Source organism: Labeo rohita, chromosome 6, assembly GCF_022985175.1.
Source record: "Labeo rohita strain BAU-BD-2019 chromosome 6, IGBB_LRoh.1.0, whole genome shotgun sequence".
In the NCBI taxonomy this organism is placed as follows: Eukaryota; Metazoa; Chordata; class Actinopteri; order Cypriniformes; family Cyprinidae; genus Labeo; species Labeo rohita.
Genome location: NC_066874.1, coordinates 31,567,343 through 31,827,342, shown reverse-complemented (window position 1 = coordinate 31,827,342; position 260,000 = coordinate 31,567,343). Strand labels below are relative to the sequence as shown.

Below are 260,000 nucleotides of genomic sequence, written 5' to 3'. Positions count from 1 at the left end.
ATATCCAAAGATCAGCATTTATTTGAAATAAAAAGCTTTTGTAACATTATACCATTCAAAAGTCAGAGTCAGTTTTTTTCCTTTATATTTTTTTGGGAAAGAAATTATAGAAATTTAATAGATTTATTTAGCAACGATGCTTTAAATTGATCAAAAGATGATAAAGACATTTATAATGTTACAAAAGATTTCTATTTCAGATAAATGCTGTTCTTCTGAACTTTCTATTCATCAAAGAAACCTCAAAAATTCTACTCAGCTGTTTTCAACTGAATAATAATAATAAATGTTTTTTGAGCAGCAAATCAGAATATTAGAATGATTTCTGAAGGATCATGTGACTAGTATGATTCTAAAAATTCAGCTTTGAAATCACAAGAATAAATTACATTTTTAAATATATTCAAATAGAAAACAGTTATTATAAATAGTAAAAATATTTCAAAATTTTAATGTTTTTTTTTTAATTTGACTGATAGTGCATTTATATCTGTAAGCAATCATTTCATAAAATATTAAGTATTTTATTCCCTATAGTGTCCCAACAAAGAAAGAAACAAAGAAAGATTTACAGGTAATTTACAAAAGAGCAAAGGGACCACACAGAACTCCATACTCTTTTTTTCCCCCCATAAACAGTCATAAAGTTTGCAACTGTGTGCGTTTTTGTAATGGAGGGGATTTGTGAGATCACACACATAGCAATATGGCTACAAAAATGATTAAACTTTCTATCCCATCTAGAGTGTAATAAAAAAATGAAAAGCAAACACACGCACACACAGCAGCGCAGAACAAAGACCTCCATTGTTGTGCTTGAATTGGAATGTGTGTCAGACTATGTCAGAGGTTGGGTGGAATTTGCTTTTTACATGGAGACAAAAGACGGACTATGACTGAGTGAAAGTCGAGGCGGGGATGTGGAGAAGGCCAGCGTATAGCAGCACTGAGCCAAGCGCTTCTCTCTAATGTACACCATGTGGATTTGATTGCCATAACTGCTTGAACGAGCCGACTCGAGCTGCAGTGTTTACTGCCTCTGCCTAAAATTTTCCATCATTGTTCTTGGATCAGTAGCCGCTATAGAACTGATTATCAATGACGGCATAACGGCAGCGCCGACAACCCGTGAGCTCTGAAATATTACACTTAAACACAATCCTGTAGGTGGAATTTAAGAATATGGACTGCACTGATTAAAAAATTAAATGCAATTGAAATTAAGTTATTAAATACCTAAGAATGAAGATTCACCACAAGCTTTTGCTCCATTACAATGGCATTTCTAAGATGCATTATTCACCCTGTTTTGACTCTTAAAAAAGAACATTATGCATTACTAATAAGTATATGATGTTAAGTTAGATCCTGTTTCACTTATGTCCGCATTTCTCACATTGTGTGCATGCCCCAGATGTATTACACTCTGTACTGCAGTATAAGGCAAATACCATCTTTGAAAAAAACCTGTTCATCTCTTGCATTTATCAGAATACTTCCTGCAGGTTGTTTAATATGTACTCTAGGCCCAGACTAAACAAATCAAGGCTGAAATCAGGCCAGATTCTTCTCGCACTTCATAATATAGGACAGTCTGAGACCTCACGAGCAGCAGGTCAGTGACGCAGCTGGTACTTTTTACGACTCAGTTTGAGCACAGAAGCCACGATTTTACAAGCTATCTGAAGTTGCTGTCTAGTAAACTTTGCTGTATTTGCAGATGTGGGGAACATATACTGTAATCATGCAAGAAATACTGCATTCCTCAGTGGACAAAGATGACATAAGATGATCATTTCCAACAGGGCATTTGTTGTTTTAAAATATGCAAAGAGAATTGCTGTAGAATGCATGAATATATATTTAGTCGATGTTGCATTAATAATAACGTCTGTTTGAGAAAATAATTCAGATTAGAATCAAGAGTGGTACCAATATTATGTCAGCACTGTTGTAATGCCATCATTCATCAACTACTAACAAGTCGATCTGAATCTGAATCAAGTTCGTTTGCCAGGTAAATTAAGCATTTAAGAGGATTTTGACACATTTGCAGTATTTCTGAACGTAAAAGCCTATACAATGACCATTTACATGCATGAGAGACTTGACTAGCTATAAGTGACTTGTACTGAATGATTTGCATTGGTTTCTAAGCCATCCCTAGTAAAAAAGTAATATATTTAAAATATTTTTATGTCATACTAACATAAAATATTTATCGACATTATCACTCGAGACTTACTGATATAAACATTTTACATAAACTTTATTTGGAGTACTACTTGTGCACAATGCACATTTCTTAATATTAAGCCTAAAATGTGTTTTAATATCACTGTTGATGAGGACTGTATGATCTTTGAACAACGTCGGTCATTAAATGCAAGTATACTTGCAATAGTTACACTGTAGCACAATCAAATACTTCAGTATATCTTTAGTTGGACTTCAGCACGGCCAATTAAAATGCACTAAGTTTAAAATTAGTTGTTTCAATTTAGCAGTACATAAATATGTAAATGTACTTGTAGTATAACATGAAATAAATGTTTTGTTTTTGTTTTTTTACAAGGGATGCTATTCTTACTAACAGTGAATTATAAATAGTGACGCATTGCAAACATGCTTAGATGATAAACCTACTTTAAATAAATGGCTAATTTTAATCTTTGTAATGAAGTACATTTCTAATGACTTCACAAAGAATTGATGATTTCAGCGATTACAAAGAGATGATTTACTGTAATAAACTTGACCTGTGAGTAAAGCTCTTTTTACTGACAATGTCATGTTGGGGCATGCAAAAGTGGTTTCAAGTTCAAAGTCATGCCAGAATAGAAATGTTGCGGTAAGAATGAGAAGTCCTATTCCATCAGTTTCCAGTTACTACATCTGGATGAGAACCAAACTGATTTCCTTTTAGTAGAAATGGCAACCGTTGATTCTGTGATGCAACACCACCTAAAACTGAACATAACTGTCATTAATGAAAAAAAAAAGAGAGATAAAATATAAACTCATCAAGTGGTCTCAGCCTAGTCAGTTTGGTAAAGGATTTTGGAGATCAGCATGAACACCAGGCTGGGAGACCATCAACCAGCTAAAACCAGCTTAAACCAACTAAGACCAGCAGCAGGCTATATGGGCTAGTTTAAGAACTTCTGTCAATAGAGAAGGAAAAAAGAACAGAAAATCCCTTTCATCAGCAATAGCATCTAAATATAACTGCGTTTTTCGTTTTTCACACTGCTTAAGGGAAATGGGAAGAACAATCAAAAAGTGTACGTCATTAAACTTTCCACAAGCGTCTTGCTTTCCTAATTCTTCTCCTTAAAACTTCCTCAAACATGCTAGCCGTTGTTCCATAATTTCATGTTGGTCAGTTAATGACGGATATTAAGTACGCCAACCATGTGACATTGTCAGAAAAAGGAGGATTTTGTATTTATAAGAGATTGATCTTAAAACTGTTTTTTTACAGCCAAATTTTTTTTAATCGTAGTATAATTTTTGTTTACAACGTTCTCCGTCAACGTGATGGATTCTAATGTATTGTGTTGTAAACCTGTGGCGTCCGGAGTTTCCAAAACTCACGTCACTGTTTGTCTGTCCTGATTGGCTGCGTACGAAAAGAGGCGGGTTTAGGTTGGTGACGTTTCTGAATAAAACTAAACGGCATCAATCATTACACAGAAATACTGCGTACTAACACGGAGGATTGCAGTAAGAAATACGCGATAAAAATCTCACCGAAACGACATAAAAAAGGATTTACAATTTTTACAATTTTTATTTTGGTTTACAAAAGTGTTTCACTTCGGAAACTGACAACAACTTTCGTCACCGGGGCTAGTTATATTGAAGTAAAGATGTTGAAAGTTTACCTCATGTTGGTTTTGTCTGTGGCTGCTGCTGTGTTCGCTGAATCGGTGAGTATCTTGTGAATTGTGTAAGTTATATTGCATTAAGCTAAGATACTAAGTGTTTAATTGCTTTCCTTAATCGCAAATGACGAAACAGGGTGTTATATTTGTGTTAGCTAAAGCGCTAGCTCTCTGACAACAGACCTGTTGAAACAACAAAGGCTTTTAAGTTATATGTTCAACAAATGTAATACTTCATGTTAATGATTTAGCTTTTAGACAAGTCTTCTTGGTCTTTAGTCGAAGTTTCCAAAGCCTCAAATAAACCTCAAGTGTTTGATTAGACAAGGAATAATTAGTTGTTGAGTTGTGGTTTCGTAATATTCAATTTGTGTATGTAATATATTTAAGAGCGTAGTTTTATGGCTTTTGGCACCAAGCTAGTCTTGCTCATTTTTGTTTGTTGAGTAACCCAGTGAGTGGCTTAAAACTGACAGTTTTTGCCCTCAGGGATTTTTTTTAGCTTTATTTGATTAGACTGGATTCAATCCATGAGGTTTACTTTTCCATCTGTTCATTATGGAATCACCCAGTGGAGCACCTGTGAATGGGATGCCACAGCTTTGTGTTGGCCAGTTCTTTCATAACTCAAAAGAATAGCTTGGTGCAGATGTCTGTGGAGCTGAAATAGAAGACAAATGCCACCCAGTGTGCTTGTTCGGTCAGTCAGCCACACACACACACACACATTCTCACACAAGTCAAAATGCAAATTCTTTGAGCCCAATCCTTCCATTCTCTCACAGACCTTTGGAAAGGTGTTGGCACAGATCTTTATCTACACTTCGGCACAAAAAGATGCAGCTTTTGTACTCGGAGACGGCATCTTGACCTTGTCTGTTGATGGTTTTAGTGTGTATAATTGTGTAATCCACTGGTAATAGAACTATAAACCAGCTGCGCTGTTAGCAGTACATCGGACTGTGTGATATAATCGCGGGTGGGAATATGAGAACAAGCTCACGCGCACCAAAAGCCTTGTCCTTCTAGGCACAGAAGGCCGCAGCATTCCTCAAAATCATGCAGAAGTGTCTGTGTTCCTTTCATCCCCCTCCATTCTTTTGCATTTTCCTGAGGAATGTGACCCCTCCTGACCTTGACCAGCCCTTCTTTTGGGATTTCACACACTTCGGCGGATTTAAATGGTCCACCTCTTTCATCCAGGTCCCTCCTCTTTAGCCACTGGACAAGTTTGTGTGGCTTAAACTCAACATGACATGGACACTTTAAACCTCAGGAAAGGCAAAGTAGGAGTGGATATTGTCGATTTGGCCTTGGGTTTGTTATATTTGAATATGTGAGTGTAGCTTTGACCGCCTAACCTGATAAAATATAATCTCTAGTTAGAAATGCACACGTTGGGCAAACAAAAAGTGGCAGTGATATTGATAACCTCCCAAGGTTTTATTTCAGGATTTGTATCTTGAATGGCTTGAATGTGCCAAGCTAATGTTGGTGTAGAAACAATTTTCACTCAGGAATTGCTAGTGAATTTCACAGTTACAAAGAAATGGCAAGTAACACAACTGAAGTGAATAATCTTTCATTTACAACTTTTCATTTTAGATTTATTACAAGCAGTATTGTGTTACATTAATAGCTCATTCATGATCTTAAAACGTAACATGCACCGTTATTATTTAAAGTGTAATGGCCATGCTAAATGTCTTGCTAATGATTGTGTTATGAATTAGGCATGAGGTGATTTGCATATGAATAGGTTTGCTTTTATTTATTTATTCAGTTGTTTTTAGAGTGCGAAGCTCATCTGAATGGCTGTTGAAAGGCAGTGGATGTGATAAATACTTTCGCCAGGATGTAATAATGATTTTTGCATTGCTGTCCACTGGCCTATTAAATCGCTTTTGAGGCTGGAATGTTGGCACCAAAGGAGAGGGTTTTATTTGCTGCTTGGGTGAGAGAAGAATTTTAGTTATTACAGCAACTCTGCTTGTGAACACAGTTGTTTATTGAAACAAATGCAATGCCTTATGCTGTGCACTTTTGTTTTGCACGTCCAAAGGAGTATCTTGAGGCCATGTAAAGGGAATCCTGTGTATTCTAGAGTCATTTAGCAGACCACATCCATCACAGTTTCAGTTCTGTTGCTTGTGGAGCTATTAACCATATGCCAGACGGGCTTTAGTTGGAAATGCTGATAAGCAACTACCAGCTGTCTGGTTCCTCTTTCTTGATTTGGCCCATTTCACTTTTTTCTGCTTATTAGTGTGGAAGATAGCACTTTTGGCTTGTGCTTAATAGTTTGTTCATTATAAAATATTAGCAGTTAGGTTTGTGATATCTGTATTCATCTGAATTGGCTTTACTACCTACTCTTTAGTGAAGGTTCTTTGTGGACTACACCCTCCCCCTAAGCAATGGCAATTCCATCAAACCTTTTGTCTTTCTTGGCGTGTAAATGTTTGTACTCCTGAAAATACCCATTCTTCAAATAAACACCCGTCTGGGTGTTTCTCAGGTCTCCAGACTTGAGTTGAAGAAATCTTGGAGTCTAATCACCCCATTGATGTTCCTACAAACAGGAACACGGTGGTCTTTCACATCTAATAACACATTACTGTTAACTTGCAGTATCCTGGATTACTTTTCAAGTTGTTTTCCTGAGTCTTCATATTGTTCAGTATGCTCTTTAACAGATCCATTCATGCATAGGATCAATAATAATAATAATAATAATTGAAGGCCTTGATTCTACTCCTAGCTTGATTTTTCTTTTAAATTTCATATTATAATTTATAATTGACTATTTCTTATTGTAAAGCACTTTGGGTCAACTTATGTGGCGCTATATGTGCTCTAGAAATATTAATGCAATAATGTTCATTCAGAGTTGTTATATAATCTGAATGGTTACAATTATTATCTTTTTTTTTTTAGCTGTAAAACTGATAATCTTAATGTTTCTCATTTCTGGCTCAAATTAATGGCTTCAAAAAGTAATTAAAGAGTAATTATGCTTAGGGCATTTTAAATAGGGTTATAACTTTACCTGTGAAATCCATTGAAGCCAGAATCCAATCTAAATCTCTGTTAACTTCAGGTTTTAGCCAGTCAGGGAAGGTCTGATGTCAGAAAGCTTGAAATCCTCATGCCCAGATTGCACAATACTGATTGTTTGGGCTATTCAGAATGACTCATTGTGTATTAAACAGTCTTTGAGCTAATGGTGAGAAGCTTCATTAATGAAAGCCACTAGCACATAGAAAGAAAGCTTGATCGCACTTCCTGTGAGAGAGAATAGAGGCTGATGACAATGAGGCTGAATTGCCCTTTTTGTTTTGTTTGGATGAAGATTTTGAAGGAAAAGTCCAATCCTGTTTCCTTGGCATGCACTAATGCTTCAGGGCTTTGAACAGGTGTTAGGGTGAGAATTTGGCCTGTGATTGAACAATGACGTATCGTTTAGCAGGCAGATGAGTCTTTCCGCCCCGCTGTTGTTGAGATTCAGCAGAATTTGCAGGAAGGAAAAATAAGGATATAAATAGTTCCCGTAAAGGTGGAAGGAATTCTTCTGACATGCGAGTGTGTTTGTTTGCGAAGTAGGACGTTCTCTGTGTCCTGAGTGAGGAGTGTATCTCATGAGGAGATCATATGACACAATACACTGGTAAATCCGATTGGTGGGAGTGACAGACGCCGTTTGTGTTGATGACCGAGGCTGTAATTGGTTGTGACCTGAAAGGACAACAAGGAGAGTCTTCGAACCAGTGGATAATATCTGTAGTGTAGCTTTAATGGGTCACCAGTGAATCCAATCTAGATAAATTCTGTGAACTGTTCCAGTTCTGTGTTGACCTACCAATGACTTTTCATACACAGACACTGCTTTGTAAAACTACGATGCAGTTGTGGTTGTTTAAATATTGGCCTTTAGACTCAAACAGTGAATAATCGCCTGATCACCACAGACAGTTTATCACAGTAATGGATGAGTCACTGATTTTGTTATCTTCTCTCTGCGTCTCCCATTGTGACTCACTGGAACAGATGCTGGACCATTTGTCAGCAGATGGTCGGATTTGCTCCTAGCTTTGCTAGTCTCGACTTGGGCCTGGTTTACTAAGCTGGTTAATTTACACAGCATTACAACTCACTTTGAGGATAGGAGTCACAGTCATACTTGTAGACATGTCATCTTTATATCACGCAGTGTTAATAGCTATCACGAGGGTTGCCTGAGGCAATAGTTGAAAAATAAAACTACTTATTAACTCACCCTTATGTTGTTTTAAATCTGTATAACGGATGCCAAATATAATACACAAACTATTTCAGTTCAAGCTGTGCACCAGTTTTCAGACTACTTTAATTGTGCTTTTTGGAGCTTGACAGTGCCCATCTCCATCCATTGTATTGACAAAAGCAGCATGAACATTGATAAACATCTCCTTTTGTGTGAACGAAAGTCACAGGGGTTTGGAACGACATGAGGGCAAGTAAATGATGACTGAATTTCATTTTGGGTGAACTAAATGAACTAACTATTATTCTTTAAAGAGCTGTTGCTATTTTATATATGTTGATTTAGTTTCTTTTAAATGCTGGTGAGGGGGTTTTTGGTTATTGCTGAGAAATTATAAATAAAAACATTATTTCCTGCACTGCGACTGAGAAATTAGGGGACTTTCTTTAGCAGTCCATCTTAGTCTAGGGCTTTGGTGGAATTTTTTTTTTTTTTTTTTTAAAACTCTTTCAAGTGGCTTATATACGTTTTCTGAGAAGTTAATGGTTGCTTATGGGAATTTAAGCATTGGTTTAATTGAACCACAGCTTAAGGCTTCTTCGCAGTCAGAGGGTATCCGCTGTACTTTCTTTTACAGTTTGTTTTCCTCAGAGCTGAGCATTTCAAAATGTGGGGGGATTTCGGAGTGGGGTTTCACAGCACTGTAATGCTGAAAACCATAAAGTATGTCGGTCTCTCTCCCCACACCCTCTTGTGGTTTCTGTCGTTCTCTGTTTCTCGCTCGTCTTTTTTCTTTTATTATCTTCGAACAACAGAGCAGGCTAGAGCTGACTTGCAGTTTCATGTGGCGTTTGCATGATCCCGGTTTTCCAGGAAAATGAGTCAGTCAGTGCCCCCCGGTCTCCATTTTAAAAACCCCTCCCTTTTGCATCCAGAGCCATTTTAAGCATTCAATTTGTTGTATTAAAAAAAAAAAAAAAAAAGAGTTGTATTTAAGACAAACTTAAAGTCATTGTTGCCTTACTGAAATCCGCACTAAGGTGTGTTTGAAATTTGTCTAAGGTGGTTACGCCATGAGTGCGCACCTGTGCATTATGAATGTTTTTGCTTTCCCGGTATGTGAAACTTTTCAGTGAGTCATGTTTGATTAAATCTGTTTTTGACAGCAGGCAGGAGAGTGAGACAGATAAAGACCCCCAGCCCCTGTCCGATGAATTCTAGCGTTGTTTTACACAATGGCTCCAAACCTGTGATAACTTGCCTCTTACCTCTCCAATTCGCTTTGAGGTCAAGAGTGAATTGATTGTAATACAATATTGTGCGAATCACAGTTTAGAATTTAGAAGCTTTTTTTGAATTACACTTTTACAAAAAAAAAAAAAAAAGTTGTTTTTAAATGTGTAAAAAATAGGCTTAGTCTGTTAATTGCTTAACCCATTCACAGTGATTAGCCAAATGGCTCTGCTAACGTGATTAACAGAATTGGTTTGTCTAAATTAAATGAACTGTGCTCTCAGAGCAATCATGATGCCATAGACAAATTAACCTGCATAACTTTTATAGTGATATGTGATGTTTTCCACTCGGTCTTAAAACTCTAAAACTCTTTAAAGTTAAACCAAACTTTGAATCATTCTTGTGTGATGTTGTGTTGGATTACATTATAAAAGACTGATTTGTCTTGGAACAAATAGTACCAAGTGTACTTTTCTCACGTAAATGATTTCTCTTTGTAGGTCCGAGAAACAGAAACATGGGTACCTCTGAAAAACACGTCACCCCATGAGGATCTGGAGTCTTCCGGCGACTCTCCGAATGAAGATTTTGAGTTTGCAGAATTAAACCCAACTGACGATGAAGATGGCTTTGACGATGACGATGATGAAGAAGATGATGCTGATTATGATGGCTCAGGCTCTGGGTTTATAGATGAGGCCACAGTAATCGAGGTAAAAAAATTTGGATACTGCAAAATTGACTGTTAGGAAACACAACAATGAATCTTAATGAGGTTTTTGCCTACAACACGTTAATTATTTTAAAGTAAAATGCTCTTAGATTAATTGTTTTAAATGCAGTGCAACCAGTGTCATCTCATAGGAGATTTGTAACTCTTTTGAGCTGATTGTTTTTAATGAATGTCAGAGTGACTCAGTTGAGTCACAGACTGACTCGTTGGTCTAAAGTGACTCATTCATGGTTGCTGAACTGACTCACTGATCAAAAAGTCATTCCTTCGGATCATATCCGGCTTGAATTGCCATTTCTTTTTCATCCGTGCTTATGATTCATAAAGCCATCAGTTGAATAACTGATTGGTTGTTCATGTGACACATTTTTGTTGTTTATACAACTGATGTTGATTTTCTTGTGACTGTTTTTTCCTTTTTCAGACTAATCTCTTTAATGATAACCGGATCCCTGAACCTGAGGGTCCATTTGCACCAAAGCCAACTAACAATTATGATGATGTGGTTAAACGCAACGAGGTCGGCCGGCGTGGAGAAACAAACCAAGGCGATGACCAGCACAATAATGTTCTCATGACCCATGCTGGAGAAGACAGCATGTTCAACAACACAGAGGTGCTTGCAGGTGAGAAGACAGTTCGGTTTGTTTGTAATAGTGATAGTTTGATATGCAAAGTAAATACAGTATTATTATTGAATCAAAATTTGAATATTTAAATGTGTTTTCTAAAAGTAAAACTTATATAACTAATATATAATTGTATATTATATATAATTATATAATTAATATAACTTCTTTTTTTAATATAATTTTAAACATAGTTTTTATTATAATTTCAGGTTATGTATTAAAGCTTGTTTCTGCCACAGGATTATTATTATTATTATTATTATATTTTTCAGGACTTTAGCATTTTTGTTTCCTCCATGGAATAAAAAATTAAAAAGCTAATTGTGACTAATATTGTTTCTTATATATCTTGCAATGCAGGAGTTCTATGAATTGCAAAAAAACAAAAAAAAAAAGTGAGATGTAAAGTCAGAATTTGAAGTCTGCATTGTGAAATAAAAAATCGAAATGGCAGTTTTTATTTTAACCCATGGTTAAAAAGGATTTCCATAGTTGCGCATTCTAAATATTTTTTTTTTTAGTAATTTTATTTGTATTTATATTGGTTAGTTTCCAAGGTTGGCTTTCATACAAGTTAACATCAAATGTTTTTTTTTTTTTCTTTTGTTTCAACTTTATTTCAGTTACTGAAAATGATAACAATACAGCAATAACAAAACTGTAATTTTCCATTAAGGATATGTCTGTAGGTTATGCCTCCCTCACAGTTTCTATTTCTGTTTTACAGCTGTTATTGCGGGTGGAGCAGTTGGTCTGGTCTTCGCCATCCTCCTCATCGTCCTGCTGGTCCACTTCGTTCTCCGCATCAAGAAGAAAGACGAAGGAAGTTACGACCTGGGCAAGACGCCCATCTACAAGAAAGCTCCTACCACAGAAATCTATGCATGAGCATCCACACCCTCCCAACCTTCTCTCCCTCTCTTTTGAACTATAAGCTCACACAGTGCCTCGGCCCAACGGGTCGCCGCCAACCTCTCACGTACCACGAAAACCGCAGAAGGACCTCACACGAATAATTTACTCTGACTGGACATTTGCATTGAAATCTTAAAGTGACTCTGAGGGCATAGCATCTGTTGCCAAACCGCTCGATTCAAAAGATGTTCTTGTCTTTTTGTGCTCGCACTCTCTTAAGTTTATTGCCTTTTCCACACGTGGCCCATTGTGTCCATTTTTTTTTTTTGTTTTTTTTTTTTTTTTTTAAATAAAACACTACAAGGTGCAGTGGAGCCATTCGGAGGTTAAAGGCTTTGGATCGACCAGCCGTTAACAGTCAGTGTCACGATCGGTGCTACAGAAGGGATGGTTACTGTAGCCTTTTTTACATTATCAGATGTCTTTTGTTTTTAAATCTGTGTGCTGTAAAACATTTTATTTCCTTATTAAAACATCAGAGGTGGAACCAAATTGAGGGCATACAGTATGTGTTCGAAACTAAATTCTTTGAGAGCAAAACCTGAAATTGGTTTGCTATACTATGTATACTCATTTCAACCATAGTGTTATGGTACATTCCTCATATTTGTAAGTCATTGCTGTGGTGGTTTTGTGCGACAAGAGACTAGATCCACTACAGTGCTGCTTGACTGTCAGCTAAGCTACTTTAACAGGTACAGATGTTGTTGATTGAGAATCAGTTCACTGCAAACAGACTTTGTGCATCCAGGGATCTGTATATAGCCATTTGAATAAAATGTAAAACTTTGGTACTTAGCCATTTCTTGACAGCCTTTTATTTACCAAATATTTAAATGCCAAAATATATTTTTTTTTTTATTGTTCTTGTATCTCATCCCGGTATTTGCTTTCAGCGTGAAACCTGTTGGTGAAACCAACAGAAATCTTTTGGAACAATGACCAATGCTAGTACTAACTTTTTTTTTCAGTGTTTTTGTAGATGTTCTTAATTCCTTTTTTTAAATGATTTTTTTGGTATTAATTTAAACTGTCATATTTTATTGCCTGCCTTCAGGTCGGGGGGTGTTTCACCCCCTTCTCAGCTGTTGTACATGTGATAATTTTATTTTATTTTTTTTGGTTTTTAGATTTGTTTTATATACAGTAGTGCATAAATTCAAAGGCTGTTAGTCTATTGACAGAGTTTCTATTTCTTTTAGACTTTTTAAGCCGAATCTATTTATGTTTTGTAGAAGGATGTTCTGGATTAGTTAAGGGGAACGTTGAATGAGCTGTGCATTACTGTGGATGGTGTACAATGATTAAAAAAAAAAAAAAAAAAAAAGAAAAATCTGCTGCTTTGTTTGGTCACATCCAGATGAAATCACTGATCTAATGTTGAAGTCAATGAATCATTGATTTCTGCATGCAGATTCTGATCTGTTAAAAATAAAGCTATTTTATGCACATAAACAAAGATGTCTTGAGTTTTTTTTTTTTATGAAAATGCTCAGATCTGTATGATATTTAAAGGCTCTGAAACTAGACGCTAATAGCAAAAGAGGATTTATGACATGACAAACAGTTTACAGATGCACTTGAATTTGAAGCTAAGGAGGGTGAAGTTTAAGCTCAGAAATTGTGGATCAGCAAGAAGCAAAGGAAAGGTAGATAGTGTTTTTTTTTTTTTTTTTTAGGTTGATTAAAGAAATCAGATTTAAGAAATCTATTCTAAAAAAACTCCTTGCGCTATAGTCATTTACAGTAAAACTTAACCACCATTGTGGTTCCTCAAGTTGCCTATTGGTGAAACCTCCAGGGAGGCTCAATATTTTTACCAAGAAAATGTTAGAAATTGGGTTACTGGAAATGTTGATCTTTAGAGTTCTTGCATGAACTTTCAATCTTCTGTTAAGACAATGTGCTTTGACAGTGTCAACTTTTTGACGATTTGGGGTCAGTAAGAATAAACAGAAAGTAATGATTTTGCTCAGCAAAGGTGTAAAGAAACCATATAAGCAACTTGAGGTCCTAATACAGTGAAAATGATTCCTTATTTGAAGTCTCTTGGTGAACTTTAAGTATGTTTGAGTGTGTACTGAAAGGCCTTACACTGGGCTTTCAAATGCCTGTTTGGACTGATAAACACTCAGAGATCATCAAATCAAAACAAATATTTGATTGCTGGTTTGGTACATTGGATTCGCATGCTGTTTGTACATGAACCGGTTCCTGATAGATGAACTTTGTGTATTTCTTAATAATGGGACAGTCTTTAATATGTAATCTAATTGGCTCAGTGTAAAATGGGGAATTTCCACCACTAGAGAAATGACTGTAACCAGCTGTGTGTGTGTGTGTGTGTGTGGAGCATGCTGATGCCTGTCTGCTTTGCTACCAAAACATATAAGCATACCAAGAGAATGGAGACTGTTTTCTTTTAAGATTGAAGGATAAAAATAGAAAATATTTTGATTAAAAAGTGCAAAGGGTCATGCATGGACCTTGATTATATCTATTTTTGTTTTTAAAATGAGAAACATTGACCGGATTTCTTAACCCAGGTCAAGGTTTATTAGTGTGTGAATAACAAATAACATACCGCTATATTCCGCCTAATTTATTTTTGTGAAAAGTGTCTGCACTGTCTTTCTTTAAAGGAGAAGTTCACTTCCAGAACAAAGAAAATTTGGAACACGTCAGCGCTAAGAGCCTCCTGATCAACGCGCCGATATGTAGCGCCGTTGCGCTGCGGGCGTCCCGAGTTCGAATCTCGGCTCCTAGACCTTTCCCAATCCACCCCCTTTGCTTGACAGAATTTTCATTTTTGGATGAGCTATCTCTCTAAAATAAATGCCATTTGGTTTAATATTTTGTTATGCAATGACATTTTTATATTTAAAAGCTTGCAGTAGATGGTTTAATAGAACGGTTTAAGTTATCATCTGTTTGATAATGCAACATTATACTTCTTGATGACAGGGTGTGTGTTAAACACATGGCCTCTCTAACCTCACACTTTCAGTTTACAGACCTGAATCAGAGCACAAGCTATGAGCTACTTAGCAAATTCAACACAAACAGCTGTTTGTGACATTTAGGAAACCAATTGAAATCTGCTTAGTAGGCGACGTGACTAAATTAACTGCTTGGGGAAATTCCCATGTGATTGATTATATCTGCCAATGTCGTGCTGTAAAAATATCTTTGAAAATTAGATGCAAAATTAGACTGTTTCCATGATGAGTTTATCTTTTATCTGCTGGGGAAAAACATAATGCCTCCGGTTACAGGTTGAATGAACAAGACAAGGAAGTATATTGTGCTTTTTTCTCATAGCTCACGAAACAGTTTCATCATTAACATACACGCGTTTCCTGCTACATTTGAATGCGTATCAGAAAAACAAGTCTATGGAACACTCTGGAAAATGTTCAAACTGTCACGTATTACGCCATCCCATTGGAAGATGAATGGTGCCTTTTCACTTTCAACTACAGCAAGGGTTTGTTTGCACAAGAGGTGGAGCAGAAGACAGGCGAAAACGACCGTTTGTCATAAAAACGCTCTTTATGGAAATCATTTGCAGTGTTTTTTCTCACTGCTGCTAGGTTAACTCATTTTAAAGTACTTAAACCCTACGTAAGGGATATATTTCATACATGCATTAAATAAATGGCACAAATGTTCAATTGCAGGCAAGGTTTGTCTCTATTGGCTTTAAAAATATATAAACCTAAACTGATATTCATACTGTCAACCTGTTTGTATAACAGAAACATGTCTGTGATAATGTTCCATTTCTGGCCGATACGAGGAACAGGCCAGACAAGGAAGGTAAACAAGAAAAGCAAACAAAGATAAGACTGGGCAGTTTAATTGCACAAGGATGTTGGCAGTGTGCATCTTAAAGGCACTGCAGGCAACTGAAAAAACGAACAAAAACAAAAATTGTATTTACTGTTGTGATTCACAGATGTAGATTAAAACGCTAAAATTATTTTTGAAAGGAAAACTGGATGCGGTGATGAGGTCGCATGGCCTTAGTGTATAGCACATTAAAAAGGCTACTGTTTGTTTGTTTGTATATTTTTTGAGTACAGTAGAATGCAGTACAATAGTATTTATATGCGAGCACAACCGATTAAAGGCATGAGAGTTGAAGAGAGCGTTTGAAAATATAGCTCTTACTGCCACCTGCTGGTTTGTTGAAGACATTACAAGTTTTAAATATACATTTATGGTGTCTGTGTCTTCAGAGTATATCAATCATAAAAAGCATTATTTTTAGGATAAATGTTTAAAATTTTTCTTACATTATACGCAAATTCAGACCAAAAATATCCACCTTATTGTTCAAGGCGGAAGTAAGTCTATGGGCGAGGGAACAACGAGCAGTAAACGGTAAAACTGTTTGCACTACAAACCAGTATGTTCATAATTAAGACAATACGTTAAAATAATATGGTAAGACACCAATTTGCAATATCAAGCAGCAAAACGAGCTGTTTTGTAAAGCTAAAAATACACGGACGCGGATGAGATTGGAAGCCAGACACATAACATTTACAAATGGCCGAGCCCGCTCGTACAGGCAGGGTTGCCAGGTTTTCACAACAAAATCCGCCCAACTGCCACTTGAAATTAGCCCAATCGCATTTCGAGGGGGTCCCTCGGTAAAAATCGCTTTCTGGAGGGTAAAATACACGTTTTTTGGCGGGGTTCCCCTATTACAATTCGGATTCCACTTGCTAAATATCACGTTATTGAGGTCGCTTCAACAAGAAAAACAACGCGCGGCAACAGTGTTGCCCAATTCCGCGGGAAAATCGCGGACTTGGCAACACTGCTTACAGGAAAAATAAGATGGATTGTACTGTGTATTTTGTGCAAAGTAGTTTTTGAAGATTTTCAAGGAATACTGACAAACTTAAGTCCGTTTCTCACACATATTATCATGTTGCTTCAGAAGATGTGAAATATTTTGCACAAGTCACATGGACTGTATTAAACTATTATTTGACAATTCACGGGAAATATAACTATATCAATAACTACAAACACAAACTGCCCCGTCTTCCCCATTTTTGCTAGGTTATATAAAATGTCTTTTCGTTTAGATTTTTATAAAGTGTTATTTAAACCCCCACAGACGTATGAATAGAAAATGTAAAACTTAGTTTGACCTTCATCCTTTGTTTTCTTCCTTTGAATGTAATAACCTAAGTTGTCCAAAAGGGGGCACTGTTGCATTTTTTCAATCTGTCATTGAGAAAAGCCTTTCAGCAAATCGTCTGTATTAATAGTGTGGCCCAAATGTTTGAATGAACCAGACTCAACAACACATTCATCATACTGTCAACGAGGAGAACAAGCTGCTGTTGAAAACACAGATATACAAACAATAAATGATAGAGGGTCTACATGATCATGCAACACCTGGAAATATCAGATCATTTTAAAGTTGTGACTGCCATACCTGGGAAGGTCATTGAAATTACTGATTTTCTTTTTTAAATTATTATTATTTATTTGAACTTTACTTGAGTTGATGAAGCACAGCACAGGTTAAGCCGAGAACACACGCATATTAGCAAAATGTCAAAACTGTGGCTTCTCCTCCAGAACAAGAGGTCTTTATATTTCGTTTGTCCACGACTGCACCTGAGAAATGTCTGTGGTTTTGCAACGTCTAACACCTCAACAGCACATTTCTCTGCACAAAGATACAAGCGTAGCATGGCAATCTGGGGGAATGTGAAGGGGGTCAAAGACGTACGGTGAGGCCCAAATATCTGCCAGCACAGTGGACATCTAGGATTCAAACCTTGAAATTAAAATTTCAGCATTAAAACAAACATTATGATATAAAATGAAGAGGATTTAGATGATTTGAAGTTTATTGGTAATAATAAAATATTATAAATAATACAATGTATTAATAATGAAATAAAATACTACTAATAAACTTAAATAAATAAATAAATAATTATTGTTTTTAGTTTATTGTTATTACTATTATTATTGTTAATAATAATAATAAGAAGAAGAATCATAACAGTGAGAATAATAATTTTTATTATTTTTAGTTTATACTTAATAATAAAATGACTAATAAAAATAAACTTAGAATAAATAGTACAATGTACCACTAATAAAATACAATAACTAATAAATTCAGTGTGTAATAAAATACAACAATAATAATTATTATATTATAATTATTATTATATTTATTATGTTCATTTATTATTATGGTGATGATTATTATAAAAATATAATACAATAATAATAAACAATAAATAAACGATATTCATAATATAATAATTAATAAAACAATAATAAAAAAAAACTATTAAAATGTATCAATATAACAAATAAAATCATTTATTAAAGTTATTATTATTGTTATTTCTGGTTTATTATTACTAATACAATATAATAAATAATAAAATGATAATAAACGAGTATTAATAATGACATATAACATGTAATAAAGTAATAAACTTTTCTAGTAAAAATAATTTATTAAAATATTTTATTATTATTATTATTATTACTACTACTGCTACTACTACTCTTAAAATATGCTAAACATAATAACAAACATATAATAAATCTAAATAAAAAATATATTAATAATTTAATTAATAATAAAACAATAGCATTAATATTAAATTGTATTATATAATAAACAATAAATATAATTTCTTAATATTTATTTATTGTTTTTTTTCTAGTTCATTAGTAATAATACAGTTTAATAAAATGATAAACATGTATTAATAAAATAAATATTGAAGCAATAATAAACTTTTTTATTATTTAATTATATATTTTGTTTATCATATTATCATTATTATTATTAATAATTCTAGGTTACTATTATTGCCAAGTGGCTTTCACTAACGCTCAAGACTGGAACTCCTCAAATGATGCTGAAGTATGAACATCAAGTTTTATTCATGTTCCTGAGTGTCATTAAGCAATAGAGACAAACTAGATACTAAAAAGTCATGCTACCTTTTTTAAAATTCACCTTCAGTTCAGTTGTATGATCTGTAACGCTAATGTTTGTATTAAATTAGAAAAATCCAAAAGGGAAGTATTTTGGTTAGTGGTCGTAGACTAGTGGTCTGTTGTATATCCACACAGAAGAAATCTTCCTGGTGATCCATACGTCTAGGTGTGGATTAAACCACAAGCCGTGTTTCCTCTGTCCTTCTGAAAACATCCTGAGAGACGGACATCTCGGACAGTTGAAATGTGCTGCGTTCACTTCGTTTGCTGGCCAGCACTGAGGTTTTTACCCCTGGATGAGCATGTTTATGTGTGTGTGTGTGTTCTGAGCTTCACCTGCACAATCTGAAACACTCTCCATTCCCTTCTTTGTTTGTCTACGGAGGTGGATATTTTTTAATGTTGGGGAAGGATTGGAATAGTGTGTGTGGGTGTCTAACATAGCGTTACCAATAGTCCATATATTTGACTTGTGGAAATAAACGATTTCTCCACAGGCTTTAAATACAAATGTATAGTCAAGGTTGAGAAGAAACAGAGTGCAGTGCCAGATTCTACATCCCAGAAACCTCAAATCTGTCATGTGACATTTGACCTTACACCAGTGTGACGATATTTAGATGATGTGGCAATTGAATTTTAAATCCATTCACCTCATTTGATCTGATCTCATCACAAGATATAAAATATGTACCAATAAGTACATATCACCGCAATTTCCAACAGAAATGAACAATAGAGGCGGTAAACCAGTGAGCGCTTGTAATCGTTTTCATACACAGTTATGATTGTACGAAAGTTGTATTTAACCAAATTAACAGGAAAAGTAAAAAAAAAAAAAAAAAAAAAGTTAAAATTGGTCAAAAATTGTATTCAATATGAAAAAATGCTGTATTACTTAGTTACATCAATCAAAATCATTTTTGAGTCAGATAATTGCATATTTTCTCTTTTTAAATTGTACTGTATAACCAGAAAATCTAAAATAATAATAAAGATAATAAATGTACTAATGTATGTCATATTGCATATTTAATTATAATATTAAAAGGCATTATTTAATATTATATGGTGTCTGTCATTTTGTGTATTTATTTCAAATAAATAAAAAATAAAATCAGGAAATAAAATAAATATAGATAAATAGAATTAAATAAAAATAAATGGATAAATAATTGTAAATATATAGATAAATAAATAAATAAGACTTTGTTTATATATATATATATGCAATATGCAATATATCTGACTCAAAAATGATTTTGTATTACAGCAATACAGTAATACAGCAATTTTTCATACTGAATAAAATTTTTGACCATTTTTTTTTTTTTTACTTTTCCTGTTAATTTCGTTCAATACAACTTTTTTTTTCTTAAGCGTGCATGAATATAAATCATATGTAATAGCATTTGCACATCAGCTTACACTGTACTTTTTGCTAAGTTATAACTAAAACAAAACTTTTTTTTACAAGAAAGTAATAGAATTTCGATTTCAAAATTGAATGTTCAGTTCAATGTGTTGCTTGCTGTTTCTTTGTTATTAATTGTGAAATTTACTAGCTTTCTGGGTGAAAGTTTGCATATCAAATCATGTATTTGGTATTATCATTTTATTAAATCATGTATAGATCATTTGCATATCAGATCTGACGCGTGGCTCATTAATCGAGGACCCTAAGCAGTGCTTTATTCTGGTGACCTAATGCAAAGCTTTTGGTTTTATGTATTCAGTGACTCATGCTTTAAGAAGAAATATTGCAGTTGAATAAATCTGGACAGCATGACATCAGACAGTAATTAAGCCAGTTTGCGTTGGAATTCCGCTTCCAATTCCTGCGCTCAGGTTTGCGCACAACTTAAGCACCTGCAGGTTTGTGTGTGTGTGTGTGTGTGTGTGTGTGCGTGCTGTTTTCACTGGACCTTGTTCAAACTCGGAGAAAGAAAGAGCGAGCGAGCGAGAGAGCGCATTACGCCATCCTTCCCTCTTGGAAAAAGTGGGATTTTAAACAAGTCTCTTACAAGATATCAAGCAGAACCTCCGGACTTCACCGAGAGACACTGCGCTTTTGTACCTACTCCTGGATCTCCACTCCGACAGAGAGCTGGATCACTATGGTTCTGAAGAGAGGGGCTCATGGCAATGATTTGCGCAGAATAATCGACCAGACGTTTCCAAAGCTTCATTTTTACCTCTCCAAACCCGTTCATGGTAGAGCCGTTGGTCATTTCTCCATCACCGAAACTCAGAGGAAGATCAGAGGATGAAAGTTCTGACTAGTCTCCCTCTTTTATTGGGCTTCTGGACTCTCTTATACCTGGACTTCATCCCGCAGGCGCTCTCCATCGCCGGAGTGGCCGGTCACAGGGGCGCCGGAGCGGCCAAACCCAGTTCACGGTTACCGGTGGCGCGCAACGTCACGACGCTCGTCAAGCCCTCCGACAACGCGAAGATCTCTCGCATCCGGGCCGGTCCACCTCTAATAAAGGCCGAGAGTAACCCGGCTCGGGCCGTGGTCCCTGTGAGTTTGGGGCGCAGGGAGGCAGCGCGCTCTTGGGTACCCAAGGATGCGGCGCGAGTCGCATCCTCTTCCAGCATCCAACACCAAGCGGGACACAATACAGGAGTTTCGGCACAGAAATCCGCCGCGCCGGCTGCGCTTAGGGCTGGTCAGACTAACGGCGGCGTAATGAAAAGCATCGAGCGGGCATCTGCGCATCTGAAAGCGTCAGGCGCGGTAAAGCTGGAGGACAGCGAGGAACCCAAATACCCTTTAGTGACGCCCCATGACTACATGCTGTCCCTGTACTGGTCACTGACCAGCGGAGAGGTCAATACTAGTGTCCTACAGGAGGCTGGGATGGCCAATACCATCACAAGCTTTGTAGATCGAGGACAAGGTATGCCTGTTTATTCTGGTTCGCATTGGAGAGTTCTGTTGTATGCATTATAGAGACAACAGGGGCAAGTTGTCACACTGGTAAATTGTCACAAGGGCCGTTTAATATTTAAAGTGTAGTATTTCATATGTATTTCATATATATATTTCAGCTAAATAATGCATGAAACAGCAAAAATGTTACACACAAAAACAAAAAATAAAACATTGTGATTTGATTGTTCATCCATTTGCCTAACAACTGCATAAAAATATGAAATACATATGAAATATTACACTTTAAATATATATATATGAAAAGCCAATAATTAGACAACTTACCACATATATTGTGACAACTTGTCAGTGTACTATATCCTTTTTTTCCTGAATATATATATATATATATATATATATATATATATATAATAATGTTTAAGATTTTTACAAGTCCACTTTATAGTCTTGTGGTGTGAAAAATGAATTATTTATGAGAATAAATGTTCCATTAAGTTTATATTCCATATAGTTTCTCAAATAATACAAACCCATAAAAACTGCAGGTATCATAACTGTCCAAAAACTCAGAAAGGAAAATGTTTATAGGCTTTCAAACAGCAGGATACTGCTGTCACTGCTTGAAACTTCACGTCAACTACCCATTTGAAGTCTACTGCATTTAGGCTAAATTGTCCTTTTCTGTTTATACAAAAGAAAAGTCAGTGGATATATATTTTGAAAACATCTTATTTCTGCTTAGCATTACACTGCACACCAAATCGACACAATCATTTTTTTTTTAATCCGTGCTTCTGACCCAAACCAACTGTGTCAATATGCATCTGGCATAAGACTTTTGATGGACCTCTGCTTAAAGTAAATAAACTCCTGGGCCGGTTACAAGTAGGTGGCCTCAATGTGTTTTTATTTTTTCAAAGTAAATCTGTTTAAAGTGGCATTTAAATGGCCCTGCTTTATGTAGCTCAAAGGCTAGCTCCTCTTTGAATGGTTTTAGTTTATGCCGTGTGAAATGCCCTTCACAGATTTATAGTTACCACATCCTCTGTAGACACTGAGAAAGAGAAATGCATGCATTTTTCCCTCACCTAAAGGAAAAGTTTTCTTACAAATGATCATTTGCTTACACTCGTTGCTTGAAACCTGTACGATCTCCTCTGTGGAAAACAAAAGGAGGTTTTCAGTGCATGAAAAAGAGCAGCATGGAACATTCTGCTAAATATCTCCTTTTGGAGATCATACAGGTCATACAGGTTTGGATCAACATGAAAGGGAGTAAATGGAGTTTATAAGTTATAATTATTTAAGTTTAAAAATGCACCACACATCATGTCCTGCTACATCCATTTGGTGTAATTTACGTCTCCACACACACTCATACAGCACTAATCAGTTGCACTCTCAGTTGCACATGCGCTTCAGATGGTCTTTTCAGCCTATGTTAGTGAAAGCCATATGTCACGGTGGTAGGCCCACTGGTAAATAGCTGCAGGTTGATAATAATGCTGTGTTTACAGTATGTTGTGGTCTCCAGGCCGAGGTCGTCTGGTTTTAATAGTCTATTGAAAGCAAACTGTTCTTGGATAAAATGAAACCTTTGATTTTCATAATGCACTGCCTTCATATTGCATTGCCTGCAGAGAGAAAGTGCTCTCTCATAATCACGATGTGTGAGCTTTGATTATGGAAAATATTAGCTGTGTTGCTGGTAGAAAAGATCAAAGTGACCGGTCATTTTACTCTTTTACTCCTAAAAACAAATGTCGTCCCTTACAAAAAGTACAATGATGGAGTCAGTTGGAAATTCCACGTTCCTGAATGGTTGCCTTATTCATGTAATATGGTGTTTACTGCACATGATATCATTGTATTACCATTACCATTAAAACACAACAATACAATGTGAACAAAAACATAGTATTACTATAGTAAATCATTGTAAATGTTTATAGTATTGTAAACAATAGTATTATGACCAAAAAAGCATGGTAACACCACTGTACATGTCCAAATAAAAACATTGTAATACCCTGACACCACATGCAATGGTATAACCATGGTAAATGTCTAAAAAACATGGTACTGATATGATGCATGCCCAAAACTCCATGGCATTACCGTGAGAAATGTCTTACAAGTCAAAATATTACCATGATATCATGTCCAAAAAAACATGGTAAAACCATTGTGCATACCAAGTGCAAAACCGTGGTATTACCATGGTAAATTATATTATTCTTACAGTAAATGTTAAAAACTTGATATTGTATCCAAAAAACATGGTAACACTATTGTACATCCAAATAATAAAATATTTTACTGTGCAAAAACACAGTATTACCAAAGTAAATGTAAAAAAAGCATGGTATTACCATAGTACATGTAAAACCAACATTGTATTATCTTGATAGCATGTGTAAAACCAGGCTATTACTATGGTAAATTACACAGTAAATAAAAAAAACATGGTACCATAGTTTGTGTCTAAAATCAGATAATATCACTGCAGATGTCAAAAATTATTCAACATTACCATAATACTCTGTACAAGAACATGGTATTAACATAGTAACATCAAAAAACATGGAATTATTATACAAATGGCACATGAAAAGCAAGTCGTACTACTTTTTTGTGTTGTGCTAGTGTTGTATTGTTCAAGTACAAAACCATGATAAATCATAATCCTACTGTAAATATTAAAAACATGATATTGTGTACAAAAAATCATTGTGTATGTCCAAGTGCAAAAACATGGTATTATCATACCATGGTATTATTATACCATATCAAATCATATTATTCATATGGTAAATGATAAAAACATATTGTATCCAAAAAACATGGTAACACTATAATTATAACATAATTATAACACTATAATTAATTTTTTTTTTTTTTTTTTTTTGCTGTGTAAAAACACAGTATTGGTAAACGTAAAAAAAAAAAAACATGGTATTACCATAAAACATGTAAAAGCAACATTGTATTATTTTAATATCATGTGCAAAAACCAGGGTATTATTTATGGTAAATCACCATAAAAATCATGGTATTATCACAGAAAATGTAAAAAAAAAAATTGAGTTAATACCATTGCAGATATCCAAAACTATTCAACATTACCATAATACTCCGTACAAGAACATAGTTATAGCATGGTAACTTCAAAAACATGCAATTATTATGAAAATGGTACATGAAAATTATAAAAAATGTTTGTTATGCTAGATAAAAACAAGTTGTAAAATGAAACTAATGAAGCAATGCAAGGACTATTTTTATTGACCTTTGACCTTAATTTTTGCAGATGACCGTGGGCCCCTGCTGAGACGTCAGTGGTACCTCTTCAACATCAGCTCAATGGAGAAGGAGGGTCTGTTGGGCGCAGAGCTGCGCATCCTCCGAAAGAAGCACATGGACTCTCGTAAGGCCACGTTTACTGAGGGCTTGGTAACTTTGAGACTGTACACCTGTGCCTCAGGTAAGCACAGACCCATCCTGCTGCAGACTCGACTTTTTGACCCTCACAGCGCCCCGTACTGGGAAGTGTTTGACATCTGGAAACTGTTCAAGAACTTTAGAAACGCTCCTCAGATTTGCTTCGAGCTGGACGCCGTCGATCAAGGCCGACCGCTTGACTTGCGATTGCTCGGCCTGGGTCGGATGGGAAGGCAAAGTAAGGAAAAAGCCTTTTTTGTGGTGTTTGGGCGTACGAAAAAGCGAGGGCTGTTTTACAACGAGATCAAAGCCCGGTCAGGTCACGACAACAAGACCGTCTACGAGTACCTCTTCACCCAGCGGCGGATGCGTCGGGCACCGTTGCCACGAGGGAAAAAACCACCCAAGAATCCTAAACAGAGATGCAACCGCAAGCAGTTGCACGTCAACTTCAAGGAAATGGGCTGGGACGACTGGATCATCGCGCCTCTGGAGTACGAGGCCTTTCACTGCGACGGCGTCTGCGACTTTCCCATCCGCTCTCATTTGGAGCCAACCAATCACGCCATCATCCAGACTCTCATGAACTCCATGGATCCCAGATCCACACCTCCGACCTGCTGCGTCCCGACCAGACTCAGCCCCATCAGTATCCTCTACATAGACTCGGCCAATAATGTGGTGTATAAGCAGTACGAGGACATGGTGGTGGAGAGCTGTGGTTGCAGGTAGCGAGATATTCTGAAGACTTTCAAAGAGCAACCAGAATAAAAACAATTTGGGTCTTCATTACTTTCAGACTTTCTTTGAAAAGAACTATTTGGCCTAAACCAAGAGTATGATTTCCTTTTTGTTGACCAATTTTTTTTATAAACACTAGCCTATACACTTGCATTCAGAACGGAACAGGGTTGTGCACCATTCAGGAATTAAGTGATAATGTTTTAAATTTCAGTTTAACTCTTGCATTTGAATTGTGTTAGAAAAAAAGAACTGCAATTTGAATGTCAATGTATAGAAGTAGAAATTCCAAAATTCAAAGAACCAAAATTCAAAATAAATTTTAAAAACATTTAAAATTCAAAAAATAAAAATAAATAAATAAAATAAAATCTGCCAGGGCATTGTCTATAAATTTTATGGACATTTCCAATAACTCTAAAACACATTGCATGCAAAATCCAAAATACAGACAAAACACCTGTAAAAAAAAAATCAATACAGGAAATTTCTTCATATTAATACAGTATATTGTGTCCCATGTTTATGGATTTTTTTACAGTGAAATTAACTGGAAATTAAAATGTTATATGGTAAATCTTATATTTCAATAACAAAAGGGCATTTCACAAAAAAACAGCAGCGCCATTAATCTATTTTATTGGGACTGCAATAAAAATATTTAACTTGTGACTCATAGATAGATGGATAGATTGATAGATTTTATATATATATATATATATATATATATATAAAATTTTCTCTTCCTGTTACTCCATTAAACTTCCTGTTAGATATGGCCAACACAAATCACACTCATGAATTAAAAGAGAGCAAATTCTTCCATTCTGCACAACCCTGTCACGTAGATCATTATTAACATCTTAAGGAATTCAGAACAAACAAACACTGTTGCTTTTGTATTTCTTTGTTTACACAAACCTGTGTCGATGTGCCAATAAAACTCCTCAGATTTCTCAGTCAAATGCAGGTGTCGTCTTCAAAACTAGGCCTTTTCTACTAATACATTTGGCTCAGTTTGCCCCTGCTGGTAGATGTCATAACTACACCCTCTGGCTGCTAAAAACATCTGTCTCCATTGACAGCCATTTAGTATATTATTAGTGTGTTCTGTTGGAATACATTTAAGTACAAGCAACAAATAAATATTTAATTATATCATAGTAGATGTTTTACAAGTGTTGGATTAGTCACTAGTGCAGAGACTATTTCTGGTGAAAATACACCACTGCTCACCAGAGTGTTTCAACAGGTCGATGATTTTGTCCTCACATTATTAGCTGCTCAACAGAAGCACATTTTTAGTTTTTTTTTCTGTAAGTGTTAAAACGTGAGTACATGTCTAGTCGTTATATTAATTTTTTTTTTTTTTTTAATTAAGCTACATGCCATGTAAATGTTCTTCTTTTTAATCTTTGTTTTACAAAAGAAACATGTTGCTATTGCATTGAAAGTGCTGAAGGGATAACAGACATGTTTTTTGTTGTTTTTTGATGATCCAATGGAGGTTACTTCTCAAAGTAACAGCATGTAACGCATATTGTGATGTAAACCATTTTGAAACTAAAAATGGTTTAAAAACTCTTTGTACAAATATAGAAAGGTATATAATTACATTTAAACATGGCATTTAAATTGAGTGAACTTAATTCATCAACCATACCACAAAGTTTAATTATGTCTGCACTTTCAGGTTTTCTTTTTTTGTAAATAAATGGAAACTTTTAAACAGGAATTTACAATGTTAACTGATGGAAGCAGATATTCGAAATAAACAAAAGGTCCCAGAACTAAGTAGTTTCAAATGATTTTTATCTTTGCAATTGTTTTTGTGTTTTGGAGAAAATGTGCATCCTAAACAGGCTCAATGTTTTCAGCAACAAATAATTTCTCTGAAAAAAGGACAAAAAATCTTTTTCTATGGTACTGCTTAGACAAAAAACAATTCATATGCAGCTTTGTTGTTGATGCCAGGAAAACACTTTACAACAATGATTTTACTGAAAATTCTCTATCCAATTCAGTTCTCTATACTACTGCTTAGTCTGGTTTTAGAGAATTCAATAACCAAACTTCTACAGCATAACCTCTGGAAATGCAAAGTCTGAAACCTTTTTTAAATGTACAGACCTGTACAATTATGCTTCAGACTGATTTAATGTGAATGATGCATTTGAATATTGCACTTTTATACACACTAGGCAATTCAGTAAAGGAACAGTACATCCAAAAAAGAAATTTTGCTTAAGATTTACTCACCCTCAGGCCATCCAAGATGTAGATGAGTTTGTTTCTTCATCAGAACAAATTTGGAGAAATTTAGCTTGCTCACCAGTGGATGCTTTGCAGTAAATGGGTGCCATCAGAATAAGAGTACAAACAGCTGATAAAAACATCACAATAATGCACAAGTAATCCACACTACAATCATATAACATCTAGAGAAGCAACAAGCTCTGTTTGTACAAAACAAATGGAGTCATGTGGGATAATTAAGATCTTTTAATCAGCTGTTTGGACTTTCATTCTGACGGCACCCATTTACTGCAGAGGATCCATTAGTGAGCAAGTATGACATAATGCTAAATTCCTCCAAATCTACTCTGATGAAGAAACCTGGCCTGAGGGTGAGTAAATTTTTCATTTGGGTGAACTATTCCTTTAAAAGTATGCTTTCCTCTTATACCTTATTTCTTAAAGCATGGACTTTTTTAACATTAAAACATCTGTCTAAGCAGAAACATGACTTGTTTGTAGGATTAAGTTTCGGTTGTCACTGTACGTGGCCCTGGATTGTGGCAAAGTGTCAAACTAGATCAGATTGTACAGTATCACATAGTCTTACAGAGACGTGTTTTGTTTCCACATATAAGCAGAACCACCTGCTCGCTTGGATTCGAGAGTAGTTTTAACCCATGGAGCTAATTGAATACAACTTTAATTGCCCGTCCATTAGCCTGTGCAGATTTCACAATGATACTTTGGGAAAGCTGACAACAACACGTCTACATTAACGTTGGCCAATGGACACTCACTACAGCGGAGTCTTTACACTCTCTCACTTTTATAGAGTTCCTGCGGCTTTGAGCGGAGAGTGTGTTTCCTAAACCTTAATCTCTCCCCTTCCCTCCATCTCCGTCTTTCAGGCTTAACATTTTTGTTGGCTTGTTATCGGCTCTGGCAGGGAAACCTTGACCGATGTTTAACATTTTTCCAACGCAATCTTATATTTCCTTGACAGATGCCTGTACAATTCTATTATATAGTGGGATACCATGAATTGGAAAACGAATTAAAGATGTAAGCAAGCAGTGATCAAGAAAAAACAATGTTTTAGGAAGATTTTTTTTCTGTTAGATGGGATAGTTTAACAAGGTTATAAAACTCAAGAGAGAAAACATAACACCCAAACACTCCAGTAGAGCCTATGAACGCCACGTTCAGAGTTATGTATGTCAAATATACGCACTTTTCATTTTTAAAACTAATCCTTCTCCGTACGTTCACGACCTATGATCAAATACATTTCTATTAGTTACAGTTAGAAGCTCTATCTTCTACAATGCCTTTACAGGACCTGAGTGAACCCATGCAAAGTATTTCAGCACCAAACCTTGGAATTGAATCGTTTCTGCCTATTTTAAGATTTCAATGATCATCATTTATCACTATCTTAAAGGGATAACGACAGATTATGGCAAAGATTTAGTCATTTAAAGAGTGCTTTCTCTGTTAAGAGCGAACATAATGATTTCACTCTGTGTGTTTGTGCATTAAAATAAGTTTAGTTTGTTTGTCATAAAGTATTGGTTTATCAATACTGGCCAGAGTTTCAATATTGGATTGCTAAAACAAAATAGAACAACGCTACCATCAGATACAATTCATTTTGAATGAATTCCCCTTCAGTACGTGCTGTTTTGTAAAAAAAAACAGAGGCCAACTGTAGCATCAGCAATCCGAGCCAGACAAACTTTTATAACACGGCCAATACAATGTCATTTGGTCAGGCCAAGGACCACCTTTGTCGTTCATGCATAACCTTCCCAGCTTGCCTGGACCTCCTGGTTTTGGCTGCCGTGCTGACATTCTGCAGATTGGCCAGTATTATTTCACCCCCAGCTTTGAGATCTGCTGTTGAGAAAACACGGGTGAGCCTGATGGATCAATGGCATGCATACTTTCATGACTTCCGTCACTGGCTTTGGCAGCTGCTTCCACGCATCAAGGCATTCCAGAGGAGGCAGATAATTTTATCTGCCTCCTCCTATTTTCTATCACTGAATGACATCAGAACACCATGTAGAGATCTGTCACGGCTAGACGAATTAGTGGTGATGCTTTGAGCTTTAGTACTAAATCCATACTGCACATCTGCTTGTGGAACAAGAGTGAGAGACTAATGGGAACTGGAGGGTCGAAGGTCTGTTATAAGAGGGAATTTTTTTAATTAAATGCAACTACATATATAATCATGCCTAGCACAAATATGCATGCTTGTTTCTTGTTTCTCTGATTAACCCTGGGAAAGTTTTTTAAACCATGGGTAAAGGGTATCCTGGGTTATCTTGCTTTACATTTCAGGCTTTTCATAATTCACATGGGTTAACGATTAATACTGAGTATTAATAAAGTGACATGTCACAGGGTAAATTCCTAAACCCTGGGTTAAAGTTCTTATTCGCATATTTGCGATGTCATTAGCTGTGTTTCCATCACCCTTCAAATTGCGCAAACTGAAATCGCAAATTTAAAATATGCCTAATGGAAACATGTCAATTTTGCAAAAAACTTTTTACACTTGCATGAAGTCGAAAAAGGAATATTTCCCAAAACTGCAATGGAAACGTGTTTTTTCTAATGCTAAACCTATTAAAATGTTTTTTAAAAGCACGTGGCTCCACAGCGCCATCACTTTGCAATGTCGCAATGACCATCATTTGTCAGTGCCTCACTCCTCAAAGTTTAATGAGTGTGTAGAAGACACGAAATGATGTTTGATAACAAAGTTTCGGGAGGAGCATGATCAGATAATCAACTAATTTGGCACAGGTGCAACTCGTCTAGCTAGCACAAGTCATATATAAGCACACAGCCGACTTACCTCCATCATTCGACTGTTTTTTCGGCATCCCCCCTCCACCCCAACTCCTCACTCTTAATCTATCCTCATCCTATACTTGGGATGGGGGGAGTTCTCTGGGTTCGGGCCATATTCCGGGCTCGGAGCCCTCCCCCAGGACAGCACGCCAAAATATGCTTACTGTTTACTCAACCAGATTAGATGTGAGGGTGAACTCGTGAAAGTGCCCACATTAGCTACATTTAAAACATATGGGCGCTGTTTGAATGGGTTCCGATGGAGACCGGAACAGAAGAGCATCCAATCGGAAGTTAGAATTTGTAATGGCGGCGCTCATCGTTTACTCGGGAAAAAGTTCTATACCAACCATGTCACACATGTTTCAGAAGCGGCTTTCCCCCCTGCAATTCTCTAAAGATAAACGCATACCCTTCCTTTGATTAAAAATAATTATATATTAAATCTGTCAAAATCCCAACAAAACCCATTGCCATGACTTATCGTGAGAGGAAAAAATTACCTTTACTTTTACTCGTATAACACTGATTAATGGAAACGCCGTCATTTCGCAATACTTTTTTAAATCTACATTTATAAAATATCACCAAAGTTTTGCTGTTAATCTGTCATAGAAAAGCGCCTATTGATTGGACGGACGCAGCACGTGACCTCTTTACATAACGGCTCGCACCGCGCATGGTCCTTTTATTAAAGACTGTACTATCAACTTTCACCTGAACGGAATTTCGGTGGACTTTAAGGTAAGAATAAAAGAGTCTCTTCTTTACTCCATTTTGTGAGTTTAAAAGACATTAGTTCTTTTCGCTCTGTGCTTAAACCCGAGATTTTAACCCCATTTAACACTTATTTAAAAGTGAGTACAGCTTTTCAAAGATTAAGTTTTGATATATTTATTGGTACGAAATGTACAAAATATCTTCACGGAACATGACAAATAATTTACTTACGCCCTTGTCATCTACGATGTTCATGTCTTTCTTTCTTCAGTCGTAAAGAAGTTATGTTTTTTGAGGAAAACATTTCAGCATTTTTCCCCATATAATGGACCGCTATGGTGCCCCGGTTTTGAACTTCCAAAATGTAGTCTAAATGCGGCTTCAAACAATACCAAATTCTTTCTGAAGAAAGAAAGACATGAACATCGTGGATGACAAGGGGGTGAGTAAATTATTTGTAAATTGTTGTTCTGGAAGTGGAGTTCTCCTTTAATATCCTACTGATTTTTGGCATAAAAGAAAAATCAATAATTTTGACACATACAATGTATTTTTGGCTATTGTTACATATACCCGTGCTATTATGACTAGTTTTGAGGTCCAGGGTCACATTTAATAGGAGGATATGCAATGCTAGAGCCTTCATGCAAACGGGTCAAGTGCTGCATTCGTCCAATCAGTGTCACCGACACCACGAAATTGCAAACAAGAATGTTACCCCAGTATAAACAGTGTAAAATGTGAAGAAGATAACTCAATATTCTGCTTACCTGGGGTTTTGAATGACCAAGGGTTAACTGTTATAAACGCAAAAAGTCTTTATGTTGCACAACTGTTAAATAATTTCCTATAATGCAATTAGTTGCTTTTTTAAGGAGTAACACAATATTGCAATGCATTACTTTTAAAAGTAGCTTTTCCTAACACTGCTCAAAATTAATTTTTATCACATAAACGTGGGAACAGGCTTCCATAAAAAAACAATTTTGGTGCACACACGTCTTTCACATGGTAGGAACTAGCCAAATAAGACAGTTTGTGTGCATTCCCTCATTTTTAGAAATCAAGAACAGCTACACAAAAAAAAGAAGCTACAACTGTGATATTAAATAAAGGATAAAATCTGGACCCTGAAGCAAAACCAGTTGAAATCCACTGATTCAAACCATGACGCACTGTGGTCTGCCTGATTTTTCCTTCACTTTGACATTAATTTTGTTCTATTCTTTCCAATGTGGCCAACACCTGCAGTACTACATGTACATTTCCAGTTGTCACTGAAACTGGAGTCTCTCAAAACATTGGCAGGCCACCCTGTGGGAATATTTATTTTGTCCTTTACGTCGTGTTTTATTGTGTTTATTGTAGTATGCCAGGCTCGCTCCCTCCTCACACCGGACTAAAATAGGAGCTGAGGAGGCGGAATTTACATTAGAGCTTATAGCTTGTTGAAAGATGAGTACTGCATCCCATAGCACTGATGTATAGCACATTGTAAGAGCAGACGAGAATATTTCAGGCCGGATCTACTTCGTGCACCCACGTTCTTTCACTGGTGGTTTATTTGGGTGATGGAGTGGCAAATCACACCAGTCATGCTTCATGCAATAAACGTTATTTATTATTGTTCGATCGTACATTTCGCTGGAAGCCTTCTGGGCCCCAAGAATAGAAAGGAAGTGGATTTCCAACAAGAAAACAGGTTCCGCTGGGAATAACATGGCTTAGTATCAGCTGTCAAATGAAACCGAGTGCTGCTTGTATTGGGATTTCTAGAGAATACAGGTATGTTTTGTTATAAGTTTTATTGCATTTGGCCAAAGTATGAAACCTAAGCCTGGTGGGTAAACACACAGTTATGCCATTTAAAATAATGCTGCAGCGTTAGGCATCGAACCACCTGACGCTCATGTACACAGTGATGTCATTTCCCATGTAAAATGTGTGCACCCCCTGTAGCATATGAAGTTAAAATACGGATGAGTTTTACATTATAAAATCCTGCTTTAAAATGCTGCCAGTGAAGGCTTTCCAGTTTTAAACTCGGGGATAAACTACAGAATAGAGAAGGAGTTCGGACAAATGTCCGGCAAAAAACATAGAGGCGCTTCTGTTGGCCAGATTGATGGATCATAATGACTCCTGCGCACAATTTTGATTTGGCATCAAGCAGAGGTCATTATTCAGGTCTTCAGAAAATGCTCAGGTGTTGAAAAATAATATTTGCAGGACGGTTCAGGGTCTCGGCCTCCACAGACTGTGTCTTTATACCTGCACATCCTTCTCCTGCCTCCTGCCCAGCATCTGTTCAAACAGCCGTAATCAGAGCTTTCGGTAAGCACAGGCTATTCCCACTGAGAAATTTCCAGTGCTTACACAAACACGTCCTTAAGTCCTCCTGTTATGATTGGCCGTCATATTCCTACCAGTCACACACAGGTATACGAGCACTGTGTGCGCACACACGCTCGAGTTTATAAACGGTGACGCACAAGCTCGGGACAGGCGCACGCACCTACATACACATCAGCGTGCTGTCATCTTAATACCCTAAAACACACAAAAAGACCTTTCATCAGGGCAGTTCTTCAGACGGCCACTATTAAAACCCATGAGGATCTCAAAAATGAAAATGAGACTTTATAATGTGCTTTATGACTTCACACATCTACAAAGTGTAGCTCATCAGACAGCCTGGAATATATTATGTAATACAGTAAATATTAATAATATATATTATTTTTTGACGTTGTAAAAACTACATCATGGTTATTGCCTCATTTTTTATGTTTAATTTATTAATTAAATACATTAAATACATAAACTAATTTAAAAAAAATAAACTGAGAATAATTAAATTTTAATTTATTAAAACAAATATTTTGACGTCTTAAATGACTAAATACAATTTTTAGCACAATGTTATCTTTTCTGCAATACAATAATTTTTAAATAATCTTAAAAATAAATTTAATATAATATTTTTTTATTTTTTAACTGTAGAGCTTGTAGTACATTTGAATTTTTTTTCAATTTTTAGTGAACATTTTAACTATTTAGAATTTTGTAACTAGCAAACAAAGCTGAAACACTGCTATAAGAAATGTTTATTTATTCTTTTTTAGTCAATTAGGCCAAATCTTGGCAAATTATGCAATTAGAAAACTAGCCAATCAAAAATGTGCTCTGCTTTATAGATAATTTTGTATTATCAGGATTGCTGCTGTCTGATTGGTTGATGTCGTTGGAGGGCGGGGTTCTGGAGAGAGGTCACGTGGAAGATGTAAACTAGCTACCTGTAAGACAAATAACTGGCATTAGAATTGGTAAGTTTGATTTCCTTAAAGGAGAAGTCCACTTCCAGAACAACAATTTACAGATAATGTACTCACCCCTTTGTCATCCAAGATGTTCATGTCTTTCTTTCTTCAGTCGTAAAGAAATTATGTTTTTTGAGGAAAACATTTCAGTACTTTTCTCTGTATAATGGACTGATATGGTGCCCTGAGTTTGAACTTCCAAAATGGAGTTTAAATGCAGCTTCACACTTTTGTTCTGAAAGTGGACTTTAAATCAGTTCAAACTGTCTGTTTCAGTGAATTGATTCTGAACTGTGATTTAAAGATTTGTTTGTGACATGACTTAAATATGTTCTAAAAGGCATTTTTATGCTGAAATGTGACCCTGGACCACAAAACCAGTCATAAAGGTCAATTTTATGAAAATGAGATTGATACATCATCTGAAAGCTGAATAAATAAATAAGCATTGATGTATGGTTTGTTAGGATAATATGTGGCCAAGATACAGCTATTTGAATATCTGGAATCTGAGGGTGCAAAAAAATCAAAATATTGAGAAAAACACCTTTAAAGTTCTTAGCAATGCATATTACTAATCAAAAATTAAGTTTTCATTTTGACCCATACAATGTATTTTTGCTACAAATATACCTGTGCCACTTGTTTTTATCGTCCAAGGTGACAAATGTTATAAAACACACTGTTTGGTGCATATGAAATGGGAACAATCACATATCATTTATCCTTGTGTGGAAAACATGTCTTTATTTGACCAAAAGACTAAAAAAACAAACATTTTTTAGTTCAGTCGCCAAGCCTGACTCATCACAGACTATATACCTTTACTTCACGAGCCGAGCGTGTTCAGTGTCAGAGCTTCCCGTTCTTGACGTCTGTGGACATTTCTGTATTCTTCTGCTTTCTTTTAGCCTGTATCAGAAACAGGTGGCACTCATACAGCCGCTGCGCCGCTCTCTGATGAATGAGTTGAGTGAGGGATCTTGTTAAGTGTGTTTTTATCGGCTTCATCTGAACCTGGCCTTGAACTGCTGCTTCCTAGGGGAACAAGTCATGTAAGAACCAACTTTTGTTCGTCGTGGTTTTGTGCAACGTGGCTTCGACTAACATGCTGACAGTTTCTGCATCTGGCACCGAATGTTAACTTCACTCATGGCGGAGCGGGGCCCCAAACTGAATACACACACACACACACATACAAGTACAAGAATCCGCTGACATTCTCACCTATTACCCGTCATTTAGAAAACAGTGCGCTCTCGCTCTCTCTGCAAGGTGCTAGGCAAACACACCGGCTCTGAATTATGAAAATATCGGCACTCTCCAAAGCAATTTCCTTCAGCACGTCCTTGCTCTGAGGAGAGACAAAGAGATTGAGGAGTCTTAGAGGAGAAATATGCTTCACATTTAGATCATTTATTGTTGTTCCCTCATAGAAAGAAAAATCATAGGGGATAGGGATAAAAAGGGATAGTTGAATGAAAATTTGGTCATTATTTCATGTTGTTCCAAACCTGTATGAATTTCTTTCTTCTGTGGCAGGATTTCTACAGGTCTTAAAAGGCCCTTTCACAATGTAAGGTCTTAAAGGGACAGTTCACCCACAAATTTTAATTCTTTCACTAATTACTCACTCTCATATTATTTCAAAACCTGCAAGACCTTTATTCATCTTTGGAACACAAATTAAGATACAGTTGAGGTCAAAAGTTCACATACACATCGCAGAATCTGCAAAATTTTCATTACTGTACCAAAATAAGAGGGATCATACAAAATGCATGTTACTTTTTATTTAGTACTAACCTGAATAAGATATTTCACATAAAAGACATTTACATATAGTCCACAAGAGAAAATAATAGTTGAATTTATAAAAATTACCCTATTCAAAAGTGTTCATACACTTGATTCTTAATACTGTGTTGTTACCTGGATGATCCACAGCTGTGTTTTTTTTTTTTTTTTTTTTTTTTAGCGATAGTTGTTCATGAGTCCCTTGTTTGTCCTGAACAGTTAAACTGCCTGCTGTTGTTCAGAAAAATCCTTTAGGTCCCACAAATTCTTTGGTTTTTCAGCATTTTTGTGTATTTGAACCCTTTCCAACAATGACTGTATGATTTTGAGATCCATCTTTTCACACTGAGGACAACTGAGTGAGTCATATGCAACTATTACAGAAGGTTCAAACACTCACTGATGCTTCAGAAGAACACAATGCATTAAGAGGCAAGAAGTGTACATGTTTCTTATTTTGCCTAAATATCATATTTTTTTTCATTTAGTACTGCCCTTCAGAAGCTACAGAAGATACATGTTTCCCAGAAGACAAAATAAGTTAATTTCACCCTGATCTTTAAATTCAAAAATTTGCACCCCCGGTGCACCCCAAAACTTCCTTCTGAAGCATCAGTGAGCGTTTGAACCTTCTGTAATAGTTGCATTTGAGTCCCTCAGTTGTCCTCAGTGTGAAAAGACGGATCTCAAAATCATACAGTCATTGTTGGAAAGGGTTTAAAAACACAAAAATGCTGAAAAACCAAAGAATTTTTGGGACCTGAAGGACTTTTCCGAAGAACAGTTTACATATGCTAATTACTTATTATTAAAATATTACATACACAACACAATATTAAGAATCAAGTATATGTAAACTTTTGAACAGGTTCATTTTTATAAATTCAACTATTATTTTCTCCTGTGGACTATATGTAAACATCTTTTATGTGAAATATCTTATTCAGGTCAGTACTAAATAAAAAATAACATGCATTTTGTATGATCCCTCTTGTTTCGGTCAAATAATTAACATTTTGCAGATTCTGCAAGGTGTATGTAAACTTTTGACCTCAACTATATTTTTGATTAAATCTGAGAGATTCAACATGTTCAAGGCCTAGAAAGGCAGTAAGGACGTCATTAAAATATTCCATGCGACATCAGTGGTTCAGCCGTAATGTTACGAAGCTACAAGAATATTTTTTGTGTCAGTCTTCGGCGCGCGTTCACGAGAGTACCACAACACATCCGTATGGTTCTGTTGACATCAGGAGCCGGTGTTCTAATGTAGAATGTCCATTTCTCTCAGTTCTTTGTCTACACTTTCTTACCTTTTTATAATATGAAGAGCCATCTTTCACCACAAAGAACCTTTCGTAAAACAGAAAAGTTCTTCAGACGTTAAAGGTACTTTATGGAACCATTTAAACCAAAAAGGTTCTAAGCACCTTTATTTTTAAGAGTGTACAGAGAGATACTCTGATAGAGAGGATGACTTGTTAATTGTTAATGACTTGTTAATTTTTGCCCAGACCAGAATATACAGACGAAGAACTAAGAGAGATAGACATTCTACGTTTTAACGATGTCTTTACTACGTCTCCTTTTGGAGTTTAAGATCAGCCTCAGAGCAGTAAAATCTAGACTAGACTCTTTAGAATTTGATTAGACATTTGTCTGTGAACTCTTTTTGCTCTTACTAAATTGAAATGTAAAACATTTGTCTGTCCTTTAACAACAAAAGGTTTATGAATAAATAATTTTTATTAAAACACTATGTTCTAGCAAATAGTAATATGTCTAGAGTAGAAAAATATTCATTATATCTGTGGGGATCACAACCACATGCCTGTTGGAAGGAAATCCTGTTTGCAGTTTAAAATACTCGATTTCCGTGTGTTATAGAGTGAATAACAGTCTCAAGCTGTGTAGAGTCTAACATGTGGATTTCAGTGTTCGGCAGGAGTGGAAGATCATTGTAGTTCTCTGAAGAATTTACATTATTTATCTCTCATTCATTTGCTTATTTTCCAAAGGAAAGTAAAGATAATAAATAGTAGAAAAATGATATAAAATATGAGGCAGGCCAGATTCAAATCTGCAGCCCAAAACCATGTGTCATCTGCAAGAACAAGAGGACAGTTGTATTGTTTAAATGATCGCTTTTTCATTGCTCGTTGTCAATTATGCTTATGTTTATGCGAGTCTACACCACAGTTTAAAAGTTGAGGGTTGGCGTGAATTATTTTATTTATTTTGAAGGAAATTAATTTTTTTAATTATTTAGAAAGGATGCATTAAATTGATTAAAAGTGACAGTGAAGACATTTTTAATTTTAAAAAGATGATTTCAAATAACAGATGTACTTTTGAGCAGCACAGCTGTTTTCAACATTGACAGTAATCAGAAATATTTCTTGAGCAGCAAATCAGCATACTAGAATGGTTTCTGAATTATCATGCGACACTGAAGACTGGAGTAATGATGCTGAAAATTCAGCTTTGCATCACAGGAATAAATTACATTTTAAATGATATTTAAACAGAAAACAGTTATTTCAAATTGTAACAATATTTACCCATTGTTTTTACCATATTTTTTCATTAAATAAATGCAGCCTTGATGAGCATAAAAGATTCTACCAACCCCAAACTTTTGAACAGTAATGCATGTTTTATCACAGATATTTCTTCATCAAAACTCCTTAGAACAATCTTAAGAAAAAATCAGGACACTTTAAATAAGTCTAAATTTTCTCTTTTTGATGACAAAACTGAGATATTATAGAGATTGAAACAGATTTTTTGCTAACTGCTGCACCTCAATAGCAACTGGTTTCGTTTTAAGATAAGGTCATTTAGGGATCCTGAACTGTCTCACGCACTATCAAAGGCAAACTTCACAAGACTTCCTCTTATTAGCTGACTAATGTTTGCATTGATCACACAAGCAAAATGACTCAAACCTGATACCTGAAAACACATCTTGACTCCGGTTGTCCGTCACCACATGCACATAAACACATAAACACTATTTCTACGCAGCCACGCAAACGCACAGCATGGTAACCATTCCTGAAACGCTCTGATCCCAACAAACAAACAACAGTCGTGTATTCCCGCAGGAGTTACAAGAAGAATGAATCAGAGAATAGTGTGCATGCTATTAAAGCCGGGCCATACAATTATAAGCGGCTTTAGAGTAATAGTTTGATCGCTTAGGGTTTAAATAGCATTTTGTTTTACATTTATATTGACCACAACAGAAAAACTTTTATACACAAAAATGTTGTTTTGACACAAATAACAATAGTTTAGATATTTTAGCACTGACCATTAACCTCGTAACAACCCTGTTGAACAAGACCTGCTCAAATAAGTCTTAGCTGGTCTCTCATGCTGTTCGGACTGGCTTTTGGTTGGTTTTTTATACCTTTCAGCTGGTAGACCGGTTTAAACCAGTTTAGTCCAGTGCATAGGCTGCAACGTTTTGAATGTACTATAACAGCACTGATGCAAAACAACATGTCATGGACTATTCAATTTTTATTTTACAATTATAATTAGTTTTCGCATTTGGGGTGAGCAACATTTTTTTTTTAAATGAAGTATTTAATACTTTAGGATGCAATAAATCTTATAAAAGTTCTAAAACATATTTGTAATAATCTTATAAAACCATAAATTCATTAACTGAAATAAAATAAATTTAGTTTATGATGTACAAAAATATCTTAAACTGAAATAAAAATGGATAAAAACCACATAGACATTAAAAACACAATAACTAAAAAAAAAAAGTAAAAATTAATTAATTTAAAATTAAAGCTAAAAATACAAATAGTAAAATAAGTAGTAAAAAGTCATTAGAAAATATTAAAATATATATTTTTTATTTAAAAATATTTAAGATTTTTATTTTTTATTTTAGTCTTTATTTTAAATAAGTACAGCTATGGTGAGCACATAAGACTTCTTTAAAAAAATAATAATAATAACAACCTTAAACTTTTGATTGGTATTATATACATTTCAGACTTAATGTGACAGGGTTCAACTACTTTAAAGTAAAGCTCAATAAAAAAATCTGTGCTTTGCTATGTAGATAACTATATATTTAAGATTGTTTATAATAATTGTAATAATTGACCACTCAAAAAACAAAACAAAAAAAAAAACAAATTTGTTGACCACTTATTGTTGTTTCCCAATGTCTTTTGGTTACAAATTTCTTTTGCGTGATCTGATTTTTGAAAGTTAGGAAGTAATCATTCTAATAAAATTAAAATTTGAAATAAAATTTCTAAAAAATCTATTTATTTTTATTTAATGCTAAAGCTCTTGTAGCACACTCAAATTAGTTGTATAATAGTAGTGCTCATCCCACTGACATACCTGAGGTTTATTTACAATCTGCATCGAGTTTTATGGAGAAAAATAGATGAAGCAATAGTTTAGAATACAGGTTTCCTGTTTAACAAGCATAATTTGTTGCTAGCCATCTGCTCGTAAAAGTAAATTCCTGCAAATCCTTTTCTTGTGTAATCGTTTACTTTATGGGAAAAATTTCGAACCCACAACGGTTTCGTACATGAAGTTACGTTATGAGTAACAACACAAATGAGTAAAACGGGAAAAGTGATTCAAAACGAATTCCGGAACATGACACAAGCATTCTAATTCTGAAAAATTCTTTTCATCGTTGCCACAAGACAGTTTTGCGCTCATTATGCAAATTTAGAGTCTGGAATGTGTGTCTGTGAATCAGTTTAATTTTTACTTTAAACTATCATGTTAGTCAGTTATTCTTTAGTATAAAAATGCCAGGAAAGACATAACAGCACCACAGAACAGTATCTCACCACTGGCTCTGCACCAGTCTGCACTTTTCACCAGCTCTAATTTGCTTGTGTATATATACTATGTTATGTAGTTTGATATATCGTTCGTATTGTTGGCCGAGTGTCAAACCTTGTCAATCCTGGAGGTCACAGATACAGTGGAAGCGGTCCTGGTGCGACACCGTTTTCTTCTCTCCCAGACTCTTTGAGTCCAGATCTCTCAGCCCGCAGTCTCCCACAAAGAGATCCACTGGCCAATAGCCAATTACTCCATCCTGGACTTCTCAACTTCACCAATAGAAACCAGATGCAGACGTACAACAACGCTGTAGCCAGTGAGAAAGTGAGAAGGAAAAAGAGAGGTGAGACAAGTGTTGAGGATCAGTTGAGAAAGGCGCTAAATTCCTAAAGCAGCCTCCTGAAGCCATATGATAGCTGTGTGTGAGGAACAGAATGAAATTGAAGTCGGTATTTGCTGTAAACTTGCCCTCAGGTGTTGCTCTGTAATCTTATTTGTGCTTGTACCCTTTTAAACATGATATCTCAAGACATGCTGCGCCATGTTTGTCATTTTCACATGTACTGGCAAAATTTTTCTTGAATTTTTTAACTTTTTCCCCAAATGCAAAATGACATTGCATTAAATTTTAACCTGCTATTTTTGTATTTGTATTTATAGTTCTATGAGTGGACTGTCCCATCTGTGACAAATACATCATTCAAAAGACTGACGTCAGTAAGATTTTTTATTTTTTGAAAGAAATTACTTTTATTGAGCAAGCTTGCATTAAACTGATCAAAAATGACAGGACATTAATAATATTATAAATGAAAAGGAAAATGTAAAGGAAAAATAAAACAGCACAACTGTTTTTAACATTGATAATATGAAATGTTTCTTAGACATCAAATCTGCATATTAGAATGATTTCTGAAGGATCATGTGACACTGAAGACTGGAGTAATGATGCTGAAAATTCAGCTTTGATTATAGAAATAAATTATATCTTAAAAGAAAATAGTCTTTTGAAATTGTAATAATATTTCACAATATTACAATTTTTACTGTATTTTTGATCAAATAAATACAGCCTTGGTGAGCATCAGAAACTTCTTTCAGAGACATTTAAAATCCTATTGAAGCGACGTAGAGTCTTTGTTAACCACCCATTGTTTTTTTTTCTAACATGCACAGTTTATTTAGTGATTTTTTGTCTTGAAATGCAGTCTTTTTATAAGCTTTCAGTCTCTTTTGAAGCTTGACAGCCCCTGTTCTGTATGCATAAGAGGTGTAAAGGAGGGAAGGAGAGAAGTATGGAGGGATATGAGAGAAATGTGTGCGTATGTGCGTGTTGAAGTAAAACCTGGAGTGTCAAAGCAGCATAATTGATGTCTTTGTTTGGTTGGCTTGGTTTCAGTAACTATATGAATCCTTGCAGTGTAGCAGGGCTGAGAGAGAGAGGCAGTAAGCAGGGGGTTGATGGAGTAGCAGGCTGAAAGAAAGGAGCCCTTTCACATACCCACTGACCGCTAAGTAGTAAAGGGAGAACAGAGCCGTGGCGCTGACTGAGAACACCTGAAACACACAACACTGACCAGAGATCAGTGCTATGAACTCGCCGTAACCCCCGCAGGCCTTTCTGTCTCACTCTCTCCTTTTACAAGCCGACAAGTGTCCATTTTTGCTCAACTCAACAAGCTCTTTTTCAAACACTTCATCAGTCTAATCAAGCTGGACTTCTGACTACCAGCTATCAAGGTGTACAGCTTTTTATTAGCCTGCTGGGAAACATGTTAACCTCTGAGGAAGAACTAGGGTCATGGCTTATAACAATCTGGGAAAAAAACAGAATTCAAAACAGCGGAACGAACTGAGAGAAGTGTTGACCAGAAATATACTTACATTTTATTCATAACTGAGAAGTACAGAAAACGGAACAGTTTACCCAAAAATAAGGATTTGCTGAAAGTTTACACATTTAGTTTTTTGTTCAGAAGAGATTTGGAGAAATGCACACTGTAAAAAACAAACAAACAAAAAAAAAAAAAAAAAAACACAATTTGTTGAGTCAACTTAAAATAATTTGTTACCCTGCTGCCTAAACATTTTAAGTTCAGTTAACTCAAATAAGTTTAGTCAACTTGAAATGTTAAGTTGTACTAAGTGACAACTTAGATATTTGAGTTGACTAAACAAAAAATTTGGTTTGTCCAACTTTAAAGCTGGGCTTGTTACCCAGCCGCCTTAAAATTTTAAGTCGAATCAACTCAAATATCTAAGTTGTCAGTACAATTTAACATTTCAATTTGACTAAACTTTTTTGAGTTGACTGAACTTAAATTTTAAGGTAGCCGGGTAACAAATTATTTTAAGTTGACTCAGCAAATAGTTGTTTAGCACAACATCACTTGCTCAGCCAATGGATCCTCTGCAGTGAATGGGTGCCGTCAAAATGAGAGACCAAACAGATGATAAAAACATCACAATAATCCACAAATGACCCACGCCACTCCAGTCAATCAATTAACATCTTGTTAAGAGAAAAGCTTTATGTAAATTACAAATCCTATGATAACATACTTTAAACTGTAGATTCTGACCAAAATAACAGTACATAATGCATAATAACTCTTTATCCAGTGAAAAAGCACATGTCCTGTTGGCCTCTTACATCAATTTTTTTTGTTTTTGCTTGTAAAGGGTTCTTGATCTGTGCATATTTCTCTCTTGATTCAGATTAGCTGATTTTTTACACTGGAGAAAGCAATATTATTAATAGAGGACTTGTATTTTAGCTGGAAACAACAGTTTAAAGTTGAAACACCTTAATGATGGACGTGTTTCTTACAAACATGCAGATTTTACTTAAAAAGACATTCATTTTATCAGCTGTTTGGACTCTCATTCTGACGGCACCCATTCACTACAGAGGATCCATTGGTGAGCAAGTGATGTAATGCCAAGTTTCTCCAAATATGTTGTGATGAAAAAACTAATTTTAAGAAAAAATGTTAAGAAAATGTTCATTTTGGGTGAACTTTCCTTTAAGAGATCTCTCAAAAACTTTTTAAATTTAAGTAACACTAATATGTTTTACAGATTTGAATTTATTGATTTACTAAATGTAAACTAAATTTACTAAACCAGTCATAAGTAGCACTGGTGTATTTATAGCAATAGCCAAAAATACATTGTATAGGTCAAAATCATAAAATTTTCTTTTATGCCAAAAATCATTAGGATATTAAGTAAAGATCTTGTTCCACAAAGATATTTTGTAAATTTTCTACCGTAAATATATCAAAACGTAATTTTTGATTAGTAATATGCTTTGCTAAGAAATTAATTTGGACAACTTTAAAGGCAATTTTCTCTGTATTTTGATTTTTTGCGCCCTCAGATTTCAGATTTTCAAATAGCTGTATCTCGGCCAAATCCTAACAATCATACTTCAACGGAAAGTTTATTTATTCAGCTTTCAGATGATGTATAAATCTCAATTTCAGTGCATCATAGCAGGTTTTACATTTTTGATGCAGAACATCTTTGACTCATCTTGAGTGCTTTTATGTTCTTTTTATTGATGCCAGTTTAAAATGCCATAGTCACATGTTTTCATCCTTTTAAAAAAAGAACAGCACAAACATTCTTAAAAATGTCTCATTTGTGTTCCACAGGAGACACAAGGAATGTCACGATGTTCATAAGTTTTTACAAGAACCCTTTCTTTAACTTACCTAGCTCCAAAACAAAAAAAAAGTTCCCTTCCAACCGAGTTCCATCAGTCGTGGAATTAGAAACATTGGCTTTCTCTGTCTGCAAAAGAGAGAGAGAAAAAAAACCTTGAGTTTTTCATTTTTCCTTCCAAAAAGCAGTTCCAGCTGTACTCTCTTTAGCTCTTGCCTAATCAGGTTTAAGCTAATTATGAACTTAGATCAAATTCTATAAACAAACACGGCGTTCAAATCACTTACTTACAACGTCCCGTCGTGGCTTATAGGTTGAAAGAGCGGCTACGTCCACCTGCCCCCCACCCAAACGCAAACCATAAAATCCGAGTTTCCTTCCTTCCTTGCTCGCTTTAAAATCAAGTGACTGTTTCAGTGCAGATGTAATGATGGCGGAAATGAAAAGCAAGGGCATTTCTTTGTTCGCCTGTTAGCGTAGACTTGGGTCTGATAATATTATCGGTGTTTCTGAGGATGAAGGTGATGATGAAGATGAAGATAAGCTAACACGCACCGCATGTTCTCTGTCTTCCTGTAATGCGCTGCAGATCTCGCAACTGACATCCTGCAAAATACAGAGGAATGTGGAGTTGAAACGGTAAAATAAACTTTGCGTTGTCCTTTCGAGTCATTTATAAAGCACAGTTTAGAATCGCTGCATTGGGACTGCCAGTAAAGTTAGAAATGACTTACAGCTCTTGGCATTCAGCGTGGGTTAAATGATTTAGACAACCTGCTATGTTCCAATTATCATCTTTCTTAACAATATGCAAGCTAAAACCAAAATGCATGACTTTGGTCTTTGCACACCTGCACATCTCTGCTGCAAGGCTCTTGGCGTCCGCTGCTGAAACTTTGGTTCTTACTCAACCACTGAAAACGCCAATAGTGAATAGGAAATAATGGAATGTCTTTTCAACAACACAGAGAAAGCCATCACTCTCGATCCGGGCCTAAAACCCAACACGAGCTGTCATACATAATTTTGTGCTGGTCTGAGAGGAAGCCTTTGAATTTTAATCTAATTCTGCTGTCAAACACAATTTACAACACGGCAGACAATGAAAGGTAAACGAAGCAGGGTTCTTGCAAAAGATGGCGTAATTAATTCAAGACGTCGCATTTTTCGAGAGATAAACAACTTGTCAAGACGGCAGCTGATGTGAATTTCTGTTCAATCACAATGCGCTCAGCATTTGGAAAAGGAAAATAAACGGTGAATTAAAACAAAGAAACAAGGCCGGCTAATTACGTAACCTAAACGATTAAAAGGCAATGTAGCGCACTTAAGAAATACACAATATAATCATTAGTGCTTATACATATGACAAGGTTAACAGATTGTTTAAATCCCTAACTTCAACGCGTAACTCATCCTGCAGCATTTGTGCTATTAAGTCCAATTGTGCAACATCCTGAGGACAGTAAGTTACTCTTTTCTCAGACTAACAATTTGTTCCTTGTAGACAATAAAAGATGTGCAAAATCCATCCAAAACTCCCTAGAAACCACCTAGCAACACCGTAGCTAAGTCATGAAGCACTTATTGTTTTGTTCAAAATACTTGAATAAAAATACTAGAATTCTTCAGAAAATGTTTTTTCATGAAACTATTTTCTCTTTGCTTAATGTGCAAATTCGGCTCTTTACTCTAAGTTTTCCCCCTAAAATTTTAAATAAAACAAAGATTAGAATATAGAATAAAGAAAAAATATTAGAATGAAGTTTAGAATATATATATTCTAATAAAAGATAATTAGAGTATGTTTTGTAAGAAAATACTCATGGATTCAGTGTTTAATTTATTGAAAAATTGCACATTTAATTCAGTTTTTTACTTGCCGTTTCAAAAAAGAAATATATATATAATATATTTTTTTTTTTGTTTGTTTGTTTGTTTGTTTGTTTTTTATAAGAAAATACTCATATATTCATTGTTTCATTTATTGTAAAATTTCACATTTAATTCAGTTTTTTACTTGACATTTCTTTGAAATTTACTATCGATTTCCAAAAAATTGTTTAAAAGTGAATCTTGCACCATTTCTTTTTTTTTCAGTATATGAATTTACATTTACACTGTGCCATTTACACTGGGAAAAATAGGTGTATAAATGACTTTTACTTAGAAATGACACGAAAACCGTGAGTAAAAGTGAAATAAATGTGAAATTTTGAAGTAAAAAGACTGACATACAGAAGTATTTTCTTATAAAACATACTTCTAAAAAATGTTTTTCCAAGCTGAAAAGGTCTTTTTTTTTATTTATAACAATCAGAAATTGTTTTATCCAATAAATTACAGGTGAGACTGTACAAACAATGAAAGACAAGGGGAATATTTGAAGAAACCTGTGCTAGTTTATTAGTTATGCAAATGTTGTAATAGATCGTTTCTGAATTGAATGACGAACATGATGTGTATGTCAAACAATCAGATATCACTATATGTGTGAAAGCAAAAGCACATTTAAACATCTACCTCAACATGAATGACTCACCCCACAATCAGCCTTTGCGCCCAAACCTTCAGGCAGCCTCCGTCCAAAATCGACGCTTCTCGCCAAAGCAAAAACGAAACACTATAAAACACCATTTAGCCCCGTCATGATGTCATCGTCCCTCTACTCATTTTAACTTATCAGCTCTACGTTTAATGACTCAGCAGAGGCTGAGAGCGCTTACCTCGGGCTAATAAATTCATGCAGAGGCGTTTAGTTATTTTGATTACTTTGCAGGGCACCATGCTGCAAACACCAACCACTGCAGGCTCCGGGGAGGGTCATGCACCTCTGAACGCATCTGACCGGAAACTTTATTACAGCGGTGACCTTGGAATCAACCTAATGGTGAAAAAATGAACGAAAATAAAATATTCGAGACCTGTTCCCTCACATGGCATAACCATCTATTATAGCTAGTGACGAACAGGCCTTAGTGAGACCAAGCGGAGAGAGATTATGTAACGTTTTTGCGATTTTAACAATCTTAGATCGTAAAAACATCAGTTTTATAAAGGATTAAATATTATTAGTAGTGTAACGTTATAAGTAGGCAAGCATCACTATTATTTTCACTTAGGCTTTAAACAAACCCGTAACTATAACTATTGAACAAGTGGCTGTTAACAAGAGAGCTGCAGGATGACTTAATTTATATAATATAAATAAACTAAATTGCTTAAAATCAAGGTGTTTTTTTAATTAAAAAATGTAAAAAGCATAATTAATTGTGAAATTTAACTATTATCATTATGAAGTATCTCTTTATTAAAGAACATTAAGTTCTTTAAACTTCTGTAATCACAAACATAATTAATTTATTATATTGACATTCAGTTTCTATTAATAAAAAAGACTGAAAACAAGCAGCTTTGTCATATTTGTCATAATTTGTAAACAAATATACGTTATATACATATATATATACATATATATATATATATGTATATATATATATATGATATGTAAATATACATTTTTTATGCAAGGTTTGAGAAAAAATGGTACATGAAAACACTAAAATTTCCAAAAACTTCAGTTTGCTAAATGCATTCCTAGATGCAAAAAATTATTAAACCTATACGTACATAAATTATGCAATTGTATATATGAAATATATACTTCAAATTGTGCAGTTTGTTACATAGAGTTAGGCTATGCTTTTACTTTTCTAAGCATCCACAATTTTCTATCTATTATTACGCACATTTTAAGAAAAATGATACCAAAATATGCACAAAAAAACATAAACACGCACTTTGGATGAATCAATTTTATTTGGTAAGAAAAAATTTACAATGCCTTAAATTTACTGCATGCATTCCTAGATGCCAAAAAAGCATTAAACCTTTACTTACATAAATGATGCAGTTGTTTTAGCTACAGGCGTTAAATATACATCAAATTGTGCAGTTTGCTGAGTAGAGGTGTGTTTTTACATTTCTAATCATCCACAATTTTCAATCCATTTTTATGCACATATTTTATGCACAAACAACGAATTGTGAAGAAAATTTCCAAAATGTGCATAAAAAAACGTAAACACTCACTTTAGATTGATACATTTTATTTGGTAAGAAAAAATTTACATTAACTTCAGTTTACTAAATGCATTTATAGATGCAAAAAAAGTATTAAACCTACAGTATACTTATGTAAATTACGCAACTGTTTTAGCTACAGGCATTAAATATACTTCAAATGCAGTTTGTTAGCATTGTTTTCTAACCATCCACAATTTTCTATCCATTTCTATGCACATTTTGAGAAAAATGCTGCATAAAAACACCAGAATTTGAAGATAATTTCCAAAATGTGCATTACTAGATGCACAACAAAAAACTAACTTTGCGCAATAATTCACTCAGGAAAAAATATATATATAATTGGATCAATATCGTTGCACTGCATGTCAAAATTTTACTTTAGTCTTTTGGAAAAGCCAAAGCCACCACCTAGCAACTGTAATATGCTAAAGCCAAAAAAACACTTGCATTTACTTTAGAAAATCTAGTTAGTAGGAATTGGTTGGTTTGGGCTGCCAATAGTTGGCAGAGATTCTCCCTGGTAAGCAAACGTCTTCAGAAAGACTCTTTAGTTTTCTGGAGACGGTTCCCCGTCATAATTTTTGAACAAACGAAGCAAAGAAAACAAAACGTCAAAAACCACAATTTATTGCCGCTGCCTCTTAAAAGGCTCTCTCTGTTCTGTCCAGCAGCGGCTCAGCGTTTACACTCGATTTCTACTTCTGGATGGCAGAATAGTAAGATAACTCTCTGTCATTCTCTACTGAGGAGCCAGTTGAGTTCATTTACGAGTTCTTCGCCTCCCGAACCCTGTCTGACATCACTCGCCAGTTGAACTTTACTATACCAATGCGTCGTTTACTCAAGTGTGGCGTTTTATTATCAGAAGTGCTATTAGATGAGAAAGAAGTCTCCTTGCGGTTTATAGGCCTTGGGTAAGAGTTTTAGAAGTTGGTAGAACAAAAATACGGGCATTTGTTATGCAACCACGTGAGAAAAGAAGGAACAGCAAGTTGCCTGAAGGTTTAACTGAGCTATTAAATAACTCGCCATATTGTTAGTAGCCTGTTTAGGGGGGCTGCGCTCTTGTTTTAGAGTTTAAATTACCATTCGGGGTATGAAATGGGGATCTGGTACTTAAAGGGGGGTATCGAGTAGCTCAAGCCCTCCCATTATAGCCCCTAAACTGGCCTGCTTGATGTCTTCTCCTCTGGAACGGCATTGTCCCACCATGGCGTAACATTAGTGTTGCATTTGGGAGCTGTTTGCTGCCACTGTAAAGAGTCAGATGGGACACTCAATGAAAAACAGGCAGCGGTAATAAAATAGCAACTAAACAAGGAGCCACTGAGTAGCGTCGGCCTCCTACAGTGCTACAGGAGAGCAGAGTGCAACTCAGATGCCCACAGCCAAACCAGAACATGTCTACAAACTGTAAACAGATGCGTGCTATTGTATACTGCGTTTAAGAGGGTCCAAAGTGGCTACTGGGATTGTTTGATTGTTTATTCATAACCTGGCAACAGTATAGAGATAATAGATAAAACATATCCTGTAAATAATGCAAGATTATAGGAGTATGTTTTACAAAAAATACTATTTTTGGTATTTCTACTGTTTCACATTTAATTCAATATTTTACTTGCCGTTTCTTTGTAATTCATTGTAAAATTTACTAGCAAATATACAATTTCTGAGTGAAACTTAATTCCACACCAAATTTGTTTTGTGTATTACAAGAAAATATAATTTCAGTCTTTCTAATTAAGAATTTCATATTTAATGCGAAAATTACTGACAAATTTACTGAAACTTGCTTCTACACCAAATTTGTTTCAGTTTGGTTACCAAAGTCATAAATACGACTATTGGAGTCTTTTTACCTCACATTTTCACATTTAATTCAGTGTTTTACTTGGCATTTCTTTGTGATTAATTGTGAAATTTACTAGCAGATGTTTTACTTTCTATATCTGAGTGAAAACTGTTTCTATCACCAAATCTACACCATAAAATGTTGTTGCCAGAAATTCAGCATAAGAAATAGTGTGATAATATTTCTCAAAGATGTAAATTATACAAAGATTATTGATGTATTAGAAGAAAATATTAGTTTGGTCTTTCCATTTCAGGATTTCATATTTAATTTACTGTTACCTTGTTTATTTGTGGAAATTATGAACAAATTTACTTTTTCGGAATGAAACTTGCTTTTAACCAAATATGTTTTGGTGTGGTTACCAGAAATTTAAAAAAAAAAAAAAATTACTGTGATAATGTTTTCAAAGCTGCAAATAAAACAACGATTATTGGAGTATGGTTTACAGAAAAATAAGTCTTTCTACTTTACATTTTCATTACATGTTTTACATGCCATTTCTTTTACTACCAAATGTATTATTTATTATATCTCACTGAAACTTGATTGTACACCAAATTTGTTTCAGTGGTTGCCAGAAATTCAGCAAAAATAAACTGTGATAATGTATTTTGAAGAAGTTAATAAACCAAAAATGATTGATGTATTACAAAAAAAAATACAATTTCAGTGTTTCTTCTTTAGAATTTCATATTTAATTTACTGGTACGTATTATTTCTACTAACAAATTTGCTTCTGAGTGAAACTTGCTTCACCACTAAATTTGTTTCAGTTTGGTTGCCAGACATTCAATGTCAATTTCAAAGTCGTAAATAAAACAAAGATTATTGGAGTATGTTTTACAAGAAAATTAATTTTCACATTTAATTTAATATTTCAACTGCCAAATTTATTATTTACTATATCAGAGTGAAAACTGTTTCTACAACAAATTAGTTCCAGTGTGGTTAGCAGAAATTTAGCATAAAAAATAATGTGATATGTGATGTTTTTTTTGAAAATGTAAATGAAACAAAGATTATTGATGTATCACAAGAAAATACAATTTCAGGCTTTCTACTTCAAAATGTCATATTTCGTTTACTGTTACTTATTATGTCTTTGCAAAAATTAGTATCAAAATTACTATTTACAGTTTCTGAATAAAACTTGCTTCTACACCAAATTTGTTTTGGTGTGGGTGCCAGAAATTTAATGTAAATAAAAAAAAAAAATAATAATACTGTGATAATATTTTAAGTCGTAAATAAAACAAAGATTATTGGAGCATGTTTTACGAGAAATTAAGTCTTTTAACTTCAAATTTTCACATTTAATTTAATATTTCACCTGCCATTGCTTTGCAATTAACTTGAAATTTACTAGCACATTTTTACAAAGCTTCAACACCAAATTTGTTTCAGTGTGGTTGCCAGAAATTCACTGTTCTTTCTTTTCTGTTTTTCCACTATAAATTATATGGTAACTCCATAACTTCTATAAACCATAAATGTGATGGTATTTTACAGTAAAATTACATATAATGGCACTTTTTAATAACAGTACATGACTATCCTGTACTAATATCTAGATTAAATATAGCTTTTACATTAAGTAGTGATAAGGCATGTACTAATCAAAAATGAACCTAACTGGAGGCTAAATTGAGTCATATGAATTAATGTGTGACAAAAGTGTTAACTAACAAACATGTACTAACATAGAGTGGTGGTTATTCATGCATTAATTCGTATGACTCATGTCAAAGTTAAGGTTAGTTCTTGATTAGTACATGCCTTAACTGATCATTAGTTCATAATAATGTATATTTCATATAAGTATTAGTATAGGATTGTTCATGTACTGTTACTAAAGTGTTACCTTTTTTTTATCAATATTTTGTACAGTGTAGCAACACACATATTAAATTAAAAAATCATAAATGTCTTTTGCACTTGGCACTGTATTGGAATACCCCAAAACTCACCATAGTAACCAATGTTTTGCTAAAATACCACAGTGACCAAGCAATTATTATTACTAACATAAAACCTAAATAAATTAACATGGGATATTCTTTAAACAGAGGTAGACACCTCCAGATTCTTTCTGTCATTGTTTAATTTATTTTTTATGACAGTGGTGACTAATACTGAGTTACCACAGTTTTATTGTAGTAACTAGAACTGCAACTGCGGTACTTTGGCGGAAACTACAGTTGCCAATGTCAACTTTTCAAGAAGAAGGAGTTGAAAAATCTGTCCAAACCACAGTTTACACCAAAAATGCCACCATACAGTTATTGTTAATACAGTAAAGTCATAATAGTTTAAAACAGAGTTTGTTTTTTCATGAAAGAAGTGAGTAATACCAAGTAACTCTATTATTGTATTTCAGCACGGTTACTATGATAGATACGATGACGTCTCTAATAAATCATAAGTCTATTTGATAAGTTAATCAAATCAAGACTTTATTAGGGCATGCAATATTGTGGTAGTACGTCGAATGATTTATAGCCGCTGATAAATCGTTGAGCGTTTCATTAGCCACACGCCTCTCAACAGCACTTACCTTACACCTCGTGCATTACATGCGCTTTCACAAATAGGCCTGTTATGCTTCGCAATTAGCACCGAGTGAGTGTTGCATAGCTTCGGGCAACGCGTCAGATCTGGCGGTCTCTCGGAGGCCCTTAAACCCTGCGCAGTTGTTATTGTGTTACCAAATACATGAAAGATATGAGGTCAGCGCTGCGTGTTGTGTACAGGCCCCGCAGCGGCTGCCAAGCAAAACACGCGTGGCCGTGCCACCGTTTAGTCCAAGCTAAGCGACGCATACAAACACGTTCCCGCCAGCGCTGTCGAGTCGCATTGCCGAGGTTTTCAGCATCTCGGCTTTCAGCACCGAACTCTGTTAATTGATTCTCTGTAGAGTAATTGTGTGATATACAATTTCGTGGCGAGATGTTGGAGTAATTGGTCGTGTTGGAGCGCCTGTTGGCAGGCCGTCACGCTTTCAGGGAAAATTTGTGTGTGAGAGTGAGAGAAAAGTATTTTATGCGCTGAAATGCCCTAATCATTGTGTCGAAAATTAGCCTCCGAACGCAGAGGATGGTGCAACTGGAAAAGATTAAAATCACGGCTATTCACGATTTATTCTCGACTGAACAGTCTGGTTTTTAGGGGTGTGCGAGCAACGATGGCAGGTTAGTGTCTCTCAGATGTGGTTTTTATTATGAAGGGTGTTTATGACATGTCTTTCCACCTAAGCATGACAGGCCGCACGCCAGGAAACTCTGAACAAATGCATCCATTGCTTTGTTTCTTTCAAATTCAGTCTACAACTGAATAGTAACATGTGTGAGGCCTTAGCATCTTCACACATGTTGCTATTCTGCAGTTCACTAGATGCAAAGGCAAGTTTACTATATGAAAAATAAGAATTTTTAGCGAAAATTAGATTATTCACACACATTCTGTATTTTATTTTTGTAAATGCACTGCTACTCAAAAGCTCAGTGTTGGTAGGATTTTTTTTTATGTTTTTGAAAGACTTGCCACGGCTACATTTTTTTAATCAAAAATACAGAAAAAACTGTAATATTGTGAAATATTATTCTAATTTAAAATAGCTGTTTTCTATTTGAATAATTTGTCAAATTGAATTTATTTTCAGTGATAATGACTGATTGAGTACCAATGTGACCTTTGTTTCCCAAAAGCACCCAAGAGTTTTAAGTAGATCATAGAAACCATTGGTACAATCAATTTGCAATGCTTATGGGACATGCAGATTTTTTAGATTGAAGTTGCATGGCAAAAAATTAGATGCATATTTAAAAACAGCTTGGATCAGAATTAAAAATGTGACCCTAGACCACAAAACTTAACAGTCTTAAGTAGCACGGGTATATTTGTAGCAATAGCCAAAAATACATTGTATGGGTCAAAATTATCGATTTTTCTTTTATGCCAAAAATCATTAGGATATTAAGTAAAGATCATGATCCATTAAGATGTTTGGTAAGTTTCCTACCGTAAATATATCAAAACTTAATTTCTGATTAGTAAAATGCATTGCTAAGGACTTCATCTGAACAACTTTAAAGGCGATCAATATTTTGATTTTTTTGCACACTCAGATTCCAGATTTTCAAAGTTGTATCTCGGGCAAATGTCCTCTCCTAACAAACCATACATCAGTGGAAATCTTATTTATTCAGCTTTCATGTGATGCATAAATCTCAATTTTTAAAAAATTGACCCTTATGACTGGTTTTGTGGTCCAGGATCACAAATGTGAAATCAAACACACAGTGGCAATTTGGGCCACATTTAAGTGTGATATGAACACAGCCGTAGTCTCGATCTAGTGTGGGAGGATAAGAGGCGAAACGTCGCATTTATACCACCTCTAAAAATAATAATACAGCCTTAGTGCCACATAGCTGAGCGGTACCCTTATATACTCACTTGGGAAACTGGGTGGACCTAAATGACCTTTGCAGTCAACTGAAACCCATAGCACTCCAAGATTCAACAAGGCATGTTGTGAGTAGCTCTAGTGTCAATACTGGCCCTGCCAAACATCCTCACCATAACTTTGGCCAACCTTACACAGCATGCCGAGTTCCGAGATCTGACTTGCGAGAGAGCGTTTGGAATTGTTTGCCAGTGTTTTGCTGTTTATGATGCCCTGGGGCGATTGTTTTGAGAGCTATAAACTAATGCAAATTTAATTTGAAGTCAACCAATTAAAGAAGAATTAGGGCCCGTGCTAACCTTTCTTCACCTCGCGCCAACGGTTCGAGAGGGAATGTAGATTCTTGGCGTTTCTCGACCTTTCCAAGTTTCCTTTTTAGTGTGAAACATTCGAGATAGCCACGACGTTTTGCTCGCCTCAACCCTACATGACTAAGAACAAAGCTATGCTATTGCTCACGACTAATTTTCCTCTTGCTCAGCTGGTAGAGATACCGAAATCGCTTGCTGATAAAATGTATGTTCAGTGTTGCTTTAGTGTCTGCAAAATGAAAATTAATATAACACACTCTAAATGTTTATGAGCTTGCAATTCATGGCTACTAATCAATCTAGATCCTGGCCCTGGGAAAGAAAAAAGGGAAACTGTATGTTATTAAAGGTCATTGTGTGTAAACAGTGTGTAAAGATACTTAAAAATAGTCAAAATAGACATGAAACCCACTTTATGGGTTTTAAATTCATAATTTTATTCTGCATTAAATTTATTAAAATCGTTTATAATGTTACAGAATATTTCAATCTGAGCTGTTTTTAATGTTCATAATAACAAGAAATGTTTCTTGAGCAGTTATTTAGCATATTAGAATGATTTCTGAAGAATCATAGTAATGATGGAGTAATGATGCTGAAAATTCAATTTTGCGTGACAGGAATAAATTATGTTTTAAATATATTAAAATACAAAACAGTCCATTTAAATTGTAAAAGATTTTCTGAATATTAGTAATTTTATTGTATTTTCCACCAAATAAATGCTGAGCAGTAAACATTAAATTCTTTCAGAAACATATTCATACCAACCCCAAACTTCCGAACGGTAGTGTATTTCCAAGTGAAACAGAATTTTCAACAAGAATATTTTTGGGCGGATCTGACTTTGTCATTTGGGAATTGATTGGACTGTAAAAACTGCCTCTTAGAGATAAGAAGAAATTCATAACATTATCTGAAAAGGAAAGTCATTTTAGAGGCAAAGCAAGCTATTGCTTTAAAAACTGTACTTCACAATTATGTGCACCAATTAATTGTGCAGAATTACGAACAGGAATGTGCATTAAAATAAAAAATGTTGGGTAAATAAGGTTTTTTCTAGACGGTAAAGCACAGCGCAGTAGCAATGCCAAGGTCATGGGTTCGATTCTCAGTGAAAGCATGAAGTGAAAAAACTGCATAGTTGAATGCGATGTATAAAGCGCCTGCCAAATGCATAAATGTAAACTATCAAATACATCCTGATCAAACAGGCGTTTTTACCAATGCAACTGTAAGCAGTGAATAAAAACAAAAGGCCTTTTTTGTTCATGCTAACAACATCATTAAACTGCGCCGACATGTGCAATCAATTTTATAATTCGCGAGTATCACATATACGACAGCACAGTTAAATCAATGTTAAAACAGCTTCGGAACAAGTTTATCCAGCTGTAGTTTGTTATGCTAATTTGTTAACACAGCTGTCAAGAACAAGATGTTCAGTGGTAACACTTGTTTGATTGTTTACATCAGCGGTGACAAAAAAGAATCCATTTGAAAGCACTTCTAGAGTGAAATCGCCAACCTCTGAACTCAGGAAATCTTTGCTTGTGGGCACCTCCACCCTACCTCGCTACGCCGTACCCCCCGACTCTAGAGCCACTTTATGGTGGGGGTTTATTTTTCTAAGGCTAAACTTTACACACAGGGCAGCTAATTAGGCCCGGGTTTGTTGTTTCACCTACGTCTGCGTCACATGAGTGAAATATAATGATATGTGCTGACCCTTCAACTTTCGCATGTGCTGACTCCTGCCTTTTTATGATACGTGCAACTAGACTTTATGGAGAAGGTCACGGTTTTATCTGCGAATTTAATTTTCTCAGATGAGTTTGATATCTCTCTTGTTGATTTTGGCTTCAGGGTTTCTAGAAATCTACAATAAAAGCCACATTTTTAGACAACTGCTTGAGTCAAGTTTTAAAAAATGTACAATGATGTACACTTAGGACAAGTCAACATTTGTGAAAACGTGATGTTCCCTTAAAGCGGACCAAGCTGTAGCAACAGGCATTTCATGCTTTTATGGCTTGTAACCGACTGTAGACACCATATATTTACATATTTCCTGTGTGGTCTGCAAACCTTATAGCACAAATGATGCGTTTCTGGGCGTTCAGAAGTTAAATGCTGGAGAAAGAAATATATACTTGCATAGGTAAAAACTTATGTAGAAAATATTAGCATGTTTCAACTCATTGAACTCATTGTGAGCGTTTGAGTAATGGACTAATCCTGCAGAAAAGAGCACACTTGAAGCTTATGTATTGACGTTTGCCGTGCATGATTGGTCAATATTTTCCTTGCCTTGTTTCCAAACCTTGTCGCCAGTCTGTCCTTCATGCCAAATTGACATACCGACAGCGTGCACACACACTTGACACACTTCGACTCTCGCTCACACACACACACACCTACGGCGTGCCTAAGCGAGATGGTCGTTGCACATGGACCAACACTCCTTATTTATAGCTCTCTTTCCCAAGGTTTTTCTCACAGGAACGGGAGCGGAGCAGGAATCGAATGTTTCCTCTCCTGTCTTCATCAATCACTCCTTATTAATCCAAACATGCTGGAGAAAGCAGCCCTCGCTTCACTTGAGGAAAAAGGCCCATTTTGTTTTCTGAAAGAAAAAATGTTCTCATTGAGTCAAGCCGAGTTTAAAATGAACCCTCTCAAGGAATCAATGGGTTAAGGGAGGTTAAGGTATAACAGTGCAACTGTGAGTGAAATGTGAATCCAGGTGAGCGATTCATGGATACATTTGTTAAACTTTGTGTGTTACTTATCCCTCATGCTACTAAAATGAATCAATCAGACTTATGGTTTGCAATCAAATTTACAATAAAATGAATGACAAAATCCTCTGGCAACACCTTAGTGCTTTTATTTTAGTGCAAAAAATATAGTTTCATATGATTATCTTTAGGTGTCTTTTCACTGTATGAAGTATGTTTTGAAATGCATCATGGAAGCTTGGTTTTTGCCTCAGAGTAAATAATACAACAGGTAGCTGTGAGGTGAATGAAACAAGTCATAAATGTGAGATATAAAGTCAAACATAAGAGAAACTGTCACAATTGTTAGACACAAATTCATATTTTGAGATACAAAGTTGAAATTACAAGAGAAACAAAGATGCAGATGGGAGACTGAAAGCTGAAGATGTCAGATTAAACTGCAAATGTGTGATATAAAGTCACATTTTAAGAAAGTCACATTGCAAGACATAAAGTTACAGGTGCAAGAAAGTCATTATAACATTAGAAATAGTCACAATTACGAAAAAACAAAGTTTCAAATATAAGGAATTGTATTGCACATGTGAGAAAAATGCAGTTATAAAACCTATTTGTCTGTGATTTTTTTTTTTTTAAAGTTGCAATTATATAGAGATATAAAGTGACAGTTGTGAGAGATAAATTTGCAAATGTGAGAGTCAAAATAGTTCCAATTACGAAAAACAAAAACACAAAAATAAGATTAAGTTGCAGTAGTGAGACATAAAGTCAACAGTCAAACAGCGAGATATAAAGTCACAATGGTGAGATGTAATGTCATGAATTTTAGAAATAGTCAGGATAGATGCAAATACAATAAATGAAGTTACAAAATATTCAGTTCTGAGAAAAAGTTGCACATGTAAGAATAAGTCACATTGTAAGATATAAAGTCGCAAATGTGAGAAATAAATGAAACAGTTGCTGTTACGAGAAATAAAGTCACACATGCAATAAATAAAGTCAAAAATGTACAAAAGTTGCAATTGTGAGAAACAAAGATGCAAATGTAAGACATGAAGTTACAAACACAAGATTAAGTCACATTTGTGAGATAGTCAACAAATACAAATAGTCTATAACAAAAGTCAAAATTGCAATGAAGTTACAAAAATGTGACCAATAGTGCAATTGCAAGAAATAAAGACGATATAAGTCGCATATGTGAGAAACAGTCATAAATTAAACAAATGCTGTCACGTCAAAATTGCAATCAAGACTAAAATGTGAGAAATGCAATTGCAAGAAATAAAGACATGCTGTGATAAAGTCAAGAAAGTACAATTAAATTAAGATAAAAGTCACATTTTGATAAAGTCACATATTGTGACCACAGAACCAGTCATAAGTAGCACAGGTATATTTGCAGCAATAGCAAAAAATACATTGGATGGGTAAAAATGATCGATTTTTCTTTTATGCCAAAAATCATTAGGATATTAAGTAAAGATCATGTTCCATGAAGATATTTTGTACATTTTCTACTGTAAATATATCAAAACTTAATTTTGATTAGTAATATGCATTGCTAAGAACTTCATTTGGACAACTTTAAAGAAGATTTTCTCAATATTTTGATTTTCCCAAATTGACCCTTATGACTGGTTTTGTGATCCAGGATCACACATATAAAGTCGCAACTGTGAAATGATATGAAGACAATTATGATTATGATAAATTAAGTTTCAAATGTAAGAAACAGTGAAATAGTGAAATAGTGTTCCATTGTCATTTAGCATAACAGATATATTTAAAAACAAAACATGCTTATCCTGACCTGTACTTATTAAAATATAAACAAATATTTAAAATAGTAAAATATATAAATTTGATTATATTTTAAATGATTAAAATTAATAGGTGTATGTATGGTTTTGTTTTCTGAGTGAAATAGTGTTAAATTGTCTTTTAGCATAACTGAGATATAAATTATTAATATTAAAAAATATATATATATATATATATATATAAAAATATATATACAAAAAAATATATATACAAATATATATACATAAAAAAATAAAAAATATAAAAATAATTTTTTTAATTACTTGCTGACCAATGGGTAAAACCTAACTGCATTTATACATATAATTATTTCATTACATAATTTATGCATTTATTATAAATATAGAAATTAATGTGAAATAAAAATGTGATAGCTACTGTACAGTAGTAGATGATCTGTGGCACACAAATACCAAGTACCATGGTACTACAAGGTATTTTGGATGTGTACCATGGTAAGAAAGAAACATGTTGCAAATGTGAGATAGTTTCAAACTTAAATTTTGAGATACAAACAATAAGTACTTTTTCTTTTTTTTTTCTTTTTTTGAACGTGCCTCTGAGTTTGCTGATATGACCTTGAGTTAAGCACTAATTCTGTCATAATGAACTGTATATTGATCAAAGGTCTTAAACAAATGACATTTAATCTGTGCCAAACCAAAACTGCTGCACTCACACACATCACTGTCCCGTATGACTTCACCCAACTGCTTGCTTGTTTTTTCAGGGATGGGTGACATGGGGATGAACAACATTCAGGCAGTTCCTCAAGAGGCCAGCCATAATACTACCATGTCGTACGGCCCCCCTCACCTCCTCATGCTTCCTGAAGGCATAAAGGAGCAGCAGTGAAAGCTAGACAAATATTTCACTGGTAATAACGGTGACATTCTCCTTCCTGAGGTTGGAGTGTAGAAACAGAGGGACTTGTGACATTTTAGTTTAAACTCCACAGCTATGAGGAAGAACCTCTCACCTAGCATAAACAGTCACTCGGAAAGCGACGCAAAGACAACTCAAACATTACCTCATCTACTCCCTGCTGTGAAAACATCCCCACTTCAAAGCGCCCGAGTGTTTTTGGTACTTTTACGTGTGTGCCATACAGAGGGGGAGGGGGTGGGTGCTCCGTGTATTATTTTCCTTGATCGTTCATGCAGAAGGGGCATTATATATTTTTGTGATTTTTGGATGTAGCCGGGCAGGAAGTTGCCTCGATGCCCGGATGACTTTAAACAATTTGTGGACGCAGCAATGCGTAACCCTGCTTACTTTGTGGCTCGGTAGCTGTGAAGCCAGGTACTTATTCAACATTAATCTTTAGAACAGACTACAGCCAGCCATTCGTCATCTCGACTGATGTGATTTCTCTGTTTAGCGGCCTGCCAGCAGCATGCCACTGTCTGACATCATCAAGCTGCTCACCTGTCGCTGCCAAAACGCTAAACTTGCCTCTGCAATGCAGTTCAGAAATTTAGACTGAAGTTCAGTGACAAGGACAAAACACCACATAAAGTACCACGTATGATTTGGATTTACCAACTTATGCAATTCTCATGATATATATATATATATTGAAAATGTAGTGAAATAAATGTATGTGTAAATGTAACTAAGTTTCATCTATTGGTCAGCAAGAAATTTAAAAAATCATTTTTATATTTTTTTATTATTTTATTTGTTTAAATAAGTACAGGTATTAATAAGCATGTTGTTTCATCTAAAAAAAAATAAAATATTAAAATATGTAAAATAATAAAATATATAAATTTGAATATATTTTAATCATGAATCAAAATAATCTGAAAAATACAAAATAAAATATATAAATTTGAATATATTTTAATCATGAATCATGAAGCATGTTTGTTTTATCTGAAAAATACAATATAATAAAATATATAAATTTGAATATATTTTAATCATGAATCATGAAGCATGTTTGTTTTATCTAAAAAAAATACAATACAATAAAATATATAAATTTGATTATATTTTAATCATGAATCGTGAAGCATGTTTGTTTTATCTGAAAAATACAATACAATAAAATATGTAAATTTGATTATATTTTAATCATGAATCATGAAGCATGTTTGTTTTATCTAAAAAATACAATACAATAAAATATGTAAATTTGATTATATTTTAATCATGAATCATGAAGCATGTTTGTTTTGTCTGAAAAATACAATTCAATAAAATATATAAATTTGATTATATTTTAACCATGAAGCATGTTTGTTTTATCTGAAAAATACAATACAATAAAATATGTAAATCTGATTATATTTTAATATTTTAAATGATTAAAATGAATAGGTTTATGTATATTATATATATATAATTTGTGAAACAGTGTTCCATTGTCATTTAGCATAACAGATATATTTAAAAAACAAAACATGCTTATTCTGACCTGTACTTACTAAAATAAAAACAAATATTTAAAATAATAAAATATATAAATTTGATTATATTTTAAATTATTAAAATTAATAGGTGTATGTATGTGTGTGTGTTTTTGAGTGAAATAGTGTTAAACTGTCTTTTAGCATAACAGATATATTTATTTAAAAATATTAATTATTAATATATATATATATATATATACATACATACATACATACATATAAATAAAAAAATATTTTATATATATATATAAAATTGTTCTTATTTTAATGAAACAACATGCTTATTCATATCTGTAAATAAATCAAATAATAAAAAATATAAAAAAGATTTTTTTAAATTACTTGCTGACCAAATGGGTCAAACCTAGCTACATTTATACATATATTTATTTCATTACATAATTTATGCATTTATTATATAGAAATTAATGTAAAAATGTGATAGCTACTGTACAGTAGTAGATGGTCTGTGGCACACAAATACCAACAAGTACCATGGTACTCCAAGGTATTTTGGATGTGTACCATGGTAATATAATAGTATTTATTTATTTTTTTTTTTTAGAGAGAGAATTCACCGAACTATAAAAATTCTGTTGTCATTTACTCATTCTCAAGCTACTAGAAACATGTATAAATTTTTCTTCTGCTGAACACAAAAGAACATATTTAAAAAAAAATGTGGGTAACAGTAGTTGATGGTCCCCATTGACTTCCATAGTATTTTAGCTGTTTGATTAAATGATGACAGAATTATCATTTTTGAGTTAACTACCCCTTTTAAGTTTTTTTGGAGTATGTGCTACTGGCATAGTACTTTTTTTGTAAGTGTAGTTACCTGGTCTACTTTAAAAGATGAATAAAATATTTGTTCCCTGCTGTGACCTTTTTTCAAGGTAGGATTGTCCAGCAACAGTGGTGAAAACAGAAAACTAAAACAATATATTGAATTCCTAGTACCAATACTACAAGATGACACAGGTACCTATGATGGCAAAACTATACGCTTGCTTTGTGAAGCATTAATGCCAACAAATACCCAAACTTTGACATGGTTCTCCCATCAGCGGAACCATATTTCACAGCGCAGAATTCCACAGCTCTGATTTCCACACGGACCACTTTAACCGCGGGACAGATTCTTTGACATTGCTGTAAAGGGGGAGGGACGAAAACAAAGTGTTACAAAACGTGTTAGAAAGTAACAGCAACTGGTTCCTGCTTTATAGTTACAATAATACTCCATTATTGTAACTTTAGCGGAATCATGTATCGGCGACCGCTGCAGTCCGCCGTTAGACAGTTATTAAACGCTTCAGCATCGAGAACTGTCCTCGGAAAGGTAATTTATAGAGACCTTAATATCCAAAAAGGCAGTAACATCACTTAAGTGTTTTATATTTGGGTCCTTTAAAACGTTGTTCTCATTTACGTACTAAGACTGACACTAAATGTAATTTGGAGTAATTACATTATTTACATTTCGAAGTATAATGATGGTACTTAACCTGTACTTTTACAACACCAGGTGACATTATGCATAAATAAAGAAAATGTGTGAGTGACAAATGAATATATGAATGTAAATATGTTTATACATTTAATATGGTTTAATAATGAGTGCATTTAAGTGTATCTCTTAATTATTGTTGTTATTATCCGTGCGTTGTGCCATAATTCTGTCAAACTTCTAGTATGTAATATTTTTATATTTTTATTTAACATAGTGTTTTATAACATTTGCATATTTGTATTTTTCTTGGTCAGTTTATTACTCATATTAGAACCAATTAATGGATAATCAGAAGTCAGAAACACCCTATTTCTTTCAAACTAGATTCAAATGTCAGATTTCGATTTCCAGGCTATTGAGCAAGATGCATGTCAGTCCAGGGCTTTAATGGCTTGCCGGATAACAGCGGATGCAGGCGTCCCCAATCACCCACAATGCCGAGCTCTTCACAGCACAAGAGAGGTGTGATGCATTTTCTCATCCATTTCCATTTGTCTCTATAGATTTTTTGTTCTCTGAAAGCATTTTAGGCCATAGAATTATAATTCATATTATCTAGGTGGAGTAATAAAACTAAATGCATCAATTTATTACAATAATGAGAGACACCATGGATAACAATCATTTTTATGACATAATGCAAAAAGCAAAAATATGCTTTTATGTTGATTTTAGGGTGAAATATTATGTTTTCATAATTAAAAGTGATTAAAAGTCATAAATGCGAGTATGGTCATATGTGACCCTGGATCACAAAACCAGTCATAAGGGTCAGTTTTTCAAAATTGAGACTGAATAAATAAGCTTTCAATTGATGTATGGTTTGTTCGGATAGGACAATATTTGGTCGAGATACAACTATTTGAAAATCTGGAATCTGAGGTTGCAGAAAAATCTAAATATTGAGAAAATCACCTTTAAAGTTGTCCAAATAAAGTTCTTAACAATGTATATTACTAATCAAAAATTAAGTTTTCATATATTTACAGTAGGAATGTTACAAAATATCTTCATGGAACATGATCTTTACTTAATGTCCTAATGATTTTTGCCATAAAAGAAAAATTAATAATTTTGACCCGTACAATGTATTTTTGGCTATTGCTACAAATATACCCCAGCGACTTAAGACTGGTTTTGTGGTCCAGGGTCACATATGGAAATTATGTTGCCAGACATATATACTACAAAAAGTCCCATTCGTTAACATAAGTTAATGCTAAAATTGACAATGAACAATACATTTGCTACAGTATTTGTTATATTAACGGATACACCTTTTGATTTTTAAAATGTATTTTGTTTTATGTTTATTGTTAGTTCATCTTAATGTAGTTAACCAATGTTATCAAATGAAAGCTTACTATGGTGTGGCCTAATTTTAGTTTTAAATAATTTATGTATAGAGTAAATAATTTATGTATCTGATTCTGAAATTCCAAAAGTCTAAAGATCTTGAGAGACATATATTCTCATTTCCTCCCTGTACGACCCCAAAGGGCAAGCGCTTATTATAGCCTACTAAACTTCTACTAGTCAGTATTCCTAATCATAGCAGTAAAACATAAAATCCCTGTGAGAAATCCTTTGGGGAAGGTTTTATTGCATCCATAGTGGTGGCTTGAGGGAACATTTTCACTGCAGTGACTCCATAAAGCGTACCCAGGTTGAGCTGAGATTTGCTGGCAGATTATTGTAAAATACTGATTTTAAACAGGAGTAGCTGATAGATTTGACATTGTAATAACGTTTTTCAATAAGCCTTAGAAAAGCCTTAGTAAATGCAACTTTTAACTGATTGTTTTGTATTAGCATGCCGGTGATATTGTTTATATGCACTGTTTGTGTGCACCCATGTGTTCATGCCAGTGTTTTATATAGCTCTAATGTCAAATATGTTTCCATATTCTGTTACAAGCTGCATACTGTTAAAGAGACCCCACAGACTACAGACGAAGAGGTGGGGGCCTTCACCAAACTGATTGAGGCCATGGGCTTCACCGGACCCCTCAAATACAACAAATGGGTAAAGAAACAACCTCATCTAGTGTTACGAAACAATTTTTTTTTTAATTGTGCACTTTTATATTTGATGTCTCCCATGTGATCATAATGTTTCATAAAAATGTATGTGTTAATCTTAAAATGTACACATGGCTGGGTTATATTTAATGCCAAAATCAAGAGAAATAATTATTTATTTATTTAAAATATTCTGAATATTTTTTTGTCTTTAGCCCCCTTTATTTTCATTACTAAGTTCATTATTATTATTTTTTATTACTGAAAAAATGCAATCTGGAAAAAAATGACATTTAATTGAAATATTGAGATTATTTAAATGTTAAAGTATTTATATGCTCATATAATGAAACAAAAAGCATTTTTTATTACGGTAATGAGAATATAGTAAGAGTCACCTTTGCGAATAATAATTTCTTTAAAAATACTCAAAATAAAATGTCCAGATACATTGCATTATAAAGAATTTGTTTGGGTGTTTTGCTTAATTATAAAATTTATTTGACATGTTATTGTCATAAAATTTGATATGTTAATCTCAGAACGTACACATGTCTGGGTTATATTTCATGCCAAAATCAAAAGAAATAATTATTTATTCTGTTTAAATATTATCAATATTATAATTTTTTTTTCATTTAGCTCCATTTATTTTCATAATTACATTCATTTTTAATTATTATTATTTTATTTACTGCAATGCAAAAAACAAATATATATATATATAGATATATTTAATTGAAATATTGAGATTATTTCAATGTTTTTAAAAGTATTTATTTGCTCATATAATAAAGCATAATGCATTATTTTATTACAGTAATGAGAATATAGTAAGAGTCACCTTTGCAAATAATAATTTCTATAAAAAGACATGCATTATAGAGAATTTTGTTGGGCGTTTTGCTTAATTATCATGAAACTGTCGCTGCGAAAAAAATTGGAATAGTCCATTCATTTTTTTTTATTAGGAAATGTAAAAATATGCTCATTTTTATGCTATATATAATATTAAAAAATATTAATTTTTATTTGTATTGATGTATTTATTTATTTTTAATTTTGGGATGAAGTACAAACGAAAATATTACAGAAATCAACAACCAGATTGTCTGAATCTAGTAGTTTATTGGCACAGTCTTAAGTTGCATTTCCCCTCAAACAAATCAACTTTAAAGTAGACACTGTCACGTTTTGGTGCTGGAATGATGATTTCATCTGGTCCCGCTACCTGTTTTGTGTTTTCAAAAGCCGGGGCCACACTTTGTGAAATCCGAGATGACCTTTCATGCTAGAGTCATCAGCATCACGGCTGTCTAAAACTTCAGCATGTCTGCTTCATTTTGGGGCACATGTTTGGCTCGGTAGACCGGACTGAAAATGTGAACACTGCCGTGTCGTGACCAATTTCATCAGTTTCTGCTTTTGATCACACCGGATTGAGTGGCTTTTTGATCATGTGTGTCACAAATGTCTCTCTTCTCTTGCAGAAAATTAAGATAGCTGCCTTGCGCATGTACACATGCTGTGTAGAAAGAATCAACTATGACGAATTTTTTGAAAGTAAGTATTTTCGAATCGTTCCGTTTTGGACCATATTATGGCCTTATGAGTCTTATGTCATGCTCATTTACATTTTTTGAAGAACTCCTAAACACCCCTCACTTTATCCGAAACATTGAAATGAGCGTAAAGGGACCTTTTCAGCAGCACCTGAAAGATTTATGTGGCACTTTACAGCTGTGTTATGTTGTTTTCTTTAGCTGAGGAAAAAACAGGTGTAAACCCAATAGCGGTTTTGGAATCAGAGCCCAAGTTTGCATTGGTTTGGCTACATGTTGTGTTTTTTTCGTTTTCCCTTATGATGTCCTGAACTCCCTCTCTTTCTCCCAGAGTGCTCTCTCCCTGACACGCTCAACTCCTGGTTCTTGGTGGCACAGCTCCATGTTTGGTGAGTTTTTGGATGCAGTTTTGCGACATTGTGTCATGCAAATTCCAAATCCTGGATTTGGTTATTCATGCAAGGCATTGAGTTGATTAAAATTCATCCTCTAAAGTCAATTGTAAATAGTGTTGAAGGACCTATTCATTCTGAAGAGTGCAATGATACTCTTTGATATTTAGTAACAACAGCACAAACAAATCAACTCTTGAATTTTTTTTCACCAGAGATTGCAGTCTTTTTGTGTGTGTGTGTATGTGTGTGTTTGTGCTTGTGCTTTAAAACACCCATTCTGGTTTTAAAACATAATTTTTCTTTTTTTTTTGTCTCTGTAATTTTTCATTTTTATGTTTCCCAGAGTTTTGTAATTTTGGGAATTTTCTTAATTAAGTTTTTACTTTTTTTTTTTTTAAATCTGCAGTTTATAATTTTCAGGATTGCCCGATTTTATTAATTTTGCCATGTCAGTCTAGAATTTTTTTTTATTATTATTGTTTTGATTTGATTAGTTACCTAGAAGTAATAATTTTGTCATTCTTCCTTTGTTTACAAATTTTCCATTTCCAGATTTTTTGGACTTTATTGTTTTGGCTGTTTTGATTAGTGATCTAGAAGTGTAGATTTGTTTAAAATTAGCAATTTCGTGAATTCCAAAATCAAAAAACATTTTGTTTGTTTGTTTGTTTGTTTTTTGAAAATTTAAATTTTGAATTTCTTAATGATTTTGAATTAATTTAAATTTTGAATTCAGTGTAGCTCCACATTTGGTGAATTTTTGGACAAAGATTTGCAACATTGTGTCATGCAAATTCCAAATCCTGGATTAGTTATTCATGTAAAGCATTGAGTTGATTAATATTCATCACTAAGTGAATTGCAAATGGTGTTTTAATGGACCTATTCATCCTGAACAACAATACAAACAAATCAATAATTTTTTTTCACCAGAGATTGCAATCATTTTTTGTGAGTTTGTGCTTTAAAACACCCATTCTTGTTTTAAAACATTATTTTTTTTTCTCTCTGCAGTTTTCACTAATTTCTTGATTTGGGGAATTTTCTTAATTAATTTTTGACTTTTTTTCATAATTTTTTAATCAGTTTTGCCCAAATTTATTAATTTTGCCATGTCAATCTGGAAAATTACTTTCTCTGTCTTGATTTGATAAGTTACCTAGAAGTAGTGTAGATTTAAAAAATATTTCTTAATTTTTAATATTTCTTGTCATTCTTCCTTTGTTTAAACATTTTCCATATCCAGATTTTTTTTTCTTTTTCTATTGTTTTGGCTGTTTTGATTATTGATCTAGAAGCATAGATTTGTTTATAAAAATATTTTTTTAATAATTTGTGAATTCCAAAATCAAAAAACTTTTTTTTTTTCAAAAAATTTACATTTTGAATTAATATAAATTTAGGATTTAATGTAGATGTTACTACAGATGTCATTATGTAATTGAGTATTTAATTAATACTTCATTAAATTTTGGATTTTGCTACAAATGTCATTGAAGTATTTAATTAATTATCATCAGTCACCAAAGTCACCTATGGTAATGCACAGGTGATCAGGATTGGCTGATCTTGTCGTGTGAATATGTGATATAATCGGAATGAGAACTATGATTAATGGTGGCGGTTTGGCGCCAACACTCTGTACACTTCCAGCTAAAGGCACATAGTGTTTGCGCGTGCAGTCATGCGTCCGCACGATGACTAACTGTGTTTGTGCAGAGAAACATGGACAAGAAAAACTCAGTCTGGACTCAGTCAAACTCACCAGTAGTAGTTTATTCATGCGCACACACACACACACCCTCACACCTTCTTATCGCCTACAGCAGTAATAAATCAGTAGGTTGCAAAAGTAAAAATGGAGTGGGGAAACAATGCCAGACCATGTGACAGTATCTGTGCCACAGAAAAAAACATTTTTTTGCCCCTCAGCTTGTGAAAAAGAGTTTCCGTGGTAATCAGCATCACAGGTCAAAGATGCTGTCTATTTAACTCAGACAATTCCTTTATGCGAGTGCGTTGTCTGGCTGATCTCTTAAGTTTCCTGGTTATGCAGACCCTGACAGAGCATAGTGTAACACAGGCACTCGGCTTGTCAGGCTGTCTTAAGTAAGCGTTCTGCTCTGCTCTGCTCTGACAGGATGTGTCTGGTCCGGATGCGGCAGGAGGGCAGAGCTGGGAAGTACATGTGCCGTTACATCGTCCACTCCATGTGGGAGGACGTGGAGCAGAGGAGCAAGATTATGGGAGTGAGTAAAAGTGTTTTTGATTCAGCCACTTCTTTTGAAAAGCCTTGCCATTAGTATTTTGTGCTTTTTGTGTTTTGCCATCCACAATAGTGATAATCTGTCAGCTTGGACGGATTTCTATTCTCTTCTGCTCACCAAGCCTGCATTTATTTTTTATTTATTTATTTATTTTTTTATTTTGCACAAAAAAAAAAGAAATACAACACCAAGGACATACTGATGCATATTCAGTGCCGGAGAAGGCAAAAAGCCAGTATGGCTTATCTAAAGCCTCCACCAAAGAAAGATAAAACATAGCCAAAGAATGCAAAACACAATATAATACAACTAATACAACAAACAAAAAATATGTCACGATAATACTAGTGATAAAACAACAAGCATTTCACAGTAAAAAGAAAATACACTGAAAAATATAGAATCAACTAATCGCACAAGCTAGTTCATCAGCAAACCTCTTAAAACTCTTTTAAAGCTCTCTATTGAGGTGCATTGTCTCGCCACATGAGAAAATCTATTCCATATCTGTGTACCTTTAAATCTTATTGAAAATTGGCCTCTACATGTGGTGAAATTTGGAGGATGGAGATCCATTATCTGCCTAGTATTATGGGCATGAACAGCTGAGTTAGCTTTAAAGTATAACATAAACTGACCAGGAATCTTTCCTTCCGATAAAAATAATTTGTACATAAAAACACATATTTGGAAGATATTAATGTCAAAAATTGATAAAATCTGCAATTTCTTAAATAGCGAAGCTGAAGATGTGTGTGAACCTGAACGAGCCGCTATCCTGACAAACCGTTTCTGGAGAATTAGAATTCTGTGTAGCTTTGTTGGAAATGTGCTCCCCCACACCATGTTAGAATATGACAAATACGGATAAATTAAACTATAATATAGGGTACGGAGACATTTTGTAGTAACAAGATGGCTAATCCTCCTTATTATACCAATTGACTTATTAATTTTGCCACAAACGTAGTCTATGTGTCCTCTCCAACTCAAACCTTCATCAATAATAACTCCTAAAAATGTTGTTGTTGTTAACTGAAGCATCTCTGTAGGCCCAATTTTAATTCGCGCTAGTTCTTTGTTGTATTTTTTTTTGCCACTGAAAATAACAAAATTACATTTCTTAATATTTAAAGATAATTTATTTAACTTGAACCAAGCAGTGTAGGCAACTAGGCCAATATTTGCATTGCTCATTAACGTACTAAAATGTGAATGTGAAAGAACAAGGGTTGTATCATCCGCAAATATGATGGGGGAAAGCACATCCGAAACACTAAACATATCATTTATATAAATGAGGATTTGATATTTGATCCAAAGCATACAGCAAAAGCATCAATAGTGTGAAATATTTTTACTATTTAAAATAACTGCTTTCTATTTGAATACATTTTAAAATAATAAAGTAATTTATTCCTGTGATCAAAGCTGAATTTTCAGCATCATTACTCCAGTCTTCAGTGTCACATGATACCATTCAAAAGCTTGGAGTCAGCCGTGGCCTAATGGTTAGGGATGTGTGTGTGCGTGTTTGTTCACTACTCACTACTGTGTGTGTGCACTTGGATGGGTTAAATGCAGAGCACAAATTCTGAGCATGGGTCACGTCCTTTCCTTTCCTTCCCTTTTTAAATGGATCAAAAGTGATGGTAAATACAGTTACAAAAAGATTTCTATTTCAGATAAATGCTGTTCTTCTTAACTTTCTATTCACCAAAGAAACCTAAAAACATTTTACTCAACTGTTTTCAACAAAATAATAATAATAAATTCTTTTTTGAGCAGCAGGTCAGAATATTAGAATGATTTTTAAAGGATCATGTGACTGAAGTAATGATGCTAAAAATTCATCTTTGAAATCACAGGAATAAATTACATTTTAAAATATATTCAAATAGAAAATAATTATTTTAAGTAGTAAAAATATTTTAAAATTTGACTTTTTTGCTGTACTTTGGATGAAATAAATGCAGGCTTGGTGAGCAGAAGAAAAAAGCATTAAAAATCTTACTGTCCAAAAACTTTTGACTGATAGTGTATATGTAAATTTGGGGCCAGTAGGATGCATTAAATTGATCAGAAGTGACAGTAAAGACTTTTATATTGTTACAAAAGATTTATATTTCAAATAAATGCTTTTCTTTTTAACTTCTTGTTGAATCCTTAAAAGAAATATATTGCAGTTTCCACAGAAATATGAAGCAGAGCGCATCTGTTTTCTACATTGATAATAGTCAGAAATGCTTCTTGAGCAGCAAATTGGCATATGAGGCTAAATTCTGATGGATCATGTGACACTGAAGACTGGAGTAATGATGCTAAAAGTCAGCATTGTCATCACAAGAATAAATTACATCTTAAAATATATTAAAACAAAAAACAGTTATTTTAAATTGTTAAAATATTTCACAATATTACTGATTTTACTGAATTTTTGATCACATAAATGCAGCCTCAGTGAGTGTAAGAATGTAAAAGACTTTTTCCAAAAATGTAAAAAAGTTACCAAGCTAAATATGTAACAAAAAAGACATTTTAAATGCTAAAACAATAGACATACGATTAAAAATGAAGATTAAAATGATCACTTTTGTCTTTGTGAAATGTGATTATTTGCAAATGTGTTTACCTTAAGTCAATTCCAAAAAAAAAACAAAAACTACAGTTTGCACCAAAAAACATTGCCCTAACTAAATAAAAACATACAAAGAAATTATTTTTCCTTTTTTGGATGAGGACTTGTCCTGTTTGATGAAGTACACCTGTGTGAACATGAGGAGAACTGACTTCATACTTTCAGTAAAAATCACCCGAACATCACATCAAAAAATGATGAAGGAAACAATGTTTGTGAAGAGAAAAGATCCTGCGTTATTCATTTTCCAGATGCCATTTGTTTTGATATATCTGACATTCAGACATTTTTACGTGTCTGACATCACAGCCTATCAGTCTCATGAATCAAGTACTAAGTACTTTCTGCTTTTTATAAAACACATAGTTTCCCCACCAAATGCTGTAGCATGTGAAATGACTGATGCTCAGCTCTGTTGTTTGGATATGTTGAGAAATGGTGAAATACAGTAAAATACTGCCTCACACACACACACTCAGGTTTTCGGATGTAATTACTATGCTCTACAGACTGTGGAGGCATTTGGAGCCGATCGCTGTCCAGCGGAGTAGCAAAAGGTGTTTAAATCTTTGCGAGGTCAGTAAAGATGACATGCTTCTGCTGCGCAGAGAGTACGCATATATATGTGTGTGTTTGAGAGGAAGCCAACGCAAGGCGCCTTAGGGGAACTGCTGTCAGAAAGGGTGGGAACAAGACTTCAGCCCAGCTGTGAAAACAGAAATCTCTCTCTCTTTCCCCACACTTCTCTTTGTTGACATCCCCCCATCTCTTCTACCTTCTGTCTTAATCTTAATAGTAGGACTGAATTAGTATTGCTTTAAAGAACGAGTGCAGCTCGGTCCAGATCTGTGCATGTCAAGTACATACAGCACACAACATATAGCAGTGGCCTGGATGATTGCATAACACCGTTAACATGAACCAGATCAAACCAGCGGCGGCTAATCAGTCACCGCGACCTTATGGATATGCCAGAGCATGCAAAGGCTGGACGTGAGCCAGCCGTCGACAGATTTCTTTTGACTGTCAGTTAGAGTATTAGCAGTTTTGAGTCGCCGAGTAGTTTATTTATCCGAGGGAACAGCTCTTAGGTTTTTTTGGCTTAGAATAGAGTAAGCTTTGTTCTCTGAGAGAGCTCAAACCCAAAATCTTTTAAGTTCTTGGTAAACAAGATGTTGTGCTTTGTGTGTTTACTTTTGGCGCTGTGGCAAATTGCATGGTAGATTTGTTGAGCCTTTCACATTTAATGCTAATCCAGGGTTGGTAATTCATCCTGAGTAGTGAGGTTACCATCTGTTTGATTTGTGAGGTCAACGGGATTATGTAGTTTTTTTTTGTTTTTTTTTTTTGTTGATTTTGTAGTGCTTCATGATCTCATTAGCTCTTAGAAAGTTTGCACATAATCCCTGTACAAGTTTTTTTTCCTTGTACAAGTGTTCAAATGGACATTTGATTGTTTGCATTTACATTTATGCATTTATCCAAAGCAGTTTACAAAGAGGAGTAAAAACAGTTTGTCACAGAGCCAACAATATTCAGTGTCAGGGTTTATTAGAAAACAAGGTTTGGAAGCAAACTTTTAAAAAAAATATAAGAATTTTTTTCTGTTGCATTTTGCCTTGGATTTTATTTTAATTAAATTTTTATTTTAATAAAAAAAATATATATTTTATTTTATTTATATTTTGTCCATATATTTAGTTAAGCAGGTTGGTGATTTAGTTAGTTAAGTTTATTACTTTATATATATATATATATACTTTTAGAGCTGATACTTATTAGGGCTGCAAAATGATTAATCGCGATTAATAAAATTCTAAATAAAAGTTCATGTTTAGATACTATATGTGTGTGTACTGTGTATATTTATTATGTATATATACATACCCATACAAAATATTTATATTTATTTCTAATATAAATTATATTAGTTTAAATATATATACATACACATATTTTTTTAATATTTACATATGCGTGTGAATTCAATTTATTTAATTTTTTTATTTTATTTTTTTGTCCATATATTTGGTTTAGCAGATTGGTGATTAGTTGATTAAGGTTATTTATACGTTTTATATATATTTTTAAAGCTGATGCGTATTAGAGCTGCGAAAGGATTAATCGCATTTAAATTAAAGTTTGTTTACGTACTATATATGTGTGTACTGTGTATATTCATTATGTATATATAAATGCACACACATACAAAATATTTATATTTATATCTTATATAAATTATTTACAAGTTTAAATAAATATACCTACAAATATATTTTTTTAAATATATACATATATGTGAGTATATACATGTATATAATGTAATAGATTTTATTTTATTTTATTTTATTTTATTAGTGCGTAGTGTTTTTAAGATGTTTTGAAATGGTGATGGGTCTTTCTTGAACGTTTTGTTAACGAATCTCTTATGTGACTCGGGAAGAACGAGTCATCTCGGGGATTGATTCCTTCAGTCGCGCATGCGCAACATCCTATTAGGTTCTGTACTGGAATTAGTTCACCTGTTTCGAGTCTTCAGGTTTTCGGAGTCATTCGTTCATCTTATGGGGCTGTCACGTGATGAACGAACGACTCGAACACGAAGACTCGATAGATGAACTAATCAGTTCTCTTTCCAGCTCAGACTGCATTGGTTGAGTTTATGGGGCTGTCACGTGATTAACGAACGACTCAAACCCGAAAACTTGTCAGATAAGAGGTGAGATAATCATAAACTAAAGACCCAGGTAAACAGTGAATTAATCTTTTCTGTTTCTTATAGCATTATAGTTTTGTCTTGTTTGTAGTGTGATCAACGTTTGTGTAAGCAGTAGATGTGTTAGGGAAGTAACACGTAACATTTTAATTATATTTTGCTAAAATGAACGAATTGAACGAAATGACTCCAAAAGATTCGTTCATTTTGCCGAACAAGACTCAAAGGTCCGAGTCTGTAAAATGATCCAAACTTCCCATCGCTAGTTTAAAGTTAAAAAGTTTAACTTGTATTAAATGTCTTTAAACCCTACTTTTTGCTTGATTCTGGTGCTCTCCATCTACTGTTGCTTCTTAGAACACATTGGAAAAATGAAAATTCTGAAATCATATTGGCAAATTTAAAATTCTAATTAATCAGTTAATTAGAAAATTAAAAAGTTAATTTTGAAAAATATGCAGTCGATCCAGTCTAAAGAACACAATATGTACATGCGTCTATATTTATAGCTTCTCGTCCATCTGTGAAACCGTCAGCATGTACACTCTGTTTGTCTTAAAGCAGTGTTTCCCAACCCTGGTCCTGGTGTGCCAGAAGTACACTGCATATTTTGTACGTCTCCCTAATCAAACACACCTGATTCAACTCATCAACTCCTTAGTAGCGACTCCAAGACCTGAAATGGATGTGTCAGATTAGGAAAACATCCAAAATGCGTACCGTTAGGGGTTCGAGACGCACTGTTTTAAAGCAATAGTTCACTAAAATATGAAAATTCTCATCATTCATGTCATTCCAAACCTGCATGACTAAAATTCTTTTGGGGAATACAAAAGTAAAGTTTTATTGGTGTGCTGTTTGGAATCTTCCTACAATTACATAAAATTTTGAGAAAGATGAAAGAACCATAACGCAGTTTTTTTTTTGAGTGGACTGTCCCTTTTTGTGTAATACTAGCTTGAGCTAGGTTTGACATTGACTGGGTTAAGTATAGTGTGAAAAGACTTTTTAATGTGATTGACCTCTCTTCCCATCTTACTCAGTAAGAAGCCTTAATGAGACTTGTGTGAGAGAAAGACAGTGAGCACTGGAGTAAAATAAGTGCACTTTAAATGTCCACATTTGTGTGTGTGTGTGTGTTTTATGAACTCAGCACCTCTCTTATGCCACGCTGTGCAATGACTTTTTCCATAGTGTCACTTTTCCCCCTCTCCCAGAGCCCATAAATCAAAAATCTCCATTTTTTCACGAGGACTCTTAATATAATCCTCTCGTTTTTCAGGTGCTCTGTTCAGCCAGTAAGATTTTACAAGCTTATTATCAATTTAACATTGGAATTGCAGTGTGTATATTAATAATAAGCCTAAAATTTAAGGCCAAATGAAATTCGGGCTCCTAAAGTTGCCCCCTAGCTAGGAGTGTCAAACTCGTTTTATGTCATAGACCAAAATGGCACCTTATGTGGTTTTTTTTTTTTTTTTTTTTATTTGTTAAACCTCAGTGTACCAATGTAGAGTCCATAAACATGTTGTTCTGGTTCATGACATAAATGATTTATAGGTAAAATTAAAAAAGGAGCATGTGGAATTGTTCATCAATTCCACCTTAGTTATTGAAGATATATAATTTGGATATTAATATAAATAAATATTTATTTAAATATTTAAATATTGCATTCCTAATGGGCTATTGTAGTCCATTGTTTTTTTTTAAATTAAAACTGACATTTTCTGACACAAATGACATCATTTCCTCCTATTGGCCCGTTTATGTATAGTTGCAATTGGCTCATTAACGAACGCCTAAATAAACATGCTCAGTCATCAATTATCCTGCTCTCCTGATCAGAACTCGTTCACATATTGTATGAAATTAAGCGTGTGTGAAATGGAAAAGGCGTTTGACTTTTGACTTGTCACTTTGCCCAGCAGTTCGCTTCCATCACGTGTATGAAGTTGCCCTCGGTTTTTCGGAGCATGTATGTTGGTGTGACGTGATTTTCAATGAGATGTGAATGGGGTCGTGGGGTGGCGTACGTTTTGGCTGCGGGTGCGTTCGGGAACGAAGACATTTGACCTCTCAGTCCTGGCAGCGGCCATCGAGTGGCACCGTAGAAAAATGACCTCATTTTCCATCACAGTCTCTCTTTCACTTGAATTCTTGTAGGTTCTCCTGCAGAGAAAATTCGCTAGAATTACACATTAGCAACGAGGCAGAATTATTATTTTTTTGCTTGTATTTTTAGTAAATAAAAAATTAAAGACGTTAAAGGAATAGCTCACCAGAAGTGAAAAGTCTGTCATTAATTACTCACCCTCATGACGTTTCAAGCCTGGAAGTCCTTTGTTTATCTTTGGATTATTCTCATAGCTTTGCAAAATCAAGATTAATCAATTGATGTCAACTGGACTATTTTAATGATGTTCTTACTACCTTTTTTGGCCCTTGTGTGTCAGTTGTGTTGCTGTCTATACAGGATCAGAAAGCTCTTGGATTCATCAAAAATATCTTAATTTGTGTTCTGAAGATAAACGAAGGTCTTACAGGTTTGGAATGACACGATGGTGAGTAGTTAATGACAGAATTTTCAGTTTTGGGTGAACTATCCCTTAAAGTGTAGCTCATTTTGGTTTGACTTGCAGGCTTAGCTCCGCCTACTTAAAATCTTATTGGTCCATTATTCTGCTCAGCATAACTGCATAATAAAAATCAAATATGTTCTGACTGACTGTTTTTGTGTCAGATTTCATGTTCAATGTGGCCAAACAAGTAACTTGACCATTTATTTATTCAGTTATTTTGATCCTTTTATTCGTGCCTTATTTACAGATATTATGCATAAACAAATTAAGTATTAATATTTATAGATAGACACTTTTATTTTTTACTATTAGAATTACTATTTATTCTGCTTTGCAGTGACTAATTCCACCAGAAAGATAGTTTTAATATTATTTATTTAAATGTTTTAATTATTTATTTAAAATCATTTTTCTTTTTTTTTTTAAATCAAAAATTCAAGGAACACTCTTAAAAATAAAGTTACTTTAAAGGAGAAGTCCACTTCCAAAACAGATTCACATATAATGTACTCACCCCCTTGTCGTACAAGATGTTTATGTCTTTCTTTCTTCAGTTGTAAAGAAATTGTTTTTTGAGGAAAACATTTCAGCATTTTTCTTCATATAATGGACTGATATGGTGCCCCGATTTTGAACTTCCAAAATGCAGTTTAAATGCGGCTTCAAACGAACTTTTTATACTTTTTCTCAAACGCTCATCTCTTGAATTATGGTTCAAGACAGTTAGGGTATGTCGAAAAACTCCAATCGTATTTTCTCACTAAACTTCAAAAATCATTTCAAAATCATCCTACATAGCTGCAGAAGTACCGACCCAGTCTTTGCAAAGTAAACATGCAAAGAAGATCAAACACCCCTAACAAAAAAGGTAAAACAGTGATATAGGACGACTTTGAAGTTGAGGGAGAACACGAGATGGGAGTTTTTCGACATACCCTAACTGTCATGAACCAGAAAAAACAGTCCAGGCAAAGTGAGACAAGACGAGCGTTTGACATTAAAAAGTATATAAATTGTATTATTTTTATGAAAATAACCGATCGTTATGCTAGATAAGACCCTTCTTTCTCGACTGGGATCATTTACAACCACATTTGGGATCGTTTGAAGCCGCATTTAAACTGCATTTTGAAAGTTCAAAATCAGGGCACCATATCAGTCCATTATATGGACAAAAATGCTGAAATGTTTCCTCAAAAAAACATAATTTCTTTACGACTGAAGAAAGAAAGACATGAGCATCTTGGATGGCAAGGGGGTGAGTAAATTATCTGTAATGTTTTGTTCTGGAAGTGAACTAAGCCTTTAACAGCTTGTATTCGCTGGGAATGCCAGCTTTGTGAAGACGGGCACATGTGCGCACACTTTGACCTGATGTGGAAGTCTGTTTTCACAGGTCAGAAGTGAGGAGGTATTTCCCTTTGTGCCCGGCCCCGAACGCGTTATTTTTTAAGCTGTGAAAAATCGTGTGTAAACGGAGTGTAATCAGCGTGTCTGGCAGCTCCGTAACGGGTCCGTCCTGTTGGATCGGGATACAGTTACAGCGCTGGAAATGGAAGGACCCCCACTCACTCAATCCTCACCACGGTTAGGTTACTTCGCCTAATTGTGCTAAAATACTTGTCATTTGTGCCATGTTAGACCAGCCCCCCTTGAACTTTACCTCTACACACACTCACGAGTGTGCCGGGCCGTGTGTGTGTGATTCGGGAGTTTTTCTAAGCCGTAGTAATAACAGTGAAGTGAGATATGACACTAATTTGGCGGTATAGGAGCGAGATTCTGCTTCTCAAGCAAGTTTTTGGTGCCTCGGCCTGATTAGTGCGAGGGATTAAATATCCCAGCCTGGTTTTACCGACCTGCGTCACAACACGGGAAAGGAGGATGAAGGGACGAAGATGGATGAATGGGAGAGATCAGGGTGGACACTGGGAGGGAAAAATTAAAGACGGGAAGCAAGTGAAAGGAGAAAAGAAATATAGTGAAGTATGTAAACGTTACTATGCATTACTTTGGTGGTTACAAACATCTTTACTCAAACACTGATCCATTATGACAGTGGTTAATATAAAAATAGTGACTAGAAGTCTGTTCTAAAAAGAATCGATTCTCTGATTCCAAGGTTATGGGAATCTGGAGTCTGAGGTCATTCATGTGATTTGAATCTTTTGATTCTGTTCAGCAAAAAGATTAAGGTTTGCTTTGGCATGCTAATTTGGGCTTAAGACTTAATATTCAGAAATATCCATTTGACTGCAGAGGCACCGCAGCGAATTAACATTAAACTAAACTGAGCTGAATAACGACACATTTTCCTTCTGTTCAACTGCTTATAGCTGAACTGACATTTGGTGACCAGTAATTGGTGACTGGTGAGTGTCTTTTTGAGTATGTTAGTGCATAATTAAATTATTCACTATGATTTGTTCAAAACGAGTCATTTGAATGAGTTGACTTATTCATTGATTCATTTGTTGACCACTAGTTGGCAACTGGTTGGTGTCCTTTGAGTATTTCAGTGAATACTTGAATTATTCAGTCAGATTTGTTCAAAGATTCATGTGAATCAGTTGACTTGTTCATTGATTCATTAGGTGACCAGTAGTTGGCAAGTGGTGAGCGTCCTTTTGAGTATTCCAGTGAATTTATTTAATCATTTGGTGACTAGTAGTTGATGACTAGTGAGTGTTCTTTTGAGTATTTCAGTGGATATTTGAATCATTCACTCAGATTTCTTCCAAAAGAGTTCCAAAGGAGTCATTTGAATTAGTTGACTTGTTAATTTTAGTGAATATTTGAATCAGTCACTCCTATTTGTTCAAAAAGAGCCATTTGAATCAGTTGACTTGTTTATTGATTCATTTGATGACCAATAGTTGGCGACTAGTGAGCGTCCTTTTGAGCATTTAAGTGAATATCTGAATCATTCACTCAGATTTGTTCAAAAAGAGTTGTGTGAATCAATTGACTTGTTAATTGATTAATTTGTGAACCAGTATTTGAAGGCCAGTGAGTGTCCTTTTGAGTATTTCAGTGAATATCTGAATCATTCACTCAGATTTGTTCTAAAAGTGTCATTTGAATCAATTGATTTGTTAATTGATTCATTTGGTAACCAGTAGTTGACGGCCAGTGAGTGTTCTTTTGAGTATTTCAGTGAAATCTAAATCATTCACTCAGATTTGTTCCAAAAGAGTCTTTTGAATCAGTTGACTTGTTCATTGATTCATTTGGCAACCAGTAGTTGGTAACTAGTGAGCGTCCTTTTGAGTATTTTAGTAAATATTTGAATCTGTTACTCATAATTGTTCAGAAAGAATCATTTGAATCAGTTGACTTGTTCATTGATTCATTTGGCGACCAGTAGTTGGCGACTAGTGAGTGTCCTTTTGAGTATTTCAGTGAATATCTAAATCATTCACTCAGATTTGTTCCAAAAGTGTCATTTGAATCAGTTGATGTTCATTGATTAATTTGGTGACCAACAGTCGGTGACTAGTGAGTGTCCTTTTGAGTATTTCACTAAATATTTGAATCAGTCATTCCTATTTGCTCAAAGAGTTGTTTGAATCAGTTGTCTTGTTCATTGATTTGTTTGGTGACCAGTAGTTAGTGACTGGTGAGTGTTCTTTTGAGTGTTTCAGTAAATATTTGAATCATTCACTCAGAGTTGTTCAAAAAGAGTTTTTTGAATCAATCATTGATTCATTTGGTGACCAGTAGTTGGCGACTATTGAGCGTCCTTTTGAGTATTTTAGTAAATATTTGAATCTGTTACTCATTTATTCAGAAAGAATCATTTGAATCAGGTGACTTGTTCATTGATTCATTTGGCGACCAGTAGTTGGTGACTAGTGAGCATCCTTTTGAGTATTTCACTAAAAATTTGAATCAATCACTCATATTTGCTCAAAGAGTTTGAATCAGTTGTTTTGTATATTGATTTGTTTGGTGACCAGTAGTTAGTGACTGGTGAGTGTTCTTTTGAGTGTTTCAGTAAATATTTGAATCATTCACTCAGAATTGTTCAAAAAGAGTCCTTTGAATCAATCATTGATTCATTTGGTGACCAGTAGTTGGTGACTAGTGAGCATCCTTTGGAGTATTTTAGTAAATATTTGAATCTGTTACTCATATTTGTTCAGAAAGAATCATTTGAATCAATTCGCTTATTTGATTCATTCAGTGACCAGCAGACCGCTGTCCTTTTGAGTATTTCAGTACAGTCAGTTTGAATCAATCACTCACTATATCAATCACTATTTGTTCAAAAACAGCCATTTGAATCGGTTGACTTGTTCATTGATTCATTTGGTGACCAGTAGTTGGTGACTAGTGAGAGTCCTTTTAGGTATTTCAGTAAATATTTGAATCATTAATTCAGATTTTATTCAGTTGATTTGTTCATTGATTCATTTGGTGACCAGAAGTAGTAATCATTCACTCAGATTTTCTCTGAAAGCGAAAGAGAATTGCTCCGAGTGAACGTTCGCATACTTGTGTCGAATGTTTGGGTCTGTGGGCAGAAACACAAAGGAGAGCGAGCGTGCAGAGAAGACGGGGCGGGTAGAAGAGTTAAAGCACAGCCAGATGAGATTGATTATTTGCAGGTCTGCGTAATTATGCACAGGTGCTTTTCTGCCCCGTGCGCACACGAAGACACACACGCTGTGACCCGACGCACTCCAAGCATGCAGAAAAGCCGACATACAAGACTTAAGAATAAACACACTTGTTTTGAAAATCTCCCCACCCAAAACCTCCCAGGGGTTGGTGTCTGTGGCCATTGTGTGTTTAGATTCATATGGAGCGAAGCACCTGGGCAGGCCCCTCGCTTCAGATCCAGTCCTGCTTTTGTTTTCGAGGTTAAGATTGTTGCATTATCGTCCACATGTTTGATATTTAATGCCAAGGACTATTCCAGCTTTGACTGAACACATAACTGTGATCTCAGTATTAGGCAGAGACTCAAACCGCTTCATCACCTGTTAGCATCTAAATGATGCTTTACAAATAAAACTAAAGTCACGCTGTGAGAATTTTTTTTTTCCCCCATTGTATGATGTGATTGTACTTTTCGTGATGAGACAGTTTAGTTAATGGCTGATTCTTTTCCTTTTCTTTTTTTTCAGTCTGTCACTAGTTAAGCTAAATTGGTGTAAATATAGTTTTGTTGTATTTTAATTATCTAAATGATAACAAACAAAAGTCACAATGAAGAATCTTCACTCACATTTTCTTTTCTTTTGTTTTTGTTTTTTTGTTTTTTTTGCTCATGGTGTTTTATGATTATACTTTGCAATGGCTGTTTTTAGGGTCCCATTAATAACTATTTTTTTTATTTTAGTTTTTAGTTTTATACCTTTTGACAATAGAATTATTTAACTTTTTCAACATAATTATTGGCCAGTACACAATCAAGAAATTGTAAATTATGATTAATTGTCCTGGCCAATATTTCTGTTGGTTACTAAATGTCTAAACTGGTGTAAATATTGTGTTTTACCTCATTGTTTTACTGGACCTTGATGCTTTACAGAGTAAACAAAAGTCACAATGAAGAATCTTCACTTTTTATTTCTTTTGCTCAACATATGACATGATTGTATTTTTCAGTTGTATTATTATGTTCATTTATTTTATTTTATTTTATTTTATTTTATTTTATATTTTTTATGAATAATTTATTTATTTTATTTATTTATTTATTTACTTACCTTTTTTTTGTTTGTTTCCTTTTTAAGTTTTATTTATTTATATCCAAAATGGCTGGTACTTTTTCTTTTATTTTGTTTTCTAATAATAATTTATCTATTTATTTATTTTATCTATTTTCATTTTTTTTTTTGTTTGGTATTTTTTTTTTTAAGTTTAGTTTTATTATTTTAATTTAATTCATTTTTTTTAATTAATTAATATATAATATAATTTAATATATATCAATATATAAATTATTTATATATATATATATATATATATATATATATAAATTATTATTATTATTATTATTTTTTTTTTTTTTTTTTTTAAGTTTTTTTTATTTTAAATAATATCAATAATATCAAGGCAGAAATGTTAAATGGTCTGAATATTGTATTTTTGTTCATTGTTTCACATTGCCTTTTTCCTAGATTGAAGTTTAGATTTATTATTATTTTAATTTAATTTACTTTTGTTAATAATTTCTGTGTTTATTTAGTTTTATTATGATTTTAAGTTTATTTTTATTTTAGTTTTAATTTATTTTTGTTTATTTTTATTTTGCCCCCTTTGACAGATTATTTACTTTTTTGTATTAGGGTTGCCTGATACCAATAATATCAAGGCAGAAAATGGTGACTTGTGATTAATTGGCCCGAGTTTGTTTCAGTCTGTTTCTAGTTATGGTGAAATGGTCTGAATATTGTATTTTAATTCATTGTTTCACATTACCGTTTTCATAGATCGATGCTTTTATTTATTTATTTATTTATTTTCATTTTTTTGTTTGGTAATTTTTTTTTTTTTTGAAGTTTAGATTTATTATTATTTTAATTTAATTATTTATTTTGTTGTTAATAATTTATCCATTTATTTATTTTGTTTTATTATTATTTCAAGTTTATTTTTATGTTTGTTTTAATTTATTTTTGTTTATTTTTATTTTGTTCCCTTTGACAGGTGATTTACTTTTTTTTGTATTAGAGTTGCCTAATACCAATAATATCAAGGCAGAAAATGGTGACGTGATTAATTGGCCTGAGTACTGTGTTTTAATTCATTGTTTTATGTTACCTTTTTCATAGATTGATGCCATTCAGAGAAAGGAGAGCATGAAGGTGATGACGGAGACGTTCTACGCTGCACTTTTTGGTTATGATGAGGTAAGAGGTTAACCCCAAAGTTGTTGACTATTTTCAACACTAGTTTTGCATATCATAACTGCCATTCAAGAACTGTCAAGAGTTAACAGTAAGTTTGGTATTTCTGTAAACACATCTCATGTGTCTCTTCTGTATGTTTTAGGGAATTCTGTCAGACGACTGCGTTCTTGCGGCGGCGCTCTGGAGAAACATGTTCAACAGACAGTGTGAAGACCCCAGACAGCTCGAGATGATGGTCGAATACGTCCGCAAACAGGTCAGTGTGTGTTTTGCACACGTTTATGTGTGTGTAGATGGTCAGAGGCCAGTTCTCTACTCCTGTGTAAACAGAGACGTGTGTATATACAGCACCGACTTCCTCACACACATAAACACATTGGAGTGCTGTACGTCACCCACTCCGTCACTCAGATCAACTGGCACTGTGTTTAACAAGCAAACGCCCCCATCTCCACCCCATAATGTGACATTCATTGGGTTCAGCATTTACTGTGTGTTGGTGGAGAGCTTTCCCTTCCCTTTCACCCCTACATGAGCCTTTCCTCAGCCTCAGCAATATGAACGCTAGAGCTACACCATTAATTAAAAACAATCGAGATTATGAGTATCACTGCTGTGATTTAATTTTGAAAAGTGCAGCAGTCAATTTTGGTCTGGAGTTCACAATGTGTTTGTTGGTGCATAGTTTATTGTATTAAAATTATGGCGGATAATTGGTACAGATTTCCCGATTCAGATTCATGTGTTGATTCTGAATTCACTCGTTTCCAGTTCATTTGGGTATATTTTAATTTTAATGTCCAAGTTGCAATACGAACTTTACATGCTACACTGCTATTCAAACGTATTTTGAAAGAAATTAATACTTCTATTCAGCAAGGATGCATTGAATTTATCAAATGTAACAAAAGATTTAAATTTAAAATTTTCAAATTTCAAAGTGCTTTTTATTTAACGTTCTACGATTCTAGCTTTTACTGTGTTCTTGATCAAATAAATGCATGTTTATTCATATATTTATTTTAATTTGTTTTTATATTTTAATATTCTATTTTTAATATATTTTTTTATATTTTAATCTTTATTGTATTTTTATTTTATTTTGTCCTTTGACAATAAGGATTATTTATATATTTATTTATTTTTCCTTTTTTTCATATATTCATATTCATATATTTATTAATATTCAGATATTTATTCATATTCATATATATTTTTTTAATTTTCCAATTTTAAAATATTTTAATATCTTATTTTTAATATCTTATTTTTTTATATATATTTTTGTCTTTATATTTTATTCTTTATGATATTTTTATTTTATTTTGTCCTTTGACAATAAGGATTATTTATATATTTATTTATTTTTCATATTTATTCATATTCATACATTTATTAATTTTCCTTTTTTATATTTTAATATATTATTTTTATAGTCCAATATATAATAATAATATATTTCATTTTTTAATGGTATTTTTATTTTATTTTGTCCTTTGTCAGTGAGATTATTCATATATGTATTTTTTTTTTTAATTTAATATATTTTTATTTTCTTGTTTATTTGATATTCATATCCATATATTTATTTAATTTTTTTATTTAATATCTTATTTTTAATATTTCTGTCTTTCTATTTTATGTTTCTTGTTTTATTTTATTATATTTTGGGGGTTATTTAATTTTGTGAAAATTAATTAAAAACTATCTTTGTAAAATAGTAAATTATTGTTCATTTGCACAGGTTTTTTCATAGTGATGCTTGCTATAGTTCATGATTACAAAAACCTATTACTGTCATAGGTGGTGCTAAGAGTTTTGTTTTTAGTTATTTATTTATTGGACAAATTGGCCTGTAATAAACAGGATACTGTATAGTCTGATGACCATTATCCCAAAATAAGACTTGCTGATCGTATGTTGGCTCTTACTTTTCTCTTTCTTTGTTAGATTTCAAAAGTATTAAACACTTATGTTTATTACTGTATATTATAATGTTTTTATGTCTGATAAGCCTTTAGGCTTTACTTTGTGACCTTTTATGTGATTATGTATCAGTGCATGATTATCTGGATCAAAGTTCCCCATCAAGCAACAAAGCACACGATGGTTCTCCATCACTGCCGGGGCCATGAGCTCATTACAGGTGCGGGCAGGAATTTATTACAAACGAGAGCGTTTGCGCGAGGTGTGCGTTATACGCGGTGCCTGCAGGCATTCTGAGAAAAGAAAGAAAAACAACAAATAAGCGTCATCCGTCGGCCCCCGAGCGTCAGGGGCCTGCTTAGCCCAGGATAGAGCAAGAAGCAGAAGGAGAGCTGGAGCGAGTGAGAAGGTGAAAAGAAAAGAAAACAGTCACAGGTGCAGCACATGAAGCATGGCAGCGACTGATGACACAGCGCAGAGAGGGACACCGTCGCCATGACTACAGCGGCCTCTCCTGATGAAGTCACACGGTGCGCTCGCATATGTGCGCCGGTGCTTGACTGCGTCGTTATTCAACGCTAATTGCTCTCGACAAACACCCGCTAGCTCTGACATCATCGTGTGTGTGTGTGTTTGACTTTCTGTTTTTAAACTCCTGCAGCATTAAGAATGCTCCACTGGCTCATTTAAAGTGTGGAAACTTTTTTCCGAGCTGAGATGGGAGTTTGACTTCGGAAATGAAACGGACGACATGATATTTCACCCCAAATAAGCACATTTACTCAGCCTCATTCCAAGACCATATGACTTCCTTTTTTCTATGAAAAGAAGATGTTTTTAAAAGTCTTCCTATATATATATATATATATATATATATAGCTCAAAGGTTTGGGACATGTAATGTTTTTTAAAGAAGTCTCTTATGCTCATCAAGGCTGCATTTATTTGATTAAAATGTTATTACAATATAAAATAATGGTTTTAATTTTAATATACTTTAAAATATAATTTATTCATGTGATGCAAAGCTGAATTTTCATCAGCTGTTACTCCAGTCTTAAGTGTCACATGATCCTTCAGAAATCATTCTAATATGCTGATTTATTATTAGAATTATCAGTGTTGGAATCCATTGTGCTGCCAAATATTTTTTTGGAACATGTGTTTCTTTTTTTTTTTTTTCAGGATTCTTTGATAAATAAGTTAAAAAGAACAGCATTTAACACGTCCTTGGTGAATAAAAGTATTAATTTCTTTAAAAAAAGAAAGAATAAAAATGTACTGACCCCACAACAGCTGATAAAAATTCAGCTTTGCATCACAGGAATAAATTATGCTTTAAAGTATATTAAAATAAAAATCATTATTTTATATTGTAACAACATTTTGCAATATTGATGTTTTTTTTTTTTAATCAAATAAATGCAGCCTTGATGAGCATAAGAAACTTTAAAAAAACATTGCAAGTCTTGCTGATCCCAAACACTGTGGAAACAGTGGAAACCATGATTTTTCCACAATTTTTTTTTTTTTTTTTTGAATTTTTATTTAAAACTGAAATCATTTGCAACATTTTAAATGTTTTTACTTTAAAATACTTTAATACTTTGTGTATTAAAAGTTTAATATCTTTAAAAAAAAATTGTAAATCTATGCATTTATTATATATATATATATATATATATATATATATATATATATATATATATATATATATATATATATATATATATATATATATGGGGTCATATACTACCAATTAAAAGTTTGGAATCTGTAGGATTTTTTTTTTTCATTTCATTTCCTTTTAAAAGAAGTCTCTTATGCTCACCAAGGCAAAAAAAACAAACAAAAAAAAACAATAAAACCTGTAATACTGCAAAATATTATTACAATTTCAAATAACTGTTTTTTCAGTTTGAATATATTTTAAGATGTAATTTATTTTTGTGATCAAACCTGAATTTTCAGCATCATTACTCCAAACTTCAGTGTCACATGATCCTTCAGAAATCATTCTAATATTGTGATTTCTGCTCAAGAACATATCTTATTATTATCAATGTTGAAAACAGTTGTGCTGCTTCATATTTTTGTGGAAAACATGATCTTCCCAGGATTTCTTGACTAATACATTTAAAAAACAGCGTTTATTTGAAACTATAATCATTTGCAACATTCGAAATGTTTTTACCTTGTCATTGGATCAGTTTAATGCATCCTTGTGTATTTAAAGTGTAATATCTTTATAAAAAATTCATACTGACCCCAAACTTTTCAACAGCAGTGTATATCTAAGTGTTTAGCAGTGGTTTTAAGCATGGCTCAGTCTGTAACTGTCTGTCCGTTGAGTTTACATCTGTGATTATTTCCCAAAACGCTTCTCTGGTCCTGCGTTCATTAGCACAGATGTCTTCACTGTCATCCAGTTTTTATTAGTTTGCCTGTTTTAAACACTAGGAGGTAAATTCATTGAGGCCTGTCTTTTTACAGCGCTGTTATAGAAGTGATGTCAATTGAGCCTGGAATCGATCAGGCTCGCTGTGAGGTTTAGCCTCTGCATTTGGACCTCTCTTGTATTTTGAATTCACTGCAGAGTTAACCGGGGCTAGTTGTCACACTTTTCACTATAGACAACTTTTTTTTTTTCTTTTTTTTTGCATTACTTATTTACGTATCTTAATGTCTTCGCAACAACAACAAAAAAAGCTATTGAACATTTACACACGTAAATATACACATGCACACTTGTTTTTTTTAATGGGACATTTTCACAATGGGAAGCTGCTATTTATTACCACAGATGTGATAATACTTTTTGAAGTTTTAAGCACTAGATAAAGTACAAAAAACCCTCTTCCAGAGCATATTTGCATTGGAATGCTTTTTAGTGCATTCCACCTTTTAGTGCTTTTCAGTGCACATTAAACCATAAAACACTTAAGAAACACTAAATCGGTCATGAATCTGCAAATATGTAAAATCACAACACTGTTTTAACAACAATTGTATAATGTTACAATACATATAACCCATGTGACATATATATATATATATATATATATATATTTTTTTATTATTATTATTTAAATTATTTGAATTATCAACGTTGGAAACAGTAGTGCTGCCTAATATTTTTTTTGGAACCTGTGATTCTTTTTTTTCCCGAATTCTTTGATGAATAACTAGTTAAAAAGAACAGTGTTTATTCAGAATATAAATCTTTTCTAACAATGTAAATCTATAATATCACTTTTTATATATTTAACGCATCCCTGGTGAATAAAAACATTAATTTCTTTCAAAAAATAAAAATAAAAATGTACTGACCCCAAACTTTTGAACAGTAGTGGATATTGTTAGAAAAGATTTCTATTTCAAATAAATGCTGTTCTTTTTAACTTTTTACTTTAACTTTAACTTTTTGAAAAGAATCCTGAAAAAAAGTATCACAGGTTCCAAAAAATATTAAGCAACACAACTGTTTCCAGCACTGATATATATTATATCAGAATATATTAGAATGATTTCTGAAGGATCATGTGACACTCAAGACTGGAGTAACAGCTGATGAAAATTCAGCTTTGCATCGTATAAATAAATTATATTTTTAAATATATTAAAATAAAAAACATTACTTTATATTGTAATAACATTTTGCAGTATTACTGTTTTTTTCTGTATTTTTTATTAAATAAATGCAGTCTTGATGAGCATAAGAGACTTTAAAAAAAAAAAAACATTATTTTTTTATTTTTTTGTGGGGTGGTTGTTTTTTAACAACTATAATAACCCTAGTGGCAGCTTGCTCCAACCTGACATTTCTGAAAAAAAGCAGCAGCTTTGTCCTGAATACACAGTTCAACTTTTTTGGTCAGAATGTACTTTCATTATATAGCAGGCCCAGACTCGCCAGCTGATGATACAGATGTTCATTTCCCCACACAGATGCAGTTCATCGATGCTCTGGATGGAGAGGACCTGCTTTTAACAGGAGAAGTGAAATGGCGCCCCCTGGTGGAGGAAAACGCCCAGAGCATCCTGAAGGTTCCCGGCCCGACCTACAATGATGCTGGTCTCTAAGAGCCACCTCACCTAAAGCAGCCAATCAGGACGCAGCACTCATCTGATTAGTCACACCCTCTTCCCTTATCTGTCTTTCCCTGACTTTCCTGACTCACTTTCCCCACTGGTTTGTCAGCTTCCCTCATCAACACAGTGTTGGGAATACAACAAACACAAGCACACACACAAACACACATTTATTCTCACATGTATTGAGAGTATTAAGGACTCATCAGAATGGTTTTGCACTCTCCTTTTCTAAATCTATAGAGTATTCTTGTATTTATGTATGTCTTTCCATATGGCTGCGATGTTGCAATATTTATAGGAATAATTCCTTGCTCTTTCACCTCTCCTTAACGTTTACAATGCAAATAGTTGTTTTTTTAATTCACTCTCAATGTGTTGGAGGAAAATGTTTTGAGTGTGTGTGAATGTGAGTGTATTTTTTTTTTATTTGTCAGGATCGTTCACCAATAAAAGTGCTTCTCCAGTAATTAATTCACAGGAATTTCACTCTGTCTCTATACCTGTTTCATTACAACCATTTCTTTTTTTTTTTATATATATAATTCCACATCAAGAATTGATATATATATATATATATATATATATCTGTAAAATCATTTTAAAAAAATGTAGTCACTATAAATTAATACCAATAAAAACCTGTACAATACCATATACAATACAATTTATTTACATACATTATCTACCATATAAAATGTATTTTACATTATAGTACTGACTTGTAAAAAAATCTAAAAATATTAATAAATGATAATAATAATAATGTAATTCTAAAAACAGACTTTCTTCTATTTATACAAATTATAATTACCTCAATTTTTATTCAATTTGTATTTTATTTATTTATTTTTAAATCTAGTTATCATCCCAGATTTTTTTTTTTTTTTTTTTTTTTTTTTTTTTTGCATCATTGTTCTAAGAATTATTTAGAAAAATACGCTTAGTTACCATAAATAAATATGGAGTAATTTCATTCCAAAAATAGGCTTCTTTATACAAATTAGATAAATTACTCTATTAATTTTGGGTGTGATCCAGTTATTACATTGGAAATAATACTGTTTATATGTTTAATTCAGTGTAAAAAATTATCTTTGGCAGGCTGATCAGTAATCTAGAAGATTATTTTAATGACATTCATTACAGTATTGATGAAAGGTCAAGTGGAGCACATTGCATTATGGGATATAGCAATATATCATTCATATAGAAAAATTCATGTTGTGCACAGTATGCATTCTTTGTGAGTTCGTAACACAAGTGTGCTAGTTGATAGTTGTGGATCAGCTGTAGGGCCACAGGTGGCCACTGGTTGCTGTAGCAACACCAGGTGTTCGGTTACGACCCGTTGGCTTTCCACCTGCCTTACGGTGACTACAGGCTGTTTGTCCAAAAATCGAATTCATATCATTGTGATTATGATGCCATATTATTGATGTGAACGTGTGTATAAACACACGTCGAGTCACACTTCAATCTTAACTGGTTTTGCATCAACTTGATTAACTATGTTACTATAAAGGGAAAAGGCAGTGCAAAGACATTCCGTGCTTAAATGGATGTTCCGGGTTCTTAACAATGGCATGCTGTTTACTACCACAGAAAATTCTTTGAAGTTTCTTTAAAAGAACGAGGTGACAGTACTGAAACCAAAGACATGCCAGCTTGTCACTGCATTTACTGTAATGCAGTTCAGCCATAGAATTCCTGTCAGTAAACATGGTTTAACTTTAGCACGATATGTGCAGCAAAGCCACGCACAGGAATGGCATCAATAATGCCTAGTTTTCCCAGGGGCCATTTAGACACTTCACAGTTAAAATACCTCTCACGAGGTGCGTATTTTGTCTCAGGAACTTCTTGTCTCATAGGCTTCTAGATTGCGTTGTCGTAACTTTTTTTAAACCAAGGGTATATGCCTTTATGAAGTGCTTTATGAAGTCCTATGATTGGATGTTAATTTTTTGAGACAACAGGGGGCGCTAAAATTAGCCAGAAAAGCTGCTGTGTTGTAGTGATCCGTGTACAGAACACTCTTCATCAGTTTGGAAGTTTTGAAGGTTGGAAGGGTTTATGTAATCCTTCATGCCAGTGTGGAAAATCCATGTCTTCAGAATGACATTTCTGCAGAAATATATCGGCTGTAGCTCTGTACTGCTGCTGTCCTGATCAGTGTTTGCAGATCTTCAGTAGGTCAGGAGTTTTGGCAGGTGAATGTGTCATCAAGTGTCATGTGCTGCACAAATCCTTCATACTTATATTGTACATACTTGTGATTGCAACATCCACCAAACTGCACACAGACAGACGTTCAGCCTGTTCTGACAGTATTCTTTGTTTTCGAACTAATCAGACTCTAAGAATTCTCATAAATGATCACCGAAATTCACCATCTATCTATCTATCTATCTATCTATCTATCTATCTATCTATCTATCTATCTGTCTATCTGTCTACCTGTCTATCTATCTATCTATCTATCTATCTATCTATCTATCTATCTATCATTCTGTCTATTGTTCTATCTACTGCTCTATCATTCTATTTATCGTTCTGTCTCTTGCTCTGTATTGTTCATTTTATCTATCTATCTATCTGTCTGTCGTTCTATTTACCGTTCTATCTCTCTATCTATCTATTTCTGCCTATCATTCTGTCCATCATTCTATTTACTGTTCTATCATCTGTCTATCTATCTATCTATCTATCTATCTATCTATCTATCTATCTATCTATCTATCTATCTATCTATCTATCCATCTATCTATTTATCTATCTATCTATCTATCGTTCTATTCTGTCATCTATCATTCTGTCTATTGTTCTATCTACTGCTCTATCATTCTATTTATCGTTCTGTCTATTGCTCTGTATTGTTCATTCTATCTATCTATCCATCTACCTATCTATCTATCTATCTATCTATCTATCTATCTATCTGTCTATCTGTCTGTCTGTCTGTCTGTCTGTCGTTCTATTTACCATTCTATCTATCATCTATTCTGTCATTCTATTTACCGTTCTATCTCCCTATCTATCTATTTCTGCCTATCATTCTATTTACCGTTCTATCATCTGTCTATCTATCTATTTATCTATCTATCGTTCTGTCATCTGTCGTTCTGTCTATTGTTCTATCTACTGCTCTATCATTCTATTTATCGTTCTGTCTATTGCTCTGTATTGTTCATTCTATCTATCTGTCTATCCATCTATCTGTCTATCTATCTATCTATCTATCTATCTATCTATCTATCTGTCTGTCGTTCTATTTACCGTTCTATCTATCATCTATTCTGTCATTCTATTTACAGTTCTATCTATCTCTCTATCTCTCTATTTCTGCCTATCATTCTATTTACCGTTCTATCATCTATCTATCTATCCATCTATCTGCTGTTCTATTTACAGTTCCATCCATCCATCCATCATCCATCCATCGTTCTATCTGTATATCGTTCTATCGTTCTATCTATCGTTCTATGTATTATGTATCTATGTATTGTTCTATTTATCGTTCTGTTTACCATTCTATCTATCTATCTATCGTTCTGTCTATCGTTCTATCATTCTATTTACAGTTCCATCCATCCATCATTTTATATCTATCTATATATCTTGTCGTTCTATCTATTGTTCTGTCTGTCGCTCTATTTACCATTCCATCCAGCGATCATCCATCCATCGTTCTATCTATATATCTATCGTTTTATCGTTCTGTCGTTCTGTTTACAGTTCCATCATCCATTCATCATTCTATCTATCGTTCTATCATTCTATTTACCGTTCCATCCATTTATCTATCTATCTATCTATCTATCTATCTATCTATCTATCTATCTATCGTTCTTCTTATCATTCTCTGTCGTTCTATTTACCATTCTCTCCATCCATTCATCCATCTCTTTTCTAAGTACCAGGTGCTTTAAGCTCAGTTTGTCTGCATATACGTTTCTAGTTCTCAGTAGCTTTTGTTTGTTTGTTTGTTTGTTTGTTTTGTTTGAGTAGATGGTGTTGAGACTCAGGTTTCTGTGCTGTCATTGGGGCTTTTGTAGGGATGGTGGTTAAACAGATGAGTCAGTGGAGGGTGACAAACGCACATAAGGATGTTGTTCAACCTCTCTGACCTCGTCTTCCTGCTCACATGATGCTGCTGTCAATCTTCTGTCGCCCTGAGGGTTGCTCAGAGTCTTTTGTGTGCTGAGCTGAGACCAGCTTTAGTGTTTGCTAACAGCTCATTAATTCTAATTTGTTAGTAAGGAACTGTTCTTAGATCCGAAGCCGCGCTGACTTCCTCGTGGCTTCTTTGTTTTCTCACAAGTGACCTGAATAAACACATAGCTGCTGTGTGTTATGACAGACAAAAACAGGTGAGATACAGTACATGCAGTTTAACAGGATTGTTTTCGGTGCTGTCATTCCCTGGCCAGCCTTTTCTGAATCACTTAATATCCAGTTGCTGTGTGATGAATCATTTTATAACTTCCCTAATTGACTTCACGCACAGCATTGTTCTGTGTAAGGAAGTGGTTTAAAATTATTTCAGACACTCCCGTAGGTATTTCGCTTTCTTCACACACAACAATATTTTCTTACCTGTTGCCTGGAAGGCTTTAAGATAGCATGGTGTTTTCCTGGTATCATTAATGGTGCTTGTGAACATGCTTACTCACATATATGTAATTCCTGTAAACTCCATTGTATATAACATATTACAAAATTGCTCTACCTTTAATATCACCAGGTCAAGGTATTATTCAGACAGTTTTTAATGGATGTTTTAAAAGATATATATATTTGTTATTACATTATTACTTATATTTTTTTTCTCAATTCATCTAATATGGCATTCAAAGCAAGATTTTTTTAAGAAGAAATGAATACTTTATTTCAGCAAGGACAAATTATATTGCTCAAAAGCGTCAGTAAATACTGTTTTCAGCATTGGTAATAAATAAATGCTTCTTAAGCATACAATCAGCATATTAGAATGCTTTCGGAAAGATCAAGTGACACTGAAGACTGGAGTACTGATGCTGAAAATTCAGCATTGCATATCAGGAATAAGTTACATTTTCAAATATATTCAAATTCAAAACACCTATTGTTAGTTGTAATAACATTTCAATTTTTGATTAAATAAATGCAGGCTTGCTGAGCATATAAGAGACAAAAATATCCATTGTTTTGCTCAAATAGAATAAAACTAAACTATTGTGCTTCCTGTTTTAAATGTTGGTCATTTGTTAATGAGCCAGAATAGAAAGTCACGCTTTGCTTCACTGTAGTCAATCGTGTCGACACGAACAATGGGGTTATTAACATTTCCTGTTCATCCACTCAGCAGTCCTTAGGCATGTTCCAGCTTTCCTCGTGTATTTTACAGAGCCAAGACTCCAGGTCAAAAGGCTCAGGGTAAGAAACTGCACAAAGGTAGATCAGCAAGACGCTGCATGCAAACCTTCCTGGTTTTACATGACTGATTTGCTGTAGTTGTATTCACCAAATGCCATCTCACTGTGGGATAAGAAACGTTGAGCCCTGGAGCTTCCCAAGCAAAAACTGGCTACACCCATCTAAAATCAGTCTCGGGGTATGACTGGGTTTGGTGGCCTACATTAAAGATGCAATCTGATTGGCTGCTGATGATTTGAATTCAAACAAAATGTTGTGTTGATTCAAATCCTGTTCCATGATAAACGCCTGCCTCTGCTACATCCATCTTTAAAGTAAACGGCGCTGTCTTAGACTATTAGCAAATAGATTTGACTTGAGTCATGCTAGAGTCATATTAGAGCAAAACATGGCATTTGAGACAATCTTTTTACAATATTTAGGTGTTTTGTTGCTCAAGTGTGATTGCATTAAAGTCTTCTTTTATAATAGTGATGTATGTAATTAGAATAAGAAATTTGGCTGCTAAAATTTCGTTTCACATGTCAAATATTATTGTGTTGGATAACATCAGCTTTTTACATAATAGCATATAGATTTTCCCGTAAGAAGTTTCTTTCCTGACAAGTAGCAGTTTAGGGTTACGAAACATTTCATTGCTGCATTATTGTCACCTTTTATCGCACCTTGATAGCTGAGAATGCCAGATGTTAATAAATGATACGCTTATTAAATAAACAATTCAAAGGTTAGTTTCATTACAGGTTTGTCGAGTAGCAAAATATTAAGTGAACATATTTTTATAGAATCTTATAGGTTTTATATTTATGAATATAATTGCTTTTCATTTTTAACAGTATATCTATTATTTTATAACCCAAAACTCCACATCAAGTTTTTTAATTCACTTCTTTGGTTGTATGTATTTTCTTTCAAATGCCTCTTGATTTGATATTTATACTTTTTTAAGTTTGGCTAGTTTCCAAATCCTTTTGTCGCCACTGCATGTGAAATGTGAGTTTAAAAGGTCAGAAGAGAAAGCAATACTATAGCATCTTATACTTGTGTCCCTCTTTGAACAGTCTGCCTGTATTTTTGTTTTCGTTTGTTTACCTGATAATGAAGGTTATTTCTGTGGTTGAGCAAGACTTCTGTTTTTGGCTGTGGTGTCTTTGAAGGTTATCTGCTGAGATAAAGCACTCACAGTCAACAGTGGCAGGACGACGCGCTTCAGTGGCGCTCTTCCTGTGATGACCTTTCCCAGCTGAACTCATGAAGGACCTTTGAATCTGCTTTATGGTGGATTACTCACAGCCCTTGAAGTAATGAATGGTTACTTCTCTGAAACAAAGGTCTCAAGAGGCAAAAACCGCTGGCCTGAGTGGTGCTTCTGGTAAGTGGTGGACCTGAGCAGCTTACTAATGGTTAACGTGAGTTGAGTTACAATTAAGCAGTAGAATAATAAAATGCGATTAGATATTTCCAGTTCAGTAGTTTAAAATATTTACTAAATGTTGAGAATTGAGGGGGGGGGTACATTTCAAATGAGTACTGTTTTTCAGGGAATCCTGAAGAAAATGTATAACAATAATAAGAAATGTTTCAAATCAGCATATTAGAATGATTTCTGAAGAATCATGTGACACTAAAGACTGCTGAAAATTCAGCTTTGCATCACAGGACGAAATTACATTTTAAAATATAGCTATTATAGAAGACAGCTATTTAAAATTGTAACAATATTACTGTTTTTGCTGTATTTTTGATCAAATAAATGGAGCCTTGGTGAGTTTTCTTCCAAAAACAAAGCAAAACAAAATCTTACAGACTCCAAACATTTGAACAGTACTGTGTGTGTAAAAAAAACTTGAACTTGTTTGTCAGAAAGAAGCACAATAGGCAGGTGCGTCTCCTGTATGAGCCCGTGATCCTGCCGAAACAAGTGAGGCTTTAGTTTTTTCTTGCTGAGGGCGGTTTACTGCCTTATGACATTACAGCTTCACCGTTGAGATTTCAACATCAACATGACAAGTGGAAATCACTAGCTTTACCTTTCATAATGGATTAAGTCGAATTTATCAGACCTTTAACAAAAAGAATAGCATGTCACCAGCAGATTGAATTTAAATGTGTTACATAACCAGTATTATGTTTGTCAAAATATGATGTTTATAATGTAAATATGTAAGGTTAATCCAAGTAAGAAGGAAAACTAACACTGTCTTCACCACTAGGCTAATGAAAACGACTGTAGCCTATGTCAATTTTTTGTTTTACCTTCAAATATTCGTAATCAAAACCATTTTGATTCAAACTGACTTCTAATGGCGAAACAGCGGATTGCTTTATGGGAGCAACCGTTGCGCCCGAAAATTAAACACGTCCCTACTATTTATTATGCGAAAAACACACTATTCTGAAATGGCAGAAAGAATTCGGATGATTTACTACTTACACTGAGATTCTGAAGTGCACATTCAATGGACACTTTATTATCCCATCGGGCTACGATTTGTGAATGGCAGTGAACCGACACAACTGACGCTGGTAAGCACGTGACATAGTTTTGTAACGGTCGCGAAGTAAGTTCAAATTCAAATTTAGCGCCTGTTCAGACAGTATGCGATTTCGGACTTACCGTTGTATATAATGTCACGACAGTTATCCTCTTTGCAAAACGGTTCGTTTTGCTGCTTGATATTGCAAATTTATGTGTCTTATCATATTATTTTAATGTATTATCTTAATTACGAATACACTGGTTTGTAGTGCAAACAATTACCATTTTCTGCAAGTTGTTATCTTCTCCTTATTTTCCTATAGTAACTAATGAACCGTTAGTCTCGCCTATAGGCTTAATTCCGCTTTGAAGAATAAGGTTAATTATAAATACACAGAACTACATACACTGTAAAAAATATTCTGTAAAATTTACGGTAAAAAAACGGCAGCTGTGGTTGCCAGAATTTTACCGTAAAAATACGGTAGCAACATTTTATGTTTTGCGGTTTTCACTTAAATTTACAGATAAATACCGTAATTTCAAATAACTGATATAATGTTAATGTACCAACCTATTGAAGTACTGAAATCTGTTTTATACCTTTGTAATACACTGATAACCACCAAAAGCAGGTGGTGATGAGAAAATCAAATGATGAACCAAAGCTCATCGCAAACAGCTTTTAAATATTAACATATAGAAGGTGCACAGTGTCATTCACACAAACAACAAACACCATCATGGTAACACACATGAAACTGAAATAATGCATAAACATTAATTTAACAACATTAGATGTAACATAGAACCCTAATTTACAAAACAGCTAAGAAAAAACTAAGAAGAAAATGTTATTTCAACAAAAAAACATCAAAATTTTTAAAAAATGTAACACCGAATTCTGTGAATTTCAGTTTACGGTTATTCACTGTAAATTTTACGGCCTTTTACCGTTAACCATTTAACAGGTTTTTACTATAGCATTTTTACAGTATTTTTACCGTTAAATTCACAGTGATTTTTTACAGTGTACGTTTGCTTCAAATATCATAGATTTGTACATATTATGAGGAAATATTGTAGTTTACCTGTAAAAAAAAAAATCCATCACAGTGTAGCTAACAATGTTCTGGGTGATTGTTAAGGTGTTGCTATGTGTTAAAACAAACCTAACCCTGAATATAAGCAGTAATAATGTTTGATGATCAAATTGTAAGTTTAAGCCGATATAACTGACTGCAGACTTCTGTGGAATGTAATGAAAACTCTCTGGAGATGTATCAATTTTCCTGTTGACACAGTTGAAGCCTTTATCATGTGAAATAGGCATTAGTTACTGGACAAACTCGCTTTGCCGGTTCTCAAGAGACGATGCGGTTTTTGCTGATCATATTCACATATAATGCGTACATCTCTTGATGACATGATAAAAGTGTAGTAGCTTATAGTTGCTATCAGATACAGCTATATATAAACGGATACTGATCATTGGTACCATGAAGTAGTCATGCCAAGAATGACATCAGTATGTAGCCAGTGTGATTTGTTGTCATATGTTGGTATGTTGTTGACTTTCTGAGTAACTTAACTTGGCATGTTGAATTTTACAGATACGTTCCACTGAAAGACCACAAACCAAACAGGATCTGGTTCCTGGACCTGCAGGCCAAACCAAGAATGACTTTTGCAATTGCAATCAGTGGGTTTCAACCATTTACATTTATGTAATATCTGAGATTTTAAATCCCAGTTGTGAGATTCTGAAAAATGTGAAAAAAAAAGCTGAAATACATTTCTATTCAATAGACTTTTAAAAGTAATTTATTTGATCAAAAACACAGTAAAACAATTTAAAATAAGAGTTTTCTGTTTAAATATATAATAAAATGTAATTTATTTCTGTGATGCAAAGCTGAATTTTCAGCATCATTACTCTAGTCGTTCTAATATGCTGATTTACTGCTCAAGAATTTTAGATTTTTTTTTAATGATAAAAAATATTATTTAGAATTTTTGAAAAATGGAAAGTTCAAAAGAAGTGTAAAATAGTTTGTTATTTATAACAATTATAATGTAATTATAAATTTCCTTCTCATCACTTTTGATCAGTTTGAATGTATCCTTGCTAAATAAAACTATTACTTAAAAGAAAAAAACAAACAAACAAACAAACAAACAAACAAAAAAAAACATGGCCCCAAACTTAAATACTAAAACATCTCAAATTTATACATTTACACAATTTAATTTAACTTCTCATTATAATTATTACTTTGACAATATAATTAAATGAAACTGTGTAAAACTCACTAGTGGTCTCAGGCTTTTAGATGCAATTGTTCAACTTACAAAAGAGCAATATTTTCCTGCCTGAACACTTCTCTTGATTTATTCATGAACAAAAATTCAAATTTTGCCCTTCATCATCAAAGCACAGACAGATAGTCCAGTGTACCGTCACAAATACAGTAAAACCATTATTCAGAGCTCCATGTGACTCACGACAAGCATAAGATTGTGCCATGTGTGTCCACAATGTGCCATACGAGACGTCTGGATGATGACGGTAGCAGTCAAATTGCAGATTAATCAGGAGATGTTTTATATGTCATATACATTTAGACAATGTCTACATCAGGCATCTGAGATGCATTTTATAGCCTATAAAGAAAGCTGTGGAAAAGTTTGTGTGAATGTTTTTTGCAACATTAACATCTTCAGCTGAGAGTTTAACAACATCCATTCAGTACTCTGAACAAAGAAAATGCTGTTTGGTTGTTGGCTTGCATCTGTTTCCCTTTTACTGTATGTCATGGAAAAGTTATGATTCACACAGCCGGCCTAGCCTCAGGGTGGCTGCTACCTTAGAAAGACAGGAAGACCCAAAAATATCTCACGGCTGGACAATAGAGACCAAAAAAAACAACAACAATAGTGTCATTTAGAAGAGACATGAGAAGTATAATACAACACAGTTGTTGCTGTAAGAGTTTGTTAAGTGTTTGCTTTGGTTGCACAGCTAGTTAGGATCCTGCTCTTCGAGTATTTCTGCTTGCTGTGTCATTTTTGCTCCGTGATCATCTCCACACATTGCTCAAGTAAATGAATCGTACAAGTGACATCCTCTGTATTTACCATTCAAATAAGGCAGACATGCTTCACAAAAGCAGAACTGCCATATTGCGAGATCACATGATGCCGTTTTTGTCCAGTTACTGTTGTGCAGATTGAAGAACTATAACCAAATGACTCTAATGTCAGTTACTCATCAAGCTGTTAAAAGTATAATTATTCAAATCAAAATCAAATTGAAATGTAGTAAAACTTGTGTTTTTGCAAGGTGCTTCTTCTTGACTTTGGCCAAGTTATTGATAAACTATGCAGTAATAAAATCTACTGTAATTTTAATCTATCTTTGTGTAATTAATATCTTCATCCACCCCACAGTGTGATGGCAGCCAAGTTGAGTACACTAGACTGTTTGTCTGTTGTCACAATTGTTTGAAGCATGGCTTCCTTTGCTTGGTCTTGTATGGCAAGCCATTTTTACATTTATTAACAAGTATCCGTTTTATTGTTTAATCCTAACACTAACACAGCCTTTGATATTTCTATATTTGTTTTCATATGTGTGGATTTTATTTTTGATTGATCATTATTTTATATAACAACAATAATAATATTTGTTGTTATTACTAGTGTTTGTTTACTACTTAAACATAACTAATATTTATTTATTTATTTTAATTTATTTGATCTTATTTTTAGTTATAATAATATGCATAACAATAATGATTGTTGTTGTTAATAATGGTAATGTTTGTGTATTTGATAAATAAATAAACATTAATAATAATAAATAAATGATTGTTGTTGTTAATAATGGTAATGTTTGTTTATTTGTGTATTTGATAAATAAATAAACGTTAATAATAATATTAATTTAATTCTCTGGTGGTGTTTTTCTTTGTTCTAGCTTTTATTGTTATTTATGATAATATGCATAATAATAGTTATCATTTGCAATGTTTATTTTTTTACTAATTATACAAATAAACATTGATAATAATATAGATATTATTTAATTCTATTGTATTTGTGCAAATTATTTCCTTTGATTTATTTATTTGTATATTTAATAAATAGATAAACATTTGTTTTCTTGTTTTGTGCTGCGTTCATTTGTTTTATCTTTTATTTTATTTATAGTAATATACATAATTCGTATTTTAAAAAATAATAACGTTAATATTATTAGTGTTTAAATATTAGATATTTCATAAAAAGATAAACATTAATCATTAAGTATTTATATTTTTGTTTAAATATATGTGACCCTGGACCACAAAACCAGTAGCGTGGGTATTTTGTAGCAATAACCAACAATATATTGTATGGGTCAAAATTATGCCAAAAATCATTAGGATGTTAAATAAAGATCATGTTCCATTAAGATATTTTGTATGTTTCCTACCGTTAATATATCAACGCTTAATTTTTGATTAGTAATATGCATTGCTAAGAACTTCATTAGGACCAGAGTATGTGAGCGGAGTGGAGCGACAACAATTTCCCCTCCACGCTCCGTGCATTTTATAACCGCTCCGCTCCAGCTCCGCTCCGGGTTCACCGTTTCCCGCTCCCGCTCCACTCCTCACTCACTGATACCAGAAACACCGCTCCGCCTTTGCTCCGCATCTAAACTATATCAGTATGTTTGAAATACCACAGTTCTGTTCATAACATATATTAAAAGACGAAAGTAACAGAAATAAAACGAAAGTATAGTTTTAATGTGGCTTATTAGAACACTAGTGCGTAAACTTTTTTTCCTCAAGCCAAGCTAACATGGTTGTCAGTCAGCATTAAAAGGTATAACTGCTGCAGTGCAAATGTTTGTGATTAAAATAATAATAATAATAATAACAATACGTTTCGTCAGTTATTTTACATACAGATCGCTGCATTTCTTATAGATTTTTTCTCATGTGAAATCGGATATACAAATGAAGTACCACAGTAAGTTTACATTTGTTTGAATGCATTATTAAATCACACTTTCACTTGAAAATATTCAGTATCTTGAAAGAACAAACAAATTCATTGAAAACTATAATTTTCTGCTCATGTCCATTGCCGTCATCCTAGTTTTCACATTCTTTCTGATTTGAGTGATCCATCTCCATCAAGCTAGCTAAACAGGCTATGTTTAACATGTGAATTCTTGCTATATATGCAGTTATATTATGGGTCGTTGTCATGAATTGTACTCGTGATGGAGCGGTAGTGGAGCGTTCTTCGAGCGAGTAAAAACCACAGCGCTCCGACTTTTAAAATTTCCGCTCCTCACTCCATTAAAAATCACACCGCTCCACTCCGCGCGCCGCTCCCACTCCACTCCGCTCGCATACTCTGATTAGGACGTCTTTAAAGGCGATTTTCTCAATATTTTGATTTTTTTTTGCACCCTCATATTCCAGATATTCAAATAATTGCATCTTGGCCAAACATTGTTCTATCCTAACAAAGCACACATCAATGGAAAGCTTATTTATTCATCTTTCAGATGATGTGTACAACTCAATTTTAAAAAATGGACCCTTATGACAGGTTTTGTGGTCATATGTTAAATCGGCTTGCCATAGTTTTCTTTCCACATGACGTCAGAGGAGGTGGAGCAGCTGGATGAACAGGGCAGGTGAGCGCGCAGGTGGAGCGCAGCGTAGAGTTTCCCAGCAGCTCACAACAATACTCGGAGAGGCCTCTTGGAATAACGCACTCCAACTAACATGACACAAAACAAGGTCAGCTTTGGAATACACCTGCTTTAATAACCGAATGCTTGCTTGAGCTGTTGTAAAACTCAGATTACTTGGACAAACATCAGTCGTGGAAATGATGAATTCAGAGGCTTTGCGTCCGACCCCGAATCCTGCGCGTAAAGCGCTCGGAAAGCTCGCCACCAGGCTGGAGGAGGTGAAGAACCCCTGGAGACAAGGATCAACGCTCGAACTCAGCCACAATGAAACCGCTCGGCTCGCCACCGACGCGCTCCTGGAAAGCGGCGAGAAGGAGTATAGAAAGGTCTTGCATGACGAAAGAGAAGTCAACTTTTTGTCCTCTGTGGAAATACGCTACATCACCGAGAATGTGGCCAAAAGTGGCGGCGTGGACAGCGGGACTAATGGAGTGGACATGGAGGAAATTGACACGGTGTCCGAGCTCACTTCAGGGACTTACTTCCCCATGATGTCCGACGAGGAGCCGCCACTCTTGGAGCTGGGCTGGCCGGAGGTTTCCAGCCGATTTGGACCCACAGAAGCGCAAATACACTTCCAGCGGGACAAGTCGCAAAATATCAAAGATCTCATTCGATCTCTTATTAGTAAAGCCAAGAAGGTGAGAACAACAGAAACCCACTCATACCCTCAAAAAATGTGCAAAACATTTGGCTAATGTTGTTTCCTTGTGGTTTACAAATATGTTTTCCACGAAACTTGCATTTCTGCGGCTTTGTATGTGACGCGTGACGTCACACGTAAACAAAATACTTTTTAACACTTTTCAGATAGATTTATTTGAATTCTTTCAGTGCTTTTATTCAACTGTAACTTTTATGCACCACAAACTGTGCTTAAGAAATAATCAGACTCCTAAAAATAAATGTTTTTGAAATACAAGTATCAAAACAGTGAAGCTTTTCACAATATAAAGCTTGTTTAAAAACAGTGCTGTTCAGAAATCCACTAAAAATCAGCAGTTAAGCAGGTTAAGCCAAGTTTGTTTTGAAAAAATGCAATGCAATTACGTTCAGACATTTTATAAGTGTGACTTAAATGTCCTAATGTTTTAAAGTCACTAAATGTGAATTTAGCTGAGATAGCTATTGGAGAATTTGAAACTGCATAAGAAGTACATTAAACATCACGTGCAATTAAATTGCTTGATCATCATCATGTGAATGCAATACGGCAATTAATGATGCATTTTTAAAGCTTGTGGTTTATTTGAATGCACGCCTTAACAACTTTTCTGTACACCTCAGGTTATCGCTGTAGTCATGGATATTTTTACAGACGTCGACTTGTTCTGTGACCTAATGGAGGCGTCTAACAAGCGTCGGGTTCCAGTTTATATTCTGCTGGATGAGAAGAATCTCAGCTATTTTTTGAACATGTGCTCAGAACTGGACGTCCAGAATTCACACTTGAGTGTAAGTCAAACGCTGATGCTCTCAGAGGTTGTGTCATCCAGCTCATGAGTTCTTGCACATAATACGTCTTAAGAAAGTTTTCAATAAGATGGGTGTTTTCAGATTTGTATATGAATGCATCTGTCAGACAGCAAAATAGAAGTCTATTGTAAGTTTCCGTAAATACGTCTATTATGTCATGCAGATCAAAAGCCAAATGTCATGTTGAATGAGCACACATTTCAAAAGCATTTTTGTCAGCTTTTTATTCTGTTACTATTATTAATATTTGTGTACCAGAGCTCAGATTCCAGTTGTAGTCACAATATACTCTGTTTTTTATCAAGTGATTGATTAACTTTTATTTAATGCTGCTTTGTTTCAGAACATGAGGATAAGAAGTGTATGTGGAGACACGTATTGCACCAAAAGTGGGAAGAAATTCACAGGTCAGGTTCAAGAGAAATTCATGATCATTGACTGCGAGGAAGTCATAGCAGGATCATATAGGTATGTTAATTGTGTTGTTGTGATTAAGTTAACAAAACACATTATGTAATCATAGTTTTTCTTTACCAAAATAACATAATTACCGCAGTTATGTTTACTGTTGTAAATCTTAATGCGATCCTTTAAGTGATGGTGCTTTAAAAGTCATTTTGTTTAAATTATGACCAAGATTAACCACAGTGTTAAATGTTGACTGATAACCACATTAAATCTATAAATGGCTGTACCAATGATTTAATAAAGGTATATGAATTAACAGCAAAAATCTTTATGAACCAATAATACATGACAGGGCCAGACCAGTGTTATTTTATTTTTTCAATTTATTTTATTTATTTTTATTGTACAGTTAATTATGTTTTTATGAATATTTGAAATATTTTTGAGTTTTCATTTTAATTTTAGGTGTTTTTTTTTTTTATTTTTCATTTGGATTCATTTGGATTTCATTTTTTAGTTGTTATATATTTGGGTTTCATTTACTTTAATTTCAAGTTTTACCACAGTGTTAAAATTATGTTGACTACTTACCACGTTAAATCTATAAATGGCTGTACCATCTTTATAAATTGATAGTTTAGTACATTTAGTAGACCAGTGTTATTTTATTTTTTCTATTTTATTTATTTTTAATTTACTGTCAAAGTTTTTATTAATATTTTGAATATTTTCTGTTTACATTTTCATTTTAATTTTAGTTTTTTTTTCATTTATATATATTTTTTGTTAGTTTTATATAGGTTTAATTTATTTCAATTTCAGTTTTGTTTACATTATGACCAAGTTTTACCACAGTGTTAAAATTATGTTGACTACTTACCACATTAAATATATAAATATCTCTACCATTGATTTAATAAATGGTTTATGAATTAACAGCAAAAATCTTTATAAACCGATAGTTTAGTACATGGCAGTGCCAGACCAGTATTAGTTTAATTTAATTTAATTTTTTTTTTTTTTTTTCTAATATTTTCTGTTTTTATTTTAATTTTGGGTATTTTTATTTTTCATTTGGTTGTGCTTTTTTAAGTTAGTTTTAAGTTGTTTTAGATTTAGTTCTGTTTTAATGGTCTATTAATTTCAATTTTCAAGTAATTATACACAAACAAATGTAATTTTCTGCCTGGATATTATCCAGTAATTTCACTGACATTTCCATGAACCCTAAAAACACAATATTATGGGAAATTCCTTTTTCTATAACAAATTTAAACAGTACATTGTGCCCTATTTTTACAGAGTGCTTCAACTTAAACGTTTTTCACTTATTTGCTAAGACAACATTTCCAATTTCTAGTTATTTAATTTTTTTTTTAATCTAATATATATTTAATTTCATTTATTTCAGTAAACAAAAGAGTTTTAGGTAGTTTTAGTTAATCAAATTAACACACTGTCAGACCTGCTGTACCTGCTAACCAGTATGTTAGTGTAGCGTGTCACAGCAAGATTTTTCAAAGTCAACTATGCCAGAACCACACACATTTTTCACAGGAGGAATTCTGTTGCTTTAAATTATTCATGTTGAAATACCCATCAGTCCAGGCTTATCTCATGTCACTCATATCACTCTGTATTATGTAAATCATTTTATCGCATGGCAGCGTTCTGGCAGGAAGATGACAGGACATGCACCTCATGCGCTCCAGCAGACATCTGTAGACTTGAGCAGCTTAGCAATGAAAACATGATGATTCTGCATTCTCAGGCACAGTGTTGCCTCAGCATCAGCATTAGCCTCAAAGCCATCGTAGTTGTCAGCTTTCAAGCCTCGGTGGCTAATTTGATGGGTTTTTGAATGCACTATATTGATTTTTAATAATTATGCTTTAGACTCAACGAGCGTTCCTAAGTCTTGCATGGATTTGTTTGAAAGCTTTGCTAATCTGCTCTTCAGTTAAGATGATTAAGAATTATTAGGGGGAATGAGTTTGTGAAGGAGTTGTCTTGTTATTTCAGGGTTAGTGCGACTGATAGCAGCCTGTGGATATATTTATGCTTGTTAGCACACAGTAGTGTGGAAAGTGGGTGAGGCCACACTCATGTGTTAAATGCTTTGCCCATATAATAGACCACAGGGAGTTTTGTTTGACTAGAAGTCCATACAGTTCAAAGGAAAATTGATTGCAAACATAGTAATAACAATTTAGACTTTTTAGGTCTTAGTCACCGGAAAGGAAGTAATTAACAGAGATGCATGCATGATGGAATAGTTTTGCTCTCTTCTGTGCTCTCTTAACCCTGGAAAGCCTGACGTATGAAATAATATTTCTAGTATTTTTAAAACAGAACAGTTTATTGAATTTGAAAAATCAGAAAGTTTGCATATGTGTTTTTTGTTTATATTTAACACATCAAGCTTTTATGGTTCATATATGTGACCCTGGACCACAAAACCAGTCATACGGGTCAATATTTTTATATTGAGATGCATACATCATCTGAAAGCTGAATAAATAAGCTTTCCATTGATTTATGGTTTTTAAGATAGGACAATATTTGGCCAAGATAAAACTACTTGAAAATCTGAGGGTGCAAAAACATGAAAATATTGAGAAAATCACCTTTAAATTGGTCCAAATGAAGCTCTTAGCAATGCATGTTACTAATCAAAAATTAAGTTTTGATGAATTTACAGTAGAAAATTTGGCATAAAAAAAAAAAAGATAATTTTGACCCATGCAATATATTTTGGGCTATTGCTACAAATATACCCGTGCTATTTATGACTTGTTTTGTTGTCCAGGGTCACATATGGAGCTCATAGTTGAGGAGGAAAATACACCTCAGTTTTATTTTGATGTTACTGATATTTATTTGGCTAAAAAGTAAGGTGAAATTCTGTTAGCTGGTAATGAAAATCAATGAGATTTTTATAAAACTGTAGCAGTTACATAATATGCATATAAATATCAGTTGTCACTCTATATCTCTCAATAATATGCCTTAGTAAGATGACATTTAATGCAATGCAATGCAATGCAATGATAAACTTACCTTGACAGCATGATTTTTCTAAAAATTATGTGTGGATAATCAAGTAGACCAAGCTATATAAAATGGATTCATGTTTATGTTATAAAAGTCATTAGATTTGACTGGAAAAAGACCACGACCTAAAGGTAGAAATTTTCAGAATTGTCCTAAATGGTCTTTTACTCGCTAAAAAAGTATGAACTATCAATCAGATGTCAAAAGGCATGTAGTAGATTATGCAACTGATTTTATAGCAAAGTTTTGACCATGTTGTTCATTTACAGGCCTTCAGATATGTTACAGTGAATTTTATAGGGTTAACCTAGAAACCGGAAAAGTGTCATGATCTAAAGTAAAGCTTATCACATGCTCTTTTACTTCAATATTATGCAACACATTTGAGCAGTACCATAAACAGATGGTTAGCTTGAACATAGTTAAACACTTGTTAGCATAAGTCATCTGAACCGTCCATAAAATGGGCTGGACAGAATCTTTGAACCTCATTTATGAAACACAAGCACAACAAATTTCCATGCAACGATTTATGCAAGAATCTTGTTCTGCTCATGTTTCATGAATAAATTCATTTGTGTTGATGGGACATTTTTATGTGTCAAATTTTCCATAATTTGTCCAAGAAAAACTTCAAAATGCTTCCAAAATTAATTAATTAAATGAAACCAAACTGATTTTTGTGTAACAGTGTTATCTATAGAAAAAAATTAGGTTAAGCTACAAAAATTAATTTTTTGCTCTCTCCCTTTTAGTTTTACATGGCTTTCCGGCATGGTTCACAACAACATGTTAATGCACTTCTCCGGGCACGTTACGGAATGCTTTGATCGTGAATTCCGCTGCATGTATGCAGATTCCCAAATAATAGACCGTTTCCACAATCCAGATGAAGACGGGCTGCCCGGTTACTCTTACCACATGCCAGTACCAAACTTTGGCATGGACTTTCTTGCAGACTACGGCAAAGGGGAGCGAGTGTATTCGGAGCACTCCAGTAGCCAATCCAGTGACAGCGTTTCCAGCATCAAAGCAGCTCCTCCAGGCATGAAACCTATTAAAGTCACACCTGACAAAAAGAACCCGGAAAACTCACAAAAGCCTCCAAACAGGAAGGGCGTCACGAGTCCGGTGCTTCAGAAGCCTTTGGGACCCCACATCGGAAGAGGTTCTCCGAATGGGACTCTCCAGAGTCATGTGGTCGATCGCACTTCCATAGGTCAGTCGGCTGGTGTGGAATGGTCCAAAATGGGAACGACGGATTACCTACGCTCAAACATTCCAGGACAGACGTCCAAAATCCAGGCTTTGAATCTCTACAGTTCTCCAAAACCTCCGTCGCCAACTCTAGGCGACAACAAGAACGCCTCCAAACATCGACTTCCCGCACCGTTCATCAGTAAGTTCACGGATTTGTTCAGCTCGAAAGAAAAGGACTCCCATTATTTCCAGAAGATTCCTACTCACTCCTCTCCGTTCGGCGGGCCGGATCTTTCTCAGAACGAACCGGAGAGTAAGCAGGGTCCTCCTCCACCAGGACCGATGCCGACGGACAGGAAGGGCCAGGAGAAAAGGATACATAGGCAGGACGAGAAACGCATGACGTTGGGTCACAGCAAATTGGACCTTCTCAACCAGTACAACAAGTTAAACAAATCCAAAGGGGTATACAGTCGATTTGAGCTAAAGAACAACTTACCTCAGTAATGCCAGGACAGACTGGTTGACTCTTGTACATTGCAGTTATTGTGATTGTGCAAAGGAACGATGGTTTTCTTGGAGTGCGATTGTTGGGCTTTTTCTACACAAGGCTAAATATCAACTAGGATTGAGGGGCGAGGAGTGTTTTTCATGCGTTTGTATTTTTATTGAAACTAAATGCTTAGTACTAATGCTGCCTGCAAGGTCTTCTGGGACATTTAGGAAATCATATTCATGACGTGTTCAAGTGATTTTGGACCGAGGCTGTAGTGCTAAAACAACAGCATGAAGAGTAAATAATTTGCTCTGGGAATATATATATCTAATTAAATCATATATTATATATATAATTAAATCATATATATTAAATCATATATTTATGTTATTCAAAATATTGTGTTAATGTTATTCATCAGTATTTTCTTTTTGCCACAGAAAATGAGAAAGGTAGTTTGGTCTCGCAGATGTGTTGTGTTATAAACCAATGAAAATTTGAGGATTTTTTTTTAACTTATTATTTTTATGTTATAGTTTGTTTGGAGAAGTCACCTAACGTAACACATAGTATGTAAAATATTTTCAAAATCATCATAGCTCCTTCTTAAGGTTTTTTTTTTTTTTTTTCCCAAACAACATTTTCCAAATCCACAACAAAAATAAAGGGATATTTATATATATATATATATATATATATATATATATATATATATATATCACTTTAATTGCTTAGAAAAGCACCTATAAATTGCCATTAGAGTGAAATTACTGAACCTAAACATAGGAGCCTGATTAAAAAAAATGCTCATTTTAGATTAAATTTTCAGATATATATAAATATAAATAAATAAATAAATAAATAAATATATATATATATGCAAGGTTTTTGCATATACATAATTTATTTACTGTAATTTTTATTTAGTTTAATCTAAAATGCTTTTTAATTTTTTTAAAATAATTTAAATAAATGTAAATAATTCAAAATTTAAACAACAGTGTATGTTAGTAATTAATATATTTACTGTTTTACAGTACTATAAAAAAAGAACGTTTTAACTTTTTAGTAAATTAAAAAATGGCAAGTAATTTAAATAAAAAATTTGTAAAAATATTTTATTAAAAAAGCTGTTTATTTGAAAATGTTGTATACATATATAATATTAATTATTATTAATTAAATAATTATATATTATTTAAAATATTATATATATATATATATATATATGATTTTATAGTTTTTTTTTTTTAGTTGACTTACTTGCATGGTTTTTGCATGATGCATTTTTTTTGTTTTGTTTTTGTTTTTATACATGGCACTAAATTCTGTCTTACCACATTCCCACGTTTTCCCACTGTTGATTACAGCGTTGTTGTGGCTCATGTTGTAAATATGATCATTCTTACATGATTTGAAGGCAGCGTTAGTACTTTGTACCAGTACATAGTACTTTCAGTAGTGTGAAGAACCTAGTGTACATACAAACCATTACTTCATGGGGCATTTTGTACTTTTGATGTTTTTTTTTTTCTATCCGCCACTTCAGCTGGCAACGCAGATGGTGTTGATTTAAATGTAGCCACTCTGTCTGCCACTAAGTATTACCCTCGGATAGCATGAGGAGGTTACGCGCATAGTCTTCCAAACGTTCTCATGTGTTTGTACTAAAATGTGATTCTCATGTCACTGAAGACATGCATTTAGAGACTCTAAAATGCACTTTGGGTAACGCTGCAATTAGCTGCTTAACTGTAAAGTACTGTATTAATTCAGTGAGGCCTGGACTCGCTGCATCTCACAGTGGACTCTGATGCAATAGAAGCTAATTGCAAGGAAAACATTATTGTTTTTATTAAACTTTTCCCTTTTTTTGTTATTTACCAGTGCTAATGAAGCGGATTTGTGTGTGGAAGTGTTTTCGACAGCCTACGTTGAATGCTAATTAGCATTTGATGGATTTGTTGTCACTTTTTATGCATGTTTGACCTGTTGATAGTCTCAAATACGTTCTTAATCTAGAAGCTATTAGGAGATACTGTGAATAGTTGAGCTTGAAAAGAAGATGCACTCCTCAGATGTTGAAGTTTTTCTTGTAGGACTGATTCAGAATCGACTTTGGTCACCAAACACCTTCATACAGCTGAGAAATTGGAGATCTTGAGTAAAGGTACAATAGCTATAAAGTAAAAGTGCTGATGCAAGATCAGGTTCATATCCACATCAACATAAATATCTGCTAGATAGCAGCAGATCCTTTTACAGTTTAATTATTTAAAATGTTTGAACATAATTACAGATCTGGTAAAGTGCTAACTTTTATTACAAAAGCCAATAACCGCCGATCCACCTGCTGAACACCGACTTGAAAATGTTTTTTCTAATGCCTTGAACATACTTTTGCATTACTAGTAACCCAGTTAGTGCCTACGATAGTTATTAATTCTAAACGGTTATTATTTTTTGCTCACCGTTTTGTCTTGGTAGTGCTTTTTTGCCTTCCGGTGACTTGCTTTTTGTTGTTTGCTTTTGTATGCACATATGAAAATCAGACATTATAAAATGTGATCTATTAGCATAACTGTTTTGGGAGTTTTAGATGTGTAACATGCTTTTACAATTGCAGATCTTTACATGTCATGTTTTACATGTGACTTGCAGAACTTTTCCAACAGTGTTACCAAAGACTACCATAAATCAATAAAGTTTATGTTTCTGTTTTTCAAACTGAATTTTGTAAGTGTAGTAACAAACAAGCATGTTTTAAAGAGGTAAATGTTTTTAAATTCATAATGGCTCAATTAGTGTTGGGGAAATTACTGACTAAAAAACTAAAAAGAGTACCATTGCTAAGTTTGCAGTCATAGCGAGTAAGGCGAGAAGTAAATTGAGGTCTGATTCATTTCCGTAAGTTGTTTGTTTTGGACATTTTTCTTTAATGAATTATAATTTCAATGCCATTACTCAATAGTGTTTATAAACATTGTACTGGTGCTTCTTGTTGCTAAATCAATGTTGCTAAATCAGTGTTGTTTATTTATTTATTTTTTATTACTTTAGTGTAAATTTAGGTTTGATATGATTACCCTACCTGGCACCCTTATTATTTTTATGCCCGTTTTTCTAAAAAATGTCCCCTTAAATATAGATTTAATGTAGTTTACTGTTTTTGTTTTTTTTTTTTTTTTGTTTGTTTTTTTTTTTGTACTTGAATATCTTAAGTAACTGATTATTCAAAAGAGTTGCTTTTATTTAGTTTAAATGAATAATTTTATATTTTTATTAATAATAACATTTTATTATATGTACTATTTTATAGTAAGTACTTAATATTTTCTGGCAAACTGAAAACAATTTTCACTCAAAATTTCACAAAACATTACAAAGAAATAGCAAGTAACACTTTAAATTAAACATGAAAATTTGAGCGTTTTTTTGTTTTTTGTTTTTTGAAAATTAAACAACTTATTTTAAAACTCATTTTCTTGTAAATTGTACTCTAATTATTTGTTTTATTTACACTTATTAGCATCCGTACTACTAGCATATTGGCTATTAAACAGAAAAATAAACAGATTTTCACTCAAACATTGCTAGTAAATTTCACAAATAATTATATGGAAATGGCAGGTAATGTAGAAATAAATTAAACATTGAGATAGAAAAGCTATTATTTTATTATTATTATATTTTTTAAGCTATTTATTTTAAAACTTTAATCTTTATTTACAACTTAAAATAGGTTACTCATAACTAGTAACTTAATAGCATGCATACTAGTATATTGGCTGTTTATTAAACAGAAAAAAGAAAAGATTTTCACTCAGAAACACTGAAATAAATGTAACATTTTGAGATAGAAAAGCTTTTTTTTTTTAAATAAAGCTATTTATTTTAAAACTCATTTTATTGTAAATTGTACTTTAATAATATTTATTTACAACTTTAATTTTTTTTTTTTTGCTCAAATTGCACAAATAATTAAAGAAATGGCAAGTAATATTAAAATAAATGTAAAATTTTGAAATAAAATTAATATTTTCTTGTAAATTGTACTCCAATAATCTTTGTTTTATTTAAAACTTTAAAAAATCGGTAACTATAGTCACTTATTAGCATGCATACTACTAGCATATTGGCTGCTTATTTAACTGGAAATAATATATTTTTTTAAAACATTTTGTGAAAAATAAATTTCACAAATAATTATAAAGAAATGGCATAGCATTGAAATAAATGTAAAATTTTGAGATAGAAAAGCTTTTTTTTATATAATAATAATAAAGCTGTTTATTTTAAACCCTTTTCTTTTAAAATTCTACTTTAATAATCTTTGTTTTATTTTAAAAAAAATCATTAACACTTTATTTTGGGCCCAGTTCTCACTATTAACTAGTTGCTCATTAGAATGTATACTAATAGCATACTGACTGTTTATTAGTACTTGCAAAGCACATATTAATGCCTTATTCTGCATGGCCATATTAAATCCTACCACATACACTCCCAGAAATAAAGGTACAAAAAGCTGTCACTGGGGCTGTACCTTTTCAAAACGTTCATTTGTACCTAAAGAGTCCATCTTGATACCTTAAGTACTTAAAATGTAAATATTGGAACCTAATAGGTACAAAAGTGTACCTTTTGAAAAGTGACAGCTTTTGTACCTTTATTTCTAAGAGTGTACCTAAACTTAACAACTACCTTACTAACTATTAATAAGTAACAATAACAAGAATTGGTCCCCAAACTAAAGTGCGACCAAAAAAATCATTTTTTACAGTGTAGTTTGACAAGCAGCAGTTTCAGAGTAGCTGAAGACAACACTGTCAACACTGTGTACATGAAAGCCCTTGCCTGACCAGAACGTCCACATTCTTGTTTAACACGTACTGAATACAGTAGTGCAGTTTCCCGTATGATCCTCTATAGAAACACTTACACGTTTACAATCCACGTTCTCATCGTGACCGGCGTGAATGTAATCTTCACCTGCCATCAGGTTATATGAATGCAGCTCACCTCTCACCTGCTGTAGATCATCTTCCTCTGTCACTGTAAACCACTAGACCAAATTACAAGTCATTTCATGCTGGAATGGGAGATTTAGATAATTATAGGTTCTCACTGCTAAAGAAACTGACTGAAAGATGTTGAGTTTATCAGGAGTATTATGCGTTTCTTGAGAAGTCTCTGTGTTTTTCGGTGAAACTGAGAAGGGTTTGTGTGTAGAAAGTACTTGGACACAACACATAATTGGGTTTAAATACTTTTAGGCTGCTGTTTATGTGTTTTTATAGTAGTATTTGAAATAGTGTTTTAAACATTAGTTTGCCGGATGGACTGGATTTGTATGAGTCAAACTGCTGACCTGCTTTGATGTCTGTTAGTGTGTCGGAGAGAGTAACTTTACCCTCATGGTCTTGTTTCAGCTTCGGCTCACATCATTAACCATTCTCAAAGTCAAAGAGACGGAGATGAGAGTGCTCATGTAGTGTTACAGCAAACTTCTAACCGCTAACTTACCTGAGAGGACTTGTGTCGTAAAATGAGCTGGTTTGCATTTCAATGAGAATTTTCCTATTATGAAAAGCTTATTATGTGAGGAACCTAATTTCCCAAGAACCTAACCCTATTTACTTTCAAATTCATTTTCCTGCTTTTACTGTGGCAATTTATCAGTGCATGTTATTCCAATGAAAATACGTCTTCATAATCTTTAATCCAAATCAGTTCCTCTGAAGTAATTTTCCTTTTTCACTGACCACACATGGGCTATTGGATAAAGATCCAATCAATAAAATGGATAATATTTTTAAAATTGTGTTTTCATTTAGGTCATCACTCTTAAAAATGAGGCTCTAAAGGGGTGTTTTTGCAGTGATGCCATAGAACAGTGGTTCTCAAAGTGTGGTACGAGTACCACTAGTGGTACTCAGGCTCCCTCTAGTGGTATGCAGAGGAATCACTAAATTAAATATAAATTAATGTTAAAACACAATACATTTTAATTTAATCTTATACGAGTTATATATGAAGAGTTCAGATGCAAAAGCCTCTAAATCCATCTGACATATTTCTTTAAAATTTCTTTCTGGCTACTTTGTATAGGTTTCTATGTAAGTACTGGTACTTCTGATTGGGCTGAGGCTGGAATTTAGCGTGTTTGAAGTAAAAGTATTTAATGGACGTATAATATGTGTCAGGAGCATTCACTCAGTATCATTATCTCATTTTTGACCAAGATGGCTTTTAGCTGGTTTTGCATCTGAACTCTGAATATACAGGTGCATCTCAGTAAATTAGAATGTTGTGGAAAAGTTCATTTATTTCAGTAATTCAACTCAAATTGTGAAACTTGTGTATTAAATAAATTCAGTGCACAGACTGAAGTACTTTTAAGTCTTTGGTTCTTTTAATTGTGATGATTTTGGCTCGGATTTAACAAAAACCCACCAATTCACTATCTCAACACTTCATAAGACCAATAAAAAAAACAAAACAACATTTTTAGTGAATTGTTGGTCTTCTGAAAAGTATATTTAATTACTGTATATGTACTCAATACTTAGTAGGGGCTCCTTTTGCTTTAATCACTGCCTCAATTCGGCGTGGCATGGAGGTGATCAGTCTGTAGCACTGCTGAGGTGGTGTGGAAGCCCAGGTTTCTTTGACAGTGGCCTTCAGTTCATCTGCATTTTTTGGTCTCTTGTTTCTCATTTTCCTCTTAACAATACCCCATAGATTATCTATGGGGTTCAGGTCTGGTGGTGCTTTTGTCAGTGTGGGCAGGTGCCAAATCCTGCTGGAAAATGAAATCAGCATCTTTAAAAAGTTGGTCAGCAGAAGGAAGCATGAAGTGCTCTAAAATTTCTTGGTAAACACGTGCAGTGACTTTGGTTTTCAAAAAACACAGTGGACCAACACCAGCAGATGACATTGCACCCCAAATCATCACAGACTGTGGAAACTTAACCCTGGACTTCGAGCAACTTGGGCTGTGGGCTTCTTCACCCTTCCTTTAGACTCTAGGACCTTGGTTTCCAAATGAAATACAAAACTTGCTCTCATCTGAGAAGACGACTTTAGACCACTGGGCAACAGTCCATTTCTTCTTCTCCTTAGCCCAGGTAAGACGCCTCTGACGTTGTCTGTGGTTCAGGAGTGGCTTAACAAGAGGAATATAACAACTGTAGCCAAATACTTTGACACGTCTGTGTGTGGTGGCTCTTGATGCCTTGACCCCAGCCTCAGTCCATTCCTTGTGAAATTCACCCAAATTCCTCTTAATTAACAATATTAAATACTATTTTTTAAATATTAAATATTGTTTTATATTGTTAGGAATAAACCGGCCTCGTTTTTTTAACTCTGCAGAGCTGCAGCTTATTAGTTAGGCCTACTATGTTGTATTTTGATGTTGGTCATCATGGTGGTATTTGGGCAGCCAAATATTTTCTGAGGTGTTACTAGGTATAAAAAGTTTGAGAAACACTGCCATAGAACCATTTTTGGTTCCCTAAAGAACCTTTCAGCAAACAGTTCTTAAATGAACCATTTTGAAGAGCATTTTAAAAAGAATCTTTTTTCCACTATAAAGAGCCATTTCTGCATTTGAAATGTTCCATGGATGTTCAATGTTCTTCATGGAACCATCAATGCCAAAAAAGAACCTTTATTTTTAATAGTCTTGCCCCAACATTCTTTTTTTTTTTTTTTTTTAAATATGTTGCAAACAGTAAGTCACGTCAACTGATTTTTAGCCATTGCAGTAATGGATTGGATCATGGAACGGATGGGATCATGTGAGACTGCCTGAGGATGAGTATTTTTCCTAGGAATCAGGCCATGTTTACATAAGTCTCCACCTGTTGGGAACTGAAATGGTCGTCAGAACGTGGAGGCCGAAGATCAAGTTCACCCTTGAGAGAAACTCAATGCATCCCAGTGGTAATGCTTTTTTAAAATCTTTTGTTGCTTGCTATTATGCCCACAACCTGCATTAAAGCTAAAGGGTGTCATTTCCTGATCCCTACACTCTTAAAAATAAAAGTTCTTTATTGGCATTTATGGTTCCATTAAGAACATTTAACTTCCATGGAATCTTTCCACTCCAGAAATGGCACTTTATACTGGAAAAGGTTCTTTAGATTATTAAAAAGTTCTTTACACTGATTCTTTCACTGAGTGGTTCATTAGGGAGCCCAAAAAGGTTCTTCTTTGGCTTCACTGTGAAAGCCCTCTTTGGAACCTTTTTTAAGAGTGTTCTGGCGCCATTTGACCCTTCACAGGAAATTTGATTGACAGGCGATCTGACCAATCATAATGCTGAATCTGCTATTTTTGTCCAACAAACAAATAAGACTGGAGAGTAGATTAACGCTGGTAGACTTGAACTTGAAAAGTGGTGTGTATTGACGTCAGAGGTTGAAACAAGATTGTGATTCTGATGTTCATGTGAGAAGAATCTTTTTGGAAGCTGAGCACTTTGATGACAGGTTCTGTGTTGGGGAAAGTTACTTTTAAAAGTAATGCAGTAATACTAATTGTGTTACTTAGATACTTTTCATGGAAAGTAATATGTTACATAACTTTTGGCAAATGTAAAAGCGCTTTCACACCACAAGTGAAATGAGTCAAGGGATGCAGAAACAAACCTATCAGCTGTGCTGTCATTCTGGATTGCAAAAAAATAGGACGCAGGAGAAGAAATTCCAACACTCTTACTTCAGCAATGAAACACAAATGTCTAAAAATAAGAGGGCTCATACAAAATGCATGTTATTTTTATTTAGTACTGACCTGAATAACATATTTCACATAAAAGACATTATTATAGTCCACAAGAGAAAATAATAATCGGATTTATAAAAAAGTTTACATACACTTGATGCTTAATACTGTGTTGTTACCTGAATGATCCATAGCTGTGTTTTTTTGTTTAGTGATAGCTGTTCATGAGTCCCTTGTTTGTCTTGAACAGTTAAACTGCCTGCTGTTCTTCAGAAAAATCCTTCATGCCCCACAAATTATTTTTTAGCATTTTTATGTATTTGAACTCTTCAACAATGACTGCATGATTTTGAGATCCATCTTTTCACACTGAGGACAACTGAGAGACTCATATGAAATTATTACAGAAGGTTCAAACACTCACTGATGCTCCAGAAGGAAAAATGATGCATTAAGAGCCGGGGGGTGAAAACTTTTAGAATTTGAAGATCAGGGTAATTTAACTTGTTTTGTCTTCTGGGAAACATGTAAGTATCTTCTGAAGGGCAGTACTAAATGAAAAAAAAAAATTATTTAGGCAAAACAAGAAAAATGTATGAAATATCTTCATTCTGTTCAAAAGTTTTCACCCCCGGCACTTAATGCATTGTGTTTCCTTTTAAAGCATCAGTGAGCGTTTGAACCTTCTGTAATAGTTGCATATGAGTCCCTCAGTTGTCCTCAGTGTGAAACGATGGATCTCAAAATCATACAGTCATTGTCAGAAAGGGTTTAAATATACAAAAATGCTGAAAAAACAAATAATTTTTGGGAACTGAAAGAAGAAGAACAGCAGGCAGTTTAACTGTCCAGGACAAACAAGGGACTCATGAAAAACTATCACTAAGCAAAAAAACAGCTGTGGATCATTCGGGTAACAACACAGAATTAAGACTCAAATGTAAACAGGGTCTTTTTTATAAATTCAACTATTATTTTCTCTTGTGGGCTATGTGTAAACATCCTTCATGTGAGATATCTTATTCAGGTCAGTACTAAATAAAAATAACATGCATTTTGTATGATCCCTCTTATTTATTGGTAAAATAATTAACATTTTGCAGAGTCTGCAAGGTGTGTGTAAACTTCGTCATTTTTGCTTAGTAGTATGGTTGAATTGGGTCATTGAAGGTTTGCAGTAAATACGCTGGTTAATGAAATGGGATTAAATACAAGATGAGTAATGAGTAAATGCATGTTGACATTTAGTCTAGAACTGCAATGACCATCATGTTTACAGAGCACACACAACATCTCTTACTCCGATTTCTCTCAGTATAAATGGGAAAACAAAGTAACTGGCATTACTTATATGAAAAAGTAATGTTACTTTACTAGTTACTTGGGAAAAAGTAATCTGATTACGTAATGCACGTTACTTGTAATGTGTTACGCCCAACACTGCCTGTAACAATATATTTTTGGAATAATCTGCACAGATTAATTGTTCACAACAATTCCAGGAACATTTATTAAAATAAATGGAGTCTATTTTAATTTCTTGTTCACATCCATGAACCCTTCCATGATTGTGTTCCAACTGGTTTGACCTTTCCGTTCAGTTTGACCTTTAAAATTAGTCCTGAAGGACAAGCGGTATACAACCTATATGAATGCAGCAAAGACGCATTTTATGACTGTGGATGTTCTGGTTTCAGTCTTCTGACTGGTTTGTGGTTTTGTTGTGTAAATCCATCACTGCATCATACCAAGCCACGTTGGTTGTGTTGAGAGAGGTGTTTTGTTATTTGCTTTCTTTGCCAGATCTCCTCCCTTTCTTACCTGGAACTCATAACATTCTTTTACTCTATTTTAGGGTGGTATGATTTCCTTACTGCTTTTAACTATACAAAGGTTTCAAACGCAAAAATGTTTGACGCAGTCAATAAGAGATTGACACTGGTATTTTCAATACCAGTTGACTGAAGTCAGTAGTCAGTAGTTTAAACGTAAAAGGAAGGATTGCTCTCATTTTTTATGTCACATTTATAGCTTCATATCTTTGAGTACTTTATCTTATCTTTTCTTATTTTATCAAATCTTGATTAAAAATTTTAGACACGTTTGACTCTAACATTGGCTTAAATTAAATTAAAATGCATGTTTTTCAAGGCTTTAAACCCACTTTATCTCAATGCTTGCATTAACTTATAAATATGTGACGCTGGACCACAAAACCAGTCTTAAGTAGCATGGGTATATTTGTAGCAATAGCCAAAAATACATTGTATGTGTCAGAAGTATTGATTTTTCTTTTATGCCAAAAAGCATTAGGATATTAAGTAAAGATCATGTTCCATGAAAACATTTTTTAAATTTACTACCATAAATTTATCAAAACTTAATTTCTGACTAGTAATATGCATCGCTAATAACTTCATCTGGACAACTTTAAAGGCGATTTTCTCAATATTTCGATTTTTCTGCACCTTCAGATTTCAGATTTTCAAAAAGTTGTATTTCAGCCAAATATTCTAACAAACCATATATCAATGGAAAACCTATTTATTCAGCTTTCAGATGATGTATAAATCTCAATTTCGAAAAATTTACCCTTATGACTGGTTTTGTGGTCCGGGGTCACATATATTTATTAATAGTAATGATTAAGCAGGTGCTTCAAAACTCTTGCCTGCTAGTACAAAAAAACTTGTTTTTTTTTCCTTGATGATCCCTCCCAGTATTGACTAGCATCAGTGACAAAGGCCTTTTTTCCCAAGGCTCCTCTTTAACAAACATCAAAGGCACAGGAGACAGGGTGAGTCAAAGCAGCCGTTTTTTTTTTTTTTTCCGACAGCCACATCCACTTCCCTAGTATGTCTGGTTACAGTCTGTGCACTCCAAAAGGTGTCTGAGTGCTCTGAAATGTAACTGGGATAAAGATTTTTTTGCAGTCTTAAACAAAAATGTGATGCGATATGGACTGATGGACTCATTTTAGGGCGTTTTTAGCTAAAGTATGTGGCTGAGCCTGTTGGCTGAAAAGCGTGCCAGATATCTGAGTGTTTGAACAGTGGGCCGCTGTCTGAGAGAGAGAGAGAAAGAGAGAGCTAATCAGCCTCTGGTGCTAATGCAGTCCTGTCAGCAAACTGTAGAGCGAGAACTGGTACAGTCTCACAGTACAAGAGAGCGTTCATTCATTTATGCTTCATAGGTGCCAGGATGATTCATTTGTTCTGAGAATAAATGTTCTGTCATGTTCCAACGCTTTTGTATCATTTGAATAGTACACAGTGATATTTGACTCACATTGGATGGTTGCTTGATTGTCCTTAAGTCTAACAAAGTGCAAATTTTCTAATGTTTTTTTTTAATTTTTTTTTTTTTTTTTTTTTTGAGTTCAAGAAGAGAATCTCACAAAATCTGTAAAGATCCTTGTAATTTTTACCCCAAAACCAAAAGAAATAAAAAATAAATTACAGAGAGAGATTCTGTTTATCTAATGCTATAAAAATTAAATTGTTTAACCTTTCTTTCTTTCTTTTCTTTCTTTCATTTTAGCTTTGTGAGTTTAAATTGTTAATATATCACTTTAAGAATAATGAAAAATTAATAAATATGCCCAGATGCATTAAAGTACATATTTTGACACAAAATAAAATAAAATAAAATTTTATTGTTTATTTAGTACTGACCTGAAGTATATATATTTTACATAAAAATGTTTACATAATTACATACAGTCCACAAGAGAAAATAATAGTTTAATTTATAAAATATTGATTTTTAATACTATGTTGTTACCTGAATGATCCACAGCTGTGTTTTTTTTTGTTTAGTGATAGTTGTTCATGAGTCCCTTGTTTGTCGTGCTCTTCAGAAAAATCCTTTTTCAGCATTTTTGTGTATTTGAACCTTTTCCAACAATGACTGTATGATTTTAAGATTCATCTTTTGACACTGAGGACAACTGAGGAACTCATATGCAACTATTACAGAAGGTTCAAACGCTCACTGATGCTCCAGAAGGAAAAAACGATGCATTATGAGCCGGGGGGTGAAAACTTTTAGAATTTGAAGATCAGGGTAAATTTAACTTATTTTGTCTTCTGGGAAACATGTAAGTATCTTCTGAAGCTTCTGAAGGGCAGTACTAAATGAAAAAAATATGATATTTAGGCAAAATAAAAAATAAATGTACACATCTTCACTCTGTTCAAAAGTTTTCACCCCCCCCAGCTCTTAATGCAGTCATTGATATAAAGAGTTCAAACACACAAAAATGCTGAAAAACCAAAGAGTTTGTGGGACCCAAAGGATTTTTATGAAGAACAGCAGGCAGTTTAACTGTTCAGGACAAACAAGGGACTCATGAACAACTATCACTAAACAAAAACAAACAGCTGTGGATCAATCACCTAACAACACAGTATTAAGAATCAAGCGTATGTAAACTTTTGAAAGGGGTCATTTTTATCAATTCAACTATTATTTTGTCTTGTGGACTATATGTAAACATCTTTTATGTGAAATATCTTATTCAGGCCAGTGCTAAATAAAAAAAAATGACATGCATTTTGGGTTTAAATATGAGCCGGATGTGTTTTTGTGTGATTCATCCAGAGAGAGATATATCAGTTAGTGTTTTGCTTTAGATAATATGCCACAGGCACTATTTAATCTGTGCTGAAAGCTGGAAACTCTGTTAAGGTGCGGCTGAAACTGAGTGTGCTGCTCTGGCATGTTTAAGTCTTAAACCTATATGTCACAGCCAGCATTTGTTGAAACTGAATCCATGACATCCTGACTGAGAAAGACGTTACAGTTTAACTTAGTGTTTGTGATGCCATAAAAATCTAAATTGTTTCCACTTAACAAGACTCTGATATGAAGGCTATGCAATGACATTTACAACCGCTTGAACAAAGGTGGCAGTGTTGCCTCATGGAAAGTGAATGAATTTGTCCTGAACATCCTGTCAGGGCTTATTTAACAGTGTGGAACAGCTTGTCTGTACATTATCTCGCACTGACGTCAAAAATATTGTTTAATATGACTGAATTGTCCCGTCTACATTCTTACATCACAGGGTACGTGTCCTTAAAGTAAGAACTGCTCTTTCTTCAAAGAAAAATGTCTTTAAAGGGGTCATCGGATGCCCATTTTCCACAAGTTGATATGATTCTTTAGGGTCTTAATGAAAAGTCTATAATATACTTTGGTTTAAAATTCCCATTGGTTGTGTAAAACAACACCCTTTTTACCTTGCCAAAATCAGCTCTGCAAAAATCATCCCATTCTGGTCGAGGCTGCTTTAAATGCAAATGAGCTCTGCTCGCCCCGCCCCTCTCTTCTCTCTGTGGAGTGACGAGCCTGTTTACTTTATAGCGTTTAGCCGCTGAACTTGCTAACTAGCACATTATTAAGAAAGGCGATCGCAAAGATTCATAAAAAAAAACGTTATACTCACTTCTGCAGTAAGTGAAACTGGATCTTGAATGATTCGCACGAACATAGACGGATATATGTAGATCGGGAGGCGCATTCCCTTCACAAAGGTAATCCACTGCATCTTTAGCAGCTCAGATGCTGGGAGTAAATGACAACCACTACATTCCTTATTACATCCAGCAACACAACACCTCAATCGCTCAATTCTTGTTTAACTTACATCCCTGCTCCGGCATCAAAACATGGAGGTTGGACTGTTACAAATGATCTTAGGTAAGATGCTAATGTCAATCAACTGTCATGGGAGCGGCCTCTGTGGGTGTGACGCCACAACGACAGGCATCTGAGAATGGCTCGATTTGAAAAAGGGGATATTATTTTTACAGATTAATTAAAAACCACTGCATGGATTTTTATCATTATAGGGTAGTTTTGTACATGCACTAACAACATACATTAATGTTCAAACAACATGTGAAAGTCCCGATGACCGATGACCCCTTTAAATTCATAAACACAATTTATAATCCGATTTTTTGTTTTGTTTTGTTTGAATGTATTAAGCTCACATATAGTTGCAATTACTCATGCAGGCAACTCTGGACAGCAGATTAGCAGCGGGTTACAGGGACCCCTGGTGGTGAAACGATGAAAATGAGGTTTGTAAAACAGTGTTTAGGGAAAGTTCACCAAAAAATGAAAATTCTGTCATCATTTACTCACTCTCAAGTTGTTCCAGATCTGTAGGGGTTTCTTTCTTTACTTTAAATAATGTGAGTACCTAGTCATTGTTTTCCATAGTATCTTAGATTAACCTATTAAATGCTACAGGGAAAAAAAGTTGTTCATTGCTTGTTAATATTGCCTAATGCATTAATGAATGTAAACAAGTTGAACCAGCATTTCAAGAATGTTGATAAAAAGCCAACTCCATATTTCCCAAACATATACACTGGAAACATATGGGTTCAGGGAATAAGGTTAGTTTTCCCAGAACTCCACTGAAGCTGTTCAAGGCTTAGTTTCCTGCAGAAAGGCACAGTTGTAAAGCAGGATTAGGTAGGATTGTGGCATATGTGCACACCAGCAGTCTTGAGACAAGTTAGCAGCCCATTTCTCAAACTACAGCATCCAATATTGCAGAGGGCATATTGTAGATTTTCTTCATCTAATGGTGGATTGCAAGCAACCTTTGATTTATCTGCTAAACAATAACCATCATAGGACTGACAGAACTGCTGATGATGGACAGCTTTGTGGCTCCCACTGACCTTTAAGGGCCTAAAAGCAAAACAGGAAGAGAAAGATGGGCTTGATTAGTTTTCACTCCAAATGTTTTGGAACATGAAATCAGCTTAATGCCTCCCAGACCAAAGATGACTCACCAATATACACACCAAATGCGTTTAACTGTTCAACCAAGGCCAGGTTCGTCATCGCACAAACATTGTTAAGTGTTTGAAGTGCATCCGGACGCAGGGGTCCTCAATCAGTTGATTGATCCCATTTGGCGTGTTGAGTCATGCCTCTCATTACATACACACGCCATTGGGCTGGAATATGTAATGAGTGCTAGCGTTTTCACTGAAACGGTTATATAAAAACCGTGCCCTCTAGTTGGTTTGTTCTGTTTTATGCTTTTGTGACTGCTTCTGAATGTATGTTGTATGTTTAACTGCCCTTTCAGCATAATGGTGACCTTTCTTAAATGTCAGCAGTGATACCAACTCCAACCTTTTGTTTATTTCTGAATGCTTCGCTACTGGTAAGAAAGGCATGCCAATGAGGAATGTTAATAATGGTGTTTTTGCAGAAAGCTTTATATTTTAAAAAGCATTATGTCCATTAAATGCATTATCATTTCTGAGTTGTTTAGTGTTGCTATCGTTAACTAGAATTACAGTAAAACAATTAAAATGATTTTCTGTAATTATAATAAAGGTGAAACTAAAGTATTAAATAATAATATACTATAATATAATATAAAATCTAATTCAAAACATTAACAAAAATTGTAGTATATTTGTTATATTAAAATGACACTATCAGTATATTTTAAAACATACTGTCAAATTACTGGACAAATTATGGCATAAAAATGTATATTATTATTATTTTAAGGCTTCGTGCTTTAAAGACAAAAGAGCTATACACACATATAAATAAATAAATAAATAAATAAATAAATAAAATCACAATTAAATTATTAAAACTTAAAATAAAATGGAAATATAAAAATATTATAAACGCTAATTCAAAATAACAAATACTATAATAGTAAATAAATAATTCTAAAATAACACTGAGTTGAATTTAAATATTGTGAAGGTGCAATAGATAAAGCAAAACATATAATGATATAATATAATATTATATAAAATAATGCAAAATAATATAATATATTATAATATAATACGAAATAACATAATATAATGTATTTGTATCAAATATTGAATCACTATTTTCTTGTTTATCACTATAAAGCTGCTTTGAAACAATAAATAAATACTATAATAGTAAATAAATAATTCTAAAATAACATTTATTTTAATATCGTGAAGGTGCAATAGATAAAGCCAAACATTATAATATAGGACAATTAATATAATATAATATAATATAATATAATATAATATAATATAATATAATATAATATAATATAATATATTTGTATCAGATATTGAATCACTATTTTCTTGTTTATCACTATAAAGCTGCTTTGAAACAATCTGTATTATAGCACTATGTAAATAAAGAATATAGTATAATATAGTATAATAAACAAGCAAAGGACACATTTTTTGACTTGTCTCTATTAAAATTGTATTTATGTAGTCATTGTATTAATGACTCTATTTATAAAGATATGTTAATTATTTCCAGTAGCTACACTCTATAACTATGAAGGGCCAAATTACTCAAAACTAAATCATTAAATAAATGTTGAAATATATAAATACATCAGTAAATGCATAATTAAATAATTTAATTTAAATACATAATTTAAATATATTATTAATTTATTAATATTTTTAATTGTTATTATTATTTTATTTTTACAATCTGCATTTATTTACCTATTTATTGACTCAACATTTATAATATATACATATATATTTAATTTTAGTTTTTTTTGGTTGTATTTTATTGTCTATAGTTAGTAGTTACTAGGTAATTTTATTTCAGTTTAAGTTATTTTAGTACATCAAGTTAAACTAAATGAAAATGACTTTGCAACTAGCTGAAATAAACCCAACAACCGTAAACCTGAAAATGAAATGTGGAGGCAATAAATAAATAAATAAATCATTTTTTCAATTATTTATTGACATTAAATTATTTAATTATGCATTTAATCATTTATTTATATATTTCAACATTTATTTAATTATTTAATTTTGATTAATTTGGCCCTCCATGTATAACTGGACATCAGTGCAAAATGTCTAAAGTGATCAGTGCAAATCAGCATTTCAGTGAACAATTTTATGCAACTCAGAGCATAAAAGTAGCACATGACCTACAATGAAATGATAGTTTGTAAAATCTACAAAAGTGTGATGTGGGAGCGAGAGACAGATGGATGAGGAGGACAATCTCTCTCTCTCTCTCTCTCTCTCTCTCTCTCTCTCTCTCATTCTCTCTCTCTGTCTCTGTCTGCAGATGCTGTGTTGGATGGTGAGTGGGTGAAATGTGTTGTTCAGCCTGTCTGAGACTCACTGTTCAGGGTGGTTCAGTGTTTTTATCAGGACTCCATGATGACTTCATTGCAGCTTCACTAGTAGAGGTATTTTAATAGGTTACATATAAGCCTACATATTGATTGATCCCAAATTCTCAATAATGTAATGTGTATATATATATATATATATATATTTATAAAACTTTAATTATATTCAGTGGTGATTCTCATTAGATTCTCACTAAGCCATTTTTTATTAAGTCATTTTTGTAACAGGATGAATGTGTTTAATGTTCTATAAAAACAGGACCCATTGATTTAAAGCCTGTTTTTTTTTTTTTTTTTTTTTTTTTTTTTTTTTTTTTGGGGAAAATATGACCCAGGCATTTCAGCAGATTCTCTGATATGTAATGTTTCACTGTTTTGCCGTACAAACTTTTATTTGGCCATGATTATTGTATTTGTTGTTATAAAATTACTAAAATAAATAATAATAATACCTGAAATAAGGTCAAATATAATAAAACTATTTTATTTAAGTTAGTTTCCAAGGCAATAATTCTCATTTTTTATAGTTTAAGGGCTAAAAAAACCTAAAACTTAATAAAAAATGATGTAGGTATATTTAAAAAAAATAATAAAAATGACAAAACACACAAGAGAATGACTAAAAAGTATCTAAAATTAAAATTGAAAAAGAAAAAAATGTTAAAAATCAAAATGTTACCAAAAATAATAGTATATCAGTTTTACCAAGGCAATATTTCTCATTTTCATTTAATTTAAGTTGAAGTAAAATAACTAAAACTAAATAAACTGAAAACCTTCGAAAAATGTTTAAATTAAAATAAAAACTACAAAAATTAAAATGTATTTTTTCATGTAAAAAAAATATCAGCATGTCATTTACATTAAAATGACACATATCAAGGATTTTTTAAACATACTGTGCATATATTATTGTGCATTTATACTGGAAGAAAAGCATGAAGATCTGATTCGAAAGCGTTTGTATTATGTGCACAGAGTAAACAATTCAGAAAGATAGCATAACATGTTGAGCAACAAATGTAATCGAGCAGAGCTGCATCTGTTGAGTTACTGGGCAAACTGTAGCATGAAAAAAAACGTATTATTATTTTAAGGCTTTATGCAATAAGGACAAAAGAACTACACACACCTCTCATGAAAGTGTGTGTTTGACTGCTTTCACACAGCTCCAGATGGAGAGACTGTTAGAAATCAGGCCTCCCCTGCTGCTCATCTTAGATGCTCTGGCTTCCATCCCATGGTTGTCACAGCGCAGAGAGGAGCATCTCCAGGGCTGGAGGAGATTCTGCACGCTGTGACCCAGATACAGAGCCTCGTGGGCCAGCCGCACAACCTGTCTCTCTGACTTCCCATTCCTCGCGACTGTGACCCTTCCTTCAAAAAAAAAAGACTCAAAACCTGCTGTGATCCCTGAACACCCGGAGGCCTTTGAGATGGTCATTTGGATGAACGTAATTTACTGCACCACTGCGTCAGGTAATCAAGGTTCCTGAATCACCTTTCATGTTATAACACTTTGGCGATTTGGAACGCAAGCCCAGTGCGACAACTGACGTCAAGTAAATGACAAATAATGACTTTCATCTCAAGAGATGAATGTGTGCATAAAAATAGACATGACGATAGTGAGCAATATGCATTGCTAAGAACTTAATTTGGACAACTTTAAAGGTGACTTTCTCAGTATTTAGATTTTTTTTTTTTTTTGCACCATCTGATTCCAGATTTTCAAATAGCTGTATCTTGGCCCAATATTGTCCTATTCTTGAATGTTAACATGAATGCCAGGTGCTTGTGCATGTATGTATAAAAGTATTTATACTTTTTGGTAGTATTATTTGGTCATTTGATTCTGTTACTTTAAACGAATCATTCAAAAGTGATTCATTGAGTCAGTTTAAAGTCATTAGTTACTGGTGGATTTTATTTGAGCTATTAATTGGTTTTCTTGGATATGTGATGATCATGGTGTTTCTTCATTCAGTGAACATAACTGTGCTAATATCAGTGCAGTGAGAAACTAAAGATGTATGTCTATATCTGGATGAACTGAACTGAATCATATCACTTAAGAATCATTTAGAATGGTTACTGAAGTAGGCTGATCTAAACTCTGAATCCGATTCTGAATGACTGTGTGTTGATATATTGTTGTGAAACTTAAATCAGTGCACTTACTGACCACTTAATAGCTAATAACGATTAATTCGTGTTTTTTCATAAATAATTGAATGAATAAAATACGACACCACCACATTTACAGGTACACTCTAAGAAAAAAAGGTACAAAAGCTGTCAGTGGGGTGGTAGCCTACACCTTTGTACCTTATTTACCCCCTAAAAAAATGCATATTAGTACATTAAAAGTACATTTTAGTACTTACAGTGTACAACTTACATGCTTAAATGGTACATTTTAGTACCTTTTGAAAAGTTACCATGCCAGCAGGGTTGCCAGGTTTTCACAACAAAACCCACCCAATTGCTACTCAAATCTAGACCAAGACTAGTCCAATCACTTATTGAGGGGGTCCCACGTTTGGCGGGGTAAAATACACGTTTTTGCTAGGGTTTCCCTGGTAAAATTTGCATTTAAGGGGATAAATATCACGTTTTTGGGGTCGCTTCAACCCGCGGATATGAAAAACAACCTGCTGAAACAGTGTTAAAGTAGCCCAATTCTGTGGTAAAATCTCGGACTTGGCAACACTGCGCCCCAGTGACAACTTTTGTACCTTTTTTTCTGAGAGAGTACCATTATTTTGCATTTATGCCTCCTGTAAAACGTCTGAGTACACTTGTTCGTAAACTTCACACTGTGAGAGAAAATAACTATTTTACTATATCAGTTTTAGAAAATGAGCTGTTTTGTACAGCTAAAAAATAGCTATAGCCAGACCTATAAAATTTACAAATGGCTGTGCCCACTGTTACAGGAAAAATAAGGTGAATAGTGGATTTTACCTAACTAAAGTGAAACAAAATTTACGTGAAATAGTGCAAAAGCTGAGTAAAAGTAAAAAATAAAAACAAATCTGTATTTTTAAGGAAAAGCTTGAAGAAGCTTGAGTGACACAAAATAGTCAAGATTAGCATTAAGCAACAACAACACCAACACAAGCTCCACATTCTAAAATTGAATCAAAAACATGAAGTGCAATGTAGTTCGATTCCTGAACGAGTGACTCTCCGGATCTTTTTGGTGAATCAAAACATACATCGCCACACAAGGTAGTTTGAATCCCCGGCGAATAACTGGATGAACTGAACTGAATCATATGACTTAAGAATCATTTAGGGTGGTTTCTGAAGTAATCTAAACTCTCTAAAACTTTTCTGATATATTGTCGTGAGAATTGACGATAACGATTAATTAGTGTTTTTTCATCAAATGAATAAATGAAATAGGCTACAACACCACCACATTTCCTATACAGGTACTCTCAGAAAAAAGGTACAAAAGCTATCACTGGGGTGGTACGTTTAAAAAAGGTACACATTTGTACCTTATTTACACCTAAAAGTGCATATCAGTACATTAAAAGTACATTTTAGTACTTACAGTGTACAAATGGTACATTTTAGTACCTTTTGAAAAGGTACCGCCCCAGCAGGGTTGCCAGGTTTTCACAACAAAACCCACCCAATTGCTATTCAAATCTAGACCAAGACTAGTCCAATCACTTATTGAGGGGGTCCCACGTTTGGCGGGGTAAAATATACGTTTTTTGCTAGGGTTTCCCTGGTAAAATTTGCATTGCAGGGGATAAATATCACGTTTTTGGGGTCGCTTCAACCCGCGGACATGAAAAACAACCTGTGGAAACAGTGTTAAAGTAGCCTAATTCTGTGTGAAAACCTCGGACTTGGCAACACTGCACCCCAGTGACCCCTGGACGCAGATGAGACTGGAAGCCAGACCCATAAAATATACAAATGGCTGTGCCCACTGTTACAGGAAAAATAAGGTGAATAGTGGATTTTACATAACTGAAGTGAAATGAAATTTACATGAAATTGTGCAAAAGGTGAGTAAAAGTAAAAAATAAAAACAAATCTGTATTTTTAAGGAAAAAGCTTGAAGAAGCTTGAGTGACACAAAACAGTCAAGATTAGCATTAAGCAACAACAACACCAACACAAGCTCCACCTTCTAAAATTGAATAAAAAACATGAAGTGCAATGTAGTTCGATTCCCGAACGAGTGACTCTCCGGATCTTTTTGGTGAATCAAAACATACATCGCCACACAAGGTAGTTTTGTAAAACGTCTGAGTAAACACTTGTTCGTAAATTTAGATTTATTTCTCACATTGTGTTATAGAATATAACTGTTTTATATTATATTAGTTTTATTAAAAAAGGGGCGTTAATGCAAAAATATATATATTTTTTTTCTCTCTGAAAATCCCTCAGAACTACTAAAACAATCGTAAGAGCAGTTGTAACCGAAATCGTTACATTTCGTTATCGTTTTAAATCGTTTTTGGATGATAGATCCAAATAGTTGTTTTATAAACGATTCGTTTAAAAGAACGATTCAAAGGAACCGACTCTCAGTGAATCGAACTTCCGCGTGGGTCTGTGGCGCTGACGGTGCTGCATTCGCTTGAGCGCATCAGCGGCGCAGCATCATTTCAACGCAGCACCTTGAGAACACGCAACACAAAATGGCTTTGCGAATTTAACGCTCGACCGAGAAGAATCGCTCACAGCACCGTCAGGATATAGGACGCTCATTGTTTTTCTGAAATAATAAAGACCAAACACAAGAAACAAGCCTGGAAATCAACGGCGGACAGTGGGGGGAATTTGGGGACAGTCATGGCGGGGGTGGGAGCCAGGGGGAGAAAGACGGGACTCCCGGGGTTCTGTTGGAAAACATGCTATTTCCACATTCTCTTCTGGGTCGTGTCTGTTTGTGGAGAAGAGAGGACCTTCATTGTTGAGGTACGTGAAGAGATATGACATGTCCACCATCCTCACCTCCGCTGGCTGCGCGTACAAGCGACCTGTTCCATTGAGCATCACCGTACGGATGCGTTACAGCGCACAGCCTTTGGCTGGCAGATGACTATTAAGATTAATTATAGTCAAATGAGTTTATTAGCTGATGTGGGTCAAACATAGTAAATGCATAAGGGATGCATATAAGTCAAAATAACAAAATAGCAATGCAATTTTTGTATATACGTTTATTTTAAAAACATGTTAAATAATATCTAATAATCACCATTATATAAGTATACTTGATATTTGAAAACTAGTGCAAATTACGAGCATTTTGAATAAGCCTGACACTACACGTAAAACAATAACAATGCACTTAAACCATACACACCTAGTGGTAATATCTTAATATAAGAGACAGTAATTTTATTTTATTATTTATCATCATCTGTTATTTTTGTGGCATTATAGGTAATGTAAAAATATAACAATAACAATGCAACCAAACCATGCACATGTTATCTAAAAAAAAAAGTAACATTGTTTTTTATATATTTTTATTTGTGACGTTACAGGTAAAACCACATTTGGAGTAATAACAATGCACTCAAACCAATGCATCCACCATGTTTGAAAATAGTACCAGTTTTGATGTATATTATTTGTGATCTTTTAAATGCATTTGCGATACAGGTAGTGCAGCAATGCATCACACATGAAAGCATTCTTATATTTCTCTCAGCTCCATTTTGCCTTATATTCAGCCCCAGACAGACATTAAGTGTTTTATGTTAGCTCTTCCTGGAAATACAGCACACTGAAGCCATTATCAGGTTGCCAGTAATTGGATAATTTCATTGCGCCACTCACTCCACATGCATTCCCTTATTATCCCCCATATATCTTTTGTCTTAGTTGAGGGTAACACGTTAAAGCCTTTATGCTTAATGCAATGTTAGATGCCAGAACTGATCCTGTTCAAGAGACGTGCATCTCACTGAGCAAACACAGGACAAAGACCTTCAGTTAAAATGTAGATTAGCTAGCATAACCATTTTCCGTAAGAACCCCTGATTCTGTTATATATAGAGGCTGCATTTATAGCCACGTAACGCTTTTGTTTTGATGTGCAGCTACTGTTTTCGTGTGTGTTCCAAATATAGGTTCCTCCATAATTGATGGAAAAGGCAGGGATGCTTTTGAGTAGCGAGCCAGAGCTGTTGGATTCAGCTTTGTTGTGGCAATAGGTTACTTGCTGAATAGAGATCTGATGTCTGCCACAATATATTTAAAGATAGAGCATTTCTTTATGACGCAAATTGCTTGACAAGAGGTCGATTTTCCTATGTATACAAGGCTATTATGTAAACAAAGTGGATAATTTGCACAAATGTTTTGATATGCAGCTTGTCACTGTTGCCATTTAAAGACTTGAAAGTCATCATGCATGACAGACTAATGATGATATATTAAAAAGACAAATGCATTATAAATTAAGCCTAGATCTTTTAGTTTTCAGTGCCAAAAATAGCCATGCCAGAAGCGTTTTAACCCTCCGTTTCTTTGTTTCATTCATCAGAGTGACTTACAGCAGGTGGCTTTAGTATGACTGCACGTAATAGCTGCATGCATCTAATGCACACTGATTGTTAAGGGTATATTACACAATTTAAGCACAATATCATTCTACCTTGATTAATTATTGACAAAACAATTTGGTTGTACATAATAATCAGGTTGCACACATTATTTAGCTTCATAACCTAATTGGTAAATTGCAATCATAAGATTTGTGCTTGTGCATAGTGCATAGACAAATAAACTGAGATTTAGGTAAAGATTGATGTTATGTATTGAAAATGATGGGAAAAGAGGTTTCAATGTCAGCATCATATCAAAATGAGATAATATGATCATGATGATCCAGTTAACTGCTCATTCTGTTTTCAGATATTAATCTTTTAATACTCTGATATCAGATTAGACTATATTACTGTATATAGATTATATCTCCTGTCTTTAAAGGCTAAATATCTTCAGTCATCACAGCAGCAGTGGTTTGTGTGTGGATTGGGCAGTTTGGTTGAGTTGTGGGAACAATTACCAGCAGTAAAGATGCTATTTGTAGTACTAGTTTTGGCCAGCCGTAAAGAAGCGTCTGTTCCTGTGCTGGAGCAGGTTAATGACTAAGAACCGGGTGGAGCTGCTGTTGAGGGAAATGATCATGGTGATTGCAGTTGGTGATGATGATAATACTGTAGTAGTCTTGTGTTTTTATATCAGTCTTGTTGTTTTTCAACTCACTACCAAGCAAGTCATGCAGTGAGTAGGCTGCTGTCGGTACTGGATTGTTGCCTTAAAGCTTATTTTGAGTACTAGTGTCTTTGGAAAAGGAAAAATTAATATATTTTATAATATTTAAGTATTGCACTGTAGTATTTTCATGCATGTGTTATTGCAGTATTATTGAATACATTTTTTTTAACTTTTATTTATATAGTGCTTTATACATTGTTTTAAAGCAGCTTTACAGTGATAAACAATACAATAGTGATTCAGTGATGCAAATTAGATTCAATTCTGCTGTAAAGCAGCTCTAAAAAGACAATTTTCTATTCAGATTTTATATATAAAAATCTTTGTGATGCATGCTGGGTACCTTTATCGCCTTTTTGTTTCAATAAATTGTTTATAAAGATATTTGAAAGGAAAATGTTATGGCTTAGTGTCTGGTAGAGCAGAGCTCAGGAGTTTTAATGAAGAGCTCATTTATTGAAGATCTATGTTTCAGATTGTTTCAGAAGTAATTATTAATGTTTATCTAATTATTGTTAGTACTCAATATATAAAACAATAAAAAAACAATTTAAAAAAATTGTAAAATTTCATATATAAATGTAAAAAATCCATTATATATAATGCATTTTTTGCATTTCTATATTATATATATACATACAGTGATAAACAAGAAAATAGTGATTCAGTGATACAAACAAAATTCAATTCTCTCCAAAAAGACGATTTTATTTTATATTTTATATATAATTTTTTAATTAGCATTAATTTTTTATTCATTTAGTTTTGCTATGTGCTTTTTTTTCATTAAAATTTTTGTAAAAAACATTTCTAATGTTCATAGTTTTTTTAAATTTGTGTTTTTAATATTTTGTTTTATTTCAGCCTAATTTTAATAATAACAAAAGTTTTTCTCATTAGGGTTATTATAGTTAACTCCATAACAAAACCATAAAAATCATTTTGTTGCTCAAAATTAAATAAACAATAACTGAAATAAAATAAAATATAAAAAAGTTAAACTGATTTTATTTCAGCTAGTTGCATAGGAATGTCACATTTTATGTACTAAAATAACTAAAATGACTATAAAATACATCAAATAAAGACTTTATAAGCAATTTTAAAAATGCATAAAAATGACAAAAACATTAGAAATTCTAAAACTTTAGAATATAAGAATATCTAAAATAAATACAAGTAAAGAGCTCAATAATACTGAAATAACACTACATTTTCTTATGCAACAAATGAAGAGTTCATCTGCAAAAACATGTTAATCTCAATCAAACTGCAGTTGGGTTATTTTGATGAAGTGAAAATAACAAAAAAATACAGCTAACTAACACAATGAAACACATTAAAAACATGATTTTTTGAAAATGTAAAAAATCATAGTTATCTGTTTTTGCAAATAAAGTCTTTAAATATTCTTTAAATTTCAGCTGAAATGCATAACGTCGTTTAATAGGCTGATACAGTTTATACTTTGACTTTAAACATCAGCAAGTCAAAATTTCCCAATTAGTAAAGTCCTACTGTGCTTTTTTTATTGTTAAATATCCTGTGTCACAATATGGAAGTAAAATGGCTTAAATCTAGTCTTAAAAGTCCATTATTTGGATGCCGCTTTAGCATGTCAGTTCTTTTATATGAATGTACTTTGACAAGGTGCGAATGACTTGGACTGACAGTGATGTCCTTAGTGTGCATCTCCACTTGACACCTGTTTTAATGGATGACAGCTGTAATCTGCATAGGACAGAGTTCACAGGGCATGCATCGCTATAACTATTCCTCATACTGAAAATAGCATTAAATGTTAAACCCCGCTATTGCTTTTTCTTAAGTGATCAGATTGGTTTTATTGCCAGGAACACATGGCATTCGCGTAGCAGCAACTTTTTTTTAGGTTAACACCACATACTTTTTCAAAAGAAAATGTTGAAATCTAGTCTGTAGATGCTGTATACAAGGCAGCTTGTGATATTGAACCACTTTGTCTGCACATTAGAGGAATCCCAGAGTCTAATCTAATCAGAAAGGCATAAAAAACCAAACCCTAAGCATGTTTGAGGTCTAAGGATTCACCCAATCTACCATTTGCTTTGTTTCTTAGCTTTTTCCTGTACTTAATGTGAAGCTTTGGACATGGTGAAGCTTTTTGGTCATTTGGTGGTTTGGTCGTGCAGGATTTCCAATCTGATTGAGCTCTGTTTCTGGACTATCAATTGATTTCTCTATTCTGTGTGGGGATGCGAAACCTCTTCACTTTCATGTCACAGAGTCTGAGAAGCTGCAGCCCGGCGAGTTTAGATTGCTGTCTCCATCTGACAGTTTAATTTTAGCCACAGGAGCAGTTAAGCCCCACCAGTTTGTTGGATTTGAATATAAATGCTCAGCGGTGGCTTCCTGTAAGGAACTGGACACATTTACTGTACAATAGGGACTCGGGGAGCGTCGCAAGGAAATTCAATGCTTCATTTTCCAAATTGAGATTTGAAGCTGTTTTGGTGCTGCGCTGGTCTAGACTGATTTTGAAGCATGCTGAGTACATTTATTATCATTTTGTTTCAATAAATCATTTATGAAGACATTTGAGAGGAAAATGTTATGGCTTAGAGTCTGGACTTGCAGAGGTCAGGAAATTTTTTTAAAATTTCATTTAATGAAGACCTAAGTTTCAGATTGTAGGTTTTTATTATAGAAAATGTTACAAAATCTTAAAAATTAAATGTAACTATATATGTTATTTTTACAGATGAAATCTTAATATAAAAATGTATATAATAAAATATTTTTTTACAATTTATATATATATATAAAATTATTTAAAAATATAAAGTTATTTTATTATATACATTTTTATATTAATATTTCATCTGTAAAAATGAAATATATAGTTACGTTTAATTTTTAAGATTTTTTAATAGAATAATTAATAAAATTATAAAATAATATTGTATTTAAATATATATCTATATTTCTCTCTCTCTCTCTCTCTAGTATTGTTGTATTGTTATAATTTTAAAATTATTTTATTATATACAATTTTATACTATTATAAAATTATAATTAGATATATATATATATATATATATATATAGTTCAATTTAAAAAATATATAAAATTTCATAAAGTTTCACCTGTAAAATTGACATATATGGTTACATTTAATTTTTATAGATTTTAGATTTTTATTATAGAAAATTTTATAAAATAGTCAAATTATATTTCATTATATGTATATATATATATATATATATATATATAGTATTGCTGTATTGTTGTCTAGAAATAATATTAAAATTTAATATGAAAAATTTAATGAAAAATGTATATAATTTATTATAAAATTCATATATATATGTATGTATATATATGTAATATCATATAATATTAATATAATTTTTACATACATTTTATTATATAAAATTTTAAATATAATAAAGAGGGTAAAATTACATTTAATACAGTTATAATGTTACATTATAATTACATATTTTGTTTATTTATATATATATATAGAAATAATATTAAAATTTATATTAATATAGAAATGTGAAAAACCTATATTGTTAACATATGTATATATAGTTTATACATGTATGTATATATATATATATATATATATACATATATATATATATATACATATATTACAATTTTATATAGAAATGTGAAACATTTTTATTTATATATCTGTGTATTGTATTGTTTATATATTTTTAATAAAAAAAAATAGATGGATGCATTTATAGATTGGATGAATATTGCCTTAATTTTGTTTGGGGTCATCTTAATAATAAAAACTATGATAATAAATCCACTACCGCTCACAAAAAGACATTAATACCACAAAAAATCCACATAAATACCACATTTCATAGAATATTATTGACAGTAAAGACACTTACATCACAATTCAATCATACCTTTTTTGGACACGTATAATGGTTTATTTCCTTGGAGTACCATATTTGTAAACATGGTAATCATACAATACCATAGCAGGGTATATATCAGAGTACTACAGTATTACCATCTGTACTATGGTAACGCTGCAGTACTTTTTGTAAAGGTTAAAAAACCAAAAGCGGGTTTGGCTGTGTGGAAAAGGAAGTGTAATATTTACTTGCCCTAATTTTTGTCTGTCTCTGACTGTGTGATATGTATTTCGCCGTACCCTCTAAAGGATGTTAAAGCGTGTCAGAACCTCTGAAGTGTGTGAAGTATACACTGAAACACACTTCAGTATCCTGCCGAACACTGCTCCGATCCCTAGCGAATCTCATGCGGTGAAAGCTGTGAAGGAAAGCTATTGTTGTGTTTTTGTGTTTGCTTTGTTCTCTCTTGACGGTATTATGGTATTTTTTTCTGTTTATTGTAGGATTAAGACATGGTTTTCTTTATTAACTATTCTGTTTGCTGTTGTAGCGCAGTAGAAAGCTGTAGAATGTTTTTCTTTGTATTTGTTAGTTATGCTAGCATGTGGTGAGAGAAAGCGGTTCTCGCTCTGACTCTGCAATGCATGCGGGGAACTAAATAAGGATGGCACAGTTTCCTCACATAAAAGTCTAATTCGTCCTGAATATGTCTCTTCAGGAGACCACATGCTGAGGGAGAAATTAAAAGAAAGAAAAAAAAAAATCACAAGGCCAGAGAAAAACCTAATTAGTTCACACAAAGACTGTGCTAGTATCACCACTTGAATTGAAATTGAATGGTGCATCGCATTTGTCATGCTATTTACACCAGTTTCAGGGGTTGTGCTGTGTTTATGTAACATTTTGACTTGTCAGCTTACTGACAAGCACTGTGATACTACTTAGTGTTAGGAATTTGAATGAACACTAACACTAAATCTTAATTTTCATTGCATAACTAGCCTTTTAATCACCCAAAATACCTTATAGAAGTGTGCTAAAAACACTTAAAGCAACATTTAGTGACACGTTTTGCATGGGATGACCAACACATTTTTAGAATGTAACAGTGTAGTTTATTTAGCACTGTTTCAGTCATTATTCATGTAAAATGCTTGATGTTTGACTGTAATGGCTGCTCTTTTGAAAAAGAAATGTACTTAAAGGATTAATTCACTTCCAGAATAACAATTTCCTGATAATTTACTCATGCGCACTGGCTGATCTAGCATGAAAAAATAAGCTTTTTTTAACGCTTTTGAATCATTTGGAACAATATTTATGAGGCAGTTCTTTGTGAGATTTCATTGGTGATTTTAAATATGAAATTTAATCGTAAGTTTGGTGAACAGATTTGGAGAATTTGTTGTTTCCCCATTCAAAGATATAGGAGCTGTACTTTCAAAGATGGCCACCAAGTGAAATGACTTGCCTTAAAGGGACTTTGGTGGATGATAAAAATGTCTCCACGATCGTGCTATTCTGTCAGCTGCACTTCTGGCGGCTCTGTCTCAATATACTGTACTAAAATAGGTCATACTAAAATAAACATTGAAATAATGTCATATTTATATATATATAGAGCATAATTACTAAACTAAGTTATGTATCGCGTCGGATTGCGCAAATACTCTCAAAACACACAAGGTTTACATATAAAAACAGTTTCTTATGTCTAAAGTGAAAGTAAACAACTGAGAGAAAATGGATACTTGCCTGTATATTAGATGCATGCAGCTCTTAAAGCGACAGCAGAATAATTGTACTAAACATGGTTGCAGCTTGTTATTAATTGTTCACTTCAATTCGTAAAAAAGTACAATTTTTAAAAACCTACTTGCAGATAATATATTACTGAAATAAAAGGCTACTTAAGTTTACACTTTAATGACTGTTTCTTAGCACATTTAAGTATGTAAGTACTCATGATGTTCGAACAACCGTTTGTCATGCTTGTGTCAAAGAAATACACTAATTTTGATGTGTTGACAAACTAATGCATGTGCATGTGCCTGATTTCACCATGGAATAATAAATAAAAAAGCTGCTTTAATTGTGACTTTTTTCCTTAGAATTCTTTGTTAAAATCTTGCAATTCTGTTTTGCAATTCAACATAAAAAAGGTAATTGTAACTTTATATATCACAATTATGAGTTTATATATCAATTCTAAAGTACTTTTTAGTTTACCACAAATGCTTGTCAGTACATTAGGCAGTAAATTTAATTTAAAAAATATTTCATAGACATTAGAAAAATTACATAGATAATGTAATTACATATTAAAATGTACTTAAGTCCTACCTAAGTGTTTCAGATTAAGCACAGCCTAAATGGTGTTGAAACAATTTTAACATATACTAGTATACTAGTATACTAGTAAATTTCACAATTAATTACAAAGAAACGGCAAGTAGTGTTTTGAAAAAGTATTTTTTGGTAACACTTTACAATAAGGTTCATTAGTTAACATTAGTTAACTACATTGGTTAACATGAACTAAGAATGAACAATACTTTTACAGCATTTATTAATGTTAGTTAATATTAATTTCAGCATATTTGCGATTAATCAATAATCGCTTGACAGCAGTATTATATATCAATATGACTGCAAAACAGTAATTGTAACAATTTAATTATTTAATAAATATTATATTTAGTTTACTGTTATTAAATAAAAATACAAAACAAAAAAATAATAATATAAAATATTATAAGAAATATTATAGTAGAAATAAATTTAAAAAATCAATTTAGGAAAGTATAATAATGATTTTATTTTACATTACAACTGTAAAGTTACAGTACTAATATGTATGGCAATCTTAATTTCTTCATTTTTGTAATATTTTACTGTATTTAAGAAAAATACAATAATAATATTAACCATTTTAATTTATAGTAAAATAAGCACAGCCTAAATGGTGCTGAAGAAATTTTAACTCAGAAATATTAGTAAAATTCACAATTAATTAAAAAGAAGCAGCAAGTATAGTATTTTGAAAAAGTATTTTTTGGTAACACTTTACAATAAGGTTCATTAGTTAACGTTAGTTAACGACATTAGTTATCATGAACTAAGAATGAACAATACTTTTATAGCATTTATTAATCTTAGGTTAATTTCAGCATTTACTAATGCATTATTAAAATCACGTTAACATTAGTTAATGCACTGTGAACTAACATGAACAAACAATGAACGACAGTAGTTTTATTAACTAACATGAACAAAGATGAATAAATAGTGTAATAAATGTGCTGTTCATTGTTCATTAATATTAGTTAATACATTAACTAATGTTAACCAAAGACACCTTATTGTAGTGTTACATATTTTACATTGTTAAACATACTGTATATACACACACACACACACATTATTATTATTATTATTAATATTTTTTTATTTACAACTTCCAAAAATCATTTTTACTGTGCTTTTGCATTTAATATAAACTATAATACATTTCAATTTAATTGCAAATAACATGCAAATAAGTATCTGAATAAATTGCATTCAGTTGGCACTTAAGTATATTACTTCCATAATAAAGCTAAAGTGTTCTTTTATTTCACAAGGGTGTTGTTTCTGGTATGTCTAAGTTGGTTGCTCGCATTAGCTGCACAGCTTATGATGGATTTTAGACTATTATGGCTACATTACTGCAATAACCGTTACTGCAACTCTAATGATTGTGGTTTTAAAGCGTTAGATCTGTATTTTTTCGTCCGGGGGTGTTTGATATGAGCGCAAGCGGCAGCTCTCCTCTCGGTCTTTGTCTCGTTCCCCTCCCCCACGTCTCCATCTACTGTACGCTCTCATCTTCCTCTCTCCATCACTCCACCTCTCCTCTCCCCTCCCCGTCCATATCCTTCGTCTCTCTCCTCTGTCTTGCTGTGTTTGTCGCTGCCGCTGCCTTTGTCTTTTTGTTCTTCGTCTTCTCCCTCTCTGTCCGTTTCGCTCTCTAGTGCTGTCATTATCGTTATTTGTTTGGCCCTTGTGCCACTTATATTCATAGAAGAGTCACAAAAAGACAGGGAACGATGGGAAAAGTGTTGTAAACAGAATAGGGAAATGATGCGAGTTAGACTTGAACTCGTGTCACCCTCCATGGCTGAATGTGTTTGCTAACCACTAGGCCACGGCTCTAGCACTGTTATTATGTTTTACACAAACCAGATGTGTACGGGCATATTTTCGTTAACTGTTCATAGCACTGGGGAAGAATCTCTTTGTGTTTTTTCTTGCGAATCCACTTTTATTTTTTGTATAAAATGATTATATATTAGTGCTGTCAAAGGATTAATCACGATTAATCGCATCCAAAATAAAAGATGTGTTTATATTAATATATGTGTGTGTGCTGTGTATATTCATGTATATATAAATGCACATGGATATATATATTTAAAAAATTGTCATATAATTATTATAAATTGTTAATATGCAATTATTAAATTATATATTATACAAAAAATATTTATGTAACAAAATATATATAAATATAATTATAAACACATTTTTTTAGATATACATGTATGTGTGTGTATTTATATAAACATAATAAATAAACAGTACACACATATATATTATGTAAAAACAAACTATTATTTTGGATGCGATTAATCGTGATTATTTGTGATTAATCACAATGAATCGCTTGACAGCGGTATTATATATCAGTGTGACTGCAAAATAGTAATGATAATTTATTTATTTAATAAATATTATATTTTATTATGTTTACTGTTATTAAATAAAAAACAAAATATAAAATATTACAAGAAATATTATAAATTGTAAAAATCTGAGTATTTTGAAAAATATAATAATCATTTTATTTTATATTATTATTTCACATTATTATTTTATCTTAATTTCTTCATTTTTTGTAATATTTTACTGTATTTAAGAAAAATGCAATAATAATATTAATCATTTATTTTATAGTAAAATTGTAAAATTACAATGCTAATATTTATGGCTTGTTTTTAATCTTTTTGTCAGAATTGCTTAATTTTTAAACTTTTATTTTGGAAGCGGTTGCATTCCCAAATGCATGTTATATGAGTTTGTGTGCAAACTTTTATTTTGGATTATTTTGGATGCGATTAATAGTATGATTAATAGTAATAGTAATAGTAATTATTTAAAAATATGATATTTTATTATATTTACTGTTATTAAATACAAAACAAAAGAAGAAATATTATAAGAAATATTTAAGAAATACTGCATTATAGTAGAAATAAATTATCAGAATAATATAATAATCATTTTTTTTACATTACAACTGTAAAATTACAGTACTAATATTCTAATAATAATAATAATATTTTACTGTATTTAAGAAAAATACAATAATAATATTAATCATTTTATTTTATAGTAAAATTGTAAAATTACATTACTAATATTTATGGCATGTTTTAATTGTTTTTTGGAGGGGGTCTCAGTTTCTTCATTTTCAAACTTTTATTTTGGCAGAGGTTGCGTTCCCAAATGCATGTTATATGTAACCTACTTTATAGCAGATGCAGACATGAGTTTGTGTGCATTTATTGTGAACACACTAAATCACAAGCTGTGCCATGATTCACTCTAAAACACGCAGTGCATATATTTATTTATTTAAAGCACAACCTTTGGGATTTGATAATCACACTAAGCCATATCACAAATTAATTTTGATGTATCATGCAGCTGTAATTCCAACACTATTGTTATCTCTTGGCCTTTTCTCCACGTTAACTTATTAAACAATGGAGAGAGAACAGGAAATGATAGGGATAAGAAACAACAGCATGAGCCAGACTCAAACGTATGCCTCTCTTATGAGCAGCGTGACTCAATGTGTCGTGTCTAACTTCTCACTCCTCTTCTATCGGTGAGGCGGTCGGGGCACCACTGCGAGGAACTGAACCTTTATTGATTCCACTGATGATGTGACGTGCGGTTTCTCTCTGAAACACAAGATATCAAAAGTCATGAGGCGATGCCGCTCGATCGATGCCCACAAATCCAAACCAAGCGCACACATCGTCCTCTCGATGGAAGGCCCAACTCCTTTTGTGACTCCTTACTCATTAGCACACACTTATGAGAAAGGAGACTCCATATGACCTGAACATCTTGTGTTTCAAAGAGGCCAATTACATGGGCTGTGATTACAATTTTACAGCCAGTAATAATGTCAAAGCAATAAGTGCATGCTAGATACTGTACCTGCTCTGTAATATTCTCTATTTAATATCGCTTTACAAAGCATCCCAATGTTTTTAACAGTGTACCTTATCATTTCAGTCTGATCTTAGCAGTTTATGCAGCACATTTCAGCATCGATTGTTTTCGGATTAGCATGAGAGAAGATGGAAAATGTATTTTTATAACCCCTTTAAAGGAGAAGTCCACTTCCAAAACAACAATTTACAAATAATTTACTCACCCACTTGTCATCCAAGATGTTCATGTCTTTCTGTCTTCAGTCGTAAAGAAATTATGGTTTTTGAGGAAAACATTTCAGGATTTTTCTTCATATAATGGACTTCAATTGTGCCCCCGATTTTCAACTTCCAAAATGCAGTTTAAATGCAGCTTCAAAGGCTCTAAACGATCCCACCCGAGGAAGAAGGGTCTTATCTAGCGAAACGATCGGTCATTGTTTTCGAAAAATAAAAATCTCATACTTTTTAAGCACAAAAGCTTGCGTAGCACAGGCTCTCGGATGCACGTCCACGGGTCATTCTTAAACAATTCTTTCATCTTTAATGAATCTTTAAAGTGACTCACGAAGAACGAGTCGTCTCGGGGAGTGATTCGTTCAGTCGCACATTCGCAATATCCTGTTAGGTTCTGTACTGGAATTAGTTCACCTGTTTCGAGTCTTCGGGTTTTTCGAGTCATTCGTTCATCTTATGGGGCTGTCACGTGATTGTGATTTTGCTAAAATTAACAAAATGACTCGAAAAAATATTCGTTCATTTTGCTGAATGAGACTCAAAGGTCCGAGTCGGTAAAATGATCCGAACTTCCCATCACTACTACGAATCACGTCTAAGTTCATCGTCTGTGTACTGTGGCTAAAAAAGGTAGAGTGTGGCAAAAAACTCCATCTTATTTTCTCCTACAACTTCAGAATCGTCCGACACGTTGTACCTTTTTGTTTGTAAACAGCGTTTGACTTGCACTTTCTTAGTCTTTGCGCGTTCGCTTTGTAAACACTGGGTCTGTAGATCCGCCTACGTTTGGCGTGACCTTTCGACATGATTCAATAGTATGTCGTGAACGTGCATGCCAGAACCTGTGCTACACAAGCTTTTGTGCTTAAAAAGTATACACATTTTTATTTTACGAAAAAAATGACAGATCGTTTCACTAGATAAGACCCTTCTTCCTCGGCTGGGATTGTTTAGAGCCCTTTGAAGCTGCATTTAAACTACATTTCGGAAGTTCAAAATTGGGGGCACAATTCAAGTCCATTATATGAAGAAAAACCCTGAAATGTTTTCCTCAAAAAACATAATTTCTTTACGACTGAAGACAGAAAGACATGAACATCTTGGATGACAAGTGGGTGAGTAAATTATTTGTAAATTGTTGTTTTGGAAGTGGACTTCTCCTTTAAATTCTAGGATGTGAAATGATGGTTGATTTTACTTGTAAGCGCACAGCAGAGAGTCAGATTGTTTATTTGAGGTAAAACACATGAAACTTTACACAGATTGCATTACAGCAGATATCATGATGGGGTAATCAGGCGTTATTTGAGCTCTGGACAGTCTCGAAGGCACACATTGTGCTGTTTCAGCAGAGCAATCCAATGTAATTTGAGTCAGATGCAGACTTCTTATCCTTGTACTTAAAGTATTTCATTGTGTGCTGTAAGAACAAAATCAGAATAGAAGCTTTTAAAGTAATTTAATGTTTAGTAAGAATGTTTAATGCTCACCAAGGCTGTATTTATTTGATTAAAAATACAGTAAAATCTGTTATATTGTGAAATATTTTTACTATTTAAAATACCTGGTTTCTATTTGAATGTGTTGTAAAATGTAATTAATTCTTGTGATGCAAAGCGGAATTTTCAGCATCATTACTCCAGTCACATGATCCTTCAGAAATCATTCTAATATGCTGATTTGCTGCGCGAGAAGCATTTCTCATGTTAAATGGCTTGTTTTGAACCCAATACATTGATTTCAGGCGTTATTTTCCCCCTAATCCTAAACAAAGTTGGATGTTTTGCTACTAGAAATTCATCCGATCTGTTTAGGCTGCCTTTGTTTGGCGAGCGCGTGGAGAACTGTTACCGCATGCTGCTCATGAAGGTAGAATATCATCACTCCATGCCACCTGGCAGCAGAGACGAAAGGATTTCAAGTTTCAGGGGCAGCTGTTCAAAGAAAGACTTGGCTGTGTTTGGAATAGAGTACTAGCTTACTGAGTACTGAGTACTGTATATCATGTGTTGTATAATCCCTATACAACTATACAATAATATTCTTTTAAAATACTCCCTTGTGAAAAATAAATGTACTAAAATGTATTTAAAATACATTTATTTCATGCTAAGTATACTGAAAATACATTTACTTTAGGAGTGTAATGGTACACAGATGTCCCAGTTCGGTACGTACCTTGGTTCGAGGGTCACGGTTCGGTACAACAGAATAAAAAAATCTACTATGCTAGGTTTCTTTTCATTTATTTTAACCGCCAGTAGTGCAAATTAAAAATTTTTCCACCTACATGTGAAAATACTAAATATTATATCAATTTAATGCCATATATAGGCTACAAAATCTGCAGTACATATGTACATACAAGGAATAAATATTTGAAATATATTTAATTTAGTAACTGATAGACATGGAAAAAAACTGTATAAAATAAATGTATTTTAAATCTATTACTTTTTTACTAGGGCTATGTTGAAAATGCGATTTGGAGCAATTTCAAACAATAATATGCTACATGACCTCATAACATTGCATGTTTCATTTAAACATCAGTATCAGAAAATATCCTGTTTAAACCTTGATTAACAATCCAAAAGACTAAAGAAAGAAATGAACATGCATCTCATTAGAATTGGAAAGAAAGTGTTGTCAGCTGCATTGCATTGTGGGATGCAGGATGCTGCACAGGGTACTCTGTTTGTTCACTCTGCAAATGTAATTGGTCTACTGAGTATTGCATGGGTAATTGCTTACCGTTCACAATATAAAAACTGAATACTGAAATAGAAAGAGTAACTAGTATGCTATTCTGAACATACAGTATAGCCCAATCTATTACTGTCAAATTCTCTGTTAAAAATCCTGAGGTCAGGACAATGAATAATGTAGCTGTGAACTATTACTGTGCAGTATCTCTGTTCTTTGTGGAAAGGATTACTTTGTTTAACAGTTGTGGTTAGTTACCGCACCTACTGAAGATTTAAAGGAATAGTTCACACAAAAATTAACATTATTGAAAATTTGCACACGCTGAGGTCAACCAAGATGTTGATGTTTCATCACTAGCTCACCAATGAATCCTCTGCAGTGAATGGGTGCCGTCGGAATGAGAGTCCAAACAAGTAATCCACACCACTCCAGTCCATCAATTAACATCTTGTGAAATGAAAAGCTGCGTGTTTGTAAGAAACAAATCTGTCCTAAAGATGTATTTAACTTTAAACCACTGATTCTATTTTAAAATACGAGTCCTCTATCTCAGTGTTTCCCAACTCTGTTCCTGGAGGCACACCAACACTACACATTTTCCAACTTTTCCTGATCAAACACACCTGAATCAACTCATCATCTTGTTAGTAGAGACTCGAGGAACAGAAATATATTGGTCAGATAAGGGAGACATCCAAAATGTGCACTGTTGGTGTGCCTCCAGGAACAGGGTTGGGAAACACTGCTCTATCTAACATTGTGTCGTCTGAATCAGGAGCGAAATATGCACAGATCAAGCACCATTTGTAAATGAAAACAATTTTGGTGTGAAAGGACAACAGGGGATGGATTTTTCCACTAAAAGAAGCGTTATTATGAATTATGGACTCATATTTTGGCAAGAAGCAATGGTTGAAAGTTAAAATGTCTTAATGATTGATTCGTTTCTTACAAACATGCAGCTTTTCACTTCAAAAGATATTAATTGATGGACTGGAGTGGTGTGGGTTACTTGTGGATTATTGTGATGTTTTTATCAGTTGTTTGGAGTCTCATTCTGACGGCACCCATTCACTGCAGAGGATCCGTTGGTGAGCAAGAAGAATTATTGCTCTTTAAGCTTTTCTTCTGTGGAACACAAAAGAAGAAATGTTGAGGAACATATTGTCTACCCCAAAACAGTACATAACATGTTGTGTTGACCACTTCTATGATGATTTTTGCATCATTTTGGAGCTTGACAACTTGTATCCCCAATACGTTTTGTTATATAAACAGGAGTGGCAAAAGTTTCTCCTTTTATGTTCCACGGAAGAAAGAAAGTCATACAGGTTTGTACCGAAATGAGGGTGAGTAAATTATCATGCACTATGCCTTTAAGAAGATTATTCATCCGTGACGTCAGTGCAGTTCACAAGAACAATTTATCATTTATACTTCCCGAGAAATGTGGATTTCTGTCTTTGAACTGAATTCCACCGATTCCTACAAAAGTACCGGAACGGAAATAGTCCTGCGGCTTAAATAAGGCTTATTATTCACGGGGCTGAACTGTCACAGTCCTTTTGTGTTCTACAGATCCCGCAGCCTTCATTGATTTATCAAAGTGGATGAGACATGTATTGTTGGGTCTAGTGCTGGTTTCAGACTTCGCTGTATGCCATGCTATAATGACGGCACCAGTAACAGCGTTGGTGAATTATTTAATGGGTACGATTTCCCAGGGGGCCGTGCAGAGCCTCTGTTACCATGGAGGCTGAGCCAGCCATGTCATAGAAGGCTGTACTCGCTGGTACAATGTGAAGTTTGTGTTTCAGCATTTTATTTGAATATGCAAAATAATGTTAGCGTTATACGACTGTGCATTATATTCATGTATATTTATGTAGAGAGATGCTTTATCGTTGCATTTCAGCAGTAGAGAATATGATGTTGGTGTTGGATTAAAATTTGATGGAAACTTAAATTATATATTGCAGAACTAGATTTTTACATTTAATTGGTGCAGTTCCACGAAAAACTAGCTATAATACTATAGTTTGTTTCTTGGGATTTCTGGTTGGTTTCTTGATGGCTGAAGATGGACGTCAAAATGGTTTCAGAAGAATTACATTGCATTTTGCATTTTTTTTTCTAGATACACTACCAGTCAAAAGTTTTTGAACAGTACAATTTTTTATATATTTTTTAAAGTCTCTTCTGCTCACCAAGCCTGCATTTATTTGATCCAAAATACAGCAAAATCAGTAATATTGTGAAATATTTTTACTATTTAAAATAATTGCTTTCAAAAAATTATAGAAATTAATACTTTTATTTAGCAAGGATGCTTTAAATTGATTGAAATGATAATAAAGACATTTATAATGTTACAAAAAAATAATATTTCAGATAAATGCTATTCAGTTTCTATTCATGTTTCTATTCTGTTCATAATAATAATAATAATAATAAATGTTTTTTGAGCAAATCAGAATATTACAATGATTTCTGAAGGATCATGTGACTGGAGTAATGATTCTAAAAAATTGGCTTTGAAATCACAGGAATAAATTCAATTTTAAATTATATTTAAATAGAAAAGAGTTACTTTATATAGTAAAAATATATATATATATTTTTTACTGTTTTTGCTGTACTTTGGATGAAATAAATGCAGGCTTGGTGAGCAGATAAGGCTTCTTTTAAAAACATTACAAATCTATTTTTACATTTTAAAAATCTAAAAAACTTATGATTGGTAGTGTATTTCTAGTATATATTACTGTTATTATCTTGGCATCTGTATTTAATGCCCTTTAGTCAGTGGTATTTTTTAGTATAATTCAGGTGCTATTATAGTTTTAGTAATATTTAGATTTTTAAAAAATATATATTTTCTATTTTCATTTCAGATAAAGTTTTAGTAATTTTGTTGTGGTTTTGTTATTTTTTATTTATTTTATTCAAGTCAAAAGATTACAGCTTAAAGTCTCTCTGATGTTCTGGTCTCTAGATACTCATTCCAAAAATCATAAACAATACTTTATGGTGTGTATATTCCAATTTAGATTTTTTAAGTTCCAATTTAGAATTTTTAGAATTTTAAAATGACATTTTTAAAAATCCTAGGGTTTACAGTAGATGCAGCTGATTCTATTTTCAAACAGACAAAAAGGCCACAGGTATTATCAAGAAAGCTCTATTTTTAATTCTAATGAACTCTACTTGGCTATCTCGGATATAGAAGCAGTGCGTTGTGTGTAGCGACCCAAGGATTGATTTCCTTTTTAAGCATTGACTCACTGTTTGTGATGGTCCTGCTTCATGCTGAGAAGGAAAGGACCAGAAACTCCAGCATTAAAATATTCATGCTGAAAATGGACTCTAAGCCATGAGCTCAATTAAAGAGCCCCTCTCCATGTGTGCAGCGCTTTAAAATGAGGGCTTTGCTTACTAGTTCTCCACTCTGCCCGTCCGCAGGGAGAGATGAAAGCCGAGAGAGGAGGCTGAGATGAGGGAATGAGAGGATGAGGATGGGGATGCTCTATATAAGTTCGGTTTTATTTTTGCACTGTTAAATTTGTGGAGATCAAGGAGCATGCGAAATGAACCGAGCTCTGAGAACAAATGGAGTTTATATGAGGTGACTGTCCTAGACGCTGTCTGTTTATTAGTACAGTTTGTGCTTTCTCCCTTTGTTCACGTATATTTAAGGTGAAGTGCGTAATTTCTGCACACTAGCATTACAAAACGCAGTTGCATAAATGATTAATTACCCTTAAAATAGTACACTAATAGTACTCTAATCTCTATGAATCTAATACTTGATAGTGCTCCTGCTGTTCACTTCTTAGTCAGCAATTATAGAAATTCATACTTGTATTTAACAAGGATGCTTTGATTAAAATGATGAAAAAGACATGTGAACATCTGAACATTTTTCTGTTCATTAAAGAAACCTGTTTTCAACTAAATATAATAATAGATGTTTTTTGAGCAACAAATCAGAATGATTTCTGAAGGATCATATGACTGGATTAGTAATACTAAAAATTCAGCTTTGAAATCACAGGAATAAATTACAATTTAAATATATATTCAAATAGAAAACAGTTATTTTAAATAGTAATAATATTTTTAAAAATGACTGTTTTTGCTGTACTTTGGATCAAAGAAATGCAGGCCTGGTGAGCAGATAAGACTTCTTTAAAAAACATTAAAAATCTTACAGTTACAGTGGTAGTGTATATTTCAAGTATATATTACCATTGTTATTTTGGAATCTATTACCATTATTTAAGATGTCTTTTTAAAGGTCTTTTTTTAGTCCGTATCTCTTACAGTTTCCATTCACAGATCCAAAAAGCTGCATTTTTTTTTTTTTTTTTTTTTTTTTTTTTAACTATGGTCATCTTCTCCATTTCTAATACTGATTGATGGTTATTAAGATGATTTCAGAAAAATTACATTGCCTTTTGCATTTTTTTTACAGATGTATTTTCTAGATATATTACAATAATTGAAATCAGTATTTAATGCACTTTAGGCCGTGTTATTTTATTACCAATGAGAAACTATTAGTTTTATTCACAAATTCACTTTTAATTATTTTAATGCATATAAGTGCATTTAACTTTAATGAGAAATGTTGCCTTGGCAATTAGCTGAAATATAATAATATAATAATAATAATTATATTTAATTTTATTTCAGTTCAAATTTTACATTTTGCTATTTCAAGTAATGAATGAAGTAATTTTTAGAAACAGAATTAGCTTTATTCGCCAGGTGTGCGCAAACACACGAGGAGTTTGTTGTGGTTTTTTAAGGTGCTCCTGGTACATACATACATATCTGATATAAGAACAGAATAAACATTTAAAATAGAAACTTAAAATAAATAATAATGTGTTTGAATCTGGAACAGAAGATTTATGTACAGATTTGTGCATTATGTACTCTATATACAGCTGTATAAATAAAAAGATGTGCATATGTATTTACATAATAATGCTAGAGAAAGAGGCAATAATTAGACATGGAGAAAAATGACAGAAATGAATTGCACAACACAGGTAATGATTCCAGTGACAGGTAATCATTTAAAAACATTTTTAGGTTTAGCTAATTATAATAACCCTGCCTTTAGTTCTTAATGTAATGTCTCTCTCTTTTTTAGACATGGCTGAAGAACTATGGCTACCTGCTCCCTCATGACATCCGGACATCGGACCTGCGATCGGAGAAAGCCATGCAGTCGGCGGTCGCTGCCATGCAGCGGTTTTACGGTATTCCAGTGACGGGAGTGCTTGACCAAACCACCATCGAGTTAGTAACAGCCCTCTCTACTGCATGAAAAATCATGAACAGGCAATACAGCTGCTAAAGTGCATATGCTATATCAAATAATGTGTTTTTGATTAATACATGAACAGTAGTGTTTAAACTCGCCCACTCATGGGAGCTGCAATGTTGAGTTTAAATGACCAGCCATGTGTTATGCTTTTAGATCAAGTAAATACGCACAAAACACAAAAACTAAAAGAGCTTTCCATTGATGTGTGGTTTGTTCGAATATGATATTTGAGATACAACTATAACTGTTTGAAAATCTGGAATCTGAGGGTGCAAAAAAATAAAAATATCGAGAAAATATTCCTTTAAAGTCTTCCAAATGAAGTTCTTAGCAATGCATATTACTAATCAAAAATTAAGTTTTGATATATTTACAGTAGGAAATTAACAAAATATATTAATGGAACATGATCTTTACTTTATATAATTAATGTAATTTTTGGCATGAAATAAAAATGTATAATTTTGACCTATACAATGTATTGTTGGCTCTTTCTACAAATATACCTGTGCTATTGACATTTATTGACATTGACATTTATCGAACATAATAAATGTCAATTTCCAACCTATTTTGGGTTAATTTTACGCAAGAAATATGCACATTTTTAAGCAATAGTTCAGTTAAATAAAAATGTTTATCATGATTTAAAATGTATGCATGCTCCTATGGGAGACCAAAGCTTAATTATAAAAAAAAAAAAAAAAAACTGGGTCAGAATAAATTTAACCATATAAACCTGAGGTTGCTATAATTTTTACAGATGTTACTGATTGATAATGAACAAAAATTTACCTCTGCATCCTCTAGCTACTATCAAATATGCACTTCTAAGAAACGTGATATTATTATTATTATTATTATTATCATTATCAGACATCCCAAACCTGTTTCTTGATTTAAAAACAGTATAACTCATTAGAACATGCAGAAGTTAATTTTTCTATGTAGATATTTATTTTATTAAGGAAAATTAATGGTCTGGTTTCTACAACTTTCACTTTGGAGCAAAAATCTGACTTTAAACTTTAAATAAAGATTTGATATATATTGTGATAATTATCGATATCGACTGATATGAAAAAAATTATTGTGATAATTTTTTTTGCCCATATTGCCCAGCCCTAGTTAAAATGCTAATGAATTTCTGGGTTTTGGCCTACAATAATACGTCATCCCTGCAACACTGTATTTCGCAGTGCTTAAATGTTTCTGAAAATGTTATTAAAATGTCCCATTGCAGTTTTTAATGTTTATGTAATTTCTTAATTTTCAGACATAATATAAAAATTCATTGCAGTTTCATCCTGTTTATTTACTTGATGCATGTTTTTGGTCTCGTTAGTGTTCCGTTTTGTTTTTTGCATCGTTGTTGTTCCATATTGATTTTAGTGCTACATTTAAAATATGTGACCCTGGACCACAAAACCAGTCATTAAGGTCAATTTTTTTAAAAAAAAAATAAGGTTCTTAGCAATGCATATTACTAATCAAAAATAGTTTTTATATATTTACAGTAGTAAATTTACAAAATATCTTCATGGAACATGATCTTTACTTAATAATGATTTTTGGCATAAAAGAAAAATTGATCATTTTGATCCCATTCAATGTATTGTTGGCTATTGCTATAAATATACCTGTGCTACTTAAGACTGGTTTTGTGTATAGTAGTATGAAGATCATTTGCTTTGGTGTGATTATTATCTACATGTTTTAAGGTGGATGAGAAAACCTCGGTGTGGAGTCCCAGATCACCCTCACATCAGCCGACGGAGGAGAAATAAACGCTATGCCCTCACTGGCCAGAAATGGAGGGAGAAAAAGATCACATACAGGTAAGGTATATTCAGGGATGGTTTAAATGCAAAGCTTGCAGGATGGATGCATGGATAGACTGATTCACTGCACCTGAGGAACCTCTGGAGGAAACTACAGAAACTCTTTATAGATGAATGAGCATTGTACGCAATTACAGGGAAGCCTTCCAAAAACTCCATATGTCTGTAACTAACTGCACCTCACATGATGTGATTCTCTTTAATGGCGGCCCATTAGGCGTCTCGCTGAAGCCAGCCTGTGGAGTATATTTGTACCCTCATCTTTAATTATTTTAAAGCATATCGCATTGACACGTGCGCGTATGTTTGGGAACACATGCCGCTTACGCAATGTTCCAGACAGACATTGCTGAAATGCTTCCCTCCAACCTTAAAAATGCTAAAAGAAGCTTTTGGTTTCTGCCTGATGGGAGAGAGAGAAAAACAAAGAAAGCAAGGGATGTCGCAGGTCAGTATGGAAGAGGAATAGTTGATGAAAGCCTGCTACTTTGAGTGGTTTTCATGCTATTAGGCCTCCCAAAACCAACTCAACCTTTTAATTTATTTTTTATAGGTCTGTCTCCGAAACATAAAACTAGTGTATATAATTAAATTATATGGAATAAAATGCTGTGTATGCATATCTAAATTTGGTTATACATATTTATGTCTTGGTAGACTATAATAGACAATTGCATGCTGTTGCTTGAAACTGTTTACTTGTGCTGTTTACATGATGCTGACTCAGCTTATATGAGCTGAACAAAAGGGATTCTGGGACTTTTTGTACTTGTGGTGCATTCCTATTGGCGTAAACATGAAATCGGATCATTTACAAACATTTGTCTGCTTTCGTCCGTTTTAAAGCTCTATTAATTTCAATTAGTCATCTAATGTAGTGTTGAAGTTGGTTTGCAGTCACTGGTTAATCGAATGTGATATTCTCACTTGTGTGCGCCTGCAGTTGTGTGCCAGAGACAACCATCTGCTTCTGCCTTAGGTGTCTGGCCTGGTTTAACTTTTGCCCTATATTCAAGGAAATTTTTTATGCAGATTAATTCTTATGTAACAGTGCAGCGCCGTGAACTCAAACGGCATTCGCTTCAGAGCGGATTCATATTAAAATAGCATTTTCAAACACACCGGTGCAATGCTGCAGCGCACTGCGTACTGTCATAGAGTACTTGATACGGAAAAATAAATATTCAGCCATCTTTCTATGCTATTATAGCATTATTTTTAACATTTATTTATAGCATTTTCAGTTTTCATTTTAAATTTAAAGTTTTAGTAATTTATTAGTAATAAATAATTTTTTTAAATGTCAGTTTTAGTCATTTTACTTCAATTTTTTATATTTTAATGAACTTTTTGCACTTCACTTTACATTTCATGCATGTGGAAGATGCATTATTTTTCAAAATGTACATTTTGGATCAGGTTTTGCCATTTGAGCTACAGGAAAACTTTAAAAGCATTGCTTTAATGCATAATTCCATGTAATATTTAATTTTTAATTAAGTAATTAAGTTACACAATATAATATTAAGTATTCATGATTTTTTTCCAGCATACATACTTTCACCCCTAGGGTGGGTTTATTTTATTTTATTTTATTTTATTTTATTTTATTTTATTTTATTTTATTTTATTTTTTACATTTATATTTTATTTTTTTTATTTTTTTTTTTTTTTGTGGATCTGTTTAATGATGAATTTTGGTGAATTTATGTACTTTGATAAACATAGTAATGGCTTAATATGGAATATTTGATAGAATATTTTATACATAATGTGGAATATTTGACCTGATAATTCTAAATATTCTATAATATTCTATAATACTTTGAATATTCTATGATATATAATATTTGACCTGGCTTGTGTGGGCTCATTATCCCTGATGTAGAAAAATTTAATTTAATTTAATTTAATTTAATTTAATTTAATTTAATTTAATTTAATTTTCACCATTTTAATTAGCTTTTTGCACTGCACTTTACATTTTAAACGTGTGGCAGATGCATTATTTTCAAAATGTACATTTTGGCCATTTCTTGAGCTACAGGAAAACTTTAAAAGTGTTGCTTTAATGCATAATTCCATGTAATATTTAATTGTAATTATGTAATTAATATTAAGTCACACAATATAATATTAAGTTTTTATGATTTTTTTTTCAGCATCCATAATTTCACCCCCAAGGTGGGCGAGAAAGATACCCAGAGGGCCATTCGCCAGGCCTTCGACGTCTGGCAGACAGTGACCCCGTTGACCTTTCAGGAAGTGGCCTACTCTGAGATCAAGAACGAGGGTAAAGAGGCGGACATCATGATCTTCTTCGCCTCTGGTTTCCATGGTGACAGTTCTCCTTTTGATGGAGAGGGAGGTTTTTTAGCTCACGCATATTTCCCCGGTCCCGGAATTGGCGGAGACACACACTTTGACTCTGATGAGCCCTGGACCTTAGGAAATGCCAATCACGACGGTAAGTGCGGCACTGTAATGGTAAACTTTGATTTGGCTTTTTATAGCGTTTAGTATTCAGTTGTATTTGTTTGTTGCTATTAGTGTTAGGATGTGTTTTGATCAAACCAACATGACAGTGACTGATGTAGAATGATTGACCTGACATGTCTGATGTATTAATGTATAGATAAGTAATATAAAGAGTTTTTTAATTTATTCAAATTTATTTAATTTTAGTGTACATTTTATTTTACTGACTATTTTTGTGGCTGTATGTAATGATCAGTTTACATGTATGTGCATATATTTTTTGTATTTTTAATTTAATCAAGCATAATCCCTGACGCAGTAATATGTAGATAAGTAATAAATATTATTTAATTTAATTTAATTTAATTTTAAATGTATTTCATTTTAGTTTAAATTTGAACGGGCTATTTTCATGGCTGTATTTAATGATCAGTTTACATTTATGTGAATATATGTGAAGATAAATTTTATTTTAATGTATATATATATATATATACACACAAACACATTGTGCATCTGTTTAATGATGAATTTTCATGTATGTTTATTGAATTTACTTAAATCAAGCATGGTAATGGATTAATTTTTATTGTTTTTTATTTTAATATAGAATTTAAATTTTGAGTTAATATAAAATATTTGACCTGGCTTGTGTGGGCTCATAATCTCTTTATTTTATTTTATTTATTTTAATAGTATGCAAAAACGTGTCTGCTTTCATCAATTTAAAAGCTCTAAATTGAATTTACTTTAATCAAGCATGGTAATGGCTTATTTTATTTTATTTTTTATATTTTTTTTTTTTGTGGATCTATTTAATGATGAATTTTCATGCATGTGCATTTATGTACTTTGATAAACATAGTAATGGTTTAATACAGAATATTTGATAGAATATTTTATAGATAATGTAGAATATTTGACCTGATAATTCTGAATATTATATAATATTATATAATACTTTGACTATTCTGTGATATAGAATATTTGACCTGGCTTGTGTGGGCTCATTATCAATGACATAGAAGATTTAATTTAATTTAATTTAATTTAATTTAAAGATTTTTATTTTATTTTATTTTATTTTTAATTTACATAAATGTGAATTTATGTATTTCATTTATTTAGCAGGGAAATGTTAGATTAAATGGGACAGGATGGCTGGTTTTTCTAGAATGTTCTGCAGCTATAGATAGCTAGATCAGTCAGATGTGTAGAGGTGAATCTTATGGGAGCTTCTCCACTGGTAAACTGGAGCAGTGAGCTGAGGAGCATCAGTAGATGCCACAGGGGAAACATAAAGAAACACAGAGCATTGCGTTCTTTCTTCACTTGCATCAGACATGCCTACGTGCTGCATATTTGCTGTGTTATCTTTGCTTGTGTGCTGCAGTGTCAGCAGTTCAAGTACACGCTTTATAGACCATAGAATCTGTACCTTGTTCACGTACACACACACACATTTCTTTACAGATCTATTTCTTTATACACCCTAGTGAATACAGATCAAAAGTAAGCGGTTTACAACAAACACTAGATGTATTTATCTTCAGCTTCTGATGTAGATTTTATATTTCATTTATTCACGATGACACTTACTCCTCGACAGAACACAAAATCTATTTCTTTTCAAAGAGACTGGGAATGAAATACACAGTTAAATTGGACAAGAAGAAAGCATGAGGACTAATAAAGGAGAAAGAGGCCAAGAGATCCTCTAAGAAAGGGGAAGCAGTCTGTAAACAAAATGTACAAGACACTTTGTGAGCCATCTGATACTTGTAGCACCCACAGACGCCAACCAACAGATCAGGCTATTTCTGTGATTTGAGTGATATGGTGTCACATCCCTTCTGTGTTTCCAGAGATCTGAACATGTCAGTCTCGACTGACTCATGTTCTGGTAATAGCGTACACTTACAGCCCATGCACAAGATGTTCCTTCAGGATTCTGAGTATAAACAGCGCTTATTTACCTGTCTACATAAGTGAAGAAAAAATAGAGCAAATTGATATAACTGGTACAGCAAAAAATATGTATTTTCAGATATATTTTTAAATATTTTTACATAATACAAATATACAGAGTGGAAAAAATGTATGCACTGGATATAAGATTGAAAATGGTTGTTTGCTTTTTGAAAGTAAATTTAATTTTCTTTCTTAGAATTTTGAGATATAAACTACATAAAAGATTTTTTATTTCTCACTCACATATCTTGTAAACTTATGAAAGCCCATTTCCACCACCCAAAATAAATTAAATAGGTAATTGTGACTTTTTCTATCTCAGAAGTTTTTAGGAAAATTACAGAATTGTCAGTTGACTTTCTTACCTCAGAAATTGACTTTTTAACTTATTATAACAATTGTGAGTTTATATCTCACAGAAAATAAATTTGCAATTATGAGTTATAATGTCAGAATTGCAAGTTTATAATTTTGTTTATTGCAATTGTGAGTTATAATGTCAGAATTGTGGGATATAAACTCGCAATTGCGAGAAAAAATTCAAATTGCAAGTTTATAACCTTATATTTATTGCAATTGTGAATTACAATGTCAGAATTGTGAGATATAAACTTGCAATTATAAGAAAAAGGTTAAAATTGCAAGTGAATAACCTGAAAAAAGTCAGAACTGCAAGTTTATAAACATTTATTGCAACTGTGAGTTATAATGTCAGAATTGCAGGATACAAACTTAGATAAAAAAAGTCAGAGGTCAGTTTATAACTTTATGTTTATTGCAATTGTGAGTTATGTCAAAATTTTGGGATATAAACTCGCAATTGCGAGAAAAAAGTCAGAACTGCAAGTTTATAAACATTTATTGCAATTTTAGGTTATAATGTCAGAATTGTTGGATATAAACGAGAAAAAAGAACTGGAAGTTTATAAACATTTATTGCAACTGTGAGTTAAAATGTCATAATTGCAAGTTTATACATGTATTGCAATTGTGAGTTATAATGTGACTTTTTATCTCAGAAGTTTGTAAGAAAATGACAGAAACATGAGTTGACTTTTTAACTCTTTATAACAATTGTGAGTTTATATCTCACAGAAAATAAATTTGCAATTATGAGTTATAATGTCAGAATTGTGGGATATAAACTTACAGTTAAAAAAAAAGAGTCAGAATTGCAAGTTTATTACTTTATGTTTATTGCAGTTGTGAATTATAATGTCAGAATTGTGGGATATAAACATGCAATTGCAAGAAAAACGTAAGAATTGCACGATTATAACCTTATATTTATTGCAGCTATGAGGTATAATGTCAGAATTGTGGGATATAAACTCACAATTACAAGAAAAAAGTCAGAATTGCAAGTTTATAACCTTATATTTATTGCAATTGTGAATTATAATGTCAGAATTGTGAGATATAAACTTGCAATTATGAGAAAAAGGTTAGAATTGCAAGTTTATAAATATTTATTGCAATTGTGAGTTATAATGTCAGAATTGTGGGATATAAACTTGCAATTACGAGAAATATTAGGAGTTATAAAATCGCAATTCTGACTTTTTTTCTCACAAATGCAAGTATATGGAAATTTTTGTCAGTTAGCATTCACCATCAGTTTCTCTCAAAACTAATAACGAAAGGGATTGCACCTGGTTATAGAAAACAGTAGAACTGGTTTCCACATCTTGAACAGAAATTACTAGTTTTACATTGATTATTGACTTAAAGGAATAGTTCACCCAAAAATGTATATTACCCCATGATTTACTTGCCCTCAAGATATCGTAGATGTGTACGACTTTCTTATTTCAGACAAATACTATCAGAGTTATATTTAAAAAAGCAGAAGCGATGGGTTTGTGTAAGAAAAATATGCATATTTACATCTTTTTACATGCGTACACGAGAAAGTGGTATTCCAGTGGATGACGTAGGACATAGGCATAGCGTAATTCCCCAAAACAAAAGAGCAAAACACCGGTCATGAATTAAAAGTACAAAATTATGATTTCTAAAGAGGATGGAGCTTAATCCATCATCCGCTGGAACGCCACTGACTCGTGAACACATGTATGATTGTTAGCGATTACGGTTTATATAGTTTTAAAAATGTATATTTTTCCTACACAAGCGCATCGATTTACTTCAGAATGCCTTTAATAAGCCCCTGGAGCCATGTGGAGTACTTTTTATGATGGATGGATGCACTTTATTGGACTTCAAAATTTCAACACCCATTCACTGCCATTATAAAGCTGAGAAGAGCCAGGACATTTTTTAATATAACTCTGACTGTATTCTTCTGAAAGAAGAAAGGCATATACACCTAGGATGGCTTGAGGATGGGGTAATTTTCATTTTTGGGTGAACTATCTCTTTAATATTCATATGCATATGCAATTTCCCAGGTGCATTGTACAATGAAAGCGAATGGGTATGGATACTGTCAAGCTCCAGAAGAAACAAAAAGCACTATACAAGCAGCACATTACTTATATATCCCAAGTGTGCTGAACTATGAGTGAACTGTTCCTATAATGATAGAATGAATACATTTATTCACTGCTGATTCAGCGTTTGATGAACTTCTATGGGAGCTCTTATTATTTCAGACTATTTTTAACTAAATGCACATCAAATATGCAGAGGCGTAAGCTTTGCATTGGTAATTCTCCTGCTTCCATATTCTTATTCATGCATTTTTCATCCAACATAGAATTCTGATTAGTACAGATTCAAGGATGGTTTGACCTTTAAACTTTACCTAACAGGCAATGACCTTTTTCTGGTGGCCGTGCATGAGTTGGGACACGCATTGGGTCTGGAACATTCAAACGACCCCAGCGCGATCATGGCACCCTTCTACCAGTACATGGACACGCACAACTTCAAACTGCCTCTAGATGACCTTCAGGGGATCCAGAAAATCTACGGTACAGCTATCTTCTCTATCACCTCTATTATCATTTTTGAAGGAACAAAGTAAGAATATAGATGCAAGGTTTATTTTGAATAAACGTTGTTCTTCTATAGGTATACCCACAGCCATGCTGGAGCCCACCCGACCTCTTCCTACTCTACCTGCACGACGCACACACCCCACCTCTGAGAGGAAACACGACCGGCATCGCCCCGCTCGCCCACCCTCTGGAGATCGGCCGTCCTCTCCCGGTAATGGAAAACCCAACATCTGCGATGGCAACTTCAACACTGTGGCCTTCTTTCGACGGGAGATGTTTGTTTTTAAGGTGAGTTGCATCAGGTGTCTTTACAGTATCTGATCCAGCTGATTTTAGTTGAATTTGGTTGTGTGTGATTTCAAGAAATGTAATGCCTTATATTAAAGGGATAGATCACCCAGAAATTAAAATGTTGTCATTATTTACTCAACCTCATGTCTTTCCGAACCTGTATGAGTTTCTTCTGTTTAACAAAAAAGAAGATATTTTGAAGGATGCCGATCACCAAACAGCTTCTGGTAGACGTTGACATCCAGTATAGTCAATGGATACCAACAACTGTTTAGTTACCAAAAATTCTTTTAAATACAATATGTTTTTTTTTTTTTTTTTTTGCTTTCATATGTTTAATAAATAATTGGATATTTATTCAATATTGGATATATAATTGTGCATCTTATTTCCTCCCTTTAATAACTTAAATATATTTTTTAGCAAATTCTGAAATTATTTTTTTCATACTGTATTATTTATACTATAATGGCCTAAATTCACTTATAATATTTTTAATACAATTTTATTTATAATTATTTAGATCATTTATCAGTGTAAAAATAATTATCTATATAATTTTTAATATTATGCATCCCGTTTTTTCCCCTTTCACACAATATTAAATATATTAATTTATTCAGCATTGGATATGTAATTGTGCATCTCATTTCATCCGTTCAATAACTCTGTTAAATGTACTTTTTTAGCAGATCTCAAAATTATTTTTAATACTGTATTATTTATATTACAAAGGCCTAAAATCACTTGTAGTACTTTAATTTTGTATTTATTAATTCATTTATGAGTTAATAAGTGTGAAAATAATTATCTGCTTATTAATATTAGACAGATTTTTAATGTTATCCATTCCAATTTTTTTTTTACATTTATTGCTTTCATACAATATTAAATAACTAATTGGATATTTATTCAATATTGGATATATAATTGTGCATCTCATTTCCCTCTTTAATAACTCTATTAAATGTATTTTATTTTTTTTTTTAGCAAATCTCAGTTTTTTATACTATATTATTTCTATTACAATGGCCTAAAATCCCTTATTTTTATGAGATAATCAGTGTAAAAAAATATCTGCGTATCAATATTAGACCGATTTTTAATATTATGCATCCCAATTATTATTATTATTTTATTTATTGCTTTCATACAATATTAAATAAATAATTTTATATTTATTCAATATTGTATATATAATTGTGCATCTCATTTACTCCGTTTAATAACTCTATTATATGTATTTTTTTAGCAAATCTCGAAATTATTTTTTTCATACTGTATTATTTATATTATAACAGCCTAAAATTACTTTTTTTTAATTACTTTTTTTAATTAGAGCATTTATGAGTTAATCAGTGTAAAAATAATTATCTGCTTATAAATATTAGACATCTTTTTAATATTATGCATTTAGATTTTTTGTATTTATTGCTTTCATATAATATTAATTAAATGATTGGACATTTATCCAATATTGTATATATAATTGTGCATCTCATTTCCTCTCTTTAATAACTCTATTAAATGTCATTTCTTTTTAGCAAATCTCAAAATTATTTTTTTCATAGTGTATTATTTATTATAATGGCCTAAGATCACTTATAGTATTTTCAATTTTATTTTATTTATTTAGACCATTTATGATTTAATCAGTGTGAAAATAATTATCTGCTTATCAGTATTAGACAGATAGAATTTATTTATTGTTTCGCACAATATTACATAAATAATTGAATATTTATTTAATATTGGATATATAATTGTGCATCATTTTTTTCATACTGTATTATTTATTATTATAATGGCCTAAAATCACTTATAATATTTTAAAGTAAATTTTACTTATGTTTATTTGGATCATTTATGAGTTAATCAGTGTGAAAATGTTTATCTGCTTATCAATATTAGACAGATTTTAATATTATGCATCCCTACTTGAAAAAGACTACTTGAAGATCTAAATCACATACAGTAATTGATCCAAATAATCTGCTTTACTCATCACAGGATCGCTGGTTCTGGCGTTTGCGCAACAACAAAGTTCAAGAAGGCTATCCCATGTTGATAGAGCAGTTCTGGAAGGGTCTACCTCCTCGCATCGACGCTGCTTACGAGAGATCAGATGGCAAATTTGTGTTCTTCAAAGGTAAGATTAATTATCCGTAACAGACGTTAATTGAAAGAATATTCCAAACAAGCATTAACAAAACTACCAAGTGTTTATTGCATGATATGAAAAGTGCAGCCTCAGGCCAGTTTTAATAACTCTGATTGTTTTGTAACATCTTTTGTCATAGCTGTAAATTACAATACCAAATACATCCCAAAGCCCTGAAATTAACTACCTAAATATGGTCTAGATAATAAAGTGAAGCCATATCCATTAAACATCTGTTACCTTTGAATCAGTTTCAACTTAAATCAGCATATTTTGTTCAGGCTGACTAATCTTGTATGTTTTATGTGCCTTTTTAATACAAGTATAGGTACACTAAGTTAAAGGTTTGATAAATGCTGTTAGATTGTGGGTTAATCTCAGAAAAGGTCTGTATTTATCTATAGTGTTTATCCTCCATTGGGCCTGACAGCCTTAGTGAATCCATTCAGTACTTTATTATTCTGTCTGTTCTTCCCTCGCTCCCGTTCTCTCAAACGATCTCTCTTTCTATCTCGCCGTCCTCACCCCCTCTCTTTCTCATTAAATTAGCCCAGCGCAGTCTTGCTGCGCAAGGAGAGGCTGGGTGAGATATTTATAGCCCGAGTCTCCTGTTCTGTGATGTTTCATGAAAAAACAAGCTCGCAGGATGCCCTATGGTTATCTCAGAGAATGCACATCGGTATTAATAGATAAAGGGGCGAAGAACTCAAGTCATGCTGGCATTTTGGCATCTTATTCTCTAACTACACATGATGCAGTTTACCCAAGTGTTATCTGTGCTGAAATAACATATTTAAAATATGTAAGATCAGGCTCATTACAGGCTGTTTCATTCTCAAAGTCTGTTGCACAACCATAGTGTTACATGCAATAAAAAAAATCTGAATAGAAACATTTAAATATTAAAAAAGACGTTTTATTTCACAATTCTAACTTCTTTTCTTGCAACTGCGTGTTTATATTTTGCCATTCGGAGTTTATATTTCACAATTCTGACTTTTTTTATCCTTTGAAATGTATAAATAAAAAGTCAGTATTTCGAAATACAAACTCGCAACTGAGAATGAAAGTCTGAATTGGGACAAGCTTGTTTTTTGCTAGGAAAAACAATTGTAATTAAAACTTTTTACTTCACAGTGTTTTATTTCACACAGTTTTTATTACACAAAACTTCTTTTCTTGTAATTCTGAATTTACCTCTCACATTTCTGACTTTTTTTTAATGTTTTTTCTCCTGCAAGGTATAAACTCAGAAAAAAATAAATAAATAAAAAATTGCAAGATTAAAACTCACAATTCTGAGAAGGAAAGTCCGAACTGTGATATATAAACTCAGAATTGCAAGAAAAAAGTCTTGTGAGAATTGTGACAAGCTTGTTTATACTAAGTAGTTAAAATAAACAACAACAACAAAAAAAAGGCAAATTCTATTTTACAATTCTAACATCTTTTCTTGCAATTCTGAGTTTGTATCTCGATGTTCTGTGATCTCAGTTCTTGTCCGAATTGTGACAAGCTTGTTTGCGGCAAGGGATAAAAGCAGGAAAAAAATGGTAATTGCATCTTTTTATTAAATTTATTTATTTAAAGTCAGTGGTTGAGATATATACTCAGTGAGTTTATATCTAACAATTTGTATGTTTCTTCTCAGAATTGTTTTAATCTTACAATTATGAAAATGTTTCTTGAATTGCGAGTTGCTGAGTTAATATCTCAACCACTGATTTTATATCTCGCAGGAGAAAAAACACGTAAATAAAATGTCCATATTGTGAGAGGTAAACTCACAATTACAAGAAAATAAGTTTTGTGAAATAAAACATTTTGAAATAAAAAGTCACAATTACCATTTTTTTTTCTGTTTTTATTTCTTAGCGAAAACAAGCTTGTCACAATTCGGACTCTTCTTCTCAGAGTTGTGAGTTTATATTGAAAAATACTGACTTTATATCATGCAATTCTACATTTATATCTCACAGGATAACACAGTTAGAATTGTAAGATATAAACTCAGAATTGTGAGAAATAAATCTGCACTTGCAAGAAAAGAAGTTTGAATTGTGAAATAAAACTAGCAAATACCTTTTTTTATTTATTTATTTATTTTTACTTTTAAAGTGGAAACAAGCTTGTCACAATTCTCACAATTCTGACTTTTTTCTTGCAATTGTGAGTTTATATCTCACAATTCTGCCCTCTCCGATTGTGAGTTTTAGTTTTGCAATTTTGACTTTTTTTTTTTTAGAATTGCAAGTTGCTACGTTTATATCGCAACTACTGATTGTAAATAAATAAAATTGTTTGATTTTAAATAAATAAAAAAATTAAATAAAAAAAAACTTACAATTACCATTTTCTTTTTCCTTAGCACAAACAAGCTTGTCACAATTTAGACTCCTTCTCAGAGTTTATATCGCAGAATACTGAATTTATATCATGCAATTCTAAATTTATATCTCGCAGGTACATAAAATGTTGCAATTACATTTATTTATTTATTTTTTTTTATTCCTTGGTGGAAATAAGCTTCCACATATATCCAAACATGTGGCATAGATAAGCACATTGTTTCATTATGCGATAATATAATTCAATATACCCCATTTAATTTTGCCCTTATCTACTGCTGTTTTTCTGAATGTTGTTTTGGCTCTAGGGGATAAATACTGGGTCTTCAAGGAGGTTACGGCAGAGCCCGGCTATCCTCACAGCCTGGTAGAGCTGGGCAGCTGTCTGCCCCGCGATGGCATCGACACAGCCTTACGCTGGGAACCTGTGGGCAAAACCTACTTCTTTAAGGGCGACCAGTACTGGCGTTACAATGAGGAGAAGCGTACAGCTGACCCAGGCTACCCCAAACCCATCAGCGTCTGGAAAGGCATCCCTGATGCCCCACAAGGAGCCTTCATCAGTCGAGAAGGATGTGAGTCATCGAGGTTCCAATAACCAATCAATATTTAATGTGCCAATCAGCCGTGTGGTCGGTGGGCATTTTATCTGGCTGGTTGGAGAAGTTCAAGTTGGTTGAGCTTCGTCCTCGAGTGTAGTGTTGGTCTAATCTGTAGTGCAATGCAATGCAATGAGTCTCAGTATAATCAGTGAAGCTTTATATATTGAATTCAAAAATGCCAATAAATGCACATCTGAAACTGCACATTTAATATTAATGCAGTGGAACGTTAAGCATGATTGAGATCACTTGAAGGAAGAATGGTTCATTCAGATTATTGCACGTATTATCTGATGCTATTTTGCTATTTTATGGAGTAGGTATTAGTGAGAAATGCACTGAGGTCTTGTTTTGCACTCATCCTTGTAGAGTAATTGATTAGTGTTTGTTTGGCGCAGTCACTGCAATATTGTTGTGTTGACACAGTGACTGTTTTGGCTCTGACTCATCCTCAGCAGTGATCTGATAGCAGGTCTGGATTGGCACAGGGTCCGGAGGAAGACAGACACAACTTTTGGGTATTAAAATTCACTGTCATAATCGATGCATGATTACAAAAGAGAGCTAATATAATGGATCGTATGACTCTCAATGTTTTAATGCAGGGAACATAATGTCCAGATGATCTGAAATCATTGGAAGGTACTATGTGAAGAGGGAATGTGGTTTAATTCTTTTAAAGTGATACCAATACAATATAGCTAAAAATAATATTAGATATAAATAGATTTTGAAGGCATTAGATATGTATTTGCTCTGAAATTGCTTGTTTTTCAGTTAAAAAAGAAAATGTGGTTGCAAAGTAGCTTGAAAATGCTAGAAAGAAATAAAATACAGGAGAAATCTATGTTGAGAATTTTATTTTTTATTCATACGCACCAATATAGTAATTGAAACCTCATATATTTTAAATTTTTAAAATAAAATATTTTAAAATGTAAAATTCCATTTGACATTTTTCTTCACAAATGCAAGAAATAAAATCAGAATTAGGAGATAAAAACACGCAATTCTGACTTTTTTTCTCATAATTGTGAGTCATAATTGCAAGAAATAAAGTCAAAATTGTAAACTAAAAACTCGCAGTTCAGACTTTTTTCTCGTAAATGCGAGTTTGTACCAATATAGAAATAAACCTTATATATTTATATTTAAATATTTAAAATAAAATATTTTAAAACATGTAAAATTCAATTTGACTTTGATAAACATTTTTCTAAAATACTGTAATATTGTATTTTATTTTTAGAAAATATTTGATAAATTTTTTTTAAAATTAAAAATATAGTAATAAACTGTGATATTTTCTATATTTATATTAAAAATATAAAAATGTATTTATATTTTTGTATTTATATTTATAATGTATTAATATTTTAAAAATGCATTTTAAAAAACATTTAAAAAAGTAAAATTCCATATGGCTTTTCTAAATAATTTTTTGTTAATTGTTTAATAAAAATTAAATATAAATATTTTTTAATGAAAATTATCGATAAAACATATAAACTATTTAATAAGAAACATTCTAATATTCCATATGTTGGAATATTGTGTTGGGATGTTGTTGTTGCTATTGTGGTTGAATGGTAAATCCTCAAGTGTCATACACTAGAGTCGAATTTTTTTTGCTGTGGCTGCATACAATTGCAGATTTCTACTTCTTCTCTCTGGAGTATTTATCCAGTGAAGGAATGATCATCTTCTCTGCAAGTCATGTCATAACCTCTGTCTCAACATGGAGCCTAGGGCCAGGACACAAGATGGAGAAGCCAAGAGGGTTATATGGACTATTTGGTTTGCCCGTAGCTCATGATTTTCCTGTCACTCAGATTTTGCGAGAGGGATTTGGCACATCTTGCTTCGCGAGTAAGAGGAGGGAAAGTAAGAGAGGAAGGATGAGCACTTCATCAATCACACTCTCAGAGGTTGCTGTCTAAAGCTTATCCACTGTATTTACGTTTCATTTCGGGTCTGTGCTTGTATGGGTTTGGTTTGTGAGTACCTCGAATGCATCTGTTTATGTGGCATTGGCAATCAGACTGACAGCTCTCTGAGGGATTGTGTAACACTGGAACAACTTTTTGAAATACTGTGTCATTGAGTGCTCACAAGGACAGCTATTTTTGTGATCATGAATATGAATTGAGCGCTCTGAAAAGGACATGCATCTCTGCCTGGGTATAAACACAAATATTTGCTTATTGACCTTATGCGCCAGAGAAACAAGTGCACAGACATCTTTAGTATTTTGTCTTTGAACTTTTGGTTTGGTGGGAGCTCTATAGCATCGTGGTTGAAAAGTAATTAGGTGGATTTACTAATTACACTGTGGAAATACAAATGGAGGACTACTCAAATATATGGAAGCCCGTTTCCGCCACTCAATAAAAACTAAAAAAAGGTTATTTGACTTTTTATCTCAAAATTCTGAATTTTTTTCTCAGAATTGATATAAACTTGCAATTGCAAGTTATAAAGTCAGAATTGTGTGATATAAACTCACAATTGCGAGAATTAGTCAGAATTGCCAGATAAAAACTCGCAACTGCAAGTTCTAAAGTCAAAGTGTGAGATATAAACTCAGAATTGCAAGAAATAGTCAGAATTGGCAGATAAAAACTTGCAATTGCAAGTTCTAAAGTCAAATTGTGATAAAAAAAAATTTTTTCAGAATAGCACGAAATAAACTCAAAATTGTAAGAAGCAAAGTCAGAATTGTGAGATATAAACTCACAATTGTGAGATAAAAACTCACAATTTAATAACTCTCAATTGCATGTTAACTCCCTGGAGTCGACGGTCGATGTCGGCGTGATCAGCTCACGTTTTTTGTTTTTATTGTAAGAAGCAAAGTCAGAATTGCGAGATAAAAACTCACAATTGCGAGAAATAAAGTCAGAATTTAATAACTTGCAATTGCAAGTAATAAAGTCAGAATTGTGAGAAATAAAGTCAGAGGTGCGCGATAAAAACTCGCAATTTAATAACTTGCAATTGCATGTTATAAAGTCAGAATTGCAAGATATAAACTCGGTTGTGAGAAATAGAATTGTGAGAAACAATTGCAAATTAATAACTCGCAATTGCATGTTATAAAGTCAGAATTGCGAGAAATAAAGTCAGAATTGCGATATAAACTTGCAATTGTGATATAAACTCAAAATTGTGAGAAATAAAGTCAGAATTGCCAGACAAAAACTCACAATTTAATAGCTCACAGTTGCATGTTATAAAGTCAGAATTGCGAGAAATAAAGTCAGAGGTGCGAGATATAAACTCACAATCATGAGAAATAAAGTCAGAATAAAAACTCAACTTAAAAACTTGCAATTGCGTTTTATGAAGCCAGAATTGGGAGACAACTCGCAATTTAATAACTCGCAATTGCATGTTATAAAGTCAGAATTGGGAGATAAAAACTCACAATTGCGAGAAATAAAGTCAGAATTGCCAGACAAAAACTCACAATTTAATAGCTCACAGTTGCATGTTATAAAGTCAGAATTGCGAGAAATAAAGTCAGAGATGCGAGATATAAACTCACAATTTAATAACTTGCAGTTGAAAGTTATAAAGTCAGAATTGCGACATTTGAACTCACAATTGCGAGAAATAAAGTCAGAATTGTGAGATAAAAGCTTGCAATTTAATAACTCGCAATTGCATGTTATAAAGTCAAAATTGCAAGATATAAACTCAGTTGTGAGAAATAGAATTGTGAGAAAAAATTGCAAATTAATAACTCGCAATTGCATGTTATAAAGTCAGAATTGCGAGAAATAAAGTTAGAATTGCAAGAACTCACAATTCTGACTTTTTTCTCCGAACTGCGAGGTTCACAATTCTGACTTCATATCTCACAATTGTTTATATCATGCAATTCTGGGAAAAAATGTCAGATTTGTAAGTTTGTATCTCACAATTCTGACTTCATAACTCACAATTGTGAGTTTATATCATGCAATTCTAAAAAAAAAAAAAAAAAAAAAAAAAATTTAAGTGGTGGAAACAGGCTTCCATACAGATGATATGTAGTGAAGTATATAAGTAAAACATTTTACTAAATTAATTACCTGTAAATAAGCAAACACTGGGTCTGTGGTATTTCAAAACATTGCACTCTTTGAGCATCTCCACCAGCAGCATTCTCTCAACCAATGGTGTGAGTTTGGGGGCGGGGACTATCTGTTTGCTGACCAGTCCTGATTATGCACATGTACTGATAACTTGTTTCTCTGCTTTTTTTGTAGTTTATACCTACTTTTACAAAGGAAAGGATTACTGGAAGTTCGATAACCAGAAGTTAACGGTGGAGCCAGGCTACCCAAAATCAATCCTCAAAGACTGGATGGGCTGCGATCAATCGGAAGTAGAAAAGAACAAGGACCGTCACCTCCCTCACGATGACGTCGACATCATGGTCGCCATTAACGACGTACCCAGCACTGTAAACGCAATCGCTGTGGTCATCCCGTGCATCCTCTCACTGTGCATTCTGGTCCTTGTATATACTATCTTCCAGTTCAAGAACAAAAACGTCCAACAGCACGTGACCTACTACAAACACCCCGTGCAGGAGTGGGTATGACGGACCGGGGGGCGCGATGGACCCCAAACGCTTGAGAACATAAGTGAGGGCTACTATGCTGAGGTTTGACCAGTGCCTGTTATCAGAACAACCTTGTCCCAGAACGGGAGCAAAAGACCAGGAAAGGGAGAGTCCTCTTCCTTCAACTTGAGATAGAACTTTACAACAAATATTGCAATTTTTTAGCATGAGCCCAACGGACAAAAGGTTTGAAGTTGTGCCCTGGCCTTATGCTAACCAGGTGAAGTCATTTAACGGTCAAGGAACCATCACTCCAGTTTGACCGAGACCATCACTTTCTCTTCTCCAGGAGAGTTAGAGGAACCGCAGATTTGCGAAACGCCAGCAAATCCTTGTCTCGTACGCAACAGAAACTTGTACATGAACTTCAAGTATTATCAAAGAAATTAAACGAGCAAACGACAAAAAAAAAAGACTTGAAATCCATGTAGGTAGAAAGGCCATAGAAAAGAATACCAAGGAATTCTTGCAGTCTTTTTTATTTACGGGGTACTGGCACTCCTTGAAGACTTCACCGCGTTTTTATTGGTGGTTAGGAGGCATTTTCAAACAAATTAGCTTCATAACATCAATCTGAATGTTTGTTTGCGTTTTTTTTTTCCTTTCCTCACCTGCCTACCATTTCCGCAGAGTAGGAAGAACGATTTATAATAACTAGGGCAGTCTTAACACCTCCTCCCACTCGCTACTGTACTCTATTCCTTTGCTTCTTTTGGTGTTTTTATCAGTCGGCAACAAAAGAGGATCTCTTTTTGATGGCATTAGGTTTATAGGAGAGTAATTTCGTGTCATAATAGGCAAAATTGGTCCTGATTTCTTGCAATCTCTATGCTTATAAGTCACATTTCCAAACATCTTGCACAGTCTCCTGTTAGGACCTTTTCACCAAGTGTGATATTTGAAACACTGGTGCCAGGCAGGAACATGAACAATGAACACATCTAAATACGAAATAGCTTTGTTACCGTTGCCTACAGGAGATGATCTCTCAGCGGTTCATCCGTCCTCTTCGAATGAACGTAATATGCTGTATGTCTTACGTTGAAGTGACTTCAATTCCATGTGTTCGGTGTGGATTGTCTAACACTTAGCTCAAAAATGTCTGTCGGGTGCTTTTATTGGTTCGACTGTGCTATTTAACGGTGAAGTGTGTCTGACTGTACCATATTAACACATCTCTTTGTGCTCATCTGCTGTGGGAATGGATCTGACACATTGCACATTGGAAGGAGCCGAGATGTAATTGATGTTTTCAGAATTTCGAATGGAACTTTTTTGGATTAACCTGAAAAGGCGTATATATATATATTAAAAAAGGTTTGTAGCATCTTAATCACAATATTAAGATGGTAGATTTGGCGAGACTCCCTATAAGGCTTCACTTAACACACGGTTCATCATCTGATGTTGAGGTTTCACTATGTTTTTGCCTTAACACATTTAGGTTGCATGTTCTAAAATCCATTTCGTTTTTCTCTGCGAGCATTTTTAGCTACAAAAAGCCATTTTGGTTTATTCCGCAGAGAATCGTGTACATATTGTATTCACAGTTCAAAGGAGCATGGATCTGCAACAGATACTACCTGGCATCTACTTTTAGGTTTCTAATGTGTCTCCACCAATGGTTTGAGCATCTGTTCAAGCTTTACCATATTTTTACACTGAGCGGCTTCATTGGCATGGTGTTTGTGACGTGACGTCACTTCTGTAGTTGCCATATGTACATCTGACCATTTGGAGATCATAATTTTGTTAATACATTCAACCAACTTGAATGTTTTCTGAATAGTCCTGAATCGTCTATTAAAGGTTTTGTGGGCGTGAGAATTTTTTTCTATAAACCCTTGTCTTCCAAAGTAACATTTCACCCTTTTTGTGTGTTTGTGTGGTCTTCTTAAAGCTTTTGGGCCTTCTTTAAAGGGGATCCATCACGTAACCACTGATTTGAAAGACAAAACAGAGCAAACTATCAGTGCAATCATGCAACTATGAACTTTAATGCGAGTAGCAAAAACGATTTTTGAGATCTTAATGATTTAAGACGATTTTGTTGTACAAACTCGCAATCATTTTTTCACATGCAAAACTTTACGCCCACTTTAAATGACTTGTATGGAAGGCTGGTTTTGCCTCAGAGTAAAAAACTAAGTTAATTGCGACATATCTCACATTTGTAAAGCTATTTCACGCATTTCCAACTTTGTAGCTCCCATTTGTGGCTTCAGAATTTACAAAGTAACTTTATGTCTTACAAAGTGATCCCTCAAAATGTGAATTTTGAATTAAATCTCGCAATTTGTTTTTTTACTCTAAGGGAGAAACAGGCTTCCAGACTAGTGGCAACTAATTCAGTCACAAAAAAGTACTGTGGCACCATGAAACAATGATAGTATCAAGTGTATTTGATATGTCACTGAACGATTATCCATATTTGCATGGTACTTCACGCCCAGAAGACCACTGTATTACCATTGTACTTTTTGGTTAGAAGAATGCTTGGTGTGATGATGCTTTTTGACATTGATTTGCATTGACTATGGAATGTTTTACTACACGGTGGAACGATGTATAATTAGCATGGTCGGATTAGCTCAATGCAGTAGTACTGTGAAGGGGTTACGTGACTGTACCCCTTTAAGACATTGTGCCTTGTCTTTAAGTCCGCTATGGCACACTGAACACTGCTCATTTACATTGATTTCCACCTCATTTCAACAGTGGATACATGATACATGAATACATCCCTTGATATATCATTCAATGCCTTTACTAAACACGTTACTGTTTATTTTTGTTGCCCTCCTTCCCATATAGCATTTTTTGGATCTGTTGTGTGAGCAGCTTGGTCGTGGGTAGAGAAGTGGCATGAAACTAGAGCAGATTTTACATGTTTGTGCCCACTTGGGAAAGACTCGATGTTATTGTCTCTCAGATAAGCATTTTTATTAGTCAGCTCCGAATCTAACAAGCAACATGGCTGTGAAGTGATCTAATGTCTCGGGTACAGGAAGTACCGGGTGGGAGTACTTTTAATGGAACACACTGTGCATCACCAATTGTCTTCCTCAACTTGAAATCTGTCCGATGAGCTGTTGTTGGTACAAAAGACGACAAACCACTTGCTGTAATAAGCCATGGACTGAATTTGACAATGTGGCACAATAGTGTGTTCCATACTTAAAGAGGTTTTAAGTGTTTACTATGTATGTCTGACATCTTATATAGCAAATGCTTGGAGTGTTAAAGTATATTCTTTATCTATATGAGGGAGGCTTGTGATGGAAGAAAACTCGTGGCAATGGTGTACAAGTACTCTTAACTAGATTGGGATAAAAGCGTTTAAAATTTATTTACAGAATAATGGATAAACTCAAGGAAAATTTACACATGGTCACATCATGCATCAAGGTGTTTCTGCAAAATGCATATAATTTAAAATATAACCCTACTCCCGAACTATATGCAAACACAACATTGTTTACTTCCATACGTTTCTGTACAATATATTTGCCCGGTTTGGCAAACGAACATTATGTGGATTGCAAATGCAATCCCAAACATCAAACGAACCATGCCTCTTTACACTTTTCATGCATTACAAAAAATGCATGATGTGACCATTATTTTTACTTTAAATCTGCACTATTATCACTTAAAGATTAGTTTGTGAAAAAACAGTACCATGCCATTTCATGAGGAGTTTTCAAGCTAGCAGAGCACTGCGCAAGCCAGTATTATGTGTATATATTAACACACTGAACATTCAGCAGTGTCTAAGGTGAAATGTTTATCAGAACTAAAGTGTATTTATCAAAGGTGGATATCTTTAGAAATGTTTGTCGTAGGGTCAAGTGAAAGGTTTGTAACGATAGAGGTTTATCGTATGAAAAGCTATTTATTTATCATTAATGGAGACATAAGGGTATTCTACACAGTTTAATTTGAAATCAAGGTGAAGCCATGCCTATAACCACATTAGTTGCACAGAAAATAAATAATAATGAAAAAAAAAATACTGAACTGTACAGGGAGATACGTAAATAGGAATTCTCTGGTAATTTGCCTCTTTTTAATGGGTATGATCGTGGCTTTGGACAACAGTCACTTTTAACCCGAGCTGCTGTTGCCTTTTGTTTTTTATGGTCCTTTTATGAGACTAACAATAGGACAAACATATCAGAGGTAGTCGAGGAACCAACTGTATTTACGCTTTTTAATTACAGAGGGTTAATTTGAATGGAGATTTTATCTGAGATAGCTTTAAAGACTTTTGGTTTGTTTTTTATTATTATTTTTATTTTTCTTGACTGACCGTGGGGGAATTTCAACTGTATTCGTGTATATAACTGGTTCTTTTTCCCTTTGACCAGAATTTAAGAGTGAATGTCTTTCACTCTGCCGTTTAAATAAATTCAGACTCTGTCCGTGGAATTTTGATATTTTCTGATTTACAGGTCAAATGTCGCTGTCTGCTCAGCCTCGTCCAGGTTTTAATGGTCATGTAAATACAAAGATTTGCTGAATCTTTTCAGACCTTTTGTATTTTTCTTTCACTCTAACGGTAGCCTATGAGTTCACATTGTCATGCATAATGTTGATTATTAAGAATGAGAGTGATCTTAACGGATTGATTTACTAATAGGTATGATTTAAGTTTTATTTCCTAAATCCTGTTTTTAATTCTATAAACAATGAGTCGTTTTTATTTCGGTTTTCAGTCTACAGTTTTACACTGTGTATCTAATATCACCATGTTCAAAGAAATGTCAATAAAATAAAACTACAGAAATGCCAAGTGTTTGTTGCTTTCTGGATGGATGATATATTTACACACATATTTCATTAGTGCAAGCTGATAACTACATACATGCTTAAATATCATATAATCAGTACATAAGTGCACAGCTGCTGAGCAGAACAGATGGTGTTTGGAAATACATGACATAACATGAGCAATAACTTTATTCTCAATGTCTTAAAACAAATCCCACAGCTTATTAATGGCATAAATTGCATCAAACAGCAATGCAACTCCAGCTCCTCTGTCTTCTGTTGTCTCGCACTGAATTTGGCACTCGTTCGAGGAAGAAACGTCCAGTCTAGACAGTTCTTTCACTGGTTTTTAATACCAGTTAGTGCAGCATATCATAAAGCTCATGTCGTCTACCTTTCTGGTGCCCATTCGGCATTGTGGCAGGTCAGTGTCTGGATCCAGATTGTCCTGGGGCTTAGAACCAGTATCGGTTTGGACACTGGATGAAGATACTTCACCTTGCAACGCCAGATCGCCTGGATCCCTCTGCTGCTGGTCGGCAGCCGAACTGGTACTTTGATCCGACCCCATTTCTTTAATAAAAAAATAGACTTAGATTAGCTTATTTGCTTTGCATTCACACTTGCAAAAATATACATGACCCTAGACCACAGAAACATTCATAACCCACACAGGTATACGTGTAGCAATAGCAAACAATACATTGTACGGGTCAAAATTAACGATTTTTCTTTTATGATGAAAATCATTAGGGTATTAAGTAAAGATCATGTTGCATTAATATTTTTGTAAATTTCCTACCGTAAATACATCAAAACTTAATTTTTGATTAGCAACAAGCATTCATCTTTAAATATTTAGATTTTTTTGCACCTTTAGATTCCAGATTTTCAAATACTTGTAACAAACAATGTGACCCTGGACCACAAAACCAGTCTTAAGTCGCTGGGGTTTATTTGTAGCAGTAGCCAAAAATACATTGTATAGGTCAAAATTATTAATTTTTCTTTTATGGCAAAAATCATTAGGAAATTCAGTAAAGATCATGTTCCATTAAGATATTTTGTAAAATTTCTACTGTAAATGTATGAAAACTTAATTTTTGATTAGTAATATACATTGTTAAGAACATTATTTGAAGAACTTTAAAGGTGATTTTCTCAATATCTTGATTTTTTGGCACCCTCAGATTCCTGAATTTTAAATAGTTGTATCTCGACCAAATATTGCCCTATCCTAACAAACAATACATCAATGAAAAGCTTATTTATTGAGCTTTCATATGATGTATGGATCTCAATTTTGAAAAAATGACCCTTACGACTGGTTTTGTGATCCAGGGTCACCAATACATCAATGGAAAGCTTATTTATTCAGCTTTCAGATGATGTATAAACCTCAATTTCCAAAAACTGACCCTTATGACTGGTTTTGCAGTCCAGGGTCAAATATTTTAGTGATTTCTATGCACTGTTGTCATCGACCTTTTACAAAAAAAAGTACCATGGTACTGAATAATTAGCATATTCATGTACCATAGTACTCCAAGGTTCTTAATGTCACTATTAAGATAAAATAAACATGTCTCGGGTAACATTCCCGAATTCATAAGATGTTTATGTCTCACAAAACTCCTCGATTCGGTTTGAGAAACAGAGACATCATCATCTCTAACAGGACAGCAATGTATTGAGGACACTGCAAAAGCCTACATACGCAGCAAGCACTCAGGGAGCGTTTGTCACCGTGACTGGGACAATAACAGATCAATAGTGCGTTAACGAGCCGAGGCACGGCAAGACTTTACCCCACGCCGACTCCAGCCCCCGGTATGTTGCGTTTTCACAGCTCCGATTAGCTTGCGATGTTTCCAGGCAGAAAACGCGGGATGGACGTCGAGGGTCACGGGTGCACGCTGCTGCAGTGACGTTTCGCAGGTGGCCAGCTAATCGAAGTATCAACAAAAACGACGTCACGCGGAAACTCGATCGTGATTGGCTCACAAATCCATAGTGCCAGGAGAGGTGTGTCTTGTTGCTACGCAGGTTTGTAGCGGATGCCAAAAACATGTGGGAACATGGCTCGCCAGTCTCAGCCATTTAGACAACAACAGGTTATAGAAATGTAAATGTAATCATTTTTGAAAAAGATAAAATAACATATATTTATTTAATTCATATTTGTTATGTTATGGAATGAAAATGGAATCAAGTGTACCAAATGTGAGTCACTGAAGCGATCGTTTGTAGTATTTGTAAATACTTAATTTGCAAATTTTGTTAACGCATGTAAATTATTTGTTTTTATTTTCTTTTGATCTTATGCTGTACATAGTTATTTTAAAATTATAATAAGGCACTTTAAGTAAAAGTATACCAACACATATGTATCAGTACACTAATTTACAATTTTAAAAGCAAATAAAACTCGTTTTTATCTGTTTTTATTACGTTTATTATTTTTTTGTTGGCTGTTTAATTGATTATTTTTAGAATTGTTATTATTTTATTGCTTTCAAAGTTTCTGAGTGATTTTATTGAAATACTCTGCTCGACAGAGGGATATAATTTGGATTTAAATGTTGTGTCCAAAATCAATTTTTAATACTATAATCCTTTTTTAACACGAATACGAATTCTTAATTGTTTAAAGAATAAGCATGTGAGAACTTGATATTTAAGAATCAAAACAAAGGCTGCAGTGTTTCCCGTGACAACATGGATTTGCGTATTACGTCCTGTAACGCGTTGACGTCAGCACGTTGAGGAAGTGAAGTGAACACGTGGTTTACGGCAGTCCACGCTTCTCCATAGAGCGACAATCGGTAAATATAAGATTATTATTGTAACACCATGAATTTTAAAGTAAAGTTATTACATTTAGGATGTAATATGTTTTGTTAACCCGCGTTGTCATTTGATGACTCAGAATCGGCAGCGTTTATTGAACAGAGAAGTTGAAATAACTTAATTTAGCCGACTGCTAACTACCTGCTAACTAGCACTGTTTAAATGAAAGTTACTTAGAACGAGTTTAACCTCAGGTTTTGTTGAGAATTGCCTTAGTTAATCATTGTGTCCTAGAGTCCATTATGTTTAAAAATAACAGTTCAGAAGTAGATTTTCTCTAACCTAGTTAAAGCAAGGTACAAGCATGTGATTTAATCCTAAAATACAGCTATATATACTGTTTAGAAATATGATTGTTATCATGTAAAGTAATTTTCTATTGAACTATGAATATTTCTGTTTGGGATTAAATATATTTGGGATTATATATATATATATATATATATATATATATATATATATATATATATATAATACATACATATATGTGTATATATGTGTGTGTGTTTATATATATATATATATATATATATATATATATATATATATATATATATATATATTATTATTATTATTATTACCATTATGTCACTATAAATGTTGCTTGTCATCAGGTTCAGACAGCTTTGATCAGTTCAATAGCAGAAGAATGGCAGTCCGTGCGTCATTTGAAAAGAATAATGAAATTGGATGCTTTGCCAAGCTCACAAACACTTACTGCTTGGTAGCAATTGGCGGTTCAGAAAATTTTTACAGGTGAGTCATAAATGTCATAAATATATATACACACAATGCACACAATATAGTAGGATGTACAGTTCTGATTGTGATGAATACCTGTTTTTTTTCCTCTCACAGTGTCTTTGAAGGTGAACTGTCAGAAACAATGCCCGTCGTTCATGCCTCTATAGCAGGATGTCGAATCATTGGCAGAATGTGTGTGGGTAAGAAAATATATCTAGTTCAATGACTTTTAAAAAATCTGTGATACGTAATTTTTGTATTTATTGTACGTTGATTAAAATACAGACGTTCTAGCAAGAATTTGACCTTTTCAGATTTCAAGCTACGTCAGATTAGGTTTTGTTTTAATGTCCTAATACGTGATGTATAATAGATGTTGTGTGTCCATCTTGGGATGCTCTTCTGCAGGAAATCGTCACGGTCTCTTGGTGCCGAACAACACGACAGATCAAGAGTTACAGCACATTAGGAACTCCCTGCCAGATTCAGTGCAGATTCAGAGAGTAGAAGAGCGTCTTTCTGCGCTGGGGAACGTCATCGCTTGTAATGACTATGTTGCTCTAGTTCATCCTGACCTCGACAGAGTAAGAACAACAATAATGGAAGACTCTGAAATCAGCGCTTTCGCCAAACCTTAAATGGTCTTAATGTGTCTAAATTATTTCTCTCTAAAAAGCCTGTAAGATGAATGAAACCATTAGAAAGTTGAACGTTTTTTCCCAAGCTGATGTTTTTCTGTATTAAATTGAGGAAATTGTTGTCCACAGGAAACAGAAGAGATTCTTGCAGACACTCTCAAGGTGGAAGTGTTCAGACAGACGATTGCAGAGCAGGTGCTTGTGGGTAGTTACTGTGCATTCAGTAACCAGGGAGGCCTCGTCCACCCTAAAACCTCCATAGAAGATCAAGATGAGCTCTCATCACTCCTGCAAGTACCTTTAGTTGTAAGTGACTGGTCTTTAATATGACAATCATTTCATTTGGACTTGATTCAATTCTATGACATAATTATTATATATTAAATATGCAGGGGTGCACATAAGTGGTCCACAGGTTAATGCACAATTACCATTTTAGATCGACAAACTGTAATACTTTTTCTGTTCGAACTGAAAGCCTAATTCTAGGTTATTCGCTGCCATATTCAAACCACAATGCAAAAATGTGACATTTCAGTCACTAAACACTATTCAGTCCAAGCGTTAAACCTGGGAGAGCGTATACTTAGTTGTCAGCAACCCGCCAAAATAAAAGCTTGCTAATTTTAATGATGAAAATTCATATTAAAAAAAGTAAATATTATAATTTTTTTAAGTTTACTGTAAAATAATTGTATTTTTATTTGATGCTTCCACTTTATTTTAAAATATAATATTATTACCACACTTTATTATTTTATAAAATAAATATAGTCCAATGATCTTATTATCACTATTATTATTATTATTTTTTTTGTTAAGTTATATTTAATGGATCACACTATGTGCAGTGTAAGAACCAAACCAAATCTCCAAGCACTCTTATGAGAACCAGGATAAAAAAAACGTATGTGTTACCCGGTATATATCATACGAAAGTATAGGGGTTTGTATGAGTAATTCAAGAAATTAATAGTTTTATTCTGTAAGGATGCATTAAATTTATCAAAAGTGACAGTAAAGACATTTATAATTTATAAAAAAATTCTATTTCAAATAAATGCTGTTCTTTTAAACTTGCTATTCATCAACGAATCCTGTAAAATGTGTTATGTCTCTACAAAGATATTAAGCAGCATAACTGTTTTTAATATCGATGATGATAATAATAAGAAATGTTTCTTAAGCATCAAATTAGCATATTAGAATGATTTCTGAAGGAGCATGTGACACTGAAGGAGTAATGATGCTGAAAATTCAACTTTGCATCACAGGAATAAATTACATTTTAATATATATTCAAATAGAAATCAGTTTTTTTAAAATTTTTAAAAATATTTCACATTATTACTGTTTTTGCTGAATTTTTAATGAAATAAAAGCTGCCTTGATGAGCCTAAGACTTTTAAAATGTACAAAAAAATCTTCCCAACCCAAACTTTTGAACAGTAGTGTAAACAGTGATGTTTACTATGGTAAAAAATCACTGTTATTATTTCCTTTATCTGGGGTTTATGTAAAATATACATTAACAGAAAATGTTTTTGATCATTTGTATAGAAGTTAATCGTAGTTACTTATTTTTTCTTAATCTGTCATTTTAATGTCAGTGAGTGTTGATTCTAACAATCCAGATTTTCAGCCTTTTTTTATATTTATATGACAAATAAGGTGAACATATTCACTATGTCATCAAACCCTAGATTGAAGTGACTGGTAAATTCATGCAAGGAACTACTTGATTTCTGTACACTGATGCTGGCTCATTGAAAATTGTGTGCTGATTGTTTTCTTGTTTTTCTACAGGCTGGAACAGTGAATCGTGGTAGTGAGGTGATCGCTGCTGGTATGGTTGTAAACGACTGGTGTGCCTTCTGTGGCTTGGACACCACGAGCACTGAGCTGTCCGTCATCGAGAGCGTCTTCAGATTGAGTGAATCGCAGCCCAGCGCCATCGCAACTACTATGAGAGATTCGCTCATCGACAGGTATGTGATGGAAACTTAACGTGCGCCACATCTCAGTCTAAGTAATTATTTCAAAGTTAACTAAATCTCATTATTTCTTTTTTTCCAGTCTCACATAAAATGCAAATGGTTCTGAAGTCTTTGGATATTTGTGGTAAGATGCCTAAATGGATCTGGAAGGCTGATTATGTCTCCCATCAGGGAGAAAAGCACCCTCGCCTTCACATCATGAGAAAACGTGTTGTCATTATAATATTCATGTATGAACTGCTTGTCACAGTGTCATTTTGTAAAATACTAAGACAAAAGCGTCCTGTTGATGGGCTGTTTTATCTCTGTAAATCACAACTACATAAAAGACCACCTGTCCTTTAAATGGTGGCAAATGTAGAGTTTGTTTGCTTGCACAATGCAGCATCAATAAAGCTGTGCATGATCAACACAGACTGGTTTGTTCGAATATCAATAAAGGCTTTTGACAACATTCTGATGCCTTAACTGTTTTATTGACAGCTGAATATAAGACAATACATTTAGAAATGTGGCAGTATGAGTAGTGCAGATCAGCAGATCATGGCCATCTTTAGCATGGTTTGGTTCTTTGGCATTTACCAATTTGCACATAAAAACACATTGCAGCATGTTTTAATGTAGAATATAAAAAATGTGGAAATAAAACATGCACACAGTGATAGAAAACTAATGGAATGCAGCAAAATATATGTCAAGAAAAATACTGTACACTACTATTCGAATGATTGGGGTCTAAGATTTATTTTTTTCGTGTAAAAAAAAAAAAAAAAATATATATATATATATATACATATATATATAATTTATTTATTTATTTATTTTTGCCAAAGTTGCATTTATTCAATCAAAAATAGAGTAAACTAAATATTTTATGTTTTATGATATTTTATGATATAATATTTTTAGAACAGAATTTATTTGAAATAGAATTGTTTTGTAACATTATAAATGTATTTACCTTCATTGTTATTTTGATTAATTTAATTTGTCTTGATGACCCCAAACTTTTGAATGGTAGATTGTGTATAGATTATGTTTTATAAACATCATGACAACTTGAACAAAGCTCAGCTAAAGGTATTTGCGGTCAGTCTAGATCTTTTGCAGGGTTCCCACCCTTTCAATGAGTGAATTTCCATGACTTTTACAGTATCATTAAAATAGCTATTTCTGGACTCCAGTAACTTAGGTACCAATCCTTGGAATCAAGTAATTTAATCAACTTTAAATATGGTACAAAAGTCTCCAAACGGAAAAAGTCTGAGATTTGAATGCAGCTCAATGCATTTGACTCTGAATAACCAGAAATTAACACTCATTATACAAATTTCCAGGAATTTAACATTTTATGTTACATAATTTTTGCAGGCCTAGAAATCAATTTAAATTCCCTAATATGTCAAGGTTTTCACAATTATCTCTTTTTAAAAAGCCTAAAAATTAACACAGTGTAACATGCAAGTTTTAATGTCATATTTTTGGCTAAATACACATTGACTGCAGAAGCCACATAAGCCATATCGACATGTAAACAACTATTTGTCCAAACGCACAGTATGATTGTGGATATCTGCAGTGGTAACAGCAACAAGTCATCTTAAAGATTTTAGGTGGTGATGTGTATAATGTCTAAATATAACCACTTTATATTTTTGGTGCTCAAAGTTCTGTCAGTTACAATCCTTCAAAAATTTGTACATTGTATCCTCTCACTTTTAATAAAAAGAACATGAAACCATTTTAAAACATCCTTTTCCTTCTGAGTTTAAACACAAATGCAACGTCCTGCAACCTGCACAGGAAGACGAGACTCTTTCCAGCCACCTACTCAACACTGATCTCTGCAAATACGTACGGTTAACATTCAGTCATCTGATACTGAATTATACAGATATCACCAATTTATATATATCGGTCTTGATATAATACTTGATTTGTCAATACGGCAAAATGTTCAAACCACTAAGAGCATTCATATTCATCATATGAACCAGTCACTCATCTGTTGATAAATAAACAGATGAATATATATATGTGTTTGTGAAGTTATAAAAAAAAAAAAGCCAAGGGAACGTAAGCACTGGCGGCGATACACGGGAGCAAAGTTAACCTGATGAACTTCAGAAAGAGGTTTAAGGTTGGCTGTGAAGTGCTCAGGTCAAGAACACTGTGTTCTGTTAGTTCTGCTCTTCTTTTAGATCAAACCTGGCAGAAAATGAAAAACAATTTAAGGAACAGTTCATCCAAAAATAAAAATTCTGTCACTGAAGAAGTTAGACATCAGAACAAAATAAATAATACATATGTGACCCTGGACCACAAAACCAGTCATAAGTTGCAATAGCCAACTGTATGGGACATTATAATATTTTCTTTTATAGCAAAAATCATTAGGATATTAAGCAAAGATATTTTGTAAATTTCCTACCGTAAATATATCAACTTAATATATAAAACTTAATTTTTGATTAGTAATATGCATTGCTAAGAACTTCATTTGGACAACTTCAAAAGCGATTTTCTCAATATTTAGATTTTTTTGCACCCTCAGATTCCAGATTTTCAAATAGTTGTATCTCGGCCAAATATCATCTTATCCTTACAAACCATACATCAGTGGAAAGCTTATTTATCAGCTTCCAGATGATGTATAAATCACAATTTCAAAAAAACTGACCCTTATGACTGGTTTTGTGGTCTAGGGTCACATACACACAATATAATTACATGAAAAACTGATGCTTAGCGAAATTTTTCATATGTCTGTGTATTAAAAGCACCAAAACTCACCATTCTGTGACTCCAGAGACTAAGTCAACCTGTCCCAGTTCTATCTGCACCTACAAGAATAAATCAATACGTTAAACACTAAAATATTTAAAATGATAATTGAATTAAATATTATAAATATAAATTACTGTAAAATTAAATATACATTATGTATTATATATTTATATATTTTATTTTTAAACACACTGTTAAATTACAAGTGTTATAAAATAAATATAAACATTATAATATTTACTCTTGAAATTAAATAAAAAAATTAATTGTATATAATTTTATTCTTAATATATTTATTTATATCAAATTCTGTGATTTGTCAGAGTCATTTTTCTTGCTTTACAGTAAAAATATTGAAAACATTTTTTTTTTTTTTAAATTTGCACTTTTAATTTTAATTTAGTTAGATTTATATAGTAAAAGTAACTCATAATTCAAGATAAATTCTTTGAAAACAAGTCTTATTATCATACACCTTTTTTGCACATATGTAACAGTGTTAGGATGTCTAGATCTTTTAAATGGATATTCCCGTAAGACTGAAGTGAGCCCAGGTGGACTGACCTGGCCGATCACGTCTTTGTCTCGATTCATGAAGGACGAGGATGCGTTTTTCACACAAAGGCTGAGCTCTCGTCTCTGAGCTTCCTCCACACTCATATCAAACTCAAACCTACAGAACAACATACGAGAGTATGACACACACTTCCTCGGTCAAGGTCTGATAAAACTCATTTAAAACCACTTCACATCTAAGACAGATTTGCACAATGCAGTGTTTGAAGATGAATTAAACACACCATCCGTATAATACACCAATATGTGTTATTAAATAATTATATTAACACACCATCGTGCATCGTTACAATAGTACACAGTTCACAGAACGGATTACAATTCACTTAAATTTCTCTTCAAATCAAACCTTTCATTGAACTCTGGGTTCAGATTTTTCTTTTTCACACTTGTCTTTCTTTTTGTGGCCTTGCTTTTATCCGGCAGCAGAATGAGGGAGACGTAGGTGTCTAAGCTGTCCTTAGATGATGTAACCAGACCCCTGAAAAAACACACAAACACAGAACGTCCTCACTTCACCTCAAACTTCAGACTCACACAGGCAACTTGTAAACTTGAAAGACTTGGATGCTCAAAAGGGTTTATAATCACAGCAGACCTGCATGCATGGATGATCACTGTCAGCTTCTTCTGGAAGGAAAAGGAGATTTTGATCTGACCGGTGGTGGCCGTTTGCTTATTACTCAACACAGGACCTGAACCCATGGCTACTAAGGCGGCCATTTTTGAATCCAGGATCTGGATAAAACAGAAAATAATGGTTATATTTACTGCATTTTGACATTTTTTGGCTTTCTAGATGCTTAAAAAATGAGTGAAGATAGCTCAAGTTGTCTAACCTTCAGCTGTGCCCTGAGTAGGATCTGGCTCTTCGGTGAAGCTCCATCCAGATTGAGCCATTGGTCCATCAGCAGATCAGGTTTTGAAAGCAGCTCTTTGATTGGTAGAACCAAAGAGCCCATGGGTTGATCCCAGGCACTTGAGAGCTGCGCAGAATGACAATAAATCAAATGAGAGTCTGAAATAATTATAATTGAATAGATTAACCCTTCAAGTTTAAACAAAAATACTGTTGCATTCTCATTGCTGCCACAAAGGGCACAATAGAGGCATTCTCTTTCAGGTCATGCTGAGCCAGTTGGTTTAGTTTTGTTGATATATTTTTAGCATGTTAACAACTTTAAATATATATTGTCATATACTGCAGTTGCCGAATATTTGGTGATTATTATTCAGTGCATAATTTTATTGCATGCAATCTTCGCAAAATGGTATTAACTGCAATTCTGGCTAACATATTCTCACCTTGATGACAAGCATGTCCTTTTTGGGGTCGTAAACCAGAAAATCAAATGCTTCATTCCAGTGAGGAGAACTTGATCGATCACACACCTTTACATTAAGGAGGACAGAGAGAAAATTTAAATATATTAAAATATATTTGAATATTACAAACACATTACAATGTATGGCGTATAACTTCTTGTAGAACTGCATGATTGCTATTATAGATAAAAAGTCTCCTGCCTTGGTTTTGTAAGTCGTTCCTCCAAGTACAAGTTCGGCAGCAGCTTTGGGTTCCTTTCCACTTTTCTTCAACTAGACAGCAATAGAACCATTGAAAAATAATTACACAAAACTTATTATTAACAAAACTTTTCTTTACTTTTCCAATCATTAACATAATTTATAGAGATTTTATTAATAAAGATCATTTATAGTCTGTGAAATACTTATTATTTCACATAGAATAAATATAAATACAGTGATTCTCATAGCTATTAAATATATATATATATATATATATATATATGAATATAAATATATATATATATATATGTGTGTGTGTGTGTGTGTATAAATATAATATGCAAAATAAAATAAATATAAAATAAATAATAAAAATATATAAAAAAAATAAATATAGGATATATATTAAAATAATAATAATATAAATAATATAATATAAATAATAATAACAGTAATAATATAAATAATATTATATATAAATATATATACACTGCCGTTCAAAAATTTGGGTGCAAAAAAAGTTTGGGTGTTTTTAAAGAAGTCTCTTATGCTCATCATAGTTTATTTATTTGATCAAAAACACAGAAAAAAGTAATATTATTGCAATTAAAAAAACAATTTTCTATTTCAATATACTTTAAAATATCATTTATTTCTGTGACGCGAAGCTGAATTTTCAGCAACATTACTTCAGTCTTCAGTGTCACATGATACTTCAGAAATCATCCTAATATGCTGATTTATTATCAATGTTGGAAACAGTTGTGCTGCTTAATATTTTGTTTGGGACCTGTGATGCTTTTTTTTCTGAATTCTTTGATGAATAAAAAGTTAAAAAGAACAGCATTCAAAATACAAATAGTTTCTAACAATATAAGTCTTTACTATCACTTTTTATCAATTTAACATATCCTTGCTGAATAAAATGGTAGTGGTAACGGTAGTGTATACTGTTACAAAATATTTCTATTTTAAATAAATACTGTTCTTTTTAACATTTTATTTATCAAAGAAAAAAAACATCCTGATAAAAAAAAGCATCACAGGTTCCAAAAAAAAAAAAATATTTTAAATATTTAAAATACATATTTTGTAATATACATAATATATACACACATATTTTATCATTTATATATATATATATATATATATATATTCTGCGTACAAGTATATAGACTCACCGGCAGATCATGAGCTCTTTCTAAGTAAATAAACAACAACGCTGCTGACGGCACAGACTTGTTCTGGTAGGTCTGAGAGCTTTGCATCTGCATTACCTAGTGAAAAAAGACACTTCTTAGTATTAACCCAATTTTATATATTAAAAATAACCAACAGACTCTGTGCACCCTCATGAAAAACTGACTTGGTCCAGTCTGTCCCGCTGTGTTGAGGTGGGAAGCCATTCCAAGACCAAATGCACTCGACCATGTTTTATGTCATTCAGAGTAAACCACTGCAAAAGAGAAAGGCAGCAGGGAAAGGTTAATGTGCTTATTATGTTGTGATCTTACAAACCAGAGCCAAAGAGGTGGATACTCACTTCATCATTGTACTGGGAGCTGATGATATGGCCAAGTTTGAGCTTGAACCTGAACACACATGAAGACAAAGTAAAACGTCATTTATTTGATAAATATAGTAAATGAAATAAAGTGTTCCAAAAAATTGGTTTCTTAAGACTTAAATGAGTAAAAAAGGTAAATGTACTAACCTTCCAAGGAAATCATCAGATTCAAAGTCCTTATCATAGACCTCAAACTTCACGTCTAGATTGTGATCAGGACTCAGAATCAACTAGTTAATAAAAAATGGAAAACAACTATTATTATTTTACAGATAATAATTTGAAATATTTAGGAAATGGGCACAAATAGAAATAAAACATAGTCATTACAGACATTTCGGCGACACTGTGATTTTTCAAACTACATTTCCCAGCATTCCCACCTCATACATCTCGTTCCAGGTGGGGTTGAGGTTCTCCTTGATCACATGACTCTTAAAGGTTGTGTCTCCGATATGGATCTTGACATACGGGTCGCTCTTGCCTTTCACCATCCCACCCATCATATTGTCCTTCGCTACCAGATCCTGAGCTTCCAAAAGATGGATACGCAGCACCCCCTATAGGACAGATATTAAACAACAACAACATTTGCTAATGTGATCTTGCCAAGTAAGACATGTTCCAACATGCTTATGTTGATCCACCAAGTTTGAGAAAACAACACTCGCCTTGGTGCCAAAGTTGGGGTCGTGGCTGGTCTTTTGGGGTCGTACGTCTGTAGAACTACTGACTTTTGACTCCTCTGCGGGAACACTGGGAGAAACCTTTTTGTGAGACCTGTTTAATATGAACAAACACATATAAATCAATCTTTATATGATGGCTTGTCATTATTATGATTATTAATAATTTATTACTTTGTTAACTAAAGCTAAATCAGGTCTAACAAAACCATATCACATATTTAACTCACTGCTCCTCTGGTTTTTCCATGTGTTTTTGCTCCTCATGGGCTGATCCAAATGTTTTGACTGGTTCCATGTATCCACTTCCACTGGTAGTGGAATCAGGAACTCTGCTGAGATCCTAAAAATCATAAGCATAAGTAATCAGAATAATTATTATAATTACAGAGTTATTATAGTTATTAAAGTGAACTAAAACTAAAACAATAAAACAAAACAACTTTTTGTTACTCAAAATATATGTGAACTAAAATAAAATAAAATAAAATAGAAGAAAAAATATTTAAAATAATTGAACTTATTTTATTTCTGTTAATTGCTAAAGCAACATTTCTCTTTTTAATTTATATTAACTTGATATAGTAAAATAACTAAAACTTAAATAAAAATTAATACAACTATACAGACTATATAAAAAGAACTAAGAACAATGAAAAAAACAGATGACATGAAAACAAAAAATAAAAATATTTAAAATAATTCAAAATAATAAAAAACTATAAAAGTTTTTCATTTATACTAAATGAACACTGGTAATAATCTTTTTAATGAGCAAATATTTTAAATGAAAGCTTTTTCAGAGTAAAAATAAAATAAAATTTTAGTCACTTTCAACAAAACAATAATGTTTATTGTACCATATTTAATATTTTTTTAATAAAAAATTCAAAAACTAGTTTAATGTTTAATGTACTAAAATAACTAAAACTTAAATAAAAATTAATAAAAACTATATAGACTATATAAAAACAACTAAGAACAATGAAAGAAAAAACAGATGACAAAACTACTAAAACTTAAACTAAAATTTAAATTAAAATGAAAACAAAAAACAAAACACAAACAATTTTAAAATAATTCAAAATAATAAAAAACTATAAAAGTATCTCAATTATACTAAATGAACACTGGCAACAATCTTTTTAATGAGCAAATATTTTAAATGAACGCATTTTCAGAGTAAAAATAAAATAAAATAAATAGTAAATAATAAATAATAAAATAAAATAATAAAATAAAACAAAATAAAATAAAATAAATAAGAAATTCAAATAAAATAAAATTAAAACCACTTTCAACAAAACAATAATGTTTAATGTACCATATTTAATATTTTTTTCATAAAAATTTCAAAAACTATGTTTAATGTACTAAAATAACTAAAACGTAAACTTAAATAAACTATATAGACTATATAAAAACAACTAAGAACAATGAAAGAAAAAACAGATGACAAAACTACTAAAGCAAACTAAAATTAAAATAAAAAACATTTTTTTTTTAAATAATTCAAAATAATAAAAAACTATAAAAGTATCTCAATTATACTAAATGAACACTGGTTATAATCTTTTTAATGAGCAAATATTTTAAATGGAAGTAAAAAAATAAAATAAAATAAAAAACATGGTCACTTTCAACAAAACAGTGATGTTTATTGTACCATATTTAATTTTTTTAATAATGAAAAATTCGAAAAATGGTATAATGTTTAATGTGTATATATGTGTATATTTAATGTTAATGTGTAATGTCTTTTTAAATGTAAAAAAACTATGAAACAAAATTAAAATAATTACAATTAATGCAATAAATTAAATCGTTTATAATATTATTTAATAAATTCAAATTAAAATAATGACATTATGATTCAAATTATTAATAATTTTCATTATTTTAAAATGAAATATTATATAAAATAAATTAATAATTAATTAAAATAAAATCTTTTAAGTGAGTTATGCTTTATATATACACACACAGACACACACACGTTTACTTAGCTATCTAAATGGGGACATTACTTAGACTTCTATTGCTTTATATACAGAAAACCAAGACCTAGCCCGACCCCTCACAGAAAACTTTCTGCATTTTTACAGTTTCAAAAAAAAAACTTTGTTTACTTTATTTTTATACCAGTTTTACAAATGAGGACGTCCCCTAAGGGAGGCTTTAGGAGATTTTGTCAGGTTTTGCTCTCTTTTGGATACAAATTTGTCCCCAAAATATACAAGGAAGTACACACATACACACACACAAACTAACCTCAGTGTCAGGCTGTGTTTTCGGGACAGATGGCGTGTGATGTTCTTCAGGCTGTGATACGGGTACTGGTAAAGTAAAGGCTGCTAGTTCACTGACCCTGGTGGTCACAAACACAACCAGTCTGGTTTAGTTTTCAAAATAAAACTATATGACATTTATGAAACCAGTAATCATAACAAAACAATCGAACCCTTTTGTAGGCTGCGTTTTCTTCTCAGGCTCCTTACTGACTGCAGCTTGTGGGTGTTCAACAGGAACCGGTGCTTTTTCTTCATGCTGTTCAGCCATCGAATGCTCTTCTTCAACAACAGGCTTTTTACGATGAAGGGCACTTGTATCCAAACTTGAGTCCAAAATCTGATATTAAAGTAGAGCTATTTAGGCATTTGTTTTTTATTTTATGAACTGAAATGCCAATTTGACTGTATTTAGTAAATTATTACAATTTAGAAAAAGCATTAGGAATCATTGTTTGACCTTAAGTTGTGCCCTCAGCAGGATCTGACTGTCAGGACCTGCTCCATCCAGACTAAACCACTGGTCCATCAGCAGATCTGGTTTTGAAAGCAGCTCTCTGACTGGTAGAACCACAGACCCTAAGGGCTGCTCAAAGGCACTTGAAAGCTACAAAGAAACAAGAGAAAAAGATGAGCAAAGATAATAAAATCCATTATGATTGTTTATTACAAAAATATAAGGGACTTTGATGCACAAGGCGTTCATGGGCTATATCAATATCGAAAATTCAAGTTAAAATGTATATTAATGTACATTTTAGATCCTGTAACTAGTTGTCATTTTCTAAATGGTCCAGCTGTGTTACAAATAATAATATGACATGAATATTATCATGAATATTAAATAATATCATTACGGATAATACAAATAATTAGATAATAATAAACTAATAATACATTAGAAGTACAAATATTTATTATAGTTTCTCAATATGTGTTCTACATCAATTCTATGTATTTAAATAATAATAATTATTACTATTATTATTTTTTATATTTATATTTAAAATATATGTTTATTCAAATTTAAAGAAATTATAAAAACGTAAAATTTATTACAATTATAGTCATCATAGTAGTAGTAGTATTGTTATATATATTGTTTTTATTTAAAAATTAATTTAAATTTAAATAAATTATATATATATATATATATATGAAATAATACTAAAAATGACAATTACTATATTATATATAATATAAATAATTGATGTAATGTATAATAAAAGCAGCAAGCATAGTAAGTATAAAAGGATAATTAAAATGCTATTTAAAATAGTTGTAGATAAATTATATAACATCAAACAACCAAATATAGTGTTCTTAATATGTGTTTTACATAAATTCTATTTAAATAATAATAATTATTACTAATTATTACTATTATTATTATTATTCATATTTATATTTAAAATATGTTTATTAATTCAAATTTAAATAAATTATAAAAACTTAAAATTATTACAATTTTAGTCATCATCATCATCATTATCAATATTATCATTATTGTTATTATTATTGTTAGTAGTAGTAGTATTGTTATATATATTGTTTTTATTTAAAAAATAATTTAAATTTAAATAAATTATATATATATATATATATATATATATATATATATATATATATATGAAATAATACTAAAAATAACAATTAATTACTATATTATACATAATATAAATAATTGATGTAATATATAATAAAAGCAGCAAGCATGGTAAGTATAAAAGGATAATTAAAATGCTATTTAAAATAGGTTTAGATAAATTATATAACATCAAACATCAAACAACCAAATATCTAAATATCTAAACTCCATCTATTTTACCTTTACAATAAGAATCTCCTCTGTAGGGTTGTGAACCCGGAAGTGAAAAGCTTCACTCCACTCGGGAGACGTGGAGCGCTCGCACACCTTTAAACAGATCAGCAAATAATGTTGCTTATATTAAGAGTCAGAAATTGAAACTAAAATGAATCTTTACAAAAGGCACAACCTTGGTTCCCACCTTGGTTTTGTGAGAAATGTCACCTAACACCAGCTCTGCAGCAGCTTTAGGCTCTTTTCCACTCTTCTTCATCTGCACACATGACACAGTATTATAAAAAGTATAGAGTAAAACTGTATTTGTATGTGATAATGTGTGTAAGACGTACCGGAAGGTTGTGAGCTCTCTCCAAGAGGATGAAGAACAGAGCGGCTGACGGCACAGATTTGTTCAGGTACGAATGCTCTGACTGCAACTGCAGAGCCTGATGTGGAGAAAGCAAGAAAATATATTCTAACACCAAATTAAACTGTCCAAAATACATTTACATTAAACATACTAAAACATAAATAATAAATGCATTTAAATAACATATTTAATTATTTAATTTTAAAATCATGACATCAAATGTAACAATTTATCCTGATCTTACATGCAAAATGAGTAATTCAATGTATTATTCATTAATGCATTCTCAAAGACAAGCTAATCTTGACACTTTGTATGCATACAGCACAAATCTCAAAAAGAAAATTAAAAAGCACTACAAACTACAAAAACAGACAATTAAATTACATAAATATATTAAAAATAATATTTTAAAATTATTTTAAAATTTAACCATCAATATAACACTTTACTGTGATCATACAAATTTAGTCTCTAAATTTATTATTTTTCAATTTCAGTTAATTATTTTTACTGACCGTCAAAATCAAAAATTTCAGGAGGTACAAAAAATAAATCCGTTGAAAAAGGTCTAGATGTTTTGCATACAGACTATACTACATTTAAAACTCAAAAAACATCATGCATAAATCTGTATAATCTAATCTAGTATAATATAATATAATATGTGACTCTGTACCACAAAACAAAGTAGCATGGGTGTATTTGTAGGAGTAGCCAAAAATATATTGTATGGGTCAAAAGGATTGATTTTTCTTTTATGCCAAAAACCATTAGGATATTAAGCAAAGATCATGTTCCATGAAGATATTTTGTAAATTTCCTACCGTAAATATATCAAAACATAATTTTTGATTAGTAATATGCATTGCTAAGAACTTCATTTGGACAACTTTGAAGGCAATTTTCCCAGTATTTAGATTTTTTTTGCACCCTCAGATTAAAGATTTTCAAATAGTTGTGTTTCAGCCAAATATTGTCCAATCCTAACAAACTATGCAGATTTCATGTGATGCATAAATCTCAATTTCAAAAACATTTACCCTTATAACTGGTTTTGTGTTCCAGGGTCACATATAATATAATATAATATAATATAATGACCTTTTGTAGTCTGTCAGGTTGTGTTACTGTGGGAAGCCACTCCAGAATCATATGAACACGTCCATGTTTGACATCACTCAGAGAAAACCACTGACACAGAGAAAGAAAACACAATAAAATTTGCAAAACTAAAATTCAACACGTCTAAATTGTTCAAAATCGGAACATTTAAAGAGAACGAGGAAAGATATCAGTGATGAATCACTCACTTTGTCAGTCAGATGGGACTGAATGATCTCCTGTAAGCTGATTTTCACCCTGTGGCCAAGCAAAATTAATATCCAAACATCTATTACATAACATGGACAAGCGTCATGTAAACATACATACAACACATTAGTAATATATGGTTTAAATTAGCGTTTATATTGATATTGTAGAAATGTATATACATTTTTATGTTAATTTTGCATTTTCATGCTGTAAAATACTGTCTTACATAACACACAGACACGTGTTTATATTCTATTTTATTTGGATATAATATATATATTTTAAAGTAATTTTAGCACTTCAACTAAACACTTTAAATTTTTCATTTAATATTTGTTTTATTTCAGTTTTATTTCTATAAAAGCAAAGGTTTTTATAGTTTTACTTATCAATAACACCACTGCCACACACCTCCCTAAGAAGTCATCTTTGTCCACATCCTTGTCGAAAACCTCCACAAGGACATCAGCGGTCGACTTGGAGGTCAGAACCAGCTGGAAAAAGCATTGAACACATGATATTACTTTTACAACCATGTTTAACATCAAGTAAAACAACATCTGAGGACCTAAACGCACCTCATACATCTCGTTCCAGGTGGGGTTGAGATTCTCCTTGATCACGTGACTCTTAAAGACCGTGTCTCCGATATGGATCTTGACATACGGGTCGCTCTTGCCCTTCACCATCCCACCCATCATGTTGTCCTTCGCTACCAGATCTTCAGCTTCCAGCAGGTGAAGGCGAAGCACACCCTAAAAATATTAAATCACCCCACTATGTTAGTATGATTGCATTTATAAGCCGTATCAACAGTCCACAATCCATCTTAACATTTCTCACCTCGGTAGCGAAACTGGGATCAGGGCTGGTGTGCAAAGGTCGAAGGTCATCCGAACTGAAAACTTCTGGGACCTCTGTGACCTCCGTGACCTCTGGGACTTCCTCCTCTTCTGGGACCGACACGGAGGAAGTCCTGCTGACAGGAGATGGCGGGACCTCCTCAATACTAGACCTAAAACCCCCCAAACAAACACAGACACACACACGTCAAAGTCAAAGAAAGTTTATTGTCTTTTCTCTCTTAAGCCAAAGAGTTACAGAACATGCAACAATGTGAACAGCAAACATTGTTTATCTTAAACATCAATCAATAAATATCAATAAATACACTTAACAGATGACTATAATCAATAAATAAACACACTTACTTAAATACATCTGTTTATGATATTATTATTATTTGTTACTATTTTTATTAACAGTCGAGAAATTATGAAGGAAACATCAGTTCTGCAGATCTGTTTATATTAAATAAGAACTTCATTTTAAGGCACTGTTTATTAAATATTATTAATCAGGATATGTTTAAGGGGTCTATGACTTGAAATTCTCCTTCTCTCACTTCTGCACTAATTCCTCCTCCTGTTCTCTTCTAATGCTGGACGAGTCACGACGTTTCGGTTCTTCTTGGTCTTCAGAGCTCTCCGTCTCTTTAGGACAAAGAATCTACAACATAAAGAAAACATCACATCAAGTACAAAACACTTCAAAGGCACAATTCAAGCTAACAAGCTAACATCATCACATACTTTTGTAATTTTTAATTTTTTTTAAACTAATTTTTAAGTGATATTTTGCAGAATGTACAAGCTGCTCAAACTTTTAAAAAAACTGAAAAAAAAAAGGTTTTTAAATTTAAATGTAAACATTTTTGGACTTTTTTTAAGACCAAGTAAACAAAAATGTAATAATTATTTTAAAGGATTAATTTTATTAAATGTTTTACTGAATAATTAGAATTTTTAAATCAAGATGCATTTACATGAGAAGCGACAAGACATGAGATAAGAAGTCTTGTCTTCTGTGAAATTTATCAAAACGAAGCAGGTTTATGATTAAAACATGAACAAATATTTTCCAGTGTGCTCAGAAAAAAAAAAATTCAAACGAAAAAGTAATTTTTTTTACATCACTGACAGATATTTGTTCTTGTTTTAGGCGTAAACTCACTTATTTAAGTTTTTTTTTTCTAAGAAAACAAGACTTTATTTCTTCATTTTGCATCTCAATCTTGATTTAAGAATTTGTAGATATTTAAATAGGAATACAAAAATACTAGGGAAGACATTCATTTTTGCAGTGGATGCAAGATTTAGTGCCGCAACTTTAGTTTCTGCACTGATTTATGATCTTTTCAAGGCATTAAATTGTGCAAAGGCAAATAAAGACTTAATAAAAACTGTGTGAAAGAAACTAATACAGAAATGGCATTAAATTGATCATAATATTATAATAGTGATATTAAAAATGTTCATAATGTTATAAAAGTTTTCCATTTCAAATAAATGCTGCTCTTTTGAACTTTCTATTTATCATCCAAAATAATATAATTAATTAATTAAAATAATAAAATAAAAAATACAACAAAATAAATAAAATAAAATAATTAATTAATTAAAATAAAAAAATAAAACAAAAAATAAAATAAAACAAAAGCATGATGTTTTCCACAAAAAAATATATATATATATTAAGCAGAGAGTAAGGAGAGAGTAAGAGTAATGGCTGCTGATAATTCAGCATGTCATCACAGGAATAAATTACATTTTAAAATATATTCAAATAGAAAACAGTGATTTTAAATTGTAATAATATTTTACAATATTACTGACTTCTTTTAAAGCTTTAAAAAAAATACAGTATATGTATGCATGTGTTTTTACCTTCATCTGAGCTCTGAGCAGAATCTGACTCTGAGGTGATGCTCCATCCAGATTGAGCCACTGGTCCAGCATCAGATCTGGTTCAGACAGAAGCTCTTTGATGGGAATCACGACAGATCCCAGAGAGAAGTCCCAGTTGTGGGACAACTGCAAAGAAAAAGTGAGATATAGAGGTTGTAAGTTGTGCTGCAATCCAAATAATATAGTTGTAAAACATAAAAATGTGGTATTTGCATTCTCTTACCTTCACAACAAGGTCTTCATTCAGCGGATCTCGAACCAGGAAGTGAAATGCCTCATCCCACTGGGGAGAGCTGGTGCGGTCAGAGACCTACAGCACACAGTGACAAATAAAGAAAAAATCAACTGTAGCCACACATCATTAATTAACGAACTCAACAGTATCGGTGTAAAAACAACACAGTTTCTCACAGTGGTTTTATGAGAAGTTCCTCTCAGAATCAGCTCAGCTCCAACTTTAGGCTCCTTTCCACTCTTCTTCAACTAAACACACAGAGAAAAAAAAGATTTAACTCAATTCAGCTCATTGTCATAAATGTTTCAGACTTCTGATTGCATACTTGCAAACACAAGCAGTTACACTTTGCAAGATTACTGAAGACTTCTCAGGAAAAAAATCTGATTTGCTCTAAACAACTGAGATATTAACATATTAAAGAGATGCAATTTGTGTGATACTCACAGGAAGTTCATGTGCACGCTCCACATACACAAACAGGAGAGCGGCAGTCGGCACTGCTTTATTCAGGTATGAGCTCTTTGACTGGTATTGCAACACCTGACGAAAAAACACCCGGTTAATCAGTTTTATCAATGCATTTTCAACACAGATAGAGATTAAACAAGGACAATAGATGATTGAGCTCACCTGCTCTAGTTTCTCTGGTGTTGTTACAGTGGGCAGCCATTCCAGAGCGAGATGAACACGACCACGCTTAACGTCGCTCAGAGTAAACCACTGAAGCACAAAAGCATATGTGTCAGTATATTAATACAGCTTATTTTCAGACGTATTACTTCTGATGTACATATACTCACCTCGTTAATGTATTGAGAGCTGATTATATCACTTAGATTCATCTTCAGCCTAAAAGAAAAACAATACATGCTTAATACATGCCGAAATAATGCTAAGAGTTATTATGGATTATACTGAAGACAGCCGTCATACCTGCCCATAAAGTCATCTTTCATGTCCATGTCCTTATCAAAAACTTCCAACGTCAACTCCTGACCAGGAAGCTGTGTCAAAACCACCTTAAGGATAATAATGGGAAATAAAAAAGTTAAAAATACTCATTTGGTACAGATTCTGCATCTTAATTAAGGAAAAGTCCCACAGGTAAATGCTTTGGACACTTGCATTGTATATTTTGCAGTATGTTCTGTATACAAACTAATATTTTTATTAAAAAATAGTAAAATAATTAAATTGTACACAAATTCATTTATTTTTTATATTATATATTTTTTACATTTTTATTTTTTATATATATTTAGCGATTACTTATTTTTATATTTTGTTAGATAGTTATACACTATTGTAGGGTTTACAAATTATTTTAGCAGTATTTTAATTTATTAAAAAAAATCTAAATAAATCTTTTAAACTAGGGCTGTCAAATGATTAATTGTATATAAAATAAAAGTTTGAGTTTGCTTAATATATGTGTGTGTGTTGTGTGTAATGTTATGTATATGTAAATGCAAACACATTCGTGTATATATTTAAGAAATATTTACAAGTATATGTATTTATTATAATTTTTATATAATTTATATTATATATAAATACAAATATTTTGTGCATAACACATCTCTCTTAAATATGTACATTAATTTGTGTGTATTTATATATACATAATAATTACACAGTACACACAGTACAGGCAAACTCAAACTTTTACTTTGTATGCGATTAATAGTCCTATTTTGAACACTTGCATAGGGAATAATTTGATATTTACTATATACAGACTACTCAATTTAAAAATAATAATAATAATAATTTTTTGTTATTTATTTATTTATTTTTTTAAATAACAGCTGACATGCAATGGTTATTTTTATAGTTAATTGTAGACTTTTAGTATTGTTTCTATAAGCTTGTAAAGCCTTTTGAATTGCATTGTGAAGGGTATGCAATATGCAAAAATACATAAAAATATTTTAAACACTGTCACATGACCATAGTATGTTTTTAAAACAAATAAATATAAATATATTAAATATACTATCTATATTTAATTCAATGTCATATCCAGTTATCATTTTTGGAAATAAATATGGTTATTTAATATTTATAATTCAAGTTTTTATGAAAATGACTTCAGCAGTCTAAAAAAGTTTATTGCGGTTTAAATTCATTTCAGTTTCATTTGTCCTTCTGGAAATAAAAGGTCAACTTGAGTTGAGCAATGTATTGTGCGATACAATATTCAATGAAGTCTGCTCTGATTGTATACAGCACATTTTTGGCAAATGACTTCATGCCTAAAGATAATTTTGAATATACATACTAAATGTAAGTAGTATGGTAGCATGCCATTCCAGATATAGCCATAGTGTATTTCCCAGCATTCCCACCTCATACATCTCGTTCCAGGTGGGGTTGAGGTTCTCCTTGATCACGTGACTTTTAAAGGTTTCACCTCCGATTTGGATCTTGACATACGGGTCGCTCTTGCCCTTCACCATCCCACCCATCATGTTGTCCTTTGCCACCAAATTTTGACCCTCCACGAGGTGAACACGCAGCATCCCCTACAGGAACAAAGAGCAGATTTTAGGGTTGGTTACGATCGATCAAACCATCAAAGGATGACTCAGAACATATCATACTTGTAAATCTAATGCAATGCATTTTTAATAGCATAGATAGAGCTGACTAAAGGATCAGATCAGCGCACCTCAGTGGCGAAGCTGGAATGGGGCGTCGTCGTCTGAGGACGTGAAGCAGAGCTCTTTGAAAAAGGGTCACTGGAGAGGAGAGACGAAGCTGCAGCAACTTCATCGAACCAGAGCACCTACAGGAAATTACATGAAATCAAAATGAGACTCTTTTTTCAAATATAATGCATTTGAAATCTATACAATCTCATACTTTTATTCATCAAAAAGGCATTAAATTGATTAAAAGTGACATTAAAGACATCCAAAATGTTACAAAGGATTTCTATTTCAAATTAATGGCATTAAAATATGAAGCAGTACAACACTGATTATAATAATACATATTTTTTGAGCAGTAAATCAGCATATTAGAATGATTTCCGAAGGATCATGTGACACTGAAGAGTAATGATGCTGAAAATTCAGCTTTGCAACACAGAAATAAATTGAATTTTAAAATATATTCCAATAGAAAACACTTATTTTATATTATAATAACATTTTACAATATTACTCTTTTTAATATATATTTTTATGTTAGTCTATATGCAATATATTGCGCACTCAAGCTTGCACATCGTATGTCAGATGAATTTACCCTGAGCACTGTGTTGATGTGAATGCGGCTCTCTGGACCAGAATTCTCCAGATTAAACCACTCCTTCAAAGTCAGATCTTGACAAGAGAGAAGACGGGAAATAGGAATGGACAGTTTTCCCAAAACCTGAACACGGTCATTATCCTTCACCTGAAAGAGATGAAAAAATGTCTTAAGTAACATGAATGTGAACTCAAATTTGTAACCCTGGACCACAAAACCAGTATTAAGTAGCACGGGTATATTTGTAGAAATAGGAAAAAATACATTGTATATGTATATGTATATGTATATGTATAAGTTATAGATTTTTCTTTTATGGCAAAAAATATTAGGATATTAAGTAAAGATTACGTTCCATAAAGATATTTTGCACATTTCCTATTGTAAATATATCAAAACTTAATTTCTGATTAGTAATATGCATTGCTAAAAACTACATTTGGACAACGTTAAAGGCGATTTTCTCACTATTTTGATTTTTTTTTTGCACACTCCAGATTTTCAAATAGTTGTTTTCAAATCTCGGCCAAATATTGTCCTAACCTATCAAACCATACATCAATGGAAAGCTATTTATTCAGCTATATATATATATATATTATTCAGATATATAAATCTCAATTTCAAAAAATTGACCCTTATGACTGGTTTTGTGGTCCAGGGTCACATTTGGAAACAAATACTGTCAGTATTCACATCTGAGCCCCGTTTACACCTGTACTTAGAGCTGACAGTGTCTAAACAGATCAGATGTATGTTAATTTCAAGTGTAAACAGAGCAGATGATGTTAGCATACCTGTATGCTAATGTCCTGTTTGCTTGGATCTTTGATGAAGAAAGTGAAAGCGTCTTCCCACTGGGGGTTCACCGTATTCCAGCAAATCTGGAAGAAGGGAAATAAGTGAGCGAGAAGAATGGGTCACATAGGAAGCTTTTGTTGGCACATGTAAAGTGTGTATCTTACCCGGCTGTCACGGGTAACATCTTCCACTGAGACTTGAACAATCGGATTGGGGTCCTTATTGCCTTTTTTCAGCTGAAAACAGAAGCAGGTACAAATACACTTAAAAACAAACTAATTGTAGTTCTTTCATCATTTTGTATTAATATAACTCTATTTAACTATTTCACTAAATCGTATTCAACTTTAGACAAATACAGTTAGTAAGCAATCCTATACACCAAGTTTGGTATCTGTAATACTTAATCAAAAATATGGTAAAAACAGTAATATTGTAGAATATTATTACAATTTCAAATAACAGTTTTCTATTTGAATATATTTTAAAACGTAATTTATTTCTATGATCCAAAGCTGAATTTTCAGCATCATTACTCCAGTTTTCAGTGTCACATGATCCTTCAGAAATCATTCTAATATGCTGATTTGCTGCTCAAGAAAAAAATTATTTTTATTATCAAAGTTGTAAACAGTTGCACTACATTGCATTTTTGAGGAAACAGGATTCTTTGCCGAAAAGAACAGAGTTTATTTGAAACAGAAATCTTGTCTTACACTGTAACTGGCTTTACTGTTACTTTTGAACAATTTAATGCATCTCTGCTCCATAAAAGTACTAATTAATTTTTTTTATCTAATTTTTTAAAAACATGCATCTTATGGTTACACACTCAAAATACTGTACACCTTCATCTGAACATCAAGAGAAAACACTCATGTTTTAATACTCGTGTTTACACACTATACGTTTTATTATGAAATACTACTATATTTATACTACATGAATGCATTATTATGAAATTATACTACATTAATATGTGATTCAGGACCACAAAACCAGTCGAAGGATCACATTTTTGAAATTGAGATTTATACATCATCTGAATAAATAAGCTTTCCATTGATGTACGGTTTGTTAGGATAGGACAATATTTGGCTGAGATTTGAAAACAACTACTTGAAAATCTGGAATCTGAGGGTGCAAAAAAAAATCTAAATACTGAGAAAATCACCTTTAGAGTTGTCCAAATGAAGTTCTTAGCAATGCATATTACTAATGAAAAATTAAGTTCTGATATATTTATGGTAGGAAATTTACAAAATATCTTCATGAAACATGATCTTTACTTAATATCCTAATAATTTTTGGCATAAAAGGCTATTTCTACAAATATACCCGCGCTACTTAAGACTGGTTTTGTGGTCCAGGGTCACATATGATAAAATGCAATTTACTGATGGCCAAGAATTAAGTTCTTTGTCAAATGCAGTACATATACTGACAGTACCTGATTTCTCACTGAGTTTTCTCATTTTTGTCAGTGCATTACTATAGACACAAATGTGCTTAAGAACCAAGGAACTAGTCTAATTATAATCTCTGATCACCAACAGCAACTTGCAATGAAACCAGCACATCCTTGTTAAATCCTCCAGACCGCAGCACTGTAAGCTTGAGTGCACTGGGACGTCCAATTGACGCAAATGTGTACTTATTTCAAGAGTTTTAAGTATCAGTGTGTTCCCCTAAGTAAACTCGTTTGTCCTTGCACTTCTGGTTAAAATATTCTGGATGCGGGAAACGGTGCAAGGGCTTTCACAAAGTGCTCTATAAAGGTTATGAGCCAAATTAGTGAAGATATGTTATCTAGTGTTACACCTAATAGTTTCTGTAGACATGGCAGCAGTCCTGTTTTCACTCTGTTTCAGAGTGGGCGTCTACAAGTCTCCTGCCAAGCACAAAAGGGAAATGGCAGGTTGTGGGTAACCAGAGGCAATCACACACACACGCGTTTGTTTTTTCGATCAAGGTGGGGCTTTCCTTTGACTACTGCTTGTTATACTGAGCTAATGATGTTTTTTTATCCCAGAACTCTAACAGAAACATTTCTGCCTTCACTGAGACATTATTTAGTATGTTTATTAAGCATTTCTCCTTAAAGAGGCCGTTGGCTTGCCCACAAAGTAGGGTAAGTTCAGAGTTCACTTCCTTTTCAGATACAAAGACAGGAAAATCAGACCCACGTACACTACCATTTAAAATTTTATCATAGTTTTCACAAAAATATGAAGCAGCACAACTGTATTCATCATTGAAAATAATCAGGAATGTTTCTTGAGCAGCAAATCAGTATATTAGAATGATTTCTGAAGAATCGTGTGACACTGAAGACTGGAGTAATGATGCTGAAAATTTAGCTGCGCATCACAAGAATAAATTACATATTAAAATATATTAAAATATTAAACGCTTTTTTGAAATTATAAAAATATTTTAACATTTTTGAGCAAATAAATGCAGTCTTAAACTTTTTCAAATAAGAGCCTTATTTCATTTTAATACTTTTTCAAATATCTATTTTATGAATATTTTTTCCAGTCAATTATATATCCAGATGGCCCCAATGGCAGGTTTTAGCCAGATTTATCTCACCTGTGGGGAGATTTTATAGTGTGTGTGGTATGAGAGAGAACAAAGAGTGCAGCAGGAAGAGGATGTGAGAGTATTACTCACAGGAAGTGCCTCAGCCTTGTCCAGATACACTGCCAAGATGGCTGCTGAGGGCGGCTTTGCTGTTTTACTCACCACACTTTCATTTCTCTTCAGAACCTGACAGAGAGAGAGAATCATAGACTGAGTGCAAAGGATGGGAGGAGCAAACCAACTGCAAGAAATTCTGTTTGTAGTCGCTTTGTTTGCCAAGTGTGCAAAGCAAGCTTTCAATCTCTAAACGTGTTTGAAGATTCCTAGGATTGGTTAACGGGTGGAGCAGATCAACACACTGTCTGCATGTGTGTTGATCAAAGCACACCCATTTCAACAAAATCCCCTGTGTTCTGTGTATGTAAGGTGTTACAAGACCTCTTCCAGTCTTTCTGTGTTGGCTTCTAGCGTCAGCCACTCCAGTTTGAGATGAACCCGTCCTGTAGAGGTGTCAACCAAGGTGAACCACTAAGAAAGGGAAGAAATAATTACTAATGAGAAAATCTACAATGGACTTATGCCAGACAAATGTTCAATACATAAGCTGCCCATTATTGGAAAATAAACCCCTTCAGGTTAAAGGAGAAGTTCACTTCCAGAACAAAAATTTACAGATAATTTACTCACCCCTTCGTCGTCCAAGATGTTCATGTCTTTTTTTCTTCAGTCAATAAGAAATTATGTTTTCTTGAGGAAAACATTTCAGGATTTCTCTCCATATAGTGGTCTTCTATGATGCCCGCGAGTTTGAACTTGCAAAATGCAGTTTAAATGCAGATTCAAAGGGCTCTAAATGATCCCAGCTGAGGAAGAAGGGTCTTATCTAGCAAAACGATTGGTCATTTTCTAAACAAATTGACAATTTATATACTTCTTAACCTCAAATGCACATCTTGTCTAGGTCTGCGTGAACTCAGTTCAATACAGTTAGGGTATGTCGAAAAACTCCCATCTCATTTTCTCCTCCAACTTCAAAATCGTCCTACATCGCTGTAGAAGCACCGACCAGGTGTTTACAAAGTGAATGTGCAAAGAAGATCAATGGCCTTTACAAAAAAAGGTAAAACTGTGATGTAGGATGATTTTGAAGGTGAAGAAAATGAGATGAGTTCACGCAGAGCTAGACAAGATGAGCATTTGAAGTTAAATATAATATTTTTTAGAAAACGGATAATCGTTTCACTAGATAAGACCCTTCTTCCTCAGCTGGGATCGTTTAGAGCCCTTCGAAGCTGCATTTGATCTGCATTTTGGAAGCTCAAACTCGTGGGCTCCATTGAAGTCCACTATATGAAGAATATTCCTGAAATGTTTTCCTCAAAAAACAATTTCTTTACGACTGAAGAAAGAAAGACATGAACAAGTGGGTGAGTAAATTAATAATTATCTGTAAATTTTTGCTCTGGAAGTGAACTTATCCTTTAATACAAGATGGGATTGTCTTTTCAAGGGTTTTATTTTGCGCTAATGAGTAGCTTGTCACACTTATTACACAATTAGTTACCAAATAAATACTCATTACAGCTGAAATAATTTTATTATGCAAGAAAAGTGAACACAGAGTGGTACAAGATCAATGTGTAAAATATTTATTATTTATTTGTTTTCATATTTACAGTTTTAATAAAATAGTATTCATATTTTTAGATATTTATAATTAGCATTACTTTATTTATTTATTTATTCTTAGAAATTTAAGTACTTCAGCTTGAACCTTATTTCAGTTAGCTATAGCAAAAAAAATCAGCTAATATTTCAATATTATTTTTCAGCTTATATTTCAGCTTTTTATCAATGACTGAAAACAAAAAAAATGTAACTTTAGTTGCAAGAAATTTGAAAATTCATAATCAAGTATTCATCCATGTGATAATTACATAAAAAAACAACTGCAATATATAAAACATGGGTTATGATTTTAGTGGTTTGTAACAAATTGGTTCATTTATAAAGAGTTTGTGTCATGTGCGGTGAGATCAATGCATGGACCTGCAAACCAAACCAAGTTAACCACACACACACATACACACAGGAAATAACAAGTGCGATGAATATACAAATATTTTCTCACCTCATCCACTATTTTAGATTTCTTCACAATCCCCAAGTCTAATTTTGTCCTGAACACAAATTAAAGGTAAAGGTAATTTATAGTTTATGGTAGGACACTATAACTGATGCTCAGAAGACAAAAATATGGAACAGTTCTATATAAAAGAGGTCATATCAATGGGAAAAAGTATGTTTTGGAATAAAAGAGTTATATATATATTATGGAAACAATTTAATCAATGTAATAAACTGCTTTTAGCGGCAACAAGCCTTGACTAACATTATAAGTGAACTTCAGTGGAAACAAAAATGTTAAAAACATTAGATACAACCTCTTTAAAAAATAAATGAGAGATGGATGGACAGAGAGGAAAAGCAGTGATATGGTACCTGCCCAGGAAATCATCATGATCAGGATCTTTATCAAACACTTCCACCTCTAGCTCCTGACCAGGCACCTCATGAACGATGACCTGACAGACACACATGCATGCATGAAACACCAAACACACACCTACAGCAACAAGTAATGTGGCGTAAATGATTCTACATTTGAAGTGAAAGACACAGATACATGAGATTAAGATGTTTATCACATTTACAACAGACATTGATATTATGATATCAAATGGCTTGTTGCTTTTTTGTTGTTATTATAATCTCATTGTAACACCCACCTCATACATCTCATCCCATTTGGGATTGAGTGTGTTGTCCAGATGGCGAGATTTAAAGGTTTGCGGGCCGACTCTGAGCGTGGCGTATGGGTCAGACATGCCTGACATCACACCCTTCACATAGTTATCTTTTGAAGCCAGAGCATCAGCCTCCACCAGGTGAATACGCACAACTCCCTTCATGAAATAAACATGCACAGATGCATTGCATTTCATTATTTTCAGCCAAACCCCTTTGAACTAAAATACTTTAAGTCCCCCTGAGATTTTAAGGTAATGTTTAAATAATTCAACAGTCCCATGACATGACATGCAAGAAAACAAATAAAACAATTGATTTTGCATTTTAATAATTTAATCACAAACCTCAGTCAGGGAAACCTTGCAATAGCTACTTTTATACATGCAAACCTTTAGTAAATCAGTGCAAATGTGTATATGGGCATTTGTAAAGGTCTCTGTGTGTGCGTTACCCTGGGTAAAGGGCATCGCAGCTGTGCCACAGGCAAGTCTGCAACTAGAGGAACAGTGAGACGATTGGGCAGAACCAGGAATGAAGCGATCGCATCCATGATCATAGTATCTGACATCACACTGAGGAACAGAAACAGAGATAGAAAGTGATAAATAGATTCAGTGAGAAACACGCCAGAATTGGAGCTAGCTCAGGACGGTGAATGCACTGAACCGAATAGAATGTTATTGTGTGTCTACAATGACTAAAACTCACTTGAGTCCCGGAATGTCCAGCAGGTTGGTCAAACCGGTCCAGTTAACGGTCAGTTTCTAACAGGGCAAAGGGCAAAGGAGACAATTGGATGATTCTAACAAAACTAACAATCTAACATTCTGACAATCTGAGTACTAATGACATCATAAACACTTTAAAGAAGATTACATAACTTCTTAAAGAAAGAGGAACCAAGATGAACCTTGGATAACACTTTATCATATCATACCTTGTTACACAGGTTACATGTGCTTACTATTATAATAACAATAAATTATGCATAATTACATGCAAGTAACTCCAAGCCAAACCCCAATCCTAACCCTACCCATATGTTACCCTGGGTCACAAAACCAGTCATAACGGTCAATTTTGTTAACTAAAAGCTGAATAAATAAGCTTTCCATTGATGTATGGTTTGTTAGGATAGAACAATATTTGGCCGAGGTACAACTATTTGAAAATCTGGAATCTGAGGGTGCAAAAAAAAAAACATTGAGAAAATTACCTTTAAAGTTGTCCAAATGAAGTTCTTAGCAATGCATATTACTAATCAACATGTAAGTTTTGATATATTTATCGTAGGAAATTTACTAAATATCTTCATAGAACATGATCTTTACTTAATATCCTAATGATTTTTGGCATAAAAGAACAATCGATAATTTTTACCCATCCAGTGTATTGTTGGCTATTGCTACAAATATACCTGTGCTACTTATGACTGGTTTTGTGGTCCAGGGTCACATATAGTAAGTACAAGAAATATACAATTACACCATAACAAGGACACCTTGAACAATGTGTAACCGAACCTTGTAAAGCTCAGTGTTTTTTTTTTTTTTTTTTTATAAAATTTGGTAGCTCTTTATTTTACAATCCTGGTCTGCATATTATGTACTTACTATAGTAATTACAATAACTGGGTAATAACTAGGTACTAAACCTGAACCTGCCTCGAAACCTAACCTTAACTCATGCAGTTGCTTTACACTACCCACTACTTCCTTAAATACATTGTAAGTACATGTAAAGGCACAAACAGTAAAATAAAGTGCAACTGAAAAACGTGTATTGGTGCTTCAAAGAACCTAGGTAGGCTTCGATTTTCAGGCTTCAGTGATTCCCAAAATGTTTTGTCAGCCAAACCTCTTTAACCTAAAATATTTCCTTGAGATATTAAGTTTGCATGTTTATGGTACTCTGATGTTAATTAATAGTCAAGTGACAAGTAGGTAAACAAATAAAATATTTTTAGTAATTTTTATTTTAGCAATTTTTATTTAAAAAATTCATTATTTGTGGTAATTTTACAGTTTATATACTCCAGTTTGGGAAACCCTGTACTACTATTTTTTAAAAACCTATAATGTCATGCAACAACATTTTAACATCCAAAGAACCATCTAGTCTACTCAAGAACCATATACACATGTAGAACAACTAAAGAACCTTTATTATATATAGAATTTATAGAACCTACAGGTCTTACTATAAACACAACTTACAGGTCTTTGAATGAAGAACATGGTCACAGCGCCCACAATTGGGACGTCACCGATCAGCGGCTCCAAAATCACACGCATCATTCCATGAAGCTGAGAGAAAGAACGCAAGTGAAACAAAACCATTTCATTTCTTTGCTTGGATTCTGCATCAAATCTACCATCACGGGGCAGAATCTCACCTGTATTCCCTTCACACCAGCCTTGCAGAAATACCTCTTCACCTCCACATTTATCTCAACATCCCCCACGTAACTGGAAAAAGACGGTAATGAGGAAACATTAGGTTTCTTTTACCTCTTCATAAAATATATTGGACATCTTGAGTACTTTAAAAACCTTAACAATTTTGTTGAATTTGTCCCAGCCTACAAAAACTAAACTAAGACATACACTCTTCTTTTCTCTGAATAAACACAGTCAGGCTGAATTAATCAGAGTTGGCTGCAGTTTGATGGTCTTGTTCTGTCAGCTTGTGAAATACAGACACAATATTGAGAACACAAGGTAGAGTTTATATTCTCTGCCCGAGGCCGAGCCCAGACTTGACCCGACCCGACCCGTGGGCCGGGTCGGGCCGATATTTCCTGCCACTATCTTCGGGCCGGGCCGGGCTGGGCGGGGCCATCATCAAGCATTTGTGTGTGTTTTTTTTTTTTTTTTTTTTTAAATCATTACTTAATTAGCCTAATTGGGTGGAGAGCTATGCCATAATTATAAATATTATACGAATATTTTAGCAAAGTCGGCCTGAGCAACACGTGTAAGTCTACAAAGTTGAGCAATTTGCAACGCGTGTTATGCGCAGCAACGCTCTAGCTCCCGCGACAGCGTCTCCTCCACTGGCGTTTTTGCAATAATGCCTACATTTGAAAATATCAAAATAGGCCTATTTGTTGTGTTTTCAAATTATTCGATTTATATTGATTTTGTTATATGCCTATAGACTAGGTCAAGTTCTTTCTTGTTCGTTTTGCATGTTTTAGATCATTGCTAAAAATCTAGTTTTTAGGGTCATGAAGCTGTTTTGCACTACGTTTTATAATAGGCTTTAAAATATTTATTTTATTTAAAAATATTCTAAAACTTATATTTATTACATATGCCATCCAAAGTTAATTACTTGTTCATTTTCTATGTTTATCATTGTTCACGTTTTTTTAGGCTATTTTTTTTTTTCATTCAGATCTATTTGCGATCCATTCTGAATAAACAAACAATGCAGTTTACATGCTTCGTCCTTGTTGCATTTTTCATTAAGATAAATCTAAACTAATTTCTGTAGTTCAAACAACTTAGAATTGTAGTTGAGAACGTCTGTTATAACGGCTCACGTATTAAAAAATAGTCGGGTTTAAATTGGGCTCGGGCTCATAATTACAGTTAATGTGTCGGACCGGGTCGGGCTCGGACACAAGGTGCACGGGCTCGGGTAGGATCGGGTTTAATTTTTTGGGCCCGATCTAAGCTCTAACACAAGGCTTTTAAATCACTCCCTAAGAGACAATAGGTCGTTTCATAAGAGAAAAGGTCATTTCAGGACCTCATGTTTTTAGAACATCTCAATTGTAGAAAAAAAAGTTTAATGTGTCACCTGATGTAAACGTCAAGCAGAATTTGACCTTTCTCATTTTCTGTATGAGCCTTCACTCCAACCACCTTCATCGGCTGCAAAATTACAATAAAAAAAGTTAACAATTATAATGAAAAAAATAAAATTCTATATATATATATACTTTTTTAAAATCCATTTAACATTAACATTTCACTCCTGTCTGAACAGGATGCTTGCCATAAGGCATCAGATGTTGATAACGTTCTCAAAAGAATTCAATTTAAAAAGAATGCTTGTTCTGACATGTTTTAGTTGCAATGGAGCCTCCGTTATTGTAGTAGTTTACTGCAGTGGATTGAGATGTGCAGGAATGTTACATTGGAATATTACTGTGTAGCAGTGAGTGAGTGTGCATGTATGACCTTGGCACCGAAGTCGACCTTCGTGAAGCTGAGCGTCTGCAGATGACTGCTGGAGCCACGGATAGATGGAGCAATGGTTTCCGTCAGCAGCTTTTCCAAAAACTGACCAATGTACGGCCAGGCCTGCTGGATAACCTTGAAAAACAGACAGGAAGAGAGAGAGTCATATAGTGTTTGTTTTATTTATTTTTTATTTTATACTATTTATACATCATTCATTGAATGTTTTTTTTTTTTCTGAAACCTTTCAGTTAGCGTTTAATGTAACATTTTTTTAAATGTTACTACCTGTTTTAGAATGTTCAGAGAACATTTAAAAGTAACATTCTCATTATGAAAAAAATCTAAAATGGAATGTTCCCTTAATGCTCGTATAGCTCATGTTCATTCTCTGCTCTGCTTGCAGCTGTTTACGCCATGCCATGTGTGTTTACCTAGTTACTATAGCGACCTGTTGTTGTTTGCGGAGGTTTAAGAACTGATTACAGAAGCTAAAGCGCCAGTTGCCATGGTATTTTTCAAACTGTTTCGTAGCATGAGCAAACCACAGTTTTTACAAATAGCATTGTGACTCATGCACAAACCACATGACCACTGTGCGAGGGTAGAAAATGAGGGTAGAGTCTCGGCTGGGATGAATGCCAGAGTAAAATGTCTGCCTCGTGAATCACTGATAAAGAACGTCGGGCCTAAATATTTGTGCTGTAACGATGCACTGATATGCTGCAGCACAATTATAATCAGGCTACTACTGAAATGGGCTGAGCTTCATTGCAAAGAAGGACAAATGCTATTTATGTCTATATGCTCCGCCTTTTTCTGTCTGAAGAAAACTTCATTTCAACCCCAAAACCAATTTTTAACTAACCATTAAAGCTAAAAATGTATGTTTTTACCTTATTGTTTAACTGGCAAATGTTTTTTCTAAAGGCTTTTATGCAGCATATTTGTTGGAGATGCTAAAGGACATTAAAAATTAAATTTCCTGGAAAAACATGAATGCAACTTGTCCACTAATTCAAAGGCAGGAACATATGTTGGTCGAATTAGTGTTTGGTTAAGTATGAATGTGTAATAATAGCATATGCAGCTTTTGTTCACCAGGCGCGTGTGTGTGTGTGATAACATGCAGCTGTTGTGACATAAGGGAGGGTCAAGCGGATGGGTTGGGTGGGGTTTTAAAGGCACGGGTCAGGAACACATGGGATTACATGCATGATTTTACATGTGGCATCTCTGTAAACAAATTTAAACACAAAATTACCTTGTTTAGCCATTCCACCTTCTCTACGTCTGGGAAGTTGACCTGAAAGGATAAAGAAAAAATAATAACAGAGTTTTAAATGCAAAGACTGTCAATGTATATGAGCTTTAAAGTGTGTGTACAACAATCTTCAACAGAGGATGTGGTTATAAAGAAGAAAAAACAGCACATACAGCCACTTTAGTCTATCACGAATGTGCTTCCTCCAATTTCATCATTTCTTCTTACGCAACAATAACATATAATATTTGCTGTGTAGAATTAGATTTCTCTGGGATAAAATATCCCTATTAAAACTGAACAAACAAACAAATGTTGTTTAATATAATTTAATTTAAACGCATTTTAATTTATCTATATATATTTTATATATACTTTATACTTCTACATGCATGCATAGCCTGTTTCACCACATGATAGCCATGAGACATTACCAAATATAGAATAAACTCTTTTGTGGAAGCATCCACTGGGCACATGTGGAGGAGATGACAAAGCAACAATGTTTTCAGAATGATTTGGGCGATGGGACTTATGCCAAGTATGCAGGGCCTAGTATGCAGTATACCACCAATACAGCGCCACCATCAGCTCGAAAAATGTGCTTTAAATCTGCAGACCACTCCTACTCTTTAGCAGCATTGGGGAATCAGATTCATTTCAGCGCATTGATTCGCTTCCAAAATGATTCAAAATGAGTCACTACTCAAAAGAGAAGTCAAGCGAGAAATTTATGATTTTTTTTTCTAGTGGTAAAAGATGTTGTTCTGTTAAATACGGCTGAGATGCCATTTTTACGTTTATGCTTACGTTCATGTTTATGATTTCGAACGCCGTGCGAATCTGAATCATTCAAATGAACCGATTCGAAAGAACAAATCGTTCGCAACCAGAGACACTTTTTTGGTTGTTTGTAGCTATGCAAATGTTGTCATTATGAAACATGATCTGTTTCACTTATAGCATGAATAAAAGTGTATTTATTCAGACGTTATGCATTAATAACAATGGAGTATTTTAGTCAAGAATAACAAAAGACACACTTTCGTGTGTTCTTACCCAAGAAGGCAGGTCTCTTCTACTTCTAAATGATTTGGAGGATATGTATTCGTGTTCGTCGTTCACTAACTGTATAGCGGACCTCAATCTCGCCTCCTTCGCCTCACGAGTGTGTTTCCATCCTGCGTAAACCATCATCCCAAACACCACTAAACTAGTGCTCATCCGATAGTAACCAGCCAGGTAAACGGGCAACAAGGCAGTGAGACATTTGCCAAAAGTCCATAAGATTGCCTTGGCATCAAATAATTTGGTTTTAGGCACGTCCATTTCTCCCGATGAACTCTGCTGGGCTGGTTCGGTCTTCTTTTCCGAGTCCGAATCATTTTTCGGCCCTGAATCAACGTGCGACATTATGGTCTGTTGGTTTGTAAGCAAATGTTTCCAAAGTCGAGATACGATTACAAAGCGACTGCACGCAGCGATTTGCAACTCAAATTCAACATATGTTGTTGACTGAAAGACGAGCGTTTCATTCGCACGCGGACTGCAGATGAATCGGATGTGCCCGATCACTGCGGATCAATAAGCCCGAGAAAGAGAAATCGACCACCTCGCCGCTTTTACCCCTCTGGCATGACGCCCTTTTTCCTTTTTGCTGTGTCTCTGCCTGAAAACCTCTGAAGTGCGTGGCCCGCACCGTTATTTAGGCAGATCCACGCCCACAGAAAACGACGCAGTAGTGTAAAAGGGGCGAAAACTTTGTTGGAAGCTGCAGCAGGCAGTTTCTTCTTTTCAAGCTTCTATCTTTACATCTCCTGAGTCAGTTCTGACTAGACAAAATTTGATTTGAAGTACGCGTAAAGCAGTTTACTGACTAATGGAACGATAATGTAAGTTTTGACTAGTCAAAACTAATGCAAGACATCTGGAATATGTTTTTCATTAAGTATTTGTTTGCATATAGAACACCAGTTTTTGAACAGTAAGACTTTTTTCTAAGTTTAATGGGCCTTTGGACAGGACAGTAGAGAGATGACAGGAAAGTACTGGGCAGAGAGAGGGGAACGGGAACGGGATCGGCAAAGACCTTGAGACGGGATTCGAACTCGGGTCACCACGAGTCCAGCTGTGCTATATGTCGGCGCACTAAAATTTTCATGTTTTTAGTCTCTTCTGCTCACCAAGCCTGCATTTATTTCATCCAAAATACAGCAAAAGCAGTAATATTGTGATTTTGTTTTTTTACTATGTAAAATACCTGCTTTCTATTTGAATACATTTTAAAATGTAATTTATTCCTGCGATCAAAGTTAAATTTTCAGCATCATTATTCCAGCCTTCAGTGTCACATGATCCTTCAGAAATCATTCTAATATGCTGATTTGCTGCTCAAGAAATATTTTTTATTATTATTATCCATATTTAGAACAATTGAGTATTTTTTTCAGGATTCTTTGATGAATAGAAAAATCCAAAAGATCAGCATTTATCTAAAATAAAAGGCTTTTGCAACATTTTACACTATACCATTCAAAAGCGTGGAGTCAATATAATTTTTGGGAAAGAAACTACAGAAATTAATCGTTTTATTTAGCAAGGGTGCTTTAAATTGATCAATGGTGATGATAAAGACATTTATAATGTTACAAGATTTCTCTTTCAGATAAACGTTGTTCTTCTGAACTTTCAATTCATTATGGAAACCTGAAGAAAATTCTACTCAGCTGTTTTCAACATAATAATAATAATAATAATAATAATAATAATAATAAAGTAATATTTTTTAACAGCAAATCAGAATATTAGAATGATTTCTGATAGTTCATGTGATGCTAAAAAATCAGCATTAAAACCACAGGAATAAATTACTTATTCAAACAGAAATCAGTGATTTTAAATGGTTAAATATTTCAAAATTATACTTTTTTTCCTGTACTTTGGATCAAATAAATGCAGGCTTGGTAATCAGATGAGACTTCTTTATAAAAATAAAAAATAAAAAAAAAACATTAAAAATCTTACTGTTCAAAATCTTTTGACTGTAATGATAAGTTATAATTTAAGGTATATATCTATGATTACATGTTGACTAGTAACAAATCCTAAAGGAATGCTAATAAAACTTCCATCATATAAAACCTTTCTTAACAAATGAAATAAGTCAGTTGTGACCTGTGATTGTGACTAGCCAAAACTAAAACAAGATTTCTGAAATGCATTTAAGGCTAACGTATAAGATATCTACAATGCAATTTTGACTACTCATAATTCAAGGTGAACATATCCATAATGCAGTTTGGCTAGTTTGAATTTAAAAAAGTGATAAAAATAGAAAAATTCAATCAATTTATCTAATGGGATCTTATCTTATTCGTTGTTCATCCAATTATAATAAGCTCCAAATTCTGAAATAAATTCCACTTTTTTGACAAGAAATGCAGCATTTCCTGAATACATGACTGCAACTATATATAGTTTAAACTATAATATAGATATCTTAAGTTACTATTTAAAAATACATTTTACTAAGCAAAACTGTCTTGTTATAAATTAAAGACATGGTATTCTGATACCATCTGGCCGCCTACTGCTCAAAATATCTATTAATGCAAGTCATTCACATTAGATTTCATATAATGGCTGTCAATAGACGCTATATAGTTTGTCTAACCCAAAACATCCAGATGTGCTCATGTCCTGCAGGCCTAATGCTGGTGGATTATCAGATTAAAGACAGAAAGGAGCTTGAAAACTGGTCAAATTGAACATACTTCTGATTCTGGTATTATTTGCATGACAACCTTTGTAGTAAATCACTATTTTTAATCAGAGAGACCCCAAATCTTATATATTATCTTAAACACATCACAAGCAAACACTACAGGATGAAAGTTCATTAATAAGAACTGATTATGAGAAATAAAGTAACAGTTTCCAGATTCAAAACATAAAAGGCTGATCTAACTTTTAAGTAAAACTAACTACTCTGTTTTAATTGGGCCTGAGGGGAAAAAAAACAAAACAAAAAAAACACAAGTGAAAAAATGATTTTTTTTTACTATAATATTTACACATCCAGTTACACCCATATCCGTCTGTGGTGACCTGATCATAAGCGAACAGGCCTGAGAGTGCAAACAATGAATGTTACTGTCAACAAAACATGAGAGAGTGATCAAGCTCATACAAGATGTTTAGTTTGATAAGAAATATAATTTTTCATCAACATTTCAGAAAGATACTCACCAAAGGAAACATGGCCAATATTCAGACGGAAAAATGCAGTTTAGTTTCCAAAAGAAATAAAACACTTTTATGCCCACATATGATTTTTGTGTGTGTGTGTTTGTGTGTTTAAATCATTACAAGAACTGATAATGATGCCTATTGGTTTAGATTGATTAATTTTGTGCAAAAGACCAATAATCAGTTCACCAGAAAGCAATTCACAAAACAAGTCAAACTAAAACTGACAGCTAACAAGTAAGTTCACAATTCTTCTGTACGGATTAGATGAATAGTTACATCTTTCCAAATGAGTTCATAAATGTCCACAATCTCAAAAGAGTCTTTCCGGCTCTCTTAAAGGCAACTGAACAGCTGCAATATGTTTTATATATTCACAGAGAAGATCTGTATTTTGTCTATACAGAAATGTGTTCCCTCAGTGAAAACAGATCCTTCACCTGAGAAACCTACCGTGTTTTTGGTAAGTTAAACAAAAGGGTGTTCGCCTGGATAGTGAAACCTATATATATTGCTGAAAACTCCTCCTCATACTAATGAGGCAAGGTTGTGATCCTCATACTCTGACTGGCGATGGGATACGTCACCATCGGTGTGGTCGCATGACTCATCGTGATGCCCGGCAATGGTTGTGCCATTGAAACGGCAACAGGTGCCACCGAAACCGCAACGGGGGCCATGGAAACAGGTGGAGCCATTCCCTGTGCAATAGTCTGAGCGAGGGCGGCAGAGATGGGGTCGGGGTTCAGATGCGGAGGAGGTGCGGTAGGAGGCGCCGCGTTCGCTTGAGGGGCGGTCGGCGCGCCGGCCGGGGCCACCAGGTCTTGTTGCGTGACGGGACGGGGCTGAAGACCAGCGCTGCTCAGAGTGGTGTGTGTCTGGGCGATGCCATGGTTATAGGAGCTGACAGAACCAACAGGGGGCGCCAGACTCTGCTCAGACGGAGCCGGGGTGGAGGAGAGCGTCATCACTTTAGCCTGGCTTCGGAACTGAGCGTTCTGTTCCAGGAGCACCTCGTTGGTGGCTATGAGATTGGAGACCTGGAGAAAAAGAGGAAATATGTGAATTTGGAACTTCACAATATAGACATTTAGGATGTTGTTGCAGTTGTCCTACATTAAAAAAAAAAGATTCTGCAACTGATCTTTTGTAAAACTTGGAGATGATTTGCATGTTTTGCATACAGGATTTATAATGCAAAGGATGGGCCTCAAATGCACAATGCTTCTAAAATACAATAAAAAGAAGTAATGCAAAGATACACTCTGTCATCATTTATTCAAGCTCAAATCATTCAAAATCTTTATTATTTTTGTCATCTGTGAAACATAAATGATGATCCATTGCAGAATGTCTAGAGTTTAAAAAGTCGATGGGATTGCCAAACTACAAAAATGAAAAAAAAAAAAAAAGGTTGCTTTATGTATCTGTACCATATCAGTTATTTCAGAGATTTTTTAAATATATTTATGGAAGCCCATTTTTACCACTGAAAACAGTAAATAAATAAAGGTACTTCCGACTTTTTATCTCACAATTATTACTTTTTTTTCGCAACTGTTAGTTTACATCAATTCTGACTTTTTTTCTCAGAATTGCGTAATACAGACTCGCAATTCTGACTTTTTTCTTTAAATTGCAAGTTCATAACTCACAATTGTGACCTTTTTTCTTAGAATTGTGAATTTAAATTGCAGTTATGACTTTTTTCTCAGAATTGCGAGTTTGTATTTTGCAATTGTAATATTTTATTCTTAGAACTGCGAGTTTATCTCACAATTGTGACATTTTTTCTTAGAATTGTGAATTTATATCTTGCAATTGTGACTTTTTTGTCAGAATTGCAAGTTTGTATTTTGCAACTGAGATTTTTTTCTTAGAATTGCGAGTTTATCATATTGTGACTTTTTTTCCTCAGAATTTCCAGTTTATGTTGCAATTGTGACTTTTTTTCTCATAATTGAGAGTTTATGTTTGAGTTTATTTATTTATTTTTTTTTTATTCAGTAGCAGAAAACGGGCTTCCATATATATTTGAGTCAGTTAATATTTAATATTTAATAATTAATGCCCAGTTTTTACATATAATTACTTTAATCTATCATTCATCAAAATCAAAATCTCATTAAAAAATTTCAACCTGAGTACTAATTTTTCATAATGCACATTATGTTATAATGCCTAAATTTTCCCATAGCATTTAAAACAACTGATATTAGTTTTTAGTTTTATATTTAAGTACTAAAATTACTAAAACGGAAATAAACTAATAAAAATGTAAACTACTAAAACAAACAAACTTTACAACTGAAAATGTCAAATTAAAAGCTCATTTAAAATATTAATGCATACTATAATCATCTATAAATAAATAATGCTAAAATAAAACTGCAAAAAAAAAAAAAAAAAAAAAGGAACAGTCCTTTGGCAAAAAATATTCTCCTCTACTGTAGTTTTCAAAATTCATTCACACTAGGCTTGATGCCATGTGAAACGTTTCCCAACTTATTTGTGTTTCTGGTCTTTTGCAACAAATCAGGCACAATGCACCTTGAAGCGCCACATTTGTGACCCTGGACCTCAAAACCAGTCTTAAGTCGCTGGGGTATATTTGTAGCAATAGCCAAAAATACATTGTATGGGTCAAAATTTTAGATTTTTCTTTTATGGCAAAAACCATTAGGAAATTAAATAAAGATCATGTTCCATGAAGATATTTTGTAAAATTCCTACTGTAAATATATAAAAACTTAATTTTTGATTAGTTATATACACTGTTAAGAACTTCATTTGGACAAATTTAAAGACAATTTTCTCAATATTTAGATTTTTTTGCACCCTCAGATTCCAGGTTTTCAAACAGTTGTATCCCGACCAAATATTGTCCTATCCTAACAATACATCAACAAAACCATACATCAGTGGAAAGCTTATTTATTCAGCTTTCAGATGATGCATAAATCTCAATTTTGAAAAACTGACCCTTACGAGTGGTTTTGTGATCCAGGGTCACATTTGACCAGAACACGACCGGAGAGCTAAGGCAGTTTTTTAGCAGCTTATGTGGACTATATCATCTGTTGTATCATATAACATCTGTTCACCTGTTTCTTAAGCTCCTCCACTCTCTTCCTCAGTAGAGCGTTTTCCTCTTCTAGTAACCTGTACTCTAACGGTCGAGTCGACAGGGTGGTCTGAACCCCTAGGTCATAATGTCCACCGCCGGTCGCATCGGTCAACCGCAGCCCTTCTAAACGCCGTCTCTTCAGCTGGAGAGCCGTATGATCGACAGGCGGCTCCACCGGCCCCGCTTCAAACATGCCATTCTCAAACAAAGGGTCGTAGACAGAGCAGGGGCCCCTGTCGTAGCGCCGATGACCAGTTGTCCCTATCGACATGCAGCTGCTTATTGAGCCTCCACCTCCACCTGACAAGACCTGGTCTCTGCAACCGCCCATACTGGGACATCCCATTCCCATATAGTTACCGACACCACCGCCAACGAGGCCAGACATGCCGCCGCAGGCTCCGCCAACACCGCCTGCTCCACCGCCGCTGGCGGTAACCATCCCGCTAACGCCACCGGTGACGCCCATCATGCATCCGACTCCGCCCCGGGACGGGGCCTCGTATTCATAATCCTTCCTGACATGCCGGAATTTGCACTTGTTGCCCCGCTGGCACTCTCCTTTCAAGTAATCTCTGCAAATAGGCACCTCTCCACGGCTCAACGGGAGGTCGGTTGGAGACAATCCCAATCCGGCCGCCACCTTCCCTCTGAGCCGAAGCGGAAGCTCTCCGGTTTTCTTATAATAGTCCTCGTCTTCCTTCGAGCCGTGCACGAATCTGCAATTTGTACGAACGCATTCTTTGTTCTGATGGTCGTGGCAAAAGATGAACTCGTTCTTTTGCACACCCAAGTCAGGAACCTCATTGAAGTCCGGATGGCGGAAACGGCAGCGCTTGCCGCGCTTGCACACGTTTCGCAAAAAGTCCCGGCAAACGCCGTCTAGTCCCAAACCGGAGCCAAAGGCACCGTTTCCTAACGCTCCGCCGCCTCCCATGGCCCCGGGACCTCCGTTACCCCCCGCGCAGCCCGCTGACCCGCCAGCCCCAGACACTCTACCCTCTCCACCTGTCCCGGCCCCTCCCTCGTCCCCGACCCCAGTGCCCACTCCGGTCCCACTGCCACCCCCACCGCCACCTGCCAGGTAGGTGCTATCCCGGTCAGGCATGGCGCTCGGCCCGGCGGGAATAGAATGCTGCGCTCATGTGGGAGACGGAGAGAGATGGGGTCGTACAAGTGTTCAGAGTAATAGTGCGAGAAGGAGAAAAGCTCAGACTGTAGACGGATGCAGATCACAGATCCACACGGGCACCTGCGAATATAATACAAATAATTGTATAAGTAATTTAATTTTAAATAACAAACAATTTCTACTTGTTATTATTCCTTGTTTCTTAAAAAATAAGCAGCAGCACAAATGTTTTCAACATTGATAAGAAGAAATGTTTCTTGAGCAGCAAATCAGCATATCAGAATGATTTCTGAATGACCATGTGACACCAAGGACTGGAGTAATGATGCTGAAAATTCACCTTTGCATCACAGGAATAAATTACATTTTATAACATTTTTAAAAAGAAATGCAGATAATAAGATAAATATTTTAAATGAAATATGTAACCACTTTTTGAGTTTTTTTTTTTATTTAAAAATATTTATTTTAATTTTACATTTTATTATTTAAGTATCTGCATTACTGTCATTACAGGATAAACTGACCGTAACTTACGACAAATTTCAGGTGTTTGTGGGGCAGCAGTTTTATGTATATTCAACTTTTCTGCATTTAATTCAGCCTGAACTGCATCGCAAAAGGACGTAATTTAAGTTGTGTACACAATTTCAGACATTGAGGCATGCCAAACATTTAGTTTTTGAAACTTTACACATTTTAAAGCCTGATATGTCAATCAACACCAAAAATAAAAAAATTGCTAATATTTCCATTTCGTCAAAGCATTTATAATTCTTCCTGGAAATGCAAAACTTGATCCAGGGGCCATTTGTTCAAAAGAAATCTGATGGGATTTTGGCCACGGATTGGATGAAATCTTGAAAATGGGTTGTTTAAAAGACAAAACGTATTCTGAATTAGATCAGAAAATCCAATCTTGTTTTGATCTGGATTAAATCCCCAGTTTGTGTTGTTCAAAACGTTTTAGTAAGATTGGGATACTTTTAATTATAAAAAAAAAAAAAAAAAAAAGGGATTGTTCTGATCCCAGCAGAAAGGTGCATTTCAGGAACAAAAATGTAATAAAACTTTAAAACTTTTTATTTCATTTTAACATTATTTTAATATTGTAATATACCCCCAAATCTCTGCCAATATCAAACAAAAATATTATATTTTATTCAAAGTTTGTAAAAAACTTTTAAACGTTTTAAAAAAACTGATTGTAAACTATACTGGCACAAACATCAGAGATCTACTAGTCCAGGGGTGGCGAACGTCGGTCCTGGAGAGCCGCAGCCCTGCATAGTTTTGCTTCAACCCTAATCAAACGCACCTGAACAAGTTAATCAAGGTCTGATGGGTTACTAGAAAGCACCAGGCAGGTGAGTTTTAGTTAGGGTTGGAGCTGAACTCTGCAGGGCTGCGGCTCTCCAGGACCGGAGTTCGCCACCCCCGTACTAGTCCAAAGTAGTTGTTTGTGAAAATGCAATGCAAAATGCAAAACATTGGCTTTTTTGTTTCCCCTATCACCATGTCCCTTTAGGGGCTCCGTAAAGCACTAGTAATCCAGATTTGGAAATCTGAAAAGGTGCGTATCTGGATCAAGGTGATCCAATCCAATTTTCCTTTGAAAAACCGGCACAAAAAAAGTTTGTTAAAGCAGTTTAACATGAAAATCCCATGATATTGTTATGTTTTTTTGTGGTAACACCATGTTTTGCATCGTAATAATATTCTCTAAAATACCATGAAGTACCATTAAGTAACACGGCACATTAATACATATACAATACAACACAATAACAGATACATACATATTTGATCAAAAGTACTGTAAAGGCACCAAGGTAAAGTGATAGTATTACATGGCAACACCATGGCACTTAAATGCATGTATATTCGTATTTACATGAAACTCTAATTTTAAATAAAAGACCAAAAAACGTAAAACTTAAAAAAAAAATAATAATAATAATAATAAACTTTTTTTTAATTAAATGCATTATCAATTCAAATGCAGCCTTCGGCATCGTATATAATATAATTTATAGCAATATTCAATAGTCGTAATGATTTCTTTACTATTAGCCTACAGTACAGTGCTGTCATGTTAAATATGTGGGGCGCCAAATACTTTAATAACACCCTACACAGTTTATGTTACTTACAGAGTATTATAGAAGTAACCAGATACTGTTGACTTGTTCGTTTGTACATTATCTAGACTAAATATACAATATTCAATATTAAATATTTAATCCACATCACACAAAACATGCTGTCTACTCTCAGGCTGTCTGGCACAAAGGCCTAGATAAGGCGCATGAACAGAACGCTAAGATAACAACATCACTACTAGTAAACAACTCACCCAGTGTACACAACTAACGTTAGTCGTATCGGCGAGATTAAAGACACTGTATTTGTACCACACTACTAATTAAACACATTAAGTATAAATTGGCCGTGAGAATGCTTACATTAGATCACAAGTTGGTCCATCAACAACAACTTCCGCTTTTCTTGTTCGAAGCACTTCCTGCGCGGTAGGACACTGGGAAAACGCACGTCAAAATAAAAGTCCTAAAATCACAAAAAATACTGAGGCGACATTATGGTGCAATGACGACGCTACCGATATGATACACCAATGTAGTTTTAAAAATACTATGGTATTTGAAATGTGAAAACAGGTGCGTATATGCCATTATAGTGATACATGTAAGGTATTCAGCAAATGTGAGCATATGGATTTTTATTTCTCTTAAAGGTCAAAAGTACAAACCAGTTATGTATTTAAACAACACTACAGATTTTGTTTTGAAAGATAAGTTCATACAAAAACAAGAATTTTCATATTCACATTATGTATCAGTTATCTTCAGACAGGACTATAAAAAGTTGCTTGCGCAAAAGCAAAATGCCTTGTGAAAAAAAAAAAAAATTGGCCATGACTATGGCGACATTACTGCTCAATAAGAGTTTGGATTTAAGATTTTCATTTATAGCATGTCAACGATGTAGGCCTCTTTAACGCAAAGTGTATATGTTTGTTAAAACAACATAGGAGAAAAATGTTGACAAGATATGCCAAGTTTCAACATTTATTTTCATGAACAAGAATCAATAAGTCACCACAGCACAATGTTGTCAATAGTTTATTTGTACATTAATAAGAACATCAGACATCAATGTTCACATCTGATCATCTTATAAAGATTCGGTTGTAGAGCAGGAATGCAGGGGGAGAATAACCTGTAAAGACAGAAGAAAGTGAAAGTCAAAATGACACCACAGGGAAATACAATAAAAGACAATAAAAAAAACTAACAAATCACCATACTTTCACCAGTTGATTAATTACTGTACATTAAGACAACAAGTTATGTTTAAACAAGGAAATAATGCATTTTATAAGTATGTATACACTAATTTGCATGCATTTCCAAAATAGAAATTTGAATTTTGGGCAAAGTCAAATTTAATTCGTTGACAGATGAGTAAAAGGTTTTTACTGAGTGATCAAATGGAAAACAAGTCAAACAGAAAACAATTCTTAAGAATAAAATGTTACAAATCTGGCGAATGAGACAATATATTATGAACAAACGAGTTTGTAAAACCCATGAAAATACAAATCTGAATAAAACTTTAAAGTTCGGTATAAGCGCTGCTGAAGTGGAGATTTGGACACTGACACTTAAAATGTATATATCTATATATCTCTCTCTCTCTCTCTCTCTCTCTCTCATATATATATATATATATATATATATATATATATATATATATATATATATATATATTCCATTAATACCTGATTTTATTTATTCACTTATTTTGTTATGCACTGGTCAATTTTGGGCTGTTTGGGTTCTATTGCATGCTTTTTTTTTAAGACTAGTGTACTAGAAAACACATTTAAAATAAATAAATAAATAAATATAAATATAAATATAAATATAAATATAAATATAAATATAAATATACACTAGTCTTCAAAAAAAAAAAAGAAGCATGCAATAGAACCCAAACAGCCCAAAATTGACCAGTGCATAACAAAATAAGTGAATAAATAAAATCAGGTGTTAATGGAATTTTTAAAATTATAGTCAGGGACAAAACTCTAATTTTTCTGGACAAACACTGTATTAACATACCTTGCATTTCTGGACCAAACAAAGCTTGTTTTTGGCCAGTTAATATTTACTATTATTATGTGTACTGAAATGGTGATTGATTTCGAGCTCCAAAGTGATGCATGAAAATTATTACAAATAATAACAGCATATGCATTTGAAGTGCCACTCACAAGACAGTGGTTTATTTTCCAGCGGGTCTGACACTTTCAAAAACACCGGCTTCCCTCATGGCATTGAACTCCTTCATTGAATCGTAACGTTTGTAGAAGTCAGCATAGGCCTGTTTCCTGGGCTCTGTTACTGTGAACTGAAGAAAGATGCAAAAACTATGTCAGATTCAAGAAATCTCTCCATTGTAGCTTGGAAAAACATTTTTAAAAAATGTAACGAAAAAAATTAAACCAACCAAAATGCAATGCAACCAAAAACCCAAGGCTACAAATTAAAAATCATCTAATGAAATACCTATTAAAGTTACATCATGACAAAAAAAAAATGCTCTTTGTTGACAAAGTCTGAATTTATAGATTCTTTTAAAAATGTATTTAGAGAAACATTTTGACCTAAACAGGCGATTAAGTACCAAATGCAATTTTGAACGGCACTGAAGACCACACAGGTCTAATAGTGCATATAAATATTTAAAAAATAGCATAATTTGATTTATTAACGTAATACTACTGACCTTGAAGGTGGCTGCTGCCACTAGGGCAAGACCGAATGCGATGGGCAAATGGAACCTCAAACGCTTGCCCAGGAGGCCCCTCATTGCTGGCTTTGGAAGTGACATTGTTGACTTCTAGAAAGAGAACACAATAATAAACATTAATAAAAGAAACCTCATGCACTGATGGTAAAATGACAACCTTTCAGCACTGCTACGTGCCATTCTGACCACCACAAATGGATGTCTGACTTTCAAAAAAAACCATACAAAAAGCCACGATTACATTATTCAGATATACTAATATGGGCGTTTTATACACATATGTGCAGTTTAGTTCAGGTCTAGATTTTAGCGGTTTAGCTAATGTGCAATTTGCATGTTATTTCTCTAGACGTGATAAAGCACGTACAAAGACGCAAAACCCAAAGACGAGCTTTGTGTTGTTTTAAATATGACATTTCAGATTCATATTAGCAGGTTAGGATCTTTCGAGCTACAGAAAAATCTGTCTAGCTAGCACTAGCTAGCAATGACGACCAACGGCAAGACGTACTTCAAAAACGAAGCACGTTTAGCTAACGTTAAATTAAATGAAAATACTTATTTAGCGTTACTAAAAAGACAACAGGATGATATTACTGTAATCTATACAGATTTCACCAAAGAAGTTTTGTTATAAACGTACAGCAAGCTCGATATTTACCGTTTAATTCACGACCTTCAGCGCGCACGTCCGGTTACTTAGACAGGAAGGCGTTTATGTGGGGCCGAACTACGGAAACTGGCGAAGGACAAATACGCGGGGGCCAAATCCGACCAACAAGGGATGGTATTGCAATGACACGACATTTTTTTGTCTTATAAAATCAACATAATGTTTTTACTGAATATAAGCATTAATTACATTTGCTTTCTATAAAACATCTCACACTGCTTAGTTATATAACTACATTGCACTTTTATTATTATTATTAAAAAAAAAGAAAATTACAGTGGTTTAATCATTAATATGTAAGCCTGCACTTATTTGATCCAAATTACAGTAAGACAGTAAAATTTTGAAATATTTTACTATTTAAAATAACTGATTTATATTTTAATATATTTTAAAATGTAATTTATTCCTGTATTTTCAAAGCTGAATTTTTAGCATCAGTGTCACATGATCTTTCAGAAATCATTCTAATATTCACTAATATATCACTTTTGATCAATTTAAAGCATGTTTGCTAAATAAAAGTATTAATTTCTATAATTTCTTTCCCCCCCAAAATGATACTGACTCCAAGTTTTTGAATGGTATAGTGTTTAATGTTACAAAAGCTTTTTTATTTCAGATAAATGCTGATCTTTGGATCTTTCTATTCATTAAAGAATCCTGAAAGAAATGTACTTAATTGTTTTAAATATTGATAATAATAGTTAAAAAAAAAAATTGAACAGGAGATCAGCATATTAGAATGATTTCTGAAGGATCATGTGACACTAAAGACTGGACTAATGATGCTGAAAATTCAGCTTTGATTACAGGAATAAATTACATTTTAAAATATATTAAAATAGAAAGCAGTTATTTTAAATAGTAAAAATATTTCACAATATTACTGATTTTGTTGTATTTTGGCTTTGTCAGCAGAAGTGAATTCTCTAAAAAAACATTTAAAATGTTACCGTTCAAAAACTTTTGACTGGCAGTGTATATGGTATTTTTTATTTTAAATGGTCTTGCATTTTTAGTACAAATTATTTTATTTCATATTATTAAAAAAGAAAAATGATATCTTTAAAGACTACTGATGCGTTTTAGAATAATAAATGCTTCGGGTTTCAGGAACATCTGGCAACCAACGGCTTGGCTTTGCCATATAGAGGGAAACTCAGTCGTTTGGGACTGGGTTGATGTTGCCATATCCCTCTAAATTACACGTGACTTTTCGTTGTTTTTGAAAGTCCAGTTTGCCTGCTTTTCTCGCTGGATCTGGCAACACTGGATTGAGTTACAATCACCCATCCTGATCTTCAAATAGCAGCAGCGGAGATCAACAGCCGCTTCAGTCCGGAGAACTGAAACTGAAATTCAACACCGCCCGTTTCTGTAAAGCCTCAGCCGGTAAAACGTGGTGATCGTCCCGGCGCGTGTGTAGTAGGAGGAGAAGTGGATCTTCTAGCGTGTTCTAGAACGAGGACTGACTAGTTGACTCATGTAGTTCACGTGCTGTTTTTTTAAATACAATAACTGGTAACTTTAACCAAGCGGAGCCGAGCGATCACCAAAGCCCTTCCTTCAACGTTTACTTTCCGGTTTTTCAACTTCAAACGGCGATTCTACCGCGGTAACTTTGTTTTGTTGTAAGTTTATACATATCACAACAATTTTACCGGCAGTGCGTAATACTGGTCTAACATTGCTAATGTAACATTGCTAAACTAAGTTAAGAGCACTTAAGGTTCACACTGCCTTTGATCGTTTCAGTATCATCATGCCTCAGAAGCGGCGCTCACAGTCGTGGACGGAGCTCAAACAAGCCGGTAACGATTGTTTCAGAGCCGGTCAGTATGGAGAAGCTGTGAACCTCTACAGCCAGTCCATCCAGCTGCTGGAGAAGTCTGGTAAGGGCAGTCAAATGCAGTCATATTACAAATATCACCATCGTTACAGTGTTACCGCTTAGCTAATTACCATGCTTTTGTACATGAACCATGGTATTCTTACACTTAGACTAAATATTCCATGTTATTCTTATTTCTTGCAACGCCATGTCATTATTTTTCCTTTTTAAAGATAACATAAGTTTTTTTAGTATGGTTATTAAAATGATAAGGACCCCTTAATGAGTACTGAGGGGTCAGAGAAGTTCAGAGGAAAAACATTCAAAATGTAAAAAAAATAATAAAAAACATACATGCATATACTTAAATAAATAATAATCTAATATTACTGCACTGTAGTGAGTAGAAAAAGTCATATTACATAATAGAAAATATTTACCAAATGTTATTTTACACATTCTGATTGCTTAGCTACAGTATATAACTACCACACATTAAATTAACAACAATATTAATAATAAAATGGAAAAATGCATGACACGTTTACAGTGGATTATGTTAATAAAGATAAAACATAATATATATTATATATTTAATATTACAGCACTGTAGTGAGTAGCAATAATATCATATTATGTAAATATTTTCCAAATAATATTTTCACATATTCGGATTGCTTAGCTATGTAACTACCATAAATTCAATTCTTTGTAATATTAATAATAAAATAGAAAAATACATGAAAATTTTACAGTGGTGAGTATTATTAAAGATAAAACTTTTTTTAAAAAAATAAAAATATATATATTTTTTTTAAATTTATACATTTTATAGTACCACACTGTAGTGAGTAGCAAAAATGTCATATTAAATAATTATTTAATTTTCACAAATTCTGATTGCTTAGCTATGTAACTACCACATGTTAAATTCATAGTGATATTAATGATCAAATAGAAAAATACATACAATTTTAGTGGTTAAATTAAAGATATTTTTTTTGAAATTATACATTTAATAGTACAGCACTGTAGTGAGTAGCAAAAATGTCGTATTATATAACTGAAAATATTTTCCAAGTAATATTTTCACATATTCTGATTGTTTAGCTAAGTATAATTATTACCACATATTAAATTCTTGGTAATATTAATATGAAAATAGAAAAATACGTGAACATTTTACAGAGGTTAACATTAATAAAGCTAAAACCGTAAAAAACATTTTTTAAAGCACTGTTGCAAGTAGCAAAATGTCATATTACATAATAGACATTTTTTTAGAATGCATTTTTATGTATATTTATATTAGTAATTTTTATAACACAAATGGGGCCTTCATGAATACAAATATTATTATCTGAGAGAACCGTGATAGAATCTGATGGTAAAATTATGGTACTTTCAAACCAAACAGGAAGATAAGAAGTTACAGAGCAACTATTTTCAAAATGGTTCCTCAGACTATAATAGATGTAAAGGAAGCAGCGACACTAATGTAAGTAAAGCCACATCCAAATATCTGTAACTCTTCTGTTCGCAGGTCAGAAGAACAAGGAAGATCTGGGTATTTTGTACTCCAACAGGGCCGCCAGTTACCTGAAAGATGGAAACTGCAATGAATGCATTAAAGACTGTACAACGTAAGTGCAACAAACAGCATGCACAAAAATGTTTCAAGTGATTATGTTACATTAATCATTTTAATATTCACATTTCAGGTCTCTTGAATTGGTCCCATTTGGATTTAAAGCTCTGCTTCGCCGTGCGTCAGCTTACGAAGCCTTGGAGAGATACAGACAGGCGTATGTGGACTACAAAACTGTGTTACAGATAGACTGGAACATACCGGCTGCTCACGACGGTGTCAACAGGTAAAAATGCATGAACAGAATCCAGAATTATTTGCATGGTCATAGAGAATGCACTGATCAGCTCTATAATGAGGTAATATAATACAAATCAAAAGCATAAAATGTAAATTTGTGAGAAAGATGCTCCTTTTCTTTAGAATGACCAAGGCTTTGACAGACATCGACGGACCGTCTTGGAGAGAGAAACTGCCTCCGATTCCCACCGTCCCCATGTCTGTGAAAGAAAGCCTGGCGCAAGCTGCCAGCTCGGCCTCCAGCCCAAAACAAAACAGCGTGATTGACAACAAGAAAAAAGGTATTTACCTGTGCCATACTAATCGAGGGCATCATATTTAACTTAAACGCTTGATTTTTCAATTCAATTCTATTCTAAGCACCAGGACCTGAAGCTGTTAAAAAGGCCAAGGCTTTAAAGGAAGAAGGCAATGCGTTTGTGAAGAAGGGCGAACACAAGAAAGCTTTAGAGAAGTACACACAGTCCATCAGTCAGGATCCCACAGAAGTCACAACCTACACTAACCGGTAAGAAATGATACTAGTAATTATGCTGCCAAATATTGGAGTTCCCATGGTCATGGAAAATTCATTTAAAAAGTGATAGACACCTGGAAAAGTCATGGACGACAGGTTTGATAACGTGTAAATCAATACTGTTTGTAGGGCTCTCTGCTACCTGTCATTAAAGATGTACAAAGAAGCTATTAGCGACTGCGATGAGGCTCTTCGAATGGATTCTGCCAACATTAAGGCTTTTTACAGACGTGCACAGGCAAACAAGGAACTCAAGGTAGGTTTAATTCTGAACTGCCTGTAGGGGTGTGCGATATATTTTATCTGCGATAATATCGTAATTGTTGTTTTAACAAAGTTTAATTTGACATTATCAAGTATAGTGTGCGTACACATTAACAGCCATTTAGAATGATCACAATTTCAAGACATGGCAACAGAAAATGTATAGATTTATTCCAGTTCATATAGTTATTAATATCACACAAAGAGTGCTGATTCACTTGCCACCTACTTTCCACATTTAAAGTATTTTTTTTTTTAATTTAAAGTCCCCCTGTAGTCAAAATTTGTATTCCTTAAAACTGATCTTTGATCATCAAAATGAAGTATTTAAATGTTTTTTTCTTGTGAAAATAATTTTCTCATGCCTTAAAACAGCTTGAATGTAATCTACCCCTTGCCTCATTTACTATACTCGGATCTATGAATATGCAAATTAGCCACGCCCCCATGCAGTCACACCAGCCAGAGCCCCGTGATCCATAAACTGAACTGTAGTAAAAGCGATATAATGGCGAAACACTGATAATGACTGATAAAACTATGTTTTTACTAGCGGAGAACTACAGTGGGCACTGTAACATTTGTTAAAGTTACTTACGTGACGATGTTGTGCCCTCAAAATGCCTTGAAGGCTCGAATGCAGCAATTTGTGATTCCAGTTCGCGCCCGTGAGCAGGAGAGGTGCGTCTGACTCCGGGCTACTTTTACACTGTTGCCGCGGGATATTTTTCAAGTTAGTGGTTATGCTCTATTTAGTGCTCTATAAAATGCTCTGTTTAAAATTTGGTTTTGTGCTGATAATCTTACTGGTATATTTTGCATGCTAATGATAGGAGTATATCCTTTGATGTGATTGGTTACTTATTTTGTGACGTAGCAAAAAAAGGGCTGTTTCAAACCACATTTCTGGGACAGCCTTTGGGAATCTACAGTTTTAAGGAGAAAATACTCATAGACAAATAAACAACATAAAAATATAGATTTTTCACTACAGGGGGACTTTAAATAATTTCAAATATCAGTATTCAAGTTTTATGTTTAAAAATATCAAAACATTACTGCAGGTAAATGCATTTTTGACCTGCATTAAACAGTGTGTAAATACATATAAATGCCACTTTAGCGTTTCCTTTGTACTGCAAAGATGAATTTTATGTCAGTTTTATTTCATTTGCTTGGTAACAGCCCAAATGTAAGAATTTGATTAATGCACACTTGCAAAAAAAAAAAAAAAGTCAGCTGTCCATGTCTGTAGTCTAAGATACCAGCACAATAACACATGCAAAATATCATCTAATTCTCATTATCAATAAAGTCCCAGAAAATATTGAGATATTGTTTTTTGTCAATATCACACACCCCTAACTGCCTGAGTTAAATTTGGGTTTTTATGTAAATTGTAATACTTTTTTTTTTTTGTATTAGAACAAGAAATCTAGTATTGAAGATCTCAACAGTGTGCTCAAAATCGAGCCGAACAACATGGCGGCACAGAAACTACTGCAGGAAGTACAGAAGATCAAATAACTGTGATTGGAAACTTTCCCCAAGTGCCTCGAGTTGATTTGCCTCCGCAAATTTGCTACAGACTTTAGATATGCACTGCATAGTGCTATTTTAAAATTAGGAAATAATTTGAGTGTATATGTTCATGTAGGCACATCTGACCGGGTGTATTATTGTCATTAATAAGGCAATCAAATTTCTTTCTGAAAGTCCATCTGTGTCTGAGATCAAACTTGTTCTGGTAAATACATTTGTCATTAACTGAATGTGATTTTAATGTGTCTTTTTCATTGCACACATAACTGAATGGCTTTTTTTTCCAGACTAAATTTTAATTCCTACTTCACTTTAGGTTTACAACTCAAAAGGCAGATAGTATTAGGGCTGCATTTTCTATTTTTTTTTTTTTTGTGCTTACCTTTTTTGCTGTAATTTTTTGGGTTATTTACTGTCAAAACCAATTAATGTTTATATTCATTTGTAAAGACTTGACACCTGTATTTATTGATGTTTCATATGCCATTTTGCATCAAGACAATGTAAACGGGTCTGTTATTTAAAGAAATTAATGTGCTGTTATGCATATGATAATAAAGGAGAATGTTCAGGAATATTGTATTTTTTCATCCTGTAAACTTGCAGATGTAATGCTATGCTCATTAGCGAAACTAAAAAGACATAAAACAGAAAATGCTATGCATACAGGCAGGATTACATAATGAAAGCAAAAAAACAAAAAAAAAATAATAAAATTGATCAAAATGCATGCTACCAATTACCAGAAAATTTCAAATTGTTCCTCAGTTTGTAAAAAAACTAAATTTGCAAACAAGTACTTTCAATAAGTAGTCAGCTTCAAATGTGTTGCTGTTTATGGTTTTTGTTTATTTGTACAAAATAAACCTTATATGGACTAACCAACAGCATGTCACTGATGACTGAACTTTAGAAATAGTTCAACCAAAAATGAAAATATGCTTAAATTGATCTCACCCTCAGGCTAAGATGTAAGTTTGTTTCTTTATCAGAACAGAATCTGAGGAATGTAGCATTATATCACTTGCTCACTAACGGACGTGAATGGGTACCGTCAGAATGAGAGTCCAAACAGCTGATAAAAACATCACAATATAGTAGTCAACATTTGAAGAGGATCAAAAAAGTTAATCAAAGTTGTCCTAAGACAAGAACGGGTATTGTTTTAGGATTAAGGACAACTTTGATGAAAGGTTTGGATCCACTTCAAATGTTGACTAGTGTGATCTACACCACTTGAGTTCATCATTAACATCTGGAGAAGAGAAAAGCTGTGTTTGTATAAAAACAAATCCATCATTAAGGTGGATTTAGCACATTTTAGCCAGATGCAATAGTTTGAAGTTCCAACAAATCTGCAAAGTGTTTTTATCGCAGACTGTTTTGTCTAAAGGTTGTGGATTATTGTTTTCATCAGCTGTTTGGACTCTCATTCTGATGGCAACCATTCACTGCAGAGGATCCACTGGTGAGCAAGCAATGCAATGCTAAATTTCCCCAAATCTGTTCTGATGTAGAAACAAACTCATCTACAACTTGAATGGCCTGAGGATGAGTAAATTTTAAGCAAATTTGGTGCTAACTATTCTACTCTTAAAACCTGGAACAGCTTTTAAGCTTATTTAAAGAGTCAAAAAATGTACGTGCCATTAAAGTGAGAAGACCTAGAGAACGTGTTGCTTATGTATTCTGAATTAAATGTACACCACTACGAAAAACAATACAGCGCCATTTGGAACTGATAAAACTTTTATTTCACTTTAAATTGTCTTTTACACTTTCCTGATTATAACATGTAAGGTGAAACTAGAACTGTTTTAAAAGACATACACAAATCTAGTATTACGTCAATAACCAGGTTGTATATTTTTTTTGTCATTTTGTAGATTTTTTTTTTTTTTCCTTAAGCTAGTCTAAATTTTCACAACCACGTGCGCGCTAAGCAATGAAACCGTCACAGAAGCTAACTTTAGGCAGAATACTGGTCAGTAAAAACAAAGCAATTGGAGATACCAGATATACAGACAGGCTCGGCTCCACATTCACTACTGTATTTTTTGTAATCAAGCGTAGAATAACTGCCATTTGTTCAGCTAAGGGGAGAGAGAGAGAGAGAGAGATTTCATCTTCAGTGCATGAACGTCGTCTTCAGCTCGAGACAGATGAGTTCTACACCTAAGTGGAATGTTATGGTGATGTGACAAGGTATTGTGACACTGAGTGAGAGAAATGCTTGAGGTCCTTCAACTATTTGCCATAACCCATCTCGGCTTGTGTTTCACAGACTTTGGGCCAAGACTTCAAAGCCTCCACTGGTCTGCAGCAAAATTCAAGTTAAATCCAGAATTTCTCAGTTGAACTGCTAAGGTCTTACAGAAACTCCTCTCTCAGCAGGAATGAAGAGTAGCGAAGCTCAAAGTCAGTCTAAGGCCCCAACTCCTTCTGATTTACACATAAAGGGAAACATCAAGCATCGACTTCTGTTTGTAATAGGGTTGAATACAATGTGTTTTTGCAAGCACTGTTCTGAAACAAATTATATTTACCTCTAAAATGTTTACAATTCTTTATTAAACGGAAGTGCGGGCAATATTACGTAAAAGGTGGGGGGGGAAAAAATACAGAACAAACCAGGAAAATCGTTTACTGATGTCAAACAGCACCTTTATGTTGACTGCCTCCTTGACAGCACATTAGGAAACTCTCCAGTTTGTTCACGAAAGGTTTGTAATCGTTAAACGGTCACATACTGATGGAATGTCCTTAACTTAAAACTGAATAGACATGGAATGGCAAACCTCGGGTCCCTTTTGTCGTCGCTAGCCGTGTATGACGCACATGACAGCAATAGTAGTAATGCATGTTAGTCAGTGTCACAATACAGCCTGTTTTCATCCCTTCTGTATGAGATCGCAACAGAATTGTACTGCTACTCGTAACGAAACGTTCCGATTTCCATTAAGATTTCACACAAGTTATCCAGGAGGAAAAACTAAACGTCACAGTGTTTGTTAAATTAATGGACAGTTTAATAACTTTTTGAATAAAACCAGCAATCGCCAGTACACTATTGGAGAGAAAAGACAGAAGGGAAAAATGGGTGGAGGGGACACTATAATGCATTATATCCTGCTAGACCAGAGAACATATATACCTTTTAAAAATGTTAGAGGAGGGATTTTAGGGAAAAAAGTTGGAAATCGTTTCCACTGTTCAACCATTTTCCCTCGTCTGAGGGAAAATACACAAACAGACATGTTTGAGACAAGTCAGCCTTGGGAAAACCAAACTTCACCCTGCCGCCTGTGGCTTCAGGGGTACAAACTTGTAGGTCGGGTACAATTCATGCTGCTCGTCATACAGAAAGGTGGATAAAGGTGAGGTGGACTGGATGGAGCAGGGAATTATGGGCTGTATATGTGTAAGATAAAGAGTGTAGGTGGATTTAACAGTGAAGTGCAACGCCTTTAGTTCTCGCCCTCGCCAGCATCCCCCTCATCACCCTGGTTTTCTGATGTCCACAGCTGCAGAACGAAAGGAAATAGTTAAAGTGATGCAATGATCAGGTGCCAAGGGTGCAAAGTTTACTTTTTGCCACACATTTATTATTGGCTAAATTTTGCATTATTCGTATTAAAGCTATACTGACTTCTAAGATGGAGTTACTGCAAGTTTATGAAGGTAAATTTAAGATGATTTAAGATAAATTCAACTACCAACAAATCTTGGCTTCAATATGTGACCCTGGACCATAGCATGGGTATATTTGTAGCAATAGCCAAAAATACATTGTATGGGTCAAAATTATTTTATTTTATGCCAAAAATCATTAAGATATTAAGTAAAGAGCATGTTAAAAAAAAGATATTTTGTACATTTCAATACATCAAAACTTAATTTTTGATTAGTAATATGCATTGCTAAGAACTTTAAAGGCGATTTTCTCAATATTTGCATTTTCTTGCACCCTCAGATTTGCCAAACAGCTGTATCTCAGTATTTCAAATATTGTCCTCTCCTAGCAAACCATACACCAATGGAAAGCTTATTTATTTAGCTTTCAGATGATGTATAAATCTTCAACAAGTTAAATGAATTAATTGACTGGTTTTGTGGTCCAGGTCACACACTTCTGCTTCCAATATGGAAATACCCTTTTCAGTACCTTCTGATCTAACTGCAAAAAAGTGATGCTCTTTATGAGTGTTTCTTGTTTTCAAGAAGACAGCTAAGTGACAAGTCTTATTTTATGAGAATTTAAGCTGAGCTATCAAAAAAGACAAAACTATGCAAATGAGCTCAAAAGAATCTACTTAATTCAAAGGGGAAAACTTAATTCAAAAGTTTTCATACCCTACTGACTGATATGTGTTGTTATTTTAAGCAGAAATTGTCAGAAAATAAAACCTAATATCTTTAATTTGCATCTTAAGTAAATGTATCTTGATTTACTTGTACTGGAAAACAAAACTATACTAAGGAAGATATTTTTCTGTACTGCATGCGATTAAATCTTTTTGCTTTTCATTTGTGGAAGTGAACACCCTGCTAAGAAATTCATATAAATTTAACAAACAACTTGTACGTGAAAAAAACGGTACCAAATTTCAATTAACATTTATTACATATTTATTTGTATGCATGTATGTATTTATGTATTTTTTGATTTCATGGTTAAGACGATTATTTTTAAAGGTTGATTTAAACTATGAGTAATCTGTATTGTCTATATTAATTTTGCATTGTTCATTTTAAATGAGTGTTAAATTTTGGGCTCTGTCTATGACTATAAAAGCTAAAGTTGGCACTTACAGTGAGGTTGTCCCTTAGTAACTGCATGATCAGGGTGCTGTCTTTGTAAGAGTCCTCGTTCAAGGTGTCCAGCTCAGCAATTGCCTCGTCGAAAGCCTAAGATGAAAGTAAAAATGAGGGTTAGGTCTGTTGTGTGGCTGTACACTGGATGCAATGCACTCTAGTATTCAATATAAACTCATTTAGTTTCAGAATACAGATTAGAAGATATTCCCTGAACGTTGTGTAAATAAGATAGCATGAAAGACGAAAGAGTACATTGCGTGTACCCAAAACAGAAAAAGACAAACGGATAATTGTCTAACCGTCTTTGCCAAACTGCAAGCCTGCTCTGGGGTGTTGAGGATTTCATAGTAAAACACGGAGAAGTTCAGTGCTAGCCCCAGCCTGATGGGGTGTGTTGGCTGCATTTCCCTTTTGCTGATCTCGAATGCATCCTGGTAAGCCTTCTGAGAGTTGTCCACTGTGGCTGTAATTCGAGACGAAACAAAATCAAATTCACGTTCATCGCATCACAGCATGAATGTCTCGATGTTTTGCCTAGGATCTAACTATTCACTCTTAGGATTGGAAATTAAACTTCAGCATTATCATTTCCAATCTTCACCCTAATGAAAAGATTTAACAGATGAATTAATATTTAAGAAAATGAGCTCACTTTTCTTTGATTCTCCGGATGCCACCTCAGACAGGTATCTGAAGTAGTCTCCTTTCATTTTCAGGTAGAAGACTTTGCTCTCTGCCTGGCTAGCGTTGGGAATGAGGTACTTCTCCAGGAGACCCTGAGAGAACAGAGGAAATACTGACATTAAGCTCTGGACATTAACATAAATGAATAGCACTGACCATCAAAAAGACAAAAAACATTTTTCTTAAAGGTAAAGTGCATTTTTAGACATCAATTATATGCTTCAGAGGACAGTTTCACATTGCGAATAAAATGTATTCCTTTTGCTCTAACCATAAAGTGACCAGCCTTTCTGCCTACATAGGCAGCATCCTAAGTGAGAACACACACATTAAGGGTTGATTGCAACTCATTCATATGAGGCTTTGCCCCTGAAGCACAACGATTTTGATGCATTGCAAGAGAAACGATGCAGTATTCTAATAAGCATAAATATACATTGCAAATTTTTGGAATTTGAATTCTTGGAATTTAGAATTTTTGAAACATGAGTATCTAATACTGCATAATAGACATTAGCAATAGGAATAATATTAATAGGAATGGAAACAATATTAATAAGCTGCAAATCTAAGCTAAATGAATTGCAAATAAATCAGGTGTGACTTCTAGAACTGTCAATTCAACTGTCAAATGTTTTCTTCACACGTCACGTCTCTCACCAGCACGTCGTTGCAGATGTCCTGAAGCTCGGCCTCGATCTTCTCACGGTATTCACGCGCCATCTGCTGTTTCTTCTCGTTGCCCTCCGTTTTCTGCTCGATGCTGGAGATCACGCGCCAGGACGAGCGACGGGCGCCCACCACGTTCTTGTAAGCCACGGAGAGCAGGTTGCGCTCTTCGTTGGAAAGCTCAACGCCGCCCTCCGTGACGGCCTTCATGGAAGAAGCCATATCATCATAGCGCTCAGCCTGCTCAGCGAGCTTTGCCTTCTGCACTAGGTCGCTCTTGTCCATGATGCAACTACAAAAGCAAGGGGGAAAAGGTACGGTTAGATAACAAAACGCATGCTGGTGAGTTAATTTTCCATTTCCTATAGCCTGTATGCACATAAAATAAAATCAAGTCAAGTTTGATGTCGCTTAGTGAGCTTGGCTGACCTCCTTTTGTTGTAAAGAGGTCAACTTTCAAGTTGGTGCCTATTCTGACCTGCACCAGATACTATTATTAAATTTGGGACTTACAAAGATTTAAGTCATACTGACGGCTACCCATGAATGATTATGTAAGAGGACCAATGCAAAGGCACAGCTATGAAGTGGCAGTCATTCAGTGACCGTCTCAGACTTTGTCTCAATGCAGTCATCACTGAATCATCATATCAGAATGAAAGTGAAGTCCCATTTGAGGTTATAACACTCACTGATGATAATGATGATACAAGAGGATTACTTGCAACCAGCCTAGTTAAACAGAACTTCCTTAAGACTGATTAGTTGACTAGTCGGCTTTGAAAACTGGCAGTTTTGAACACTAAAACATGCTATGCATGCTAGTCTTCAAGCAAGCAAAATTACTTCAAACTCCACAATGATACAAAAATAATGCAGTGTTTAGGTGTTACCTTTTTCTTTCCCTGAATTCAGTTAATTTCTACTGACCATTCATCTTTTGGCTATGACTAAAATTCACCAACCTTGGTATAATGCAGTTTTTTTTATTTATCAAATATAAAAAAAGTTCCAGCATAAGAAAGTGCATCAACACAGATCCTAATTTACAATTTTTGAAAAACATGTAAACACAAAGTCAGGGGAGTTTATTCAGTCATATAATGCTTTATAATGCATTTATACATGAAAAAAACAGGTTTATCCATAGATAATTGTATAAATAGTGCTTAACCTAAATGATTAGGATTTTTTTTTTCCAATAAAAATATATTCTAATTTCTGAGAAACAAATACTTTGTATACAGAAATACAGTTTTATTTTGCCATATAATGCTTTTGTTTTTATGTACAATAAACCAGGTTTACCCATAGTTAATGGTATAAGCAGTGGTTAACCTATAAGACTAGTCTTGGTTCAATAACAAATATATGATCACTTTCATTTCAGTGTCTTACAATTGTTTTCTGCACCAAATGACAAATAATCAGGTCGTTTTTAGCTCCTACTGCACTGATGCAGTGGTTTCAGGATTTCTGAAATATACAACCTAATTAAAAAGTAGGTCAAAATCATTATTTCTAAAACACACAATGGCTTATCCACCTCTGCCCATTATAACCGGTCAAAGTCTAAACCAAGCCCACTAGATCACCTATTCTATATCACATACAAGCCTATGTCTCTGGCTGCTGCTTAATATTGCATTTATCCAATTGTCCGTCTACCTTCGTGCAAGGTCATGGAATCCGACATGGAATCGGGATTCTAGCAGGCCACAGTGGGAATTTCAACCCTGTCAGCTATCAATACGTGTGTAAGTGCCAACGCCCAGGGCGTTGATGTCTCCGCCTGAACCGAACCACAGGTAACGGTGTCAGGCGAGCAAACACAGCCCGTCCAGCTCCTGAGGACCAACACACACGTGTGAGTTTGGTAATCGGTTGCCTAACGTGACCGAGGAGGGCTGGAGTACTGGTTAAAATGCGTGTTTTAAACGGTTAGTGGATGACATAAGCTGGTGTCGAACTAGATTTATTTACATAGGCCCTCACGACGCGTCCTGACGACAAGTCCGCCATCCTTTGAGGCCATTGTTTCCCGATTTTAAACGATCCCAACCCACTGTTTTATATCAATAAATCACATTAGGCGCATTTAGAAATAGTAAAACTATAAATGCGAGCCGTTTCAAGCGCCTAGCCTCGCTAATACTGCACTGCAGCATATTCGAGGCTCTTCGGTCGAGCTAACAGCGTTAGCCTCCAATGCAACGCCCTCTCACTCACATTCCCTTGTGGAATTTAATCGGACGCGGCGATTATTCGCGCCAAATGAAATTTAACCGTCACTAACCGCAATTCACAAGCACGCTTGTTAGTCCTCTGGTGTATTACACTAATAACTGGTTAGCCGGTTAGCTTGCACGACGGCCGGGCGTTGAATAGACGCGGGAGCCGCTGGCCATTGCTCCCGTTCGGATGAGGGCTGTTCCGCGCTACGCTACTTTGATTGAGCGCTTACATAACGAAAGTCTGGAATCCGCGGCTTCTAATATAAATCGGACGTAATCGGAAATAAATCGGCAATAATCGTTATTCATCGCCCGCCTCGGCCTAAGTCCTTGCACCCAGCCCCAAACCACAATAGACACCTTCCGCCATTGACAATGATGAGGGGGGCTTACATGAGCAACAATACAGCAAAATGCATCGCTAACATTCATAATATCACACGAGCGGCCTTAACGGGCAATGTAACTCACATTTAAATATATTTCGAGTCCTGATTTGTGTCTGTTAACGATGGGAGTATCAAGCTGTCCTCCGTTTCGCTGCTCGGGGTATTCAGGGCAGTACCACTTCCGCTTGCGCTGACACTTCCGCTTCCTCTAAACTCCACCCCTCCCCCCCGCCAGTATCCATGGTGACCGCTATCCGGGGTTTCCTACACCGTTTTACACGGTCCCTCACGTCACAAGGACCATGGTAACCGAAGTCATGCGTGACGTAGTTAGTCACCATAGCAACCGTTACCAGGAGGCGCTCGACAGCTTGCTGAATTCGAAATGGAAGCTTGTGAGATTAATAATAATGGCAACAACAGAAGATGATGTTTACTCGGGATCAGACTGTCTAAGCACGCATGTGATTCATGCTTCCTCCCATGCAGCCGCATTCTGAAGCACGGACATTATTTGGAATGATTTTTTGTAACGCTCATTTCCGTCTCTTATTTCGGTGTTTGTTCATAATATCATTAGTATTTTTTTTTATTTGTGCTGTAGCTCCTTTTCAAAAGCCTCAAAGTGATTCACATGTCAGAAAGAATTTATAAAAAAAACATTAAAGTTATTACATAAAAATAATACAAAACAGATAAGAAAACAAGTTTTAAATTCATAATTAAAATGTTAAAAATATCAAATGATTAAAAAAATTGTGTAAAATAAATCTAATAATAAAGTAAAAAATAATAAATAAGAAATCAAGTTTTAAACACATAATTAAAATAAAAATATTTGTAAAATAATTACAATTGTGTAAAATAAATTATAATAACAATAAATTAAAATATTGTAAAAAATCAAATATTTATACAACCTAAATAAATACATGATCAAACAAAAATAAATACATTTGTTTGTTTGAAAAGTTGCATGGTCAGTCACAAAATTGCTTTTTTGATTAGTACATCAAATACATTCTTACAAATAAAGGTTCTTTATTGGCAAAAAAAAGAACCTTGAACATCCATGGAACCTTTCAAATGCTACAAGGTTCTTTATAGTCAAAAAACGTTCTTTAGATTTTTAAAATGTCCTTGTAATAGTTCTATGTTCACTGAAAGGTTCTTTGGGTAACCAAAAATGGTTCTTCTACGGCATCACTGCAAAAACACCCTTTTGGATCTTTATTTTTAAGAGTGTAGTGCAGAATGTTAAATATCTAGGCTAATTATTTGTAAGATTTAGCCTTTTCTAATTGTTGATGTAGTGACAGTGAAGATATGTAAAAGGGTTTTATAAAATCTAATCATAAATTTGATCACGTTTAAAGAGTATCTTGTGCATAATCAGTGTCATTAATTAATTATTTGATTAGTGACCTAGAAATAGTGTTGAATCTTACATATTTATTGCTTTTTTACATATTTATTGTAGTACATTATCAAATTCTAGAATTATTTGTCCATTAAGATTTAGCCTTATGCATTTGTTAATGCACAATGAATTAATCATAATACATTTTTTTTTTTTACAAAATAGGCCAAAAATACAAGGCAACCCATTTAAACAGGGTTTTATAACAGTGAAATCTAAATCAAGTTTGTGAGCGCTTGTCATACACACAAGTCACCAGTAGGGTGCAGTGTAGATCTCTACAGTTACAGTGACTCAAACAGGTCAGGCTGGTAGTTTAGTTTAGTTTAAATGAAATGTTACATTTTACGTTGGCTTGTATGACTGAAAAAACAATCACAGACAGAACAAGGTCTGCCTGTTTTACCAAAACGGGAGCATAGGTCACAGTCTACTCCAACAGCAATTTGCAGCTAAAAAAGCAGAAGTTGGTCCATGCAGGTGGAGTTAGTTTTGCTTAAAGGAAAATTACATTTGTTAATATCTAAGCTATTTTGATAAACGGTATGACGCCAAGTCACAACGATGACCTAACCAGGTTTAACCATTTGTTAAACAAAAATGCATAGCGTTGCAACTTTGCATTCATAGAGCAGGTTTGCTCAAGTAGGCATCATGCATTACAATCAAGTCATGATGAATGAAATAAACTTGAAGATGTTTTCCATCAGTTTGCAGGTCCCCGGGTATTACACTCCTTTTATATTAGAGCTTTAAAATAAAAAGATGTCAGATTAAGAAAGTCTAAAGGATTAGTTCACGTCCAGAATAAAAATGTCCTGATAATTTACTCCCTTATGTCATCCAAATTGTTCATGTCTTTCTTCAGTCAAAAAAAAAATTAAGGTTTTTGATAAAAACATTCTAGGATTTTTCTCCATATAGTAAATTTTAATGGTGGCCAACGAATTGAAGATCCAAACTGCAGTTTCAATGGAGCTTCAAAAGGCTCTACATGATCCCATCTGAGGAATAAGGGCCAAAAAGGTAATTTTCTAAAACAAAAAAAGAAAATTTAAATAGTTTTAACCACAACTGCTCTTCTTGCACTAGCTTGACCCCACGCATTATGTAATCACATATACAAGACGTAGGAAGAAGTACTGACCCAGTGTTTACTAGTGATGGGTCGTTCTTGAACGATTCGTTCATTCTGAACGAATCTTTAATGTGACTCGTTAATGTGACTCGTTCAGTCCCGCATGCGCAACATCCTATTAGGTTCTGTACTGGAATTAGTTCACCTGTTTCGAGTCTTCAGGTTTTTGGAGACGTTCGTTCACCTTATGGGGCTGTCACGTGATGAACGAACGACTCGGACCCGAAGACTCGAGAGATGAACTAATCGATTCTCTTTCCAGCTCAGACTGCATAGGTCATGGGGCTGTCACGTGATGAATGAACGACATAAACCCGAAAACTTGTCAGATAAGAGCAGTAGATGTGTTAGGGAGGTAACGCATAACATTCATATTATTTTTTGCTAAAATGACTCAAAAAAAAGATTTGTTCATTTTACTCAAAGGTCCAAGTCGGTAAAATGATCCGAACTTCCCATCACTAGTGTTTACAAAGTGAATGTGCAAAGAAAGTCAAACACCTTTTAAAAAAGTAAAACATTGGACGATTTTGAAGTTGGAGGAGAAAATAATTGCACATGACTTTTCCTATGTGAATACGTAATGCATGAAGAAGCACAGAGCTAGTGCAAGATGAGCATTTGTGTTAAAAAAGCATATAAATGTTTAATTTTTTTTTAGAAAATGACAGATCATTTCGCTAGATAAGAATCTTATTTCTAGGCTGGGATCGTGTCGAGCTCTTTGAAGCTGCATTGGACTGATATTTGGACTTTCAACTCGTTGATCTCAATTGAAGTCCACTATATGGAGTAAAATACTGGAATGTTTTTCTCAAAAACCTTAATTTCTTTTCGACTGAAGAAAGAGATACATGAACATCTTGTGGGTGAGTAAATGATCAGGAAATTTTTATTCTGAAAGTGAAGTAGTCCTTTAATGCAATCAAAATAAGCACGTAAAGACATTTTGAAGGTAATGTTTCTTCATGCGTTGTTGCACAGACACATTTATTTTTTGATTTTTGCACGTACACCTCATAAAAATGCTTTTTAGTATTTAGTGTCAGAATTTTAATACTCTTATAGTCAGCTCTATCATTTTAAAGCAAATGACTTGATGTAAGACATGCACATCAATACCAATGATTTTCTGATTATCTGCACCAATCAATGTTTCTATCAGGTAATCAATTAAGCATCCACTTCATTCATTTAAAATTGAATTCTCAGGATGACCTTTAACCTTTAAAGCCAGGTCACACAGAGGTAAAGCACTCAGGTACACCTTCCTTCAAGCATATTTGCAAATAATGTCCTTTTTGTAATTTTATGCATGCATACGAGAAATTACCACATATGCGGAGCAACCAAATTTGGTGCATGAATAACTAGAATTATTTTCTCCCAGAATTTGGAAAAGAATACTTACTGTTCAGTTAAACTGCAGTGAGAAAGAATGTTTCATAAACCAATTCAAAGCTTTTCGGTGATGCTATATCACGTATGACTCAGACCCAAAATGAGGCTGGGTTATTTTGGGACAGCAACCCAGATGACTGAAAAAGACAGCATAGAAAAACTGAACATGGTCATTATTATTATGAACGCTCGTTAATAATCTGAGCTTATCTTTCAAATACAAGATGCTAAATACATTCTGCAAGCCTAAAATTAGTAAACTATTTAATAGACAAATGTAGATATAAATTACATAAATGAGGAAAAAACTGTTCTTTTGGGTGCCTGATGGAAATGTCTTGAAATAAACCTTAAAAAAATAAAACAGCACAAAAGAGGCTGCTGTACAGCGACGAGTCTATGTTCCCTGAAGGGACTTGAGAATAATATCTATAGCTGCGAGTCTCCAGGGAAATCTGTACAGACCTGCTTAAGGCATGTTCAAGCAGATTTATTTGTTAAGCAATAGAAGCATGTGTTGATGCTGACTTAGTCACCTGTTCATAAATCAAAGGCATACAGTACGCCGATGTATGTGTTGTTCTTGTTAATGAAAGCTCTGCACAAAAGCTAGATGACTAAGGAAAGCATCATTTATACACAAACCTATTAGTTATATACTACTATACTATATATTACATTTTGAACTAGCTTTTATTTTGATAGCTTTTATTATTAAATTTGATAGTTTCCAATTTCATATTATTTCTATATACATTTAAGTTATTTTTATTTCAGTTTTAGTAATTAATTTTCATTTTTTCCTTTAATTTTAAGTCTAAATTTACATTAAGTATAATTTTTTTATTTCAGTTGTATGTCAATTACCTAAAATGATTTTCAATAGTTTTAGTTAATACTGAAACAAACAAAAAAACCCTAACTCAAGTTTTAAAGGAATAGTTCTCTCAAAAATGAAAATTTGCTGAAAATTTACTGAAAATTTACTCACCATGAGGCCATCCGAGCTGTAGATGAGTTTGTTTATTTTGTAAAGTCAGCATTACATCACTAGCTCACAAGCTGATCCTCTGGAGTGAATGGGTGCCGTCAGAATAAGATTTCAAACAGCTGATAAAAACATCACAATAATCCACAAGTAATCCACACCATCAATTAATTGCTTCCATTAAAAAAACAAGTCCTGTATCAATAATATAGCTTTTTCCAAAGTCATCTCATCTGAATCAAGAAAGAAATATGCACAGACTACAAGCCAAAACAGTATATGAATGTCAGTAGATCTGATGTAAGAGATGGACTTTTTGACTGGAGGAAGCATTATTTTGGATTATAGACACGTATTTTGATAAAAAATGATGGTTTGAAGTTAAAACATTAAATGATGGATTTGTTTCTTACAAGCATGCAGCTTTTCACTTTATAAGATGTTAATTGATGGACTGGAGTTATATGGATTACTTGTGGATTTTTATCATAATACACAACACTGTTTCCTTAGTAGATGGGTCAGTATCATTGTAGGATGCCTTTTGGTGTCCTGTACATAAATAACTCATTTGCCAGTTTTAAATTAAATTTTTTTATATTCATAACAAAAGCATTACTTGGCTCTTTAGATACATTTTCTAAACTTTTTAAAGCTTTGTGTAGGAGGATGCGTGTTATTTTGCTATGTTCCATGCATTGCTCATTAAATTTGAATGAGAGTAGAATATAGTCAAATTATAAAATTTTACAATTTCATTCTCTTATTAAAGGAGAAGTCCACTTCCAAAACAAAGATTCACATATAATGTACTCACCTACTTGTCATCAAAGAGGTTTGTGTCTTTCTTTCTACGGTCGTAAAGAAATTATATTTTTTGAGGAAAACATTTCAGCATTTTTGTCCATATAATGTACTGATATGGTGCCCTGAGTTTGAACTTCCAAAATGCAGTTTAAATGCGGCTTCAAACGATCCCAGATGCAGCTGTAAACGAGTCCAGCCGAGGAAGAAGGGTCTTATCTAGTGAAACAATCGGTTATTTTCATTAAATAAATACTTTTTAATCTCAAATGCTCGTCTTGTCTTGCTCTTCCTGAACTCTGTGTATTCTGGTTCAAGACAGTTAGGGTACGTCGAAAAACTCCAATCGTATTTTCTCCCTCAACTTCAAAAATCATTTCAAAATCATCCTGCATTGCTGCAGAAGTACCGACCCAGTCTTTGCACAGTGAACATGCAAAGAAGATCAAACACCCTTAACAAAAATGGTAAAGCAGCGATATAGGACGGTTTAGAAGTTGAGGGAGAACATGAGATGGGAGTTTTGACATCCCTTAACTGTCATAAACCGGAAAAAAAAACAGTCCAGGCAGAGTAAGACAAGACGAACGTTTGACATTAAAAATTAAGTATATCAATTGTATTATTTTTATGAAAATAACCAATCGTTACGCTAGATGAGACCCTTCTTTCTCGGCTGGGATCGTTTACAATTGCATTTGGGATAATTTGAAGCCGCATTTAAACTGCATTGTGGAAGTTCAAAATCTGGGCACCATATCAGTTCATTATATGGAGAAAAATCCTAAAATGTTTTCCTCAAAAAACATAATTTTTTTACAACTGAAGAAAGAAAGACATGAACATCTTGGATGACAAGGGGGTGAGAACATTATCTGTAAATTGTTGTTCTGGAAGTGGACTTCTCCATTAATATTTTGTTAAATAAGAGGTTACTCAATTTGAGTGTAGTGATCCATTAGTCATAAAATAGATGAGCTTGTCGATGTCTCTTGAATGGTTGTCCACCCTGTCATATTTGGGAATCCGCCCCTTTAAGAACAGGCCAACCCCTTTAGTGTCATCAGGACAACAGATTTTTTGTCTCTTCAGTGGAGGAAATTTCAACGGTTGAGATGAGTAGGTGACTTTTAAACTGACGAATTTTCTTCGTATGAGTTTGCTTACTTGCTTTTCCTAAGCTTAACATGTCCACGCTGTCAGCATTAAATATGCCAGAAATAGCTAGTCATAGTTTGCTGTAAGCTAATATGCTAATTGGAGCTCAAAATGTTCCAAAATGTCCATCCACAGGGTTGACATAGCATTCATTTGTAGTTAATATTGCTAAAATGAATAGGGAGGGAGGTATATCAATGTGACTGAGAATGTAATTATATTATTTAATGTTATTATATTATTTTTTCAAAGTTAAATAAATGTTTAATTGTCATATTTTGTCATGCTTTGTGTGTTCTGCTTTATGTGTCCACCCCATCACGTGCTGGTCCACCCTGTCATCTTGATATTTTAAAATAATATTTAAAATAATAATTCAATCTATATAATAGCTAGGTGTGGGGGCCATAACATGCAAACAAAAAACTGCATCTAAATATCACAGTTTTCTCCAAATAAGAAAAAATACATGTGCGAATTGAATGAGTTTCTTTAAAAACACATGGTTGACATAAGATCTTTTATGTATTTATAATTTGAAGGCAAACAAATAACCCTGTTTAAGAAAGAGACATTATACCTTTCAGAAAATATCATTTGTATCTTGAAAACATATTTAACAGTAATATATATGTCCATGACAGAGTAGACATATCTTATGGCTTATGCTTCAAATAATGGCCCATAATTATCTAAAAAAATGTGTGGGAGCTCAGCTAATATGTTTCTGTAGTACTTGAGTGTCTACTATTTATAAACCGAATGGGAAATTAAGACCAACATTTTTGAGTATTGTAATTGTAAAGTTTGAAAGGCACTCTATGGTGATATTGATCCAGATGTAAAAACACAGTCATAAAGTATTATTTTGAATGGTGATCGAAATCTCTGAACCTATTCACTCCAGTCTTCTTGTTTGAAATACAAGGCTGTTAAATATGTATTCAAGAAATGCACTGCCTCACAAGACACACTGTATGCCTCTCATGTTGGAGAGCGAACATAATAGTCTTGGACAATAGCACACATCGATTGTTCAGCTACATAATGGAGAGAGCTGGAGATTCTTTACTATGCACGAAGAGAAAGCACCGAACTATACTATTGCATGATATAGTCTTTATGCTAGCGTGCCATTTTTAGCACCTAATCATTCCCTGGATAGAAATTAACACGCATTACTGACAGCCAAACAATTCAAAGGAAGGAGCAAAGTAGAGTAGCATATATCATCCCAGCATGAAACATGAATGAGAAACTAGATTTGTACATTTTCTGAATGAAAGATGAATGGTGTCTGCTAATGCAAAACATATGCAGTTGATTGAGTGTTATGGGTGGTTGCTAGGTGGATGCCAAGTGTTACTGCATTCTGAGTTGTTGTTAGTGCATTTCTATGTGATTAATGGCGTACACATCAGTCAAAGCATATGTCATTTTTTGTTTTTCTTCTGAGCATTTCTCTAATCATTCACACCTGCAGCTGAAACCAATGAAAAAGAATGAAAACAGCAAGTTGTTTCTGAATTTTACACTGAAAAATATGGTGTAAGACTGACTTTGAAACAATGTTGACTCTGAAATTGTTAGTACATTTTACAAACAAGTAGGCTATAAAGAAATGGCAAGTAACACGTTGAATTAAAGTAGAAAGACTAAAATATTACATTCTTATAATAATCTCCAATAATCTGTTTTAATGAGTTAGCGGTTGTAACAATATTGGAGAGAGTTGTTTCTCCTGCTCCCTCCTCTTCAGACTCGGGTTGCCAGATTGAGGACATGCAAGAGGAACGAGCACGACTGACAATGGAAGGTGACGAGCCTTACACTGGTAAGTTGATTTATCACAGTTTTAGAGCTTTTTAGATGGATGCCGAGGCTTTTTAGGTCAGGTAGAATCTGCGATCTCTGACCTAGTTTGTTTGCTTACGCTGTGTTTTCCACCAACTGGCAACCTGGGGTGTCAAAATCCTATCGGGTAATTGGAAGTGGGTGGAATTGCACAAACCAAAACAAAACAGACATTCCGACATGGAATACATATTTCAAAGCAGAATAATTGGCTGTAGCATTGTTTTTTTTTTAGAGAAACAAGCATATGGACTTGTGCATGTTTCCCAAATATCTGCAAACATGGTATTTAATGCAAAAAAAAATGACATATGTTTTGAAAAATGTGCATATTCACATGCTTGAATTTTTTATTTGAAGTATTGTTGCATTAGATGCACTCCAGGATTTTTCTGAGCTATTTAGCAATAAATGCTAAATGGATGAAGTGACTCAAAAACAATTAAAGTTGATCGATAAGTGCCAAGGAGCATTGAAAAACAGGTGTTATTCTGAAAAGTCTCCTTAGAAAAAAATAAAATCATTATTGTTTCCTAACTGCATTTCCTCTAGTGGTTCTTTACAGCCTGAGCATTTGATCGACTTCAATTAAGTAATGGGACTGTACTTCAGCCTCAGTCCAGGTCTAGCATAGTTACTGCCTCTCTGTTTAACATGATTGTCTCCGGATGTGAACCGATGCTTGACACACTTAGCCTGTCCTTCATCCTCCGCGTTTTAATGATTAGCCGAGGATATCGGATATGAAAGACACGGCGTCGTCCTCGGAGCCCCAATTTCTATATTAACTGGCAGCAGGCTGCTCCATTTTCAGCAATCTAGGTTGATGTGTACTGGAGGAAACCGATGGCACTCTTAAAACGAGTGCCAAGAACTTGTGGTTGGCAAATGAAGCGAGGAACAGAGAGTTTCTGCACAAGTCATCACATAATAGGTCTATATACTTGCACATGTCAGATATAAGAATCAGATTGCTTAAAAATATGCAACATGAATTCAAAATGAACCTTGTTTTCTTTCTAAATGCAAGTTCTTGATCTTATTACAAAGAATTCATCGGTGCATGTTATTCTAAATGAGAAATGATCCAAAGAATGAAAGATATCTATGAAAACAGGCATTTAAAAGGATAGCTCACCCAGAAATAAAAATTCTGTCATTACATTAGACTTACATTTAGACATTTAGCAGACGCTTTAATCCAAAGTGACTTACAAAAGACAACAATGGAAGCAATCAAAATCAACAAAAGAGCAATCACATGCAAGTGCCATGACAAGTCTCAGTTAGCCTAACGCAGTACACGTAGCAAGGTTTTTTTTTAAAATTATATAATAAATAATAGGAAAACAGATAGAATAGAAAAAGAAAAAGCACAATAGTGATAGAGGCCTTAAAAAGAACAGAGAAGCTAGTTTTCTTTTTTTTTTTTTTTTTTAAGAAAACAAGCAGTAAGTAAATGAATAGAGTATAAGTCTAAAAGGGCAAGTATTTATTTATTTATTTACCCAATTTAATGTCGTTCCAAACCTCTAGGACTTTCTTTTCTCAGCAGAACACAAAAGAAGAAATATGAAAATGTTGGTTACAAAACAGTTTAGGTTTCCATTGACTTCCATTGTATTATATACATAATATGAAACCAAATGGGAACCAAAACTCTTTGGTTACCAATATTTGTCAAAATAGTCAGAGTATCCCTTTAAAGGAGAAGTCCACTTTCAGAACAACAATTTTTGACTCACCCCCTTGTCATCTAAGATGTTCATTTCTTTCTGTCTTCAGTCGTGAAGAAATTATGTTTTTTGAGGAAAACATTTCAGCATTTTTTCTCCAAATAATGGACTTGCCCCAATTTTGTACATCTCTAAACGATCCCAGCCGTGGAAAAGGGTCTTATCTAGCGAAACGAACATTTGTTTACTTTTTAAGCACAAAAGCTTGTCTAGCACAGGCTCAGGGATGCGTGTCCACGACACTACATACTATTGAATCACGTCGAAAGTTCTTGTAGGTGGAACTACAGACCCAGTGTTTACAAAGCGAACGCGCAAAGACTAAGGAAGTGCAAGTAAGTCAAACGCTGTTTACAAACAAAAAGGTACAACGATGTCGGACAATTCTGAAGTTGTAGGAGAACACAGATGATGAACTTAGATGTGATTCGTAGCGTCATAGACACGCATCTCAGAGCCTGTGCTACACGAGCTTTTGTGCTTAAAAAGTATACAAATTTTTATTTTTTGGAAAAAAAAAATTACAGATCGTTTCGCTAGATAAGACCTTTCTTCCTCAGCTGGGATCATTTAGAGCCCTTTGAAGCTGCATTTAAACTACATTTTGGAAGTTCAAATTCGGGGCACCAGTGAAGTCCATTATATGGAGAAAATCCTGAAATGTTTTCCTCAAAAAACATAATTTCTTCACGACTGAAGACAGAAAGACATGAACATCTTGGATGACAAGGGTCTGAGTAAATTATTTGTAAACTGTTGTTCTGGAAGTGGAGTTCTCCTTTAAGGCATTGTTTTAACAGTTTAATTTATACAGTTCTGTAAATTCTTTTTTTTTTTCTTTTCTTGCATTATTAGTTTGTTTTGTAGTTCAATCAGAACTCACCGCATTTCATCAATAAATAAATATACATTTGCATATGTCAGATATAAGAATAAAATTACTTAAAAAAAGTTCTTGGTCTAAATGTGTAGAATTTATTGGTGCATGTTACTCCAAATAAAATCCAATCAAAACGATTGTTTACCTATTTAAACAGGCATTTAAAAATGAAAATTCTGCCATCATATACTCAACCTCATGCCATTCCAAACCTGTATGACTTTGTGTGTTCCACCAAAGAAGATATTTTGAAGAATGTTGAGTATTTTTGTCCAGATTATTGACGTAAAGGTAAAGGTAAAGGGTAAAGACTTTATTGTCATTGTAGTGATACATTGTAGTGTAGCAGCAATAAGAAAAGTAGAAAGATAATTAGAAATAGACAAACATTAAACAAGATGCTTTCACTGAATTATAATAAATATTATATACAGTGAAAAAAAGTGTAGTGCGTGTGCAAAGAATTATCAAAAATAAGGAAATATTGCACAATATTAATAATAATAGTAATGATAATAAATAAAAATACAATATTACAAAGTCAATGAGAACCAAAACTGTTTGGTTATTTTATTCAATATTATTCAAAATAGGTGTACTGTCCCTTTAAGCATTGTTTTAACGATCAAAATAAGAAACTGCATTTATTTTTTTGCATTAATGTTTTTTATTTTGTAGTTTTCTCCTTATTCCATTTAGAACTCGCCGCATGCCATCAATAAATGCTGGAGCTTTTATAGTTTATAACTACACAATAAATCTACATTAAACATTAAACACATAGGCAGGATAGTACAGTACCTTATATCATTTGTCATCGAAACCACAATTTTGATTCCGCAGTGCAAAGAATAATAGATACAAAATGAAATATTCAGCAGCCCCTGAAGGCAATATGGAGAATTTATTTACACATATCCATCTTTGATCTAAATCGTCAATGTTTATCCCATAAGACATGCCTGCCCCGAGGCCCTCCCAGAGATATATAGTGTGGGACGTCATCTGTAAATTGCTTTCTGACTCAGCATGTCCTGGTAAAATGAATTCACACTACAGCAGGTAGTGGACCCGCGGTGGGAAACAGCTGGCTGCATTATTTGCTTCTCTCACTCCGGTTGTCGCTGGTAAATAGAGACAGACTGCATGCATCGCTGTCCTTGGATGTGCTCAAACCGACCCAGTAGGTGAGCAGGCACCAACAAATGAGGTTACCACGGGAACAAGAGAGGGTGGCCTTAGCAGGTGTTTTTGAGACATATAGCATCTGCTGTGAATAACACTCAGGTGAAAGCTTGTACTGCAAAGCATCTTCCTCTACACCTCTCTTTCTTTCTTCTGACAACAACATATGCTATATATATCTATCCCCATATGCTCTGTATGCTCTATCTGTCTATTTATCTATCTATCTATCTATATACACACACACACCAATAAATGATCAATTAAAATGTTAAAAAATCTATATTATTTCATCTAAGTAAATGAAACACTTAATACTACTAAATAATACTATAATGAATCCCTCTAATTAAATTTAGATATTAAAATATTATATATGTACAATATCACAAAGTTTAGAAATGCACCAAATAACCAATAAATGATCAATCACAGTTCTATTTTAAAAATTTATACAGTTTTGTCTAAATAAAAACCAAAACCTAAAATCAATAATTTTAGGTTAAATTAGGTAGGAAAATATCATATTTAACAATACAAAAAGTCAATATGACAAATATTAGAAATAAAATAAAGTCTAAATAAACACTGAAAAAACTAAAATCAATAATTTTAAGTGAAATGTGGCATTAAAATATTATAATTTACAATATGAAAAAGTCAATATGACAAATATTAGAAATGCACAAATATTAACATTCCAGGTTATTAACCACTAAATGATTAATTACAATTAAAAAAAAAAAAAATACAACACTATGTCTAAATAAACATTAAATATAAATTGTGGATTTATTAAATATTATAATAAACCAGATAAAATATTAAGAGCATATTAAAATTCTTACCAATAACCAATCAATTATCATAAAAAAATAGACATCAAAATATTGTAATGAACAATATAAAAAATGTATATTTCTTTTTTATTTCCTGAAATGTACATAGCATTAAAAATCTATATTTTTGTTATGTAATGCTACTAGAAATTTAAATAATATATGCCAAACTGTATATCACATGGTTTGTAAACAAACTGTCAGAATTCATGTTTTTTTATTATTTGTCTGAAATGCTTCAAGCCATATTTTGCATGGAAATGGAAATCTGCAGTAGAAGCATATGAGGGAGTGTGTATTATATCAGGGTGAAGTGACAGAACTAATGGAGCTCTATGATCATAATGTGCTTTGCTTATGTCAAGGGCAGGTGGCTGCTACATTCCTGTGAGCTCTTTGTAGAGGCGGCAGAGGATGATGATGGCTTTCTAGTTTTCTAGGTCAGTCTGATGCATGATTCTGCTGTGTCTGTGAGTAATATGCATTTTGTATGTGTGCACGCAAACCAGCTGTTCCAATTCGGTCATTATTCTAAACGTGGCCGTTTGGTGAAGACAGATTGTCTGGATGTCCCAACAAACTAGGAAACAGTATTATCAGCGGACTAATAGCAGCACAAAGCTTATGTTAATCGAATGTTTTGTACTTTTTTTTGTACTTTCTACATCTAACCCTCACTCCTGCATTCTGAAATCTGCCAGAATGTCACTCATCATAACTCAAAGCAAATGCACTCCGCATTCTCAGAGTCACCTCAAGGGGCGCAGGCATTATAGTGTAAACTGTCTTTCATATACGGTCAGCTATTTTTCTTGCAAAATAACACTTTGAATCCAGCTAAAAGAAGTTACAGTTTTTCTCAGTCGCTTTGGTGCATTTCTCACAACACTATTTACATTTGCACAACATTTACTTCAACCTCCACAACATTTAGTCATTTGTGCACATCATAGTAGCAGTTTCTCATTCCTTCCAACAAATTGCAAATGCTTTTGGACATGCATCAATTGCTTTCATACAACTCTCTGCTGTTTTATAACATTATCATATGCTTATGTCATGTCAGTCAAAATTAACTAAACTTGTGAATGCTGAATAGTCATTCCATATAAAACTAATAGTCCTCATTTCATTGCTTGAGTCATTACATACAAAAATGTTGAACTAGTTGTCAAAATCTGTCAAGCAAATTTTATAAAAAATTTTAAATCTTTTTTTTTCCTGAAAATGTCTTCTAAATTGAACAATTTCTGCAAATGTGCATGAATGATTTACAGACCTATGTATGTTGTAGGTTCAGTTCCAATATGTACTGCAAT

General features: G+C 33.6%; 11 protein-coding genes across 15 annotated transcripts; 7 read left to right on the top strand and 4 right to left on the bottom strand.

Moving 5' to 3' along the window:
- Positions 1-3,684: 3,684 nt before the first annotated feature.
- sdc4 (syndecan 4) lies at positions 3,685-11,930 on the top strand. The gene is made up of 4 exons (XM_051112439.1): positions 3,685-3,932; positions 9,867-10,079; positions 10,524-10,725; positions 11,459-11,930. Exons 1-4 carry the CDS (start codon positions 3,873-3,875, stop codon positions 11,617-11,619), a joined length of 636 nt encoding a protein of 211 aa, XP_050968396.1. The 5' UTR covers positions 3,685-3,872; the 3' UTR covers positions 11,620-11,930.
- An 8,790-nt stretch (positions 11,931-20,720) lies between these two features.
- On the top strand, positions 20,721-26,394 carry gdf5 (growth differentiation factor 5). Its single transcript, XM_051112942.1, has 2 exons — positions 20,721-21,551; positions 24,858-26,394. Exons 1-2 carry the CDS (start codon positions 20,915-20,917, stop codon positions 25,718-25,720), a joined length of 1,500 nt encoding a protein of 499 aa, XP_050968899.1. The 5' UTR covers positions 20,721-20,914; the 3' UTR covers positions 25,721-26,394.
- A 37,616-nt stretch (positions 26,395-64,010) lies between these two features.
- Positions 64,011-91,953, top strand: LOC127167359 (ubiquinol-cytochrome-c reductase complex assembly factor 1). Its single transcript, XM_051113359.1, has 9 exons — positions 64,011-64,230; positions 64,753-64,863; positions 66,320-66,427; positions 67,914-67,986; positions 68,317-68,374; positions 70,521-70,629; positions 85,369-85,446; positions 85,589-85,702; positions 91,321-91,953. The coding sequence occupies exons 1-9, from the start codon at positions 64,156-64,158 to the stop codon at positions 91,453-91,455; spliced, it is 861 nt and encodes a 286-aa protein (XP_050969316.1). The 5' UTR covers positions 64,011-64,155; the 3' UTR covers positions 91,456-91,953.
- Positions 91,954-105,046: 13,093 nt separating this feature from the next.
- On the top strand, positions 105,047-112,813 carry fam83c (family with sequence similarity 83 member C). Its single transcript, XM_051111409.1, has 4 exons — positions 105,047-105,763; positions 106,410-106,577; positions 106,942-107,066; positions 110,816-112,813. The coding sequence occupies exons 1-4, from the start codon at positions 105,260-105,262 to the stop codon at positions 111,765-111,767; spliced, it is 1,749 nt and encodes a 582-aa protein (XP_050967366.1). The 5' UTR covers positions 105,047-105,259; the 3' UTR covers positions 111,768-112,813.
- A 21,462-nt stretch (positions 112,814-134,275) lies between these two features.
- On the top strand, positions 134,276-179,388 carry mmp24 (matrix metallopeptidase 24). Its single transcript, XM_051113561.1, has 9 exons — positions 134,276-134,602; positions 155,158-155,306; positions 157,056-157,172; positions 159,338-159,642; positions 164,399-164,560; positions 164,661-164,875; positions 166,889-167,027; positions 169,696-169,962; positions 174,243-179,388. Exons 1-9 carry the CDS (start codon positions 134,477-134,479, stop codon positions 174,578-174,580), a joined length of 1,818 nt encoding a protein of 605 aa, XP_050969518.1. The 5' UTR covers positions 134,276-134,476; the 3' UTR covers positions 174,581-179,388.
- Positions 179,389-182,047: 2,659 nt separating this feature from the next.
- Positions 182,048-186,057, top strand: eif6 (eukaryotic translation initiation factor 6). The gene is made up of 7 exons (XM_051113562.1): positions 182,048-182,199; positions 182,839-182,980; positions 183,083-183,168; positions 183,377-183,552; positions 183,736-183,912; positions 185,413-185,594; positions 185,683-186,057. The coding sequence occupies exons 2-7, from the start codon at positions 182,874-182,876 to the stop codon at positions 185,690-185,692; spliced, it is 738 nt and encodes a 245-aa protein (XP_050969519.1). The 5' UTR covers positions 182,048-182,199; positions 182,839-182,873; the 3' UTR covers positions 185,693-186,057.
- Positions 186,058-186,569: 512 nt separating this feature from the next.
- Positions 186,570-218,141, bottom strand: esyt1b (extended synaptotagmin-like protein 1b). 2 transcript variants are annotated; one of them, XM_051113559.1, is made up of 52 exons: positions 217,483-218,140; positions 216,424-216,465; positions 215,160-215,294; positions 214,777-214,850; positions 213,365-213,437; positions 213,186-213,275; positions 211,678-211,733; positions 211,421-211,541; positions 210,948-211,124; positions 210,661-210,743; positions 210,290-210,338; positions 208,597-208,686; positions 208,249-208,344; positions 205,737-205,808; positions 205,569-205,655; positions 204,769-204,918; positions 204,188-204,304; positions 203,865-204,041; positions 202,450-202,535; positions 202,317-202,365; positions 202,147-202,236; positions 201,961-202,056; positions 201,690-201,761; positions 201,502-201,588; positions 201,258-201,404; positions 199,937-200,040; positions 199,375-199,546; positions 199,110-199,286; positions 198,943-199,025; positions 198,528-198,576; positions 198,319-198,408; positions 197,195-197,290; positions 197,047-197,118; positions 196,866-196,952; positions 195,498-195,644; positions 195,211-195,377; positions 195,021-195,117; positions 192,980-193,092; positions 192,735-192,843; positions 192,447-192,623; positions 192,211-192,293; positions 192,040-192,088; positions 191,863-191,952; positions 191,678-191,773; positions 190,494-190,565; positions 190,272-190,358; positions 189,806-189,952; positions 189,565-189,704; positions 189,316-189,447; positions 188,955-189,063; positions 188,397-188,446; positions 186,570-187,811 (listed from the first exon to the last, which is right to left on the bottom strand). In XM_051113559.1, the coding sequence occupies exons 1-52, from the start codon at positions 217,834-217,836 to the stop codon at positions 187,784-187,786; spliced, it is 5,493 nt and encodes a 1,830-aa protein (XP_050969516.1). In that variant the 5' UTR covers positions 217,837-218,140; the 3' UTR covers positions 186,570-187,783. The 2 variants fall into 2 exon arrangements, with proteins under 2 accessions (XP_050969516.1, XP_050969517.1); XM_051113560.1 differs by lacking the exons at positions 199,110-199,286; positions 199,375-199,546; positions 199,937-200,040; ... (5 more) ...; positions 202,317-202,365; positions 202,450-202,535 and having other exon boundaries at positions 217,483-218,141.
- A 2,324-nt stretch (positions 218,142-220,465) lies between these two features.
- On the bottom strand, positions 220,466-227,455 carry zc3h10 (zinc finger CCCH-type containing 10). 2 transcript variants are annotated; one of them, XM_051113391.1, is made up of 3 exons: positions 227,396-227,455; positions 223,776-225,050; positions 220,466-221,711 (listed from the first exon to the last, which is right to left on the bottom strand). In XM_051113391.1, the coding sequence occupies exons 2-3, from the start codon at positions 224,904-224,906 to the stop codon at positions 221,205-221,207; spliced, it is 1,638 nt and encodes a 545-aa protein (XP_050969348.1). In that variant the 5' UTR covers positions 224,907-225,050; positions 227,396-227,455; the 3' UTR covers positions 220,466-221,204. The 2 variants fall into 2 exon arrangements, with proteins under 2 accessions (XP_050969348.1, XP_050969346.1); XM_051113389.1 differs by having other exon boundaries at positions 227,287-227,441.
- Positions 227,456-228,005: 550 nt separating this feature from the next.
- LOC127166304 (cytochrome c oxidase subunit 6C-1) lies at positions 228,006-230,526 on the bottom strand. Of its 2 annotated transcripts, none has more exons than XM_051111460.1 (4): positions 230,428-230,526; positions 229,743-229,856; positions 229,228-229,364; positions 228,006-228,170 (listed from the first exon to the last, which is right to left on the bottom strand). In XM_051111460.1, exons 2-3 carry the CDS (start codon positions 229,845-229,847, stop codon positions 229,239-229,241), a joined length of 231 nt encoding a protein of 76 aa, XP_050967417.1. In that variant the 5' UTR covers positions 229,848-229,856; positions 230,428-230,526; the 3' UTR covers positions 228,006-228,170; positions 229,228-229,238. The 2 variants fall into 2 exon arrangements, with proteins under 2 accessions (XP_050967417.1, XP_050967418.1); XM_051111461.1 differs by having other exon boundaries at positions 230,410-230,488.
- Positions 230,527-231,705: 1,179 nt separating this feature from the next.
- On the top strand, positions 231,706-237,059 carry tomm34 (translocase of outer mitochondrial membrane 34). Of its 2 annotated transcripts, none has more exons than XM_051112175.1 (8): positions 231,706-232,057; positions 232,198-232,334; positions 233,817-233,916; positions 233,995-234,147; positions 234,285-234,442; positions 234,522-234,669; positions 234,808-234,934; positions 236,368-237,059. In XM_051112175.1, exons 2-8 carry the CDS (start codon positions 232,205-232,207, stop codon positions 236,467-236,469), a joined length of 918 nt encoding a protein of 305 aa, XP_050968132.1. In that variant the 5' UTR covers positions 231,706-232,057; positions 232,198-232,204; the 3' UTR covers positions 236,470-237,059. The 2 variants fall into 2 exon arrangements, with proteins under 2 accessions (XP_050968132.1, XP_050968131.1); XM_051112174.1 differs by having other exon boundaries at positions 231,708-232,073.
- Positions 237,060-238,200: 1,141 nt separating this feature from the next.
- Positions 238,201-245,517, bottom strand: ywhaba (tyrosine 3-monooxygenase/tryptophan 5-monooxygenase activation protein, beta polypeptide a). The gene is made up of 6 exons (XM_051112176.1): positions 245,361-245,517; positions 242,647-242,947; positions 241,955-242,078; positions 241,602-241,765; positions 241,297-241,392; positions 238,201-240,008 (listed from the first exon to the last, which is right to left on the bottom strand). The coding sequence occupies exons 2-6, from the start codon at positions 242,938-242,940 to the stop codon at positions 239,952-239,954; spliced, it is 735 nt and encodes a 244-aa protein (XP_050968133.1). The 5' UTR covers positions 242,941-242,947; positions 245,361-245,517; the 3' UTR covers positions 238,201-239,951.
- Between the last annotated feature and the right edge of the window lie 14,483 nt (positions 245,518-260,000).

Excerpts from the sequence above, each read along its gene's own strand:
- mmp24 (XM_051113561.1), top strand. The coding sequence starts at position 134,477 with ATGGCGGGGGTGGGAGCCAGGGGGAGAAAGACGGGACTCCCGGGGTTC. Across the intron at positions 134,603-155,157 it reads AGAGGACCTTCATTGTTGAG|ACATGGCTGAAGAACTATGG; the intron begins GTACGTGAAGAG and ends TCTCTTTTTTAG. Across the intron at positions 159,643-164,398 it reads AGGAAATGCCAATCACGACG|GCAATGACCTTTTTCTGGTG; the intron begins GTAAGTGCGGCA and ends TTTACCTAACAG.
- esyt1b (XM_051113559.1), bottom strand. The coding sequence starts at position 217,836 with ATGTCGCACGTTGATTCAGGGCCGAAAAATGATTCGGACTCGGAAAAG. Across the intron at positions 210,339-210,660 it reads CATGATGATTTCCTGGGCAG|GACAAAATTAGACTTGGGGA; the intron begins GTACCATATCAC and ends ATTTGTGTTCAG. Across the intron at positions 195,378-195,497 it reads TGCTGAGGGCACAACTTAAG|ATTTTGGACTCAAGTTTGGA; the intron begins GTCAAACAATGA and ends CTTTAATATCAG.
- eif6 (XM_051113562.1), top strand. The coding sequence starts at position 182,874 with ATGGCAGTCCGTGCGTCATTTGAAAAGAATAATGAAATTGGATGCTTT. Across the intron at positions 182,981-183,082 it reads GGTTCAGAAAATTTTTACAG|TGTCTTTGAAGGTGAACTGT; the intron begins GTGAGTCATAAA and ends TTCCTCTCACAG. Across the intron at positions 183,169-183,376 it reads CATTGGCAGAATGTGTGTGG|GAAATCGTCACGGTCTCTTG; the intron begins GTAAGAAAATAT and ends GCTCTTCTGCAG.
- LOC127167359 (XM_051113359.1), top strand. The coding sequence starts at position 64,156 with ATGTATCGGCGACCGCTGCAGTCCGCCGTTAGACAGTTATTAAACGCT. Across the intron at positions 67,987-68,316 it reads CTATGACGAATTTTTTGAAA|AGTGCTCTCTCCCTGACACG; the intron begins GTAAGTATTTTC and ends TCTTTCTCCCAG. Across the intron at positions 68,375-70,520 it reads GTGGCACAGCTCCATGTTTG|GATGTGTCTGGTCCGGATGC; the intron begins GTGAGTTTTTGG and ends CTGCTCTGACAG.
- ywhaba (XM_051112176.1), bottom strand. The coding sequence starts at position 242,940 with ATGGACAAGAGCGACCTAGTGCAGAAGGCAAAGCTCGCTGAGCAGGCT. Across the intron at positions 242,079-242,646 it reads ACATCTGCAACGACGTGCTG|GGTCTCCTGGAGAAGTACCT; the intron begins GTGAGAGACGTG and ends CTGTTCTCTCAG. Across the intron at positions 241,393-241,601 it reads CTTGCAGTTTGGCAAAGACG|GCTTTCGACGAGGCAATTGC; the intron begins GTTAGACAATTA and ends CTTTCATCTTAG.
- gdf5 (XM_051112942.1), top strand. The coding sequence starts at position 20,915 with ATGAAAGTTCTGACTAGTCTCCCTCTTTTATTGGGCTTCTGGACTCTC. Across the intron at positions 21,552-24,857 it reads CTTTGTAGATCGAGGACAAG|ATGACCGTGGGCCCCTGCTG; the intron begins GTATGCCTGTTT and ends TAATTTTTGCAG.
- fam83c (XM_051111409.1), top strand. The coding sequence starts at position 105,260 with ATGATGAATTCAGAGGCTTTGCGTCCGACCCCGAATCCTGCGCGTAAA. Across the intron at positions 105,764-106,409 it reads TTATTAGTAAAGCCAAGAAG|GTTATCGCTGTAGTCATGGA; the intron begins GTGAGAACAACA and ends TGTACACCTCAG. Across the intron at positions 107,067-110,815 it reads GTCATAGCAGGATCATATAG|TTTTACATGGCTTTCCGGCA; the intron begins GTATGTTAATTG and ends TCTCCCTTTTAG.
- zc3h10 (XM_051113391.1), bottom strand. The coding sequence starts at position 224,906 with ATGCCTGACCGGGATAGCACCTACCTGGCAGGTGGCGGTGGGGGTGGC. Across the intron at positions 221,712-223,775 it reads TGGAGGAGCTTAAGAAACAG|GTCTCCAATCTCATAGCCAC; the intron begins GTGAACAGATGT and ends CTTTTTCTCCAG.
- LOC127166304 (XM_051111460.1), bottom strand. The coding sequence starts at position 229,847 with ATGTCACTTCCAAAGCCAGCAATGAGGGGCCTCCTGGGCAAGCGTTTG. Across the intron at positions 229,365-229,742 it reads TGGCAGCAGCCACCTTCAAG|TTCACAGTAACAGAGCCCAG; the intron begins GTCAGTAGTATT and ends ATCTTTCTTCAG.
- sdc4 (XM_051112439.1), top strand. The coding sequence starts at position 3,873 with ATGTTGAAAGTTTACCTCATGTTGGTTTTGTCTGTGGCTGCTGCTGTG. Across the intron at positions 3,933-9,866 it reads CTGCTGTGTTCGCTGAATCG|GTCCGAGAAACAGAAACATG; the intron begins GTGAGTATCTTG and ends TTCTCTTTGTAG. Across the intron at positions 10,726-11,458 it reads CAACACAGAGGTGCTTGCAG|CTGTTATTGCGGGTGGAGCA; the intron begins GTGAGAAGACAG and ends TCTGTTTTACAG.
- tomm34 (XM_051112175.1), top strand. The coding sequence starts at position 232,205 with ATGCCTCAGAAGCGGCGCTCACAGTCGTGGACGGAGCTCAAACAAGCC. Across the intron at positions 232,335-233,816 it reads CCAGCTGCTGGAGAAGTCTG|GTCAGAAGAACAAGGAAGAT; the intron begins GTAAGGGCAGTC and ends TTCTGTTCGCAG. Across the intron at positions 234,443-234,521 it reads GATTGACAACAAGAAAAAAG|CACCAGGACCTGAAGCTGTT; the intron begins GTATTTACCTGT and ends TTCTATTCTAAG.